The sequence below is a fragment of the Myxocyprinus asiaticus genome, chromosome 20 (assembly GCF_019703515.2).
Source record: "Myxocyprinus asiaticus isolate MX2 ecotype Aquarium Trade chromosome 20, UBuf_Myxa_2, whole genome shotgun sequence".
Lineage (NCBI taxonomy): Eukaryota > Metazoa > Chordata > Actinopteri > Cypriniformes > Catostomidae > Myxocyprinus > Myxocyprinus asiaticus.
This window is the reverse complement of record NC_059363.1, coordinates 3,840,648-4,129,005: the sequence shown is the minus strand read 5'-3', so window position 1 is coordinate 4,129,005 and position 288,358 is coordinate 3,840,648. Positions and strand designations below refer to the sequence as shown.

At 37.8% G+C, this 288,358-nt stretch overlaps 6 protein-coding genes and 1 long non-coding RNA gene across 26 annotated transcripts in view; 5 read left to right on the top strand and 2 right to left on the bottom strand.

Moving 5' to 3' along the window:
• The window catches only part of shprh (SNF2 histone linker PHD RING helicase), a 25,747-nt gene extending 12,249 nt beyond the window's left edge, over positions 1 to 13,498 (bottom strand). For 13 of the 15 annotated variants that reach the window (XR_007892217.1, XR_007892219.1, XR_007892218.1 and 10 more), the window contains exons 1-23: positions 13,361 to 13,498; positions 12,349 to 12,930; positions 12,048 to 12,177; positions 10,802 to 11,020; positions 10,602 to 10,680; positions 10,335 to 10,485; positions 10,101 to 10,197; positions 9,643 to 9,896; positions 7,025 to 7,684; positions 6,124 to 6,375; positions 5,892 to 5,970; positions 4,775 to 4,938; positions 4,177 to 4,433; positions 3,933 to 4,054; positions 3,750 to 3,838; positions 3,459 to 3,551; positions 3,237 to 3,344; positions 3,012 to 3,154; positions 2,739 to 2,912; positions 1,817 to 1,879; positions 1,107 to 1,332; positions 682 to 819; positions 487 to 588 (exon numbers count right to left, since the gene is read on the bottom strand). Coding sequence is in view for 10 of the 15 variants with exons in the window: in XM_051646402.1 (XP_051502362.1) it covers positions 487 to 588; positions 682 to 819; positions 1,107 to 1,332; positions 1,817 to 1,879; positions 2,739 to 2,912; positions 3,012 to 3,154; positions 3,237 to 3,344; positions 3,459 to 3,551; positions 3,750 to 3,838; positions 3,933 to 4,054; positions 4,177 to 4,433; positions 4,775 to 4,938; positions 5,892 to 5,970; positions 6,124 to 6,375; positions 7,025 to 7,684; positions 9,643 to 9,896; positions 10,101 to 10,197; positions 10,335 to 10,485; positions 10,602 to 10,680; positions 10,802 to 11,020; positions 12,048 to 12,177; positions 12,349 to 12,921 (4,173 nt within the window). In the remaining 5 variants the exon portion in view is untranslated. Of the gene's footprint in view, positions 1 to 486; positions 589 to 681; positions 820 to 1,106; positions 1,333 to 1,816; positions 1,880 to 2,738; positions 2,913 to 3,011; positions 3,155 to 3,236; positions 3,345 to 3,458; positions 3,552 to 3,749; positions 3,839 to 3,932; positions 4,055 to 4,176; positions 4,434 to 4,774; positions 4,939 to 5,891; positions 5,971 to 6,123; positions 6,376 to 7,024; positions 7,685 to 9,642; positions 9,897 to 10,100; positions 10,198 to 10,334; positions 10,486 to 10,601; positions 10,681 to 10,801; positions 11,021 to 11,722; positions 12,178 to 12,348; positions 12,931 to 13,360 lie in introns of those variants that run through there. The other 2 variants (XM_051646405.1, XM_051646404.1) reach the window with 2 other exon arrangements.
• A 2,581-nt stretch (positions 13,499 to 16,079) lies between these two features.
• On the bottom strand, positions 16,080 to 21,415 carry LOC127410780 (kelch-like protein 10). Its single transcript, XM_051645991.1, has 8 exons — positions 21,270 to 21,415; positions 20,526 to 21,018; positions 19,503 to 19,922; positions 18,226 to 18,423; positions 17,991 to 18,140; positions 17,690 to 17,806; positions 16,675 to 16,766; positions 16,080 to 16,245 (listed from the first exon to the last, which is right to left on the bottom strand). The coding sequence occupies exons 1-8, from the start codon at positions 21,413 to 21,415 to the stop codon at positions 16,080 to 16,082; spliced, it is 1,782 nt and encodes a 593-aa protein (XP_051501951.1).
• An 11,028-nt stretch (positions 21,416 to 32,443) lies between these two features.
• On the top strand, positions 32,444 to 70,950 carry grm1b (glutamate receptor, metabotropic 1b). Of its 2 annotated transcripts, none has more exons than XM_051647026.1 (9): positions 32,444 to 32,589; positions 33,132 to 33,945; positions 36,267 to 36,516; positions 40,315 to 40,550; positions 45,891 to 46,137; positions 46,491 to 46,659; positions 46,870 to 46,996; positions 63,994 to 64,924; positions 68,412 to 70,950. In XM_051647026.1, exons 2-9 carry the CDS (start codon positions 33,231 to 33,233, stop codon positions 69,214 to 69,216), a joined length of 3,480 nt encoding a protein of 1,159 aa, XP_051502986.1. In that variant the 5' UTR covers positions 32,444 to 32,589; positions 33,132 to 33,230; the 3' UTR covers positions 69,217 to 70,950. The 2 variants fall into 2 exon arrangements, with proteins under 2 accessions (XP_051502986.1, XP_051502987.1); XM_051647027.1 differs by having other exon boundaries at positions 68,447 to 68,697.
• Positions 70,951 to 71,018: 68 nt separating this feature from the next.
• LOC127411452 (ras-related protein Rab-32-like) lies at positions 71,019 to 77,072 on the top strand. Its single transcript, XM_051647028.1, has 3 exons — positions 71,019 to 72,336; positions 74,206 to 74,483; positions 75,181 to 77,072. Exons 1-3 carry the CDS (start codon positions 72,123 to 72,125, stop codon positions 75,319 to 75,321), a joined length of 633 nt encoding a protein of 210 aa, XP_051502988.1. The 5' UTR covers positions 71,019 to 72,122; the 3' UTR covers positions 75,322 to 77,072.
• Positions 77,073 to 84,967: 7,895 nt separating this feature from the next.
• stxbp5b (syntaxin binding protein 5b (tomosyn)) lies at positions 84,968 to 142,459 on the top strand. 5 transcript variants are annotated; one of them, XM_051645823.1, is made up of 29 exons: positions 84,968 to 85,421; positions 89,432 to 89,529; positions 106,732 to 106,813; positions 106,908 to 107,008; positions 107,783 to 107,917; positions 109,422 to 109,485; positions 109,598 to 109,681; positions 111,581 to 111,704; positions 112,033 to 112,111; positions 112,401 to 112,555; positions 117,119 to 117,191; positions 117,276 to 117,423; positions 117,649 to 117,716; positions 117,918 to 117,958; positions 121,395 to 121,615; positions 123,302 to 123,489; positions 123,622 to 123,747; positions 124,124 to 124,275; positions 126,984 to 127,067; positions 127,227 to 127,289; positions 130,052 to 130,126; positions 130,224 to 130,271; positions 131,614 to 131,658; positions 134,237 to 134,476; positions 134,757 to 135,114; positions 138,754 to 138,919; positions 139,166 to 139,277; positions 141,325 to 141,545; positions 141,869 to 142,459. In XM_051645823.1, the coding sequence occupies exons 1-29, from the start codon at positions 85,284 to 85,286 to the stop codon at positions 141,908 to 141,910; spliced, it is 3,531 nt and encodes a 1,176-aa protein (XP_051501783.1). In that variant the 5' UTR covers positions 84,968 to 85,283; the 3' UTR covers positions 141,911 to 142,459. The 5 variants fall into 5 exon arrangements, with proteins under 5 accessions (XP_051501783.1, XP_051501779.1, XP_051501780.1 ...); XM_051645819.1 differs by lacking the exon at positions 126,984 to 127,067 and having other exon boundaries at positions 84,969 to 85,421; XM_051645820.1 differs by lacking the exons at positions 126,984 to 127,067; positions 130,052 to 130,126 and having other exon boundaries at positions 84,969 to 85,421.
• A 5,406-nt stretch (positions 142,460 to 147,865) lies between these two features.
• LOC127410671 (SAM and SH3 domain-containing protein 1-like) lies at positions 147,866 to 280,766 on the top strand. The gene is given in 21 exon segments (XM_051645818.1): positions 147,866 to 148,764; positions 247,941 to 248,069; positions 248,449 to 248,496; positions 248,762 to 248,811; positions 252,203 to 252,240; positions 252,808 to 252,894; positions 252,990 to 253,102; positions 254,805 to 254,906; positions 262,609 to 262,741; positions 263,522 to 263,916; positions 265,383 to 265,457; positions 265,553 to 265,696; positions 267,233 to 267,365; positions 268,812 to 268,981; positions 269,092 to 269,298; positions 269,385 to 269,535; positions 273,700 to 273,831; positions 276,997 to 277,793; positions 279,576 to 279,707; positions 279,799 to 279,823; positions 279,826 to 280,766. Coding segments are annotated over 21 exon segments (3,714 nt in total). The 5' UTR covers positions 147,866 to 148,239; the 3' UTR covers positions 279,954 to 280,766.
• LOC127410681 (uncharacterized) lies at positions 236,574 to 243,826 on the top strand. Its single transcript, XR_007892151.1, has 3 exons — positions 236,574 to 239,441; positions 240,873 to 243,273; positions 243,386 to 243,826. It is a non-coding gene; the product is annotated as an uncharacterized LOC127410681 (long non-coding RNA).
• Positions 280,767 to 288,358: the final 7,592 nt, after the last annotated feature.

Genomic DNA, 288,358 nt, shown 5'->3' with positions numbered 1-288,358 from the left:
CATTGTGAATATTCAGTGTAGCTGTGTACGAAGCACCGCCCACACAAAGGTCACTGCAAAATCCAAGCAACTTCCTATTGCTTCACCAAACCTGAACTCCACGCAAAATCCGCAAGGATAAATTCTTCGCCATCGGAAATCCATTGCACGAAATTCACGAACACGTGGATTCCCACTGAGATGACTATTTCGCCCTTGGAATTTCGCCGTGCAAAGGTAAATGTGACAGCGCCCTAACTGTCTCTTGCCTTGTTTTCTTTCTCTTTCTTTCTATCTGTAACCTTCAAACTAATTATTTTATTTTTTTTAAATTGGTGTTAATCTTTTAGACAAGGCTTTGTCAGGCCGACTTTAAAGTTTGTCTTGAGAGACAGGATGGAAACAGTTAAGACTGTTTTTGGTGGACTTCACAGAAGAAAAAAAAAAAAAAAATATTACAAAAGTAGAAAATTGCCCATCTTAATTGGGAAAGATGGCATGCTTTACCTTCTCCAGATTGGTGAGATAGAGAAACTGGCCAAGTTTCTTCTGTAGTTGTGATTTGGCCACTGCCCTATCATTCAAGAGCTTTATTCGGTTCTGTTCCACCTGTTCAAAGACAAACAGACACATTTTCGTACTTCTCTTGGTGTAAATCACAAATCATATTTTAGCTGTTGGGGCTCTTTGTGTTTTCATTACCTCGTGTGGTTCTATGATATGCAGAACTTTTGGTTTTGGTTCATCAGGTAATCGTACACGCATCCTTTCTGTGGCCATGCCCAGTTCATCGATGGCTGACACATGATCTCGTAGCGACATCCAGTACTCATGCAGCAGCTGGCGGGACATAAGAATCTTTAGTGTTTGTCATGCAATTACTCCTCTGTGCTTCATGGGGACAGTCACTGTAAAGTCCATGGCACCATTTTACATGGAATATCTTAAGCCATTTTGCTTTTCGGGTTAGAACAACATGAGGGCGGGTACATTTTCATTTTTGGGGAAACTCTCACTTTAAGAATACGATTTTAATCAGTGTATGGTGACATGCAGAAACAGATTCTGACTATGTCGTAATAAAGAAAGATTCTTCTATTCTAGTAAGACAACATATGGTCCCAAACCTTATATTCTTTTTTCCAGGACTCGAAGAGCTCCATAAAAGTGTTTCCCTCCTCTATGAGGCCAGACTCCATGCGCCGGATCTTGGCGAAGGACAGGGTGGCTTTAAGGGCTCGTTCTGTCTCGCTGGCAGCCCAGAGACCTCGACTAGTCGTGGGGAGTCTGTCATCAACCAGCCCATCCTCATCTTCAATCATCTCCTCGAAGAAGGCCGTCTGCCCCTTCACCCTGCCCAGAACACAGGCAATACAGTCTGTGAGCCTTTACTTTTTTCTATGTGTAATCTTTTAAAGAAATAGTTCCCCCTAAAATGAAACTATTGTCAACATTTACATTTTTTTCTACCGTGGAACAACAAAGTTATTTATTAGAATTAGAACATCCAAGCTGCTCTTTTCCATGCAATAAAATAAGTGATTTATGACCACAGCTGTCAAGCCAGATATTTTTTAAATAAGCTTTATAGGCAATAAAGAATTATTTTGTATGGCTTAAGAACATTTGGAATCTAGTGTACATTTCATATTCACTACTTTTATGATGCATTTTTGGAGCTTCACAATCCTTGGTCCCCATTCTGCTAAATTTATCCTTTGGTGTTCCACGGAGAGGTTTGGAATGACATGCGGGTGAGCGGGTGATGACAGAACTTTCATTTTTAGTGGAGCTATCCCTATAAATTCCACACTATCCAGTGTGTTTTATAACTTACGTGTGAGAGAATAGTTTTGACTCGTAGTCTGTAAAAAGTTCGTCCGCTTTGCAAAATACACAGCTAAAGAACAAATAAATAAAAAAAACAAATGTTAAATTCAAAAGAAAAACAACTACAATCATTTGTAAGTATGAGATTTAAAGAAGAAGAGAGTCATTCCTGTGACACTAGCTTCTTCTAACAAAATATCAATAATGTTTCCAAACACACACAGTCTCAGGGATGCCATGCATTATTATTTTTTTAAAGATCACGTGATAAAGTCAATATAACTTGCCTTCTTTATTATATTGAAATTGTGAGAAAAATAATAATAATGCACAATCTCCGTGGGCTTGTTGAAATGTTTTAAAGAGCCCATATTATGCTCATTTACAGGTTCATAATTTTATTTTGGGGGTCTACTAGAATAGGTTTACATCCTTTAATGTTCAAAAAACACATTTTTCTCATACTGTACATTGCTGCAGATATGATAGCTCTTTTCACCCTCTGTTGTAGCTCCTGTCTCTTTAAATCCCCCCTTTCCAAAAAGCCCAGTCTGCACTGATTGGTCAACAGCTTAGAGCGGGTGTCGGAAATGTAACTCCCCTTACCATAACCAAAGTAGTCCTATTATGCAAATGTGTTACATAGTGACATAGCTAAGTCAAGGAAGTAATGGCAGGCAGTTCAGGAGCAGTGTTTACTGTGGGAGACGATAACTCCCTTTGGCATGGACTTTGTGCTTTGTAACTTTGCAGCCCTTTTACATGCACAAACAGCTATATTACACACTAAAGGAAAGGTAAAATCCCCAAAAGCATAATAGGGCCTCTTTAAATGTTTGTTTAAACAGTCAATATTTCTGCAGTTCCATTTGGCGGCGCTAGTGTAATAGAAATTACACACTTCATCTAGAACATTGAAAAGATTTTACTTGTTCAGTGGCATACGAACGGGCCGCAGGTGGCAAAGTGTCGTCTCCTCGATGACTTGTTGTGACGGTGGCCCCTCTAGCTTCTTAACAGCATCCTGGACAGTTTTCTGCGATTTCATCAAATCATCCATTTGAGTGCTGAGCAGAAACTGAAGCCCACGGGCATCTCGAAACCTACATATGAGAGATTTCATTAAATATGTGCAACAATACCTATGTCCATGCTAAAAAAACACTAATCCGCAATTCATTAAGGAATGGATGCTGGATTACTTGTCTGCTAATGAGAGCTTGTTGGCTTGTTGTTTATAACTGCAGGTCAGCTCATTTTGGATGCGGCTGATGAGGTCATCGTCCATGGAGTACTGCATCGCCTGCTGTATGACGTCCAGCCACCAGGGGGAGCGAAGGTTTACCTAAGGCACGGTACACAATTATTTAAAAACGTAAGAAAAAAATAATTAAAAAGCTGCAATTGGACGATCTCTGTGCTTTTACCTTGCGTTTTAGCTCTTTAATGTGTAGAAGAACAGGTTGTAGGTTCTGATGTGCTTCAGAAACCTCTGAGTTCACCTTGGCCATGTAATGTTGCTTTAGCTGTTCAGCCTTAGGAGAAAACACAAAGAACCAGAACTCATTTGCAAACCAAACCCACATTCTGATTAAAACAAATACTGCATGTAACATAGGTGTCTTGTGGGCTTGACTCATTATACCAACCTCTTCTTTTAGACTGTCATCTCTCAGGGTTGGAGGTATCCCGGGATGCTTAGCATTTAGAAGTTCCATCAGATTGTGGGTAGCGTGAAGCCTCTATATTTTCAGCCAAGAAATGTTAAAAGCCAAAGAAAGACTGTGAGTGAGTGTTCATTTAAAGAGAGTGTTTACATAAAAAGAAACTTATTTGAAGAGGGAATAAATTGAATTAGAATTGGAACTGAATATGAATTGAACCATTACTGGAACTGAATACGAGTAGAAATGAACTGAAATTGAATTGCAATTCTTTACCTGAAGGGAATCAGTTTTCAGTCTTGCTTTATGTTCTTCAGATGATCGTAACACTTCTCTGTACATCTCTGCTGCATCTACAAACTCGCCTTAAGCAGACAGGAAATGTAGTTACATATTTACAAATGTCCACAGCAGCCAGCACATCTACAGGTGAATAAACAGGTGTTTACTGATTAGTACCTCTGATGATATGGATTCCAGCCAGACCATTAAGAGCACACACCAGCTGCCTGTGAGCCTCTTCACACTCCACACGACACTTCTTCTGCAGGGACTTCAATAACTCCTCCATAGTCATTGTGCTTCAACAGGAAAATCAGTTTGGACAAAATGAACAAGAGTACTTAATTTCCCAAACAACCGATCACTTATTCAAACATCTGTGCCCTTTAGGAATCTTTCTAGGAATCAGTAAGGAACCCACCTTTTCTGGAAAGGCAGGAATTCTCCCCTGACGGCTTGCGGATGGCAGCAGGCCTGGCGTAGTCGCAGAAGCGGGTATAGTATAGTGGTGACAGTGCGTCTGTCCAAACTGCCCAGCTTCAGCGACCAATCAGAGATCTTCCTTAGCTTGAGAAGAGCATCCTGGGAGCAAACCTCATGCTGGCGATGGTAAAAGTGTCCTTCTACTGGGGAGAAGTTGAGCCAGTGGATCTCTTCTGCTTGAGGGGGAATTTGGATCTGCAAAGCACATGCCATCAAATTAAGACAATGACGAGAGTCTGTTAACCTTGTAATCATTTTATTACTCAGAATTTTGTATTGCTTTCCAGTAAAAATATCAAAACTTGCTGAAAACGAGACGAAAAATGACAACATTTTTGAAACATAAACCTCACTGAATTTTGTTATATTTCTCTAAAAACAAGTCGTAATATTTTGCCAATTTGCTTTTCAAGTAAAGATGTCTTGTTTCAAGCATGTTTAGATATTTTTACTTGTAACCAAGACAAAAATACAGACTTTTTATTATAATTTTTTTGTAGTGCATAAGGACATTTTTGTGGTAGTTAACCACTAACCTGATCAATGACATCTTTTTTGGCAGATCGCCACAGTAGTTGACCAATGACACTGTACAGCGGTCCCGTATTGCCATGGCGGTACGGGCGATAGAGTAACTGGTCCCACCAATACTTAACCCAGTAAGGATCAACACCCAAGAACAGGACAAGACCATACAAATCTAAAAGATTCAATAAAAAACATATTAAATAAAAAAACAAAAAAAACAAACATTAAATCAAAAACAATGTCATTTCTGGTTATATTGGGTTGTCTTTCTAGTGTTCCAGCACTACATATATTTGCACAATCAAGCTTTAGAGTAGGGCTGGGTGATATATAGAATATTTATGATATATTCCAAATTATTTTGATGCGTTATAAAATTATATATAAATATATAAAAATATTATTTGGCAATGAAAGCCTGAGCTTCTCCTAAAGACTGCGCCATAGGCCAGTGTCTTAAGAAGTGCAGAGATAGCATTTTTTGCATTAATTAAAATGTTTTATTATTTAAATATCATTATTAAATATATTATTTATTATAATATGTTACATATGTAAAAGTTGCTGTTTATTACTATTTACTGGTTCATTATATAAATTAAAATGATTAAATATCAATCTCAAATGTTCATTTACTGAAAAACAGCATGGAATATACAAATCTGTACTGCATTTAGTATACTTGGCAACAATGGTTTCGATGAAAAGTTGGTTAGAAAATAAATAAAAATAAGCCTTTTCATAAGGCCGACCGGAGACGGCAGTGTGACAGAGAGAGTGTTACGGACAGCTGTCCGACACCTGTGTATGTGTTTGTCTTTTTGGTTAAGTTTCTCATTAAATTATCATTTATACTGTCAAGCCGGTTCTCGCCACCTCCTTTCCACTGAACTGTGTTACACTGCCTTCTCCGGTCGGCCTCATCCCTGTCAGGCTTAATGAGCCTAATTAGGGGCCGGGTGTGTGGAATCACGACCCGGCCCCGCCCTCCGCCCTCCGACACAGAACAAATACACAAACAGCAAGATTAATATTAGCATAAGGCTGAGAAATTTCAGATATATTTTTAGCTTCAAAACCCAAGTCAGACATTAGCGAGATATTAATTTATTCCAGCTTTCTCACCTTCCAAACCTCTCTGCACAGGTGTTCCACTGACACACCAACGATTAACAGATGTGAGACGCAAAGCCATTTCTGCAGCCTGAAAAAAAGAGAGAGAGAGATTGAATTTCTAATAGTAAAAATTTACTTCCTTGCCTTTTCATTGGCCCCAAATGAAGCTATTCTCTGTCTGTGTAATCTTTGAGAGGCAAACATGGTAAATATTTCTATGCTGTAATAATGATTTGATCACCTTGGCTGTGGTGCACTCCACCATCTGAGCTTCATCCAAACAAACGCGCCACCACTCCACAGCCACTAGAGGGCTCGGTATGGCCATGTAGCGCTTCTGGTTGCGGAATCGTCGGCCATCTTTGCTATTGCTGTGGGGGATGTCGACGTAATTGAGTTCAGTGCGCAACACGTCATAAGTGGTGATGACCACATCTTGCTCGGCCAGAATGTGAGGCTGAATAAAACCGTGTCTCTTCACACCCTGATACACCTGAAAAGTACAGTTTGATACAGCTTGAAACTTAAGTAATGACTGTGACTTAGCATTAGCCAGCTTCAGCCGTGAGCAGCTCTTTTTGAAGTAAAGTTTTTGAACAAATCTTTTAAGTGAACAATAAAATCCTAACACTGATTTTGTATTTGTATTTGATGGATGGAGGAACTTACTGTGAAAGTATGCGACCGTAAGCACAAAATGGCAAAGGAATTTGGCTGGACTAAAAAAAAAAGATTCAGTTAACACTATATATTGTTCGGACAGACTTACCGGTTGAACGGCATCGGTGAAGAAATTCCATCAGATTCAAAACAAGATCTGGACAACAGTGGATATCGTTCGGAGGTTTTTGGTGACTTAACGGTAATTGGGAAAGAATTTTGGTTGGAATGATTTCATGATGTCAGACTCAAAACTAAATTCGGTCAGCTTTAGTAGTTGTTGGGAGGATTTAAGGACTAAACTACGCTGAATGAGACTTACACCTACTGGAGTAAAGATGAAGCGTACAGCCAAACATCATTCAAGATATCATGCAGGAGTCACTGAACAAATCAGCAAATTCTTCTGAAGTTAGTAGAAACAAAGTCCCTACAACTAATGAGTATGACTAAATAGTAGTAGATCTCTGGTTGCTCCTTACCAGCACTCTGAGGGAGGATGTGTGAATGTGCCGGTTAATTTCATCCACCCACTGGTGGCAAATGGAGCTGGGAGAGATGATCAGAGTGGCACCAGTAGACACAGGTGTCATGGCCACCAGGCAGTGAGGGCAATAGAACGGAGTCGTTTCCAGGTTCTCCTCTTTGTAATTAACACACTCAGCGTGCTGCCAGAGCAGACAGTTCAGGCACTGGACCCGAGCCTTATAGTCCACGAGACCGAGCTCTCCACAGATGCACTCGAAGCGGTAATCCGGTGTATTGAATGGGACGACAGATGCTCTGGTTGGGGTTTTTGGTTCTGGTTGAGCACTTTGGAAAAGTTCTGATTCTGTACTCTCAATATGGAGATTTCCACTGTCTTCTGTTGTTCCTTGACTGGGCTCATCTTCATCAGTGATGTCTACTGGCGTCTTGAGCTGTGGATGCTCAGAGTAAGTGCTGCTCTGGACACTGGGTTTCACAGGCTCCAGAAGGGAATCTGGTTCACACTTTAGTTCCTCTGTGAGGAGAGGCGGTTCCACACTGCCTACTGTATCTTCAGAATCTGATGCTGTGGTGTAGGAGGTCATTGATATCTCTTTCTCCTGAACAGAAACACGACGAGATGTTCTCCTGGGAGTGACGTTCTCAACTGACTTCTAAAAAAAAACAAAAAAACAGTACCTAATATTTTATTAAAAGGAATGTTCCAGGTTCTATACAAGTTAAGCTCAAATGAATCATGTTGATTACCACCTAAAAAATAATCATCCCTCATCCCTTGTTTATATATACTGGGGACCAAAAGTTTGGAATAATGTACAGATTTTGGTTTCGGAAGGAAATTGGTACTTTAATTCACCAAAGTGGCATTCAACTGATCACAAAGTATAGTCAGGACATTACTGATGTAAAAAACAGCACCATCACTATTTGAAAAAAAGTCATTTTTGATCAAATCTAGACAGCAGCCATCACTCCAACTCCTTATCCTTGAGTAATCATGCTAAATTGCTAAATTGGTACTCGAAACTCACTTGCCATTATATCAAACACAGTTGAAAGCTATTTGGTTCATTAAATGAAGTTTAACATTGTCTTTGTGTTTGTTTTTGAGTTGTCACAGTATGCAATAGACTGGCATGTCTTAAGGTCAATATTAGGTCAAAAATGGCAAAAAAAGAAACAGCTTTCTCTAGAAACTCGTCAGTCAATCATTGTTTTGAGGAATGAAGGCTTTACAATGCTTGAAATTGCCAAAAAACTGAAGACTTCATACAAGTGTGTACACTACAGTCTTCAAAGACAAAGGACAACTGGCCCTAACAAGGACAGAACGAGATGTGGAAGGCCAGATGTACAACTAAACAAGAGGATAAGTACATCAGAGTCTCTAGTTTGAGAAATAGACGCCTCACATGTCCTCAGCTGACAGCTTCATTGAATTCTACCCGCTCAACACCAGTTTCATGTACAACAGTAAAGAGAAGACTCAGGGGTGCAGGCCTTATGGGAAGAATTGCAAAGAAAAAGCCACTTTTGAAACAGAAAAACAAAAAGAAAAGGTTCGAGTGGGCAAAGAAACACAGACATTGGACAACAGATAATTGGAAAAGAGTGTTATGGATCTTAACCCCATTGAGCTTTTGTGGGATCAGCTAGACTGTAAGGTGCGTGAGAAGTGCCCGACAAGACAGACACATCTATGGCAAGTGCTACAGGAAGTGTGGGGTGAAATGTCACCTGAGTATCTGGACAAACTGACAGCTAGAATGTCAAGGATCTGCAAAGCTGTCATTGCTGCATGTGGAGGATTTTTTTTTTTGAAGTAGTTTAAGACATTTTTTTCAAATTGTAATAGTAATTTTTCACGTTATTATTGTCCTGACTATACATTGTGATCAGTGAATGCCACTTTGGTGAATAAAAGTACCAATTTCTTTCCATAAAGAGCAAAATTTGTACATTATTCCAAACTTTTGGCCCCCATTGTATACATTTTTGTGTGTGCAAAAAACGCAGTTACAGTGAGGCACTTACAATGGAAGTGAATAGTTTATAAATGTAAAACTACAAACCATTTCAAAAGTATAGCCACAAGACGTAAACTTTATACACGTTAACATGATCGTGGTGTGATAAAATCAGTGATTTACCAATGTTACAGCGTTTACCGTATTACAGGGTTTCACAGCGTTACGTCGTCATGACAATGAAGTTGTAATATTGGATGTATCTTTACACAAATAAGATTAATAAGAGATTTTATCATACTAAAATCATACAACACACATCATGTTTACATCTTGTGACTATACCTTTGAAACAGTGTGTGTTTCAACGTTTACGGACTGGCCCCATTCATTTCCATTGTAAGTGCCTAACTAGAACTGCGATTTTAGCTTTTTTCTTAAACAAGTTACAGTCTAAATTTTTTGCGGTAATCAACATTATGCCACAAATGCTGTCGATTGAGCTTAACTTGTACTGAACCCCGAACCTTTCTTTAAAAAATGCATGCTCCATTCTGTCTATTTAAAGTATAATATACTGTATATATACTATTTAATTTACAAAAGTATGAATATTCAAGATAGCAAATGTGAAAATTACACACAGTTCGAAGAGTTGCAGGTCTCTTCTTTTCTTTGTAGTTCTTCCCCAGTTTGAAGGATCCTGCTAACCCTCGCCCTTTGATCTGCTCCACAATGTTCTCACTAATTAGCTTGGTTAGGATTTTTTTTATGTGGTTCCGGTTCTTCAGGGTGTCGTACTTGTACATGGTTCTTAAATAAGTAAAAATTGCATTGACTGAAGCACCTTTCCCAACCTTCATTTCTTTAATCGCAGTCAACAGCATCTCACGAACAGCTTCAAGGAGAGAGGACATGCATATATATTTAGAATTAATGCTGTCAGACTTCTTTCTAGCATTTTTCCCTTTCAGACTTGATGGGATCATATGACTTCATGTAACAGAAGCTTATTATACAAAGCACTGAGGGCAGGATTTCCAAAATTAAATTTCAAGAAAAGAGTTTGTTGGACAACAGAAGTAGGCACAAACATTCTCACCTGGATAGGTGATCTTCTCCTTGGGTCTCACCTCATGTTTAATTGTTCTTTGTCTCTCTAATGGAGGTGGAGGGACAAAATAATTTACAGATCGTCCCTGGAGATGACAGAAAAAAAAGACTGAGACAACAGAGCAATTCTTGGATGGTGCAACAATATATTTTATTCTCCCCTGCCATTTAATTCTCCAAACTAATATGCACATTTCAAGACAAGTGTTTTTTGCAAACTTACCATAGGTAAAGTGAGAGCCCCATGTTCCAGGTTTTGCCGGGTATTACATAGAATAAGGGCTAGTACTTCCACGGTTTTCCCAAGCCCCATCTCATCAGCAAGGATTCCCCCAGGCCAGTCCATTCCAGCCAGGGGAAACTCTCGGATCAAGCTATGAGAAGGCCAGGGCATTAAGAACAATGACCATGAAGGCAGATCAAGGGACATTTTAGTTGTGGTATTCTTAAAAACTCCTTAACAGCAATTTAAGTAGAGAAAGAATCTTACCATCCAGTGTAAGGATTGTAAAAGAGTTTTTTGCCACAGATTGTGACCACTTCTCTCCAAAGAAAATGCAACCGTTGCTCTGTACGAGAAAAATAAATAACAGTTAACTGGTATGGAACAAACTCTTTTTTTTATGAATTCACATACTAGTGGAATGTGCAAAACAATTGCTAAACACTTATTTAGAGAAAGATCCGTACCTTTGGAGCTAATGCTTTTATACTTCTCTCTACTCAGCATCCAGTTGACCGCCTGGCTCTGATAGGGTCTCAGCACTGGAATGAGTCCTGGATGCTGGACATCAAAGCTCTGCCCCGCTGCCTCTGTCTGGTGGCGGTGCCTGACATAATCATACAGCTCCTCAATGTTCTGACGCTCCAGATCAGTGTCACACTCCTCCTCTTCATTCTCCATCACCTCTATCATAAAAGGAAAAAGATAAATAAAAAAAAGCCCAAAGGCAAATCTTGCACCACGGGACCTATTGTGCCTAGAGATGAAGCTGCATCACTGGGCCTACTGAGCCCACAGATGGAGCTGCACCATGCGACCTACTGAGCCCAGAAATGGAGCTGTATCATCAGGCCTACTGAGCCCAGAGATGGAGCTGCATCACAGGGCCTACTGAGCCCAAAAATGGAGCTGCACCACTGAACCTACTAAGCTAGAGATGGAGCTGCGCCACAGGGCCTACTGAGCCCAGAGGCAGAGCTGCAACACAACCCACTAAACAGTTTTCTAAAGTCATGACCAGCTATATAAGTAAATAATGTTACTTTTGCTTGGTATCCACACAAGGATACCAGAAAGAGATATGGAAGGGACATGATGTAACTATTAACTGTTAATAGCAAACTCCAACCAGTAATCTAAAACCAGAACAGTGTATTAACTACTGTCTTAACAAATTTTAACTGATTTTTACAAAATAACTAAATATAACAGAATATGAAAGCCTGACGTCTTAAGGGGCAGTCACACTAGGCTTAGAGCATGGCCATTTTTTTCTGACAATGCAACGAACCAGGATATGATGTCACGTGGGAGGGCTTCTGTTGTAAGTAAATAATACTTCACAAATAATATTGTATAAAAAATGTTAAAATATATTGTCTACTCACTTTCCTGCAACAATATATCATGCAGCTTTAAAATATGGATTCTTTGTATTGATCCAAGGGGTCAGGGTGTGACATTCCGATCTTCTATTGGTCATGTGTCTTCTCTTTGTACGAATTCACGGTTCAGTTCACCAAGCTTGAATTTTGGTACGCAGCGTAGTACAACTTTCTTCGCATTAGCTTGCCTTTCTGGTCTCCCGCATTCAAATGCATTTCAATGGGAGTGAATGGAGCACAAAGTGCAGTGTAACCACCCCTTGTCTGAAGAAGTAACATTTAGCACATTTATTTGCAATTGCACACGTTGCTAAAGAGCAAAGATTACCAGGGATGATGAAGTCGTAGAACAATTCCATTAATTTCTGCAAAAGTTGACTGGCTTTTTTAATGCGTCCATTTCCTTCACTGAGAAACTCAGGTCTGCCCAGTCCCAGCTCAAGAAGAAAAATTTTCAGCTAAAAAAAAAAATAAACACAGTGATTTGTTTATTTTGAGTGCTATTGTTTGGGAAAATAGACTCATTTACGGCCATGATCACAAATGGATCACTTAAGATTGACACAGATATAGTCTAGTAACTTTGCAAGCTGTACATCACTCATTTATGATTATTTTGGAATACACACCTTCAAAGATCCATCTCCTGCCATGTGGTGCAGTTTAATAATCTTCCTCTTCTGTAGCCAATCCAGATCCTCCAACAGCAATCCACCAAAGGAACAATCAACTGGCACAGGGCTGAGTGGATCCCCGCTGATCTTATCACCCAGCTCATTACAATTCAAACTCAAACTCAGTCTGTCACCTGTTTGCTGGAGGCACAAGACATCATCTCCAAGCTCAATTGGAATCTTTGCATACAAGGTAAACTCTCCAATTAGCACATTCCACTCCTGATCCAGAGCAGACAGAGGCATCACATTCAGTTCTATGGTATCTAGAACAGAGTTCTGTGTGGAGGAACTTGGTTCCTGTTCTGATGGCCCTTCTGCAGAAGATATAAAAAACTGGTCTCCCTCACCCAGGCTGCTCTCAAGCACTGGTCCAACCAGACAGCTGTCAGATGGTGCTGGGAATGACTCCTGAATGTCTTCAAGATCTCCTTCAGTCCTCCGATCTTCAAGCATATTCCAGTCGAGTCTCCTTTTGGCCTCCTCGTCCACGCGCACCGGCGGCGCGCGTTTCCTCCTGCTGCTCATAGTGGAAACCTGCAAAGATACATTGATACAAAAGTTGTTACTTTGTATTTGTAAATATTGAGACAAAACCGTTACATGCATACCACGAAATTGTCTGCAACAATGTATCTGCTTTGCGCAACACGCACTGTTTAATGCTGCAGTTAGTTACATTGTTGCATGTCACATTGTAACATTTAAGGCTCCTAGTTATAATTTCAGACATTAGTGTTTAAAAACAATTGATGTGAAAACCGACGTTACTGCACTGACATAATTGCTTGGAAGCTATAAATATACATATATACATAAGCGCGATTTTTGTCTTAACTCAACTGAAATGATTTTTGCGTAATGTAAATTAGTAATCAAACAGTATAGCAATTCATATTCCATTCATTCACCCAAACCATAAAGAATAGCTATCAAAACATTGCCTTATCATAAGTCATAAACGTACCTTTGGTGTGCCCTGGTATGTTCTCTTGTCAGCTGCAATGTAACCACATAAAATAACTTTAATAAGCTTCAAAACCCGCAAGACATTTTCATTCGTTTATCCGCCATATTTACAATACAGGAAGTGACGTCACTCTGGACCAAAACAAAAGACACTTTAGCCTTTAGCTTTCTAACACTAGACGCTGGCGCGAAAGGGGCTCACTTTGGTCGTGAAACGTGTTACTTTTCTCAGCGCTAGAACTGGATGGACCAATCACATTCGTTTAAGATGAAAATAATTTCATTGAAATTTCAACTCACTTCCTTGTATGAAATTTCAACTTCACATCCTTACTTTTTAGTGTATAAAAGTCTCTAATGAGACATACAACGTCCTGGGAACAGGACAGTGTTGGGTAAGTTAATCAAAAATAGTAATCCACTACAAATTACTAATTACTTCTCTCAAATTATAATCAGATTACTTTAATAATTACTTAATTGGACAAGTCATCACATTACTTATTACTTTAATTTTAAGTTACTTTCTAAAACATATTTGCTCTCAACGAATTTAAAATAATGTTTCTTTTTCCTCCTTGTTCATTGTTGTACATAAGTCATACACTCAGCACCTCACATTTCTCCCTCACATTACTCATTATATTATAGACCTCACTCATTACAGGTCTATAATTCATGCTTTAAAATAATTCTACATAAATAATATTATTTCAAAAACGTGTAATGCTAATAATGTACTTAAAAGTAATTACTGTAATCTGATTACAAGAATTTAAAATGTAATGTGTTACACTACCTTTTCCACGTCAAAGTAATTTGATTACAGTAACTAATTACTTTGTAATCACATTACACCCAACACTGCCTGGGAACCCTCTAGAGGTAGCAAACTCATAGGAAACAGTGTCTATTTGCCCCCCCGGTGTAAATAGCATATGCCACACAGGGTAGCTATTTGCACCCCAATAGTGTGGTGGAACCACAAAAATATATGACAAACTAACCATTAAATGTCATTGCAGTGGCATGCGGTGTAAAGACGGTGTGTGAATGTGTACTGTTGTCCTAGCGACCGCAGTTCGAGTTCGCATTTTGACCCACTCTTTTTCCCATCTGATTTCCTATTTCCAAACTTAATATTTCCTTTAATAGGCCTACTACTTAAAATAATAGATAAAAATGAATATAAATGTTTATTTCATTGCAGTGATTTGGTCACAGTGAATGAGAGTGCAGAGAAGGGTTTGATCCGGAGGCGGAGTCTGTCGATCACACTTGTTCCCATGTGAAACCATGATTACTGTAGTAAAACCAAGGTTATTTTTTCTAAGGTAAGATTAAGGTTAGGTTTAGGGGTAGAGGTTAATGTAGTGTTTATGTGGGACTCTAAATAAACACAATAAACAATGCAGTGATGCCCATACTGTATATTAGTATTTAAATATGGGTGCAAATAGCATCTGACACTACGTGCACCAGGGTGCAATTAGTATCTACCATTATTTGCACCAGGGTTGGGGGGCAAATAATATCTGCCACTATTTGCACTGGGGTGTAAATAGAATCTGCCTTTATTATTTTGGGTTTGTCGTTTTTAGTGGTGGGGATTTTGATTCTTTCCATTGAGTCGAGTCTTTTGAATTCATTCATTAAAAGAACAGTTCAGTCAATAGAAGGTGACAAATTAGCATCTTTTATGTGTTATGAGTGAGTCATTGTATCACCTAGTTTTTCATGGTGAAAACAATGGAAGCGAATGTGAATGATTCAGTCACAAACACCGATTTGTTCACATACGAAACAGTAGTGTTTATACACTCAAGTGAAGTGAAAAAGATTCAGCAAAATGATGGAAGATATAACGAACAGAACATAAAATATGGATTCACGTGCATCAGGCTAAATAACAAACCACGTCCGCTGTGTGTTGTATGTTCTGAGGTGATTGCACATGACAGTTTAAAACCTGTGAAACTAAGACAAACCAAAGACTAACAATGACCAGCCAAACCACAGTACGTAGCTAAGGCACTAAACAAGTAACTCACGTGTTTATTGATCGTGGAGGATGATTACGACTAGCCATGTCGGGTGTTGAACACGGATTGACATAATCTGCTCTCAGATACAGGCTCGGCCATCACACTAAATACGATGAGTGATGGCCAAAATGTTTTATGTATCAGTATGCACCCAAAACAGATTGAATCTCTTCAGGAGACATTGACTAAACCCCTGGAGTCATATGAATTACTTCTATGCTGCCATTATGTGCTCTTTTGAGCTTCAAAGATTTGGTCATCATTCACTTGCATTTAATAGACCAACAGAACTGAGATATTCTTCTAAATCTTTGCTTGTGTTCTGCAGATGAAAGGAAGTCATGCACATCTGGGATGGCATGAGGGTGAGTAGATGATAACATAATTTTCATTTTTGGGTGAACTATCCCTTTAAGCTTCAGATTTAGAAATAATTTAGACAGTTTTATCCGAAACAACTTGCAGTACACTAGTTACAAGGTCAAACCTACAGTACTGAAATAACCTGAGGTGCTTTACTCAAGGGCACAATAGTGATAATTTATGGATTATGTGGAAGTTTAGCGTATAGAGTACACCGTCTTTTTTGAATGCGTTTATTCATGAGGCATATCACAGTGCTATATTGTTGTTGTTGTTTTCTTTTTCAACAGCTTCAGGGTCCGTCTGTGGTTAGACTGTCAGAGTGCTGCTTGACGTAGACCGGTCGTTGTCCATCTCGTCTTCTGGTATCTCTGCTGGGTCTCGTTGGGCAGCATAGTGTTTTATATTAGGTAATCCTGATAGCACACAACAGCTCAGGGCACTGCGGAAAATGTCCATGTCACATACACTATTCCTGTGCAGAACATGGAGATTAAAGATACTGATGCTATGAAAGCAATAAAAAATGCATCCAACTAATTTATTTATTTACATAAAAACTTAGGGGAGTCCAGGGCTAGTTGTCACACTTTTTACTTTAGTGACTATTTCTCAGGGTAGCAACAATTTCTGTTGGCACATACCTGTACTTCTATATCTTGGCTACAAAACAGCTCTTCAATTCACAAAGACTATTGTAATTTAAGAGGGTTTTGAACGAGGTGTTTGAAACCAACATACAAAACTGCTGCTAGAGAGAAAACACACATTGGCGTTTTTGGACTCTTCATTCAAAATCTTATAGATTCTGACATAAAGCCTTAGTGACAACTTGCCCCGGTCTCCCCCATTTACTTTTAATGCAATGTGAAAGAAGAAGTAGCCTAGAATTTGTGAATGTTACCATTCATTTGTTTTTTCATTGTAGCACTCCACATCACAGCTGGTACTGAAACCATTAAACCCGCCAACAACAAACAAAAGATCATCCACCACCTGGGTTTTGGGGAAAGTGAAAAGGAGATTAAAGGAATAGTTCACCCCAAAATAGAAATTCATAATTTACTCACCCTCGTGTCATTCCAAACCTTTATGACTTTCTTTCTGAATTTAATGTGAGAACTTGCGTTGTTTTTAGTGCTAAGGAATACAAGCTCTCGCATTAACATGCAAGCCGCTGTTAAAGGGATTGTTCACCCATGATATCCCAGGTGTGTATGACTTTCTTTCTTCAGCAGAACACATTTGAAGAAAAATAGAAAAATATCTCAGCTCAGTAGGTCCTTAAAATATAAGTAGATGGTGATCAGACCTTTGATGCTCCATAAATCACAGTCAGTCAGAATAAACGTCATCGATACGACTCCAGCAGTTAAATTAATGTCTTATAAAGTGATACTTACGTTCCTCCTACTCAACTGTAAACAGCGCTGCTCTTCCGGGTGTGTCTCACATGCATCAGTTCTAGTGTGAACATGCCAACGCGAATACGTTACATGCGCATACTGCTGCTGACTGGAGGCGTTGGATTATAGTTAAAAAGTACTTAAATATTGATCTTTTCGCACCAAAAGTGATTGTGTCACTTTAGAAGACATTAATTGACTGTCTGTGATTTTTGGAGCTTCAAAGGTCTGATCACCATCCATTTGCATTTTTAGGACCTAGTGAGCTGAGATATTTTTCTTCAAATGTGTTCTGCTGAAGAAAGAATGTCATACAGATATGGGATGGCATGAGGGTGAGTAAATGATGAGAGAATTTTTGGGTGAACTATCTTCTCTCTTATAGCGCTCATGAACACACAACAGACTAATTTTCTCTGAAAAATGTATTTTCAAAGGTTTGAGTTATCTTCTGCCTTTAGAAGACTTGGATAATAATGCATTATAGATCACTCATTAGATTTCCTGTCTCACCTCAATGCCAAAGTTGCTGCGAGGGTCGAACATAGATGCAACATCATGCCACAAATCAGTCAGAGGGTTGTAGGCCTCTGCACTGTGCAAACGACCGGTACCATCAAAGCCACCCACCTTAAAAATATTGATGTATGTATTCTGTACATTTATCTGTTCATTTATAGTTTGCCTCCACAAGTATTTATTGCAGTAAATTTCTATATAGTCTATATTATGTGCATCCTACACACCTTTATGTTACTGGCATATTTGCATGTTAGTATTCCCTTATTTGTGTATACGTATGTAAAATACTTACAGCATAAACTAGGTCTCCATAAGCAATCACACCAACACCACTGCGGTGGCTTCTCATGGGTGCGATGAGGCTCCACTGGTTTGTCTCAGGGTTAAAACTCTCAGCTGAGAACAGACACTCAACCCCAGTAAAACCACCACAGATGTACACCTGCCAGACATACACAAAAACAATATAAGAGGCTTTGTAAGTGTCTTCAGCAGAAGAACGTTAAGCCATTGGTGATTGTTCTTACCTTGCCCTGCAGTGAGGTGGCGCTGGCGTCACTCCTCCTTTCATTCATAGGCGCTATCAGTGTCCACTGGTTGGTCTTTGGATCATAGCACTCTGCTGTGTTCAGCCTTTCATGTCCAGAATAACCACCAATGGCATAAATATAGCCACCCAGATTTGCAACACTAACATAGCACCGTCGTTCATACATAGGGGCCACCTGCAACCCATTATTTACATAAGTGTATATTGTGTAATACACTCACCAATATAGATAATTTCACTGTTGCTCTCGTCAGCCACTTACAGAAATGTTTTTGACACTACCAACATGGTAATACCATAGTTTTCTCTGAAGTGCCTCACAGTTTTATTTAAATACCATGCTGTGGTATATGAATGTGAGAGTTAAGCACTACAATGGTACTGTAATTTTCAAAGTACAATGGTATTACCATCTCATACTGTACCATTGGTACCGCCACAATATGGGAGACATGGGACATACCATGGTTGTGTTTCAAAACTTAGAGTGTCGTTTATCTAGACAGCTCTTTTGGGCATCAACGGGATGCTTGGATGTTCAGATTTTCCCATGATGTCCAAAAAATGCCGCTTGCTACGCCTTTCCATAGTGTTTTCATAGCATTGTTATTCAAGAAGTTATAGCCTAAGTTACACTGTCCAAAAGTTGTTGGACAAAAATAGTTGGAAAAAAAAACAATTATGTAAAATTAAAGAAATATTCTGGGTTCAATACAAGATAAGCTCAGTGGACAGCATTTGTGGCATTATGTTGATTACCACAAAAATAATTAACACGTTTCCCTTGTTTTCTTTAAAAAAAAACCCATTGAGGTTACAGTGAGGCACTTACAATGGAAGTGAATGGGGCCAATCCGTAAACGCTAAAATGCTCACTGTTTCAAAATTATAGCCACAAGACATAAACCTTAAAACTCCAAAACGGCCATAAAAACTATTTAAAGAACTTTGCATCTCAAATTCTACACAAATTTAACAAAAGCAATATGTAATTAATTTCATAAAATTATAATCTTCACATTTCTGGATTTAAACCCTCCAAAATTGGCCTCATTCACTTCCATTTTAAGTGCCTCAATGTAACCTTGATGTTTTGCCTTTTTCAAAGAAAAGGATGGACAGGTCAAAATTGATTTTTGTGGTAATCATTATTTTGCCACAAATTCTGTCAATTGAGCTTAACTTGTACTGAACCCAGAGTATTTCTTTAAACATACTAGTTGGCATGCAACCTGGAAGGGAAACAATACCCACCTCATGCCAAATTCGATTGATGGGGTTGAATTTCCTCACGCTGTTGAAATAGTCCACACTGTCAAAACCGCCGATACAGTAGATAAACCCATCTAAGAACACTGCACCATGATAGGCTCTAGGACTCTCATCTTCTTGAGTCACATTGACCCAACGCTCTGCCCTTACATCATAAGCCTCAATCCCATTGGTGGGACTGCTGCCGCTCCACCCTCCAATAGCTAATAGGATGGCACAAGGAAGACGTGGGCGTGTCAATGGATTTCTGAGGTCTGAGCTAAAGGGTTCCTCCACATTGAGGTCAAAAATGGCCTTCATTGCATTGATGATCACAGGTGTGCACGCCTCATTCTCCATCACCAGTGCATTACTTTTTACAGTATTCATGAAGTAGTCTGAGGTCATTAACCCCATTCGAACCTGAAGAACAGTAAGGAAAGAGCTGACACTGGCTTGACTTAACTCATAGTCTTAGTATTTTAATTTACACAAATGTGCAACAGACCAAATATTTCTGCCAAAACATAAAAGTTCTTACAGTTATTGTTACTGCAATAAAACTGTGGTAAATGGGTATTAACATAATTAAAAAAATACAAATAAAAAAAGACTTTGAATGGTGACCTGGTCACATATTTACTAAAGCTAAATTTTTGCGAAATGATTTTTACGTGGCTCGTTGTACATTTCGAGGCAGTTTCCATGTAGCCAGATCACTTCACTACCAGCCAGATCTCCTACACGCGTCCACGAGAGAGACATTAATTAAACCACTCGGGTCTTATGGATTACTTTTATGCTGCCTTTTATGTTATGCTACTTTATGTGCTTTTTGGAGCTTCAAAGTTTTAGATACTGATAACTTGCGTTGTATTGAGCTACAGAGCTGAGATATTTTCAGCAGAAGAAAGTCATACACATCTGAGATGGCATGAGGGTGAGTAAATGATGAGAGAATTTTCATTTTTGGGTAAACTAATCCTTATTATTACAACTATTATTATTTCTCTCTCTCTGTCTTACCTTTGGCAATAGCACAGCAAAGTGTTTCTTCCTCTGTTCAGGTGAGTGATCAATCCAGTGGAGGATGGCTTCAAAAACCACATCCTCCTGTTTGACATTCAGCTCATCATGACCAATGAGCTCCTCAAGATGTTCCACTGAGAGTTCCAGGAACTCCTCGGATACACGCACCACCTCCTTAAAGTGTTGTAGGATGTAGAGCTTTGCTTTACTCTGGAACTTTGAGCATGAGTGGAAATGCCCAGCAAACATGCAGATGCCAATGCAGTTTTCTGGGCATAACTGTGTCTCCAGGAACTCACAGCAGGCATCTACTAGACCTGATATTAAAAACTGGTCTGCTGCCACCAAGAGCTCTGTCACGTTATCTTCAGTAATGCAGACCGATCTTCTGTACATGTATTTAAGAATAAGGGACATGATGTCTGGGGACATTCCTGGGATATTATAGTAATGTTCTGCTAATTTGTTCCAATTAGGGGAGAAAAGCACCCTGTGAAAAAATGTCAAATACATGCATTATTGATGAGCAAATTGTATTCATTTGCATGTTTATCTAATGCATATAGATTCTATGACATTAGATCCACTAAAATTGAGTGTTAGGGATGTAAGGAAACAGCAATCAAGTAAATAACAAATAAAAAAGAAACAACATTTTGCAAGTCTTTGCCCTAATTAAAATAAACCACCATGCAGAAAGTGATTTATGTGTACACTTACAATGCATGTGTTTATCCTTACCTAAAATAAGGGCTGCAGCCACACAGGATGATCTTGTGCACTTTAAACTCTGTGTCATTTACCCTGATGATCAGGTCAGTGAGCTCGCCCTGTAAACGTGCTTCTTCAAACACATTCAACGCTGTGGCACTTATTTTACGCTTCATGATTTAGCTGTCTGTCTGTACACTGATCCAACCTCTTCACATCAAACTCTAATTAAAGTAATCTCAGGTTTAATGACGTCTTTGTGGAGACCCAATGCTCAGGAGAGTTCTAGAGTCTCTCTTTGTGACATCAGAGTTGAGGAGCTTGAAAATATTCTATAATCAGCTTGTGTTTTGGCCTCAAAATTCTTATGGGGTCTTTTACTGTGTTTATCCAACATCTGGATTGGTTCCTGTTGCATCCAAATCCTCAGAGCCATTTAACAGAAAGTTCCCATTTGCATTTATCTCAGTTACTTTAATTCATTGACCAAACAAATAAAGTAAAAAAATTAAGGTCAGACCAGGGAAATACTATTTGCAAATGCAATTACGCATGTTCATGGCACAAAACACACACTAGTCCTAGTAGTCTGTTTGGACAGTAGAGCAGGTGTTTACAAGTAAGACCCCAAACAGGGCCAGTTCATCCTAAAGGCAACGTAGCGGTAACCTAGGGCCTTGCACCGTAGTCCATTATAAAAGAGCAGATCATAGAGGGCTTTTTCAAAAGTCTCAATGGAAGAATACACTGTTCCAGTCTGGATGAGGGATGTAAACATACAGTATCAAAAAAAAAACTTATTAGTATGTACATGGCCTTATTTTAGCCTACATCTGGTTTGGTTTTTATTGCATCCAAATCATCACAGATCCAGAAAGTTCCCATGAACATTCATCTCAATTTAAATATATGAAAAAATTACAAGGTAGGCCAGGGAAATAATTGTGCTTGCATATGTATTTTCATCACAGAAAAATGTGCCTATGCAGTTTTTGATAGTAGGGTGGGTATTTATTTTTTTATTTTTTTAACCGTGAACCCTAACTACAGAGCATTTTCGATCAAGGAGCTGTTTTCAATAGCCACAGATCGCAGTTTATCAAGATGAATGAGAAACAGTAACTCGAGTTTGAACATATGGCCACTTGCGGGCACAATTGTAGGCCAATACGTAAAAATTTTTCCGTTGATGGTCATTTGTGGGAGGCCTACTTTCTTTTGTTTGTTGAATTATTTATGCATCGCTGTTTAATATTTTTTTTCTCTCAGTTTTTGGTGTTTTAGAAATGTACAAACACTTCTTCTTCTTCTTCTTCTTTATTTTTCTGTATCTGATGATTAAATATATTCGCTCTGCTGGTAAATATTTCCAATTCAACCAATTTGAAAGTTAAACTATTTAGCAGGAAGAATATGAACAACACTAAGTTGTCTGTGAATAATGTGAATCAGCTTTGGATAAAAACAGAGTGGATTCACGAGCTGGAGGAAGTTTGTGTGTGATTTTCAGTTCATTGCTGATGAGACAGGTAGTTTTGAAACAACACATTTATATGTTCATCATGCATTGATTAATAGATAATAGATTAAGTATAGATTTTCTGCTCTTAGCACTCTATCCAAGCATGGATGGGGAGTTTCCCAGAGCAGAACTCTACCACCAGCTCCAAGAAATCTACTTCACATTGTCTATGTATTTATATTTGACAGCTGTGGTCCAGACTGAAGTATGTTTTTATCTGTGTGACTCTACTACAGCACTGAATCTACAATGAGTCTCTATGAGGAGAGAGAAGAGGGGTGTTCTGAACAGACACATCAGACAACAACTCCAAAACCCAGCTGTGTGTCTATGGAGAGTAATAAGTCCATAGGTATCTCCCTGTATTCACTACTGGAGCAGTACCATCTGACCCTTTGTGAGTTTAATCAAGATTTTTCTGCTGTTAAACTTATGAGATGACTTGCTACTGGGGTTCCTGTAGCTCAACTGGTAGAGCATGGTGCTCACAACGCCAAGATCATGGGTTAGATTCCCAGGGAACACATAAACTAATACAATGTATACCTTCAATGCACTGTAAGTTGCTTTGGATAAAAGCGTCTGCCAAATGCATAAATGTAAACAAATGTAAATGATGTTGAAGTCTAATTGCACACTACACTAGATTGAGTGTCACATGTTTTTTCCTGCACTTTAAATGTTCTGTGTCATATTGACAGTAATCTTTAAATGTGTCAGGATCTGCAATATCTGCCCCTCAGATCTATGCAATACATCATTAATCTAGAACAGAACTTGAGGACCTCATTATGATATTAGGAAATAAACTGGTTACTATCAGCATCTGTATCAGCCAATCTGTGTAATAATCATGATAGTAGCAACAAACATGTTGCATCTAAAAGGAGTGTGTTAAACTGAAACTTTTGATGAAATGTTGTTTAATTTCTAAAGTTGCAAGTTTGGTGTTCTGGGAACATTTAAATGTTTTCCTCAATCAGTTTTTCTTTATCCTTCTTTACCAAATCAGGCAGCATGACACAGAAGCATCCCTGACGACTGGTGAAGACTGCAGATCTGCATGAGGATTCTGACCAATCAGTGGTCAGAGTCAAAGACCAACACAAGACCAGCACGAAGAACAAGTATGAGAGCTTATTTGAGGGAATCAAACCACACAATCTAACCCTCCTGAACAGGATTTACACACAGCTCTACATCATAGAGGGAGAAAGTGAAGGAGTGAATAATGAACATGAGCTTAACACATGGAGAAAACACCCAAAACACAATACTCACACAACACTCCAATCAACTGCAATTACATCTTTGATCTCTTACCTGAACCAGGCTTTGAGGAGAGAAAACAGTCTCTGTGCAGAAGTTCATTGTGGACTGGGCCAAGGGAAAAGCCAGTCAGGATGTAGATCATTTTTGTGCTTCCATTTCGAGAGCTGAACTTGATTAAAAATTACCAGTACAGTCTTGACAAACTTCTGCTTGACTTTCACCCTGAACTTCAAGATCTGGACTCAAAGATATACGATGAATTTAAAGTTATGTTCGTCTTTGATGGTCTGGATGAAAGCAGAATTACACTGAAGTTTTCATACAGTGAGAAGTGTCTGATGTGACTGAGAAATCATCAGTTGATGTGTTGATGTCAACCCTCATCAAAGGAGATCTGCTTCCCTCTGCTCTCATCTGGATCACACATCAACCGTGTGACAGAAATCCAGGGATTCAATGACTCTCCGAAGCAGAAATATTTAAGGAAGAGAATCAGTGATGAGCATCAAGCCAGCAGAATCATCTCACATATTAGAAGAGCAAGAAGCCTCCACATCTATACCACATACCAGTCTTATGTTGGATCTCAGCCACTGTGCTTCAAAACATCCTGAAACAAGATCACAGTGAAGAAATCCCTAAAACTCTGACTGAAATGTACATCCAATTCCTGCTCATCCAGATTACTATGGGTAATCTGAATTATGATGAGAAAGATGAGAGAGATTCAGAGAAACTCTTGCAGTCCAACAGAGAAGTGATTGTGAAACTTGCTGAACTGGTGTACAAACAGCTGATGAAGGGCAATGTCATGTTCTAAGAGGAGGACCTGAGAGAGAGCAGCATAGATATCACTGACGCCTCAGTGTGTTCTGGGATTTGCACTGAGATCTTTAAGGAGGAATCTGTGATTTATCAGAGGAAAGTCTACTGCTTCATACATCTGAGCTTTCAGGAGTTTCTAGCTGCTTTCTTTGTGTTTTACTCTCATTTAAGGGAGAACATAGATTCACTTCCATTGTTTCTGGAAGGAGAATTTGAATGTAATTTATATAATTCAAGCAAAACCCCTCTATATAAGCTACTACAAAAATGCAGTTGATAAATCCTTTAAGAGTAAAAATTAACATCTGGATCTTTTCCTCCGATTCCTTCTGGGAATCTCACTGGAGTCCAATCAAACACTCTTACGTGATCTACTGACACACACAGAAAAAAGCTCAGAGACCATGAGGAGAACAACAGAGTACATTAAAAATATAATCAAGGGTGAAGAACATCTCTCCACTAACAGATGCTTTATTCTGTTCCTCTGTCTGCTGGAAATGAATGATCAGACTCTGTACAGAGAGATGCAGGAGTTTCTGGAATCAGAGAATTATAAATATTATTATCTCTCTCCTGGTAACTGTTCAGCAATAGCGTACATGCTTCAGATATCCAAGGAGGTGCTGAATGAACTGGATCTTAAGAAATATAACACATCAGATGAGGGTAGAAGAAAACTGATTCCAGCTGTGATAAACTGTAGAAAAGATCTGTGAGTATTCATTTTTGTGATTGTTTCTGAAACTGTATTTGTCTTTTAGGTCGTAATGATATGATTCCCATCATCAGGCCGAACGGTTCTGATTATGGTTAGTAAAAGTACCAGTAACAGTTTAGTATGGAACAATCGCGTGGCATTCACTGCATGGATTTCTCAGTTAGCTAACCATATTCAGGACAGAAGAACCATGCTGAGGAAATGGCTTTAGTGACATAGTGACTCAAGATTGCTCACTTGTCATTTGCTAAGGTACCTCATGATTTTTCAGCACGATAATGGAAAAACTCTTACCGTGTCAATGAACCTGGATTGGCACAGTTTAGCAACAGTAACTATTTGGCCTGATGATGGAAATGCACAAATTGATTTCTTTTGCATGGCAATGTTTTAAAGGAAAGAGATAAAAGGCTGTTTGAAACAAATGTTTTGTTGTCAGAAGTCAACATTCATTACTCAAAAGTCATGTTTGTGCCTTATCGTCCTGTATATTCATATCTACAATAGACTTGTTGACTATAATATCAATGGTCAGTGCTGTGAAAGTGTGATCTCAGCTCTACAATTATCAAACTCCCTCCTGAGAGAGGTGGACCTGAGTAACAATGACCTACAGAATTTAGGAGTGAAGCTGCTCTCTGATGCACTGAAGAGTCCAAAGTGTCACACTGAGGTTTGTGATTTTTTGTGATGACTAGTGACATCCACTGCAGTGCTATTCAAAACATGATGCAACCATTCTTGACGAATTTAGAGATGCAGTGAAGAAATTATGTTTTGAACAGTTACATCATGATCTTTGTACTCTGATCTGTTTAGATTGGCAATCTGTAATCTCACTGATCGGTGCTGTGAAAATTTGGCTGTAGTTCTTCAATCACCAAACTCCTTGAGAGAGCTGGATCTGAGTAACAATAACCTGCAGGATTCAGGAGTGAAGCTGCTCTCTGATGGACTGAAGAATCCATGCTGTACACTGAACATTTTGAGGTACCTCAGGTACTTTTTTGTCTAAGCACTTTGGGTCTGTATTTGCTTCAGTCCAGTCTGATATTAAATTAAGATCTGTAAAAATAAAATGTGTAGATGTTGAAAAAAATAATAGAGATAAGAATAACATGTATCCATATTCCAAAACAAAGCACATTTATTTTTCTTACTAAGACAGATATAAGTGTTGAGGGCCTCTGCAGTAATCTCAACTGTTGCTGTATGTGTTTGTAGATTATCAGGCTTTATGTTGACAGAGAAAGGCTGTTGTTATGTGGCTTCAGCTCTGAGTTCAAAACCCTCACACCTGAAAGAGCTGGATCTGAGCAACAATCACCCAGAGTCAAACTGCTCACTGATAGACTCAATGATCCACACTGCGCACTGGAAAAACTCAAATATGTTGTGGAGAAGGATCATATGTGAAATGTAAAGTCCTTAAAAATCCATTATGAATGATAAATTTGTCCTTTTTAAGAGATGTTTTGTAAGAGTGGTTTAATTTACTTGCAGTCTAGTGCTTTAACTAGTGTTGTATCCATCTCAAGGCGCTGACTTCTTTTTCATTTGTGTTATTAGTATTATAATAATAATAATTATTATTCATTATTATGTACAATGTTTAGAGTGTCTTTTGTGTCTTTTATAGTGTGGATCATGGAGGAGAGTTCAGGATTAAAGCAAGACCACAAAAATATAGGTCAACCCAAACACAAACACACCTTAATCATTATTGTTTTGTTATGAATGTTATAATCTCTCTTGTCATGTTCAAATGCCTGTGATGTCACTTTGAACCAAACACAGCACACACTCAATTCTCTCTGTCTGAGGACAACAGAAAGGTGACATATGTGAAAGATGAGCAGCATTATCCTTATAATCCAGAGAGATTTGATTACTATCCTTAGGTTCTGTGTAGAAAAAGTCTGACTGGACGCTGTTACTTTGAGGCTGAATGGAGTGGAGAAGCCGATATATCAGTGACATATAAAGGCATCAGCAGGAAAGGAGAGAGTAATGACTGTTGGTTTGGATACAATGAGAAGTCTCGGAATCTGAACTGTTTAAATAAGTGCTTCACTGCCAGACACAATAATAAGACAGCAGCCATACCTGCCCCTTCACCCCGCTCTTACAGAGTATGAGTGTATCTGGACTGGCCTACTGGCACTATGTCCTTCTACAGGGTTTCTGACACACATACACTCACACACATGCGTTCCACTCCACATAAACTGAACCTCTCTAAGCTGGATTTGAGGTAAATGGACCCTCCTCACATTTCCAGGTTTGGAATTCAGAAAACTATAGAAGGGTTGACTTCACTGCTGGTGTAAAGAGGTAAATGGGAGACCATAGCAAATAACATTTTTGCAATTACGTTTCCATGATTTTACAAAAGAGTGAGAAAAAAGAAAGAGATGAACTTTGACAGTCAGAGGAGAGCACCGTCACTCCCTCAGCAGCTGTATTTGAAACCCCATAGACCTTATTCAGAGTAGCGCCATCTTTGCCAAAAACGAAGCTGTGAGGATTACCATCTCTTCAATGGCACGCACGGTGTAAAGCTGTATATAGCTCCCAGATCCCATCTGATTTTCTACAAGACCACAACTCATGTTGTATGGAGTTTCATGTCAAAAATCAAAGATGTCGCTGCTGTGAATAAGGTATATTGCAGCAGTGTTGTGTGTTGACTAGTTTGCTGTTGTTTTAATTAATGCCAGGAAACTAAGTACTTTGATAAAAAGTTACAAATGTCAAATAAAAAAAAAGTTAAGAATTACCCTGCTAAATTAAGATGGAAATTAAGTTAAAATTAAGTTACATTATATAGCCAAAAGTATTCGCTCATCAGTCTTTAGACACATATGAACTTAAGTGACATCCCATTCTTAATCCATAGGGTTTAATATGATGTCGGCCCACCCTTTGCAGCTATAACAGCTTCAACTGTTCTGGGAAGATTTTCCACAAGGTTTAGGAGTGTGTTTATGGGAATTTTTGACCATTCTTCCAGAAGCGCATTTGTGAGGTCAGACACTGATGTTGGACGAGAAGGCCTGGCTCGCAGTCTTCGCTCTAATTCATCCCAAAGGTGCTCTATTGGGTTGAGGTCAGGACTCTGTGCAGGCCAGTCAAGTTCTTCCACACCAAACTCACTCATCCATGTCTTTATGGACCTTGCTTTGTGCACTGGTGCGCAGTCATGTTGGAACAGGAAGGGGCCATCCCCAAACTGTTCCCACAAAGTTGGGAGCATGGAATTGTCCAAAATCTCTTGGTATGCTGAAGCATTCAGAGTTCCTTTCACTGGAACTAAGGGGCCAAGCCCAGCTCCTGAAAAACAACCCCACACCATAATCCCCCTCCACCAAACTTCACAGTTGGCACAATGCAGTCAGACAAGTACCGTTCTCCTGGCAACCGCCAAACCCAGACTCGTCCATCAGATTGCAAGATGGAGAAGCGTGAGTCGTCACTCCAGAGAACGCGTCTCCACTGCTCTAGAGTCCAGTGGCGGCGTGCTTTACACCACTGCATCCGACGCTTTGCATTGCACTTGGTGATGTATGGCTTGGATGCAGCTGCTCGGCCATGGAAACCCATTCCATGAAGCTCTCTACGCACTGTTCTTGAGCTAATCTGAAGGCCACATGAACTTTTGAGGTCTGTAACGATTGACTCTGCAGAAAGTTGGCGACCTCTGCGCACTATGCGCCTCAGCATCCGCTGACCCCGCTCTGTCATTTTACGTGGCCTACCACTTCGTGGCTGAGTTGCTGTCATTCCCAATCGCTTCCACTTTGTTATAATACCACTGACAATTGACTGTGGAATATTTAGTAGAGAGGAAATTTCACGACTGGACTTGTTGCACAGGTGGCATCCTATCACAGTAGCACGCTGGAATTCACTGAGCTCCTGAGAGCGGCCCATTCTTTCACAAATGTTTGTAGAAGCAGTCTGCATGCCTAGGTGCTTCATTTTATACACCTGTGGCCATGGAAGTGATTGGAACACCTGAATTCAATTATTTGGATGGGTGAGCGAATACTTTTGGCAATATAGTGTATGTAACACTAATAATTTAAAAGTAATTAGATGAATTAAAAGTCAGTAACTGTAATCTGATTACAATAATTAAAAATGTAATGTGTTACGATACTTTTTTTGCCGTAAAAGTAATTAGATTACAGTAACTAATTCTTTTGTAATCGCATTACACCCAACACTGTCCCTCACTATATAATTTTCACTGTGCTACTGTGAATAAGGTCTGTTATTCGGTTGGGACACTTTATCCTTGTCAGATGAAACTGCCTTGTGCGAAACATTTTTTTTTATTGTGACATTCCAAGAAATAACTTTTAATGCAGCTCAACAGGATATCTTTCTAAGCCTTCGAGTGCCCTCTGGAGGAAGTTTATCTCCCACAGGAAATCATTTCCATGGCGCTTCATTAAAATCTTACGCTCCATGTGGAAGGAAGAAGTTGACGTCGCACAGCCTGAATACTTGACTTTTGTAGGGTGGTTTGGTGTTTCAAGGTCACAAAGCAAGGATTATCATATCCACTGCAGTATCATCACATCACCACCAGAGGTCTCTGCACACCTAATATGCAACGCCCGTTTTGTTCAAGGCTTGATCATCAAATGTTGAAGTTTATACCCCCCCCCCCCCCTCCACTCAAGATTGTGGCAGAAGCTTGTTTCTGGTGTGTCATTATTATTAAATGTAATAATTATTAATTTATGTGGTTATTGTTAAATACTTCCATGCATTAGATGTACATTTCAAGCATCTTCTCTATTCCTTATAACCTAATTAGCTAATTGAATGGAATTCAGTCTATATTCATAGTATTGCTATTATGACATGCCTTTAATTAAAAATAAGGGTGTCTTTATATGTACACCCATCAGCCACAGCATTAAAACCACCTGCCTAATATTGTGTTGGTCCCCCTCGTGCCGCCAAAACAGAGCCAACCCGCATCTCAGAATAGCATTCAGAGATTATATTCTTCTCACCACAATTGTACAGAGGGGTTATCTGAGTTACCATATACTTTGTCAGTTCGAACCAGTCTGGTCATTCTCTGTTGACCTCTCTCATCAACAAGGCGTTTCCATCCGTAGAACTGCCGCCCAATGGATGTTTTTTGTTTCTGGCACCATTCGGTGTAAATTCTAGAGACTGTTGTGTGTGAAAATCCCAGGAGATCAGCAGTTACAGAAATACTCAAACCAGCCCATCTGGCACCAACAATCATGCCACGGTCCAAATAATTGAGATCACATTTTTTTATTATCTGAAGCGCCTGACCTGTATCTGAATGATTTTATGTACTGCACTGCTGCCACACGATTGGCTGTTTAGATAATCGCATGGATGATTGTTGATGCCAGACATTGCTGGTTTGAGTATTTCTGGGTTAGAGGGGTAAGATTGTCCCTTTTCATAAATTTTTTATTTTGTGCAATGACAATAGAATTAGCAAATGTTTCTATATATTTCCCTTGATAATATGTATGTTGGGTGATGCATCATTATCCTGTAAATGCTAAAAGTTGATCTATATATGTTACAATTTAATAAAAAAGAACATTGTTCTTAAGGGGGGCGTTTTACCCCATCTTACCCTGTATCTCAGCTTTGTAGGTCCATACAGTGCAAGTGAATGGCTACCAAAATTTTGAAGCTCCAAAAGCACAAAAGTATTCCAAACGACTCCAGTGGTTAAATCAATACCTTCAGAAGTAACCTGATAGATGTGGGTGAGAAACAGATCAATATTTAAGTCCTTTTTCTTTTTTCTTTTTTTCTTTTTTAATAATAAATCTCCACTTCTACTTTCACATTCTTCATACATATTTCCACCAACTGGGCAGGAAGGAGAATTTATTGCAAAAACAGGACTTAAATATTGATCTGTTTCTCACCCACATCTATCAGGTCACTTCTGAAGGTATTGATTTAACCACTGGAGATGTATGGATTACTTTTATGCTGCCTTTATGTGCTTTTGGAGCTTCACATATTGGTCACCATTTACTTGCATTGTATGCACCTACAGAGATGAAATATTCTTCTAAAAATCTTCGTTTGTGTACAGCAGAAGAAAGAAAGTCATACACATCTGGGATGGCATGATGGTGAGTAACTGATTAGAGAATTTTCATTTTTGGTTGAACTATCCCTTAACCATAGCTAGCTGAATGTATGTATAAGAGTTAAGAGTTAAGTCTTTCCAGACCTCAGTGCCAGATGAGTTACATCTGTGCATTTTCTTTCCTGACGTTTCTTGTTGTTTAGATGCATTTTTGCATCTATATTTATTTTCATAGACCTACTTATTTTTTGGAGAAGACTTGTGGAGTTTTGTTTAAACTGCATAATAAACTCATAAAATCGTTACATTTAAAACTTTTTCAAGGCACATTCTTCACGATGAACTATTAATAAATAAATAAATGCCTTGGGTTTTTTTTTTAATTTTTTTTTTTTTTTTATTTTTTATGATAGCTTGATAAACCTGAAAAAAAAAAAAAAAGAAAAAAAACGTTTTAGTCAAATTACAATCGTTACAGAAACAGGACACTCAGGTAAGCCTACCTATCATACTGCTAATATAATAAAATATATTATTTATAATAACATTTAAATTTTTGGAGATATAATTTAAAAAATATTTTAATAAAGAAAATAATTATTAATATTTGTATTAATTGTTATATCAAAAAATAATAAATAATTATTATTTAACAGAACAGATTATTTATATTATTAATAAAAAATATGATACAACAATGATATAAATAATATTAGAAAATATTAGTGTTCCTCAGTTTTGCTGCCTCTATCCCGGGGTTGATTGGTGACCCGCATTCACATGGAGTGGTCATTAAGGAGAAGACTCTCGCGCTTATTTTGGAGGATGAAAAAAGGATGCGCAGTTTGTGCTTCGGCAGCTCAAGAGAGAGATGCGATGATATGCGCTGTGATTTCAGGTGAGAATGAACTGCTTAAATTAGCTTTGAATGCATGATACAGATAAAATACATAAGCCAGATGACTAAATCATGGTCTTGTTTGGAATGCTGTCATTGTGGCTATAAATCAGGTTGCATTTTAAGATTATTTTAGCGCTAAACAAGTGTGTAGCTCGTCCACATTACACATGGTGCATGCTTTGGCAACTCTGACCTTATTAAATCTATTCAAATCAGAACTTCTTTCCGATTTGTTTCAATACTGATTCAATACCTATTTGGTACATGCTATGCATCTTGGGTGATGTGTGCATTTGTATTGTTGGTGAGCATATGTCTGTTTCAAAATGTACACAGCTTAAGGATAAAATTGCACTGAATAGACAACGCCCTTGACAAAGTTACTTTCAGGGTAATCTGTTAGTTTGAGCTGTCCATGGTGCTGAACACCATATCTTTATTCTGTTATAGAAATTCTAAAAGAAAATATAATAACAGCTTATTACATCTGTTGGATAAGTTCTGCTAGAATGTGATCCACTCTCATCTTTATTTTGCAGGACACCTGTTAAGACACCATGGCTGGACAGGAAGGCAACACATATCTGCGTTTCTTAACAGCAAGATGGACATGATTTCAAGTGGAAACATCTGACACCATGGAAATGATGTTGAGAATGAATTTCATCTCTATTTTCTTTCTTCCAATCTTACTGTTTTGTACCCATCCCATCTCAACAGCTGACTTACAGCGGTCATTGGTACCCAGGGCAGCAACCCGCTCTGTGGCAAGAATGGATGGTGATATCATCATCGGGGCTCTGTTCTCTGTCCATCATCAACCGGCGGCTGAGAGGGTCGCTGAGAGGAAGTGTGGTGAGATCAGGGAACAGTATGGAATCCAAAGGGTGGAGGCGATGTTCCACACGCTGGATAGAATAAACGCAGATCCGTACCTTCTACCCAACATAACTCTGGGTTGTGAAATCAGGGACTCTTGTTGGCACTCATCAGTGGCTTTGGAACAAAGTATTGAGTTCATAAGAGATTCTCTCATCTCCATCCGTGATGACAAAGATGGATCGAAATGGTGCGTTGAGGGAAATACTCCTACTCAGCCACCAGCCACCAAAAAACCCATTGCGGGTGTCATTGGACCCGGGTCCAGCTCAGTGGCCATTCAAGTTCAGAACCTTTTGCAGCTTTTCAACATCCCCCAGATTGCTTACTCGGCTACAAGCATTGATTTGAGTGATAAAACTCTCTATAAGTACTTCCTTAGGGTTGTCCCATCTGATACGCTTCAAGCCAGAGCTCTCTTGGACATTGTTAAACGCTACAACTGGACGTATGTGTCAGCAGTTCATACTGAGGGTAAGTTAAACATTTGTACATTTATTGTGTCTGAAATCATTCAAGAAGAAAATATTGGGGTTTTTAGTTATTGGTCATTGACAAAGAAGGTTGTGAGAAAAATAAATAAATATATAAAATGTAACTTTTTCAAATAAATAAATAAATGGATTTAGTGACTTTAAAAATGTCATGTGGTGTAACCATCAAATAAATAGGTACCATTCTTGCACCTTGAACAGTGTACACATTTTAATCATTAATTTCAGGTAAAACATGAACAATTTACAAATATCATGATTTTTTTTAACGTTTTTTAATAATTTTTTTTTTTATATCAAAACACTTTCTCAGTGTTACTTCATAAGACCTGAAGAAAATGTTCCTCTTCATAAAAATGTCCAAATATTGAAATTTAATTAGATAACAAAATTACGATTTTTGTATACATCACAAACAGTCTTGGTGTAGGGTTTTTTTTCCCTCCACATGATTTGGTTAAACCACCTGACTTTGAATATGGTGGACAAAATAGTTTCTTATTTTTTTAAGAGACAATAATAATAATAATAATAATAAAAATACACATAAAGATACACCACATGACATTTTTGACGTTTGACCAGGAAAAAATATTTAAAAAATGACTTTAAACTCAGTAAATGAAAACATGTATTCAAGTTATTTTTTTATGGGTTATATCAAGTAAAAATAAATATTAAAGGTAACAATTGCAGGTGACCCCTATTTTCAGTGTAGCATAGTTGGGGTTTGAAAATGTATTTATTTATTTATTTATTTTTTCAGTTCTGTGGTGAAGTGATATTTGACCAAAAGAACCAGTTATGTTTACAATAATGGAATCACATCCAAATCACGGCCAGGGTGAAATCAGGCAATGTACTGATATTTGAGAAGACTTTTTAATAACACTATCATTATCAAGAGATTGATATTGTTCTCATATCAACCACACAACATTACTCCAAATATGACCCAAATATGATCTGCGATTAAAAAGTAACACTTTAATCTTCTTAATACCATTTGAAAGCACGGTCAAGGTCATAAGCTCTCAAATAATTTAACAAATTACATGTCATTTGGATCATCTTTAGTTATCAGTTCATTAATTCATTCATTCATTCATTCATTTACACTCTCACTCATTAATTCTAGTGTTGCATAATGAGCACACCAGTGTGAGATGACCTGATCTAGGTCCTGCATCTGGCTTTCAAGACGACCCAGCTGACAACAGTACATGTATTAACATTATTAAAGTACATTTTTCAATTGTACATTTCAAGTAATACAGTAATGCTAATTGTAAAAATGCATGTGCTAGATGTGTGCAGTAATGTAACCTATTTACAATGTTGTGCACCATTCAGAACTGAATTGTGCATGGTGCTCCTGAATTTGAATTGAGGTGGCATATAACCATATTTAATGAATTGACTTTCATTTGGTGATTATAGTAATACTTTTTATATACTGTATACATTATGGCATCTTTTTAAAGTCCAAGGACACTTTACAATAAAAACTTAAAGCAGAAACCAAACATGAAGGTGCAATAAAAACTCTTAGGAACACTTAATTTCCCAGAATGCTCTAATTTAACCCAAAGTCTTTAAAATGGGGCCAAACAATGAAACAGATTACAACATGGAAACTTAAAAAAAAAACCCTGAGAAGTTCTCTGTTCTTGCCCATTTTTTGTTGTTATGTGGCTGTGCTGAATTTCTTTAAATTGCAATTAAGTACATTCATTGTTTTTCTGTCATTATTCTGTTTAACAACTAACTAAAACACCAGAGCAATGCCTAGCAACCAGCCAGAACACAATAGCAACCACTGAGTAATGCATCTGTCTGTCTGACTTTAAGGTGTGTACGCTCTCAGGAAAAAAAAACTGTACTGTTTAAGGTCAAATGTCTTCACTGGGGTAGTACCCCAAAAGGTCAATTTTTGTTCCCAGAGGAACAAAGTAAGTAAATGTACCTTTAGATATACACACTAGGTTCTTAGGTGACAATTATATTTTACCCTATATATTACACATATAAGGTGTCAATTCAAATCTGAGCTGATGAATTCTTAAATTCTGAATTTTGCACAACCCTGCCTATTTAGCCCATAGAAATTAGTGTAAAATCTCAACAGGTCTGGTTTCTTGTGCACAATAATTAAGGAATAGCATCACAATGTGACTGTAAATTGATTTAAAATGTACAAACTGAAGACCTTTGAAGACATGTATAGTCAGGTCAGTTAGATTGAGGTAATGAGACACGCTCTGATGCAGATGCTCATTTGTGTTTGATGTCATCCCACAGGGAACTATGGAGAAAGTGGGATGGAGGCCTTTAAGGAACTAGCATCTCAGGAGGGTCTGTGTATCGCCCACTCTGACAAGATCTACAGCAACGCTGGGGAGAAACACTTTGACCGGCTGCTCCGGAAACTCAGAGAACGTCTACCCAAAGCTCGTGTTGTGGTCTGCTTCTGCGAGGGAATGACTGTCCGCGGTCTCCTCATGGCCATGAGACGCCTCGGTGTAGCTGGAGAATTCCTTCTCATTGGCAGGTAACTATATCAGTTTAGATATTATTGCTCATTCTCAGTCAATTTTTAGATTAACTATCTTTTTAAAGCATAGTCCTTGATAGTTTCATAAGACCAATCAGCTGTATTCTACTTGGAACTGGTTATGGTTTCAGTTCACTGATGCTGCAAGTTTCTAATTAATGAGCTATTAAAATAACGTTGGATGACTGTCTCCTTGGTAATTTTTCTCATCAAAACCCTCTCTTGTTGGGTATGTTATACCTCTGTATTGACGCCAGTACACTCTCTATGGACTGAAAAAAAGAACATCAATTGGCCAAGGCTGCTCTATTCTGGGTCAAGGAGAGAAATGTTTCAAAGGAGGCTAATTCAAAGTTCTACACTTTAGTAACATACTGAAAGCCATACTTGTTAAACCAGGCTGATTAACTGGTTAACAATTGTGTGTGCAGAACAAATTAAAATTGTTCAGTTTGAACATGATAGATTTACGATGATGAGGTGTTCTGTAGATTCTTTAATTCTGGTTTCAGATTCCTTATCCTTTGGATACTGATTGGCAAAACCAATGTGCTGTATTATGTGACAGTAACAGTTTGGGACTTGTGGCCAAAAAAATATCAGATCTCGTTAAAAATAAATTCAGACTGTTAGCTGACACATTTTTGTCCCCAGTCAGAATAGGCACATAAGAATCCATTGTTTTTATTCAAAATCTTACAATGAACAATTACAGCAAATATTTGTGCTGGTTGTGCACAGAAGCCTATTTTATTAAGGCATTTTAGCGCCACATTAATATAAAAAACATCTAAGATTTCAAGTTTTAAGTCATAACAATAAGGGAATAAAGTTGGAATGTTTTGAGAATAAAGTACAAATTTCAAGAATAAAAGTCATGGCATTATGAGATTAAATTGGGAAAATTATGGAAATAAAGTTTAAGTACATTAAAGTACATTTATTTTGAGAAATATTTTTTTTTTAACAATAGTAAACAAATTGAAAATATTCTTATGTTACAGCTTTTTTCTCTATTTTATTCTTTTTATTTTTTTTCCTTCTTTTTTTACATGACATTATAATGTTGTCATACTATTCTAACTATTTTCAGAGGCTTTTTAGATGCTGTTCTCCTTTATTAATAGGTCCATGTTTAACTTGAATAACAATGCCAAACTTGAAAACAATGAGCGATTTTGATATTTGTTTTTTTAAATCCAATGTTTTAATCATAATGAAAAAAACACAATGAATGTCAGCTGCTCATGTGAAATATGAAGAGTCAACTAAGAATAGGCCGGTTTTGGCATGTTGCCGAGAAGATGCTGAGTGGCAGATGGTACTGATGGTGCCATAACCACAAAAAGTAACCTTCTTAATGAGCTCAACAAAACACAATCAAACCAAACAGGTTTGGACTGTGACTAAAAAACAGCCCGGGACCAGAGTCGGCCTAATGCAAACTATTGTCTGCTTTATAATCTACTTCATATAGATTTTTATTGTATTTTGCTAGGTCTGAAATAGCCACTTTAACACTATAAAGGCAGTGCAATAAAATTTCACAATAAACAATAACAATCTCTATTAATGGTAAATGTTTATGTGATTAAGAGGATTATGCAATACAATGTAGTCACATTCAAATCCCACATTATTAAACTTATAACTATACAGCTATAAAAATGTATGCAGATAGCAACATTTCTCAACATTTGAGAAGCATGCAAAGCACTTAAACACAAGTCTCCATTTGTCATGATTAAATCTTATTGCTGTCTAAGTAAACAATTGAGATATTAAAGAAATCTCATTTGTGAGATTCCTCTCCTACTGGCTTTCAGACCACATTATATAATCACATTGCACCAAAAATTAAAAGTGAGAGTGTGCAGATGTTACCTTAAAGGAATGTTCTGGGTTCAATACAAGTTAAGCTCAATCGACAATAATTGTGGCATTATATTGATTACCACAAAAACATAATTTCGACTTGTCCCAATTATCGAGGTTACAGTGAGGCACTTACAATGGAAGTGAATGGAGCCAATTCATAAATGTTAAAATACTCACTGTTTCAAAAGTATAGCCACAAGATGTAAACAATATGCTTGTTAAATTGATTTTACTGTGATAAAATCGCTTAATAACCTTTTCTGTGTAAAGTTATATCATATTTTACAACTTTGTTGACTCTAAAACCCTAAAACAATCATTAAAACAATTTAAACAACTTTAGTGCTCAAATAATACACAAGTTTTAACAGAAGAATTAATGTACAGTAAGTGCTTTAATAAAATTATAAGAGCAAAGACCAAGCCATGAGGTCAAAGGAACTGCCTGCAGAGCTCAGAGACGGGATTGTGTAGAGGCACAGATCTGGGTAAGGCTACAAAAACATTTCGGCTGCATTGAACATTCCAAAGAGCACACTGGCCTCCATAATTCTTAAATGGAAGAAGTTTGGAACAACCAGGACTCTTCCCAGAACTGGCTGCCTGGCCAAACTGAGCAATCGGGGGAGAAGGGCCTTGGTAAGAGAGGTGACCAAGAAACCGATGGTCACTCTGGTTGAGCTCCAGAGATCATGTGTGGAGATGGGAGAAACTTGCAGAAGGACAACCATCACTGCAACACTCCACCGATCTGGGCTTTATAGCAGAGTGGCCAGACAGAAGCCTCTCCTCAGTGCAAGACACATGAAAGCCCACTTGGAATTTGCAAAAAAGCACCTAAAGGACTCTCAGACTGTGAGAAACAAGATTCTCTGGTCTGATGAAACGAAGATTGAACTGTTTGGCCTCAATTTCAAGCATCATGTCTGGAGGAAACCAGGCACCGCTCATCACCTGTGCAATATCATCCCAACGGTGAAGCATGGTGGTGGTAGCATCATGCTGTGGGGGTGTTTTTCAGTGGCAGGGACTGGGGGACTGGTCAGGGTTGAAGGAAAGCTGAATGCAGCAAAATACAGAGATATCCTTAATGAAAACCTGGTCCAGAGCACTCAGGACCTCAGATTTGGCCGAAGGTTCACCTTCCAACAGGACAACGACCCTAAGCACACAGCCAAGACAACGCAAGAGTGGCTCAGGGACAACTCAGCCAGAGCCCGAACTTGAGCCCAATCGAACATCTCTGGAGAGACCTGAAAATGGCTGTCCACCGACGGTCCCCATCCAACCTGACAGAGCGTGAGAGGATCTGCAGAGAAGAATGGTAGAAAATCCCCAAATCCATGTGTGCAAAGCTTGTCGCATCATATCCAAAAAGACTTGAGGCTGTAATCGCTGCCAAAGGTGCTTCAACTAAGTACTGAGTTAAGGGTCTGAATACTTATGTCAGTGTGATATTTCAGTTTTTTCTGTTTAATAAATTTGCAAAGTTATCAAAAATCTGGTTTTTTGCTTTGTCATTATGGGGTATGGAGTGTATATTGATGTGAAAAAATAAAACATAATTTAAAGCATTTTAGCATAAGGCTGCAACAACAAAATGTGAAAAAATTGAAGGGGTCTGAATACTTTCTAAAAACACTGTATAATATCAGAGAGATATCAGTCATGTAAGTTACAAAATTCCGATGCTGTTCCCATGCAAACGCATCATTTATGCTGTAATGATGAAACGTCTCACACAAAGTAAGGATTAGTGTGTGCTGAGTTTGTTCATTAGCCTGTGCTAAAGTTGGTCAGTGCACTCGAGAATGTTTTTAAGGTCCATGATATTAAGGTGTTGCAGGTGAGATATTGATAAGGAAGATGGTGGTAATTAGGTGACTAACTAGATTCTCTGTGACCCCATTCTTTCAGTGATGGCTGGGCAGACCGAGATGAGGTCGTGGAGGGTTACGAGCAGGAAGCAGTGGGCGGAGTCACGATGAAGTTACAGAGCGCGGAGGTCACGTCTTTTGATGAATACTATCTGAAGTTACGCCTTAACACCAACACTAGAAATCCCTGGTTTGCGGAATTCTGGCAGTACCGTTTTCAGTGTCGTCTCCCAGGACACCCGCAAGAAAACACAAATTATAAGAAGAACTGTTCAGGTAGGGAGAAAAGGACAAGCTCTATTTGGGTCATTCCTACTATTTAGTACTATGCATTTTCATGTCCCCATCATATAATGCCTTAATATACTGGATAAAATATTGCACTCACAAGTTTTCTTAAAAAAAATAAAAAAATCAAAATTATCAAAATATCACAATTAAAATGGATAGTTCACCCAAAAATGAAAAGTCGGTCATCATTCACTCTCATTGTTTGGAAAAAAGATGTACTGACAGTGGATGGTGACTGAAAGTAACATACTGCTTAAAGTCACCTTCTGTGTTCCATTAAGGAAAGTAAGTCACATGGTACATAATTTTTGGGGGAAACTATCCCTGAAACATTGCCTGTTTTTCATATTAGAAAGTATCTCTGCTACTTCTCAATAAACAAGAAAAGAAACATACTTATGGCTTTTTAGGTATAGAATCATTCAAAGGCATTTTTCTGTGTTTTTGCTGTTTTTGTATCTGACACTTTCTCTCTGCTGACTGAAAAGGTGATCTAGGTAAATTGAATCTTTTTATGGCACACATCTATCTCTCTGGGCTGATATTTTATCAGCTTTCACAAACATCAGTTGAAGTGCAATTTGAGATAACACTAAGTTGGAAAAAGAGCATGTTTTCAAAATGACACCTTATTTTGTTTTCTACATTTGCAGTGCCACATCTCGTTTCACTTTATGTAATATATTTATTTTTCAGCATGATAGATGATGTTAATGTTACTGAATCTTTATCTTTAAGTTCAAATGTAAATACAGGCAAGCATGCCGCTCACTCTATTATCTGATCTGATTTTGTGATTGTGTATCCCTCTTTTCGGCATTGCTTATTTTGCTGAGTTCTTTTTTTATATATGTATTTTTGTTTTAATGTATTTATTGTGAGCAAGAACTTTTTTACGATTAAAAGTCTTTAGAACCTAAACATAAAGGCACAGTGAAAATCTAATACAAATAATCAGAGAAATAGTCATAGTCTGCTGTTTTGTTATTATTTCTTTGTCTAGAACTCCAAGATGGTAAGTCATTTTAGTCATTTTTCCTAGGAGCTAAATTGGAGGAACTTTACTTCAGCAATATAGATAGAGGTCGACTGATATTGTACAACGATATGAATTTAAACTTTTCAGGAAATTTCCAGGAAATTAATGTTCTGTGATTCTGTCTATGTATAAAGTATTTGAAGTAGTTTATTAGATTTACTGTATTGTCAAGAAGGTCACAAAGCAACAATGTATATCGGTGGACCTCTAATATATGAAGTTATTGGGATGTTTCATCCACTGAAGAAACTAGAATGTATGGGCACTTTGGTTTGAACTTTAGATCCCAATAACGTTAACTAAACCTCTCATGCCAGTTGGCTTTGCTGCATGTTCCGGTGGGGAACTTTTTTACATTTTAAACATTGCTTGTGCTAAAATGAATCAGAGCCGAATTAAGAAACTTTAACTAAGCAAATTAAGAGGTCAAGCTTTTATTTTTTTCTATAGGTTTTGCTTAACTTAGAACATGCATCTGCTAAACATTGACTGAAAACCAAAACATGTATTGATGTCATACTGTGACTATGATGGCAACAGGTTTTTGAAACCGAAAGGTCATAGGTTTTGCGCACACTACATTTAAATACAGAAATTAATTCCTTAAAGGGATAGTTCACCCAAAAATGAAAATTCTCTCATCATTTACTCACCCTCATTCTATCCCAAATGTGTTTGACTTGTTTCTTCTGCTGAACACAACTGAAGATTTTTAAAAGAATATTTCAGCTCTGTAGGTCCATACAATGCAAATGAATGGTGATCAGAACTCAGAAGGTCCAAAAAGGACATAAAGGTAGCAAAAAAGTAATCCATATGACTCCAGTGGTTTAATTCACATCTTCTCAAGCAATATGACAGCTGTGGGTGAGAAAGAGATAAATATTTAAGTCCTTTTTTTTTTTTACTGTAAATCTACACTTTCACTTTCACATTCAGCCACCTACTGGTTGGGGCTGGTCAAATATGGAAATTTATAGTTTCTCACCCACACCTATTATATCTCTTCAGAAGACATGGATTTAACCACTGGAGTCGTATGGATTACTTTTATGCTGCCTTTATGTCTTTTTTTGGACCTTCAAAGTTCATCATTCACTTGCATTGTATGGACCAACAGAGCTGAAATATTTTTCAAACATTCTTCATTTGTGTTCAGCAGAAGAAAGAAAGTCATACACATCTGGGATGGCATGAGGGTGAGTAAATGATGAGAGAATTTTCATTTTTGGGTGAACTATCCCTTTAAATGAGTGTCCTGTGTGTGTGTACAGTATATAATGAATTTCATACTTGGTTGCCATAGTGATAAAATTACAATATCTTGTTGTTTCATGGCTGTCAACAAAAATCATGAATGCCAACTTTTTAACCCATTTGGTGTTGGCCTTTTTTGACCAAAGTAACATTAGTGACCAGTGACTTATTATGGTCTTGCAATTGCATTAACAGCTAGTTATTCATTTCAGTGCTGTATACACATAGATTTTAAGAAAATGTGGTTTGTAAAGAAGTGAATGTGGTTGTCACTCCCATAAATTACTGAACTATGTGTTAAAAGTTTGTTCTTCAAACAAGATGAGATGATTGATTAATGATATTATGAATTTAATTTTAATTCAGATTACATAGCACAGTATCATATCTTTACTGAAGCTTCCTTTCCTAATCATTTCTCTCTGCATGTTTACAAATATTGTATATACCAGATTAAATATGTAGTTTTAGAGAATAAATAATCTAACAGATAGCCAGGGGGTTTAGAAATACTTAAAAATCTTTTCTATATCTTTGTATGCCCCAGAGGGCCCCAATCTACCTCAATCATTAAGAAAAAACAGATTTAATGTTTAAATGTACTTAGTTTTACCTCAAAGTGGAAAATAGGGTTTAACCAAGAGACATTTTCAATGACGCATGCCTTTGTTTTACCTTCTGCTCGTTGCTTGCTGCAATGCACTTTAATTTAACTGAGTTTATGTGTAGAGCCATGTTATTCAGAAAGAGTTTTCTTTGAATATGGCTTCTTTAACGTAATCTTTGAAATCAGTCCATATTTATGCGCTACGGAGCCTGAAACTGCTTCTTGCTGGCTTGATACAGATCACAGGATAATGAGCCGATAGGGTGTCCTTTGACATTATGCACGTCCTTTGCATTTGATAGGAACTAATACAGCGATCATTTTTTTATAACAATTGTCAGCCACATTTACTCTTAAGGGAGACGGGGAAGAATGAGCACACGGATGCATAATTAATTTTCTTGTTAAATTAATAATAATGTCACCATCATGTCCATTGCTAATTAAATGCTGAGCTGGGATATATAAATGGTTTTCTTTGTCATGGCAACAAGCATGCCTTTCATCTTCTGTTTTAATGCTGCTGTCTTTTGATTCACTTTCCAATGCAAAAAAATAGAAAGTACTATCCTGTTGCCTGTAGTTTAGGAATAATAATGTGTCTTTGGGCACCCTATCATTCCCTTTTAAGTGCTCAAAAAATCCTTACGAAATTGGGTCTGGAAATATCATGGCTGAAAAAAAGTGGATTTTGTTTTAGAGAAATTTTTTGTTGTTGTTGTTGCAATATTTCAATATTTTTTGCACCTATTCTTGCAAAATGTGTAATTATTTTTCAGAATTTGCTGATGCTGCTGAATGAATATTTAAAGTGAACATGAAATCAAAATGGACCCTATTTACATTCTTAATCCATGTTCCTGGTCTTATTGTGCATGATTCCTCAGTGCACATTATTCTTTGTAATATTTCATCGAAATGTTATAACTTGCTCTGAAACATTTTTCCTTTTTGGCTGACATCACCTAGGTCACAGAGGCAGGGAAAATAGTGTTGTAATCAATTGCCAAATTGCTATTTTAGGCTAATGCCACCTTTCTAAAACATTAATATTTAAAGCTGGTTAACATTAATGTAATAATAGTTACGGCAGTGATTAAAAAATAATTGTTACCACTGGGATACGACGAGATGCTCTGAAGGGTGAACTTGACCTTCAGCCTGTAAGTCCTAGTCAAAAAGCCTCCTCAAACATGGGTGTTTCAGGAGGGGAATAGTCCTCTGAAGAGTAAAAGTCATCTGTTTTTGTTGAGGCAACTTGTGTGATTTCTTACGATTTTGTCATTCGTACTATAATTGTACCAAAATTACAATTATGTTTTTACCAATGATGTTGGGAAACATCAGATACTGAAAATAATTAAATAGTATAGCCTTCATCATGGCCAGTGTTCGCATATTTTACATATTTCCTACTGTAGTCTGTACTACAGATGGTGTACTAGTGTAGTGTGCTACTGTTTTTGAACGTTTCAGATAATGTCATGACTCCTTAGTGCCCTTGGGCATGAAGACATAGAGTTTTCTTATAGAAGATATGAGGGTTTTTTTCTTCAGTGACTTCCATGTTTTCTAAAGTCATACAATTGCTGGAACGAACTGAAATTTTGAAACTGTTACTTTTGAGAAACAAATCTTTCTTCCTCCAGGGGGCGCTTGACGCCTCAGGAAACCGAATCCTCCATTGATCTGCATTCAAATCTCAGGACGTTTTTTTAACTAATTGGAGACTTTTTTACACTGAATAGTCATTTTTAATTAAAACGATAATTGCAATGATTCGTACCTGTGGATGGAATCCCACCGCAGCACTATCTATACAATCATCTCTTAAACTACTCATCCATCCAATAAATGACTGTGATTGTTCCATCCTGACCGGCACTGAGAAAAGTAACAGTATGTGCTGGTCTGGACCTCTGGACAGTAATTTACAGCCTATTAATGATATTTAAACTTTTTGAAATAAATATTGAACTAAAGATTCAATTCGCTGTACTGTATCGTGAACATGTCTGATATGAACTGACCAAAGGCAATTAAAAAATTGCTGTTGCATGTTGTTCAGTTGTATATAGCTTCAAATGTATTTTTGAATATGAAAAATTTACCGAGGTCTGGACCTCGGTGACCTCATAGCTGGTTACAGCCATGTTCACAATCAAGTGCAAACTAAAATTCTGGTCTGGCTTCATTTCAGTTTGAAACACCCATTTTTTTATGATCCAAAATTCCTGATTAATAAAATCAAATCCCACCCTAAACATTTTTCTTGTTTTTCGTATTTCACATTTCAGAAGTAAAATGGGTTGCAAATGCCATTTCATGTTGACTTAAAAGATCTAAGGGAGCCAAAAGATTCAACTTCATGTTGTCGCAAAGGTGCTCTAATAAATGTTGTTCGGTTTGACCATTCTTATAGGTTATGAAAGCTTGGAGGACAACTATGTCCAGGACAGCAAGATGGGTTTCGTCATCAATGCCATCTATGCCATGGCTCACGGCCTGCATGATATGCATCAGCAACTGTGCCCTGGTCACATTGGACTGTGTGAGGCAATGGACCCCATCGACGGCAGCAAACTCCTGGACTTCCTCCTCAAGACCTCCTTTACTGGAGTGTCTGGAGAGGATGTTTGGTTCGATGAAAATGGGGACTTACCAGGCAGGTCAGTCTTACTTGCTGGCCTACATAAAAATCGACATATTATGCACTAAATGAATAAAAAAAATAGCTATAAATACATTTTTAAACTGCTGTGGAGCAGGTCCACAACTTGTAACAACTTATTCAAAGGTATTTCAGGGAAATTGGAATCGTCAAGTCTTTTGTGTTGACATTCAAAGGAAAGTAAACAAAATTTGTGTATCATTAATGTCTGTTGCACAAATGGTGCAGAACAAGCTATGCACCAAATATAGTACTTTTGAAAAATACAAGTAGTTATAAAATCACAAGAACTCCAGTATGAATCTCATATTGTAGATTAATTTTAGCCCTCTGTCTCTATCTTTCTTGAAGGTATGACATTATGAACCTGCAGTATGTCGAGCCTGGAGTCTATGACTATATAAATGTGGGCTCTTGGCATGAAGGCATTCTTAGTATTGATGATTATATGATCCAGATGAACCGTAGCGAGATGGTACATTCTGTCTGCAGTGAGCCCTGCTCTAAAGGAGAGATTAAAGTAAGTGTGTATACATGTACTTATGATCACAAACCTCCATTTAAGAAAGTATGAATACTTGCCTTCATTTGTAATCGCATCCTTTGCTCCTCATCATAACACAAGAACAGAAGTAATGTTATAAATTTAAAGGGATTGCTCACCCCCAAAATGACAATTCCATCATTATGACCCTCATATAGTTCCAAACCCTTCCTGTGTGTCTCTCAGGTGATCAGGAAAGGAGAGGTGAGCTGCTGCTGGATTTGTACGGCTTGTAAAGACAACGAATATGTCCAGGATGAGTTCACCTGCAAAGCCTGTGAGCTGGGATGGTGGCCAGATGAAGAACTGCAAGGTACTATGGCTTTATTTCATTTCCTTTAATTGCAAAAGTTGTTTTGTTGATTACCTCAAAGTCCAGACAGAATATAAGGACTTCTTTTTGCATGATCTACATTGATTTAGGGGGAAAATCTGCTGAATGTATTTAAACACTGGAAAATGTGTTAAAATTTAAGTTAAAATGTGTTTGTGTTAAACTTACTGGTAGCTGAAAACAATTAAATTATAAAAGTAACTTCAAAGTCTTATCATACTCAACTTTTACACATTACTTGTCCCACAACATTTAATAATGTAGACTTGCATTGAAGAAGTGTCATGTCTAGGCAACAGAATAATATAACGACTTGGGGATGGGCTCTTTTGACATGGACCAGTAAGTAACCACCAAGCAACCAACCAAGCAAACTCCTGGCAACAACCTGAAACACCCTAGCAAACTCCTAGCAACAACCTGAAACACCATAGCAAACTCCTAGCAACAACCTGAAACACCATAGCAAACTCCTAGCAACCACTCAAAACAACCAAGCAAACTCCTAGTAACAACCTGAAACACCATAGCAAACTCCTAGCAACCACTCAAAACAACCAAGCAAACTCCTAGCAACAACCTGAAACACCATAGCAAACTCCTAGCAACCACTCAAAACAACCAAGCAAACTTCTAGTAACCACCTAAAACAACTGGGCAAATTCCCAGCAAACACCCTAAACACCCTAGAAAAATGTCTAGCAACCACCCAAAAGACCATAGCAAACTTCTAGCAACCACCCAAAACACCCTAGAAAACATATAACAACTGCCCAGAACACCCTTGCAAACTTTTAGCAACCACACGAAACACCCTAGAAAACTCCAAGCAAGCACCCAAAACACCCTAGTAAACCCTTGCGACTACCCAAAATACCCTATCAAAATCCTGGCAACCACCCAAAATGCACTAGAACTACATCTAACAACCACCCAAAACAATCTAGCAAACATCTAGAAACCACATAAAACACCATAATAACTCCTACCAACCACCCAAAACACCCAAGCAAACTTCTAGCAACCACCCAAAACACCCTAGAAAACATCTATCAACCATCCAAAACACCCTAACAAACATCTAGCAACCACCCCAAAACACCCCAGAAACTCCTGGCAACCATCCAAAACACCCTAGAAAAACATCTATCAACCAAGCAAAACACCTTAGCAAACGTCTAGCAACCACCCAAAACACACTACCAAACTCCTGGCAACCACCCAAAACACCCTAGCAAACTTCTAGCAACCACTCAGAACATTACTTATACATTTTTCATTAGCAGACACTTTTATCCAAAGTGACTTACAAAAGAGGAATAATACAACATAAGCGATTCATCTTAAGGAGTCTGTAGTACGTAAAGTGCTTCATTACAAAAGTTTCAGTTGCATCAGAAAAATACTATCCAAGACAGATTAGAGTGCAACAAGAATTATATATATACAGGTGCATCTCAATAAATTAGAATGTCGTGGAAAAGTTCATTTATTTCAGTAATTCAACTCAAATTGTGAAACTCGTGTATTAAATCAATTCAATGCACACAGACTGAAGTAGTTTAAGTCTTTGGTTCTTTTAATTGTGATGATTTTGGCTCACATTTAACAAAAACCCACCAATTCACTATCTCAAAAAATTAGAATATGGTGACATGCCAATCAGCTAATCAACTCAAAACACCTGCAAAGGTTTCCTGAGCCTTCAAAATGGTCTCTCAGTTTGGTTCACTAGGCTACACAATCATGGGGAAGACTGCTGATCTGACAATTGTCCAGAAGACAATCATTGACACCCTTCACAAGGAGGGTAAGCCACAAACATTCATTGCCAAAGAAGCTGGCTGTTCACAGAGTGCTGTATCCAAGGGGTCAAGGCATCAAGAGCCACCACACACAGACGTGTCAAGGAATTTGGCTACAGTTGTCGTATTCCTCTTGTTAAGCCACTCCTGAACCACAGACAACGTCAGAGGCGTCTTACCTGGGCTAAGGAGAAGAAGAACTGGACTGTTGCCCAGTGGTCCAAAGTCCTCTTTTCAGATGAGAGCAAGTTTTGTATTTCATTTGGAAACCAAGGTCCTAGAGTCTGGAGGAAGGGTGGAGAAGCTCATAGCCCAAGTTGCTTGAAGTCCAGTGTTAAGTTTCCACAGTCTGTGATGATTTGGGGTGCAATGTCATCTGCTGGTGTTGGTCCATTGTGCTTTTTGAAAACCAAAGTCACTGCACCCGTTTACCAAGAAATGTTGGAGCACTTCATGCTTCCTTCTGCTGACCAGCTTTTTAAAGATGCTGATTTCATTTTCCAGCAGGATTTGGCACCTGCCCACACTGCCAAAAGCACCAAAAGTTAGTTAAATGACCATGGTGTTGGTGTGCTTGACTGGCCAGCAAACTCACCAGACCTGAACCCCATAGAGAATCTATGGGGTATTGTCAAGAGGAAAATGAGAAACAAGAGACCAAAAAATGCAGATGAGCTGAAGGCCACTGTCAAAGAAACCTGGGCTTCCATACCACCTCAGCAGTGCCACAAACTGATCACCTCCATGCCACGCCGAATTGAGGCAGTAATTAAAACAAAAGGAGCCCCTACCAAGTATTGAGTACATATACAGTAAATGAACATACTTTCCAGAAGGCCAACAATTCACTAAAAATGTTTTTTTTATTGGTCTTATGATGTATTCTAATTTTTTGAGATAGTGAATTGGTGGGTTTTTGCTAAATGTGAGCCAAAATCATCACAATTAAAAGAACCAAAGACTTAAACTACTTCAGTCTGTGTGCATTGAATTTATTTAATACATGAGTTTCACAATTTGAGTTGAATTACTGAAATAAATGAACTTTTCCACGACATTCTAATTTATTGAGATGCACCTGTATGTGTATATATATATATATATATACACACAGTATACACAGTACATATACATATACACTGCGATCAACCACAACATTAAAATCACCTGCATAATATTGTGTAGGTCCCCCTCGTGCCGACAAAACAGCGACAACCCATGCTATTCTTCTCACCACAATTGTACAGTGCGGTTATCTGAGATACCGTAGACTTTGTCAGTTCAAACCAGTCTGGCCATTCTCTGTTGACTTCTCTCATCAACAAGGTGTTTCCATCCACAGAACTGCCGCTCACTGGATGTTTTTTGTTCTTGGCACCATTCTGAGTAAATTCTAGAGACTGTTGTGTGAGAAAATCCCAGGAGATCAACGGTTACAGAAATACTCAAACCAGCCCATCTTGTACCAACAATCATCCAAGCGATTATCTAATCAGCCAATCGAGTGGCAGCAGTGCAGTGCAAAAAATCATGCAGGTTCAGGAGCTTCAGGTAATGTTCACATCAACCGTCAAAATGGGGGAAGTGATTTGGACCGTGGCATGATTGTTGGTACCAAATGGCTGGTTTGAGTATTTCTGTAACTGCTGATCTCCTGGGATTTTCACACACAACAGTCACAAGAATTTACTCAGAATGGTGCCAAAAACAAAAAACATCCAGTGAGCGGCAGTTCTGCGGATGGAAACGCCTTGTTGATGAGAGAGGTCAACAGAGAATGGCCAGACCGGTTCGAACTGACAAAATCTACAGTAACTCAGATAACCGTTCTGTATATTTGTGGTGAGAAAAATAGCATCTGCCAAGCAGGCCAAGATTCGAGCCGTCACCATGACGTCATTGGGCTGCAAAGACAAGAAGAGCTGTGTGTCATCGGCGTAGCAGTGGTAAGAGAATACAAGAGAACCAAGATCCGTCTTTCGGATAAGATGTTAAACAGATGTCCTGACTCTCTGAATAATTAAAAATCCCAGGGAACTTCTTGTAAAGAGTAGGGGTGTAACCCCGGTGCCCTGGCCAAATTCCCCCCATTGGCCCTTATCAGTCATGGCCTTCGGAATATCCCCATCAGTTAATTGGCTGTATCACTCTACTTTCTCCTCTCCACCAACAGCTGGTGTATGGTGAGCGTACTGGCGCACTATGGCTGTCGTCGCATCAAAAAAAAGCACTATATAAATGTAACATTCATTCATTCATATATAAATGTAACATTCATTCATCCATGTGCTTGAATAATGGGTCCTAGTGATGTTGTGTATATAGAGAAGAGAAGTGGTTCAAGCACTGAGCCCTGAGGTACCCCAGTAAGTAGCTGATGTGACTTGGACACCTCACCTCTCCAGGCTACCTTGAAAGTAGGGTTGCAACAGTATGAGATTTTCACGGTACAACAACCATCTCAGAAAATATCATGGTATCACGGTATTCGGTATTACACAATTATTGTTATCAGTTACAATGACCCTTAAAGGAGTGAAACATAAGGGTTTATTTATTTTTACATTTTTTTTTGGTTGAACAAACACTTTATTATAATTGAAACTTGAAACCATTTTTTTTTAATGGAAGTATGTGTAAAAAAAAGTCTCCCTTTTGAAAATAAATAAAATAAACTGAATAAATAAGAAAGCTAACAGAATTATAATAATATACCGAATTATAAACATGATAAAAAAATAGCATGTAACTATAACATGTTATATAAATAAAGCATGTTAGTTTACATGTTAGCATAGCATGTTAAATTAACTACTAAATGAAAAATAGCATCAGCTGTGAGCTTTTAAAGTAATGTCCTATGATTATTAACAATTAACATATACTGTAGGTGCGCTACAGCTCAGCCAGACTGCTCCTGTCTGTACCTTTAATTCAGTGGTTCTCAACTGGTTTTGCTTCAGGACCCAGATTTTACATTGGAAATCAAGTGGCGACCCACCATAGTAAAAACGTAACCTGTATTTAATGTATCCTGGGTCACATTTCCTTTTATGTTGCATAGTTTTGTTCATGGTTTTCAAGTACAAGGACATGCATCAAGTGACATTATTTTTGTTGTTGATGTCAACAATAATAATTGTAATAATAATAACAAATTATACAGAAAGCAGAGCAGATCATTAGCGTGAGCTGGTTCCGTTACACTCGTGCGAATGTGCAGATGAGAAGCCTTTAGCTGATTGTGAGATTATCATTAAATCTGCCTCGGCAGTCCTAAATAGGCTATCACTTGGACGGCCGCCGAAATATCTTTAATGGGAGAACCATGGCATTGTTCTTTCCCTGCTGTCCACGACCCAGTCCGAATAGACCTGCGACTCACTTTTGGGTCGCAACTCACCAGTTGAGAAACACTGCTTTAACTCATACACACACACACTCACTTATGTCAGACCCCCTCGCCTCGCTTCTCTCTTCCATTTTCTCAGCTGCATGTGTGTGTGTGTGGTGCAAGTTGACGAGTCTGACAGGCAGTCGAGGAGGAAAGGAGATGCACACGTGCAGGTGAGATTCTCCGTTCGTTTGCATTTTTTTTCTCAATACCGTAGATAAGCAAATTTACATGGTATGATAACTGTCAATTTTCATACCGTGAAACCGGTATACCGCTGCAACCCTACTTGAAAGACCAACCTGATAGATAGGACTTGAACTAGTCAATCACAGTTCTATCAGGAAGACTCACAGACTTTAAATGACATTTATTTGATGAAATAATAGTGAACACAGAATTGTAATGTCTCTTTTGGCGCAAGCCCTGTCTGGCGGTCTGAGGAGATTGACACTCGAACCGTCAGATCCTGCCAGAGATAAGATGCAGTGGGCGAGGAGCCCACACCAAAAAGAAAACCCAGATACTACCACCAAATGAGAGGAGTTCCAGGCGGGTTACAAACCAGGTCTTCATGGCTGGAATTTCAGTCTGGAGAACAGAAAAGGAGATGTGAGTGCTTGAATAGACAATAGTGCATGAATTGTGACATCCCTGGCATGTTTGTGCGATAACTTAGCGATAGGATGAGCCATGCTTGCGTATGATGATGAACCTTAAGAGAAAGGGGGCATGGTTCGTGTGATCTCCTTGCTTGAGTATAGTCATGCTTGCGAATTAATGTTAATTGTGAGATATCTTTCAGAGGATTGACAGTGTTTCGTTTGAGCCCTATGATGAGGGTGATGTAGTTGTACGATCCCTATGCTGAAGATAATTAACATATGGTATGAGCCCTCCGACGAGGGTGGTTGTATGAGCAATGTAGGTGAGGTTTTATTATGAGTCATCCGATGACGGTGACAATTGCTTGTGGAATATCTTTGCCAAAAGATGAAGTATTACAGATGAAAGTAGCATAAAGCCCCATGATAAGGGCAATGTTGTTGTGCATACTCTTTGTTGAAAGATAAACAATGTTTGATTGTGAGCCCTCTGACGAGGGCGGATGTTGTTTGTGGAATATCTTTGCAAAAAAGTTAACAACATAGCATAAAGGGCTATAAACATGATAAGGGCAACATTGTTTTTCCAAAAAGGGGATTTTTCCCCTTTTTCATCCAATTTGGAATGCCCAATTCCCAGTGTGCTTTTAAGTCCTTATGGTTGCGTAGTGATTTGCCTCAATCCAGGTGGCGGAGGATGAATCCCAGTTGCCTCCACATCTGAGAACATCAACCCATCTTATCACGTGGCTTGTTGAGTGCGTTGCCACGGAGACATAGCGCACGTGGAGGCTTTATGCCATCCACTGTGGCATCTGTGCTCAACTCACCATGCACCCCACCAAGAATGAACCAAATTATAGCGACCACAAGGAGGTTACCCCATGTGACTCTACCCTCTCTAGCAACCGGCCAATTTGGTTGCTTAGGAGACCTGGCTGGAGTCACTCAGCATGCCCTGGGATTCGAACTAGTGAACTAGCGAACTCCAGGGGTGGTAGCCAGCGTCTTTTACCACTGAGCTACCCAGGCCCCATGCAATACCCTTTGTTGAAAGATAAACAACATTTGGTTATGAGCCTTGCGATGAGGGTGGATGTTGTTTGTGTAATATCTTTGCAAAAAAAAAAGTGAACAATGTAGCATAAAGTCCTACGATAAGGGCGACTTTGTTGTGCAATACCTTCTGTCGAAAGATGAACAACATTTACACATGAGCCCTTCGATAAGGCCGAGCAAGGCTTGTGCATTACCTATGCGATGGAAAACCATGCTTGGCATTGTGGAAGCCCTGGTGAGGAGGGCAGATTTGATTATACGATATCCTTGCAGGAGGATAGACATGCTTGTATTTGATAATTGTGTGATATAGAATGTCTGGATGAAGCAGTGAGTGGCCCCAGGCCACCACCAGATAGGCATGATGGAGAGGTGAGTGTGTGTGATTTGAGGGTTGGAGCACCTGTCGTCAATTGATACCTTGTTGGAGAGGTTTTCCATGAAATGTCTAGTGTGAGGAGGCGGGGGATGAAGGAGCGCCTTGAGGAAAATGGACATGTGAGATGAAGGTGACCCAAAGGGACTTGCGATCGCATATGGAGACGGAAACAGGTGGGAGGAAGAACATGCAAACTAAATGATCTGTCTAGTTTATAGAGAAGCAGGGAAGCTTGCATGTTGGGGGAATTGAGAGCGATGCCAGAAAATTTGAGAAACTTAGAGGGGCTCATAGTTTTTCACTGGAGAGAGAATGCTCTGCTCGTGAAAAAACTTGTTTAAATGTCCAGAGAGGAGCTGTGAGTGACATGGGAATAGATGAGCAGAAAATTGTAGAGCAGGTGCATACGATCAGGAGCTTAAAATATTTGGAAGGATCTGGCTTAAGCCTTCTGGTAGAGAAGTAAATGTGGGGACACTTCTACACCCAATTGTAAGCCAGACGAGAATAACATTTTGACTGTCACTTGATGCCGAATTGGGCCAGTCAGAAGGGTGAATGGGCATGACTTGGAAGCGACTTGATGTCTGCCTTGGATGAGGGTTGAAGTATGTAGATGAGAATGATGTGATGTTTGAAGCCAAAGCTTTTGATAAAGCCCATCAAACCAGCAGCACGACGCATGGTCCTTGACATGTAAAGCTTCAGTCGACTTAATTTTCAGTATCTGCTTCGCAAGAAGCGCTAATCCAGCACAGGTTTTATCCAAGAGTAAACAAAACCTTACTTACCTTGAGCTAAATGTAGCTGCCCTGACCACGAGTGTATTTACAGTGAATGGAGCGGAGAGAAAAATGCATTTGTAACTTAAAATAAAAATGTAATGTGTTTAGATTAATGCAGTTGTTAAACTAACGTAGAGAGCAAAATAAGGAACTTATGTTTTACCAGCAGATACAGAAAATGAAATAAAGAAATATTTTTGTAATTGAAATAAAGAGCTGTGGAATTTCGAATACTGTGAAAAAAAACTAATCAGACACAGGTTTTATCCAATGAGTAAAAAAAACCTTAATTACCTGCTACTAACCGTAACTGCCCCAACCATGAGCAAATTAAAACTGAACGGAGCAAAGACCGAAATGCATTGATATTTTAAATAAAAATTGTATGTAGTTAGGATAATGTAGTTGTTAAACTATGTACTGAGCTTTGAAATTTGGAACATTGTGATAAAGCCCCAATGCTTAAAAAGTCCCCTTTGATTCAAACCAGTGATGTGACATTCGAAACAGAAGCTTTGAAGCTTGTCGAAAAAATGACACATTTCACATGAAGCACTGTATCGGAGCTTGATTCGTTTTGGGAAAAACCTCGTGATCCGTGACGTCCAAAGCTTCATTCAGGTGAAACCCACATGCCTGCTCGGTATTTGGTTCAAAAGAATCGCAAATCCCAGTACGAGTTTGAACCCAATAGTCACTTGTGCACATTTCACTCCCCTGTTAATAAAATGTTACTGTTCAGCCCACAGGCATATTTATGTTCCAATCTAACATTATTTATTTATTTATTAATTTATTTATATATTTACTTACAAAACTCTGTATACATTTGTACTGAAAGCCTTGTTGATTCATGAAGCTTCACTTTGCCATCACTAATTGAAATATGGTCCTATTGCTAATAAAAGAATAAATGAGATCCATATTATACAAATCTCTGCACTGTAATGATGCCAGCATGATTAATAAAACATAACAGGGGGATAAGAATTTACCCTTGGTTTGACTTGATCATATAGGCAGCAAAATGCATTGCGCTGTTAATGTGAAATGTGCTGATTTGAAATACGAAAATGTAATGAGCCTGCGGCTAGGTGTCAGAGGCACGCAACAACAGGTGGTGCTTCCTTATTTGGAGAACGTGGAAGTAGACGTATGAAGTAAGAAACACTTCTTGATTTAACGTGCAATAGAAGTGACCAACAAAACAAGGCATCTTAATTGAATGGAGTAATAAGTCCCCGTATGCTAGTACTCATGCATGATGACATGCATAAATAATAGATCTTGATTCCATGAAGAGGTGTGTGCTCAGGCGTGCAACGAGGTGAACAAATCAACGTTGTGAACCTTAAACATGTGATCGCCTACCATGAACTATGAGAACCGAATGCTCAAGTGAAATAAAATATCGCCGCTTGAATTTAATATTGATATAGATGAGGGTTATGATGAACAGACAACATTGGCAGCAGAAAGCCTAAAATCCCATACACCATCCTCTAAATGCATTTGACTATTGTTTCCCCCAAGAGAAGATGATTGAGAATTTAGCGTATTTCTGATAGGGACAAGCTGCTGCCTTGAGGGGGTGATTTTGATGGAATTGACGAGGAGTGCACGCCTTCCAGCAATGGGTAGTGCATTCTGGTTGCGGTTAATGCGGTGGCTTTGACTGAGGGAGGTCTCCTACTTGACTGAGATCTGGATGGAGATCTGGATTTGCTGATCGTTTATGCCCTGTAGGTTTGATTCAGGGCAGAAAGTTGAGATGGAGTGGCGGCATCGTCGGGGAGGGAAGACAGCCTTCCCAAGATGATATGAATAAGCTGGTTAACCTGTGGCCTGGAGAGATAGGGGATGATGAAGATGCCTGGCTAACATTTCTATTATCATACCAAAAGGGTCACAATACCACCGAGACCCTGGAAATTGCAGACACGCGCTGTGGCGTGGAGCTGATGACCCTGGATAGAAAGTAAGGAGCAAGTGACTAAATCCATGTCCAGAGCTGGGTATTAGCTCGTCGGGGAGCGAGGTTGACTTGACGTTTGGACATAGTGAGCTGTCGAATGAATTGCCGTGTGGCAACAGCAAAGAGGTAGATTGAAAGCAGGCTTTTAAAGCAATGGCTGACATATGATTGGCTAGGAGATAACTAAATAATGGTGTGATGATGTACAGCTGTGAGTCTCCTGCTAGAACTATGCTTAGGCTTACATTTCTTGCAATGCCCAGAGTAGAGAGGGTAGCCAGGAGGATCTGATGGTTGATGATGTCAACCATTCCTTGCAAACCTCTAAGTGTCAAACTTAGTTTGACTGTGTCAAACACCCTTGCAAACACCCAAAACACCCTAGAAAATCTACTAGCAACTGCCCAAAACACCCTAGCAAACTCTTTGCAACCATCCAAAATGTCTTATCAACTCATAGCAACCATCCAAAACACCCTTGCAAACTTTTAGCAATCACCCAAAATGCCCTAGCAAACATCTAGCAACCATCCAAAACACCCCAGAGAACTCCTGGTAACTACCCAAAACACCCTAAAAAAACATCTAGCAACCACCCAAAACATGCTAGAAAAACATCTAACAACCACCCCCAAAACACCCCAGCAAACGTCTAGTAACTACCCAAAACACCCTTGCAAACTTCCAGCAACCACACAAAACACCCTAGCAAACTTCTAACAACCACCCAAAACACCCTACCAAACATCTAGCAACCTTCCAAAACACCCTTGCAACCATCCAAAATGTCTTAGCAACTCATAGCAACCATCCAAAACACCCTTGCAAACTTTTAGCAATCACCCAAAACACCCTAGTAAGCTCCTTGCAACAACCCAAAACACCCTAGCAAACTTCTAGCAACCACTCAAAACACCCCAGAAAACTCCTGGCAACCACAAAAAACACCCTAGAGAACACCTGGTAGCCAGCCAAAACACCCTAAAAAAACATCTATAGCAACCATCCAAAACATGCTAGAAAAACATCTAGCAACCTCCCAAAACACCCCAGCAAACTCCGGGCAATCACCCAAAACACCCTAGCAAACTTCTAGCAACCACACAAAACACCCTAGCAAATGTCTAGCAACCTCCCAAAACACCCTTGCAAATTCCTAGCAACCACACAAAAAACCCTAGCAACCACATAGTAATGCACTATAAACCTCTCAGAACACCATAGCAACCACATACAGTAGCAACACCCTGGCTTCTTCCCACAACACCCCAGCATTACAATGGCAACTTTTGCGTGGGCAAGAACCACTCACATTTTCTCAAGAAACTGTCAACATTTGAAACATGTCTATCTACTAGATATAGTTAGTTATAAAATGTCTAGATTAGTCGTCAAATCGTCTATGCAAAACAGCTTTCTCAAAGTGTTACATTATAACTGCATTGGCTCTTTAAAATACCTTCTTTGTCCTATTTCCAAAAGGTTTCCCATCACACCTGAAGGCCATTTATCATTTTTACAGATTGCTAGCGCTATACAGCTTATTGCCTGTGACAGCCCTACTTCACTGTCTTCTTCCCTGGCCTATTTTCATACACTGTGATGGTCAATGTTAATGCAGTGTCCCAGAGATGTATTTTTCATTAGTTCACTATACAGTATATATTCGACTCTACTGTGTGATACTGCTGTTATTCACATATTCACTGTTGCTCAAGCAGAAGCCATGTGACGATAGTCTGGAATGCTAGACATAAATGGATTTTCTTTCATCTTGTAGGAAATTTCATGTAGAGTGCTAGATGAAAATTGTTTTTTAAGAGGTTAGTTTACCCAAAAATTGAAACTCTGTCATCATTTACTCACGCCCATGTTGTTCCAACCAAGTATTTTTCTTTGTTCCATGAAATACAAAAGGAAATCTTAGGCAGAATGTTCGAGCAGATCTTTCCCATACAGCAAAAGTGGATAGTGATTTTAAATGCAAAGCTACTACAAATACCAAAAAAGCACCATCACTGTATTATAAAAATAATACAAAAGACTTGTGTGTTATATTTCAAGTCATTTAAGTGAGGAACAGATGGAAATTTCAGTGTTTCCCACAGAATTTTGTGAGACTGTGGTGGGTGGACCTCGGACCCTCTAGGGGAGTTATGCTCCCCAGAAGAACTTTTTGTACATTTTAAAGTTACAGTAAATGCATCAATCTGGTGCACTTTGAGAGCAAAATTAAGAGGCTAGATCTATGAAGAACTTTGTGCTCTTGTAAACAATTTTATGCTCTAGTAGTAATTAAATCATAAATGGTGATGACATGGCAAAAAAGTCACACCTACAAAGCATGGTAAACAAGACAGAGTTAAATGCAGTTCAGAAATGGTCAAAACACAAAATCAACTAGAGCATGCATTTGAGCCAGGGCTTGACATTAAGCTTTGTCATGTGCTTGTCCTCCGGACAAGTAAATTGGTCGGTCGCTTGTCCGAGTAAAAAATTTACTTGTCTGGAGAGAAAAAAGGGCATTTAAGTTGCATGCTCAAGTAACATGTCAAAGTTTATGTTGTATATTTTTCTAAAATTATGACTGATGCCCAGCCTAATAGTGTACCTATGCAATCAACTCAATTCTCTGTGACAAGAATGTAAACTGCACTGGGTAGGGAAGGAGGCTATTGTCATATGATAATTATTTTATGCTACATATGGTAGTCAAATAAAGAAAAGCCTTCATCACCATCATTTACAGCAGGGGTGCTCATACTTCTATGGAATGAGATCTACTTTTTCATCATGTTATTGCAGCAAGATCTACCATGTACAATAAAGGCTACAGATTATCACAATACTAAAATTTCAGTAGTCGGTAGTGAACGACGATTGACAGTTCTCAATACCAGCTTCAAAACCACAACAAATAAGAACACTAACTAGTATGTTAATTATGGAAGAATGGTTTCAAGTTCTTAAGTAATTATTCAAGACTAGTAAACAGTCAGTAATAAAATAACAATAAAAAAAAAAAAAACAGCAATGAATAGAAATAGATTAAAAATAATAGAACAAAAATAAAAAAAATTTTTAACAGCTTTAAAAGTTTTTAACAGCAGTAGGCTATCAAGTATTCAAGGAAATATTCAGAATGCAATGCAACATAAAGCTACTACTGGGCTTCACTGTATGATTATAATACATTAATATTTATTAAAGCTACTAAAGTTACTCAGTTAAGAGCAGTGAGTGTTTTCTCGTTTTCTTGTTATGGTTGTTTGATTGTTATAATGACACACTAGACAGCAGCAGGTCAATTAGCAGGTCAGTTAGCTTACATTTATACTTACAAGTCTGACATTTGAATTTTTTCTCAGCTGTTTACGTTCACTTTAGACATCACTCTCTGTGTTTAAATGAAAACCTCACCAAGACGGGCATTTTGGCGGAATTTTGAAATGTATTTGACCATTCAGGTGTGCATTAGTGTGAGCATTTTCAGAACACGCATGTTCAGCACACACACATACGCCGCCTGTCAATCAAACAGGGCGCAGCTGTTACTTGATCGCTAACGAATTATGAAATGACGTGCTCTGTATTACTTTCAACAGCAGAATAAGAACATGAACTTTCTAAAAAGTAACACAGGCCTAGGCTATCACAAATATAGCCAGTTATTTTTCTGTTATTGATGTTTTAATCAGCCTCCTTGTCAGGTCGGGCAAGTGAAATTCTCTTTGACTTGCCCCTTCAAAAATCCACTTGTCCCGGACAAGCGTTAATATCGAGCCCTGTGAGCCATCAAAGAAATTAAGCAAAAGCGGTTACCTGTGTTGAACTTGCTCATCAGATGCTGAAAATATTTGCATTGTCAGAGCCGCTGGTAATAACGTTAACGTTAAATAATTAGTTAACATTAGCTAGCTAGATATAACGTTACATAACTTATACCATGTTTTTCACGACAAGCAGCCGGATATGTCAGTCGACATAAGCGAGGAGATTGACAGCTAATGATGTTAGCTAACGGTAACGTTACCTATCTTAGCTAATGTTAGATTAACATTAATTATCAATAATAACTTCTGCAGTAACGTTATCTGTTTGCTGTCGTATATTGATAATGATAAAATTGTGTTTGGACTGGTGGATAACTGCAGTGGATACTGTAACGTTAGTTAACGTTACTTTCCTCAAATGATGTTGTGTCCTCAAAAAGCCTTGGTTTCTCGGAGTGTGTGTGTTTGAACATGCGTGCATACAGCGGTGCTGGGGGGGGGGGGGGGGGCTGGCTGACTGGGAATGAGAGATGCTTTGCCGAAGCAACGGTGCAAAACACAACGTTAGAGATCTTTTATGTTATTATGAAAAGTGTAAAAATATTTTCGGTTCATTATGAAATATTATGTGGTGGGTCGCCACAGTCTAGGTAATTAATGAGAAACACTGAATGTCAGTCATTATTCATTGAAATCTTTCCCTCTGCTGTTGCTCTCAAATATAATCTGCGATTTAATTTGAATATTGTGCACCAAATGTATGGACTACTTTTATGATACGTTCATCAAGCTTTTTTTGTCATTTTGGAACATGCTAATTCAAATTGCTATTCACTTCTTTTAACCAGCCTATGCTGGTTTGCTGGTTTTAGCTAGTTTAAGCTGGTCTCCCTGAAAACCAGCTTAGGCTGGCTTAACCTTTTTTTCTATCAGGGAGGTAAATAATACTGGGTTGGGATGGCATGGGGGTGATTAATTGATCACAGAATTTTAATTTCTGGGTGAACTATTCCTTTAATTGCATTAAGTTTTAACCTTGGTATAAATACATGTGATGCAGATGTCATGGACACTGGTGTCGGTAATGAGGCAGCACTGGTTTCCTCTCTCATGCTGCAGACTATGAAGACTCCTTTGGCTTGGTTCTTTTTTATGGCCTGGTCCCTCAGTGTAAGGGCTGTTTATTTTTAGTTGAGCTGAAAACCTACTTTAGCACTTGGTGCATAAGAGAGCTGGTCACACTCAGATAGCCAGTCCTACAAAGACACGAGGCGATCCAAAGCGTAGGCTATGCTTTTGCCATTTTTCATAGTCAACAATGCACGCTTTGATCTCAACCTCCAATTGGCCTCATAGAGTGTTTGCGTATTTGGTGGAAGTATACTTAAAGGGCTGGAACACCCAAAAAAAATAATTTACTCACCCTCATGTTGCGTATTTTTTCTATAATGCAGAACGTTAGCCTCAGTCACCATTCACTTTCATTGTATGAAAAAAGTTGCGATGAATGTGAATGGTGACTGAGGCTGTCAAGTCCCCAACATTCTGCTTATGACATGCCTTTTTTTATTATTTTAATATGCTCCTTGAGGTTTACTTTTAATATTAGTAAAGTTTTTATTTTTTCACAAAAATACAAGTCATATATTTGTAAAACATGATCATTTTGCAACCATTATTCTGACCCTCTGTCAGAAACACCCGGTTTTGATGCTGCTTCTCCTTTGAGACTCAACAGTAAACACCCACTGTTCTGATTGGCTCTCTGTTCTTGACTGACCTGCTCTCTCCTTGCCATATCACTGCTCAACGCTACTGGGCAGGGCTACGGAAGTAATAAATGGAGTAGGCGCTGATGTGTTGTTGTTTTGGAGGCAGTCAGATGCAAATGCCTACCACTGTGATATCACAGTGTGGAGGAAGTAGAGAACGAGTCGTTTTGGCAGCTTGATTTCAACAAATGCTCTTTTTGTTGTGAGGAGGAAGCTGAAACTTAAATGAAAGTGTACAATGAACTTTTACATGTGAAAAGATTAAATGATGACAGAATTTTCATTTTGTGGTGAACTGTCCCTTTAATGGTATGATCTAATTTTGAACATAGTTTTTTTGTAATTTCAATTAAGATTTTGTCTTGTGGAATATACTTAAATACTGTATCTGTTATGCTTGTTCTGTAAGGCAGTACTTATGATCTCTCTCATAAAAAAAAATAAAAAATAAAAAAAATGCTAAACATCTTACGGATTCTGCAAGGAGTATGTGAACATATGAAACAAAGAGCATGTAAGCTTGTGCGTAAAACTATAGATGGGTGTTTCTTCAACTTTTGGCACTTTCATGTCCCAGGGGTTTATTTTTTATTGGCCTTAATCATTTATTATGCCTTTTATACATAGATTTTACTGTTTTAGCTTTGTGCAAAACCCAGACTTTCAATTTTAAGCTATGAAAATCCATTATGAAAAACAAATAATTGCATGTTTAAAATATGATAATCTAAACAAAGAGTGAAATTAGCCATAAACAAATTAGCATAAACCATTTCAATATTTATTGTGTGAAAATTATTTCCATTTTATATATATATATATATATATTTTTTTTTTTTTTTTTTTTTTTTTTTTAATTACGACTGTCCTACAAGTTGTGCTGTCATTTCCTCCACACCAAACAATTTTTCAAACAATGATTTTTCTGAAGTTATGGTACTTGTTATAAAAGTGTCAGTAAAGAGCATGCTTTAGATGAAATATGAGACAAGTGATGTTTGAAGAAAACAAAGAAAATTCAAGGTCAATATCACTTGTGAGTAGAATATTTTTACTGGCCATAATTTCCAGTCAAACTGTAATTTTGAGAAATTACGCAAAAGTGAAATTATTATGTGTGTGTATTTAGGATACATAAAATATTAGCTATGAAATTAGTCTTAGCAAGACAAAGGGGTCTGCAATTTTATTTCAGACATTTTTTATATTTAATTTCCAACAGTGTCATTCCCACCACAGAATTCAATTAAACATAATACAGAATTTAATATGCTGGAAGAAATTACAAAATGACTTAAATCTTCTGTGATAGAGACTCTTTTTAACGAGACACTAATGCACAGCGCTGTAAGTGTAAAATATTCACCCATATACAGTATTTTAAATGTCTAGACTGATTTTGACTGACAATTTAATCTTTTTTCCCTAGGCTGTGAGCCCCTTCCATTGCGTTACCTGGAGTGGAGCCATCCAGAATCCATCGTGGCTGTCGTCTTTTCCTGTCTTGGCATCATGGTGACCAGTTTTGTCACATTCATCTTCATATTGTACCGAGACACGCCTGTTGTCAAGTCGTCCAGCCGTGAACTCTGCTATATCATTCTCACAGGAATCTTCCTGGGCTACATTTGCCCCTTCACTCTCATTGCCCGCCCCACTGTAGCCTCATGTTACCTACAGCGCTTCCTGGTGGGCCTCTCGGCCTCCATGTGCTACTCCGCTCTTATCACCAAGACCAACCGCATTGCTCGCATTCTGGCTGGCAGCAAGAAGAAGATCTGTACGCGCAAGCCACGATTCATGAGCGCCTGGGCACAAGTGGTGATTGCTTTCATCCTCATCAGTGTGCAACTAACATTGGAAGTCACGTTGATCATTTTAGAGCCTCCAGAACCAATCAAGTCCTATCCCAGTATCCGAGAAGTTTATCTGATTTGCAATACCAGCAATTTGGGCATGGTGGCACCACTGGGCTACAACGGCCTACTCATCCTCAGCTGCACCTATTATGCCTTTAAAACTCGCAATGTCCCTGCTAACTTTAACGAAGCCAAGTACATCGCCTTCACTATGTACACAACGTGCATTATCTGGTTGGCTTTTGTGCCGATTTACTTTGGATCCAACTATAAGATCATCACCACTTCCTTCTCTGTGAGTCTTAGCGTAACGGTGGCTCTCGGCTGCATGTTTACACCGAAAATGTACATCATCATCGCTAAGCCTGAGAGAAATGTACGCAGCGCGTTCACCACTTCCGACGTGGTGCGTATGCATGTAGGGGACGGAAAAATTGCTTGCAGGAGCAACAGCTTGCTCAACATGTTTAAACGCAAGAAGAACGCACCTGGAAATGCAAAGTAAGTACAAGAAGTTTAGCGGCATTAGCAATACCTCTCTTCATCCTGTTGCGTTAGAACCCATGGGTCCAGTTCTGTAATTCCGGCTTCTCTCCAGACCTAAAGATCATGCCATTTCCAGGAGCTTCTTCAATTAACGGCTCTCCCAGACATCTTTGATTTGCAGGTCAACTACAATTAAAACCTGCACACCCAAGGGTGTCTACGCAACAGGTCTGAGAAAGACTGTGTGACTATAGTAGCTCTGTATATTATGGTATCAGTATAGTATAGTATACTGTAGTATATTGAAGTAGCTAATCTTATATGGCAAGCATTATTACTTCTGCAATCAGATACTAACAAGATAAGAAGAAAATAAGTGACCCGTAGGGTTGGGCGGTATGACGTATTTAGCGTGCGATGGAAGACATGTGTCAACCGGTCCGCAATAGAGCACAACATTGCCCGCCCACTTTTCCAGTCGTCTTGAATATTTTTCCCATGAATTTTTTTTCATAGGGATTTCCAAAGATATTTCATAAAAGAGTTCTAAGCCATGAACCAAACCAACCAGCTCCGAGGTGAATCACAACATCTCAAACTTTGATTGGAAGCAAATAATTATTTGGAAATCTGACAAAAAGACAAAGGTACTTAATGTCTTTAATGAGGGAATGAACTACAATCTGATGAAGCATTGTGAATGACGCAATCAAATTAAAAACTACAGAAAAATGTAAAACTATTGATTTGATAGTTGTTGATTATAAATATAGAAACAATACATTTTTGATTTATTCAAAAATATTCAGATATATAAAAATATATAAGTAATTTGAGAGTGTAGAAAGACCAACTTAATTGCGTGTGCATCATGGGAGTGGGCGGTCACTGCAGAGCTCTTTTGCCATGGTTTGTTGGCTGTGATTTTCTGATCGGTGGATCCTTCTCTTTAGGATCATGGGTAGTGTAGTTCTTCACAAGGAGTTCCAGTATTACACACAACCAGTAGCGGTTTTAACCACCACGCAAACCATGCAATTGCGTGGGGCCCTGGACGTCGGGGGCCCAACGCCCCGTTTGGAAAGCTCAGCAAAAACCGCTTGAGGGGTGACATGTTGTTCTGGGTACACGTGCAGTTCACGAAGCCGCTGGGTTCGGGTCAGTAGGACTTTGGGTTTGGGTTTGTAATTTATGAAAAAAATATACAGGCCTTCCAAACTTGTTTCGCCCAAGCGTTCTCGCTCACAGACACGTGCGAACGGATGAGGGGCCGTTCACACTGAACGTATTTTTGCGTGCGTCTACTCTGTTTTTCCATTGTTTTTCTAAGTAAATGCGCTGGACGAACGTCCTTGACTGCTGCATCGTGTCTCGCTGTTTTTTCGCAGGACTGGAACATTTTTAGACACTGTGTCAAGTTAAAAAGAACTTCAGGTTTCAAAAACGCATGTCGAGACACCTGCGTTCTGTGTCATTCGTTGCATTGCGTCTAGATTGTTTTTAGCGCAGGTGTCACAAAAACTTTATGTTCTGAACAAGTTCAGGCTGCAAAGAGGTGACTGTTACAATGTTTAACATTATTCCAGATTATTCTGCACCATGCAAAGTTTCAGCGCTTGATAAATGTAAATTTTTCTGCTGCTCAAGTGTTCTGAGGGGCCGTCGTGCCTTGTATGTTTACTGTTACAATACTGTAACGAATGTTGCCAATGATGCATACATAAAATACAGCCTTTTGCAACATGGTGAACAATACACTGCAGCATCAGAATATAAGCTCTAGGTGAAAATAAAGTCAGTAAGACAGAAATATATTACTATCGTATACAACAAATCCTCAAAGTAATAATAATTTTACTGTATCATATTATAATGACAATCTGGACAACAATAAATAATTGTTGGGTTATATATATATATATATATATATATATATATATATATATATATATATATATATATATATATATATACTGTAATAACGGAATTCCAAAATGTTACTGGGTGAAGTAGTTTTGCACCCCTGTTCACAAAAAAAAATAAATAAAAAAAATAAAGTGTTTTGTAAAAAATATGTGTAGGTAAATATTGCTTTTTTATCACTATATTGTGGAAAAACTGGAAAACATGCATTAATTATCTTTAACAAGATTTTTATTTCATTAAACATTTTGAATGTACTTGGCTACAACGGCTGATAAGATTAATTTAACATTATGATTTAAAATAAATGTTGTCATATTTTAAGCAAAATTTTTCGAAATGGGGCCCCAGGTTGGTCGGTTGCTTGGGGCCTCAGAAATCATAAACCCGCCCCTGCACACAACTTTTTAAAAATAAAGTTGAAATAGTGCGGACTAATGGCTTTAACAGAAGCATATACCATCAATTAGCAATCTCTGTGCTCACGGTAGGTCTATTTAAAAGTTTATAAGTAAGTCATCATAAATTTATTTTTACCTCCAGAACCAGACTGTTGCGCTGTATAGAAATATTTGTGCCATTATCAGTGGGCAGGAATGCTCTGCGTTTTGATATGTAAAAGCAAAGAAGAAACATGTAGTAAATACAGAGCGAAAAACAAATCAAGATTAAAAAGAACTTGTTATTAAGGGGTGTTGTTAAACACCTCTTTTTGTGGTTTTCTTTGGGAATCAAAATTCTGCCACAAATGCTGTCGATTGAGTTTAACTTATATGAAACCTGAAATATAACTTTAATGCTTTTTCAGTGTTGAGTATCTTTTCAAAGTGGTGGAGACTTTTGGATCCCATTGTATACCGCTACCGTGATATTTGATTTTAATCATGCCGCCCACCCAATTTGTACAAGATGGCAATATCGTAAGATATCGTACAACTTGGCTTGTTCAAAAATGTATGACTTTCATTCCCATACAGCCTAACCAATCAAAAAACAGAATTTCAACTTTCATACAAAATAGGCATCAAGTTTCAACGAGCCTCCTATCCAACACTTAATTTTAAGAGTGGAAATGTCTGTGGACAAATTGTGTTACTCATTCCTTATTTATTTATGCAATCCTAATGACTGATGTATGTCAATAACTTGTGATACGCTTTTCTTCCAAACCCCATCGTTTTCTCTCTTCCCTGGTACATAAAAGTTATGGTTAGGGTTTAGGGTTTGGGTAAGGGGTTAGACTTTATGGTTAGGTTTAGATTAGGGGTTAAACTTAGGAAAAATCGCAATAATGTTGTTTGTTGGTTCATTTATTTTTCTCTATGGGAGTAAAAGTCATGCATTTTTATATGAGCCAACTTGTATGATTTCCTATGGTTTCGCTATCTCGTACTAAAAACAGGGTTGGAAATTTTAAGGATACACTTAATACCTAAAGAAAAATATTCAGAACATTTTTGCACATTTTACTCTTAAAGACATTTGCTTGAACTATCTTTTACACGAACCAGAAATGTTGTTCTTGTGTTCACCTTTCTCGGTTCCTGTGAAATAACAGTGGTCTTTATTTTGTTCATAGTTCTAATGGCAAGTCTGTGTCATGGTCTGAACCAGGTTCAAGACAGCCTCCGAAAGGAGACCACATGTGGCACAGACTGTCTGTACATGTGAAGAGGCAGGAAGCCGGCTCCAATCAGACGGCTATCATCAAACCCTTAACTAACACCTACAATAACCCAGGCATGGAGTTTTCCGATCTAAGCACCAAGACTCTGTACAATGTGGCTGAGGAGGACGAGGGCGACCCGATCAGATACAACCCCTCGGGCAGCCCTCCTCTGATGGCACTCAGGCAGTCGCCTGAAAGCAAGCCTATGACGGAGGTGGGCACAGATCTGAAATTTTACACCCCTGAACAACACTTGCCACAGAACAATGTTCTCCCCCAACATGTTTTTGCAGACCACCTCCAGGAAGGGGTGGGCAAATTCCACTCAAACATGCCTGATTTGGATGAGATTATAAGCATGCCCGAACTGAGCAATATATTGCATCCTCAGCCCATTCTGCCCATGCAACTGGGCTCTTACACGGAAGAGCCTGTCTCTCCTCTGGAAGAGATTGAAAACGAGCAGTTTGGACTTCTCCATGGCTACATGTATGACAATGCACATATTCATGATATGGATGAGTTGGTACAGATTAAAATGGCAATAGAGGACTCTATGGCACTTATGCCACCTTCCCCGTTCCGAGATTCCCTTGGCTCGGGCAGCCCAATTCCTAACTCCCCAGTTTCCGAATCCATCTTATGCACACCTCCGAGCGTGACGTACGCGTCCGTCATTCTCAGAGACTTTAAGCAAAGCTCCTCAACTCTTTGAAATATGTATAAGGACGTCATTATAGGTGATCATGTCACAAGCTCTTAGTTTATTTCTACATTGTGAAAATAACAGCAACTAGTTCATGCAACAATGCAACTTAAGTTGTCCTGCAAAGGAGAGGTTTTTATAATGTTTGCCTGTTATCAGAGTATTTAAAGAGACTTTATGGAAGTGAATGTATTTTGACCAGGGTCTAAAATTAACACACGACAAGTAGACGAGCCTGATCTCATGAAAATGATGTGGCTGTGGCGACATTTTTGCAAAATTATATTACGTGGGTCCTTGCACGTATCGCGGCATCGGAGGTAAAATGTCCACTGTATGGCGCAAAAAAGCAATTTAAATTTTCTCCCAAACAGATAAGATTAAATTTTAAATCAACAAAATCGACCACCCTAGCCTAAACCTTAAACCTAAACCTAACCGATAGTGTCAAAAAAAGCAAATGTGAGATTCAAAATGCAACTGCTGAAGCAACCACATAATTTTGTGGTGCTTCTATGCAGGAGTGTAGATGTGAGGAAAAGGGCAAAAAGTGAGTGTTAATGAACTGATAATCTGCCCATTACACGAGATTTGTGTAAAAGTGAATAAAAGTCATTGTTGTTGTTGCGCCTCTAATGTTCATTACAGCAGGAAACTGCTGCAATACGTACAATGAGCCACGTAAAATCAGTTAACAAAAATGTATTTGTAGTGACGTGATTTAATGAAATCAAGTGTTTTGATTTTAATGAGTGTGATTCAGATGTGTGCATGCATGTTTTGACCCCACTGTTTCATGGCTGATACATTTTCTTAATTCAACTGACATTGGCAGGTGTGGGTAAAGTTGAATTTTGGACCCTGATGTTGAGCCTTTAACAAAAAATGTTTTACAAGGGGGCTTATCAGTGTGATGAACTGAGTTAAAGGGGCTTCAAACATGAAAATACTCTATGATTTCTGTCGCTGTCACTTGTTTATTTTGGTAGCATTTGACAAGAAACCAACATCAGTCATTGTAATACTGTAGAATATGAGCTATTTGTGCTTGTGTCATATTGTTTTCCATTGTAGATCAAATCATCTAAAGGATTTTCTCAGAATATGTACCATTAGCAGTAAATGAAGATTTAGGACATACCAAATAGGTTTAAACTAAGTGCAGCAACTCCATCAGTTCCAATTAAATATAAAAAGAAAGTGTTTTATACAATCAATCAACATGACTTTTATAAATGACATTTTAAAACTAAACTGCAACATCTTTTTTTTAGTGTTAGGTATATGGTCAACTAATGAATGCAGAAAAAACATTTGATCAAAGGAACAATAATTTACTAATGCATCAAATGCATTAAACTAAGTGCAGATATCATAATGTAGCAAAAAATGGATAGCGTTTAAGTGCCAATGTCAGTATTATGACACCTTCATTTAAACTTTTCCATGTCTTTTTTTTTGCATTGTGTGTGCATGCGTGCGTGTGTGTGTGCGTGTGTGTGTGTGTGTGTTAAAGTACAAAAGAAACTGTATATGTTTACTTGCTTCTATATACTGTATATTTATGATTTTTTTAAATAATGAGGTATATGCAAATATTAATTTATAATATATAATTATATTACTTGTATCTCTGGGTTTAAATGGTCATAACTGAAAGCCAGAGCTTGTGATATTAATTAATGCATTTCATTAAAAAAAAAAAAAAAAAAAAAAAAATATATATATATATATATATATATATATACATACATACATACACATACATACATATATATATACATACATATATACATACATACATATATATATATATATATATATGTATGTATGTATATATATATATCACATACATACATATATATATATAGGATAGTTTTTCAAGACACCATGATTTTACTTTTGTATTTAGTAACTGTGTTATAATGTCAGTTCCAAATAATTCTACAATGCTTTGTGACTTTAAAACTACTGCCTCCAAACAGTCAATGCTTCAAAGAAGATTTAAGGAGCCATTAATGCTTAACAGAGCCACCGACAGCAATTTCACCAGAATGTAGCATTTAATCATAACGAAATAGCAGCCCTTGTATGTTTGCAACATACCTGGAAATTGTTAACTGTAGCAATTACGTCATGTTATAGTTATGACCGTTTAAGTCCTACACATGACAATTACAAAATTGTTATAAAATTATAGAGGATTGTGTTTGAGTAACATTTTAGATATTATCTTAAGGTATTATTGGTGTATAATGCTGTAAGTTTTCTTGTTGTTTCTGTTGTAGTGCAATATTCTTTTGTTTATGAGCTTGTCAGATTGTGTACTATAGACTTGAAACTATACTTTAGCTTTAATGAGAACATTTCTGCTCTTATATTAAAGACATTGCTATTGCATACTCCCTATATGGACCCTAGATGTAGGTATCTTAAGATAAACTACTTGTACAAATTTAGTTACACTATATTTGTCAAAGAGTTTCTCAACAATTTAGTGAGCATGTTTTCTTAGGTTTATAATACTGATTAAACACTGTATATTTTGTATATAACCTCTCGGGATTGTTATTGCAGGTGGTGTTAAGTTAATGATTTCCCAAAATGTGACAAGTTTCTGTATGTTTTTGCTTTCATATGACATTGTCAAAGACGGGTCTACAACATAGTTTCACTGTGTTACTCAATTATTAGATGCACATAATGATAAACATTTCAAATGGATTTCTCAGATGAACTTTGAACATTTGGCACTCCCTCTTCACATTGTAAAGTTATGGTTAGGGAAAGAAGTCAGACAGGACACTGTCTGCATTACAGAGCACATGGCTGGAAAACAAGGGATTTAATCAGCAGAATAAATCGGAAATAGGTCAGTTAGTGCAGATGCTATTTGCTACCACTGTCCAAGGAAAATGTCAGGGGACTCCAAATTAGGATCCACTGAACATTTATTTAAAGTTTTGGTAATTGGTGACAGTGATGTTGGAAAAACCAGCTTTGTGAAGCGTTATGTGAGAGATCAGTTTTTCGAGGACTTGAAAACGACAATTGGTGTGGATTTCTCTATGAAGGTCATTGAGTGGGACAGTCAAACGCTAGTGAGATTACAACTATGGGATATAGGAGGTAAGTCTGCCTACTGAAGCTGGTTGTTCATTTCTTTGTCTAAAATGGTAGACCAGCATTATACTGGTTCTCCTTGAGTTTTTAGGTTCATAACAAAATGTTACCATAAGAAAAACTTGAATTACTATAAAATAACAATTAGAAAACTGTATGTCAGAATGCTGATGTATAGATAACTGTGCTGAATAAATACTTATATAAAAAAAAACCTTTTAATCACAAAATTTGTCATGGCTTTTAGTTTCTGCCATTGTCTGTAATGAGGTACATATATGGCTAATGTTTAACAATGTAGTGACACAATTTCAGTTTCACATTCATGTTTATTGAGTATGAATCATCGGGTTCCCATTGGCAGGACAATCATAGCAGCCACTCTATATGAATCTGTTTTTAAGTAAATGTTTGAAATACACAATCTAATTTTTGAATGGTTTTAAGTTTATCTCTCTCACAGAAAACACTATAAGAAAGTATTTGATCAAACCACAGCAATGATTGTTCAATCTCCAAGATTGTTTAAAACACTAACTGATATATTCTAAATCGATAATCAAACCATAACTCTTCATTGCGTGCAATGTCTAAAAAGGTTGATTTTGAGGTCATTTGATCTAATATTGTTTCTTTGTTTTTTATGTTTCAAATTTATGTAACTTCTTAGAAAGCTATCACATTTATTTTGAGACAAAGTACTTGTCATTTTCAGTTTCATGACAGTGACAATGCTGTTTGTGCGCTGCTTCAGAAAGAGTCAGACAATAATTTACACATGAATAATGATATTGAGAACTTTTATAGTTATTACAATGAAAATTAAAATAAAAAAGTATTTTCTATGTGATAAAATTGCCCAAAAGTTGGTCAGGACATTTCCAGTTTTCTTAAAGTTGGTAGTTGGACATGTCCCTACCATCCCTACCTAAATGTACGCCTAAATCCTACGCCTGTTATTAAATCAAAAGTTTTTCAATAACTTTCTACTAAGTGAAAGGATAATATTTGGGGTAAAAAGCACCCCTGGCTCACACTGACTGATTGAATCACAACTGTGATTAATTTGTTTATAGAACGCTTGAGACAAAATTAACAGGAAATAGTCTTATTTTGAAAAAGCATTATCTTAATGTGTTACTCAAAAAAGCATCTTGCGGTCTCAAAAGTATTTGAATAAGTTGATACATTTTGCCCGACTATTGCCCCTATATCTACACAATTTCATGAAAACCCCCAAGTGTGGGGTAAGGCCCCCTTGCCACCTTTTTAAAAAAGATGGTTCCCTTTTTCTCCCAATTTGGAATGCCCAATTCCCAATGTGCTCATGGTGGAGTAGTGACTCACCTCAATCCGGGTGGCGGAGGATGGATCTCAGCTGCCTCCGTGTCTGAGACCGTCAACCTGCGCATCTTATCACGTGGCTTGTTGAGCGCGTTACCACGGAGACATAGTGCACGCTATTCTCCGCAGCATCCACGCCCAACTCACCACGCGCCCCACTGAGAGCGAACCACATTATAGCGACCACGAGGAGGTTACCCCATGTGACTCTACCCTCTCTAGCAACTGGGCCAATTTGGTTGCTTAGGAGACCTGGCTGGAGTCACTCAGCACACCCTGGGATCTGAACTAGCAAACTCCAGGCGTCTTTACCACTGAGCTACCCAGGCCCCCTAAAAAAGATTAATTTTAATCAAAACAACCTTCCCTTATTATTTATTTTCACACAAATCATGTTGCTTCATCAATATTCAATGAAAATAAATTTATTTTTCCAATCTTGATTTCTCTCTGCAACCAGAAAAAAGCACATTCTCCTTAAATAGTGCCTTAAGCCCCACTGTACCCTATATATTTTCTTCATTTATTCAGGTCAAGAGCGTGTAAGGGGAATGAACCGAGTGTACTTCAAAGGATCGAGTGGGGCAGTTGTCGTGTATGACATGACAAATGGTTCAACATTGGAAGGAGCTCTGAACTGGAAACGTGAACTCGATTGTAAAGTAATGTTGAAAAATGGCCGTCCAATCCCTGCAGTTCTGCTAGCCAATAAGTGTGATCAGATTAAATTATGCCAACGGAATGCTGCTGTTCTGGAGAAGCTCTGCCAAGAAAAGGGTTTTATTGGATGGTTTGAGACATCAGCGAAGGTGAGTGAATGTTTAGCATTTTGGCAAGTTGTGTTGGCTTGACAAAGCTTCATACTTGTGCAAATTAGTTTTTTTGTTTCTTTTGTTTTTAATCCTTAGCAACTACTTTACAATCACTAAGAACACCTTAACAACTGCTTAACAATGCCTTAGCAACCACCCAGCACACCATAGCAACCATTTAGAACACATTACTAACCATCTAGCCACTATACAGAGCACCTCAGCAGTCACATAGCGAGAACACATTAGCAACTCCTTTGGGATCGCCATTGGAACCACCCAAAAACACCTTAGCAACGACATAGCAACCACTCACAACACACCTTAAGACCTCAAACATGTTTGAAATTAGACATACAAAGTTTTTCTTGGTTAAATTTACTTTTCTAGTTACATTATAAATAGCCAAAATATGGGGTGCATAATAAGCTGAAAGACAATGTCAGGCATAAAATTAGAACAAATTGTGTATCAACTATGTTTATGTTGGTTTATTTAAATATCAATGAATAATAATAAAAAGAGTCATCAAATGATTTTTAAAAACATTTCTTTCATGAATATATATATATATATATATACAGTATATATGAATAGAAATGCAGTAATGTACCAACTACTTTTTCCACTTGGTTGCTATTAAACAGGCACTTATAGATTAAATGGGGCTTTTGCTGTTGTGTTTGAGTTTTAGGAGAACTTCAATGTGGATAAAGCTGCTAAATTCCTTGTGAAGCACATTCTTCAAGTCAACCAGGAGTCAGAAAATGAGGAAGTCCAGGAGATCCAAATAAATCTGACACAGCAATCAAATACGAACTCTACTTGCTGTTAATTTTTAAAAAGTGCTTTTAGTATGAGTTAGCTATTTAATGTTACATTTAAGTGTCACGTAATTGTGTAAATCTTTCCTCTATTCAGTTCTGTAGAGTTTTTACATTTTTGACTGAATGACAATGCTGAGTATATAATAAATACCGCTAAGGTGATTTACCTCATTTCCCTTGCTAAAAGTTCACAGGTCATTGAATACATTAACATGCAAAGATGCTAACAGTGATCCGCCATACACACTTCTGCCTTAACCATCAGCAAGAGAACAAAAATACTGTCAAGATGCCAAATTCATTAAGGTTCTTTCTACAGTAAGGGGAGTGCAGAATGCATATGTAGCTTCAACCCCCTTAAATGCATATGTGGGTCAAAAAAATGATCCAAGTGAAATCTAGATCCTTACTCTTTATAAAACTGCTTATTTTTCAAGGAAAATGAACCCTAATGATAATTATATTAATAATGTAAATTATTAAGAGAACATTTATAAAGTTATGAAGAGAACAGTTGATATATATTTTATTCAATCCTGTAGTTTCAGACACATCGAAAATGGAGTAGGAGATTTGAGTGACAGTGTGAAAAAGCCCGTATAATGGGCAATTTAGGCAATTGTTATGTTTAGTAGCAAAACATGAAATGTCTCAACTCTAACCACGCTAACACATACATTTAAATACACTGGAATAGGATTTTAAAAAATTGACATTTTTTTTATTTTATAAACTTGTTAAAATGACAACCTCTACACTCGATATTGCCAAATGACACTATATTTCTATATTACTCTGTAGCTATTTAGTGGTGAGACATACTGAATAAAGAAAAGTTGCCGTTTCCAATACACTAAGAAGTGGTCCAGGAGCTATAACTATTGAGTCCTTGCCGAAGAAGGCATCTAACTTCAGGTTGCTCCATAAGGACTGTCCCTGTTATAATGTTAAGCACTTTGGATAAAAACATCGGCTGAATGACAACTTTCTATACTTTATACTACACATGAATATGAATGTAAACATGGTATTTAACATATAATTAATTACATAACAAATGGAAACTTAAAACAATCAATAGATTACAAAAATAATATAAGTGTTAAATGCAGTGAATACCATTGGAAACACACATGGGTCAAATAGGACCCACATGTGCATTCTAGGGGTGGTGATGCAAATTCTTGAAAAAACATTAAACTAAATAAATAAAAAGTGACTTCACATGATAGAAGACACCTTAACTGAGAAATACCTGGGGCAGATCTAAAGACCACTTCTTGTAAAAATTATGTCTTAAAATCTAGGTGCTGGGTCATTTTTGACCCACATGTGTGTTCAAGAGTTGACGAAGCCTAGATCATATACATTATATATATATATACTGTATATTTATACTTTTTATAGTTTTGTTCATGGATTTACGAATCAGGGTATGTCCTGCAACTCTATCAGAAAAGAACTGCGACCAGTTGAGAGCCACTGGCTTTTATTTTTTCAAGTTTAACATTCAAGTGTTGTTTTCTTTTGAAAAATACAATAATAATAATAATACTAAAAATCTAAGTAGCTAGCCTGTGTTTGAGCAGTTTTCTCTTGGCGTCAGTGAGAAAGTGTTTATGAAAAATAAATGTAACTTACTTTTTGCCTGCCAGAATAAAAAAAACAACATAATAAACATTCCATCAGAATTTAAAGTTTCTCTGTTACAAAATTAATTTGCCAACCAGCACAAATGCATAATGCCGTCCCTGAGAGTACTGCTAGATGCTTGCATTTTTATTCCACAATTCAATGACATAGTGTCAAATTACCATTTCAGTTATCATAATTTTCAGAAATTTAGATGTAAGATTAAACCAAGAAAGTGGAAACTAATATAGGCCAATGTTCCTGCCCTATTTTACGGTATCTAATTTATTGTCCACACATATGTGACATGTACAAGTGAAATACACCTTATACAAAACATAATCCAGATCACCAGAATTATCAAACCCATCAACATGAAGCACAGCTTCCATACACAATGGTTGATCTTGCAGAAATAGGCAGCAGCTCCCAGCTTGACCCAGTTTTGGCATGCATTTGTAATGTTATAAGAACTCCAGCATTCTGATACTTCCCCCTGAGAACTATATTGAGCAAACAATTCTGAGTTAAATCTTCCACACCAGTCTAAACTAACTGCTAGGCACCAGCTGCCAGCATATTCAGGTTTCTACGTATGGAAGAGTAGTTTTGAGCACATTTTCAAATGTTTATTAGCTCATACACACCTCTGTGTTATGTAGTACAGGTCTGATGGTTTTGTGGAGAGTGTGTTGATCTGTGCAATGTGTTCCCCAAGGGATCGTGCAAGAAATGTTCCCCACTAAGTCGTAAGCACTATCCATCTGTTTGCATTTGCAGACAGGTGGACAAAATTCACTTTCTCTGGTAGTTGTGCCTGTTAGTATTGAGACCATACAAGAAGGCACTGTTATGTCATAGTGTATGAAATTGTGGTGCATTCACAGCTTATGAAGATGACAGACTCATCCTGTTTGTCACTCGAACCCGTCATTTATAAATGAAGCAGAAAGAGAATTATTAATAAAATAGCAGAAAAATCATGAACAAATCATGTCAGTTTTTTAAAAGTATGCAAATTCTGTATTTTGGGGGTTAAATTTATGGTAAAAAAGAAAATAGCCAGAACTTTACTGTAAAAAAAAAAAAAAAAAAAAAAATCTACATTTTAGTGACTTTATGTTTAACAGTTTATGACAGTATATATGTATTATTAACTGATAATATACCTACTGGATGTGACGGCACTCCTTACCACATGCACCCCAGTATACTGTCAAATTAAACATGTTTGTGCTGAGATCTCTTCAGCTGTCTGTTGATTACGTGCTGATTAATTTCTAAATGATTTGATATGGGACTGTGGTGGTCTCACTCTGGTCTCACTGATTTCAGTGGTGGACTCCATGTGATTCTTCATGCAAAAGCCGAGCCTGGAGGCAGGATTCTGCTGACATGGTGTGTATAAGAGGGCAGATATTTTTACTCTCCCATCTGTTCCGCACTGTCCCGTAGTTTTACTTTGTAGCGTCCTTGGTGTGCGTCTGGGGATCTGTTCTACATACCACTTATTTGAGCCCCTCAACAGTGCGGTTGTTTACAAATAATGCAAAGTGAATTTTTCTCTCCTGATGAAGACTGAGTCTTTTTATTGTGATTACTTTGTACTTTGGTACATAACCCTTTTAGGAACTATACAGTATACTCTGTATGTGAAATCTGACTGATTCATACTGCTTGCAATTTCCTGACATGATACTGTAGCTCCACTTAACTGTGTTTGTTTCATTTGAAGTGGCTATACAGTATTTTGCTTAGAGGAAAACCATTAAACCATCTCTTAGTAACAGTATGTGTCCTATATACAGTACCTCAGCCCTACTTTCAGAGGTGAGTAAAGGAGAGTTTGTGGGAAATCCTTGGATAATAAGGGTACAAATAAGTTACAGACAACATTTATACTTAAAACCCAAATATGTTGACTCTACTCAATTGACTGAGTAAACTCGTTCTGTCAACTGAATGAAATAATGGCACCTCAAAACGTGTGTAATTAAGTTCGCTTAACTATTTAAGTTACGGTAACTAGATGCAAGTAGACTGAATTCAGATTTGCTATTTAAATATTAAATAATAACTTTAGCTGAAATGATTCAAATTTAGATCACATGACACAGCTCAACTAAAAAAAGATTATAACCTATTCTAGGTCAATCAAAACATTTATTTCTCCACAGAAATTCATATATACCTGTACTTCAGTAGCACAGGCACAAGGTGAACTTAAATAGAGTTAAAGGGATAGTTCACCCAAAATGAAAATTCTCTCATCATTTACTCACCCTCATGCCATCCCAGATGTGTGTGACTTTCTTTCATCTGCTGAACACAAATTATTAATGCAAGTGAATGGGTGCCAGAATGCTGATGCTCCAAAAAGCACAAAGTCATCATAAAAGTAATCAATGTGACTTCAGTGGTTTAATCCATGTCTTCTGAATCGATATTATAGGTGTGGGCGAGAAACAGATCAATATTTAAGTCCTCATTTGCTTGAAATTCTTCTCCCTGCCCAGTAGGGGGCGATATGCATGAAGAATGTGAATCACCAAAAACACAAGAAGAAGAATGTGAAATTGAAAATTATAGTGGAGATTGGCTGAGCAGGGTCAGGATTTATAGTAAACAAGGACTAAGATATTGTTCTGTTTCTCACCCACACTTATCATATCACTTGTGAAAATGTGGATTTAACCACTGGAGTCATATGGATTACTTTATTGCTGATTTGTGTGATTTTTGGAGCTTCAAAATTTTGGCACCCATTCACTTGCATTGTATGGACCAAAAGAGCTGAGATATTCTTCTAAAAATCTTCATTTGAGTTCAGCAGATGAAAGAAAGTCATACACATCTGGGATGGCATGAGGGTGAGTAAATGATTAGAGAATTTTAGTTTTTGGGTGAACTATTCCTTTAACAGGGTCCAACTTGACCAAAGGGGACAGAGATCACCCTAATGGTGACATCACATGAAACAACTATTTGCAACAAAACAACATAAATTATACTACATAAAATGTGTATAATGTACAGATTTTTTAAATAAATAAGTTCATAACTTTTAACAATATATAGAAACATAGATATTAGAGTTATGAGCCCACAACTTAACATTTCAAGTAATGTTTAATTAAGACAACTTGATTTTTCCAGTAATGACAACATTAGGTTTTACCGTGTACAGTATGTCCCAAAAACATCAGAATTCTCACTTTGATCTTCTGTGATGGAAAGTTTTCAAAGGTGTATGGGCAGAACCCTCTGTTGGTCTCAGAACTATTTTAGCAATAAATGTTATGCAGTATTGAACGATTGGCTTAGGGTGCAAAATTGATAGTAAATCAGATTTCTGATATGATGGGAATGAGATTTGAGAGCTATGTCGCACTCGGAGAGGAATAGTTTCGGTAATTTCGGTTTGTTCCTTTTGTAATATAGCGTGCAAGTCATATGGCCACTTTTATGATACTTTCATGATGTTTTTTTTTTTTATCCTGGAGCTTGGCAGTCCGTGTTTGGATGGCGATACTTGGCAAAACAACCCGTACTGAAGACATTGTGTCCCATATTAAAGCCACTAAATGCTCAAGGGGGAGACAGCAAAACGTCCCATACTGGAGATCTTAAAATGTGTCCTGTATTTGCATGGTAAAATGTTGGCAAGCCTACTGTGGGCTTTTGTCGTTCTGAAATTAGCAACGCAAACTGCTTATTGTTTCTTTTTCTGTTCTACCAAAGAAAGTTATATGGGTTTGGAGAGACATAAGAGTGAGTAAATGATTACAGAATTTTTATTGCTGGTTGAACTAATCCTTTTAAAGCACAATACTGCCACCTAGTCCATCATCATTCATTCATTTAATAATTTTCCATGTAGTTGTGGATACCTGACATTCTCTATGCTGCACTTTTTTTTAATCCATATAAAAAATGTAACACATTTTATTAATCAGTGTTTAATCACATTTAGGGTTCACTACGCCCTAATCCAAATGATTTTAGAGGAAATTATCCTCAAAAGTCAGGCAAAGGTCTCTATGCAGCTTGGGTTGCACTGCTGCATCCAAAAGAGCAAACTTATTAAGTATTACATGTTTTCTTGCTGACCTGCCAATCAAACAAAGCAATAACCTCAAAGTGAAACCTGGAGGTTAAAAGGGCTGCATCTGAGCGGCAAGCGCTTCTCTCTGCCTTGTGTCTTGTTATGTAAAGCGAAAGCTCCATGTGTGAGAGCAGATGGCTCTCATAAAGAAGCGGATGATGACTCTACTGATGTAGGGAGCCTGAGAATCACGCAAGCAGGAGGGATGCTGGACAGAAGACAGTTTGCAGTGTAAATGAAGAGACCCTTATTTTAAGAGCAATGCAAATGCCTGGATTATTGAATGACACAAACCATATAAGGAACTGCAAGCATTCAAAATTACACTTGCTGAAACCATCTTCAACAAAAGTTTAGGATTTTGGATAAATGTTAAACAAAGAAAAGTTATGAGGTAAAATGAAGAAATGTGTGGATGATTGTTGTTAACTCCTTCAATAGGTTCAAAAGATCAGATTTCCTTGCTTTCATTAAAGCACACAAGATGCTCTTAGGAACATTCTCAAATCATGCTGGATAACATGATCATCAGGTTTTGCACAAACTTGTGAAGTTCATGCCAGCTCGAGTGTATGCTGTCATTAAAGCATGATATTCAGTTATTCAGATATTAACTATACTTAAATTGTTATGATATTGATGATCATATAATTTGTAATAATTTTTTTTGTTATTGTTTTTGTACCCAAACAGCTAAATATGATGTGATATCATTTGATATAAGTCATTATATAATCATTAAGTTCTAACTATTTAATATTTTTACCATTTAATTGTTTTTGTTGTTTTTTTTAAGGGGGGATTCACGTTCTTCGACATTGCAGATTATTTTCACTGTCACTAAAGCCCAACTCATCCTCACTGTTGTCATTCAGAAGAGTTAAAGGGATAGTTCACCCAAAAATGAAAATTCTCTCATGATTTACTCACCCTCATGCCATCCCAGATGTGTATGACTTTTTTTCTTCTGCTGAACACAAATGAAGATTTTTAGAAGAATATTTCAGTTTTGTAGGTCCACACAATGCAAGTAAATGGGTGCCAAAATTTTGACACTCCAAAAAGCACATAAAGGCAGCATAAAAGTAATCCATAAGTCTCCAGTGGTTAAATTCATATTTTCAGAAGTGATATTATAGGTGTGGGTGAGAAACAGATCAATATTTAAGTCCTTATTTGCTTGAAATTCTTCTCCCTGCCCAGTAGGGGGTGATATGTATGAAGAATGTGAATCACCAAAAACACAAGAATAAGAATGTGAAAGAGATCTGTTTCTCACCCACACCTATTATATCGCTTCAGAAGATATTGATTTAACCACTGGAGACTTATGGATGACTTTTATGCTGACCTGTGTGATTTTTGTAGCTTCAAAATTCTGGCACCCATTCACTTGCATTATATGGACCAAAACAGCTGAGAAATTCTTCTAAAAATCTTCATATGTATTCAGCAGATGAAAGAAAGTCATACACATCTGGGATGGCATGAGGGTGAGTAAATGACGAGAGAATTTTCATTTTTTGGGTGAACTATTCCTTTAAAGACGGCAACAATGCATAATGTTGTTGTTTTTTTTTTAAAGGTCAGAGCGTCAAATGTGGCCGAAGAAACCAGTCACTACCTCATCCATGACAACGCTTATTTGGTAATCTGAGAATGATTGTGATGCCATCTAGTGGCCACATATAATCTTCTACATTTAGTGCTTTCAAGTGAATTAAAACTGTAGTTTCTCAGGTTTCTTAAGTTAAACAGGTTTGTCTTTTGGCCAAAATAAAGCAGCATTGGTGAATATGATTTAAATATATATATATATATTTCCAATTTAAAACATTATGATGTTATTGTGATGAAGCAGTCAATACACAACTTACAGTATATTTGAATCCATTGTAATGTACTAAAATGGAACATATGCTGATTATCTAAATGAGTAAAAAGCAAAATATATTCTCAAGAGACTATTGCCTTTTCATGATTCTTACCAGTATATATTAATCAGTTTCATTATATTGACAACTTAAAACTATTTTTAAAAATATTATTATCGTAACACATAAAATAACCACATTCTAAGTATTGCAATAGAATATCACTCAAACTGTATGCTGTAATCAATGCCTTATTATTATTCATAGATGAGCAATTCATGTCATGTGTTTATAGAATTATTTAGTATTTTGTTATACTGCATGCAAAATCATCTATGGATTGAAATATACATCAGTAAACCCTAGAGGCACACTGAATGGAGACCCTGGAGGAGGTTGTGTTACTTAGCATCCAGAAAGAGACATTAAAGCGGGGAAGGGACAAATGTGTCAGTCAGAGGCTTCATGGAGAATATTTTATACCTAGACTGAGGCGTCCCAGATGAGCACTGTTATCGCTCTTCTCTGAGAGAGAGAGAGAGAGAGAGAGAGAGAGAGAGAGAGACCTGGTACCAGCTATAGGTTATTTCTGAGTTAATTAAAAAGTTTTTATAAATTACTTTTCTAATGGTTTTGAATTTTAAATCTCATCTCAATACCTTATTTTTTAAATTTGGCTTTTGAAGCTGAGCAACGACAATGGTGTTAATGAGTCTTTTAAATTATGTATGTTGATGGATGTTTTTTTATATCTTATATATATTTCTTAAATATTTCGAAAGCACTTTGGTCAACTTAAGTTGTTTTTGAATGTGCTATAGAAATAAAATAGTATTGTGTTGTATTCACAGCATGTTTTGTTGCAGTTTTGTGTATTAGGTGTTGAATAAGTGTCTGCATTTATTTATGATAAAATAAAATAATATCTAAGCTTCTATAAGGTTTTCAGTAAAGCACCATAAAAAATAAAAAAAATATATTTAGGCCTATTTTTAAGATTTACGCATTTCAATTTCATAACAAATTTCCATTAAATTGAAATGTGTAATCTTTAACAAAATTAAATTAATAACTAAAAATATTGTAGTTTTATTAATTTAATCATGTTAAAGACAGCTCAATTCAATTTGATGGAAATTTGTTACAAAATTCAAATGTTACGTGTATATAATAAAGGTAAATTTTCACCAAATTGTTCTGTGTACTCAAGAATATTTTTCAGAAATGTCAGGTTATAAAAATAACAATAGCTAGTGATAATAATAACAGCAACAAAACTACACTCAAAAAATAGTTAAAGTTTTACGCATTTCACATTTCCATAAAACTGAACTGAGTAGGCCTAATCTTTCAAATTTTCTAAAATGAATGAAACTTTAGTTTAATTAAAATAATTATGTGAAAATAACTAAATTAAGTTTGTTGGAAATGTGTCATAGGCTACAATTGATATGTGTAAATCTTAAAAATAGACTGAGATATTTTTTGAGTGTATATGTAATAGTACTATTATTGTTGTTATTAATGAGTGTATTAAAATACTAAGGAAAGAACGTCAATTATTATATTTGGCATTTCAGTAGTTTTGATCAGTCAACTATATAACTAATGTACACTTTAACCACAAGGTTGAACTATTTTTATTTATTTATTTATTTATTTATTTTTTTATAGAAATGTCAGGATATAATAATAAAAATAGCTGGTAATAACAATAAAAGCAACAAATAGGCCTGTAAATGTATTATTATTACTATTATTATTATTATTATTATTATTATTATTATTATTAATATGTGTATTAAAAATAAAACAATTAAAAGCATGTCAGTAGTTACTGTATTTTGGCATCTTCATGGTCCTGATTATCGTCATCATAATAATGATCTGTTGTCGCTGCTGTTGACTGTCTTGAAGGTTACATTATAGATTATTCCTGTTAGTGCTCAAGCGCGGCTGATCCCGAATCAGTGCGCCGCAGCAGCGTCTCTCTTCTGCACATCCGGGTGTCGCCTCGACAGCGCAGACGCGTCGCGTTGATTGCAGCCTTGTTGCAGAGCTCTGCGTTTCCGTGTTGGTTAGCTGTGGGGAGAATAGAAGAGTACACCGCGAGATTGGCCAGATCTAACTGGATTACGCTGTCTGTGCCGCGATTAAAATGAAAAAGAAGTGACATTCGACCTGCCGTCCGCGTTTAGAAGATGACCGTGGGATTATTACATTCACTTGGGCATGAAGACGGGATGACAACATTGACTGACATGTGAGATATCAGGATAAATACAACAACAGTGCGCTTGTGTTGCCACCTTCTGTTTATGCAGATTTGCCATTGGATTCCGCATTTGCTGGTGGCGATATGAAGAAGTTTAATATCAGGAAGGTGTTGGACGGCTTGACTGCGGTGTCCTCCTCCGCCTCGTCCCCTCAAACGGGGAACAGGGAGAACGACATCATTCCGGAGACCCTGCAGTCAGAGCACTTCCAGCTCTGCAAGGTGGGATTACTTACTGTCATCTTAGAAAAGGGGGGTTGAGGGTTGAAGTGAGTGGCGGGTCGATTTGTAAACGAATCGTTCTTTTGAGTAGGATCATTTCAAAGAATTGTTTAGCCGGTTCTCTAAACCTGAAACGATTCTTTTACTAATATCGGACTGACTCGTTCTGATCGTGTCACAACTCAACTGTTCTGAACCGAGGCTATATTCGGAAAATGTTATGTTCTAAGAACGTTTTCCTAACGTTCTCATTAGAATATGAGAACGTTATTTAAAAGTTCTGTGAACGTTCATAAAGTTCAAACGACTCGCCTCAATCCGTGAGGACGAATCCCAGTTGCGTCTGAGACAGTCAATCTGCGCATTTTATCACGTGGCTTGTTGAGCGTTACTGCAGAGACCTAGCGCGTGTGGAGGCTTCACTCTATTCTCCACGGCATCCACGCACAACTCACCACGTGCCCCACCGAGAGCGAGAACCACATTATAGCGACCACAGGAGGTTACCCCATGTGACTCTACCCTCCCTAGCAACCGGGCCAATTGGTTGTTTAGGAAGCCTGACAGAAGTCACTAAGCACGCCCTGGATTCGAACTTGCGACTCCAGGTGTGGTAATCAGCGTCTTTACTTGCCGAGCTACCCAGGCCCCCTATATACAGCGTTCTTAAATTTAAATGCAGATGCATGGAGGATTCGGTTTTCAGAGCGTCAAGTGCCCCCTGCAGGAGTAAAACTTACAAGACAGTCAGTGGTGACAACATGCAATTTCAGTCTGTTGGTGTGTTACCCACACAAAACGTTCGTATGGATTTAGAAAACTTGAAATATATCACGAGTCATATGTGGAGTCAGTGAAGATGTTAAAAGCGTCCATAGAAATGATCCATTGTTTTTCATGTTGAGGAAAGCAGGCATTTGAGATGAGCAGGTAATAATTGTAATTTTTTTGAAATTATTAATGCTTTTTTTGAATGTTTGAAATGATACATTAATTTGAACTCTTATTTTACATTGTGTAATGTGTTGTAATGAAACCCCCCACCGGACCCACATTTGGCCCCCCCACAATGTTCAAACCAAATCTACACCATTGGTTCCACGATTCGACTGTTTTCAATTACCGGTCTCCAGTGTTTTCACTCGCATTAGCGTATAATGTTTAAGGTATTACATTTGTAAAATTTGTCAAAAAACATGCCGATACTTGACAGAGTCGAGATGAATATTTTTTATAGACAGTGCCTCACCTGAGTGTGTAGATGACATGAAGCGATGCTCAGAGGTTAGTTACATTGATATCATACTTTTTTGTTGTTAAAGCTGTTATGACAGCCAACAGCGGCACAAGTTGAGCCTGAAATTAATTTTTACACCAAATGACACTAAAATGGTTGTTGCTCTCCTCTGGATCGCTCATTTTGGCAGTTTTTACTTGGCGTCTCGAGACCAGAAATACAAAACAGGCAATTAGAATCATCATGGTGACGCCCAGTGGTTGGTCAGGAAAACTGTGGATAGGAATGTCCTGAAAACGTTTGTAATTTTTAAATTTTTTTATAATGTAGTAACTAGTGATAGACCGATATATCGGTATCGGCTGATAACTGTGTTCGCTTGGCTGATGAACATTCCCTTGTGTCAGTTCCAAAATATACCAATGGATTTGTCAATGGATAGTCAACACTCAAGGTTTTTTCTTTTCAAGTTAATGAATCAGAATGAGCTTTATTGCCAAGTATGCTTACACATACAAGGAATTTGTCTTGGTGACAGAAGCTTCCAGTGTACAAACAATACAGCAACAAGAAGAATAGAATACAAATAAAAAGTGAAAGTATATATAGAAATACACAATATATTCTACGCATATTGAATATTATCATACTATGAACAATGTGGAAACAATATGACAGAAGTTGTATGAACTCTGGTAGTATACTGTTCTGGACAAAGATGAAATGTGTATAACATATGGACGTATAAAATTAATATGAATATTTTTGTATATTTAAATTCCATGTACTGTAGGTTCTAAGTGAGTAAAATCGATTTTTGAACTGGTTCATTGCAATGAACTGTTCGAAAGAACCAATTTGCGTAAATGTGTCGGATTTCTCACGGTAAAGCGAGCTAGCCTGAAGCCCTGTTCACACAGCCAGCGACTTTGTCGGGTGTTGCTAATCCCTGTATTGCGAAATCACTAGTGGGCACTCCTACAGCTGCCACTCTAATGTTATTGAAATATATCAAGATATATATTAAGATAGAATTCTGATTTGATAATTGATCAGTTCTCTTGTCTCTAAGCGAACATGCAAGGGAGAGTGTTTTATATAACCTGCAGCAGTGCTCATTGCATCATATCATTAACAAGACAAGCGATCTATCAATGCATGAATTAAGCTTGCACAGAATGCCAGCAGTAGCTAACTTGGTTTTCCACACATCATTTTTTTATTTTATCCATGCATGTGGTTACAGACAAATGATACTGCACTCGACACCAGTATATCACAGGAGAGAGATGATTTGAGCTCCACTGCTTTCTCTCCCATTGGTTGTCGTTCCCGTATGTCGCTCATCATTTGCATGAAGTTTAACTTTTTTTTGACTTTGTCGTGTCGCTGGCCACACCCACACCTTGTGTCACCGGAAGTCGCTCTGCTCTCATTGAAAGAGATCGTGTCGCTTTGCTGCTGTCTGTCGCTGGCGGTGTGAACAGGGCTTCAATTCGTCAACTGTCAATGGTTTTGAGCTGTTTTTAACAGTCAACAGATGGAATAATCACCTCGGGGCTAATTTATCAAGATGAACCACTCCTTTTTTGCACTTTCCGAGGTGACAGTTGACACATCGGGTGGGGTTATTTTAAGACAAATTAATTTGAAGTGGAAATTACTTTTTGAAAGAGCGAAAGGAAACCAGACGGTGACTGATTAAAATTAGTACGAGCTAGCCTGACAGACTAATTTCTGTCCAAACTAAAGGTGTGGAAATCTCGTCTGTCAAGAAATACTTGTGCCTTAAATGTACTGTGAAAGTGTCACTAGCATTTTGATTTGGATTTAAGAGTAAGCGGCACATTTCCTAGTGTGAATGAATTTTTTTTTCCATGGTTCCTTGGGAATATCATGTCTTTTTTTACATGTCTTATGGTAATACCATGGTATACTGTTTTAACGTAACATGGAGTACCATGTAAGTATCACGGTACATGAATATGGCAATATTTTAGTACCATGTTATATACCAAAGTGCAATGGTTTTACCTCATAGGCCTGCCATAACTGTACCATGGTACCACCACATAAATATTTTAAGGTCCTTTAAGCAGAGCTGCCACTATAATGCCTGAACCCCATCCTTAAAATCTGCTTTAATATCTATATAATTAAATCCTAACTGGAACCTCTCGTCCCCCTACCTCAATACTTAAGTCAGTAATAAGGACCAGTGGAGTGGTGGTGGCGTAGTGGACTAAAGCACTGAACTGGTAAGCAAAAGGTTGCTGGTTCAATCCCCACAGCCACCACCACTGTGTCCTTAAGCAAGGCACTTAACTCCAGGTTTCTCCAGGGGGATTGTCCCTGTAATAAGGGCACTGTAAGTCGCTTTGGATAAAAGCGTCTGCCAAATGCATGAATGTAAAAATATAGTAAGAGGAGAGAGGCCATGCAAACTTCTAATGATTTGTTTTTACATCTTTGTTTTCTTGCACATGATTTATTGATATATTGTAAATATTTGTTTGCTTTTATTTATCAATTTACTCTTATATATGTTGACATACTCTATTTAAAACATTTAGTTTTCTATACTCAGATTTTTGTAAGATTATTTAGCAATGAGTCATATATACAATATGTAATAATGTTTTCTATCCTGTATATTTTCCAATGCAGCATTATTTCCTTACCACTAACTAAATTCACTTTTCTTTTGTTGCATGCACTTTAGGTGAACCAGTCATGTCTGTGGTTTTAATGCAAATCATGTTCTGCTTTACAGACATTGCGACATGGCTTTCCCTACCAACCTTCTTCTATGGCTTTCGACCCTGTACAGAAAATTCTGGCTATTGGGACACAGAATGGAGCCTTGAGACTGTATCCTTTTATTTTGAAGGGCTGGCTACACAGCCAGCCAGCGTACTTGGAAAAATAAGTGTCAAATGCGGATGTGTTGTTTGTGTTTATTTAAACAAAGGCTGTCCTCCCACCTGTCTTCATTGGAAGTCTTGTTGCGCAAGTAGCAAAATACAAGTAATAACATCCTCTTGCAAATCAGCTTCTAAGAGCCTTGCCGTTCCCCCAGGAGATATGAATACGCACCCCAGAGAATCATCATAGGAGCTACTGGCTTAATGCAGCTTGATAAACTAAAAGAAAGCCTTGCAAGCCAAGCTTTTGGGAAAATTAGCCTGTACAAATTAATACATCTCCATTGCTTGACTATTAGGCGATAGGCGTCATGACCAAAATCTTATTTCACGGCATGGATAATTCTATATCATGTTACAGTGTACGTATTTTTGCTGGAAAATCTTTTAATACTTTAATAACCACGTGGTAATGTCTATTATTGTATAATCCAGTGATTTAAATAGCCTACTTTTCAAATGAAAGGCTTTTCATCTCATTTGATTATTTTCTCTTTTTATTTTTAACTTGATGGACGCAAACCAAAAGATAACATTAGAATAACAAAAGAATCATATGGCTTGCATTAGTGCAAAAACAGCTGTACATTATGTAATGCTTGAGTTTAAAAACAAAGCAGCCAAACAACATTATAAAACAGATTATTATGACTCTAAATTCTCATTGGATGTGCCACATTTTGCAGCCGCTGTAAAATAGGCAATATATCTACAGCTATGACTTGTCATCAGCTGAATTCTTTATAATTGCGCAATGCAAATATATCCACTGGTTTAACACTATAGCAAAATCTCTCAGTTGACACACTTGCATGGTATATGGCATCAAAGTGCTCAGAACTAATTTGCAAAACATACCATTTTTGAGCAGTTGTTTTGGAACTGGTGCTTTAATACACTCTTTGCTTAGTCATTGGTTGGGTCGAGACAGAAGTAACCAGTTTCTCATGTAGTCATGTATATGAGCATCCTCATTTCATAGAAGCAGTGTCTTTATCCTGGGAGGAGCTGCACTCATTATTGATATCTCTACTGTGGCATGAGCAGTTCTGCCACCATATGTTGCGCAGCTCGTATCATCATTGGTGTTGCTGACTGTCTGCCAGGGTGCCACCTCTCACGTGCTGGAAACATCACTGGTCATGCTGTGCTCTTCTGTTAGAGTGACATATTCTCAGCCAAGTAGATTCAGCTTACATTCTGACTGTTCTCATGTTCACATTAGGGCTGGGCGATATATATTTAATATTCAGCGAATAGCATCTCTTATTTTGAATTTCAGTGGCAAAATGGCGTTTAGAGTTGGTATGATTCATGACCTTTATATATTCTTGCAAAAAGTTTAAGCACTCTGGGTAACAATGGCATAATAAAATGGCATATCAAACAATATTTGTGGCCGCTGTCATATTGGTTCTTTTTACATGGCGTCTCGATTGTAAAGTCAGAGATTTCATAGAATTCCAAATTTACAACTTGCAGTTGCGAGTTCTGTAAAGATGCAAACGCTGTTTACAAGTCAAAATCTCACAATCATGATAATTCCGCCTTGAACGAACCATCATTTCACAATATTTTTTTCTACAAAGGTGCAAATGCTTTTACAAGTGGGAGTTTCTTAATCCCGAAAATTCCAACATGACGTGAATGAACCATCATTTTGCATTAATTACTACAGTTTTAATAGTGTTTCTGATTTAGAATTTCAGTGGCAAAAATGGCACTTAGAGGTGGTATGATTCATTTCTGTGAGTCAGTTCAAACTATCTGATTCAGTGAATCAATACAAAACTCTGATTCAGCTATTTGTTTGTTGAATGCATATAAAAGAACATTATTAAATATCATTTTATCTTCCTGAAAAACAGTGTGAGAAACATGCCTTGATTCTTTTTTTTTACTATATTCTACTGTGTTTCACTTCTTGCATTAAACATATTGAATCTAAACGTGATGTAAAGTTACTCATGTCATGATAATAGATTTTGGCCGTACCGCCCACACCAACTTCAAAGGTTGCTTGGCCTGGTCTTGTCTGATTTTAATCTTGACGGTGGGGGTGCATTGGCATTATGCTTTTTTAATGGCATGCAGTGCATCATGAATTACCTCACTGTTTCTATGGCATTTGTCCTTTCAGAAACTCACAAGCCACCCACCAGGTCAGTACTGTGGAGAGTGGAGTTGAGCAGCCCACTCCTCATGTTCAGCTGTTGCCTGGATGTGTTAATGTGCACAGGAGAGCAGATAGGCTACTGTCATTCAGTCGATTGGGCTGTTTATCAAAAGACAGGATGTATCGATTTGCCTCATTGCCCCCAGCATTGGGAAACACAGCCACAGCTCAGCTGACAAAAACTCATTGAGGTGTTTACCCACAGTAAATGCATATAATTTTTACATGATCTGTCACTTGTGTCTCTGTTTGTGTGCTTTCATATACAAAAGCCTTGATTTTCTTCGTAAAAGTGCATTTAGTATGTTTTTTTTATTTTTTTATGTTGTGCTGTACTTAGTTTTCATTCGTTTTCAGTTACCAATGCCAGTGAAGAAATGGACTATTCACAGTCAGCCATGATCCGTTTACTCCGCGAGTGAAAGTATCAAATAACTGGGGCATTACGAGATAAAGTGAGTAGTATTCGTTTTATTGAGCGCATTTACATGCACGTTCTTAAACTAATTATGCTTAATAAGCCGACAACGTGTTTGATCATGTAAATTCCTTAAAGGGATAGTTCACCCAAAAATGAAAATTCTCTCCTCATTTACTCACCCTCATGCCATCCCAGATGTGTGTGACTTTCTGTCTTCTGCAGAACACAAACAAAGATTTTTAGAAGAGTATCTCAGATCTGTTGGTCCATACAGTGCAAGTGAATGGTGACCAGAACTCAGCGGGTCCAATATACACATAAAGGCAGCATAAAGGTAATCCATACGACTCAAGGTGTTAAATACATGTCTTCTGAAGTGATATAATAGGTGTGGGTGAGAAACAGATCAATATTTAAGTCCTTTTTTTTTACTATGAGTCTCCCTTTGACCAGCCCCAACCAGTAGGTGGGTGAATGTGAAAGTGTAGATTTTCAGTAAAAAAGGACCTAAATATTGATCGGTTTCTCATCTGATCATTTCTGATTTAACTACTGGAGTCGAATGGATTACTTTATACTGCCTTTATGTGCATTGTGGACCTTCTGAGTTCTGGTCACCATTCACTTGCATTGTATGGACCTACAGAGCTGAAATATTCTTCTAAAAATCTTAATTTGTGTTCTGCAGAAGAAAGAAAGTCATACACATCTGGGATAGCATGAGGGTGAGTAAATGATGAGAGGATTTTCATTTTTGGGTGAACTATCCCTTTAAAGATTTCATTTTATTAGGTATAAGGTCATAAACGGTTTAAGCAAAAACTGATCGGTACACGTAGATTTTTGCCCAGAACCCCGATTTTGCGTTCCATGTAAACACCTTTACCATTGTTCATAATGGTTTATCCAATCTGGATAACCGTAACCGTTTATGTTTTAACGTCCAAGGCAGAGAATTATCCAATGATTTAAAAAGTAATGTAAACAAGTGTGACAGGATCTTTGCTCTTTGGATCTTTGAGGAAGCGGGAGCCGAGTGTAAACTCCAACATAAGACTTTAATATTACCACTTTTCAGTGTAAGACAGTAAACTGCTTTTCAGCACAACATAAAACATATGAGCACACAGTCAGCTTCATGCACCTCTCTCCCTCCGCCGGTCTGGATCGCACCTTTAAATCACTCTCCGCTCTCACTGCAAACACAAAACAGCTTTTAGAGGTGATTTCCCACAGGTGCCAACCCTTACCGCGCTCACTCTCTCGGCCTTGCTCTCCACAGACGTCGCTCGGCCACGCCCCCATCACCACAACAAGGTTTTCTTGTGTTGTCAAATTTTTTAAATAAGCTGATTTTTGGTAGTTATCAGCATATTGGTGTGCATGTTAAAACCCTCATCGTTGACTGTATATTGATGGACTCAATACATTCAGAGTAATTGTATTTCATTTGAGCTGTTTTGTTAAATAGTTAAAGATCTTTGGCTGTACCATAAAATGTTAGCGCTCTTCAGTATACAGTCTTGGCTGTTTGGTAGTGCTTTACAAAATTACAGCGATAAGAGGCAAACATTTTTGAGGTTTTATGTATGAATAATGTATGCATTACAAACTGATTGTTATAACATATTTCATGCACGTTAAAGCAAATATTTTGTTAAAGTTTAACCAACCACTATCAGCATAAGTGTTTAAGAAAAATGTACATGTTGGCTTCAAAATGTTCAAGCTTCCTGTATAGTTTTGCTTACGGTATGTACTTGTTTAAACCACAAAAGAAATCAGATTTTTTTGTGTTTAACCCATAGTGTGCAAAAAAGACTGGCCAGAGGGGCATTTTACATTGACAATGCAATGAGGAAACTCTCTTTTTGCATGTGTGGCTAGAGGCACCGCAAACCACTGTGGTGTACCAAATGAGGAAGTTGCTCTCCTTGTTTGGAAAATACAACTTTTACGCTGCTGTCTCGCTAAAGATGAGTGCAGTATAATGCTGTAAGGACTTTAACCTGTCAGCTGATGCTCTCACAGGGTTAAATAGCATGTGACGAGGGTTCATGTGCCAAAACATTCTGCATGCATGGGTTACAGATTTAGCTTGGAAGACCCAAAGAGTTCACGAGTTACTGCAAACGAATTCTGTGCTTTTTTAAAGTGGACTAAATTAATTATACAGTTAAGTAAAATGTAGCCTACTGTAGATTGCTCAACAAACTCTTCACCAGACTTCCATGATGAAGATAATAATGGACCTTGTGACTTAATGGAAAGCTCTGAGGGTTGTAGAATTAGTGTATGAATGGCACAATTTGTCCTTGCTTTGTTTTATTAATAGTGCGTGCTATGATTACTATTCTTTACATGTATGGGATTTGAACAAACCCCTAACCCTAAGTAATAAACTTCAGCATGTAACTCCTGTGGTGCTTGTAATACAGACATGAATGCTACCTATAATCATGCTGCTTTTCCTTTTAAGCATTTGGACTTTCAGTTTCACCTGGCTGATGATAAAACAGGCGAAACAATCCTAAAGCAGTTACAAGCAAGACCAGAATATCATGTAGACTTGGGCATGGGCTCTTTTGACTTGGACCAAAAAGACAAAAACAACAAAAACACTTATAGCAATGCCCTTACAACCACATGCCCTGAAACACATTGAATTCAACATTGAAATTTCACCCAGACTTCATCGAGAGCAGGAAGTGTGTGCTTAACTGAAATCATCTTTAAGATTCTCTGTATGCTTATTTAGCCAATGCCACCTTAGATTTCCTTAAGAATTTTTATTAGAACTTAGCATGGAATAGATAGATTCATTAGTGGTATTTTTAGTATCATCAGTGCTGTTCAAATGTTGATTGCCCTGTGATCTATAATCTTCTCTCCACTCCTCTTGTAGGCTGCTGTTGGCAGCATCCAACTCCAAGTTCTTTAAATAACAGCCATTTTAGACTTCTCCAGAGTTTGTTTAAGGCGCCCAGGGCCTGTCTGATTACTGTTCTTAATCTTGTTTGGACAGATCCTATCTCGACTATATCAATCTAAAACCTTCTAATGGCTCATGTCCTGCTTCGACAGGGAGGGAGATTGAAAGCTGTGGAGTCAAAAAGCTTTGTTGTTTTAAATATTTTCTTAATTACACAGAGAGCTTGTCATTAATGTGGTTTGTCTGTGCATGTCTGTTTGTTATCAGAGGTGTACAGAGGAAGATATATTGGAAACAAAGAATTGATTATTAGAATTGTTTGGGGATGTTTATTAGCATATTTAATTATAATGAAATGCTAAGCAACTGCCTAGAAAGCACTCAGAACACATTGTCATCTGCATAGTAACAGCCTAGTAACCCTCCTTGAAACCCTACCATGCTGAAAACCTAGCAACCACCCAGAACATTTTAGGCACCCTAGAGCCACTCAGATCTCCTTGGCGACCACCTAGCAACCACTCGGGACACCTTCATAATTTAGGGGTGTTTATTAGCATATTTAAGTATTATTAAATGTCAAGTCACTGCCTAGCAACCACTTAAACACATTAGTCTCCACATAGAAACACCCTAGCAACCCTCCTAGGAACACCCTGGTGATAACCATGCAAGTTACTGCCAAGCAACAACCCATAAAATTTCAGCAACCATCTAGCAAATTAAACAATAGGCTTGGGATCGATTCCATTTCACGCATCGATAATCAGAAAATGTTCCAGATGTTTATCAATCTATATCTTTCAGATATAAATAGGGCTACTAGTTGCACAGTAGTCTTTGTCTCTTCATACATACAGTATTTCTCAACACAACTTTGGTAAAGTGTGAGCGGTAGGGTAACTTAAAGAGGGTTGCACACTGGATGCATCTGGCGGCAAGGGGTTAAATTGGGCCGGAACTGTTCGAAATGGCGTTCCGGCACTTTCGATTCCAAAAAGTTTGTTTGATCCATTTGACACATTCTGTCTCTGTTTTGCGAGTATGCTTGTTCAAAAATATTTCAAGTTCAGTTGCGGACGCTGGTAGAGGCAGCATATTCGAGAGTGGCAAGAGACTTTGTGCCCCCGCATCCAGATGCACGTTCCGCTTCTGTATCGCACCATGGCATGTCTCTCATAGAAATCACGTAATACGGAATCAGCTGCTCACCCTTTTCTTAGATCCACTCGACATCACCCAATTTTAGGGTTCCCCCACCTCTGAAATCCCAATTTAACCCCTGCTGGTGGACAACATGGCGCTTTCATGGCGCATAGTTTTCCATTGAATTCGACCCAACTTCCGAGCAACAGTCTTAAAACAAACATATTAGCCATGTAGCAACAACCTAGGAACCACTCAAAACACCTTAATTATTTAGGGATGTTTATTAGCAAATGTAATTATTATTAAAGGCTTAGTCACTCCCCAACAACCACTTAGAACACTTTGGCACCTGCATAGCAACCCCCTTGTAGCCATTTTGAAAACCCAAGTAACCGCATAGCAACCACCCACGAACATTTTAGCAACCGCCTAGCAATCATTCAGTACACACTAGCAGGTGCCTACAGCAGCATCCACCCAGCACACCTTGGCAACTTTACATCAACAGACTTGCAGCTGCCCATTATATGTTAGCAATGCCCCAGGAGCAGCTGCATAGCAACTCCCTAACAACAACCCAGAACACATGAAAAACCACATAGCAGTTCATATCAGTTATTTATTTTTCTGTCTGTCTGTCACTGTAAGGCCTATATAATCTTCAATCCTCAAGGCTTTTTAAACATTCGGGCGAGCCAACATTCAAAGTTTGTCTTGACAAACTTTCCGTATCTAGCTAATAAATTATTTGTTTTTATTACATACATTTGAGTCTCCTTTTATGAGCTAATCAAGCTGTTCCTGGCCAGATACACAGAATCTTATTTATGCTCTTATGACAGTTTTGTTTAACATACAACCTTGTGCACTGCAAAAATGCAGTGTCTAAACTTTGATCATTTCTTTCTAACCTCTGGATCGCTCTCTGACTAGTTCACACCTTCTCTGTCATCTGTTTAGTGATCCTTGTTTCATTTATATCTCTTCTGTCTCCTTTGCTCTATTGAGAGAGGCTGCACTGCTTTGTTGGCACTGTTCAGTTCCCAGGAGCGATTGTCAGCAGATGAAGGGAACGTTGACAAGCCTGTCTGCTTCTACCTGCATTGTAATCTTTTGCACTCGAGGGCTGTGTTAGGGCATATAGTATGACAGCACACTTATCAGATTGCACGACTGTTTGCTTTAGCGGAAACCCATGTTGTTTGATGTGAGTCATAATTTGTGGTTGGCTGTATGGTGCTTTAGAAGTAAAACTTTTGTGTATTTCCCATTTGAAATGTAACACGGCTTTGCTCATTTGCATATGTACATTATTTCTAAGCAGGTTGCATTTGCAGATTTGAGTAGTACCTAATTGAACATAATTTGAAAGGATTTAACAGCTCCAAATGAGAGCAGCAAGGATTTTATTTGTAATGTTGGGGCAGTGCTTGTATGTAGAAGAGAGTTAAGGGACGAGTACAGAGGGTGTACTAACACCTTACATTCTCTAGGTCAGTTCATACAGAGGGAAAATGACAGAGCAACAGAGTTCTGCACTATAGGACAGCAATTTCTATTTTGGCCTCAAATGGACAAAATGTAAAATGTCCCTAGCCTAGAGCCCATTTTGGAATGCTTGCTTGAATTTTATTGAAACTGTTGTTGGTCCCCATATGCACACATATAGAGCATGTTGACATGCATACCAATACACTTATAACTACCAAAAATCAGCTTATTAAAAAAATCAGACAACTCAATAAAACCGTGTTTACGTGACATTTGAAATCATCAGATTATTTTTTGCATTTGATGTCAAAGCGTAAACAGGTTGGTCTGCTTTAAGGAATATTCCATTCACCTCCATTTTAAGTGCCTCACTGTGACCCAAAAAAGAAAAAGAGGGACAAGTTGAAATTCAGCATTATACTACAAATGCTGTCGATTGAGCTCAACTTGTATTGAGCCTGAAATATTCCTTTAAATCAGACCACCCACTTCGATAAAGACGAATGCTGTCAATGGCAACAATAAGTGCGTATAAATGCACCGATTATGCTTAAATCGAAAATGTGTAAGGTTATGTAAACGCCTTCACCAATGTTCACCAACATTCATTTTACAATCATTAATGTCGCAGTCATTTATTTCTATGCGTCTTCATTTGTTACACTTGCATAACACACTACAACTTCTCTTAAAAATCCCCTTATTTGGATTGCAATATGTGAGTGAAGTTTGAAGTGCACAATGGACGTGGTTATCACACATAATTAGGTTGAAATCGAATAAGCATATAGATATTAATCATAGATCTACTCGGAATCTGAAGTTTAACCATGTTTCTGGCCAAGAACCGCCAACTTAGACAGGAAGGGGCCATCAGACCGACACTTAAAACGACCAATAAAACCAATAAATCTGAAATACCACAGTAACTGACCAGCCTGCAACAATGTGATTGCCTTTACAAATATTGGGGAAAAAAAAATCAGAAAACTGATGTCTACATCTCTCTAATTTTAGAATGTTTTCATTCACATTGTAGTGAACATTAAGGGCCCTATTTTAAGAGCTAAGCGCAGTGCTATGCTGTTGGTCATAAGCGCAAAGTCAAAAGGCATTGCCATGAAGTTTTGGTATTTTAGCAAAGTGCTAATGGGTTGGGTCAAGTGCAGTTTTATTCCCAGGTTCTTCTCCGGTTATTGCAGCGTTTGCGTCCTAATATATGATCCATTCCCTGTCAAGCACCAGTGAAGTTCAAACAAAGACAGCACATTCATAAGAAGTTGGTAGTGTAAATGGACTGTATGCAATGAATTAGAAGAGTAGAAATGTGGACTATGGAAATATGGACTTTATGGTTGAAAGAGAATTATTAATTAATCTAAATTATAGAGAATGTAAGTATTAATTATCATTTTCATCTACTGATACCCAAATTATGGCTAGTATTATCAGTGATTGTATCGGCACGCACTTCACTTCTACCGGTCGATTTTGAAAAATGTAATTAATTTATTGAAACACAAAGGAAACCAAAAATATTTCTAAATTTAAATTATACATCGAACGAAGTGAAAATATAATCAAAGTATTGAAGTGGCTAAAAAAATCAAATCCAACCATTTTACCCTCTCCAACTTCTTCCATTGGCCCCTTTTGCAGTTCTTAAAAATCACTCTACAACAACAGGTGGAAAAATACCAATACAAATTATGTCATAAATACAATTTAAATAAAAATCTATAATTGAAAAATTAACCATGAATTATAGATAGTTTAACACAAATCGAATTGTCAGAGACATAATTTGATGTTCCACTATATTTTCAGAGTTTGGACATTAATACCACCTACTGGTGGAATCTCCAAACTGTAAATGTAGGAACTGAGTTTAGACTTTGCACTGAATACAGATGTGGTTCTGTGGTCTAGTTTCCGTTAACAATAATAAAATTGGAGTCTACAGATACTATTTAGCTCATTGATTGAGTAGTTTAAAGGCATTTATCGGTAGTTCACTGGCTTCTCTGTCTCTCTTGATAGAGTGTTATATATTGGTTTTGTGGTGATGTAGATATTCAGTAATAGAATTGTGCAGTGATGTGTTTGTTTGGTTGGCCTTCGACCCTCATGGAATGTCGAGAGGTTACTGGTCAACAGTCTGATACTTCTTAAAGTCATGAATTATAAGGCAATGTTCCACTGCAACTTACAGTTTGCATAATTTATTTAGTCCGTTTGACAAACATAGTAATGGCTTGCCGTATAAAATACCTGTTCGGTTTCCCATAGGTGCATATGAAGAGAGGACGTGGTAGAGAGCAAAATACTGTCCATTCCCCACCTTTCTGCTACAGTAGGTACCAGACCAAAATAACCCTTACTGCTGCTGCAAAACTGAATTGAAGTCACACGTGAGACTGGTTCGCCAAATCACAACCAGGTGGCACAAAGGGATTTCCAGATTCGATTCCGATTCACTAGCTCTCGATTAGATTCCGATTAAACCAAATCTTTTTGTTGTTTTTAATCAACCACTAACTGTAGAGAACAGATAGGGTATTAAAAGAGACTTTATTCAGTGACAAATGGGTTGCACGGATCTCGTCTTTGGACACGCTTTATGTAGAACAACTTTTACTCTCAACACGCAGTGAAAGGATTTAGCTTCTGAATACTCCACCACTATACTACACAAAACATTTACCAGCCAGTTGCCAAATATATACGTTGCAATTATTGGTTGCATTTACTCATTGTAGTGGAGGGTTTTACATATAGTAAATTATCGATCTTGGGATTTAAGAATCAAAATTGAGATCGCGATGCATCGGAAAATCTATATTTTTACCCACCCCTATTATAAATATTGTTAATATTGTTATTGTAATTTTAATTTTTACATTTTGATTTGTAAATTAAGATCAAACAATGCAAATAATTAATGGTAGCATTAAAGTCACAGCTCAAGATTTGTATTTTATTTTTTTGTTTTTCCTTTGGAATGCCCAATTCCCAGTGCGCTTTTAAGTCCTCGTGGTCGCGTAGTGATTCGCCTCAATCCGGGTGGCGGAGGACGGATCCCAGTTGCCTCTGCGTCTGAGACCATCAACCAGCGCATCTTATCACGTGGCTTGTTGAGCACGTTGCCACGGAGACATAGCGCATGTGGAGGCTTCACGCCATCCACCACGGCATCCGCACTCAACTCACCACGCACCCCACCTAGAACGAACCACATTATAGCGACCATGAGGAGGTTACCCCATGAGACTCTACCCTCCCTAGCAACCAGGCCAATTTGGTTGCTTAGGAGACCTGGCTGGAGTCGCTCAGCACGCCCTGGGATTTGAACTAGCAAACTCCAGGAGTGGTAACCAACGTCTTTTACCACTGAGCTACCCAGGCCCCCTACAGCTCAAGAATTTAACATTGTCATAGTAGAAAAAAAAATGCTCGAATGTCAGCCAATGTCAATAATTGGTTAAATGCAACACCTTCCTGAAAATCAAAACAAAAATACCTGGTTAACGATTATTAATGGTGGTGTTATCCTGTGTTAGAATTGAACCAACAAGTTGGTAGTTGTAGGCTAACATAACACGGTTCAACTGAAACCCCAATCATAAGCGTAATAAAATGTAAATGTATTTATTTTGTCATTTTTTGTGTGTGACACATTTAAAATTAGGGTTGTATGATTGTAGATATGATTGTGTACATTTTAAACATACACAAGATATTGATGACATAGTATCAGGCAAATGTTTATTATTATTTTATAAGTATCTGATTTAAAAAAAAAAATATTATTATTATCTTTATTGATCTGAATTGGCAAAAATTTTAAGCAGATAATACCAGAGTATTTTTTTTCAAGTTCAAACTAAATAAGCATTTTTTTCTGTAAATAAGCATTTTACAAAAGTACTAAAATGTTCTGCATGGTTTTTATCCTATATTAAAAGGTTTAGATGTCCGATTTTACTTGAAGCATGTACATTTTTCGAGGTTTCATTGTGGGCACTTTTTTTTTTTAACATCAGACTAAACATTGTATTGATTGGCACCACTGATATACAGTGGTATAAATGGTAGAGCAGTAATTCAAACAGCTGACACATTTCTAAAGTTCCACGGCAGGAGATAAACCATCATACTGTCCAGCCCTACTGTTAGTTATCAGCCAAACTAAAAATCCTATCTGTAAATGGTATTGCTCAAAATTTCTATATCAGTGCATGCATTGTACATTTCATTAAGCAAAATATTACAAATTCTTCTATATCATTTGGCCTCAATCACCTTCACTTTCATCATATGGAAAAAATATGCAATGAATGTGTTCTTGAACAGTTATGATCCTTTAACATGACTCGCTGTTAACACACATTTGAAAGTGGAGTTACAGAGATGTCATGCATAGAATTTTTTTTTGCATTAGTAGACTCGCTCTTCCTTCTTTTGCTCTATATTGTGCTTTCTTGTTTGCAAACCATTTGTTTGACTCATTAGCAAGGTGAGTGCAGCTTCAGTGAAATGGCAATTTTTCCTGAGCACTATTTACCATAATTGATCTGTTTAACTGATACACTCGCTTGTCCACTTGCAGTTTTAGGACTTATGTGACCAAACAACTCAGAGTTAGCATATTAGAGACTGTAGGTCTCAGGTCTTATAAATACATTTTCACAATTCTATGTCTCTCTAGAGGAAATTAGTACGCTGTTGCAGGAAACCGCTGATTCAGTACTATTGAGAAACCCTGTTCCTGTTTGTACTGTACCGTAAACTATTTTAGTATTCATTCCCTGGCATGAGAAGTGTGTTGTCCTGAGGTAACAACATACAGGGTCCATATGTTGTTTTGTAGTGTCCACATATCATGTGTTTTTTTATTTTATTTTGGCTGAGACTATACATTTCAAGCTATTGCTTGAGTGAGCAACATGAGGGTCGGCATTTGGTCAGCTAAACCCTTTAATTTTCTGAAATATATTGAGGTCTGAACAGACAATATGAAGTGCTCTTGTTTGCGTTAAAACACCCACCAGCAGACCTACAGTATAACAGTTTCCTCCCCCATTATAAAGTCCTGGTTTCTGCAGCCTGATATTGCACTTGCATTTGTGCCTGAATGCACAAAGGCATGCATTACAGCATGTAACATGGTGCTAGTGAATATGAATGACTGTTTGACTGAGACAATGGCCGTTGTTTTCTTGGAGAAAGGGGTTATGGGAGTATTTACAGTGCTGCACTCTAGAGAGCTGAAACAGATGAGACTTAAGGGTCTTCTTAGGGACTTTGTGTAATCCTTTTAGTTAAGTCAATGGAGCAGACACATGGTAATGTGATGCACAGGCCTCAGGGAACAAAGATTCCCTTTAGTGCTGCTCTCTGTTGGTTTACACACTGTTTTTAATATTGTCTACGCATGGTTAGTTGACCGGTAACATGGATGCAAACTTTATTGTAAAAATTTAGGTTAAAGTCAACACAAAACAGCATTCGCAACCCATTTTACTTGCTTAATGTGACATATTTTTGAGTGAAACAGGATATTCAATTAGAATTAAATTAAAAGAGTTGATTGATCTGAAAAGTGGTCTCTATAGAGCCCAACCGTCCAGTTCCAGAGGTAAATATCCCATAATTTTTAACTATAATTATAAATCTTTAAAGACAGACCTACCATGAGTTCAGGGGCAGTGGTGGCTCAGCAGTTAAGGCTCTGACCAGAAGGTCAGGGGTTCAAGCCCTAGCACCGCCAGGATGCCACTGTTGGGCCCTTGAGCAGGGCCCTTGACCCTATCTGCTCCAGGGGCGCCGTATCATGGCTGACCCTGCACCCTGACTTAGCTGGGATATGTGAAAACAAATACATTTCACTGTATATATGCAGAAAATGTATGTATAATGTGTGACCAAAATAAAGAACTTCTAGTTGCAAGGTTGTCAATCAATGGTGTATGCTTCTGCTAAAGCCATCTGCCTGACACAATTGAGTTGGCCTTATACTTTCAAACTGCTTACTTATTTGTATATATCTTAATATTTTGCAATAAAATTCAAATGGATTGGTATACTTACAATTCACAACAACTTTAATCATTTTTCAATTTCATAATCACAAAAGGGATCCTTTAGTTTGACTGGTAGAGCATAGTGCTAGCAACGCCAAGATCATGGGTTCGATTTCCAGGAAACGCACAAGCCAATTAAATGTATACACTGAATGCACTGAAAGTCGCTTTGGATAAATTGTTTTTGCCAAATGTGTAAATATAAAATGACCGAAATTGTCCGATTTTCAAGTGCTTTTTGTTGAAAAATAAGAGGACTTGGTGACATCATCCAAAAAGCAATAACATTTCAGAGGCAGAGCAAGTTTTTTATAATTTAAAGATTACAAAACAAACCTTTATTTCCTTTTGGAATTGTGTGCACTGAACAATCTTGCACAGTAGAACCAGGAATGTGTATTAAGAAAGTAAACAGGGTCAATTGTGATTCTCAAATGTATGTGATTGTAATTGAAAAATGCTATTTGAAATAGTTTTAGATGTAGTATAGCATGCCATACTACAGTCACTGCAGAACATATCACGTTAACTACCATTAATAAACAACTCAATTTCATTGACCATATCTCAAAAACATCCCGATCATGTAGATTTGCACTCTACAACTTCAGGAAAATAAGACTCTTCCTCTCTAAACATGCCACACAACTCCTTGTTCAGTCGCTTGTCATATCTAGACTGGACTACTGTAATGCTCTTTTAGCCGGCCTTCCTGCATGTGCAGTTAGGCCTCTGCAAATGATCCAGAATGCAGCAGCACATCTGGTCTTCAACGAACCCAAGAGACGACATGTTTCACCACTCCTTGTCTCTCTACACTGGCTGACGGTAGCTGCATGTATCAAATTCAAGGCTCTGATGCTGGCATACAGAACAGTCACTGGGTCTGCTCCAGCTTACCTAAAATTATTCCTGCTATGTTCCCACCAGAAGCCTGCAGTCTGCAAACGAGCGATATACAGTTGTGCTCAAAAGTTTGCATACCCTTGGAGAATTAGTAACATATGTACCATTTTGAAGGAAAACATGAGTGAGCAGGCAAAACACATTTCTTTTATTTCTCATGGGATTCATATTCAACTGTAGGTTATAACAGAATGGCACAATCATAAAACAAAACATGGCAACAAAGAAAAATATGAAATGACCCCTGTTCAAAAGTCTGCATACCCTTAGTTCTTAATACTGTGTATTGCCCCCTTTAGCATCAATGACAGCGTGCAGTCTTTTGTAATAGTTGTCTGTGAGGCCCCAAATTCTTGCAGGTGGTATAGCTGCCCATTCATCTTGGCAAAATGCCTCCAGGTCATGCAAAGTCTTTGGTCGTCTTGCATGAACCACACGTTTGAGATCTCCCCAGAGTGGCTCAATGATATTAAGGTCAGGAGACTGTGATGACCACTCCAGAACCTTCACCTTGGGTCAACTTGGCCTTGTGCTTAGGGTAATTGTCATGCTGGAAAGTCCAAGAGCGTCCCATGTGCAGCTTTCATGCAGAAGAATGCAAATTGTCTGCCAGTATTTCCTGATAACATGCTGCATTCATCTACCATCAATTTTCACAAGATTCCCCGTGCCTTTAGAGCTCACACACCCCTCCAAAACATCAGTGAGCCACCACTATGCTTCACAGTGGGGATGGTATTCTTTTCACTATTGGCCTTGTTGACCCCTCTCCAAACATAGCACTTATGGTTGTGACCATAAAGCTCTATTTTGGTCTCGTCACTCCAAATTACAGTGTGCCAGAAGCTGTGAGGCGTGTCAAGGTGTTGTCGGGCATATTGTAACCGGGCTTTTTTGTGGCATTGGCGGAGTAAAGGCTACTTTCTGGCAACTCGACCATGCAGCTCATTTTTGTTTAAGTATCGTCGTATTGTGCTCCTTGAAACAACCACACTGTCTTTTTCCAGAGCAGCCTGTATTTCTCCTGAGGTTACCTGTGGGTTTTTCTTTGTATCCCGAACAATTCTTCTGGCAGTTGTGGCTGAAATCTTTCTTGGTCTACCTGACCTTGGCTTGGTATCAAGAGATCCCTGAATTTTCCACTTCTTAATAAGTGATTGAACAGTACTGACTGGCATTTTCAAGGCTTTGGATATCTTTTTATATCCTTTTCCATCTTTATAAAGTTCCATTACCTTGTTACGCAGGTCTTTTGACAGTTCTTTTCTGCTCCCCATGGCTCAGTATCTAGCCTGCTCAGTGCATCCACATGAGAGCTAACAAACTCATTGACTATTTATACACGGACACTAATTGCAATTTAAAAAGCCACAGGTGTGGGAAATTAACCTTTAATTGCCATTTAAACCTGTGTGTGTCACCTTGTGTGTCTGTAACAAGGCCAAACATTCAAGGGTATGTAAACTTTTGATCAGGGCCATTTGGGTGATTTCTGTTATCATTATGATTTAAAAAGGAGCCAGACAACTATGTGATAATAAATGGCTTCATATGATCACTATCCTTAAATAAAATATCCTTTTTTGCATGATCAGTCATATTTTCAAAATCAATGCCAAAATTTCACAATTCCTGCCAGGGTATGCAAAATTTTGAGCACAACTGTGTGTGTGTGTGTATATATTATTGTTGCTGCACTCTAATCAGTCTTGGATAGTATTGTTCTGATGCAATTGAAACATTGTAATGCAGCACTTTTTGTTCTACTGTCTCCTTAAGATGAATCGCTTATGTTGTATTCTTCCTCTTTTTGTAAGTTGCTTTGGATAAAATCATCTGCCAAATGAATAAATGTAAATGTAACTACCCATGTATAGAAGATATTATGTTGTTTTTGCATTTGTTATTATAGTCGTATTCTGCAGTTAGTGCATTTGCCAGGTAATCTGAGGTGTTGAGGGATGTTTATATCTTAACTGAGCTGCACACAGATTCGGCCGAGCAGGAGTGGAGTGTTACTGCCAGCATGAGAGCGCATCGGCTGTCATCCAGCTGCAGTTCCTCGTCAATGAGGTGAGTTCTTCCCTAACATGTGCACAGTTCATTTTGATGTAAATAAGTCCTCTAGTTTCAGTCCTTCACCGTTTCTTTTGCGTTTTCTCTACAGGGGGCGCTGGTTAGCGCTTTGGCCGATGACAGTATTCATTTATGGAATCTGCGGCAAAAACTTCCAGCCATCCTCCATTCTCTTAAATTTAACCGTGAGAGGTAAGCATTCTGCATACACCTTTATAAGTGGTGTTTAGAAAGGCAAACCCTTAACCTGAGGTATTAAATTTCAGAGTGTAACTTGTCCCACACCATTGGTGCTTCACACATGAATAATACCTCAAATCATGTGGCTTGTTAAGGAGCAGTGTTTTGTAGTTATAAATTACCTTTTTTTTAAGAGATCAGACTAACCAAAAAAAAAAAACGGCCAGAAAAAGTTTTTTATCTAGCGGCAGCAATGTTATAGAGACCACCCAGCAACCACTTAGAACACCCTAAATGCCCTAGAATTGTGGTGGGAATCATGCATATTGGGGTTTCTACATTTTCTTCAGAAAATGTAATTACCTTATTTATAAATGACTATTAGGTGAACTTGCAAGCTTTCATCTGTTTAAAAAGTAGTGCCTATTTGAGTCTCTATATGTTTGCTGTTAGTCAACGCACAACAACCCAGAATAAACGTGTTGCAATTACTGTTTGTTCCAACACTAGAGGACAGGGCAGTGTTCTCGAAGGTGTCCTCAGATGACATGAAAGGTGTCTCTTTCAGAAGACACTCGTTGGCAGTAACACACAGTCATCCACAATAACATCAGTTGATTTATTAACTATGACTCATTCTTTTTACCAGTTTTCTTTGCGCTGCGATTGCCATTTTATCCGTAATGCATCATGAAGCACAAATCAGTTAAATGCTCCCCATCAAATGAGAGAATCAATGAATATTTCACTTTGATTAAGGTCAATTCTCTCCTTGTGTTTTGGCAGGATCACATTTTGCCATTTGCCATTTCAGAGTAAATGGTTGTACGTGGGTACAGAAAGAGGCAACATTCACATTGTCAACGTGGAGTCCTTCACTCTCTCAGGCTATGTCATCATGTGGAACAAAGCCATTGAACTGTGAGTGTCTGATTCTTCCTGTCTAGACACGGTAAACTCGGTTCTCTTCATGGGACTGCAGTAAAAGTAAATATCGCAACTGCTTGCTGCTGATAAAATGCATACTTCTTTTTATTTAGACGAAATCCAGGAAGTGGCAAAATTTCTCAATTTATAGCACCAATGAATGACATTTTAAAAAGGTGTCAGAACATTTTCTCACTTTGAAGAGTCAGAGAAGAATGCAAGAATAGTATATATTGTAACAAGAAGAGTGCTCTGTGTTTAACATTGTTTGTTGTGGAAGAATAAATCATCTACATGTCAAAATGTTTACAAGGGAAAAAAGAAAGCACATAAAGGTGAATCTCACATAAATTTGACCTACATATGTTATAATAAAAAATTGAACCACATATATTTTGTACTGTATAAAAAATTTGATTATAAAATTTCATGTAAAATTTCAAACAGAGACTGCTGTGAACATTTCGATTCAATGACTCAGACGAATAATCGAAACGGTACATTGAAAAGGATAGTGTGCAAGAACTAAATTGATGAAATTAATCAAACTTCCCAACTCCTTTCAACATTTTTGCTACTGTATAAATTAGGGATGCACGAAACCATTTTTTTCTTTTCTGATTCTGATACCTGAAATCTCAGTATCGGCCTATCCCGATCCGATATCAGTATCGTTTTTTTCTTTATCAGTTTAAATTATCTATACATCACTGTGTGGAACTGATTGGGGGTACTCTTTTATATGTAAAGAAACAAACATCTAACTACACATTATTTCATTCTAAAATAGAGAAAACAAAAAATTATAACAAAATAGAAAAACTTTATTTTTAACTTTTCAATCACACAGTTATTTTTTGGAACTTAAATATAATTGTAATTGAATAATAAAATAATAATAATAATAATAATACATTAATAATTTTATTATACAATAGTAATGTATTTTAATTGTAATTTCTTAACTTTTAACCCTGGGGCTTTTATTTTGACAGAACACTCCAGGAAGACTTTAGAGTGTCTGTGTGTGGGCTATTTCACAGTAGTTTAATATGCTTGTCATTCACAATCTGGTGAACAATGAACTGAACTTTCGAGCATCTAAATCAAAGATGTAGTTCGTGTGAAGCGCTCACAGCAGCGCATTTTATTAATTAAAGGCAGCCTTTAAGATTACACAAAGCTATTGTATGTCTTCAAGAGACTTAAGATAAAATGCACAAGTCATGTGGACTACTTTAAAGGTGCTTTTATGGTTCTTTCTTTTTATGCCATTTTTGGACCTTGACAGTAACGACCATAATTAACACACCGTATCGGATTTGGATCGGGCTCGTCGGACCGATACCCGATCTGGCTAAAATCATCGGTATCAGAGCCGATACCGATCCAGGGACACTATTAGAATATTTTTGTCCTAGTGCTCCTATAATCACAAAACCGATTTCTTTCAGATCTTACATTTTTCCGCTCACCAGCTGTCACTTCTCACCAACAGTTCCTCAAAGACGCACCCTGGGCCTGTGGTTCACATCAGTGATAACCCCATGGACGAAGGAAAAGTATGAAACCTTGCACAGTAACTTTTTTCCTTTGCCACCAATATACAGTATACTTGCACAAAACAGTTTGCAGTTTGCACCATTTCAGGAAAGTCATGTTTCTGTTTTGCAGCTTTTAATTGGTTTTGAGTGTGGCATAGTTGTGCTGTGGGACTTGAAATCAAAGAAGGCTGACTACCGGTACAACTACGACGAGGTGAGACATTGTTAGTGTGGAATTTGGACTGATTATGTTGGAATGTACTGCAGCCGGACTTATTGCCCCCGTGCATCCTACCTACCATTGTTAAATATCTGAGGGAGAACTTTGGGCATTGTGCAAAACAGTCGTATGCAGTGATGTTCCTGGAAGGCAGCAAGGAAGAGGAGTGGGACTAAGAAATTTTAATTTGTTATGATAGTTCACTTGGTAGGGGAATTGTAAGGAATTTAACGATTCTGGTTCCGATTCCTCTTAACGATTCCGGTTCCTTAATGGTTCCAGTAATGATGTTTTTAGTACTACCCAGTAACCGCTCCATCTGATTTTTGAGACACTAAAAATAGCCAGCTTATAAAGCCCAAAGTATACTTCGGTTTTGACGCGAACGCTCACCTTTCAAAGTATACTCCATTTACTGTGTGCGCATAAACAGGCGGTTGGCGCATGCGCGCCACGACTGCTTTGAGATACTGAACTATTTCTCTTCAGGAGTTTAGACCCATAAAGATGTCTTTATAGTCCTTCAGGCTTGACTTATTCAAATGCAGGTATCTCCTAACAGCCTCACACACGTGCCCTTGACTTGCACATTTTATATTGTTGTTTCTACTTGCATCTCGTTTTGTTGAACATCGATAACATCTAGCGCTTCTTCGTGACGGCAACAGCTCAATGGTGAGTGTTGCCACCTAATGGACCAACTTATTAGTGCAAATAATTCCTTGCACATGCACATTCTGTGCGTTCAGAGCACACGCGGTTGGAAAAAAACGGCCCACATGCATTCAGTGCTTAAATATTTGGGCTTAAGAGTAATTTGTTCGGGAACTTCTCTACAGTGGTCACGCTGCACGTTTTTTGATTCACTAAAAATAACTGCCTCAGTCATTTGTTCGGGAATCAGACTATACTGGATGCATTTTGCGTTTTACGCTATAGATTCAGAAGAGAGTTAGCGCTGCTGCTGAAATGTGCTGCAGGAAACACGAGTAATTTAGTACGGCATTCCATCTGCATTGGCGGAAAATTGCACGTGCGGAAACCGTTAACGGAACTGAAAATAATACGGCTCCGGTATATTTTTAAAAAATGTAACCAGTTCTGAGTGGTGGTGGCGTAGTGGACTAAAGCGCTGAACTGGGAAGCAAAAAGGTTGTTGGTTCAATCCCCACAGCCACCACCATTGTTTACCACCATACAGGGGGATTGTCCCTGTAATAAGGGCACTGAAAGTCGCTTTGGATAAAAGCGTCTGCCAAATGCATAAATGTAAATGTAAATGAACACGAACCTGTTCTCAGTTCCCAACTTTATAGTTCAGCAGATATTTGCCCCTTCTCAATCGAAATCGTGCTGGTTCTTATACTATATTAAAAGCCAGTTCTTGGGGGATCTCCGAATAGGGCTGGGAACCGAGAACCGGTTCTTTTTCAGAAGTGGTTCCATTTTGAAAGAAATACCAGAACTGTATGATTTTCATGACGTTCAGTTCCGTTAACATTCTCGAACGAGCGTCTTTCTGCCAATGCGCACAAAACGCGATCTAGTTTTATTTTGCGTCAGTCTGGCTAGACTGAGTTGTTGTTGTAAAACGTTTTGCCGTGAAGACATTGTCCTGCTCCCTGACCTCTGATGTTAGCGATTCCTGGTTCAAGACCGGCAGGTTTAAGGGACCGATGCAGAGCCAGTTTATCTTGCCCACCGTTTCTATGGTGGAAATACACGGAACGGCCCCAAATTCCTGGACCGTGTCAGAAGAAAAGGGGTAACCAACGCCCTTGTCAAAGAACTTGAGAGTAAAAGGGCTGGACTTCTGGACTGATTTTTGCTGTCACAAGTGTGCCTAACATGGTTTGTCTGTGTTTGATTACTCATCCTTTGTTTTGGCTGTAGGCAATCCACTCTGTGGCTTGGCATCATGAGGGGAAACAGTTTGTGTGCAGTCATTCAGATGGCACACTTACCACATGGAATGTACGTGTCCCTGCCAAACCTGCACAGATCATTACACCACACGGTAAGCTTCTGCAAAAGTTGAAGGTTGAGGGCTTCAAGGAGCACAGATTAAATATCAAAGGACTTTAAAGGGCTAGTTTGCTCAGAAATGAAACTTCTGTCATCAGTTATTCAGCCTTATTGGCTCCAAGCCCGTCCAAATTAACAATATAAATTGCAACAGTCAACATTTACAACTTACTGTGATCAATTCCAATTATTGACTGCCATGATTCTAAAGGTAGTTGCATGATAATACCATGATACAGGAAATAGAAAAGTATATAGATTTTATGTATGCACAGCATATATGATGCACACCTTGTTTAACATTTAATGTTCACTCCCAGGTAAACAGCCAAAAGACGGAAAGAAGCCTGAGCCCTGCAAACCCATCTTGAAAGTGGAATACAAAACAACCAGAGCAGGGTAAGGCTCAGTATGGAGGCTGATCAATGTTTTGCATTCAGAAAGCAACCCAAGCATGTTGCATTTGTTTGAAACTCGTACAACGTTGTGTTGCGAGACACTCGTGCAGTTACGTCTGCTTTAAGGCTTTTTTTCTAATATGGAAATATAAGCCTTGTTTTGTGTTTAGTGTAATCATTCTCTACATTCTTGAATGCAGCACTGATGTTAACTAGCTTTGTTCAGCTTCTGGCTTGGCTTCCTTCTGCATCATGGAAAATTTGAGATTTTATTCATTTGTTTTGTTTAGGGACCCTTTCATGATACTGTCTGGAGGTTTGTCATATGATACAGTGGGTAGGCGAGCCTGTCTGACTGTGATGCATGGGAAAAGCACTGCGGTGTTGGAGATGGACTACCCCATAGTGGATTTCCTTACGCTGTGTGAAACCCCGTATCCAAATGGCAAGTCACTGCCCCGCCTTCAGCTGGATTTTGCTTATCACTTTTCAGCTAAACATTTAACAATGCTTTTGATAGTGGCAGCTTCCACAAATGAGAGTGAGAATTCAATTGAAACTTTGAAGTAACTTTAAAGTTACTTTAAAGTTTCTTCAGTAATTGAAGATCTTTTATTCATGTTTCTTATAGTTTAATCTTGACAAAACAAAGCTAGAGAACAGAAATACTGTTGCATATGATTTCACATGTTTTAGAGTTGAGGGCTGGGCAATATAGCTAAAACAAATTGCAATTTCAACAGTTCTCAATTTTCCTTTGACAAAATGGGAGATACAGTACTGTATATCCCAATATTCATGTATTTATTTTTTTTTAATCAGAGGAACAGGATCATTTTGGCCATTGTTGCCAAATATATTCAAAATGTTTAATGCAAAAATAGGTATGGGGCATATACCGAATTTTTTATATCTCAAATCCAAATAAATGATGAACTGTGTAGAGGCACAATTCAATATTTCGAAATCTGCGGGATTGTTTTCTGTCCATGTGTTTATAAATGAAATGACTCGTCAAACATCAAAATCTATCTTTGGCTTTTTTATACACTATTTACAGGGTTCGCACCAGGGGCCTCATGTATAAAACTCACAAAAGTTAGATTTGCGTACGCACAAAAAAATGCAGATTTATAAAGCCGTACATACACCAGAACCTGCGCATAGTTCCCTTAATAAATCCCAGCTAGCAGAAGATTGTGCGTACATGCACGTGATTGATTCCCCACCCCGTCTCCTCCCAAAAGTAACCATATATGGAGTGTACAACTCCTGTTTTTACTATGCATATCCTCATCTGCATACAATTACCATATGCATTTCACCATCCAGACACGTGATTACTGCGGTTAACGGTACTAGAAACTGTATTATAAGATATAAGACTGTAAATGTCACATGTGCCAAAGGTTAGATACTGCACCATGAAGATATGAACTTGTTTTCAAAGAATATATCTTGAATATCCCTTGGCAGAATGTTTTTATCTTTGCAGACTTAAATCTAACTTAAGCAATTTTGCTTCTCAGAAAACCTTTTAAATCGTTTGAAGGGTGTTTTTATTGAGAAGGTAAATATTTAGTACTGGAAACAAAGCAAAAATTATTAAAATTGTTTGTGCAGCATTGTCTGATATCATCGGATTACTAAGATTTTATATTTGACTGGTATTTTATATTAAAAAAAACAGCTGAACGGCAAATGTACTTTTCATAATGTTTTTATTAGACTAGAACGGGGGTTTCATTGCGATGAGGGTCGGGATGAAGTGGAGCAGGCAGCACATTTGATGTGTATGTCTCTCCAATGGTCCGTTCGACTACTGAATGTGTCTTATAGCTACTGTCGGTTTTACCGAGCCATTTCACGTCAGTCAGAGTAAAGTGCGCATCGCATTATGGATCATCTTTATTCAAATGCTGTACTTATCTCAGTACATGATTGTAATAGACAGAAAATATCTCAAACTAAGAAATCTTCTCTGTCATTTTCAGTTACTGTATGTTCCTTCTCTATGATGACACGGGAAATTCTCCAAACGCAGCGCATCCCAAAACCATATTTCCCTTTTACAGCTTATATTTGAATGCCTTTTCAATTAGTTGCATAAACATAATATAGCTTACTATTGGATTAATAACGATTACTGCTGTTTCAAGTGCTTAACTACATGCTTTTTTATTCTAAATGTGAATTAAATGAAAATCAAGCGTTTATAATCAGTCTGTTCAGTTCATTATTTGTCCAGCTGGAGTTGCCAATTCACACACACCAGTAAAAGAATGCGTACGCACAGTCAAGAGTGTCTGGATGGTGCGCACATATTTACAGCAAGTTTATTTTTTATAAATCTTCGTGGGAAATTGCTTATGCACATTTCAGTGCCTGTTTTGTGTGTTTGCAACATTTATACATCAGGCTTCAGGTCCTTAAAGTGCTTTAATGTAGCTTTTGGTAATTTAAGTGCTAAAAATACCTTGAAAACCGCCTTGTTTTGTGCTTAAAGGTGCTTGAAATTTAAATGGAACATTTCTTCCGTGTAATGTGTGTCCATCAAAGATGAGATCTACACACTCCACTCTAATTCTCTGACTCTCAATATACTTTGTTTTATACAGTCAGTTTTTATTGATCAAAAAGTAAAAAAAGAAACATTCATTTTAATCACACACGGATGCGGTAAAGAAACCATGCTGCGATTCTCTCATTAAAGTGCGTTGAACCGAAACACTGCACTGCCATTCTTAAAGAGACAGTACCATTTTAGCACTGGTTATACAACTGAATGTGAATACTTGTAAATTGCAGACAGTATTTCAAACAGTCAGTTCATATCATTATTATATATGAAATTTAATTATATAATAATAATAGATAGAATGTATAATTAAAAAAAATTTGAAAAGTTAAAATGTGTTTATAACAATAATACATTTAAAAAAAATATATACACTTTAATGTGGTCACGTGTAATATATATATATATATATATATATATATATATATATATATATATATATATATATATATATATATATATATATATATAGAATAGAATAGAAGAGAAGAACAGGGAGCCCTGCAACAGATGTCATGGCCCCCACTGAATATTGAGTCAGTCTGAGATTACATTAAGAGACAGAAGAACTGTGGTGAATTCTCCAAGAAGCTTGAAACATCCTATCTGCCAACAACCAAGAAAAACTGTGTCCAGGTGTACCTAGGAGAATTGGGGCTGTTTCACCAAAGATGGTCACACCAAATATTGATTTAGCTTTTTTATGTTTACTGGACTTTGTATGACATTAATTGATAAATGAAAACTATTTATGTCATTATTTTTGAAGACATCCTCACTATGCAACATTTGTCACAAGTGCCTAAAACTTTTGCACAGTACTGTATAAACAGTATATATACAGAATATATAGTAGCATATTTTTAAGATTTAAATTTACTTTAATTTCATGACAAGTTTCAACTAAACTACATTAATCAATGTTTACGTTTTATTCATTTAATTATTTCGACTCCATTTAAATTAACAGAATTTTGTTATGAAATTGATATACGTAAATCTTAAAAAATAGGCTTAAACATTATTTTTGAGTGTGTATTATAATATTATTATGACTTTGACCTTTTAAAAAAAGGAATGGCCTGAAGTGAAGAAATTACCTCCCCCACAAACCGAAACAACCCAGTTACACCGGAGATAAATGTTTTGACAACACTGCGCTCCCTGGCCACAGGCAAAATGCAACTGAGTAGCGTGGATGAATTTGGAATTTCTCAGTCAGTTATCAGCAAAATAATCCATTAAACTATAAATGCCATTTCCAGACCACACATCGCCCGTCAGTTCATATGTTTCCCTTTGAATGCGCGCTCGCTGCGTAGAAGTCGGCTGTCATGGTCATCGCTGGGCTATCTGGTGTAGTTGATAAAGAAGATGGGACACACCTCATATAATTGTACCAACACAGGATGAAGACGTGTTCCTCAACCGAAAAAACACTTTCAAACGTGACTCGTGCATCCTAATGAAGTGGTACTTGAATATTTTCTTTCTTAGATTTGTGTATACATACAAACACGTTATTATTTTAAACCTTTCCATTAGAATAATATAATAATAATATAATATAATATTTTATAATTCTAGCAGAAAAATCTCTTGCTCATGGGAAAGGCGGGAACCGGATTAACAATCATGAAGACTTTAAGCACAACATAAAACTGATGCGCGCACACACACACACACACACACACACACACACACACAGCTTCGTGCATCTCTCTCTCTCTCTCTCTCTCTCTCTCTTTCTCTCTCTCTCGAACTGGCGTCTCTGGTAAATGATGCCTCTCCCAGCTGATTGGGATCATTCGGCGCCATGCGTCCATCCTTATGGCCTGGCCACACCCTCCTCCTCATCACAATAATATAATATAATGTAATGTAATATAATATAGGCTTACTTCACGCTGTCTGTTGAATGATTAATGAATTTGCTGACAAAGAGCGGTTCCCTGTTTACCAGTTACTGTGGGCAATTTAAGAAAGTGCGCTCATAGAATGTGACATCATCCATAGGAACGAGGTCAACTCTGCTTTTACTCTTGCCTGAATATTTGCCTCTGTTCCTTAGTAAAACTAGCTCTTATCAGTTTGGTGAATACATTTTAAGGAAAAAAGTCTTACCTTGAAACTCTTTGGAGAACTCCTAAGACAAAACTCTTTGTGAATACAGGCCCAGAGTTTTATATTCTGATTCAGTTAACTGGTGTGTGTGAAACAGCCTTTAGAAAGCTTAACTGGACAAATAAAAAGTGCATTAAAATTGCAATATTCATGGTGTTACTTTTGAATTGCCAACAAAATCATTACAAATATATTGCACAGTAAATATTCAATGTATGCCCAAGCCCTATTTTCACTCAAGCATGTTGTGAAAACACCCTGTTTAAGTGTGTAAAGTAATGGTACTTTCTTTCTGTATTACCACAGATTTCCAGGAGCCTTATTCTGTTGTTGTCCTGTTGGAGAAGGATTTAGTTGTTATTGACCTTGCACAAATTGGGTTAGTTACTGTCCAAAATAACGCACACCAGACTTTACACTCTTCTTTCACGCACAGTTGTTTTATCAGTGTCTCTCCAAACAGGTATCCGATCTTTGAGAATCCCTATCCTCTGTCCATTCACGAGTCTCCGGTGACCTGCTGTGAATATTTTGCAGACTGTCCAGCTGAAGTGATTCCTGCACTTTACTCTGTGGGCTCCAGACAGAAAAGACAGGGCTTCAGCAAGAAGGTAACGTTCCGCACTCTCTGCAGTATAAAGGTGGAATCTGTCAATTCTGTGCCAGATGAAATCGTCTTGGACGTTTACTGACACCTATCAGTGGTGATGAAGCATCATACAGCCTTAAAAAGATTTGTGATATAACCAAATGTAGTTCTATTTTCTTTTCATTTGTCATATGGTAGTAGGAAGTCGCTTGCGTGTGTAATGATTTTCAAATCCGTGTTTATGCAGGAATGGCCTATCAGTGGAGGTAACTGGGGTCAGGGAACACTAAGTTTCACAGAAATCATCATCACTGGGTAAGTGATCTTTCGCGCACGCACACACACACACACACACACACACACTCTCTGCTGGAGCAAAGCCTTTTCACATTTAATAATTGGATTAGAGAGAGAAACCCAATACAGTTTTATCCATGCTGGAAGGGAAGTGTTTTTCTGTGTTGATCCTGCATTTCAGAACTTCTTTATTTGCTTGTTTTCTTCCTAAAACAACAGACACGCTGATGGATCAATCAAGTTTTGGGATGCCTCGGCATGTGAGTTTCATATGTATTCATTCACAATCTAAACCTAAAATCCCTCTTTATATTTGGTGTTTTTAACTACTATGTACTAACATATTAAAATGCATATAATACATAATACAATAATAATTGTTAAATGTTGTTCTGCAAAATCCTTACAAGATTCACATTTGCTGCTACTGAGGTTGAATTATGGGTAGGGTTAGGGTTTAGGATAAGGGTTGGGTTAGGGTTAGGTTCAGGGTTTGGGGTAAGGTTAACAGTGTAACTACTAGAGGTCGACCGATAGTGAATTTTGCCGATAACGATAACTAAGTTGGTGGCTGATAATCGATTAATTGGCCGAAATCAATCTATAAAATATTTTTTATTGGGCACAGACATTGAGGTTGCAAAATGAATAAAATCCCAAAAGCAGTTTATTGTGCAACCAAAATCCCAATGATAACCAGAGAAATGAAGATTTGGTGCATAACGTGGGACTTTTTACTTTGAACAAGCCCGAAATACAATGGGGACTCTTATTTTGAAATTAAAGTGATTTGGCTCTGTTACAATGCTCTATATGTAAGTATTTATTAAATGAAGCTATTTGTAGCTTATAGATTCACCAGATGAAGAGTTTTATATGTATATATTTCACCAGATTAGGTTTATTGATAAGGAATGAAGACAAAATATCATCAACTTTAGTCATATATATTTTTCCGATAACCACTAGTTCCAAAAAACAACTATTGGTACTAATTTATCCAGTAAAACCGATATATCGGTCTACCTCTAGTAACTACAGATGTAATTAATAATAATAATAATAATACACTTTATTTATAATGCACTTCTCATACCCAAAGCACTACAATACAGTACAGATGCATATTAAAAGGTTAATGAAAAAAGTCAAATAAAACTCAAACATAATTAAATGCAGATACTTTAAATGTACATAATACATAATAGGTACAGTTGAAGTCAGAAGTTTACATACACTTAGGTTGAAGTAATTAAAACTCATTTTGTAACCACTCCACAGATTTAATATTAGCAAACTATAGTGTTGGGAAGTCGTTTAGGACATCTACTTTGTGCATGAAATGAGTAATTTTTCCAACAATTGTTTACAGACAGATTGTTTCACTTTTAATTGACTATATCACAATTCCAGTGGGTCAGAAGTTTACATACACTAAGTTAACTGTGCCTTTAAGCAGCTTGGAAAATTCCAGAAAATGATGTCAAGACTAGTTAGCCAATTAGCTTCTGATAGGAGGTGTACTGAATTGGAGATGTACCTGTGGATGTATTTTAAGGCCTACCTTCAAACTCAGTGCCTCTTTGCTTGACATCATGGGAAGATCACAAGAAATCAGCCAAGATCTCAGAAAATAGACTCTGGACCTCCGCAAGTCTGGTTCATCCTTGGGAGCAATTTTCAAACGCCTGAAGGTACCATGTTCATCTGTACAAACAATAGTACGCAAGTATAAATACCGTGGGACCACGCAGCCATCATACCACTCAGGAAGGAGACGCATTCTGTCTCCTAGAGATGAATGTAGTTTGGAGCAAAAAGTACAAATGAATCCAGAACAACAGCAAAGGACCTTGTGAAGATGCTGGAGGAAACAGGTAGAAAAGTATCTATATCCACAGTAAAACAAGTCCTATATCAACGTAACCTAAAAGCTGCTCGGCAAGAAAGAAGCCACTGCTCCAAAACCGCCATAAAAAAGACAGACTGCAGTTTGCAAGTGCACAAGGGGACAAAGATCTTACTTTTTGGAGAAATGTCCTCTGGTCGTATGAAGCAAAAATGTAACTGTTTGGCCATAAAGACCATCGTTATGTTTGGAGGAAAAAGGGTGACGCTTGAAAGCCAAAGAACACCATCCAACCTTGAAGCATGGGGGTGGCAGCATCATGTTGTGGGGGTGCTTTGCTGCAGGAGGGACTGGTACACTTCACAAAATAGATGTCATCATGAGGAAGGAAAATTATGTGGATATTGAAAGCAACATCACAAGACATCAACCAAGAAGTTAAAGCTCGGTTGCAAATGGGTCTTCCAAATGGACAATGACCCCAAGCATACCTCCAAAGAGGACAACAAAGTCAAGGTATTGGAGTGGCCATCACAAAGCCCTGACCTCAAGCCAAGAGAAAATTTGTGGGCAGAACTGAAAAAGCATGTGCGAGCAAGGAGGCCTACAAACCTGACTCAGTTACACCAGTTCTGTCTGGAGGAATGGGTCAAAATTCCTGAAACTTATTGTGAGAAGCTTGTGGAAGGCTACCAAAAATGTTTGACCCAAGTTAAACAATTTAAAGGCAATGCTACCAAATACTAACAAAGTGTATGTAGACTTCTGACCCACTGGGAATGTGATGAAAGAAATAAAAGTTGAAATAAATCATTCTCTCTACTATTATTCTGACATTTCACATTCTTAAAATAAAGTAGTGATCCTAACTGACCTAAGACAGGGAATGTTTTCTAATGATTAAATGTCAGGAATTGTGAAAAACTGAGTTTAAATGTATTTGGCTAAGATGCATGTAAACTTCTGACTTCAACTGTATATTGTATCAAATGCTTACGAACATAGTAGTTAAAGACACCTAATATAAAGTATGTCCAATATTAATAATCAGGCCAACGTGGATTTTGCAGCTGCAAAAGTCCACAGAAAGCTCTGCAGACATTCGCAGAATTACAATTGCTGTCTTTCACAGAGTTCTACACACCCTCTCCCCTTGCTTATTTGTTAATTCAACATTTTGGCTACTTTTTTTTTTTTTTTGGGGGGGGGTTTCCCCTTTTTCTCCCAATTTGGAATGCCCTCTAAGTCCTGGTGGTCGCATAGTGATTCGCCTCAGTCTGGGTGGCAGAGGATGAATCCCAGTTGCCTCCGCGTCTGAGACAGTCAACCCGTGCATCTTATCACGTGGCTTGTTGAGCGCGTTGCCACGGATTCACGCCACCTACCGCGGCATCCGCGCTCAATTCACCATGCGCCCCACCGAGAACAAACCACATTATGGCGACCACGAGGAGGTTACCCCATGTGACTCTACCCTCCCTAGCAACCGGGCCAATTTGGTTGCTAAGGAGATGGCTGGAGTCACTCAGCACGCCCTGGGATTCGAACTAGCGGGGTGGTAGCCAGCGTCTTTTACCACTGAGCTACCCAGGCCCCCCCACATTTTGGCTACTTTGATTATTCTTGCAGCTATTAATAAGAGTGGCGTACTCTCAGCACAATTTAACACTTTTTAACATGTTTTAATCCATTCTGAATATTTGTACTTAAATTCAGAGCACAAAATACAAAAAAAGTCCACAGATTCTGTCTCGGTCTGCTAATAAATAATTTTGTGGGATAATTAATAATAGAACTAGAAAAACTAAATTGCAAATGGATTGAATCGGTTCTGTTTTGTTGTTTAGTAATGCTGCAGGTGCTGTATAAACTGAAAACAGCGAAGGTGTTTGAGAAGCCTCGCTGTAAAGAGGAGAAATCCAGCACTGATATTGTAGATGAAGATCCGTTTGCCATCCAGATCCTGTCCTGGTGTCCAGAGAGCCGTGTGCTGTGTGTGGCTGGAGTATCAGCTCATGTCATCGTGTACAGGTTCAGCAAACAGGAAGTCACCACTGAAGTGGTTCAGGTATGACATATTCTAATACAGGATCTATATTAGTGGTGGACCGATATGGGTTTTTCAGTGGCCGATACCAATATCTATAGAGCAGGATGGCCGATGGCTGATATACATAATGCAATTTAACAACAGCAAATCAGATGTACATAAAATTTCTATACTAAAACAATATTTACCCATATTTGTATTGACGTGAAAAGAGAAAATCCTTGAAAATAGAAATGATTGACTTATCTATTGACAAAACTATTGGTAGTTTTTGGAACTGACAAAAAAGAAAGTTAACACTTTTGTTAATCGGCCAAGCAACAAAGGTAATCGGCCGATGCCTATAATCTCAAAATGGATAAATATCGGCCGATTAATCAGCCAGGCCGATATATAGTGTATCACTAAGCAATATAAAACCTACATCTATAACCCTCATGTATAACCTTATTATCAAATGCATGGGCTTTTGGGCTCAGTGATGTATTGCATATTCACAATAGTTTTGATGATTAATATAAAATGTAGCAACATTATGAATATTTTTATGCAGATAAATATTGCAGTTTTTTTTTTTTTTTACTACTGTATGTATTGTATGACTGTGTATATATTTGTGCATGTAAATTAAGATGATTAAATATCATTTTTTACTTTAGTAAATTTATTGAAACATTTTCAATCTTTTTACTGTCAGTTCTCACATTAAACATTTTGAGTCTAATTGTCAACAATAGACCTTATTCATGCTAGCACCATCTTTGATTTTTAATGGGAATGACAATGAGGCTGTGAGGGATGGACTTACAGTCTCTTCAATGGCACGAACGGTATAAAACTGTATAAAGCTCCTAGATCACATCTGATTTTCCACAACTCGTGTTGTCTGGAGTTCTTTGTCTATGCTGAATGTTCTTGGACAGATATTTGATCAATGTTTTGTCTGCGGAACGATCCAAAAACACTTTAAACTGCAGTACAGCCCACTGAAGAGACTGTAAGTCCATCCCTCACAGCCTCGTTGTCATTCCCATTAAAAATCAAAGATGGCGCTAGCGTGAATAAGGTCTATGGCTATTAATGGTTCTGACGATAAAAAAAAAATCACCACTTTTAAAGGAATATTCCAGGTTCAGTACAAGTTGAGCTCAATCGACAGCATTTATGGCAATATGTTGATTGCCACAAAAATTTATTTTGACTTGTCCCTCTTTTTCTTTAAAAAAATGCAAAAATCTGGATTACAGTGAGGCATTTACATTGGAAGTGAATGGGATCAATGGGATTTTACAACTTTGTTGCCATTAGGGTTGCAACGGTATGAGATTTTCACGGTTTGAGAAATATCACGGTATACGGTATTACACAGTTACTATTATCAGTTACAATGACCCTTAAAGGAGTGAAACAGAAGGGTGTGGTAATCAATATCATGCCAAAAATGCTGTCGATTGAGCTTAACTTGTATTGAACCCAGAATATTCCTTCAAGCCACTTTAGAGAAAATACTTCAATGTGGAGAATTTCATAAAAAAGCCTGAAATTATTGAGATATAAATATTATTATTATTGTTGTTTTTCAATATTGCCCAGCCCAAATGACCATTCTGTATATTAAGCTAAGGACATGTGCATATATGCATTTGTTTGTGCATGTATTTGTTTGCGGCATGAATAACAGTGATCCTGGGTGTGTGTGTGTAGCTGTTGGAGGTGCGTATGCAGTGTGAACTGAATGAAGTGGAGTCTCCGGAGGATGGAGGGGAGCAGGTGTCAGCCGTTTCTACCCCAGGAACCTCCTCCAGCCCTCTGAGCAGCCTGCCTCAGTCCCACCCTTCCACCAGCAGCAACAACTCCTCTGATGGCCTACGAGATAACGTCCCCTGTCTCAAGTACGGCAAATCATACTGTGTTCAGTCTGTTCCAAAACCTAGTGAGCTGCCTATGTAGGCATAATAGACACGCTTCAGCTATTCTTTTTACTGTTCTTGTTGTTACTTATGTCTTGTGTCTTGTTCGGGCAGGGTTAGGAGTTCCCCTCTCAAACAGTCTCCAGGTTACCAGGTGGAGCTGGTAATTCAGCTGGTTTGGGTTAGCGGGGAGCCGCCACAACCGATCACCAGCCTGGCCGTCAACTCTGCGTATGGCCTGTAAGTCCATGAAAGGACAACTCATTTGCAGCATTTCATTTGATAAAAATATCTCCAATGTTGTTTTGGATTGTGCTGTGAGGATTTTGTATAAAAGCACTTCATTTGATAAAAAATAATGCAAAGTTATGTTAAAATAAATTAATCATTAAAATAATTCTATTTTCATTTGATTAAAGTTTTAATGAATTCATTTGTCTAGATGCCATTTTGATTTTAAAATGTAATTAAACTGTTGAATACATAATTCTGAAAAAAGTGGCCATCTAATAACCACAATATACGTCATGTCCTGGAAAATTGCACCTTGAAAAGTGTGGGAACCCTGAACAGGAGGATAATTTCTCTCTGAAGCATAGTTATATTGTTTTTACAGAGTTGTTTTGGGCAATGGTAATGGACTTGCAGTGGTGGATTACCTTCAGAAAACTCTGCTTCTGAACGTGAGCACAGCTGAGCTGTACGGTTCGACAGACCCTCATCACAGACAACCCCGCTCGCCCCGTAAAACCAGACATCCCTCTGCAGGTAAACAGAAGCACAAATCCAGGGGAAAGCTTCACCTAACCACTAGTAATCATATCCTCTGCATGTTTGTCGTTGTTGGTCTGTCTGTATCACTTGCTGTCTGAACAAGTAAAACCCACATGCTCATTATGAGCGGACTCAGTCTAAGAGCTGTGGTGCTCCTACATCTTTCAAACTGCAGGTGGACTTCTCCGACTGAGGACCATCTGGCCCTGGTCTCAGAAAACCATCTGATCCATATGCTCAGAAAGGGGCGCCAGTGTCTGTTCTTTTCTCTTCCCTGTCTTTGCATGTTCTTTCTGCTTGTTGTTTACTCATCTGAGTTTCAGTCTTTGAAATACACAGACGCCAACAGACTGAATTCACGGCCCATGCACAAGCACACACTAGATTCGTATTGTTATTATTAAGGATGCACTGATATAGAAAATTTGCTTGATACCAATAACCACTAAATATTTTTGTAAGAGCCGATAACTGACATAATGGCTAATGTCACAAATTTACAGTCTTGCCTGTTTAAAACAAAAAATATCATTCATGCTAAGCGAAATCTCATGCTTCATGTGAAATCAGGCAATAAAACATTGTAATGTATGGCATTTATTCACTATTCAATATTTGTTGTTGTTTTGTTGCAAAATTGGTCTTTTTATTTGTATTAAAGCATCTTAAAGAGTCTTGCTTTTAATTCCCTTAAATGCGCATATACACTGGCTGCTATTATCTACTCCCAATATCAGCCTAATTAGACTGAGACTGATTAAAAAAAAATATTGCTTGATACCAATATGGTCACCGATATACTGTATCATGCATTCCTAATTATTGTTGTTATTTGAATTATATAAAACATCATAATCTCTGATTAATCCTTTGGGTTGGTATTTTGCCTGCCAATAGAGCGCAACAGTGTGGTTTCGGAAGTAAAAACTCTATTCATTTCCATATGGGAATGTATTTATTACTGGGGATAGACCAACTTTGAGCTCAGATGTTGCCAGTCTATGGCATGTACCATAGATTGGCAACATCTGAGCTCAAAGTTGGTTAAACAGACTTTGGTCTGTTAAAACCAACAGTCCGCATTATTTCAACTTCATTTTTAATTACTACTGTGACGAGGAGGAGGGTGGGGCCGGGCCATGTGTGCGCACTGCCGGCCCTCAATCAGGCTAATCAGCCGAGGAGAGGGATAAAGCCGAGCCAGATGCGGCAGCTGTGTGTGGCTCTCTCTCTCTCTCGAACTGCCGCATCCGGCTCGGCTTTATCCCTCTCCTCGGCTGAGTATCCCGATTGGTGGCCGGCCGTGCGCACTCATGGCCCGGCCCCGCCCTCCTCGTCACACTCATCCCTCCTTTGCCTCAGGCCAGGCCGCGCCTGCCGGCAGGCTTTCCCTGCCTTTCGAGACCTGCGAAGGAGACAAGGGGAGGGATAAGGGGAGAGGGATAGAGCGAGGCGGAGCGACAGTGAGAGAGAGAGGAGAGAGAGAAAAAAAAATTGCTCTGGAGGAGTGGTCCTCAACCACTCCTCCAGCCTCTGGTGGACGACAGCCGCTCCTCCCCGGGTGGACAGAAGCGCGTCCTCTGACCCCTTGCGGATGGAAGACCCTTCCACATTCTGGCGGCCGGGAGCGAGCCCCTCCGCAACTGGCAGCGGCTCCACCGCTCCAGGCGGCTGGCAGTGAGCCCCTCCTCCCCTCGCGGATGGTGGCCATTCCTCCACATCCAGGCGGCCGGCAGCGACTCCTCCGTCCCCTGGAAGATGGCCACGGCTGCTCTTTTGGGCGGACGGCAGTGGCGAGAACTCCACGACAGCGCATCCCTCCTCCCTCCCAGGTCTCGGCACCAATGTAAACAGAGTTAGGATGGGCAAGGAGGAGGTGGAAACCAAACGAACCATCAAAATAATGTTTAATGAAAACTTAAAAACATAAACACACACGGCAGCTGCGTGTGGCTCTCTCTCTCGAACTGCTGCATCCGGCTCGGCTTTATCCCTCTCCTCAGCTGATTAGCCTGACTGGGGGCCGGCCGTGCGTACTCACGGTTCGGCCCCGCCCTCCTCCTCATCACAACTACTTTAATAGCGGAATTCCTAATGGAGAACTAGACTACCCATGATCCTGAGGGGGAAAATCCACCAATCACGGCAAACTACTCTCAAAGTCTCATAGAATCTCAAACTGCTTTTATATTTGGATCTAGATATTTTGCAATACTGTAAATCCATTGTTTCCATACTTTTAATCTACTACAACTTTGTTTTTCCAAAGTTTTTCATTCGATTGCTTCATTCACAATGCTTTATGTCTTAATAGTTCATTCCCTCATTAAAAACGTTAAGTATTGTGCCTTTGTCCTTTTTTCTGATTTCTAAAAAAAATGTAAAAACAAATTGTTTTTTGTTTTGTTTTTTGGCTTCAAATTAAAGTTTGTAATGTTGTGATTCACCTCTGAGCTTGTTGGTTGGTTTGAACTCTTTTATGAAGGATTTTATACAATCTCTATGGAAAAAATGAATGGGAAAAATACTTCCGGAATCAAGGCGACTGAAAAAGTAGGTGGGCACTGTTGCACTCTAGATTGTCCTGAATCCAGTCTCTTGGCTCTGGGAGTTCAAAGACCTTCAAGCTGTTTATTTGATTTTGTGACATTGTTTTGTCTCACCGTTGCAATATTCGTCTCTCTCTGTGTGGTTTCGTAAAGACACTCTCCATAAGAAGTCTTGCATGTCCGGCCTCTCTAACTTTTATTCTGAATCTGTGAAAAAGCTTCGCTCTTCTTACATCAGTAAGTCACACGTCACTCATCAAAGGTCTTTCTTTCACTTTATATTTGTCTCCATTTTTCTGTTATTGTTTGTTGTACTCTAAACTGTGTTTTGTGTTGGTTTGTTTTCTGAATACGATCTGATTGGCTGTTTGGTTTAGATGTGTTTGTATCTGACAGGTTTGTGTGACGGTAATGATAGTTCTGCCGCTCCAGAGGAGCGATGCAAATCACCAACTTCAGGTAAGATGCCCTCCCACTTTCTACCATACAAGAAGCGCATTCTTTTTCTGTGTCTTACATTTTAAATTAAATAAATGGGTTTGTTGATTAAACTAAAATAATTAGTTCACTCAAAAATGAAGATTCTTTCATCATTTACTCACCTTCATTTTGTTCTAAACCTTCATGATTGACATGTTTGCAGAATGTTAGCCTCAGTCACCAATGACATTAATTGTATGAAGAAGCATAAAAGCAATGAATTAGGGCTGGGCGATAGGATGATGTAATCGGATATCGATGATGTCTTACAAAGATCCGAACAGACATGATCGACAATATCGGGAAATGGCAAAACCATGGATAAGGGAAGTGGGCAAATATATTAAACAGTAACCAGGATGTGAAACTAGCACCCGCCACCCCAAAATGCGACGAGGCTGAATCCAGTTCACAAGCTCCTCGTCCAAATGTATTTCATGCATGGGTAATTTTGCTCATCTACCCGCAACAGGCGGGCGACCCGCTGTAAGACGTCTCGGAGTGACACATGACAAGAAATGCTGTTAGTCACAAAGACATGCATTTGAAGAAATACACTTTATTATATTTTTAAGAACAGACAATAGAAAAGCCGTCAATAGCTATGCTTCCATCAACGCTTTTTTATGCGCATTTTAGGATATCGCATAAAATCTGCTGGATGGAAACACCAAGATGCGAATAAAATCTGCAAAATGCGCATGGAAAACGTATAATACACTCGCTTGAGGTGGATACATTTTTTATTGTGATAAGAAGAAATGTGCATAAACTATGATGGAAACACATTTACCGAATAAACTCCTATTGGATTTAACAGGAATACAAGATGCGCATCAAAAACCACATGACTGAATAATTCATTCATAACTGGATGAACCAGCGGACCAATCATCACAACTGAATTGTTGCCCTGGTCATTCTGAAGTACCCGTGTCCTAAAAATCCAAAGCCTGCATAGAGTTTGCAGAGCAAAGTTAAACACAAACTTGCAGGTGTACAGCATTAACCGTATTACCAAAACTCAATGCAAACACTAATTCGATAAGAACACACATTTGCCAGCATTAATTGGGAACACAAGGGAATTTATTAGGCTTTATTATTCTGATTATTATTATCTTTACTTTTATGATTGTCTTTAGTTCGTAATCTGTAGGCTATTAATATTTTTCCACCTGGTGTCGTTGACTGATAGTTGGGTGTTGGCAAATGGGGCCGTTGGAGACGTTAAATGTTTGGATCTGGGGAGGTGGCTGTAGACGGTTTTTTGATCACTTTGTTATTTTAATGCTTTTTTCATTTAGGTTAAAGTGCAATTTGAATATAGAAATTTCTTTTGTTTAGTTTTTTAAAGCAAAATCAATAAAGCAAAACAATTCACCGACCCTCGGCAGGTGGGTTGTTGATGACGTGATATTTTTTAACATAAGGCAGTTATCGCTAAAATCTTTTTTACATATCGCACAGCCCTACAATGAATGTGATTGATGACTGAGGCTGTCATTCTGCCTGCCACGACATTTCCATGTAAGAAAAAAAGATATAAAGGTTTTGAACAACATAATGGTGAGTAAATGGTGACAGAATTTACATTTGTGCATGAATTACCCCTTTAAGAATGTGAATTTTTAGTAGGTTTATGATGACTTAATTGTCAGCTTCAAAGGAATAATTCACCCAAAATGAAAATTCTCTCATCGTTAACTCGCCCTCTTGCCTTCCCAGATGTATATGGCTTTCTTTTGCAGAACACAAACTACGATTTTTAGAAAAATAATCCATATGACTCCAGTCGTTTAATCCATGTCTTCTGAAGCAATATAATCGGATTTGGGTGAGAACAGACCAAAATATAACTCCTTTTTCACTATACATCTTGCCATTGCAGTCTCTAGGCACGATCATGATTTAAAGCTTGAAATCATGATCGCCAATGAGACTGCTGATGTCAAGATTTATGGACCAACAGAGCTGGGGTATTCTCCTAAATATCTTTGTTTGTGTTCTGCAAAAGAAAGAAGGTCATACACATCTGGGATTTCCTAAGAGTTAGTAAATGATGAGAGAATTTTCATTTTTGTGTGAACTAGTGCAAAAATAACTAGATGGGTAAAGTTAACTTTGATGTTGGCTTGACAACAGTAGTTTTAAAAGTTTGATGGTAACACAGACATTACAGTGATACAAAAAGCCATCTAGCTAGAGAGATATAGTCAGACAGACTGTCACAAAGTTAGTTAAACGGATGGATGGATGGATGGATTGTAGGTAGGTAGGTAGGTAGGTACGTAGGTAGGTAGGTACACTATTCCAGAACAGTCTGAAGGTCTGTGCTGAGTTTGGTGATTGAAGGAGTTATTGTTACAAATTTTAGTCTTGGTTTAAGGATTTTGAAAAAAACCCTAAACAACATGTGCAGAATAACAGTATGTTTGCTTTGTCAAGCCAACATAATGACCATTTTTAATTGGCTTCTCCAAACCACTCCCCCTGTTGTCCATTTTTCACCTTATTCAGTTTTGTGTCGGCGATGATGTAGAAATTACACACTTCACCTTTAAGACGTATTGACATACTACAATGGCAGTACATTGGATGTAAAGTTCTTTTGTAGTTGAAAAGTCTTGAGCACAGCAAAAAACCAAGCAGGTTTCACTTACAAGGAATTTGACTTTGATATGCAGATAGTTGGCAAAAGTTACATAACACCTCGCTGACTGTATCACATTATTATGCAGACAGTGTTGCCCCTGTCGGCTCCGGTTCACCGTGCAATTTTGATGAAGACAGCAAACAAAATTTCCTTGACAAGGGTACAGTACATTAATAAAACACGCCCCTTTCAGAATGTTTTTCTCCCAGGAAAGCCTTAATTGTCATTGATTGGTTCTTTTCAACACATTTTTCCAGTGAAGTCCAAAAGCAGGCTGATATCCAAGACTGTTGTCAATGATTTTGGTACTGTATGATGTTTATGTTATGGCAGTCTGGGTCTCTCCGATTCTGCACTAATTAATCAGGCTCTTTTTGTACTAACCAAGTGAACTAACCAAACCAATTACTTTAAATCAAATGGGTTTGCTTAAAGACATAGTAGCCCTGAACTTGAGCTTTTTGCCTTGCTTGTTGGTTTGAGTGTGAATGGCGAACTAATGGAGAACTTTTACTACATGATTGTATAGCCACACTTAGTAGTACATTTTCTGTTGTCTTTTTAAGACATAAAAACCTTTTCTCTTTTTAAAGGAACAATTCAGACAAAAATGAAAATTCTGTCATTTACTCACCGTCATGTAGTTCTCAAATGACATCTTTAAATATGGCACGTACTGTAAAGGCGCATAGCTCAAGGTTGGACGTTGTGATGCTAAACGTCATTGGTTCTTACAGTCTCCGAACTGATCGTGACACGGAAAGTATACAGATGTGTGAATACGATTTAAGAAGTCCAGATGACTTGCAATATGGAACTGGACTACACTTGAGATACTTTAATGGAGCTTTTTTCCTTTTTAACAGTGTTCGTCTTCATTCACTTTCATTGTATGGAAAAGAGCAGTGCGAACATGCTCCTTTTGTGTTTCATAGAAGAAAGAAAGTCATATACTGTAGGTTTGGAATGACAAGAGGTTTAGCCATGACAGAACATTCATTTTTGGATGAACTATCCCTTTAATATGGCTGATAAGAAAATACCGTAAACTTTCAGGTTTGAAACCAAAGAGTTATCATGCTGTTTTAATCTGAAAACTGTTCTGTTCTCATAATTGTCCCTTCTGTTGGTTTATTTCTTTTGTGCAATCTTAACATTACTGGCTTGCTGTATTTTACCATGATGCATTTCAAGGGTAAAAATAGAAAGAGAATGAAAATTAAGTCATTCTAACATAATGTATTTAGAAGTGTGTGTGTTCACACAGATCTCTGCTTTACTTTATAAAAAAAAAAAAATCACACACAGATTTACATTTGGACAATCTCAGAGACATAATGAGGCACCTGCTGTTGTGACGCTTGATCGATGCTGGTTTCACTGCCACTAATCTCAATGCAGTTTTCTGGACGTGATTTCCGGAACTATTTCTGATTGTTACATACTAGGTCTGAATCAACATGTCTCTTTTCAAGGGCTCGTGGCTGCTCTGTGGCTTCATTCTCCAGCTGATTAACTCTTTCTCAATCTGCTCAATTCTCTCATAAACCAAGTGATTAATACTTTATCTGTCTCTTGTAACAGCGTATTATCCAGAGTACTGCTGTTGATTATTTGTTCAGAACTGTGTTATCTCTTTTTTTCCAGCTAAAATATCCCGGAAAATTAGCATGATTGGTGATCAGAAAGATGGTAAGCGTTTGCTCTTTCACTTTTAGTGTCTAGGAGTAGCTGTAGGTCTTTTGCAGGTGATCATTTTCCTCCACGCTGATGTATACTGGGTGTTACTTTAAGCAATACTTGTCATCACATTAAAAGGACTCTTGAAGTTGCAGTATGTACACTAGTGAGCTGCCTCATTGTTTACTGTCTAAGGCCCGAAATGTACTCCACGCAAATACGTAAATGCAAGCATGAGGTAAGAAAGCTCGGTTTTACGGGTTTACGGGCGGACAGTAAACGATATTGCTGCTGATACTGCGTCTTTGCGCATGGTTTTGCATGCTAAAAACTGAAATTAAATGAAGGTATTTGCAAGTGTTGGCAAGAAACATACTCTGTCTAAAGGCAAACATTTCTGGGTATGCAAGCTCGGTTTCATGGATCGGTAGCTGCCAGTGCCAATGTAGGGCTGAAACGTACTCTACATATGTCAACTTTAACTAACTTGCTCAGTTTACAAACTGTGGCTCCGCCCTCAAAGATGTTGACTTTTAAGAGAGAACTGGCCATAGAAGAAGAGTTTATGCCAATGCCCATCATAGGCGCCCCTAGTGGCACTGTTGATAATGCACCGCGAACTTGCATTGCATTATAGATAGCAGTCTGAGGCTACATCCACACATAATAGGTTTTAGTTTGAAAGCACTTTTATTTCACTACATTTACGCCTCTCGTTCACTCTAGTTCTGCGTTTTTCTTCATCGAAAATGGTGCATTAAAAAAAACAGAGTTAAAAAAACTAAAAAACAGTGTCATGTGGTCTAAAATATTTCTGAATACGATGGCGCACCAAATTTGTGTTTGCGAAGCTATAAGCATTTGCGTTCACATAAATACGTTGAGTATGTTTCGGGCCTAAATGAATGCACCAGTATGTGCAATTTACAGTACGTTAGCAAGCTAGTTATACTTCAAACTGACTGTTTTGCGCGTAGACAGGATGTTGCGCCATCACTGCTCTCTCCCCGGTAAGAAGCCACAGAGTTTTGCGAAGGAAATGAAGAGGAAACATGCAGCTTCTTTCTGTAAGATCACACAATTTGATTCTGACCCCAGTGAGTGACCTGGACTGACTCATACTAACTCAATGGAGTCTGACGTGTGGTGTTTACTTACTTGAAAATGTCTTCTAACTTTGGTTTGGTTGTTGAAACTGAATTTTTATCCTCTTTAATCCATCACCTGTTTTTGTGTTTTACACAGATTACAGATTAAGGTCCAACATTATTATTGTAATACACACATACACATTACACAACAGTAAAAAACTGATTTGTTCTCCCAAAACAAAGCAGATTATGGATTTTGACCTCAGAATACTGCATGCATTTGATGTGTATCCTCCAAATTGTATGGCCAAATCATACTACATAGAGTATACTGTATTTTTAACTGTTTGCCTGATCAGTAATGATCAATATCAAGCTTTCAGACTTTTAACACTTTTAATCTTTTACAGTTGAACAACATCTTCAGAAAGACTTAGGTCTCTTCTCGTTTTGTTGTCATTGACTTGTGTGCTGTCATTACGTGGTTTACTAATAAATTGCAGACATTTGAAGAGCGAACAAAGAAATTTCTGGGTCATATTTCACCCCAAAATCAAACAGAAAGAAAGAATTATATTTTTCATTAAGAATAAGGCCCATTTAGGAAGGAACAGTAAGTGACAATTAACCAAATTAATTGCAGTAATTCTCATTACTGTAAAACAAAAATGGAAATCATCCTGTCTTTTTTTATTTTTTTTTATTACTGTTTCTTTTTATATAAATTAAAATCAAAATAAAATAAAAAAATATGTATTTATTTTAGGTCAGTTATTTTTGGTAATTACTTAAATCACCACAAGAAATACTAACATTGTGTTTAAATTACAATTAAAATATATATTTTTGTCCCTTATTTTTGGCATTTTGGAAATGAGAAGTGGGGGTAAAATGTGCTGAAGTGTCATGAAAATCTTGTTTAAAAAAAACTATAAATAAAAAATTATAAACATAGGTTCTTAAAATAGCTTGCATTTCTTTATGGAATATTTTTTTTTTTAGGGGGGAGAAATTTAACCCAGACATGTTCTTGACAGTTTCCTTGATTCACCCTTATATTGCTTTACAATTTGAATTCATTAATTTAATCGATCTAAATGCATCTGTTTTTCTTAGAGTGAAAAAAAAAAGTTCTGTATTTGTGTGGTGAAGGCAAGTCTTTTTTTATATTGTATGGAAATGCTTTATGAGTTTATGGGGATTTCTGATGCATAAGTGAATGTTTTAACTTATTAGTATTGTGTGTGCAGTCCTAGCCCTGATTTGTATTAACGGAATAGCTGGATTTCTTACACATTTCATGATCCTTTAGAACGGATTTTCTATACATATTCTCATACTGCACATTAAAAATGTCTTATGAGTGGGTTTTATTAACCATTTTTGGCCTTACAGGTATCCTGATGTGGTTCTGCAATTATTTTATTTTTGGTAAGTCATACTAATCTGTCCCTGTTTGTTTCTCTGTTTTTGTCCCTGATTGGCCAACATATACTCAGACGCCAGGGACAGCTCATTCAGCCGCTCTCGCAGCTCCAGTGTGACCAGCATTGACAGGGAGTCACGTGAGGTCATTTCTTCCTTCTTGTTTTGTGACTCTCTGTCCAAGAAGAGTGAGATGATGGCAGTGCCCAGCCTATGGTTTGGCACCTCTTTGGGCAGCATGCTGGCCATCGCCCTCACTGTGCCCTCTACAACTGAGCAGAGGATGCAACAGCCTGTGGGCATCGCTTTTTGTGGTAAGACTATTTCTTTACTTTCTCCTCATCAATTAATGACAGTTCTGTCCATTAGGAATGTCAATTGAAGCTTCAGCAATCATAGATCGTAAATAATTACAATAATTTCTGTAATGTATGGATAACATGTGATCGGAACAATATGGAGGTAAGTAAATGATGACAAAATTTCTGTGAACTATTCCTTATATAAATCATGTACATGAAACATGCAAACTCTTTATAGAAGAAACCTGTAAAACAAAATACACTCATGGTTTGACACTTCATGTCATCACAGGATGTGTAGTGCGTTTGAAGGGAGCTATCCTGCGCATGGCCCAGCTGGACGCCTGCGGGGCTCTTTTGCCCCACGTTTGCGAGTCCTGGTATGAGCCCAACGCTCCTGAGGAAGAGAGAGAACGGACACGAAAACGCCGACCCACCTCACCTCCATCTTCACAGGAAAACCAGGACTGCCAGTATGCTGTGGTATGCTCGGAGAAACAGGCCAAAGTGGTGGCCCTGCCCTCCCAAAACTGCATCTACGAGCACAACATCACAGAAACCTCTTTCGTACTCAGAGCTGATGTGGTGATGATGACCGCAGGGGTCTGCATCGCCTGCTTCTGTGCCAACGGTCACATCATGACCCTCAGGTAAAAAAAAACAAAACATGGACTATATGATAATGTCGCTATCGATTCTTGATGCTTTTATGCTTTGTGATATTTTTATTCACTTGTTTCTCATTCATCTTCATTGGACTTCAGTACTTTGCACAGCAAGTGCTAAAGTTCCTGCTTTACTTCAATGTTGTGCCATTGTAGTTATGTAGAGGATATAAGCACATCAGTTTTAGTAAAAACAAAAGACAAAATGAGGGAATAGCGTACCTTGGTTTCAGCTTGTTTTGCATGACATAAAAACAGAAGATCTGTAAGGCATGGATACTGTATGGGCCAATCAGAATTGATTTGAGAATGCTTTGTAATTTAATTGAAAGAGTTGAGGTGAAAGACAGGATGCAGAATAGTAGTTCAATTTTGAATTTAAAGCAGAATTAAAATGCAGATGAAATTTTTCATCTTTTTATCATGAATCATCCATAAACAAGCTTGAAGTAAATGTTTTTTATGAGCCCTGTCAGCAGGGGGCAGTCAGCGCGTCTCAACAAACCTCACGAGTAGTGCAGCCACAGAATGAGAGCCTGTCAAATAGGATGTGTTCTTGACATTTGAGCATCCTAAAAATGTGGCATTTATGATGCTGAAAACCAGTGAAACGCTACAGACCTGTTTGTCTGATGCATATTCACATAAATCAACCATTAAAATTAGCACAGAATGAACGCAAGAACACGACAGATTGACCAACTCAGTTGCAAAATGGATTGCTGTTGACTGTAGGCTTATGTTCAACATAGAGTTGTCAGTAGATAAAAATCTTTAATTGCATAGCTCAGTGGTAAAATACGCTGGCTACCACCCCTGGAGTTCGCTAGTTCGCTAGTTCGAATCCCAGGGTGTGCTGAGTGACTCCAGCAGGTTTACTAAGCAACCAAATTGGCCCGGTTGCTAGGGAGGGTAGAGTCACATGGGGTAACCTCCTCGTGTTCGCTATAGGGTGGTTCGTTCTCGGTGGGGCACGTGGTGTGTTGAGCGTGGTTGCCGTGGTGGATGGCGTGAAGCCTCCACACGTGCTATGTCTCTGTGCCAACGCGCTCAACAAGCCACGTGATAAGATGCGCAGGTTGGCGGTCTCAGTCGCAGAGGCAGCTGGGATTCGTCCTCCGCCACCTGGATCGAGGCGAATCACTACGCGACCACGAGGACTTAAAAGCGCATAGGGAATTGGGCATTCCAAATTGGGTGAAAAAGGGGAAAAATACAAAAATAAAAACTTCTATCGTGACAAATCTCATGATTTTTCATAGTTAATCGTGATTAATCTCAGATTTTAAAAGTGCTGAAATCTGACTCTATATTACTGTATACTTATTTCCTGTCAAAATGCATTTATTTCCTTCTTTGGAAAGAACAACACAATATAGCAAAACAATAAAATAATAATGCTTCATTAACATTTTCCGAACTCCACAGTACAAAGACAGAAATTCACCAAAATAGCACCAATTCAAATAACATTGAACATTTATCAAAGTTTAAGTGGGATGATGACTGATTGATAGAACTACTATTCATGGCAGTGCTCATTACATTTCTTAAACCCTCATCCTCCACAATATTTATCATCATCAGGCTGTCTTTTCACTTTGGATAAAGAATGCACATGATTTGTTTCAGGGCAACAAGCGTCGCGTTGAACTCCATATGAAAAGTGCGTCTTGTTCTGCTTTTAGCTCTGGCACTGCCGATGGAAATATAAGTCATCCGAATTGGCTGTTAATCATTAGCTGGCGCTTCAGAAGCTCGGTGGCAAAGGGTACAAAGTTGAAATGATGTTACATTTGAGTGGAGCGTCACCAGACCCTCAATGTGGTAAAATGATGACTTTCAAAAGACGCGAAGAACTTAACTTTTGTCACAAGTCCCATCAGAGTTTGATTTATTAGAGGTCCTTTCTCCAGCACTCACTGTTGTGTGTTTGTTTGTAGTGTGTGGACATATCGCAAGGGTTCTGCCCTCTAATGAGTGTTCAGACGTCATAAATGTCAGAATCTATTGTCAAATCGGTCCGTGCCTTAATCGCGATTAAGAAAAAATGTACGCGTTATACATTTTAAATTAATTGCATGCGTTAACGCGTTAATGCCGACAGCATTAATTCAAATACTACATTTACATGGACACATGAAAGCAGCTTATTGTGTGAAAGTGGCATTCCCGTTTACATGCACTGTATAAGCGGCGTTCTCTTTACTCACTTATTTACAGTATGCGGATCAGTCAATAAGCAGCCTTCTCCACAGCAATGTAATTTCCCTGCGACGCTTGTGTAAATAACAATCATGGCATCCGAGGAAGACTTCGGTATTTTATTGTCCTTTGCTATGCTTTATTATATTCCAGAATTGTTGCTGTGTTTGTTTCCTTAACTTTCCAACACAACGTGCAGCACAATTGCGCTGCATTAGCGGGGTTTCCCTCTTTTGTCAAACTTCGGGATTCCCGCAATGTATGAGGGCATATACTCGAACATGAGGGACAGTCAGTATTTTACATTGGTGTGTATAAATGGGTATAGTTTATGTGATTTTCCCACTGTACTCCCAGAAATGTTGAATTCTTTCCGCTGTGTTGACTTGTTGTTGGGCTCCATCGGATAACATTTGTTATCCGGTCTGTTCACGCACATGCGCACTTCTTAAAAACCTGTAAGTACGCCGCTTATGCATTTACATGGACACATAAGCAGCGTTCTCTGGGAGAAACCCAGGTGTGTTAAACCACTTTCTCTTAATCCCTTAAGCGGCGTAAGAAAAATGGCGTTCATGTTTACATGACATATGAGAACGGCACTTTCTGCAAAAACCCTGGAATAAACCGTTTTCTTCAGTGCATGTAAATGTGGTCTATGATATGGGAATAAAACCAAAAATATATTGACTTCTAAAGCCACTTTTTGTATTGTCTAATCAATGCTTTTCTCGTCTGCCAACATATTTTAATCTGGAAAAAAACGAAAAACGAAACGAAAAAAAAAATATATATATATAATTAATTTTTTATACTGTATTTGGGGGTTTTTCTCAGCTAATTTTGATGTGCGATTAATTTGATTAATTAATTGGCATGTCATGTAATTAACTCGATTAAATATTTTAATCGATTGACAGCCCTAATAATAATCAATGTTGTTTCATTTTATGGCCCTAACACTTCATTTTCCGGAATACTATACCTTTGCTGAAATTCTTCCTCTCGTTCCAGTCTAAATCCTGTTTAAATGGATGTTTAAATTCTTACTCGTGAATCGAAAGCGAGCCTATTCTTTACTTCTGAATTTTCCCCAACTCTGTTGTACTGGCATCTTTACAAGTGAAACAATTTCTAGACCTGTCTTAGAACATAGGAAAAAGATATAGAATATCCTTAGCTGGTTCTGAATTTACGTTTTCGTCTAATAGAAATTGAGTATTCGTTGATCGAATGCTGCAGTTTGTTTTAACTTCTCACACATTGCTTTGAGTGCTGCTCAGTCTCTTTTTCCTAAAAATTAATATGAAAAAATTTAACAAAATATACATTCTTGCCCTCAGAATATTAATTCATTATTGTGAGGTAAATCATTGTAATGTTTTTTTCCCTCCTAAGCCTGTAAGCCCTCTGTTTCAGTTTGCCCAGTCTGCGGCCGCTGCTGGATATCAACTACCTTCCCTTGACGGACATGAGGATAGCCAGAACCTTCTGTTTCTCCAACCAGGGTCAGGCCCTGTACCTCACATCTCCCACTGAGATCCAAAGACTCACTTACAGCCAAGAAACCTGTGACAACCTGCAGGTTGGTCTGCCTCCGTTTATTTATGTGTGCGGGATAAATTAGTACGCACCTACAAATTCTGCATTATTCCTATTTGTTCACATATTGGAATAATAGTACAGTCATCAAAAGCAATAATACAGTAGTGACCAAAACAATATTGACTTTCTTATTCCTTCTATTTTAGATTGTGCAAAGTTGCCTTGTTTTACCACATCACTCTTCATATCTTCATATGTATTTATTTTGAGGTGTTGATTTTTCCAGGAGATGCTTGGAGAGCTGTTTACCCCAGTGGAGACCCCAGAGGCACCGAACAGAGGGTTCTTCAAGGGCTTATTTGGAGGTGGAGCTCAGTCTTTAGACAGAGAGGATCTATGTAAGCATCAATCTTTCATTCACACATGAATTTTTATTAATCGCTGATGTGAACATCATTACAACAATTGCCTATACTTAGGGTTTAAACAGCCCCTAACCCTAGGTATTATCGCCCCACACAGTTTGTGCTAGGGTTATGAATGATACCTCAAATTGTGTTTGTTTTATAATATGGCTGATATCTGTTCTACATTTTCAAACAAGCTTCTAGTGAAATCGGATATCTAAACATGTCTGGTAGAATATAACTATTTAGTGTTTTTGATACCTGGCACTGAAATATATAATATGATGTATATCGTTTTAATTGGATTAATTAAGCGCTGACATGATTTGCTTCCAGTTTGGCCTAATCAAATACCAATTATAAAAATAAAAAAAAGCTAATATTGTAACAATACTGTTTTGTTAGGTGCGTCCTTACCAAGTGTCAGCAAACTGTACTTCAGAAATACAGTGGTAAGAAAAAGTATGTGAACCCTTTGGAATTACATGCATTTATGTGTGTATTTGTCTTAAAATCTGGTTTGATCTTCATCTAAGTTACAATAATGAACAAACACAATCTGTTTTAACTAATAACACTCAAATTATTGTATTGTTCTTGTGCATATTGATTACATCATTCAAACATTCATATTGTTGCTTGAAAAATTGTGTGAACCCCTAGGCTAATGATGTCAACAAAAGTTAAGTCAGGAGTTGGCAAACCTGGCATCGAATTAATTAAACACGATTGGAGGTGTGGGTTCGAGCTACTTTGACTTATAAAAAGCACTCAAACATTTTGAGTTTGCTATTCACAAGAAGCATCTGCTGATGTCAACCATGCCTCGCAAAAAAGAGATCTTAGAAGACCTACGATCAACAATTGCTGCTTTGCATAAAGCTGGAAACGGTTACAAAGTTATCTCGAAGAGCTTAGATATTCATTGCCCATAAATGGAGACGATTTAGCACTGTGGCTACTCTTCTTAGAAGTGGCCGTCCAGCCAAGATGACTTAAAGGGCACGCCGCAGAATGCTCAGTGAGATAAAAAAGAACCCTAGAGTGACAGCTAAAGACTCGAAGGAATCATTGGAAATGGTTAACGTCTCTGTTCATAAGTCTACGATACGGAAAACATTAAAACAGGCATGGTGTCCATGGTAGGACACCACGAAGGAAGCCACTGCTTTCCAACAAAAATATTGCTGTGTGCCTGAAATTTGCCAAAGACCACCTTGACACTCCACAGTGTTACTGGGAAAATGTTTTGTGGACTAATGAATCTAAGGTTGAATTTTTTGGGAAGAACACACAGCACAACGTATAGCGTGAAAAGGGCACCGCATACCAACATGAAAACATCATCCTAACGGTGAAGTACGGTGGAGGCAGCATCATGATGTGGGGCTGCTTTGCTGCTTCGGGCCTGGACCGTTTGCCATCATCGAGGGAAAAATGAATTTCCACGTTTATCAAGATATCCTACAGGATTATGTCAGGGTTGCTGTGCAAAAGCTGAAGCTCAGTAGAAGTTGGGTGATGCAGCAGGACAGTAACCCTAAACATCAAAATAAATCCACTACAGTCAGAGCCCAGACATGCCCCCATGAGAGCCCTTCACACCAGACATGCTAAGAATATGGCTGAGCTGAAGCAGTTCTATAAGGTAGAATGGTCCAAAATTCCTTCTGAATGTTGTGCAGGTTTAATCCGCAGCAACCGGAAAATCTTTGTTGAGGTCATTGCTGCCAAAGGAGGATCGACCAGTTATTAAATCCAAGGGTTCACATACTTTTTCCACAGCACTGTGAATGTTTACTGGGATGTGTTCAATAAAGACATAAAAGATTATAATTGTTTGTGTGTTGTTAGCTTAAGCACATTGTGTTTGTCGATACTTGTGAGTTTGATGAAGATGAGATCACATTTTATGACTAATTAATGCAGAAAACCAGCTAATTCCGTAGGGTTCTCATACTTTTTCTTGCCACTGTAGAAACCATCATAAATGGTGTGCCTTTAAGTTCACGCTTGTTCTTGGTATTTGTGCCTGCAGTTGGAGAGCTGACAGCTGGTAAGGCTTCCCGCAGCCTGGCACAGCACATCCCAGGACCAGGTGGTATGGAGGGCATGAAGGGGGCTGCGTCGGGTGTGGTGGGAGAGTTGGCGCGGGCGAGGATAGCTCTGGACGAAAGAGGACAGAAACTCGGTGAGCTGGACGAGAGAACAGCAGCCATGATGGCCAGCGCAGACTCCTTCTCGAAACGCGCGCATGATGTAAGATCATACCTAACAATTTGCCGCAGCTGCTGTATAGTGTGATACAAAGGCTGTGTTTCAAAATGTAGTAAGCTGCCTACCTAGACGGCATGAATAAGGCCGAAAAAGCTTTATTTTACAAAATCTTTAAGACAACAATAATGGGATTGTAACTCATGAAATGTGAGGTGCCACATTTCTACTCAGCAGGCGGCTTACAAAGTTTTGAGATGCATCTGTATTCTTTATGTCAGGCCTGTCCGACAATGAGCTCAATGTTGCATTGGTTGATTTGTTCCATGCTTGTTTCTAGTGGGGAAACTCTTTTTTTTCCTCACCAGATGATGTTGAAATACAAGGACAAGAAATGGTACCAGCTTTGAGGTTCATGCATGCAGTCAGCAGACCTTCATATGAAGACAGCAGATCCATCATCTCTCCGTTTCTTCCTTCTCTTCCTGTATCTTTCTTTCTCTGATATCCCGCGACTGCCTCTCTCGCCCAGCACAACGTCACGCGCCATTACCTCGAGCAGAGGAGCTGCGGAAAGCCCAAGAGACGGGAGGGGAAGGAATGGGATGGGGGTTTCCTTCCCTTCTCAATGGCAGTTGAGTTTCCTCTCCTTAAAATGAAGCTGTGTATTTTGTCTTGGGAGAGGAGACCCAACATTGAACCTTCATCAGCCATGCTGTCATTTCACTGCCATTCTATCTGCAAAGAAACTACAACACAAATCATTGTGGGAAAGGAAGCTGAAGGAAATGTTTAAGAGGGCCAAGCATAATGCTTCTGATAATCGGTCACTAGGGCAAGAGTAGATTGCATGTCCAGGGATTTAATTTATGAAATTACCATTAAGTTTTTTTTCCTCTTGATTTTGGTATATGGGTGAATCTCAAAAAAAAAAAAAAATAAATAAATAAATAAATAAATAATAATAATAATAATATCCCCAAAATCAAAATAGTCAAATAAGAAATCGTATTTTGCTTAAGGAAAATGAAACCCATTTTTGCATTGTGACTATTTTCATGACAGCTCCACAAAACCACATGCATCTTTAGTTTCTTTTCTTTCTTTTTTTGTGCGATTCTCACAATTCTCAATGGTGATTTCCATTTCTGCAATGCAGTAATTTTTTTACAATATTACTATTAAGTACAGTAAAATAGTGGGATTTAAAAGCATAAATTAAAGGTGGTAGAACAAATACTACCATGATCTGTAAATACTTAATAATATTTTTGTTTTGCATTACATTAATTAGAATTTAGGGGAGAAATGTGCTGAATTGTCACAAAAAAAAAATACAAATAAAAAAAAAATATGTCAAAATGCAAAAATGGTATCGGTCTGAAAAACAAGCTTAATTTCTTTAAGCAAAATATCATTTAATATTTTTCTTTTGTCTTTTGAATTTGGGTGAAATATGACCTGGACATGATATTTCATGAGATTTACCCATAAATCAGATTAGCTATAGAAAAGGCCGGATTGTCTTACATAAGGTGTGATGATGTACCATTTAATTTAATCTCTAAAGGGCTGGAAGTTGCTGTATTTACCACATATCATGTCATTATGGTGCCATACAAATTGCAGACAGGCCGGAGAAGTGAAGCAGGTCCGATTATGCATAATTTCGATTGTCCTTCTGTTTAAAGGACGTGTTGGTTTACACAAATCAGGTCTCAAAATGACTTGAGGAAAGACCTCTGACTTCGATGTACACTGTACCCTTGAGAAATATAGGAATTTGAAATATACATATAAAGATGAATAGGTGTGTGAATCTCACAAAAACATATTTCACCACAAATTAAAAATAAATAAATATTTTGCATAAAGAGAATAAAGCCTATTTTTAAGACTATTAAGATTCGATGATTGACGAGAAAAAAAAAGATGAATTATATTTTGCATAAAATTAAGCCTATTTTTAGGACTGGTTATATATATAATATTTTTATTTATTTTTGCATTAAGAAATTATTTTCATGACAATTAAGCACATTTCCCTGCAAATTCAAATTACTGTAATATGAAAATATGACCAGACTGTAAAATAACCAGGAAAAAAATATTAAAATATACTTTGCATTAGGAAAATTAAGTCTATTTTTAGGACTTTTATTTCATTTTTCATGTATTTATTTTTTGCGTTATGAAATTATTTTCATGACAGTTAAGCACATTTCCCTGCAAATTCAAATTACCCTAACATAAAAAAAAAATGTAAAAAAATATTTGATTCTCATTACCGCACTGTTTCGCTATTTTCACCGACTATCCTCATTACAGTAATACTGTAATTTATTATGTATTACAGTAAAAATGATTGTTATACAATGTTTGTTTGTTTTTGTTTTTCCATTTAAAATCATTGTAAATGAAACAAACACCATCATGATGTATGCAGGAAATACTTAACAATTTAAACAATATTTCCACTTTTTTTTTTTTCCATCATGGAAATCCATTTTGGGGGGAAATGTTAAAACAAAAATCTTAATGGTCTTAAAAAATGGGTGGAAAAAATGAATAGTTCTAAAAACAAGCTCCAGTCCTTAAAGCAAAATATAATTTCTAGATTTTATTTTATTTTAATTTTGTGATAAAATATGACCCATTCATGATCCTTACGATTCTGTGAGATCCATTTGGGTAAATAAACCTGCTGAATATTTGCTGGTAATATTTACTTGCTTATGTTATTTATATCGTGAAGGGACATGAGTGAAAATGTGGAAGTGAGAGGCATGATTTTACATTATGTGCCTTGTCGATGATTGACATGTAAGAAACCTGTCCGCTCTTAAACAGTGGTAGGACACCAGTGGAATGTGCCGACAGTACTGATTCTTCATATGCAAAACAGGTTCCGCCTCCCTATTTCATATGATGAGGAAATCTTAAAGCCACAATGTCTGTCCGGCATTAAGGGATTAAACCTGAGACTGCATAACAAATCAGGTTACTTGCTCCTCAACTGAGCGTGACTGTTGTCATCTGGAGTAAATAACAAATGGATTTCTCCTATACTCATGTCCATGTATTTTCTAAAATGTCTGTTCAATGGACTAATGCATGAGTTTCTCATTCCTCACACAGAGTTCAATATAGCGATCTCTGTGTTTGTTGCTGCAGTGGATGTGACCACTAAATGTTCAGTGCAACTCCATAGTATTGGTTTAGCATCCCCGATCTGTCTTTGGGTAGCTGGGGGTTATCTTTTGCCTTTGCTTTGCGACCCATGAATATATGCTAACCTCGACTTGTGTGTGTATACGTGTGTGATTGTGAACATACATGTATGCAAGATTATGTGTATATATAAGCTAAACTAAAGATACAATATATTTGAAAGCATATGCTCTGATGTTTCTTTTAAGTGTGTTTTCAATTCTTATTTTTGAGGTGCAAGAAATTGCTGCTGTATTTGTGTTAATTTATTGAGCATTATCTTTTGCGCCCTTTTCTTATCAGGCATATTAAAGGGATAGTCCAACCAAAAAATAAAAATCCTGTCATCATTTATTCACCTTTATGATTATGGAAGAAAGTCACACAGGTTTGGAACAACATAAGGGTGAGCAAATGATGGTAGAATTTTCTTTTTTGGGGGTGAACTGTCCCTTTAAGGCTTTGCTGTTTTGTTGCTTTCTCTACATTGCTGCCAAATGTTGTAAATATGAACGCTGCTGAAGACTTAAGAACTTGACAACAACTTGAGAGTGCTGACTGAGGATAGTGGCCATGATCTTACTAGACTCCAAAGAGTTGCTTTGCTGTGAAAGTCGTTCCCACGGAGAGGAGAGGGTCTCTCCCTTCTGCAATTTTACTTATCATTTAAAACATAAGTGTCATGGCATTTCCACACACACACACACACACACACACACATATATATACACAGTACTGTGCAAACGTTTTAGGCACTTGTGAAAATTGTTGCATAGTGAGGATGTCTTCAAATATAATGACATTTATCAGTTAACGTCATACAAAGTCCAGTAAACAAAAAAGCTAAATCAATATTTGGTGTGACCACCTTTGCCTTTAAAACAGCCCCAATTCTCCTAGGTACACCTGGACACAGTTTTTCTTGGTTGTTGGCAGATAGGATGTTCCAAGCTTCTTGGAGAATTCACCACAGTTCTTCTATCTATTTAGACTGTCTCAATTGCTTCTGTCTCTTTATGTAATCTCAGACTGACACGATGTTCAGTGGGGGGCTCTGTGGGGAACATGCCATCTGTTGCAGGGCTCCCTGTTCTTCTATTCTATTCTATTTGCAAAATAAATGTTTGGGAGTCTAAAATGTATTTTTCCTATTGACACACTAAAGCTGAAGATATAAATAACCATCTTAAGACAAATGTTTTGGTGAAGCATCTTATGTGCCTAAAACTTTGCACAGTACTGTATATATATATATATATATATATATATATATATATATATATATATATATATATATATATATATATATATATATATAATATATACACACACATATGTTGGCCAACTAATTAATCCTGAATCTCTGCTTTTTTTTTTTTTTTTTTTTCATTTCTATGAGAAGTTTTGTGGATTTGCACTACATGTTTTATATTATAATGACATCTAAGTCATTTTAATAATATTTTTATAGTTTGTATTGTAGTTTGCTTTTTTGGGGACATTTATGTTTCTTTAAGAAGGACCAAAATAAGACCATTACTAAAGTGTAAATGGCGAACTTAAAGGGGTGGTTCACACTCTCAGATTTGTTCTTGTTGCCAGTTCAGTGCTATTCTAATATATTTATACATTTTAAATATATAGCGATATATATACTGTCATTTACTTTTAATTTGAGATATTTTCAAATGGATACTTTTATTATCTGAAATGAAAGGGCACATTTTAAAATAATAAATTGGTTGTGTATATTCTCAATGAATACCATAAAATTCACATAACATTCGCCCCTCTTTTAAAAAAAAAAAAAAAAATCTGGATTACAGTGAAGCACTTACAATGGAAGTGAATGGGGCCAAGTTTTGGAGGGTTTAAAGGCAGAAATGTGACGCTTATAATTTTATAAAAGCACTTACATTATTTTAGTCATTTTAGGGGTTTAGGGTTTGTTGACATTTTTAAGAAAAGGAAGGCCGAAATTAATTTTTGTGGTAATCAATATGCCATAAATGCTGTCGATTGAGCTTAACTTGTATTGAACCCAGAATATTCCTTTAACAATCTGAATATTTAAAATCTTTGGCCATTTCTGAATTATCTTGCACTAAAGAGACAGCATGATATCAAGTGTTTACAAGCTTGAAAATTTATTTTTGGCTTTTTTTCTTTGTTTCTGATCTGCATGCTTGCAATGAACAAAACAAGTATTTACATTTTATTATTGATAAGGCAAGACTTTTTCTTTTATTATTTCTCTAGAAAATGCCTAGCATTGTTATTTGAGGTCAGATTCACTGGAACACCATTTGAACGTACCCAGCCAATACTGTACTCCAAGGGTCTTGGGGATACTTTGCAGGTTTTCTCATCATAGTCAACACATTGTACAGTTTTATTAATCAGACTTTCACATGAATGTTTGTCTTTATCTGGTTCCACCCAGCAATTTAGAAAACATGTTTATAGACATAACTGTGCAATGGAAAATAAATGTAAAAGAAATATTTATTTCCAGCCGTTTTCATTAAAGCTTTCAACACACCTCCTGTCACATACACTGGCCACTGAATGTCTCAGTTACTAGTTTCACAACAGCTTTGCAATTATTGTTAAAATGCCTTTAAGAATAATTTAAATTTAGTGCAATAATAAAGTTACATACAATTATTTTAAAAAGACAAAATAAGACACCTAGTCAGCCAAAGTCAGAATTGTTTGGCATTTTAGAGAAAATAATATATGTTGCATTACCGATTGTCGCCGGCAGGTGTCAGTGTTGAAGTAGAGGTGAAAAAAAAAAAGGATTAAAGCCATGTCTGTGGCGCCTTTAGTATTATTAGGCCATTAGGCGGCGGATAACGCCTAGTTGATAGAAATTGCCAAATGTTTCATCTCTTAAGAATCGTGCAGTTTTGTACACTTCACCAATTGACACGGCTCCCGTCAGTATGGGATTCTGCTGGTGCAGTTCCCACTTATATATCATTGACAGTTCCTCATGTGGCCTGCAGGTGGCGCCAGAATCAACATATTTGTTGTCCGTGGAGCTCACCCGATAGGGGCGAGAGAATGAAGGGGAGGGAAACTTCAATTTGGTTATTAGTGCCGGGGGGCGCCGTTTATGTACAAGGCTCCCTCACTCTGTTCGTTTCAGTGTAGAGCAGAAGCTCTATTTTCTTGTTTTAGATGTCCTTGGGTTGCTTACTCATTTCAGGATCCGAGCGATGGAAAACAGACCAACACACGAAAGAAATGGACCACCGGGGCAAAGAGTGAATCTAACCGCGCTGACTCCTTGACCAAAACAGCTGATGGTTAGAAGACTTCAGTGTATCTGTAGTAAGTGGTGGCAAAGGCGTCGATCATGAACTTATAAGATGGGATACAATAACACAGTCTCTTGTTTTCAGGTTTTCTCTCTTAAATTGCACTTGGAAGTCTAAGGATGACTTCCTTAAGAGTATAAATGATGAAGTTGCAGCACTGAGGAAGACGAGAAGAATGTATCATTGGCACTTGGACTTTGGGAATGTCCAGTAATTCTGGAAATAATTTGGGAATGATGAATAGCGGACCCACTATTGTCTACGAGTGGTTAAAAACCCTCCAGTTGTGCCAGTATGTGGAGTCTTTTGTTGATAATGGGTATGATGACCTGGAGGTGTGCAAACAGATAGGAGAACCAGACCTGGATGCCATAGGTGTCCTGACCCCACACCACCGGCAAAAGGTTCTCCGAGCCGTGGAGAGACTCAAATATGAAGACAAGAAGGTGAAACCAGGACTATATTTTACTTTAGAGCCCCTTCCTCATGGCACAGACCCCCAGCCATCTCAAATTAGTGACTGCAAACAGAATTGCACCAAATCATGGGTGAACTCTACTTGGGACAAACCCAGAACTTGTCCAAGGGTTGAACCTACTATTAACACTAAAGATGTGGAGAACCATAAGGAGCCAGTGGTTTATCCTAAACTCAAGCTGAAGATCATGATAAGGGATAAATTGGTCAAGGATGGGATTGACCTGAGCAAAATGCCCTACTCGTGGAAGGTATGTACAATAACCTTACATTTATTATCATCCCATATTGTCATATCACCTGAAAATGTTTTAACAATCCCTTTGTTTTGCAGTAGGGATGACATTTTATTCTTACCTTGAAAGGTTATCCGCTGGCTTAAAATTTGCCCACCTGGTGACTGTGTTTATTGTCCTTTGGGGGCAGTAAACATCCAAGGGAAATTGTGTCTGCAAAACATTCCTTGTAAATGTCATCCATTATTATGTTTACCTATGTATAAGTGGTTGACCCAATTTCACCTGATTTCACCTAGCATTTATTTAAAGTTATTTCTTGGCTTTATGTACAGTATAGTGTTGAAATTGCATGTTTGATGCTTGTAGTACCTATGCTGTACTAGACAAATGATTTTATCCAGCCAGAGACATTGGGGTGTTAGACAGTCTGTATTGAAGTCATTATTCATTAGTGCACTCTGGGGCTTTGAGAGCAGGCGAGTCTCGGCTCTAATCGATAACCCAGAGAACAAGAGCTGTAATCCATTAACCACACTGACTGCTATTAATAGAGTGATTTACCATACTGTTATCTCCGGTGAACATCAACTGAAGCTTACAAGCTTTAAGATAATATGTAATGCAATGTAATGCAATGCAATGCATGTTTTATAAGCATTTCCTAATGGATATTTTCATTTTGACACATCTGTTTTAGTGGTGTCAAGGACTTGACGATAAGTTTTTGGTCAAAATATTGAAAACTTGGTCCTTCATAATAGTTTCAGCAATTGATGTAGACATATTCAAATGCACTTTGAACAAATGTTACTTTGCAATCGTGGATACAGAGTACAAAATACTGCTTTTAAAGCAGTTAATGGGAATAATGCTTGCTCTCGTCAAACTTTCACTGCAAATCAGTTTCTTTTAGAGCGGGATAAAAATGACCATTTTTACGCTGATGATCTTGGAGCAAATTTACAGGTCAAAAATATCCTTAGAAAGGTGGTAGCCTCATTATTTTATTTTTACACAGAGATAGGTAGGACTATTAATAAAATTAGTTGATTTCAGCACCCCCTTGTTTCATTATATGCCAATGGAGTCCAAAAATGTGACTTTTGTTTTGTCCACATTTTTTTGTGTTGAAGTTGGAGAGCCTATAACTCCATGAGTCTTAAATTTATCTTAATATTCTTTTAGATTCTGGTTCTAAACAAACTTGGTTGATTTTACATGGAATATCCCCATTGGCAAATATATTTTTCTATTTTTAAGCACAAATCTTGCAAAATTAATTGAGGTTTATGCTTAGAACAAGAAAAAAACAATTGCCCCATAAGAATAAGAAAATAAACTCAATTAAAAATACATTTTCTGAAAACATGTCTATACTATCTCAATATTTACTTATTCAAAATTTTAAGGATGTTTTCATAATTATACTGGACAACAAGACAAAAATACATTCAGTAATTGTTTGCTGTGCTGTTGGTCTGCTACCACAGAGAATAACATTTTAAACATTTCAAACAAGCACTGTACCCTTCTCTTATCATTTACTCACCCTCATGCCATCCTAGTTTTCTTCTAGAGAACACAAATGAAGATTTTTAGAAGAATATTTCAGCTCTGTTGGTCCATACAATGCAAGTGAATGGGTGCCAGAACTCTGAAGGTCCAAATATCACATAAAGGCAGCATAAAAGTAATCCGGACGACTCCAGTGATTTAATCAATGTCTTCTGAAGCGATGCAATCGGTTTTGGGTGAAACAGACCAAACTGTAACTCCTTTTTCACTGTACATCTTGTCATTGCAGTCTCTAGGCACAATCATGCTTTCAAGCTCGATTACACTTCCTATGGCTTGACACATGCGCAGCGCACTAGAGGGCGCTATAAGAAGTGTAATCGAGCTTGAAATTACAATTGCCAAGGAGGCCGCTGTCAAGATTTATTGTGAAAAAGGAATTACATTTTTGTCTGTTCTCACCCAAAACCGATTGGATCGCTTCAGAAGACATCGATTAAATCACTGGAGTCGTCCGGATTACTTTTATTCGTCCTTTACATGATATTTGGACCTCCTGAGTTCTGGCCACCATTCACTTGCATTGTACGGACCTTCAGAGCTGAAATATTCTTCTAAAAATATTTGTTGTTGTTCTGTAGAAGAAAGTCATACACATCTCGGATGGCATGAGGGTGAGAAAATGATGAGAGAATTTTCATTTTGGATGAACAATACCTTTCAGGCCTTTATCAACCTGTAGCAGTGTGGCTCTTTCATGCCTCTGCGTTGTCATGCCTCTGCGGTGAGCTGTCACTGGACTCCACCACCGCTTTTGTTCCTGTCCGAGTCGTGTCTCCATTATCCCGTCTTATCAGCACATTTATCAGTGATGGCTCTCTGATGGCTTCATCTCTGTTTGAGCTTAGAGAGCCATTTAATGTCTCATGCGATGACAAAGTCCTCATTATCACTACTTCCATTTGCATTTCTAAAGAGTGGCCCACTTTTAAAATGTTTTCACTTGCTTCCTTGGTTTCAAGAAATGCAAACCACTTCCCAAATTGTTGTGCAAATTGAGACTAGGACATTTATGCAGCAACTAACAACAGTGTGAATAAAAATAAAATAAATAAAACTGGCAGCTATGTGAGGTAGCTTGTTTTAAACGTTTTTTTTTTTTTTTTTTTTTTGCGGCCTACCAATATCAACCTAATTGGAATTTTTAAAGAAGAATTGCTGTTAACACCAAAGTTAATCTTAATCATGTCATTCCAAACCCATATGCTGTTATAAATAATATTACTATTTTTTATTTTGAATGCAACAGGAATTTTTTGTTATAATCTTCACACAGCTCTTTTTCCATACAGCAACATATTATAGTGACCATATCTGTCAAGTGCTAAAAAGGACCAAAAATATCATAGAATCATAAAGGTATTATAAATGTAGTCCATTTGATTTGTGTGCTATATGTCTTTTTAATTTGCTATTCACTGATAATCTTCCCCTCTGCCAAAGCTGAAATCTTATTCACGACAGCAAATTATTAAAAAATTTATTTGTATTTTTTATTTTACTTTTGTAAGTGAATGTTATAGCCTACTTTGTCTTGATTATTTAAATTGATTATATTTTTTTACTCTAGTTCTGTTATTTCTAACTTTTTAAGTAGCCTATTTTTATTTTTATGCAGTCACACTCTTTGACTTTTAATGTGTTTTTATTATATGAAGCACTTTGAGCTGCATTTGATGTATGAAAGGCGCTATACAAATAAAATGTATTATTTATTAATGATAAAATGTTGTAACCGATTGCAACACACCCCTTTGAATATACAGAATGGAGAATGACATTTGAGAGCTGCAACGAAGGGGAAGATTTTCCAGTGATGCGTGACTTAAATTTTGGTCTGTTCCTGCACAAAGCTATCATTTGGCTTCAGAAGACTTATATTGAGTAATAAAGTAGCATGGACTACTTTCATAATTGTTTGGGGGGTTTTTTGGTCATTTTTGGAGATTGACAGACATGTTCAATAAGTTGTGGGGAAAAGAGCTGCATAAACGATGCTTGGCAAAGTAGTTTGAACATGTTCTCCAGAGAAAATCTCCTGAAATATCCAGCTTTGTATCAGTCTGTTTGGATAAAGCTTGGCAGTGGGAACTTGATTTAAAATTCTGCTCCATGTGTAGCTCGTATTCTGTCTGTTTGGATGAAAGCAGGTGACCTGCATTACAAATGAATGGATGTTCTTGTACTTGTGTGCTTGAATGAAATGCTCTCTCCCAAACTACACGTCACTACACGTCCTTGTGTAATGTAGAAAATGAATCAAGGCATCAATTTCATGTTCTTTCTGGCTTCATTAGTGGCTCAGATGAAGCCTGTCTCTTTACATTATGATACAATGTGCTGAGTTTTATTCTACATGGCCCCCTTTTTTTAAATGTCGAATGCTGTTATGGAACCAAGCTTTGGGAAATTGCTCAGGTGAGTTTTGCAGGGGTACGCATCACACTTTTTTCTTTAGAAAACTGGTTCCTAACAACTAACTCAATGTTTCAAGCACACTGAAACTGCCTTTTCTGATGAGGCTGCTTATCTGCATTATGTCAAGCTTATTTGAAGCTTTAGTTGCTGTTTTGGATGTTTATTTAACAGTCGTCCTTGGAGTCATATGGGCTGTCAGCATGCTGGGCTGTAAATAAATCACTTTGTTGCATTATAATGGGAGTTGTGTTAGAACTACCTCATACTGAGGCTTTAAACTAGTTAAGCATCACTTATCCTGTCATAAAACATTTGGGCACAGAGTTTTACCCCTGTTCAAATTAGTACTGCCAGACAAATTAGTTTAGGGATAGTTAATTAGGGAAATTTCACGCAGATAAATTGAACTTCTACCATCATTTACTCACCCTCATGTTGTTCTAAACCTTTTTGACTTTCTTTCATTGGTGAAACACTGATCTCACTGTGATGTAGAAAACAGTTGGTTGACATTTCTTTAGCTAAAATCAGTCTGTGCTTACCGAAATGTGAAACACTGCCCTCAGTGGCCAATGCAGTAAGTGTTGTGCACATGGGCACGTATGAGCTCCATTTTCCGTGTGTTATGTCCACAGAGAGGTGCCAAAAGAGAGTTGTAAAGCAAGATGTTTTCAGCTGTACAGTGAAAAGGAATTTTATTAACTGTGCCCCTAACCTAAATCTTACCATCAGTAGAGTGAAAATGTAATGTTAGAGGGAATAATGCATCCTCCAAATCGCGCTTGTCACTGATTATGCAAAAGCGATAACTTCCTGGTTACAATGCAGGATCTGAGCCCGTGTGTCCCATGCTACTGATGCTCCATGCTTCCTGTTGCACCACAGGGGACGGTAAACACGCTGGAGCAAAAATGACGGGAGATGGCACTTATCTGTTATTCGGCATATGTGGCCAATGGTACCGGAACACTCGGAAATAACATGCCGACTTCCCGTGTGGTCATGTTGCACAAGAGAGAGAATTTTTAAGAATGTGTATGCTGGGGCCTGGGTAGCTCAGTGGTAAAGGACGCTGGCTACCACCCCTGGAGTTCGCTAGTTCGAATCCCAGGGCGTGCTGAGTGACTCCAGCCAGGTCTCTTAAGCAACCAAATTGGCCCGGTTGCTAGGGAGGGTAGAGTCACATGGGGTAACCTCCTCGTGGTCGCTATAATGTGGTTCGTTCTCGGTGGGGCGCGTGATGAATTGAGCACAGGTGCCGCGGTGGATGGCGTGAAGACTCCACACGCGCTATGTCTCCATGGCAACACGCTCAACAAGCCACATGATAAGATGCATGGGTTGATGGTCTCATCTGGGATTCATCCTCTGCCACCTGGATTGAGGTGAATCACTACGTGACCACCAGGACTTAAAAAGCGCACTGGGAATTGGGCATTCCAAATTGGGTGAAAAAGGGAAAGGAAAAAAAAAGATTGAGTATGCTGCTCTTTGCCATACAATGAACGTGAATGGTGACAGACTTTGTCAAACTCCTAAAATAATTAAACGCACCATAAAAAGACAAATAAATGTGGTCCACTCATCTTGTGCGCTATATTTCAAGTCTTCATAAGCCATATGATGGCTAATTTGGTGTATAGATATTACATAGTGGAGCACAACGAAACATAAGTCATACTTATGTTTCGACACAAAATGTGTCCCTCTGTTGTAGTTCTTGAAACTCATTTGTTTTTGCATATATTCAAATAAGGTGTGTAAAGCCATGTCACGGCAGGTTTGACTTCTTAGGTCAGTGCGAACCTCTTGTGCAGGATTTACGGCTCCATAAACTTCATGAAATATTAAAACGGCAAAAGAGCAGAATTCTGGAAAGCACTTTGAGTCATCATTTTGTGCTTTGAACATTTCTCTCAGGTTTCTGTATAGCAGTTGGAACAGAGACATTGTTGATGTTTCTTTGTATTGCCTGTCTTTTCCAAGGTGGTAATAACAGTATGAGATAACAAAATCGTACGAGTTGGCTCGTACCAAAGCGGACAAGTTTTACTTTCATAGAGAAAAAAAAAAACACAAGCAAACAGACAATGTTATTATGCTTTTTCTGAAGTTTAACCCTTAACCCAAGCCTAAACCTAAGCATGAAGTCAAACCCCTTACCCAAACCATAGCTAAATAACTTGTTGGATAGGATGCTAGCTAAAATGTTATGTCTGTATTTGATCAGCTTGAAATTTTGTTTGTTGATTGGTTGGTCTCTATGGGAATAAAAGTTGTACCTATTATATCTTATCTGAAGATTTAGCCATTTCCTACAAATTATTACAAGCTGTCATAAGGCTTTGTACATTCAAGACAAACTACTTCATGTTCTTGCCCCAAACTTTGTAGATGCCTTTTTAAAACCAGACTGAATCTGTACTCCTGTCAGTTTTATTTGGGACAGAGAACAGCTTGGCAACAGAAGAGGGAGCATCAGAAATGTGTTTTCTGAGTTACTTTGACAGAAACACTTTGCTCGGAGGGATTAACGTTTGCCTAAAATCTCAGTTTAAAAGGTAAATGAAAGCTTTGGCTTTACTTTTGAGTTTATCTGTAGAACATTTTATAAGAAGTCTGAACCACAAACTAGGAAAAACTCTTTGGAGTTCAATGTATGGGATTTTATGTTTGATCATTATTTTGAGGTAAAAGATTAAATTAATACATTTACAATTTGAATTTGTGTGCGTATTCTAGCACCACTCACATTTTCACCCACAAATGAAAATTCTGTCATTGTTTACATTACATACCCTTAGGTTGTTCCAAACCCATACAGTGTAACGTGCTGTCTTTCTGGGTTAACAGTGCACTGGATGGGAAGGATCTTCATAAAGTGACTTACATTTTGGTGTGTTCCTCTCTCAAAGCTATCGTATAGCTTCAGAAGACTTGGAATATAGTGCACAAGTCTTATGAACCACTTTTATGACGCAGTTATTGTTCAATTTCATTATATGGAAAAGAGCAGTCAGGATATATATACAGTATGTGTGTTCCACAGAATAAGTCATGCAGGTCTCGCTGCTCTGTACGGGAAGTCTGTTGTGATGTTTATCTGTGGGTGATCTGAGGGTAAGGGGTGATCCTACTCAACAACTGTGACCCCAGCAGTTTGCGATTACTTGAGTTGGATGGATTCAGGGGGGCCGGAATTAGCTGGTTAGCAGATCCCCATTAGCCCCTGTTGGTAGATTCTGGAACTACACTCTCCGGTGCTTAAGAGCATGTTTCCCCTTTGACGGCCATTCAAAAAACAAGATTTGTAACGGTAGCCAGCTGATAGATAGCTGTGCAATGTGTATAAACCTCACTCTCCTGACCTCAAGAGGTGCACTAGCGACTGACGCTACAGGATGTAGCCTTTAGCCTCCTTGTTAGCGCACCCCGCCTCCCACGCAGTAGATGCCGGTTTGAGTCCCGTATGGAGCGGGTAGAACAGGAGCGTCATAATGGTGCCATGACCTGGATGGGAGTGAGGTTTAGGGGGGTGAGTGTAACGGTAGCCAGCTGATAGATAGCTGTGCAGTGTGTATAAACCTCACTCTCCTGACCTCAAGAGGTGCACTAGCGACTGACGCTAGAGGCTGTAGCCTTTAGCCTCCTTGTTAGCACACCCGCCTTCCATGCCAGAGACGCTGTTTGAGTCCTGTATGGACCGGGTAGAACAGGAGCGTCACACGTGTATTCTGACAAATGTTTTTTTTTTTTTACAAGAAACATTTTGATCACACATCTTTTTCCGGTGACCTTTTTTTTTTTTTTTTTTTTTGGCGGGCTGCTAAAAGAATGAAATGTACTTGTTTTTCCCCGTCTCATACTGCTGACATCACAGCTCATGCACAAGCCTGAAACACCGGCCAAGCTTGAGCACCCACTCGTGTGTATTTTATTTTGCACTGAAAGCCGACATGCCAACGCAGCTTTTAATTGTGCTAATCGCCACACTTACAGGGTCTGGTGTAAAATTCCATGGGTAAGATATTTCATGAATTATTAACACGCACACTTTGTGTTGTGAGGACGTCATTTTTCTGTGGCTGTAGAGCAAACTGGTGCTTAATACTGGGGTACTCGCTGGGACCCTGCGCCAGCTGAGCACCACAATATTGATAAATGGGAATGCTAACTGATAGCTCACTCCAGGTTTTTTTTAGTTCTTTGGAAGGATTACGATCCAACATGGGTGTCATTTCATTTTAACATAATTGTCTGCATTAATAGTGAGCTACAGTAGTGAGTAATAATGTGCGCATTTCCAAATGTGTGGCCACTACAAGTTACTAAACAAATCAAAAGTTTTTGGATTTATGGATACATCGGAAATTGAAAAAAGGGGCGTGGCCTCGTTTATAGGACAAACTCCCTGACTATAAGCACAAAATCAATGTTAATGGTCCATATTTGATAGATATAACAGGCCTGATGGCATTCAGGAAAATCGTGATGTGTCATTTGATGGTGGCTGTCCTTTTCATCATCTGCTCCACTGCACAATCAATTTGTGTTGTGCGGTTGCTATCTGCCTTTATGCATGGATGCGTTTAATGGAACCCTACAGCTTGTCGGTTTTACTGTGCTAGTAGAACAATTAATATAATTAAGTATTGTTGTAAATGACCTAACAGCCAGAACTGACGTGTTTGACTGAAATGTAACCACTTTTTATTTTATTTTTTTGCATTAAAATACAATAAAATAAACAATAAGCTGTCAATCTTTATAGTGACCTATAGCTGAGTGGTATACATTTGTGAAATGTCTGAGTAATAGTAGAGAGAATGATTTATTTCAGCTTTCATTCCTTTCATCACATTCCCAGTGGGTCAGAAGTTTACATACACTTTGTTAGTATTTGGTAGCATTGCCTTTAAATTGTTTAACTTGGGTCAAAAGTTTTGGGTAGCCTTCCACAAGCTTCTCACAATAAGTTTAATTTTGGCCCATTCCTCCAGACAGAACTGGTGTAACTGAGTCAGGTTTGTAGGCCTCCTTGCTCGCACACGCTTTTTCAGTTCTGCCCACAAATTGTCTGTCATAGGTCACAATTCCTTGACTTTGTTGTCCTCAAGCCATTTTGCCACAACTTTGGAGGTATGCTTGGGGTCATTGTCTATTTGGAAGACCCATTTGTGTCCGAGCTTTAACTTCCTGGCTGATGTTGCTTTCAATATCCACATAATTTTCCTTCCTCATGATGCCATCTATGTTGTGAAGTGCACCAGTCCCTCTCACAGCAAAGCACCCCCACAACATGATGCTGCCACCCCCGTGCTTCACGGTTGGGATGGTGATCTTATGACCAAACAGTTCAATTTTTGTTTCATTAGACCAGAGGACATTTCTCCAGAAAATAAGATCTTTGTCCCCATGTGCACTTGCAAACTGTAGTCTGGCTTTTTTATGGCGGTTTTGGAGCTGAGCAGCCTTTCAGTTTATGTTGATATAGGACTCGTTTTACTGTGGATATAGATACTTGTCTACCTATTTCCACCAGCTTCTTCACAAGGTCCTTTGCTATTGTTCTGGGATTGATTTGTGCTTTTCACACCAAACTATGTTCATCTGTAGGAGACAGAATGCGTCTCCTTCCTGAGCTTTATAATGGCTGTGTGGTCCCATGGTGTTTATACTTGCGTACTATTGTTTGTACAGATGAACATGGTACCTTCAGGTGTTTGGAAATTGCTCCCAAGGATGAACCAGACTTGCGGAGGTCCACAATTTCTTTTCTGATGTCTTGGCTGATTTCTTTTGATTTTCCCATGATGTCAAGCAAAAAGGCACTGAGTTTGAAGGTAGGCCTTAAAATACATCCACAGGTACACCTCCAATTCAGTTCACCTCCTATCAGAAGCTAATTGGCTAATTGTCTAAAGGCTTGACATCATTTTATGGAATTTTCCAAGCTGCTTAAAGGCACAGTTAACTTAGTGTATGTAAACTTCTGACCCACTGGAATTGTGATATAGTCAATTAAAAGAGAAACAATCTGTCTGTAAACAATTGTTGGAAAAATTACTCATGTAATGCACAAAGTTGATTAGCCAAAACTAAAGTTTGCTAATATTAAATCTGTGGAGTGGTTAAAAAATGAGTTTTAATAACCAAATTAAAACCATCGTCATATCGGTCATAAACATGAAAAAGCTGATATGAACAAACTCAAATTTATTCTTTTATACCTGAAATAGTAAAGCATGTTGAATATGTGAAATATGAGTTATATTGTTTAGAACTGCAAAAATGTTTTAGAAGTGCAAAATAACCCATTTTGCCCGACATCAATCGTCAAGTTATCATTTTTCTTTTCCTTTTTAATCTTTTCTTTATCTTAGTTTGTCTTGTATTTGTCTTTCTGTGGCTTTTGTAAAATTTTGACCTCTCATGTGTTCAACAGATCCAATCCATGTTTAATGGAAATTATTTAGGCCCATTGTTTGTTTGTGCATTTTTAAAGCATAATTCCTAAGCAAAACAGTGATCTGATGACAAAACAAGGTGAGTTAAGTGGCAAAATATCAGTATCAAAGTTTTTGTCAAAATTGGTATAGCCCAAAAATATTCATAAAAGTGCATATATTTGTGTCAAACTGCCCAGCCCTTGTGTCCCAATATTTGGAGCCATCTTAATGTAAATCTGGATCCGTTGATTTGATTGTTTCCAAACACTGGTGCTAATCTAATCTCATTGTACCAATACAATGCAGACAAATAGATTGAATCTTAAATCGCCATGATAAAAGTGTTTGGCTACCTAAATCATTGGTGTTTTGGGGTTTTATGTTCAAATACACTAGACAACATACATTTCATCAGTTTTAATGTATGGATTTTGTGAACAGCTTTTCAGTCGCTAATGGCTCAGTCGAGACGAGATATTTGCTCTGCATTTAGCGGTTCTATGAGTAGACAGACGGGATTTAGATCCTCTTTAATGCAAACACTTTAGTTGGGCAAACACAGCTGTGTGAAATAATGCTACCGTCTTCTTGGATTGAACAGAAGAGCTCTTCATTACAAGAGCTGCTACTTAGTGATCGTCATGAATCTATAGAGCTTTTGTGTTGTGTACCATTCCCAAAAAACATGCTTAAAGACAAGGGTTGGTCCCTTTTACTGCCATAATCATCGTTCCTGGTCTTAAGTTTGATTTATCAGATTTATCTTCAGACATTTGGGGTTTGTTTTATAATCTTTCATCAAAATGTAACAACTTTCACCCCCTTGGAAATTATTTATCTGCTTGTTAAAGGGACACTACAGAGGATTTCTCATTTAATTGTTTGTTAGAAATGAACAAAATACAATTATTGAGGTAGTCCATAAAAAAGTCAGTACTCACAATTGCAGTTGTGCCTTACCCTGAGTCACTACGATAATATTTTAACAGTTCTGATTTTACCTTTAGAGCTGTTGAGTTCGATTTGGCTGGAAAATTCAGGCTTCCGTTATTCGTCTGTAAACAAAGAAAAGATCCTCCAGCAGCAGATATGCTACTTACTTGCTCAGACAACATATTCTTCAGATATTTGTCTTGATGTTTGCCATGCCTAAGCACAAATGACGTAAAAAACAAAACAATGTTATTTCGCAAGTACAGAACTATAAATGCAAAAACATGGAACCTACGGCATAGGTTCAATGCAGAAGTACAGTATAAACCGGCCTTTAGGCCACATCCACACTAATCCGTTTTTAGTTTTTTTGTTTTTCATTTGAAACCGCTGGAAAATTACAATGTTAGGAATCTTAAAGCAAAGTATGCAGTTATGGAGAGCATTTTCCAAAGTCTTTGTTTTCAGTGGAGGAAAACGTATTAGTGTGGACGTGGCCTTATTCATTTCTGTAGAATTCTGTACGGAGTTCTGTAGTGGACACAAATTGTCATCTAAGTGTTTCATTTAGCTAATCATTAATTATCCTTCTGCAAAAAGATATAGTCTGTGACATGACTGAATGTAACTCTGTACAAGAATAACAATGTACATCAGCAGTGGTTTGCTTTGCAGTGATATGGTGAACAGATTTTATGTTTTGCACATTTGTATCAAAAGAAGTCCAACACGAAGACCAATTTGAGTCTCTCTTTTTCCTTTTTTTTTTTTTTAGTCATAATGCATATGAGCAAAGTCAAGATCACAAGTACATGTTGTTAATTTTGAGGGGCTAAAACATCCTTTCCGCTTGGGTGGAGAACCTGTTGGACTATGTGGGAGTGTGAAAGCTGCTAGTTAACTGTGTTGTGTTGACAGGTCACTCTATCATTGTATGAACTGCTCGGTTTCCACTGGCAGGTTGCCATTATGGCCGTCGGTCGGACACAGCCGATGATTCACCAGCACAGCACTGGCTGTAAAGAGTCAAAGAGTTAGTCTACTGCAAAAACCAGTGCTGCTGCCAGCCAAGCTACTTAGAGCTGTCAGCGTACTGTTAAAGTGATGCAAGCTATGTAATTTTTAGGAAACCCTACAGTTATTTTCTTTTATAATTGTCTTTGGTCTAATAATCAAAGTCTGCACTGTTTATTAGTTTCATTGTGTTTTGTCTTGCCAAAGTGTTTTCTGTACCTAAAAAATCATTTACTCATTCTCATGTTATTCCAAACGCATATGACTTTCTTTATTCCCACGTAAAACAAAAGGAGATGTTAGGCAGGATGTTATCTTCAGTCACCATTCACTTTCATCGTATGAAAAAAACAAGTGGAATTGAAAGGTGACGGAGGCTTTAGGTGCACAACATTTTGCTTAACATCTCATTATGGGTCTTTTCCAAAACCAAGTGAGCTTCCTCCAGAGGAGGCATTTTAAGGCATCGTAGGTGCGCTTCAGATGTGAAAAGCAGTTCCAGAAGGTACCCACCTTCTTAATTATACTGCCTCACGAGATATCTCGCTTTGGCCAAATGTGCACTGCGTGCGAGGAGCGCTATTTTCCGCATTTGTAGAGCATTCCAAATCTCTCCTAGCTCCATTTCCGTTAGGATGCTGCCATAGAAGACAGCTGCCTTGTAGACGAGCCTAAGTTTTGGAACAGACCATTTGCTTTCCACTGATGAAAACATGTCATATAGGTTTGGAAAAACACGAGGGTGGATAAAACATGACAATTCCATGACCTAAATATTTTAGCTGTCATTAAGTTTTTTCTAGAATTATTATTATTATTATTATTATTATTTTTTTTAAGGGACACAGTTTACCCCCTAGAGTTAATTTTCTTTTCCTTTTTATTTTTTTTTTTTGCCTTTTAAGAGAGAATATTTTTCCTAACCTTTCTGACACTGAAAGTCTGTCATTCTTTTTTTATCAGGTATTTTAATGTAATAAATTCATTAATAAACTCTAATCTTATTCTAAATGATTGTGTATTGATTATCTATATTACCTATAAAATTAAATCAATGTCATATATGAATCAACATCAATTTTGCATGTAATATGTATAATTAAGCCTAGAATTGAGAGTTTGCAAATAATAATAATAATAAATAAATAAATAAATAAATAAAAAACAATGGGGTTGTGTTGGGTGTTTTTGTGACTAAATGACATTTTTGCCCTGAGCTGTGGTGCAATTCTGCCTCTTAAAACAAATCACAAGTTCTTCTGTAGGGATGGAACAATATGGCTATGTCATGATTCGGTTCAGTATATGATACGAGGTTCATGATTCGATATAATCTCGATTCGATATTATAACACTTAAATGACAAAGTATGACAAATGAAAAATGTTTCAACAAACTGCACAATTTCTCATCAAGATAAAGTTATTTAATACACAATATAAATGCTCAAAGTTTAAATAATAAGTGTTTCTTATATACCTTTATCCATAAGAAAACATCACAGACAACTAAGCTTTTTTTTTAAATATTGGGCTACATTCAGTCTGATCAGGTGCAGAACAAACAATAGAACTGAACAGAACCTGTCCTGAAAAAGTATGTGAACGTGCATATTTTATTTTATTTCATAATTTGTCATCATTATTAAAATCACATTTTAACTTTTAAAAATTCTACATTCTGTCAATTAATATTATATAATGAAATTGTATAGTATATTAATGATATGAGCTGTCAGCTGTCACACTGCAGCAAAAATCCGATCCAGACTGACTCTGAATGTTCAAACTGCAGGTTATATGTGGACAGATCTGACTGTTTTGCTGTTCAGATTGCAGTCCCTTTTCCTAGCACGTCTACATTAGTTGTCATAGTAATGATGCAAACTTGTGTACGTTCAACATGCGTGAGTGTTTATCAATGGATGTTTTCATGAGGGCATCCAAATATAAAAAATTGAGAGAGGTGGCATATGCAATGTTTGTTGCTGCTAAGTAAGTAAAATTTATTTCTAAAGCACACTCAAATACAGCAAAGCTGACCAAAGTGCTGAACAGAAAAATCTACAATACAGTAAAATAAAACAAATACATTAAAATACATACAATAAAATGTGAAGACAATCTCAATTAATACTGCAAAATGCCAGAGAATGCAAGTGTGTTTTAAGATTGCATTTAAAAATAGACAGTGATGAAGCTTGTCTAATGTCAAGTGGTAGCTGATTCTATAGCCTAGGGCAGCAACTGCAAAGGCTCTATCACCCTAACGTATAAAACGTGACCGGGGAATATGCAATAATAGTTTGTCAGCGGATCTTAAAGACCTAGTAGGTGAGTATGGCTGTATTAAGTCCCTAATATATGACGGGGCCTGGTCATTAAGAGCTTTAAAAACAGCAGTATTTTATACTGTAACCTGAAATAAACAGGAAGCCAGTGCAGAGAGGCCAGGATTGGGGTAATATGATACAATTTTCTAGAAGATGTCAAAAGTCTGGCAGCAGCATTTTGAACCAATTGAAGATGGGAAAGAGAGGATTGAGAAAGACCAAAATAAAGGGAATTACAATAATCCAATCGAGAGGTGATAAAGGCTTGAACAACAGTCTCCAGGTCTCAAAGTTAAAGCTGATTTAAATTTAGCAATCATTCGTGACTGATAAAAAATATATTCACTACTGAATTTATCTGTCTGACTAAGCCCAAGTCAGAATCTATAATGACACCAAGATTCCTTACATTGCGAGTTAACATTGGGGAAGTATTGGCCAAGCTTATTAGCAAGAGTGCTTCTAAATTCAGCAGAAGCAAAAATAATCATTTCAGTCTTATCATTGTTTAGTTGGAGAAAGATACTCTAACCACTTTTTTAGGTCTTCAATACAGTCCAAGAGAGGTTGAACAGAATCACCTGATTTCAATGGCACATAAAGCTGTGTGTCATCAGCGTAAAAATTAAACAAGATATTATGTTTCCTAATAACATTTCCAAGAGCGAGCATATACAAATTAAAAAGAATTGGCCCCAGAATGGATCCCTGTGGGACCCCACAGAGACCAGGAGCTACAGATGAAGAGAAGGTTTGTTGCTAAGGTTTACAACTGTCCCGTTTTTGACAGACGTCCCATATTTTATCCCATACGGGACACCTATTTGTCCTGTATTTTAGCGGGTAGTGAAACATCCCCTATTGAAGGCTTCGTGTCCCATAATAAAGCATAAAAGGGTCAGACAGCGAGACCTTTGAAGAGAAGAAACCTACGAATGTGGTTTGGATCAAGCTTGTAAAAATCTGATTTTTGGTGTTTTTGTCCTGTTCAGAGTACAAAAACGTGAACGTTTTGAGTCAGATTGGCCAAAAAATCTGATTTTGAACATAGCCATTGAGTTTAAATTCATTTGGATAACAATCGCTAAAATTGCTAAATGGTACTGTCACTTTAAGAGATCAACGAGCATGTCACAGACTCCCACACACAGTGTACCTGTTTATTAACGAGAAAGAAGTCTCTCGGTTTGTTTATTGCATCTTTGCTATGTAAGATAAAAAATAATATTTCTTTTTACTTTTTATCTGACACTCCCAACACTTGTGTTTGAGGGAGAGCAAAAAAGTGGGTTCCTTAAGACTAGCGCCAGATAGTCATTGTTGTCCTAAACACCATGACTCCAAAAATCAAATGTGATATGTGTAAAGAAGATGCTGTAAAAAGGGATATGAGTTATTGTCTGTCGGTTTTTGCTTTTGCTTAGCCCAACAACACAGGATGAAGCCATTGAATGAAGGTCGAACTCTGTCTGGCTGGCCAGTTTGCCCACTCCCTAAATGCCCAGAACGATGTATAAAATAACACTGTTAAAGCATGAATAACATGTCATACAGGTTAGCTGGGTTACTTTTAAAGGTTATCTACACCCAGACGGTTTTGAATTGCCATTTTTATTTACAGAAACGCCAATATTGGCTATATCAAGATATCAAACACAAATAGAATGGCATATGTATGTAAACACAAAACTATTCTTATCGGTACTCGGTATCGGCCGATACCTAAAACTAGGTACTTGGTACTTGTGATTGGTGCATCTTTAATCAAACAATAGTTTTTGCAAGTTATGCTTGGTTAGTTTAATCTATATAATTTTGCCTTTTTTTGCTCGAGGAACCCAACATTTTAATGGTTTACTTTCTTTTTTTTTTTCACCCAATTTGGAATGCCCAATTCCCAGTGCGCTTTTTTTAAGTCCTCATGGTCGTGTAGTGATTCGCCTCAATCCGGGTGGCGGAGGATGAATCCCAGTTGCCTCCATGTCTGAGACCATCAACCCGTGCATCTTATCACGTGGCTTGTTGAGCGCGTTGTCACGGAGACATAGCGTGTGTGGAGGCTTCACACCATCCACCGCAGCATCCGCGCTCAACTCACCACGCACCCCACTGAGAACAAACCACATTATAGGGACCACGAGGAGGTTACCCCATGTGACTCTACCCTCCCTAGCAACCGTGCCAATTTCATTGCTTAGGAGACCTGTCTGGAGTTGCTCAGCATGCCCTGGGATTCGAACTAGTGAACTCCAGGGGTGGTAGCCAGCGTCTTTTACCACTGAGCTGCCCAGGTCCCCATGGTTTACTTTCTTTGTTGTTTTCTTTATGGGCTAGGTGTGAAATCGCTTCTCGGTTTTTCCGGAAGGCAGCCACAGGTGCTAAACTGAACCTGTACGGTAATATTTGCCTTTTCTATTTGTGTCCACAGCTCACTGTATTCAATGGTATTTAAGTCAGTGTTCATTTTACACTTGATATTCAGAGTATACGACAATATGCACATTTGATGGAGATAAAAACCCTGCACAAAATCCGTAATGTACTTTTCCGCTGAATTCACATGCAAATTATTTTTCTTTTGTAACCGAGAGCCTGGGGCCCCAGGGAAGTGTCCTGTCATACAAAACCCTTCGATTGGACAAATCGCTACTGCTGCTTTCTGAAACAATAGAGCACTCTATCATCTGTACTGTACCAGCGTCTTTCAGAGAAAACGAACGGCTGTCTTTCTCCTCCGTTGGTGTAAAGGATCAGTCTGTAGTTTGCTGCGCCTCTTGAGTCAGCGAGCAGTTTTAGACAGGAGGGGCCCAGCAGAAGCTTCTCTGAATGGGGCCGGGCCCCTCGGTTCTTCACAGCTGACAGCTGTAAGTGTCTTTTCAGATGGGCGTTTGTGAGATATAAAGCTCATGCCGTGTTTGACCTCCATTCTTCATGGAATAATAATGTCTGTCTCGCTTTCAGGCCAATGGCTTGAGCAGTAATATATAAGGATTTAATCTCACATCTGTTTTCAGACAGAAATACATATTGAAAACTTATATCTGACTGAATATATGTTATATTATGTTGATGAATTCAGCATTTCTGTCTGACTTTTTGCCATATTAGTTGGTGAAAGCAGTACCCAATGATTAAAACGTAGCACTCATTAGTTGACATATCTGTGGCCGATAATATATTTATTTAAAATTGTATTATTATTTCGTTATTCGTAGTAATAGATAGGGATGTCCCAATACCATTTTTTGGAGAACGAGTACAAGTACCAATACTTCCTTTTCAGTACTCGCCAATACTGATACCATTTTTTTTTCTAATGTAAAAAAAAAAAAAAACTTGTATAAAATCAGAAAAAAAATCTATATAAAATAATAACTGTAAACTGTTAACTTTATTGATTTCAGCTGTTATAACTCAAATAAGATGTAAAGGCCATCTAAGAATTGTTTTGCATATTTAAGAGAAAGATTCTTTTTCATGACAAGAAGCATCTCTGTATGTTAACATGCATGGCCCTATGAAATCCATTTGATTTTTTTTTTTTTTTTATTGATTTTTTTATTTATTTATTTCACAAATTCCATATTTAACAGTTTAATTCTATGTTATCATTAAAGGGTGTCTAAACAAATTAATTCAATAAAACTTTCATTAAATGAAAATATCACTAATTTTCAACATACCATTGCATTATTTTATTTTATGAAGTGTTTTTTTTTTTTTTTTACAGATAATACAACAAAAATACAACTGTCAAATAAAGTGCTGCACAACAGAGCATCACAGATGTGAGGTATTGCTTAATATAATAAAATTATTATTTTATTATTACAGTAAATAATACATAACTATAGAGTAGTGATATATTTGTCATATTTTTGTCTATTAAAATGGAACTCTTATTTTGACGATTTAAGGCGATTTTACATGGGACGCGGTCACCACGCTTTCACTATTCATTTTCAATGAGAGAGTGGCGACAGGTGGCAAAACGGAGGCAGCAGTCGAAGCACGGCACGGCTTTCCAAACTCTTTCAAGAGAAACCTGCTGCTTTGTTGTGCACGACTGCTTGCGGCGCACACTGTGCAAGATAAAAATATTTGATCTCAGGGGGCCTGGGTAGCTCAGCGAGTAAAGATGCTGATTACCACCCCTGGAGTCGCGAGTTTGAATCCATAGCGTGCTGAGTGACTCCTAAGCAACCAAATTGGCCCGGGAGGGTAGAGTCACATGGGGTAACCTCCTCGTGGTCGCCATAATGTGGTTCTCGCTCTCGGTGGGGCGCGTGGTGAGTTGTGCGTGGATGCCGCGGAGAATAGCGTGAAGCCTCCACACATGCTATGTCTCCACGGTAACGCGCTCAACAAGTCACATGATAAGATTCAACTGAGATTCGTCCTCCGCCACCCGGATTGAGGCGAGTCGCTACGCCACCACGAGGACTTAGAGCGCATTGGGAATTGGGCATTCCAAATTGAAAAAAAAAAAAAAAGTTTATATCACTGCGGCTGCCACTTGTCACTGACCAATCAAAGCTGAATTTATTTACAACCAGTCAAATGTTACTTATCTTTTATGTAGTCAAAAACAACATGGAGACGAATATACTCGCTGTTGCTGAATTTCTTGAGCTATATAACGTTTCTTTGAGCATTCATAGAGACATAAATAGGAAAAATGCCTCATGGAAAGCTGTGAGTGGACGAGTCGGTGTACCAGGTGAAAATAGACTACGGAAATATGTATAGCTTATATTTGGAAAATAGACGACTGTACAATGTTTACAAATGGGCCATGGACCATATACTTAAATTTTCTCTTCTGCAACAGCTGTCTGAAACTTTAGATAAACAGAAAATACAATTGCCCAGGCAGGTTATTGGCAAAGTGTTTTGTGGATTTTGAATGTACATTTGTAGACCTCCCATTTTAATTATTGATGTGATGTTATTTATACTGTACCAATTTGCCAATAAAAATATGAAGTAACATGCAGTCTGTTTCTTTAGTCATTAAAGAACATGCAGAACTCATCAAATGTGGAGACAGGTGGCAAGACGCCATCAATATTTACAATTACATTGTTTAGCCTTGATACTATATTACATTTATATAAAAATAGCTTATTACAATATTTATAGTTATAAAACATTTTATGGAAATATAAGTGCCATTTTATTTAAGTGCAATCACTTACATGAAAACTAGTACAATATTTACAGTAATCGCCTCATAGACGCAGTATCTGAACTGAAGGAGTGGGTGGCATTATTGCACTTCTACTGGCGCGTTTCACACTGCTTCTTGTATGAATGGAAAATGCCTGTACAAACAAGAAGTGGCAAGATTGCAAGCAAAGCTGTTTTATGATCTCATGATTCTGGTGTAGTGGACTAAAGCACATAACTGGTAATCAGAAGGCTGCCAGTTCGATCCCCACAGCCACCACCATTGTGTCCTTGAGCAAGGCACTTAACTCCGGGTTGTCCCTTTAATAAGTGCACTGTAAGTCGCTTTGGATAAAAGCGTCTGCCAAATGCATAAATGTAAATGTGATTCATAGCTGAAGAAGTGCAGATTGCTGGTGACTCTGAGTGAATTTAAACTGCTAAAGGCAGCGATTTAATCAACTAACTGCATGTGCACATGCAGATTATATATTTATTTCATTAAATTGCAGCCTTTGATGTTTATTAACAACACTAGGACTTATCTTGGATATAATTTGTGCACTGTAAGCTAACGCAATGACATTCAGATGGTATTGCTTTTTGGTTTAGGAGCCTTTTTACGAGTATGAGTACATGAGCCTAGTATCAGACCCGTTTCAAATACCAGTATCGTATCGGGATATCCCTAGTAATAGACTAATATGTGCTTTTTAATGGCCAGTGTCGATATTGAAATTCGGCACTGGCCATTCGGATATTGAAAAATGATACAATGCAATTTAAAAAGCACCTTATTTTAACTAAAATATATACTCAAAGTTGCTGAAAGTAAAGTTACACAGTATTTATTCAAAATCTACTCTGAAATATAACATAGAATGCTCTTTATCCATTGCCAAAGTTAGAGCTAACAAAACTGTTAACTGCTGTGCACAATAAAGCACAACAGTCTGGTTCTGAAAGTAAAGATTGCATTTATTTTCTCCATAGGGGAACTGATTTTTAATGATAACTTATAAACCTTTAAGACAGACCTATCGTGAGCGCCGAGGTTGTTAATCGATGTTATTACACAGCTCTCTGGAATACTCAATTCTGATTGGTCAATGGCGCCATCTAGTGGTGTGATATTTCTCTGTAACAATCGCACATTCGGGTATTTGCGAGCCATCTTTCCTGCTTCTTGGATCACTGTGTGATCTCTACAAGTAAGCTAATGAAATAATTTCAACTCAAATCAATGTTTCATGTGTATTTATTTATTTGGTAAATAGTCTTGTAATAAGATGCATAATGAGCAGTCAGACGTTCATTAATTACAAAATAAACACCAACAGAACTTCGACTCAAACCGGAGGTCGATTTAAGCTATTCAGCTATTTATTTATTTTCACATAATTACATAATTTCAATGCAAAGCAATGTTTCATGTCCATTTATTTGTTTATTTGGCAATAGTCTTGTAATAGGCTGGATAATGGGCAGTCAGACGGTCATTTTCACAAAATTAACACCAACAGAGCTCCGACGCAAACTGGAAATGGATTTCAGCTGTTCATCGATAAAAATAATAATAACATAATTTAAATGCAAATCAATATTTTATTTCCATTTATTTTATTTATTTGGTTAGTAGCCATGTAATAAGAGGGATAATGTACTGTCAGCCGGTTGTTATCATGAATAAAACCCTGATAGTGTGATCAGGATCCTGACTCGAAGAGACCCTGTCGGGGTTTATTTTGCGATAGCAACCGGCTGACTGTACATTATCCCTGATGGGTATGCTTCTGGTGAAGCAATCAGTCCACGTTATTTTAATTTTATTTTTTAGAGTCATATTTAATAGTGACATTTCTGGTGAAGAACTACACTTCCTATGATCCTGAAGAGAAATAATCCACCTATCAGAGAATCGCATTCAACAAAGCACGCCAAAAGACCTCTGCAGCGACCGCCCACTCCCATGACGCAATCAAGTCGGTCTCCTTACACTTTTAAACTACTTGTATATTTTCATATATCTGAAACATTTTCAGCACACTTTAAATATATCGTTTCTATACTTAAATCGACTTTAAATCAGTAGTTTTATATTTTTTTTTCTGTAATTTTTAATTTATGTCATTCACATTGCTTCATGGTTGGTTTGGTTCATGGCTTAGAACTCTTTTTATGAAAGATTTTATTAAATCCTTAGAAGAAATTAATGCAAAAAATACTTCCGCAAACACGCCGGCTGAAAAAGTTGGCGGGAACTGTTACGCTCTTTTAACATCCAATCCTGATGATCTCAAAATTGTCCAATTTTGCCAGATTTGCTGGTCTGACTGATATATCAGTCTATCACTGATCATCCCACTTTTTTGCTGTACGTTATTAAGTTTTGATGATTAATTTGACTTGAATAATATTACATTTCAAAATTGTACGTTTTTTGTTTCGTTTGTTTTCTAAGACGAAACGTAGGCGAAAGTATAGATTTATAACACTGACTATCATATCACTTATCAGACTTAATCAAAAATTAAAAACACATTTCTGTAGCCATGCATCTCTTAGATCTAATCTGTGGTAGACGTGGTGTATTTTGTTTTGTTTTTTCCGATCTGTTGGAAGTTCTTTTTAAAAAGTGAACATGCTTTTTGATAGATTAGTGTTGTGTCTGCAGTGAACGTTTGCGCTCCAACACCTCTGCTCCGATTTATGGCCACTTCCCTCACATCAACGCTGCGAGGGCGAGAAGAAGAGAAAGTAATCTGCTTTATCCGACACTTCTCTCTTGCACCTCTCGCTCTCTCAAGGCTCAGAACCTGAGCTCTGTGTATGTATATGTGTGTGTGTGTGTGTTTGTGTGTGTGTGTGTGTGTGTTCTGAAGATGGGGGTGGGGTGGGTTGGTGGGTGGCAGAGCTTGGAAATCTTAGTCGGCTCATATGCTTGCATCCTGCTGGTTAGCCGATATAACCATGACAACACAAATGCCTGGGGTCTTTGTATGATTTAGCCCGCAGGCTGGCAGTATGTGCACCATAATGTGGCCACTGTTTCTCCGGCTGGGATGGGCAGAATTCTCCCTTCGGACGTAGGACTTGCACATGGCATGGCCATCCCATAGAGACCCATTATATTTTCAATGATAACATGTACCCAGAAATGAAAATAATGGCATCATCTACACTACTTTTTGAAAAAAAATATGAGTAATTACATACAGTAACTGCACTACAACCAATGCATTTACACTTTGACCGCGACCCTGTATGGATACTTTTGCCACATGCACACGACGACTGCTTTGTGATACTCTGTAGTACTGTCAACGTCAGCTGCATGTACAGACGACGTGCATAGACATGGACTGTCATGTACTGTGCTAATTACGGGATTTGCATTACGCACAATGGGCCAAATAATTATAAATGCATTCTTACGTAAACTGTCCCATTGAATTGAATGGGAGAATTTACAGACTGAACTCACAGTGAAATCGAAAACAGTAGGTTGACTTTTCTTTGGCTAAAATCAGTTGATGCTTACTGAAATTCAAAACACTGCCCCCAGTGGTCAAAGCGGTAAGTGTTGTTGGGTGTATGGGCACATTGTGGTGATGTAGGTGACGTCTGATTGTAGTTTTGGAGACTTTCTGACCCCAAGACCCAATTAATTTCTGCAATTCTCCAACTGTGATCCTTGGAGAATTTTTGGCCATTTGAACCATCCTTCTCACTGTGCATAGAGACAATATAGATATACTTCATTTTCCAGGCCTTCTATTTTATTTTATTTTATTTTTTTGTCCCCTTTTTCTCCCAATTTGGAATGCCCATTTCCCACTACTTAATAGGGCCTCATGGTGGCGCGGTTACTCACCTCAATCTGGGTGGTGGAGGACAAGTCTCAGTTGCCTCCTCTTCTGAGACCGTCAATCCGTGCATCTTATCACATGGCTCGTTGTGCATGACACCGATGAGACTCACAGCACGGGAGACTCATGCTACTCTCTGCGATCCACGCACAACTTTCCACGTGCCCCATTGAGAGCTAGAATCCCTAATCGCGACCACGGGGAGTTACCCCATGTGACTCTACCCTCCCTAGCAACTGGGTCAATTTAGTCGCTTAGGAGACCTGGCTGGAGTCACTCAGCATGCCCTGGATTCGAACTCGCGACTCCAGGGGTGCTAGTCAGCATCAGTACTCGCTGAGCTACCCAGGCCCCCCTTCCAGGCCGATTCTTAAGATCTCCAGTTGAATGGAACTTCTTAATTATTGCCCTGATGTTCTTTGATCTTATACATTGTGATGGATGACTAAGGGAATTTGGCCTGTGTGTTACCTCATATTTATACCCATGTGAAAAAGGAAGTCATAGCTGAACAGTTTCATGTTCCTAGTCACCCAGGTGTACTAAAAAATGTAAAATATTAATGGGAATATACTTCAGATATATTTTACTCCTTTATATTCCTTTAAGACTGATCTGACTATCTTCATCTCATGTGGGTGTACATTATTTTTTAACATGTTTCAAAAATACTTTTCTATTACTATTAAGTTTTGCTACTAGCACCTTAAATTGGCACAGCTAATAACATTTTCACCTGAAGCTGAGTAACCACCTGTATAATTTTTAAATATAATCCGTTACACTACTTTGTGTCTAAAAGAAATTTGATTACAGTAAATGTAAGTGCATTACACCTACAGTAATACTGCAACTAGACGCACACTAAAGGGTGTCGTGATGGGCATGTGCTGCATGTCGGCTGTGATCCAGGGCTTTCTGTCGCAGACTAGAAAGGGTGATAGTCAGTAGTCCTGTAGTGTGCGCTTGGCAATCGAATCTGTTTAAGTGACTTAGTGAGAGTGTTTCAGTAAGCTTTAAAACAGGACTTAAATACAATGCCTGTCTGCTCTCTGAGAGAGCTCCAAATCTCTTCGTTTATGTAAATTAATCCTCTGCCATTATCACGTCTGGTCACCCATTAGAAGACCTCAATTTACTGCTTAAGATTTAGGTCATTGTTTTAGAACAATGCTTACATTATGAAAAACATGCGACAGTGCTCATTGAGTGATATTCATGAGCCATTTTATTTTAGTTTAAGTTTTATAAGGTAGAGATGTGATGTAACTTGCCATTTAGATTATGCCCTTTTGTCTGAAGTGAATAAAATGTCAGATTTGATCTTTTAAAGGGTTATATCATGAGGAATACAGTTTTCTTTTGATCTGCTTCTGTTCAGATATACTCATGTTTAATGTATAATACATAATTAAATAGCATAGCTAATTTTATTTTCTGAAAGGTCAGTTATTCGTATTTTCCCAGATCACCCTCTTGGTTATTATGCATTAATAAAGAGTATTTTCCCATGCTTGTGCAGAGGCTGGGAGGCTGTTTATCGTAACATCTCTTGTAATACATGATCATTTTTTAGTTATTCCAAAAAAATCCAGAATTTTCGGTTTTGGTCAAGAATTTTCATTTTAATGCATCATTAGACATCTCTAATCCAGTGCAAATTGAAGATAAATATTACATACATCCACAGTGACATTTACTGAAAATCCCCTGCCATCCAAATATGGCTTTAGAAACAAATATAGATTCCCAACTTTGTTCTAACTTTATTTTTAAGCTATATCTCTACATTGCCTTTGCAGTCTCAAGAGAGAAAATGTACATGAAAAGCACATCGCTGCTTCCTCGCTCTGTACACACTGACCATGTTCTACAAGGAGCATTTTGATGCAAGTGTCCAAAAATGTGACAAAATGGGGACAAAGAAAGCAAGAGGAAATATAGATTGGGATTCGAGAACAAGCTCTTTGTTTTTGTTTGTCATGAAGTGTGTGTGTGTGTGTGTGTGAGTGTGTGTGGAGGTGATCGAAGGACAGGGGGTGGACTGAGAAGGGCTGTGTGTTCTTTAGAGGTGCGAGACGGCCCTGTATGCCCACCAGACGGCTCAATTTTCCCATCCAGAGCCTCCAGTTGGGAATTTGATTGCACAAGGTTTTGTAAATAAAGTAAACAATGTTTGTTATAAAGGCCCCATGAAATCCACATTTGGTCGCTTTTATTTGATGTTTCTTAGCTTTGAAGCCATTTATATGCTAGTGTATTCCTAAACATTGACAAAATTCACTTTTAGCTTGTAATGTGCACTTGGTTAAAAGGGATATTTCAGCCAAAAATGAAAAATCTGTTATTAACCCTCATGTTGTTCCAAACCCATGTTACTTTCTTCTGTGGAACACAATAGGACATGTTAGGTTGGATGTTATCCTCCGTCACCATTCACTTTCATTGTGTGAAAAAGATGCCATGGAAATGAATTGCTAGACTCAATGTTAAGATTTTTTGTATGTAGTTGTGAATAGGAATCAAATCAAAATAGGGGAATCTGTATCAATACCTAGCCCTTTTTGGAAAAAAGGACTTAAATATTTATCTGATTCTCACCCACACTTATCATATGGCTTCTGAAGACATGGATTAAATTACTGGAATTGTATGGAATGCTTTTATGCTGCTTTTATGTGCTTTAAGGAGCTTCAAAGTTTTTGACGTGTGTTGACTTTGTTGTATGGACCTACAGAGCTGAATTATTCATCTAAAAATCTAAAATAAAATTGTGTTCTGGAGAAGAAAGAAAGTCACACATCTGGGATGGCATGAGGGTGAGTAAATGATAAGAGAATTTTCATTTTTGGGTGAACTAAGTTAATTAATAAAAGCACATTTAAAAGATCACAGAATAAGAGTTAGCAACAAGGCAGCAGTGGGCCATCCTTATTGTTGAGCCCTGAATGGTGACTAAGACTAACATTCTGCATAACATGTCCTTTTACAAGCCACAGATTAAAGAAAGTCATACAGGTTTGGAGCAACATGATTGTGAGTAAATTATGACTTTTTTGGGTGAACTATTGCTTTAATAGTCGAACTGGGTGGATTGGCGCACCATAAACATTGAGGCCACTGCTACGTCCTGCTTGTGTGTTGAGAAATCAACTTTTTTTTTATTTGGCTATTCTGCTGTGAACAATGCCAAAGCAGGTCCCGGCGTCTAGACACTGTGTGCTGCATTTCAATCAGTCTAGCATAATAGCTGCGTTTACCATCAGCTCGCGGACGTATGCTAGTCACATGGCTCTTCATTAAAGCGGAAAGACTTGAAAGGGAAGGTGTTCCTGTGAGGCTGTCGTGAAAGCTCTAGATGATGGTAATTTGTTGGTGCAAAGGGGGGGTCAAAGCTCGTACGGAAATGTGTCGTTAGAAACGTACAAAAGAGGGGAAGTTGCTGTTGTGTACCTGTGATGGTGGAGAATGGAGGTTTTGTTTTGTGTATGAATGGGACATTGGAGAGGCAGCAGTGATGTAATGTTACTTCAGACCTGTGAGACTATAATCAGGCAGTGCAGTTACTGACGGTGTTTCATATGACAATGTGTAGTTAAAGATACACACAAGTTTTGTTGTAATAAGTGGAATTTTAGAAAAGAATAAATGAATGAGTGAAATACGTCATCGCATTTCTTGTTTGTTAAGACCTTTTATTTAAAATATAGCATAGGATCAATTAATTGATGCCATTTGTGTGTCTAAAAAGTCTGCAAACACCTTGCAATAATTGTATTACATTTATTTAGGATTTGTTATAGCCTATCTGCTCTGTGAAAACATGAAATGATCTCATCATTTGGCAACAGACTGCAGAGGGCAGTAAATCAAATAAGAATTGCATTTGCCATTTCCAAATAACTCTTCCTCAAAATTACTAAAAGAATTATTGGAATTGTTACCGGAACCATTATGGAACTGGAATCATTAATTTAATCGGAACCAGAATCGTTAAAATTCCTTACGATTGGGGGCCTGGGTAGCTCAGAGGTAAAGACGCTGGCTTCCACCCCTGGAGTTTGCTAGTTCGAATCCAGGGTGTGCTGAGTGACTCCAGCCAGGTCTCCTAAGCAACCAAATTGGCCCAGTTGCTAGGGAGGGTAGAGTCACATGGGGTAACCTCCTCGTGGTCGCTATAATGTGGTTCGTTGTCGGTGGGGTGTGTGGTGAGTTGAGCGCGGATGCCGCGGTGAATGGCGTGAAGCCTCCACATGCGCTATGTCTCCATGGCAACGCGCTCAACAAGCCACGTGATAAGATGCGCGGGTTGATGGTCTCAGATGCGGAGGCAACTGGGATTCATCCTCCGCCACCCGGATTGAGGCGAATCACTACGCCACCACGATGACTTAAAAGCGCTCTGGGAATTGGGCATTCCAAATTGGGTGAAAAAGGGGAAAAATCCCAAAAAAAAAATATATTTCCTTACGATTCCATCCCTATACACTGGACAATCAAAAATCGACTTACATTGATGGAATGCTCAAACTGGCCAATGGAATGCTCGATAACACAAACATCAACTGTCCACAAAATTCAAATGTAAACAAACCAAAAAAAGGCCTCTGATGTTTGTCTGAAAGTTGCTCTCTCTCTCTCTCTCTCTCTCTCTCTCTCTCTCTCTCTCTCTATGCCTCTCTCTTAGATTTATTAAAAATTCGGTTGTAACTTCAGAACTTTTCTAGAGTGAATTCGGTTGTAAGTAGAATACGGTTGTCACTCCTGTAAATAATCAAAGTGTGTGTAGAACAGAATTAAGCACTCCAGAGTGACAGCTGTATTTAGCTGCAGTGTGAATGTTATCTGATCTCACCTCTCTCTCTCTCTCTCTCTCTTTAAATTGTGCTACTCTGACCTTGGTTTCGGGTCGAGCTATGTTTGTTTCCACACTAAATAGGCCATATCAGCAGAATCCGTCCTCCAGCCCAATATATATTCCACTGGAATCACAGTCCATCAGCATACTGGTTACAAGCCCCATCATGCCAGTGGAGTGCTGTGTGATTGCAGGTTCTGCTATCGTTTATGCTTTTATGTCGTAATTGCTATTGGTTGGTGTGCGAGTGGACCTAGTTTAGCTCACACATTTTCATGGTCAGAGAGCTGCAGATATGCACTGCAATTTGTTGACACGCTTATCATAATTGTGTTAATTGTTAACAAACTTTGGGGCTTAAAAGGATCTCTTTATATTAGGGTTTTTATTTAATGGCAGAGTTGTTTTTATCGTGAGTTTTAGAATATGAACAGATAGCTCACAGTCAAGTACTGTATGGTGCAAAGGATTTGTAGAGGTTGCAATTGATAGAGTGTGTCATTTTTCCAAGAGACCCTTTGGAGTCCACCTTGCGTTCCAACTAGTGATGTGTAATAAGGCTAAAACCATTATACTGCCTTCACTGATGATATTCAGTCAATGTGTATGTCTGGATATTGATGTATTTGCTCTGGAGTGGCTTAAAATGTTGTTGTTGTTGTTGTTGTTGTCTTTTTCATAGTTTCAAAAATAGTGAAACTGTACTTTCAACATGTTTTATGCAAGAAAAAACTAGTTAAAAATAATCAAAGTGTTTCCACTGACATGTAAAACATGTTTAAACATGTAAAATGCCATGTGAAACATTTTTGAAAAAAAAAAAAAAATGCTGAATCTGAATTTTAGAAAAATGCATAGTTCAGAAGAATTTGACATGTGAATCATTTGCAGTGAAATTGAAATTTGAAGTAAAATTCTGTCATAATTTTTGCAGCTCTTATACGTTTTAACTCTTAGTTGCAAGTCAACAATCAAAAAAATATTTTAACCTATTTTTTTAAGATTTACGCATTTCTGACTCCAGCCAGGTCTCCTAAGCAACCAAATTATCCCGGTTGCTAGGGAGGGTAGAGTCACATGGGGTAACCTCCTCGTGGTCACTATAATGTGGTTCGTTCTCGGTGGGGCACGTGATGAGTTATATTGAGCGGTAACACGCCACGTGATAAGATGCGCTGATTGACGGTCTCAGACGCGGAGGCAACTGAGATTCGTCCTCCGCCACCTGGATTCAGGCGAGTCACTACGCCACAACGAGGACTTTCGAGCGCATTGGGTATTGGGCGTTCCAAATTGGGGAGAAATGGGGAGAATTTTTTTTTTTTAAAAGATATTTGCATTTCAATTTCATAAGAAATTCCCATAATTTCAGAGCAATTTCCGATAATTTTTTAACAAATTTAAATGAATAAAACTTGAATATATTCAGGATGTATTCATTTAATTTTGTTAAAGTTTACAATTTGATGGAAATTTGTTATGAAATTAAAATGCGTAAATCTTAAAAATAGGCTAAATATTATTTTTTTAATTTTTTAAATCACTACAATATTCAAAAGGTTTCTTAATTTTATAACGGCAACAAAATCATCTAGAATATTGTAAATATTTGATGTATCGCCAACCCAACTTCAGTCCTAAGAATGTGACCGTGACGACATTTTTGTAAAATTATATTACGCGGTTCATTACACATATCGCTGCAGTTCTGAGGTGAAATGACCACTGTGTGGCGCTAAAAGCGAGTTAAATTTTCAGCCAAACAGGTGAGGTTTTTAAGGTTAATATTCTATCGAGTTTTAAATCAACAAAACCTACCTCCCTACCCTAAACCTTAAACCTGAACCTAATCAATAGTGTCATAAAAAGCACATGTGAGATGAAAAGCGCAATAGCTGATGCATCCACGTCATTTTGTGGTGCTTCTATGCCACTTTTGGCTCACGTGTCGATTCGTGTGTTCCTCAGGACTCGTATCCCGGTCCTTTGCATCGCAAATGCTGCGCTCTGACATTTAAGCTACAGCGCAATTTGATCATGCTCGAACACCTTGTAAATGTAGTTGTTGAGGTAATGCAAACGTTAAAATATATCACCTTACAAGTCATTCGCTATTGTAAAAGTGTTTAGACGTCATAAAATACTGTAGCATTGTGTGATGAACAGAGCATGTCTGCCGTTTTACCCGTGGTTTGTTTGAAAGTGAGTCAAAGTCATTGTTGTTGTATCGCCTCTAGTGTTCATTTCACGAGTAAACTGCCGCAATACGTACAATGAGCCATGTAAAAATAATTTTGCAAAAATGTAGGTATAGTAACGTGATTCTATGATACCATCTTACGATTGCTGTGTCTACGCTACAGGACCCACAGCAGTTTATTCCTGCAATTATCAGTCATTATTTCAATATTATAACACACTTTTTTAAAGAAATGCATGCTGAATTATGAACATTATATGTTTATAAAGCCAATTGGATGAGACAAGATTCACTGGGTTGCCACGAGTTCTTAATTTTGCAGCATGGAACCAATTACTGTCATGCTCAGAGCCAGAGAGAATCGTTTAGGGTGTTTTAGCACCCAATATTTATTAGAAACAGCCCTGCATGCCTTCAGTAAGCTCCTGATGAAGTTTACACCAGGCAGGATATATGCTGAAGATTTAGTGGGTGTGTCTAAAGCTGAGCAGCCGGTATAAATTTGCGTGTGTTTGCAGCTCTCCAAGGAGGCTGTTAATCTGTTTTCTACTAAAAATGTGCCTTGCGTGAATTTTAAAGACCTCTTCTCTCACGTGCATAAAATTGCATGTTATAAATTTGAATCTAGATAAGATTCGCACACAGCTGAACTTTTCTGCTCAGTTTTCAGTTCTTTAATTGTTTTTATTTTTCCAGGATTACTGTGCGGTTATTTTTTGCATCATGATATATTTACTCGTATTATAATATGACTCCATCTCTTGAGGATTGCAAATGAAGCCTTCAATATTACAGGTCATAGTTTTACAGTGTGTTGTTTTGGAGTGTGTGGGGCTGTTGTGAGTCCTTAGAGCTTTTCAGACAGTAATTGTGCTTTTGAGGGCTCTTGTGCCTTACGCTCGAGAGCTCTTCAGCAGCAGCCAATCAGACTCTCTTGTTTAAAGCCTTGTTCCTGGATGGCATTTTCTTTTCATCAACTCCTCGCACACACACACTCACACATATCATGAGTGCTGCCGTGCTGTGATGCATTTTTTGCACCATGCAGAAACGGCGAGTGCTCTGATAACGCACAGAGACTTTGATCAATACTGGAGCTCTTCAGTAGCTGAAGAAGCTGTCAGCACAGATCAGTTTCTTTGTCTTTGAGCAGGTCTGATTACACTCAGTCGAACACATGGAGTTCTGTGATTGGGCATTAGCACCTGTCAACACTTAAGGGGCATGAATAAAGGGTAGTATAGTGGTTATAGTGGTCAGCCAGTATGGGTATTTTAATGGCTAATATAATTTGCCAAATACAAAACTTTTTATTTGAATATGCTGGACAACTATACACACTCTGAGTACATTATTAGGAACACTATGGTCCTAATAGAGTGCCCGGCGTGGTCTTCTGCTGTTTTAGTCCGCCCGCCTCAAGGTTTGACATGTTGTGCATTCTGAGATGCTATTCTGCTCACTACGATTGTACAGAGGGGTTATCCGAGTTACCGTAGCCTTTCTGTCAGCTTTCTGGCCATTCTCCATTGACCTCTCTCATCAACAAGGTGTTTCCATCCACAGAACTGCCGCTCACTGGATGTTTTTTGTTTTTGGCACCATTCTAAGTAAACACTAGAGATTGTTGTGTGTGAAAATCCCAGGAGATCAGCAGTTACAGAAATACTCAAACCAGCTCTGTCACGTCTGGCACCAACAATCATGCCACGGTCGAAATCACTGAGATCACATTTTGTCCCCATTCTGATGGTTGATGTGAATATTAACTGAAGCTCCTGACCCATATCTGAATGATTTTATGCATTGCACTGCTGCCACACAATTGGTTGATTGAATAATCACATGAATAAGTAGGTGTAGAGGTGTTCCTTATAAAGTGCACGGTGAGTGTTTATTTTCTAGGGATGTCCCGATACCACGCTAATGTACTGGTACTCGTACTCGAAAAAATGCTTCAATACCAAAAACCGATACCATTTGACGTATGAATGTAATTACGTAAACATTCAGTCCACAAATTAAAATCACATTATGTCCTAGTGAGATTATTTAACTGTAAAAGCTGCGATTTAATGAGATAAATATATAGATTGCATGCAATTCAAATTTGAGTGTTTGTGAATGCATAGAGACAGTGTTGTGCTGACGCCGGCTGCTCATACCTTTTAAAGCTCCTACTTGGCTCATATAGGGAAAACACTCTCATGAGTATCGCACTCTGTTTGTAGCAGATGACAGTAAACAGAGTGCAAATTCACGTTGTAGCACGAGACACACACAGAGTACTTATTTAATTAAATAGCAGCCTTTCGCAGTTTAATAATCACTTTGAGTCACGTAGCGACCAGCTTTTCCAGAGTGGGAAGCTGCCGTCATATTGTCAGAGCTCATTGGTCAAAACAACACAGAAACACTTCAAAATAAAAGCTTTGTCAATATAAATCAAACTTTATAGGAAAATGTATAACAGAAATATATTACTACTGTAAAGTTATGTAATATTCACAGTAATACTACTACTACTACTACTAATACTACTAATAATAATACTAATAAATCAGTAGTAATTGTATTTTTTTAAATTACTACTTAAATTGTAAATTTAAGTAGTAAATACTTAAACAGTATCTAACATCTGTGATGCTCTGTTATTCAGCACTTTATTTGACGAAATATATCTCCAATGTTTTATTTTGGATTGTGCTGTGAGATTCTGTATATAAGCACTTCAATATTATGTTGAAAATTAATTGTTATATTTTGATTTGATTAAAGTTTTAATGAATTTGTTTTAACACCATTTTGATGATAAAATTGAAATAAACTTGAAAATTGAAAAAAACAAAAAACAGGTATCGGACTCTGTTTTGGCGAGTACCAAAAATGAAATATCGGTACTTGTACTCGTTCTCAAAAAAATGATATCGGGACATCCCTAATATTTTTAGATTTATAGATATTCAGATTAACAACTATATATTCAGATTTATAACTGTTTTTTTTTTTTTTTTATCTATATATTCAAATTTACAACTTTATATTCAGATATACGACTATATATATATTTGAAAAAACGATTCCAATTTATAATTGTATATTCAGATTTATAGCTATATATTTGAATTTGTAAAGATTCAGGTTTACAATAATATGTTTAGATTTATGACTTTATACATGGATTTATAACTATTTGGCTTTACAATAATATTTGGATTTATAACTATATATTCAGATTTATTACTATATATTCGGATTTATAACTATTCATATTTATAATTATATATTTGGATTTATAACTATATTTTCAGATTTATTACCATATATTTGGATTTATAAATATTCTGATTTACAGCTATATATTCGGATTTATAACTATATATTTGAATGTACAATTACATATTTTTGCTTTACAGCTATATTCGGGTTTTCAGCTATATATTCATATTTACATCTGTTTACAATTTACAACTTAAAATCCAGGATTTATAACTCTATTTTCAAAATCTATCACATGACTCTCTGGAATACTTTGTTCTCATTGGTCAAAGGGTTAGGGTTAGCATTCTATATTCAAATATGTTTGTATAATTACCGTTAAACTGTACAATTGACACACATCTCTCTGTAGTCCCTTTCATGTTGCATAAAGAATCTATTTTATGTCCAGATATTTATATATTTGTTATAGCTGTGTATTAAGCAGGATAATCAGCCGATCACTGTTGCATAAAATAAAGTACTTCAGTGTGTAAAGTCTGTAGATATCTGTTTGTAAGGCTTACTATGCAAGGTATTTATCCTCGCAGTCGAGACAGATTGGATGGAGCAACCACAAAACTCAAACACTAAATTATATTTGGGGCACAGAGAGCGTTCAATAGAAATTCTCACAAACATCAAAAAGTGAATGCCATTTTTTCGCATATACAGTATAGCGCAGGAATGGAAACAGTGGGAATATGCATGTCCTATCGGATAGCAATCTGATTGATCAAGACGCAAGTGACTATTTGAAAGAGGGAATGCCTTATATTGAACTGCACACATTGATGTAAACGTCTGTCCGCAGGCTAAGGTTTAGCTTTCATTAGATACTGTTGTTGTTTTATATGTTCACCCATCAATGTCATAATTAATCTTCATCTTCTCTTAATTCAAACATGCCCGATGTGCCTTTTCTGTTTTTCCGCCTTCTGCTCTGTTAGGGTTAGAGGGGATTGCGGGGGCTGGAAAACAGTTGTGCTTGACATCTCTCATGACATCATACAAATTAGGCTATACATCACTGTCAGTTTTTATCTACGTTATTATTGTATATGTACATGGTGGAAAGTTATATTGCTGTAATCCATCTGATGTAAGTGAATATTAAATAATCTGAACAACAAGTAGCATGTCACAGAATAAAATCAGCAAGATATTTAAAAGTGTTTTCATTGAAAATCTTCCCCTCCACCATAGTTCTCAAATCACGCTTTTAAACGTGTCACATCAGGTTGGAAGAATATTTTGGTGTCGATGGGGGATCAGTCAATCAGAGTCTGTGGCAGGATTGAGTCTTGCGCTTCACACCGAATAGAGACTGAAAGCTTCTGTGCCATCAATTCACACCCTGGCATGATCAGACCTCTTTATAACGTCACATACGACTTAGGCCCTAACAAACCTAACATAAGATTAACTGCACATTCAGAATGCAAGAGGTCATTCTCACTTCACATTTACAGTATGCATGCATAGTAGATCATATACTGGATGACCCATTTTCAAAATAATGGTCACACATTTGTTCATTGGCTATTCCATATGACTAGTCACATGACACAATGGTTTACATGAAACAGTAATGAGCTGAGGCAGTCTTCTCCCGCACGACAGTATGCAGAAGGACTGCTGTTCGTCAGGTCAAGATGGCAGCACTTTAATTGGATGCTCAGGCATTGCCACTTTCTGTTGGATCATTAGCCAAGACTTGATTGTGTCACATGATTTCAATACATTTCATCACAAACAGTTGTGTACATGCAAAAGTATGTCACAGTTGCTTTCTTGCCATTGTCTTCCTGTTTTAACGTTTTCGGTCTCGTTTATTTAATCAGTATTTTTGCTCGTTTTCCTGTTAAAATATCTAAATATCCTTTAGATAAAAACTAGACAGACTAACGTGAAAAGCTACATTTCAGGGAATATAACTTCATTTAAAGGGAAAGTTCACCCAAAAATAAAATTATGTTATTATTTACTTACCCTCATGTTGTTTTAAGCCCATTTGACCTCCTTACTACCGTGGAGGTGTTTGGTAGGATGTTTGTGCCACTCAACATTCACATTCATTGCATCTCTTTTTCCATACAATGAAAGTGAATGGTGACTGAGGGTTTCATTCTGCATAACATCTCCTTTTGTATGCACACAAAAAAAAAGTCAAAAAGGTTTGGAACAACATAAGGATGAATAAATGAAGACGTTTGACAGAATTTTCATTTTTAGATAAATACGTTTATTTTTCTCATCGCATTGACAAATTGTTTATTTAATTTTGTTTTGTTTTGTTTTTAGCATAAATATATTTATATAAAAAAATACTGAGTTTTATGCTTAAAACAACAACAAACATTTGCCAGTAGGAAAAAAAAAATCAAATTGTGTTCTCTGAGAAAACAACGTATTATTTTAGACAATTTTGTTTTTCAAGTATGTTAAGTTTATTCAAGTTTAAATATTTTGGTAACAATTTAGAATAAGGTTTTTTATATCATTAGTTAATTACATCAATTAACAAAAACTAACAGTGAACAATACTTTTAAGTATTTATTAAATGTATTCATTTATTAATATTTTGTTTAGGTTTGATTGATCTTTATGTTGAATCCAACATATACATTTTCTAATTAAAAGTTGTACACAGTATATTAACATTAGTTAATGCAATATGAACGAACAATAAATAATTGTATTTTTATAAATAAACATTAATCAAGATTAATAAGTGCTGCTAAAATGATCGTGTATTAATGTTAACAAATAGAACTTTATTGTAAAGTGTGACCAATATTTTATTAGAAAAAGACACAAAAATACAGATCAAGAAAATGACTTTTCTGCAGTGCACCTCAAGTGCTGCAATCACCATTTCGTCATCCAAATCCTAAACTAGGCATTTTTTTCCATAAAGTCAAAGGTGAAGTGTAATGTTAGGTTTTATTTCAAAGACATACTGCGTGAGGGGATGTTCGGTTTGGACAAAAGGATTTAGATTTAGAACTCTGCATACATACACATTTTTATTTATTTAATTTTTTTTTTATAAATTGTATTTTGCTTTTAGTTTCATAATAAGCCATCTTTAAAGATTTTAGAGAGGCTAAAGAGTGAAAGGCTAAAAACGAATTTTGTCCAATAATAAGTTGTCATTTCATTCTGCACATCATATTTATTCTCTCTGTGGCTTTAAAGTAAATATGAAATCAAAACTGACCCTATTCACTTTCTTAGTACCGGTACATATTTTCTAGTCTTACTTTGCACAATTCATCAAAAAGTTTGTCTTCGTAATTTTCTGAAACAACTTTTTGGTTGCCATCACTTAGACTGCGTGGGCTGTTAATCATCAAATTACGCATTTCAAAATTCAAAATCACATCAAATTGATTTGAGCAATCTTTAACAAAATAAACAAAAAACTAAATATTTTAAGCTTTATACATTTTGTTTGGTTAAACTTTGTTAAAAACACTCAAAAAATTAAGCCTTTTGAGAGATTGAAGATTCACCCATTTCAATTTCATCACAAAATTCAATCAAATTGAAATGTGTAAATTTGTTATGAGCTTAACTGCACAAAACCAGGAACACTTATTAAGAAGGTTGATAGGGTCAATTTTGTTTTTATGTTGTCCTCAATACTATTTTGTCTTTTCTCTAATTCGAAGCTTAAGTTGTGTGTACAATTATAATACCAGTAACCATAGCAGGGCATGTTTTATTGCTGCTATCACTTATCAGTGCTGTCGAGGTGTTTACATACCGCGGTATACACAAATCCTCAGGCATTTTAACCATCTCAACGACAGCAGCTGTTCGTTGCACCCTTTGCCACAGGCTTCATGCAAGAAACCAAACTCAAGAGTGTTTCGACTTCATCTGACACAGGTCAAAGACAGTATCGAAAGGTGAGAAGGCATGGAAGGATAGCTTGAAAAGAAGCTTAAAAGAGGTTGAGACAAATCAGAGTTTAACATCAACCAGATGTATTGGTATTTGAGCAACTCAAATCCTTTGATAGTATTATATAAAGTATACTGTATATGAGTTGTTAAATGCAGCGCCTACAAAACATTCTGTATGATTATATATATATAGTCAAAGTGCATGTATGTATGTATATTAGTAAATAAATGCAGATTTGCATGCTAATGACTGCACAGAGCTTCTGGGGTCAGCGAGACTGTCAATCAAACAGAGAGCTACAAGGCTTACAGTCACCTGTACTGCAATTTGTTATGCCCTATAAGCGCTGACCTTTAACTTTGCCATCTGGGAGTGTTTTTGAGCATCAGGAAGTGTCATTACAAACTTAAGGCATGGTGAGCGTGATTCGAGAAAAACTGAGCATATAGCAATCAACTTTAAAGAAATATTCCAGGTTCAATACAAGTTAAGCTCAATCGACAACATTTGTAGCATAATATTGATTAGCAAAATTTATTTAGACTTGTCCCTCATTTAAAAAAAAAAAAAAAAAAAAGGCACAAATCTGGGTTTACACTTTCAATGGAAGTGAATGGGGCCAATTTTTTTATGTTAAAATACTCATTGTTTCAAAAGTATAGCCACAGGACGTAAACAATATGCATGTTAACATGTTTTCAGTGTGATAAAATCACTTACTAACCTTTTCTGTGTAAAGTAATATCCAATTTTACATCTTCGTCCCATGATGATGTAATGTCAACAAACCTTAAAACTCTAAAATGACTGATAAAATGACCATTTGAAAAACTTTACAGCTCAAATAATCCACAAGTTTTAACAGAACAACTAATGTAAGTGCTTTAAAAAATTATAAGCTTCACATTTCTGCTTTTAAACCATCCAAAAGTGGGCTTTTTTTTAAAGGTGCAATATGTAATTACTTTTTTCCCAATGTGTGAATGGCTTGTAACGCAACTTAAAAAATGAGCCCTTCCTAGGTTGCCTATTAAAGCCCGTAGACTGATTTTCATGTGAAGGGAGCGGGTCACTTTTGCCGGGAAAATCCAAAGGACGTGATGTTTATGCGCGCTCCCGAGAGCCTTGCCTCAGTGATTCTCTTCTGCTATTCAACAGCGACAACAAACTGCAACACTAGGTAACGTTATCTTAGAGATGGAAGCCAGCAAATGTCCGGCTCCCAGCACAACAACGACTCCTACACAAACTCTGAGTAAGCCAAAAAAACAAAAAAACATTTATCTACTGAATCCCGTCTGGCTAAGCGGGAACGTGATCATGGTCGAGTAAAAACTAGAGTGAACATCGGCAGGGCATTTGATTCCTGGAGGGACCTTCGTTTGGTTGTGGGGATCAAAACCGACCCTGAATTGGCGTTCTTCTTATTGGACAGGTAAGCTTACATAACTGCAAAGCATGTGAAATATAGTGCCGTAAGATTTGATCTGTATAATTTTAGCTAGCTTGATCTTGCCTGCTAACGCTGACGAACTGCAAGCTACCTTGCTTCGTAACTTTCAAATAATTTCAACAATCTTCTCTTTATACTAAAAGTCAGGTATACAGGATACATTTAAGCAAATACGCTGGTTTCTTGATCGTAGTACAACATATGACATACAAAACATACAATAGTGCAACATAACAGTGCAACAGTAAACTGTCTGGTATAGTTGGGTAGTATGTAGCTGTATGTGTGTATCAGTATGCTATGTTAGCTGATAAGTAGTTTTAGTTTAGTCTCAAAGTTTGTAGTAAAACAATCATAACTGTGTAATTTTAATTATGCTACCTCATCTGTCAGCATGATGCCGGTGGATCACATTCTGTCTCTTTGTACGTTACGTCATTGTTTTGGCCGATGCTCGCTTGCGCCACTATGGAGTGTGTGCACGAGCGCGAAAGTAGCTAACCACATTGAAGCTATTAATATATATATATATATGTATATGTACTAACTATAACAATCAGATAATATTATTTCATTCTGAAAGTGTTCTGACAAAGTTCTTAAGACCTGATATGAAATTAAAGTGACTATACACAATTAGGGTGACAACATTAAATATGAATATATACATTTATGCTAAATATGAACTAATTTATACTAAGCAAGCTCTCTATTTTACATAACCGAGTCAAATATAGTGATAAACAGAAGCGAATAACTAGGCCCCTTTAAAAAAGGTCCCTTTAAGGCTGTGCAGGGGCTCCTGTGAATCAGTGAATCATTTGTGTGAATTAGTTTATCTACATATGAACCGTCCGAATGAACCAACTCACTAAAATGAACTGGAGTTCACAACACTAAACATAATTCAATAATTTATTTTAACCAATGCATGTGCGAAAGAACCACTTCCCTTAAATGATCTGGATTTCTCAGCACTAAATCTGAGAAAGAGAGGATGGTTTAGGAAAGCATGTTTGAGTCCTGCACAAATGCAGCGTGACAAATGTAGCGATTTGTAACAATATACCACTACTTGTTAAAAATGTATCTTGTTACTGGAAAAGCTGCACTGTTGTGAATATATCTGAGCTACTGTCACACTTTTGATTAAGGTAGATAAGTTAGTAGCGAAGCTATTTTTAATCAGTTTCTTCCCAACACTATAAAAACTCAGGAATTAACAAAGTGTAAATATCCCCAATGAATCTCAGTAACTCTTGAAGTTCAACGCAACCAACCTTTTCCATATCATTTTAATCAGTCCTTACCTTCCTAAACCAACCACTGGCCTATTTTAATTTCATGCTTTCCAATTACACTCTAATGATTTTTTGGATCTTCTGAGATCGTCCAGATGTCATTCTACAGCTCCGACATAATTATGTAGATGCATGCGGGCGAGACGTGTGACCTCTCGCCTCGTTTTTTTCATTACGACAGAGATTTTCTGTCAGATCCCCCCCCGATGTACCCCAGCGCTGTCTCTGTGTTTGCCAAGCTGGAGATGCTCAACAAGCTGCTGAATTATAAATGACCAGGCGTACTCGTGCATGTACGGACCACTGAGACCCACTCACTAGATTGGAATCTGAGAATTGCAGAAATGTGCTCTGTCTCATCAAAAAATCAAACACAACGTTCAACACATTTGGTCTGCTGGCTGGAACAGAACCAGGCCATAAAGCAAATTTATTTCGATAAATGATTTGATATTTATAGTGATAGAATCAGGACAGTGAATGTAAGGAATATTTACCCAGCCTAGAGTCATGAAAGATTAATTGTTGGATTTTAAAATTGTATTCACAAAGTTACCCGTTGTTGAATCAAACAAAAGGCTGGCAAGAGAACCCACTTGCTTTAGATGCTGTAAATGGAGCTTTCCCAAATGCGAAGTGGACAAGAAAGTTTAATATTACAATTTCTTTTTTCTTTTTTTCTCCCCAATTTGGAATGCCCAATTCCCAATGCGCTCTAGGTCCTCGTGGTGGCATAGTGACTCTCCTCAATCCGGGTGGCGGAGGAGGCATCCGCATCTGAGACCGTCAATCCGTGCATCTTATCATGTGGCATGTTGTGCGCATTACCGCGGAGACCTAGCGCATATGGAGGTTTCACGCTATTCTCTGCGGCATCCACGCACAACTCGCCACGCGCCCCACCGAGAGCGAGAACCACATTATAGCGACCACGAGGAAGTTAACCCAACGTGACTCTACCCACCCTAGCAACCGGGCCAATTGATTGCTTAGGAGACCTGGCTGGAATCACTCAGCACGCCCTGGATTCAAACTTGCGACTCCAGGTGTGGTAGTCAGCGTCTTTACTTGCTGAGCTACCCAGGCCCCCTAATATTACAGTTTCAATGTATTGCATTGTACTTGTGCAGTGACGATAAATAAATTTACGTCGTGTTTGCTAAGGCATGCATCACTATTACAATTGCTCACACTCACTGTAATTTAAACAAACCTCTAACCCTATGTGTTAAATTGGTGCATAACTCATCTTGCATCATTTGGGCTACGGATATTAATGTTTCCTCAAATCAGGAAATATCAATATGGATGTCATTATTCACAAGTATTTTTTAAGGACCTTTTTTGAGTTTTCGAGACCTTACAAACTAATACATACTTATCAGCTTATAACGTAGAACAGCATTTCAGTTGGTCAATGATTGATAGGTGATGTATTATAATTTAGGAATAAAATTGCAGATATGGCCTCTTGTCCCTTCTTTCCCTCGAGTAATGCGTGGAATTGTGATTCGTCACGCTTCATATCAATTTGGATTTGCATTTTGATTGCAGGGTGGAGGAAGCTTAACTCTTCAGAGAGGCAAACAAATGCAAATAGATCAGTGGAAAGCTTTAATTCCTGTGTGGAAACAGCCACTGGTGTGGGACAGAGGAATTCAGGAAGTTCTTAAAAAAGTTTGCTAAGTAATTTACAAAACAGATTTGGCATATCACACTTTGTCACCATGAAACAGCTTTTGCAGCCCATTTACCATAATGTTTCAGAATGAAACAACATATATACTGTATATAGAGGGAGAGAGAGAGAGAGACAGAGAGATACCACAAAAAGGATAGTTGCTTCAAAAACTGATGATGAGAGATTATGAAGACAAACACTATTTTTTTCTTCAGAAAAAATTACATTTAAATTAATCTGTTTATTTAATGATTAGTTCATTATTTATGTAATGTCCTTAGCTGGGAACATTGTCAGAGATACTTTTCTGTTTTTAGGTCAAGCCTTCAAATGTAGATGTGAAACATAGAATCATAAATGCATGTGAGGGGAAGTCATGCCCCTGCTGTTATAAAGTTCAGTTGTCGAATCGAGGAACAGATTTGTGCCGGTCAGTCAGTTATTCTGGGGATAATCCCAGACAATCCATGTGCCAGGTGAACCAGCTCAAACACATTTCAAAATCACACCAGTGCAGCACACCTGTAAATACCAAATTTCATTACATAAGTTATCAGCTTGGACTCAAATAGACCCTGAATATGACTCTTAAACTACCAAAAACAATAGAAAATTCTACCTACATATTGGCACCAAACAGAATTGATAAAATAGTTATTGTTTTCAGATAGGATTGGGTAACAATATATTGATTTTCCGAAGCATCGTGAACTTCATTTGAACGATCTCAATCAAGATCGATCTTTTACTCTATGTGCAACCCTCTACTTCAGTGAGAAAAAATGTGCAACCAATTTGCAACCAGATTTCACGCTATCCAACTAAAATTGATATATTTGTCAACCGATGGGTAAGTGTTTAGATTTCACTCACCAGTAAGTGTGTAGTTTAGTTGTGAAATGTTCAACAGCGAGATCCTTTCACTGCATGTTGAGAGTAAAAGTTGTTCCGTGTAATGTGTGTCCAAAGACGAGATCCATGCAACCCATTTTTCACTGAATAATGTCTTTTTTAATAGACCTTATTCATGCTAGCGCCATCTTTGATTTTGAATGGGAATGACAACAAGGCTGTGAGGGATGGACTTACAGTCTCTTCAGTGGGCTGTATTGCAGTTTAAAGTGTTTTTGGATCGTTCCGCAGACAAAACATTGGCAAAATATCTGTCTAAGAACATTCAGCAGACAAAGAACTCCAGACAACATGAGTTGTGGAAAATCAGATGTGATCTAGGAGCTTTATACAGTTTTATACTGTGTGTGCCATTGAAGAGATGGTAAGTCTATCCCTCACAGCCTCGTTGTCATTCGCATTAAAAAGATAGCGCTACTGTGAATAAGGTCTTTCTGTTCTCTACAGTCTGTTGTTGATCAAAAAAACGAAAACAACAAAGAAACATTTAATCATGCTAATCATGCATAGCACAGATTAGATCAAATAATTCGAGTCTCTAGCCTTAATATGTGCTCATTTACAGATGCTCTACAGAAATGCCAGTTTTGTTAATGAGACAGTAGCCTTACGGTTTTAGCACGTGTTCAACAAATCAATGTAAATGCTTTTAAATAGTACAACTTATGCAATTAAACAATAAACATGCAGCAAAATATAATATATGAAATGTAATATCTTATTTATTGATTGAATGCATGGATTTGTTCATTTTTAAAAAGCCAAAATGTGACCAAAATGATGAAAAAACAATAAAATATAATTAGTAAAATTTATATTTTCGTAATGTACATAGTTAGAAGGTTCCCTGTCTAATTAACAGCATTAGCTGGGAGAGAATTTCTTTAATATGTAAGCAAAATGGAAATTATAACTGAAATATACTAATTAATATTGAATCGGAATCTAATTGAATCAAGAGCTTGTGAATCAGATATCAATAGAATCGGGAAATCTGTATTAATACCCAGTTTCTAACGCTCCACCCGTCGGCCGTTGGTCGGACAAGCAAATATTCTCATCCCAAACTCACGCCATTAGTCTAGCTAACGTTGCTTTGTTCTGTTCAGTGCAGAAAAATAATGTTGTTTCAGAGACGGAGCAAATAATTCCGTTTTAATGAAAGATTATAAAGACAAACTTTTTTTTGTTTGGTTTTGTTTTTAAAAATAATGTGCACTGATACCTATATACAGTAAGACCAGGAATATGTCAACAGAAAGTCAATCGGGTACATTTGTATTTCATGTTTACCTTAACTTGTATTTTACATGGAATATTCCATTGATTGTTGGATGTTGAAACTGTAATTTTAACTTTAATTGAAACTGTTGTTCGCTTGTTCTGGAACTATGGACATTTTTTAAGAAAGCATGGAAAAGCATGTTTTTAAAGTTATTTGTGCAGATTATATATCCATGTAAGTGCATCTTAAACTGGACAGTGTTCAATATGAGGTTCAGATCATAGAAGAAAGTTCTCATAATCTGGATTTCAAGACAAATGGGGATTAGACTGTCATGTCTGAATGCTTGTCCAGCTGTTCGGTAAAGCGAGACAATGTCCTTTCTTTTGCAAATGTCCTAATCTTCATAATCCATGCAGGAGAAGGAATCAGGACATGCCGACAAGGAAAGGCTTTTCCCTGGTCATTAGAGTATCTGGATGGATGGATTATAGGATGAATGTAGCACATTTGTCATTATTGGTCTATATTGGTAGTTTGGTTTGCCAAAACATTTTTAAAAGATTACAAGAGACGATGAAATTGATGTTATTGATAGGAGTTGTGAGTCGTTGCCAAGGCGTTGCTATGCAATTGCTAAGGTATAGTTAGTAGTTTTTTTGCATGTTTCTCTGTAGTTTCTAGGGTTTTGTAGGTAGTTACTACTAAGCCTGTCACGATTATTAAATAACCGTCTGATCGCGGTTGAGATAATTGGGCATTCTAATTCCAATCACATTTTAATACTCAAATAAGGGAATTTTAGAGTGAATATACTGTATAAATGCCATGAACAGCACGTTTGTGTGTCAGCCAGTGTCTGTGAGCAGCACCGTGGATGTCAACCAGCTCTTGTCCAGAAGAGCATGTGAAGCGCACTGATGCACGCACTGTAAGCAGAGACTCACGGCGAACTGCCGTGAAAATATAAACGAACAGCCGCGTCTCTACATTAGGGGCAAGTGGGGCTAAGCCCCGCCAGAGGTGGTACTGTTGTGCAAATTGCATGGCATCATCATAACTTTATTTTAAGAAATAATATTTTAAATGTGTTTTATGTCCATTATACAAGAAAAAAGTATATATATTCTTTTGAGAAATTCTACTATTATCATGAATGTATGTTGCGTAAAAGCCATTTATTCATTCTTATTTGCTATGCATGGGGCTAGCCCTTCAATATTAATCAACGGAGATCTGGAGAACGTCATGCGCACGTGCAACGAGCGTTCAAGGATGGCCCGAGGGGCTAGTTTGCCTTTGGCCCTGAGCCAATCAAAAACTTTGATCATATTTATGTCAAGCTGCTGACATGAGTCTCGGAAGTTACCGGGTGCAGAGTAGACCTGCACAGTGAACTTCCTTGGTAAGTTTAAAAAGCGAATTTTTTTTTAATGTGCTGCTGTTTGGATAGGTGCACCGTTCATCATTTCATTGAATTGTATGCCATTGCATTGAGGTGTTGTGTTGTTGTTGACTTGGTTTGTATTAGATTACAGTGACTGATAAATATTGGAAGTCTGTCGTCATTTTGATTAGTTTTGTTATGCTGTTCATTTGAGTTAATGAGATAATATGCACACCCTTTGACAATTTGCCTATTTGTGGTTTACTTTCACGTTTACCTGAGCTTTTTGACGTGGATGTGCACATCTTAGTGGTGTTTTGTGCTGAGATTAAGTCATTGGGTATGTTTGCGTGATATCATTTTCAGAGGTTGCGCTAGAAAAAAGTATTCGTCACTCTCTGTAAAATTTCTGTCATGATCTATTTTTATCAGTCATACCTGTTTTCATTTTTATAAGTACTAGGGCATTGAGGGACGTAGCATCCATTATAATGGCACATGCATGACAGTAAATAGGCTTTTATGATAGATTTTTTGACTCCCCTTGTTTGAGTCCAGTGAAACCAATGAGTTCTAGTGTGAAACTTCAACCTGTCAATCAACCGCTGTGCTAAAACAAGGTTTTTTAAACTTCGCCGGTTAAAGTGCATACACACATGCATAAGTTCACAGAACTTCATAGTCCCTGATGTGAACACAAAGTGTAACATGAAAAGCACATCTGTGAAGCTCAGTTAACACAGTTACTCCACTAAAATAATGGACAATTCTGCGCTTATATTAAATGCATGCGTAATGAAATGATGTGTTGTTTTTTGTGTTTTCTTTTTGTTATTATGCTGTTTGTGCTTTATTATCATGCATTAACACACAGAAGTAATGATTGGTGTATGCAGTTGTGAAATCAGATACCCTCTACTCAAAATCCAAACACAAAAGAGATGCACAATACCAGGTGTAAATGATGATGGTGCCAGTTAATACAGTTAGTAATATCTACATGTTATCGTTATTGCCAAAATTCACTATCGGTCGACCTCAAGTAGAAAGTTCTTATTCTTTTCTGTTATATTTACTTTACCACAAAATAAAAATAAAAATTTCAGTGTAGGCAGTTGCTTACTGGTCTTTCCTTCATTTATCATCCACCAAGTGAAAAATCTTATCAAAAATGGTACTTGATGATAGGGGGAAACCGTAACCCAAAGCATTAGCAAAAGTAATTGGGATGTTTACCAAAATGGGATTATTTTAAGTACTTTTGTTTAGAATATACAAAATATGCAATTGATGGAATTGTTCAAGAATTGAATCTGAAACAAAATCATTAAACTAAACTTACACTCACTAAACTTGTCAATGACTCACATCAGGAAAAAATGCTAAAAAGTACCATAAATCATGCACTTTTCAGAGTTGGAAAGAATAAATAAAATACAACAGTAAAATTGCAATTTTTTGTTTTCTAAACTTTCCCCAGTGATTTCTTGCTCAAATATCAACCACCTGCTTAAATCTGAAAAAACATTACTGTCAATTTAACATAAATTTTTTTTTGCTGTAGGTCACAGGATTTAGGATAATAACAGCCTGATCTCACATAAAATTTGGCAAGTGTGTGTCGATTTTTCTTTAGCCGAAATTGGTATACGTTGACCGAATTTGAAAACACTGCCTCCAGAGGCTAAAGCGGTAAGTGTTTCAGAGCATATAAACAAGTGTGACATCCATTTATATCCAGGAGAGGTCGCCAGATGCCAGTTGTAAAAAGAATTGTTTTCAGCTGAACAGGGTGTTAAACAGTGAAGAGAAATGCTTATTTTATTTAATCTACCCCCACCAAAACCCAAATCTAACCCTAACATTAAGTAGAGACAAAATGCAATGTTAGGGATAAAAATGCAACCTCCTTATCACGCTCGTGATTGTTTATACAAACGTGATTACTTCCTTGTTTGAATGGGAATTGAACTGTGGTCTCCCAACACAACGTGCTAACAGACATGCCACAAGGGAAAGTAATTGTTGTTGAACCATTCCAAATATGTCCAATGAGAGATAGGGCACGTCAGTGAGTCGGCATACTGTTGCCGATCCTCGGGTACCGGTACTTTTGGAAACAGCATGCCGACTTCCCATGTGATCATGTTGAATATACAGTATGTTTCCGGTATTCCTTGTTCTACACTGTCACCCTATCCAATTCTGCCCTGTTTAGATAAACTGGATTTACGTATGTTTACGTTTTTGAATGCTGCCATCCTTTCTGTTAATCTGGAAACAGTTTGCGTTTAGGCAGCACAGATGGGCTTGAACCTGATGCACCGGTGGCCAGATTGACTGTCCTGGTGTGGTTGACAAGGACACTTAAACAGTACAGTTCTAATCTGATGTTTGTGTGCTGACATAATTTAACCCCATTCTTTGTAGGCCAGTATGAGCTTGCATATATAATCTCACCATCCGTGCTTTTGTGAAACCTAACTCTGCTCTAATGTAGAATATAGTCTGCATTGTCTTTGAAAATAGCCTGTTTCGTCTATCAGTAAGTGAAATTTAATACGCATGGTGCGAACAGTGTCTGGGAGGCAAGAGTTTTTCATCTTAACACTGCATGTTTTTGTTGCTGACGGGGGATCCTGCTCTGATAAATGTGTTTGGCTCAGTTTGGCTCGGATGAAACTGTCCAGCAATAGAGATATTCAAACCATCTCTTCAAATGTGCAGGTTCTCATTTTGCACTGCTGTTTCCAAACCCCAGCTATTTATTTTAATATATAAAGTCACATTTATACCGTGTGACAAAAATAGAGATATTATAAAGACAACATGTTGTTTGCAAAATTGAATAAATGGCTTTACATTGTTATTGCACTAAAGGCAAAAGAAGTGATTCGAAATGATCTTGAAAAAAAATCGTTTTGAGTTGACAGCATATCTGTTTAGTACACAATATTAGTATAATATATGATACATAAACCTGAGGCAAAACATTTTCAATTTAGATGTATTAGTGCAGCGCTTTACACTATACAAGCAAAATCACAACACAAGTAAAACCTATTCTTGAAAGTTTGTACTTTGCAAAGGAAGGCACAATAAACACTTAGAATTAAGAAAAAAAATTGCACAGAACCACACTGGTGGCCAAAAGTTTGGAATAATGTACAGATTTTGCTCTTATGGAAAGAAATTGGTACTTTTATTCACCAAAGTCGCATTCAACTGATCACAATGTATATTCAGGACATTAATAACGTGAAAACATACTATTACAATTTGAAAAAAAAATTCAGAACTTCTTAAACTACTTCAGAGTTCTCATCAAAAAATCCTCCACGTGCAGCAATGACAGCTTTGCAGATCCTTGACATTCTAGCTGTCAGTTTGTCCAGATACTCAGGTGACATTTCACCCCACACTTCCTGTAACACTTGCCATAGATGTGACTGTCTTGTCGGGCACTTCTCACACACCTTACAGTCTAGCTGATCACACAAAAGCTCAATGGGGTTAAGATCCAGAACACTCTTTTCCAATTATCTGTTGTCCAATGTCTGTGTTTCTTTGCCCACTCGAACCTTTTCTTTTTGTTTTTCTGTTTCAAAAGTGGCTTTTTCTTTGCAATTCTTCCCATAAGGCCTGCACCCCTGAGTCTTCTCTTTACTGTTGTACATGAAACTGGTGTTGAGCGGGTAGAATTCAATGAAGCTGTCAGCTGAGGACATGTGAGGCGTCTATTTCTCAAACTAGAGACTCTGATGTACTTATCCTCTTGTTTAGTTGTACATCTGGCCTTCCACATCTCTTTCTGTCCTTGTTAGAGACAGTTGTCCTTTGTCTTTGAAGACTGTAGTGTACACCTTTGTATCAAATCTTCAGTTTTCTGGCCATTTCAAGCATTGTATATCCTTCATTCCTCAAAACAATGATTGACTGATGAGTTTCTAGAGAAAGCTGTTTCTTTTTTTGCCATTTTTGACCTAATATTGATCTTAAGACATGCCAGTCTATTGCATACTGTGGCAACTCAAAAACAAACACAAATACAATGTTAAGCTTCATTTAATGAACCAAATAGCTTTCGACTGTGTTTGATATAATGGCAAGTGATTTTCAAGTACCAAATGATCAATTTAGCATGATTACTCAAGGATAAGGTGTTGGAGTGATGGCTGCTGTCTAGATTTGATCAAAAATGACTTTTTTCAAATAGTGATGGTGCTGTTTTTTTTACATCGGTAATGTCCTGACTATACTTTGTGATCAGCTGAATGCCACTTTGGTGAATTAAAGTACCAATTTCCAAAACAGAAATATCTGTACATTATTCCAAACTTTTGGCAGCCAGAGTATATATAGATTTGTTTTAATATATTACTGTTAAAATCTATGGCTGTCAATAAATCAAAATAAGCTTGAAATCTTGATTTCTCAAGACCAGTCTTCAGAAAGCAGAATGAATCAGTAATAATGTCAAATGTTAACCTTTTAAAGTTTTGTAAACTTTTTTTTTTTGCACTTTTTCTCTTAAATCTGTCGCAGACCCCCTAGCACCCCCTTGCGGCCCACTGGGGGTCCCGTTTTACCGTGTACCATGATGACATATAAAGCCACCAATGACAACAAGGTTTCGAAAATTTTGAAAACCCCTGGTATAACACATGATTTAGAAGAAAAAGGTGGGTGAATCTCACGAAACCCTTCAAGAACATGTCCAAGTCTTATTTCACCCCAAAATCAAAGGAAAGAAACAAACATATATATATATATATATAATGCATTATGAACTAACCATGAACAATTGTATTTTTGTAATTAACATTAATTAATATTAATAAATGCTGTAAAAATATATCGTTCATGGTTAGTTTGTGATGCCTGATTTACCATTTACTAATGTTAAAAAATACAATTTTATTTTAAAGCGTTACCATGATGACATATAAAGCCACCAATGACAACAAGGTTTCGGTGTCTGAACTCTGAGTAGCTGGATTTAAAAATAGCACAATTCATGAGTGTCACAAAGGAGCGGCTTTCAGGACGACCATGCTTCCTGCATTGGGGAGCTTGCCTTGTTGGGTCCCGAGCGCCACTATTTCTGTATCCCAGAGAGCTTTACCATGGAGTGGCACACGGTGAAAGTGCCTGCAAGCATCATTAACTATTCATGGAAGTACATCCCTGCTAATGGGACCTACAACTATTTTAATTATTGATGCTGTAATTGACAGCGCCTGTCCGTCCTCCCCACGGGAGCGGCAGCGGCTAAGTTTACATGTATGACATTGTTCATCGTCCCCATCCAGTGTCCCCGCCACCCCCACTTCATCTTATCTCAGGGTTATTATCATTAATGAAAACTACCTGAAATCGTTGATTTAATCGAAGAGCATTAAAATAACGTGCAAAAGTGAAGACATAAGGACAGAATTCGTTTACTATTGCACAATATAGTATAGTATATTATAATACAATATAATAAAATATATTTAAAAAAATCCATATTTTAAAAATAAAAAATATCCAAAAAATATATAATCTAAAATATGAGTTCCAAAAAAAACCCGGTGTAAATGTAAATTTCACAAAATGTAACGTTGACCAAAAAGAGAGACATATTTTAAGTATTAAGAAATACAGTATTTTGATATTTAAAACATAATTTTTCATGTCATTCATACATTTTTAAAGCCTTAAAAGGAAATCATATCCCTACTTTATTTTTTATTTATACTGTATATTTGACGTTAAATATGTAAAAATGACTTCTTAAGGTTTATTAAGCACACATGCACCTTAAGAAATATGACAATTTATATGATAATTAATCGTGAAAGCCCTAAAAAGACAATTAATCATCATAATCGCAATTATCAGACAAATTTCGTAATTATGATAGCTAAATTACGTCATTAAACATGAAAATGCCAGTTATCAACTAGATGACCCTGAGAAATGTCACAGAATTAAACATATTTAAATTATATTAGTTAACATATTAACTTAAGTATGATAACTAAACTCAACACTGTTCTCATAAAAACACGTTACTATACCTACATTTTTGCCAAATGATGTTACGTAGCTCGTTGTACGTATCACAGCAGTTTCACTAGAAGTGCTAAAACAATAATGACTTTAATTCCCTTTCACACAAATCAAAGTAAACGATACATTTTTACATTTGCATTGTATAAACAACTACATTTACAAGCTTGTTTGCTTTGCATGGTTGCTCAACTGGTAGAGCATTGCGAGTTGACACGTAAGCCGAAAGTGTCATAGAAGCACCACAAAATGACGTTTTCATCAGCAATTGCGTTTTTTATCTCACATTTGCTTTTATGACACTATCGGTTAGGTTTAGGTTTTAGGTAAAGGGTAGGGAGGTAGGTTTTGTTGATTTTTTGGAAGAACATTTAACTCGCTTTTAGCGCCACCCAGTGGACATTTCACCTCGGAACTGCCGCGAAACATGTAAACAGCCAGATAATATAATTTTGCAAAAATGTCATCACAGTGGCGTAATTTCAATGAGATCAGGCTCAAACTTGAACTAACAGCCATAAAGTGAAAACTAACAAAAGCTAAACTAAACTGAAATGACAAATTGAAAATAAAATAGCAATCAAACAAAATTAAAAATTCTAAACTATATAACCCTTTCTCGTCGTCCTTCTGCCTGCTCTTTATGTTCACGATAATTCTGCATCTGTCATTTGATATGTGTTGTGCCTACTGGGTTAATTTTTTTCCGTGTCTCCCTCTGTCATCCTGTTGTTGATGATGACGGACAGCTGTCAGGCGGGTTTATGCAGATGATGTAAAGACGGCCGCGTGTAAGGTGGGGGCGCTGCTGGTGAGAGGCTGTATTAATTGGTGATAAATAAAAGCTTATCGTGGTAAAAACACATAATTCAGCCCTGCAGGGAGGTTATCTTACACCAGCGCAGATTAAACGCTCATTAGGGGAGATCAGCAGTTTGAGTTGATGGTAAATTGCGCCCAGATCTGTCACTTAGTGTCAGAGTGATGCGATCATTAGTTATCTCCCTGGAGTGTGTGGATGGGGGAAGGTTGCCTTCTTAATTACATTGTGATAAATAAAATGTAAAATGACATTCCTTCTTGAATTTCTTTAATGGTGCTTGCTAAGAAATCATCACCATTATAGTTTCACAGACTTGGGGTATGTGATTTAAACAAACCCTAATCGTGCAGCTTGAAGAGAGGTGTGCTGTTATTTTTCCCGAACAATCGAATGTATGATTTTATCATGGTGGACAATAGTGATTTAATTAAAGGGATTACTTGAGGACATTAAAGGGATAGTTCACCCAAAAATGAAAATCCTCTCATCATTTACTCACCCTCATGTCCCCAGATGTGTATGACTTTCTTTCTTCTGCAGAACACAAATGAAGATTTTTAGGACAATAATTCAGCTCTGTGGGTCCATACAATGCAAGTGAATGGTGGCACTTTGAAGCTCCAAAAAGTACATAAAGGCAGCATCAAAGTAATCCATACGACTCCAGTGATTAATTTAATGTCTTCTGAAGCGCTGATAGGGGTGGGTGAGAAACAGATCAATATTAAAGTCCTTTTTACTGTAAATATCCAACTTTGACCAGCCCCGACCAGTAGGTGGTGATATGTGCAAAGAAGAATGTGAAAGTGAAAGTGGAGATTTATAGTAAAAAAAGGACTTAAATATTGATCTGTTTCTCACCCACATCCATTATACCTCTTCTGTAGACATGGATTTAACCACTGGATTCGTTTGGATTACTTTTATGCTGCCTTTTTATGACTTTTTGGACCCTGTTGACTTGCGTTTTATGGACCTACAGAGCTGAGATATTTTTCTAAAAATCTCTGTTTGTGTTCTGAAGAAGAGAGAAAGTCACACACATCTGGAATGACATGAGGGTGAGTAAATGAAGAGAATATTTTTTTATTTTTGGGTGAACTATTCCTATAATGAAACAAATTGCATCTGCATGGCAAATTTGAATATGCATAATTGCTAATGAAATATAAGCAAACAGATTGTCCCACCCCAAAGCCATTGGTTGAGCCAACTTTTCTGTGTTGGGCTTGTCATGATGCTCAACCAAACAATGTTTAGATAGTGCCACAGTGTTTTTGAGGGAATTAACTTAAAAATGGCTTACTTATGGTTGACTTTGCACATTAAGCTGGGATGAGAGATCTCCCAGAGACACTTTAGCTTTAAAGCAAACCTAATCTGACTTAAAGCCTTTAAAGCGTGCCCTTCTAACCACAAAATATTAAGCACTGTTAGAGCTGACTGATCTATTTTTAAAAGCCTTTATTTTTGGCAGTCTCTAACCTATAGAGTACTGTGAATTATTGGGAGAACTCGATTTTCTCTTTATTTAATTTTATTTAATTTAATTATTTAAAACTACCGGTGAAGGATTATTTCAGTCATTTTATTTCTGTGTCAGCAGTTCTCCAAAAGCAACAGGGTTATTCCTGTGATGCAATACCTTTTTGAATTCTGTAGCTTTTAAGATGAGAATATGCTTATGTTGCAGTGTACTTTAAAAATCCTATTAATTTCTTTTCATAGGAGAATTGACACCTACTGTTTACTCCGAGGCTGTTCAAGCCATCAGTTTCCATCCATAGAACTGACGCTTATTGGATGTTTTTTGTTTTTGGCATCATTCGGAGTAAATTCTAGAGACTGTTGTGTGTGAAAATCCCAGGAAATCAGCAGTTACAGAAATACTCAAACCAGCCCATCTGGCACCAACAATCATGCCATGCGATTATCTAATCAGCCAATCGTGTGGCAGCAGTGAAACATTTTTTATCTCAGTGATTTGGACCGTGGCATGATTGTTGGTGCCAGATGGGCTGGTTTGAGTATTTCTGTAACTGCTGATCTCCTGGGATTTTCACACACAACAGTCTCTAGAATTTACTCTGAATGGTGCCAAAAACAAAAAACATCCAGTGAGCGGCAGTTCTGTTTATGAAAATGCCTTGTTGATGACAGAGGTCAATAGAGAATGGTCAGACTGGTTCGAACTGACAATGTCTACGGTAACTCAGATAACCACTCTGTACAATTGTGGTGAGAAGAATATGCTGATAAAACAGTGGGTTGGTGCTCTATGAGGGGGACCTACACAATATTAGGCAGGTGGTTTTAATGTTGTGGCTGATCGGTGTATATTTGTATATATCTGAATATTTGGCAAAATACTATATAAATATATTGATTTTATACTTTATTTTAAATCAAAAGTTTCATGTTTTCAAATTTTTTTTAATTTGATAACTTCATGGTATTGTAGTTCATTCCCTCATGAAAGATGTTAAGTACACAGTCTTGTACCTTTCGTTTGGTCTTGGAGCTGTTTGATTTTATGGAATTCCTATGGAAAAAATTAAAGGGAAGAATGCTTCCGGAACCCAGACAGCTTGAAAAAGTGGGCGGACACTGTTGAAACCCTTTAAGGCATATATGATGTGTGGGATGTGTACGTACTGCACTCTAGGAATTACTAAAAAGCTGGCCATTTTCTTTCTTTTTTTTCAGTTTTGACTTTCCGTGAACTCTTAGTCAGGACTCTGCCTCACTGATGCATCATGGGTAGTCATTAGCTCAGTGACATGGCGATGCAGCTGTGACGGTCTGAGCTGGTCTGCTCATGGGCCTAAGCGCAGACCGCTGTCGCCTGCGGTGTACATGAATACAGATATTAACTCAGGCCCGCTGTACCGAGTGGCTTTGTTCTCTGTGACAGCTGCTTACACCGCTCGCCCGGAGCTCACCTTTGCACTTCTGGATTGCGTGGTGACCTGCCTGCCGGCCCGCCTGGGGCTCCGAGCTTAATGAGAGTGAATGAGTGAGTTCTTTCAGGAACACATATGGCATAATGAGGGTGAATCAGGCCGAATGGAGTGTGGAGATGCTACCCTCAGTGCAGGATGATTCACCTGTCCCACTATCCGCTGCTTTCTAACGGAGGACTTATTCATTCACAAAGAATTCCTGCATGAAAATCTTATGACTCTGGTCACTTTTTGCTAAATTATGTTACATGGTTCATGTTAAAATCAATATATTGTTAGAAAAAAAAAGCTACCTATGAACTACCTGTGAACCTGTGAACTATCAACTTTCATTTTTGCAAATAACCGAAAGATCTAAAAGCATCGGTTTGTACTTTTAGGTGTAATCAACCCACAAATGCCTTATTTATAGTTGACTACTGTATATTAAACTGTCGAGCAAAAAAGACTTTTAACATCAAAAGAATTACAGCAGCTTTAATGTGAATATATTGCATTTCTGGTTACTCATATGTTATCCTTTTTAGTATCTCATATGGCTTTTTGCTTCAAATTGTACTTCATCAGTTACCTACAGTATTGTAGAGATTTTCAATAGTCAGTTGCTCACACCCTAATCATTTTTTTACATACTTTGACATTTGCTTTAACTAACATCGATAGTTAACTTTTCTATATTTTGACGTGCTTTGGTCAGAAATTAAGATTGAATTACTTCCAAACATAAAGTCTGACCTGGAAGAGCTTTAAAGTCTTGTGGAATAATATGGTACAGTATACGGTACAATTCATCTGTTCAGTTCTGCTTTTTGTTACTCTTGAATCCTTTAATCCTATCTCAGTTTTCAACACCCCGCTGAGAATAATTGGTGTGTTTTCAGTTCAGTCACACTTCTCTTGTCCCGTAGCATCCTCTGGAGTCAGAGAGGTCTCAGAAGGTCTCCGTTCTTCCTTCTCTTAAATTTCCCCGTATGAGTGTGAGCACACAACACCCCTCGAACTAATTCCACCCCCCGCTGTGCACTGTCCTCATTTGTTTTTAACCAATTACAGCTCGAGAAGGAAAACAAACACACATCAGCCTGGACGAGTCATGTGTGCCCATGCTAAAATTACCCACGAGACCCTGCAGTGAAAAGCAGCTGATGTCTGCACGATAGCAAATGTTTAGTTTTAGTTTAGTACATTTTCTTGCGTCTTTCTTTTTTTCTTTCTATTCCTCTCTTGTTGTATTGTACCCTGTAATTCATGCTTGTAATGCATAATAGGGCTGGACAATATATTGAAAATGTATGTCAAATTTGACTTTGTTAGTGATATCTAATTAAGCAACATCATAAATATTGCAATGATAATAATTTGGATATACTGTAAAATTTTAATTGGAAAGATTGTATCATTTCCGTATCAAAGAATCCATTCAGAACGCTTGATTCAACGATTTGTGTGCGTCATCACTCAAAATGTTCATGGAAATCTCAGCGTTGCATTTTTCATATATTAAAATGTTCAAAATGTGTCATGTTAAAAATTTTTAAAGTATATTTAGGTAATAAATTGGACATTAAATTGAACTCTAAAAGACATAATTTGGCTTATTTTGTGATGATTTATTGTCTTGCAACTTGTGAGTATGCAAAATCAGCATTAGAGTTGTCAAGTTCAATTCATTTCTGTGAATCAGTTAAAAATGCAGTTTCCATGAATCAATTCTGAACTTTTGATGCAACGTTATGTTTGCATAATCACTCCAAACTGTTCACGGAAATCCCAGCGTTGCATTTTTCATATATTAAAATATCAAGTACAACTATATTTACGTCGGTAATAAATTGGATATTAAATACAACTCTAAAAGACCTAATTTGGCTTATTTATTTTTTATCGTTTCTTGTCTCAATCACGACTTGCATGCAAAAATGGCTTTAGAGTTGGCAAGTTCAAATAATTTCTGTGAATCAGTAAAACAAATGCAGTTTCCATGAATCAATTCTGGACTCTTGATTCAAGGATTTGTTTGCATTATCACTCCGAAATATTCACAGAAGTCCCAGCATTGCATTTTCATTTATTAAAATATGAAGTATTACTGTATTAAGGTAATAATTTGGATATTAAATGTAACTCTAAAAGACATAATTTGGCTTATTTTTTATCTTTTCTTCTCTCAGTCACAACTTCAATTCCAAACTCTTGATTCAAGGATTTGTTTGCATCATCATTTAAAAATGTTAACTGAAATCATTGAGTTTAGTGCAAGTATATTTAGGTAAGTCAACATTGCTACACTGTAAAAAAAAATGTCCATAATTTTAACAGTAAAAATGCTACAGTAAAAAAGCGTAAATTGTTTAACGAGTAGTTACCATAAAATATACGTAAAAATTGTTCATATATATTTAAAAATACAATACATATAGTTTTACGGTAACATTTTGTAAAAAATAAAAAATATTTAGTGTAAAAAGTATGATTTTCCCATAATAATTAACGGTTAAAATTTATATTATGTTTAACAAGAGAGTACATGTACTCTCGGTACATTTTACGGTACATTATTGTTAAAATTATGGTAAAAAAAAAACAAACAAAAAAACAGTAATCGGGCATTCCCAGAACTGAGCTGAGCATTGTCTCTACGTGTTTATTGGTCAATGCTCCTGGAATGGCCACTATTGGTTAACTTCATGTCGTGCTTGTAACTGAAAATGATTAAATATAATATATTTTTGTGTTAATTTAGGGAGAAACACTGTGGAAAGCATGCCAAGTCTAGTAGACTTTTACTGTATTTTATTTGTTTCATTAAATGTAAATCTAATTGGCTACAAAGTTTCGTTGTAATAATAATTAAATACTGAATATTGAGCAAATACATAGATATATCTAATATCATCAAAAGGGTGAAAAATATTAGAATTTTTAACTAAGCTTTATCGCTCAGCCCTAATGGTCAGACATGTGGTGGCCTACAAAGTCATTATGTTGTGGAAAAGAACATTAGATCATGATTGTTTTTGATTCAGTTTTCTACTCCACTTCTTCCAAGACTAGCCAAAGGCTCTTATGATGAGGAGGAAAATGCTGCTTTCTGGATATATTATACATGTTCATTCAGCAAGATTTTTATGGCATGTTCTGCACCAGCCATTGGAACCACTGGAAAAGAGTAATACATTTCAAACCTGCAAGTTTGGTTTGTTAATTGTCTTTACGAATTAAACGATATTTCGGTCCTGGATGGTGACTGGTAAGAGATTATCTCTTAAAGGAATAGTAATAAAATAAACATTTTGTCATTTACTCACCCTCATATTGTTTCAAACCCATATAACTTTTTTCCAGTATGTTCCTCACACAAAAATCTCAAATGGCATTAGAATACATTGAATATAGTGCACGGTCGCATGGACTTTGATGGTGTTTTTTTGGAGCATGATGGTAAAGAGCACCTCTGAGATTCTGCTAAGCATCTCGTTTTGTTTTCCATGGAAGAAAGGAAGCCGAATGGTTTGTATTGGAATGACAAGGTGAGAAAATGATGACAATGTTCATTTTTGGGTGAATTAGAAATAGATTAGACCGCAGCATGTGCATTGGAATGTGATACTAGGAAAAAAAACAGAAGTGATGCCATCTCTGGGTTTTAACAGCATTCTTACATCTCCACCTCTCGCCTCCGTTCACTGTTCATCACTTGAACTGTGAGCAGAGAAGCGTTCAGTGAGAGGTGCTGCTCACTTCATGCTGTAAATAAGTGCTTCTCAACTGGTTTCGCTTTAGCACACATATTTAACAATGCATGTGAATTCCCTGATTTGGGAATCAGGTGGCGACCCAACATAGTACCAATATTATTTATTGAACAAAAGTAGCAAAAATTTGCATAAAGGTTAAGTGTGTTATTTTTTTTATGTTAAAATACTTTCTTGTACCCCAACTTAATATGCACAGTTAATGTGAAGTTATCCATATGGAGGACGATTTCCCTGAAACATATAAATACTGTGGCTCTGTAGGGCTTTCAAAACATTGATCTGTTTGTCTGAGAGACCCAACCAGCTGGGCACCGCAACATTAGCTCAGCCAGTAGTGAGTTTAGGACAGGACTATGTTCGTCAGACCAATGGAAGACGGGGAATGTTCAGGAAGTCTTTTTGAAAGTAATGTTGCCCTCAAGTGGATTTGAAAACCTCCTATTCCAAGTTGGTCATTCGTTACTACGACGTCACCCATTCAACTGGGAAACAAAATACTGAAGAAGCCAAACTTCATCAAATTTACAATTACATTTATTAATTTAACAGACGCTTTTATCCAGAATGAGGAAGGATTCAACATAAGCAATTCATCTTAAGGAGACAGTAACACGAAAAGTGCTGCAATACAAAGTTTTAATTGTATTAGAAAAGTACTAACCAAGACAGATTAGATTGCAAACAAGTCATTTTTTGTTCTTCTTTTGTGTGTGTAGCATTAAAGGAATATTCCGGGTTCAATGCAAGTTAAGCTCAATCAACTGTATTTGTGGCATAATATTTGTGGCATAATAAATATAATAATTAATTTTGACTTGGCTCTCCTTTTCTTTAAAAAAAAGCAAAAATCTGGGCTACAGTGATGCACTTACAATGAAAGTGAATGGAGCCAATCCGTAAACGTTAAACTACTCGCTGTTTCAAAAGTTTAGACACAAGACGTAAACAATATGTGTGTAAACATGATTTTAGCGTGATAAAATCACTTACTAACCTTTTCTGTGTAAAGTTATAGCCAGTTGTACAACTTCATTGGCATGACAATGTAATGTCAAAACGACTGTAAAAATGACAATTTAAACAACTTTGGGAGTAATTGACAGACCTTTGAATTATTGAAAAATAATGCACACCCCGAGGTGGTAATGCGATAACGACGCGCAGCAGTGTGTGGTGTGCATTATTTTTCAATAATTCAACAGGTCGGAGTCAATTATTCAGATTATACTATGGTTACCACACCTTACAACATCGTTCAGGGTTTTATCTCAAGACATTTTCTGGTTTTCGTCTCTAAAACTCTCTTGTGAGTGGAACTCACAAAACTCTTCTTCCATCACAGATTCAGCGTCGAGCCTTCATTGCTAGTTAGAAAACATCACTTTCGTAGTAACGGAGGCATGCACTGCTTTTGAGCACTGCTTTAAGCAAAAATAATTTTGCAAAATCATTGGTCCATCATCTTTCATGTAGACACATCGCCCTTCCAACGTCTCAGCTCGGAAACTCGGGTATCATCTAGAATTCCGTAACTCATAAATTCGACTTCGTTTGGTCATTCATGTGCTCGGAACTCGTAATTACAATATTTCCGACTCTGAAGGGCACATAATTTGTGGCAAAGTACTGTAGTTTGATTGGATAAACAGCCTTTGACCTCAAAAACAAAAGATGCTGGAAGCGTTTTCTCTTCCCTTTTAAAAGTTGTTAACCCTATGTATTTTTCTATTCCACCATGCATGATTTTATGTATAGTTACTGTTTCTGCAACTATCATTTGCAGATAGTGACCCGTTTTTTGGTCACAACCCACAAGTTGAGAACCTCAGATTTAAGGGTGGTTGAATTGTTTCTGTAGAGTCTGGCTGAGAGTCTTTCAGAAGAGATGCTCCTCTATTCAAGGACAGTAATGGAGACTTCATCCATCCATTCTCATTCATGATTCATTGAGTTCCAGTTGCTTTTCTGTGTTCCAGAATAAACAGTATACATTTTAAAAGTGATCTGCTTTCTGCAATTTGTTTTAGCTGAAGATGACACAAAAAGTTATCTGAAAGACTGGGAGGAGGTCAGGAACGGGCAAGCTAGCATCTACACTTCACTCCAGTTGAAAGTTTGCATGTAAAATAGATGGAAATGCATCATTGCCCACAAGCAATAGTTGTACGTTTTTCAAAACGTACTCTATACAAGTACATGAACTGAAACCAGTCAAAATTTCATGTGTTCCACGTTTTGAAATGTGTCAGAATGCAATTCCTAATGCAACGTAAGTACACATTGCATTCTTAGCATTGTCGTCGCTATAGCGTGCATTATTGTAAACTGAGCCCACGTCCACACTTATCCGTTTGAGTTTGAATTCAATTTAAAACTTACGTTTTCAGTTTCCAGACATCATCGTTTTCTAAAGTCTCTGTTTTTGGTAGGGAAAAATGCTGTTCTAGTTAGTTAAACTTAAAGGGATAGTTCACCTAAAAATGAAAAGTCTCTCATCATTTTCTCACCTGCATGGCATCCCAGATGTGCATGACTTTCTTTCTTCTGCAGAACACAAATTAAGATTTTTAGAAGAATATTTAAGCTCTGTAGGTCCATACAATGCAAGTGAATGGTGACTAGAACTTTGAAGCTCCAAAGGCACAAAAGTAATCCATACGACTCCAGTGGTTAAATCCATGTCTTCAGAAGCGATATGATAGGTGTGGGTGAGAAACAGATCAATATTTAAGTAATTTTTTTTACTACAAATTCTCTTCCCTGCCCAGTAGGTGGCGATATGCTTGAGGAATGTGAATCGCCAAAAACGAAAAAAGAAGAAGTGAAAGTGGAGATTATTAGTAAAAAAGGTCTTAAATATTGATCTGTTTTTCACACATCCACACATCAATTTACATCTGGGATGATATGAGGGTTAGTAAATGATGAGAGAGTTTTCATTTTTGAGTGAACTATTCCTTTAAGCTGTTTATTATTTGATACCTGAATTATAACATGCATGATTTTTTGGCACAGACATTTGAAGGGAACTCTATCGCCCCCTTGTGTACTTAGGATTTTTTCCGGCACAGTAACTGTCTGCGTGTATGTACCTAGAACAACCTAGTCTCATAGAAACATGTTATACCTGCATTTTTGAAAAATTATTTTTAAGTGGCTCATTGTATGTTGACTTTTATCCCCTTTCACACAAATCCCGAGTAAAACGGCAGATTATCAGTTCATAAACATGTACTTTTCACCCAGTTCCTCACACAGTGCTATCATCAAACATCAAAACACTTTTACAATAGTGCATGTAAAGCGATACATTTTAACATTTGCATTACATAACCAACTACATTTACAGGCTTGTCCCAACGCGATAAGATTGTGCGGTAGCTCAAATGATAGAGGACAGTGATACAAGACCCGAAGAGCATGCGAGTCAGCAGTTTCTTAGAAGCACCACTAATTGATGTGGTTGCTTCAGCAATTGCGTTTTCATCTCACATTTGCTTTTTATGACACTATCGGTTAGGTTTAGGTTTAAGGTTCTGGGTAGGGACGTAGTTTTTCTTGATTTAAAACTCGATAGAGCATTAACCTTAAAAACCTCATCTGTTTGGGTGAACGTTTAACTCACTTTTAGCGCCACACCGTGGATATTTCACCATACGTATAAAGAACCACATATTGTCATTTTGCAAAAACGTTGCCACAGTCAATTTATTTTGTTGTTTTTCTAGCTTTAGTCTTGTAGTTCCTTATGACCATTTCGGTTAGCCTCTATCAGATGACTATGAACACAACCTCCTTGGACACTCCTTGAGATTTCTGGTTGCATATTTGGCTTGTCAGATAATTGTCTTGGGGAAAAGAAAACTGTTTAGTCAGCCAACACGCAGTGGTATCCAAGGCCTAAAGGCCAGACACATGCCATAGTTGACATGCTGGCATCCATACAGTCATGCCGCAGGCCTATATGGATTGCTCAAATGTGCCGCCCCTGGGGGCCTCAAACAAACCTTGCAGCAGAAGTGATGGGGTGGGGTGGTTGGTCACACATCACAAGGCCACTGGACTTCACACAATTCACACACAGCACTTGTGGCACTTGCTGATATAGCTTTTCTTCAATCCCCGGAGGTGATATGACCTCAAGCATACCCTGCAACTTGAAATTGCAACCATGCAGAAGAGTGAGGTCATGAGGAGGGCTATGGATCTGTTGGGGTTGGAGGGTGTTAAAGGGGTCATATCCAAAGGATGTGATTGATGTCAATCAGCATCAAACTGTCCTGCTCCACTCGGCTCCAATTCCACTTCGGGTTTTCACACTCCGCTTCGAGTTCTTATGTTATGAGTTCTTTAATGTCTTCAAGCCTTTGAATTTCACCTCTTGGCAACACCAGGTCTATGTGTTTATTGTGCTCTGCATATATACAGACCATCTGAGCCCTTTTTATCTAGATGCTTGTGCAGTTTATTAGAAAATGTGGATGTGCAGTTAACTAGAAGCTATGTGGACTCTCTCAGCTCTGTGCAGAAGTACTTTGGCTTGATTTTGTAAGGTCAGTGAGACACATGAACTGAGCTGACCTGCCCAGAGACTTAAAATAATTTAAAAGACAAGATTTAAAATAATTAATTTCCCACATGGCTGTTTGTGCCTTTTTGCTGTGGGCTGCTCACATGGACGTGAGGAGTTAAAGCCGATTGGACATTATTATTATTTTAATCTTTTTTAATTTATCCCCTTTTCTCCCAATTTGGAATGCCCAATTCCCACTACTTAGTAGGTCCTCGTGGTGGCGCAGTTATTCACCTCAATCCGGGTGGCGGAGGACAAGTCTCAGTTGCCTCCGCTTCTGAGACCGTCAATCCGTGCATCTTATCACATGGCTCGCTGTGCATGACACCGCGGAGACTCACAGCATGTGGAGGCTCATGCTACTCTCCGCAATCCACAGACATTTTACCACACGCCCCATTGAGAGCGAGAACCCCTAATTGCGACAACGAGGAGGTTACCCATGTGACTCTACCCTCCCTATAGCAACCAGGCCAATTTGGTTGCTTAGGAGACCTGGCTGTAGTCACTCAGCACACCCTGGATTCAAACTCGTGGCTCCAGGGGTGGTAGTCAGATTAAAAGATGCTTTACCGACTGAGCTATCCAGGCATATCGATGAAACTATAGTTCTGTCTGTCTCTAAGTGACAGTCTGTTGGTAATTTCTATTATGCATTACATTTTGAAATCTGTAACATTGAAAAAAAAAGAAGTATTTCTACACTCAATTTTTTTTTAGCCTATTTTTAAGATTTAAACATTTCAGTTTTATTTAAAAAAAAAATTACATCAAATTAAGTTGTGTATTTTTAACATAATTACATTAATAAAACTTAAAATATTTAGTTTATTTTGTTAAAGATTACTGAAATTATTTTGATGGAATTTTGTAAAAAGAAATATATATTTAAATGCATAAATCTTAAAAGTATTTTTTGAATGTATAAACGTGTATATTACAATTTCAGAAATATGCTCTGATCAAGCTAAACCTTTATTATACACTTTTCAAATACATTTTTAAATAAACTTTTTAATTTATTATAACTTGATTATTTACAAAATTTATAGGATGGAAATAAAGAGCTAAAGTTAGCTATGCTCAGTAAGGGCAGTTAGCTTACATGAGAGTGTTAACCTAAAGTTCATTATTATATATTTATAACTATATTATAAAATGTTGACATTATCATTATACTTTTTGTATTTTATCAAACAGGATTGAATGTTTTCACAATTCACAGAATTCATCAAATCTATTGCTAATACTGATGTTTGTGCTGTTGTTTTCCCAACAAAAAATGCTTTTAATTCCTAAAAGATGATGTCATTAGGGGAGATTTCAGGAACAAATTATTTAATATCTATGAGTTAAATATTTAATCCAATATGGTGGGGACATGAAAATGTACTGCGCAGTAGGAATGACCTCTGTAACTTCACTTGCTTTATTTTTTTAAAGTTAGAGATGATCTTTTGTAGACTGATCAAATAGCAGGTACATTAGGTGTATTTTGTATTTTTTTTATTTTGGTTTAGTTTTGTGTTTTTTTGTGTGTGTGTTTTTTTTTTTTTTTCACACATAGGTACAACATCAGACAAACTCAGACTTCTAACCTGTCTGTTGAAACCACTCGAGTACAGCTCAGCCACTGATGTAAACCGCATGGCAGAACATAAACTCAAATGCAGCTGAGACAAGTTAAGATGCGTGTCTGACCTGTTGACATTTAGCTTTGAGTTGATGCATTCTGTAGCTCAGTGAATGCATCCTTCCAGAAACATTGATGTGACATGAAGAGCAGAGAAGCAAAGACAAGAGATTTCCAAAGCTGCTACTGGAAAACTGAGGGGTTTTGCATCTAAAGGACTATATTTCCCCCCTGAAATCCATTTATAGTGTTAGTCAAGCTTTCTAGAGTGAAAAACAGTTTATTTAGTTTTTTATATAGTTATTTTCCACCCTCTCTCTGACCCTTACAATTAAACACGGTTTTTGGTACTGTACCTTTAAAAGGGTCATGACATGCCTTTTTTTTAATTATTTAAATATGTTCCTTGAGGTTCAGTTATAATATTAGTAATAATATTTGCACAAAAGACTGTCATATATTCGTAAAACATGTTTATTTTCCACCCTCATCCTGACCCTCTGTCAGAAACTCTATGGTTTTGGTGCTGCTTCTCTTTTAAGACTTGACAGTAAACGCCCACTGTTCTGATTGGCTCTCTGCTCTTGACTGACCTGCTCTCTCACTGCTCATCGCTACTGGGCGGGGCTACGGAACTGATAAGGTAAAGCAGGGGTTGATGTGTTGTTGTGGAGGTGGTCAGATGCAAATGTCTACCACAGTGTGACATCACAATGTGGAGGAAGTAGAGAATGAGTCATTTAGCCAGCTTGGTTTCAACAAATGCTCTTTTTGCAGTGAGGAGGAAGTTTTGAGTTCTGAAACTTACAGTATGTTGCTATAGTACGATGACCTCTCAGCTGCAGCCATATCAACCTGTAGCTCTAGACTGGTTGCCCACTGAAGTTAAGCAGGGTTGAGCTGGGCTAGTACCTGGATGGGAGACCTCCTGGGGAAAACTAAGGTTGCTGCTGGTAGAGGTGTTAGTGAGGCCAGCTGGAGGTGCTCACCCTGCAGTCTGTGTGGGTCCTAACACCCCAGTATAGTGACAGGGATACTATACTATAAAAAAAAAAAAAAAAGGCACTAACTTTTGGATGAGACGTTAAACCGAGGTCCTGACTCTCTGTGGTCATTAAAAATCCCAGGACACTTCTTACAAAGAGTAGAAGTGTAACCCCGGTCTCCTGGCTAAATTCCCCCCATGACCCTTATCGATCATGGCCTCTTAATAATCTCCATACATGAATTGGCTCTGTAACTGTACTCTCTCCTCTCCACCAGTAGCTGGTGTGTGGTGAGTGTACTGGCGCACTATGACTGCTGTCACATCATCCAGGTGGATGCTGCACACTGGTGGTGGTTGAGGAGAGTCCCCTGTTCACTGTGTAAAGCACTTTGAGTGTAGTGTCAGAAAAGCGCTATATAAGTGTAACGTTCATTCATTCATTCACTCTTATATGTCAAAAGATCAAGGGAAATGTAATTCCTCATGTCATCACCCCTTTAAGACTTACTATATGTAAATGAGCTATTTTGTGATTGTTTCTATTTATTTATTTTATTTATTTATTTATTTATTTTTTCAGTTTACTAGCATAGTTCACATGGTTGTTCATCACTTCATCAACTAAAACGGAACTCTTTTGTGTTACAGAGTGTGTGTGTGTGTATATATATATATATACTCTATTTGAATATTTTTTGTTCAATTAATTATATATATATATATATACAGTACTGTGCAAAAGTTTTAGGCACTTGTGATAAATGTTGCATAGTAAGGACGTCTTCAAAATTAATGCCATAAATAGTTTTCATTGATCACTTAATGTCATACAAAGTCCAGTAAACATAAAAAAGCTAAATCAATATTCGGTGTGACCACCTTTGCCTTTAAAACAGCCCCAATTCTCCTAGATACACCTGGACACAGTTTTTCTTGGTTGTTGGCAGATAGGATGTTCCAAGCTTCTTGGAGAATTCACCACAGTTCTTCTAACTATTTCGGCTGTCTCAATTGCTTCTGTCTCTTTATGTAATCTCAGACTGACACGATGTTCAGTGGGGGACTCTGTGGGGAACATGCCATCTGTTGCAGGGCTCCCTGTTCTTCTATTCTATTCTATTTGCAAAATAAATGTTTGGGAGTCTAAAATGTATTTTTCCTATTGACACACTAAAGCTGAAGATATAAATAACCATCTTAAGACAAATGTTTTTGTGAAGCATCTTATGTGCCTAAAACGTTTGCACAGTACTGTATGTATATATATATATATATATATATATATATATATATATATATATATAATTTTTGCTCCTTTCATTTTTTTAGAATTAACCATTTCTGTAGTATCAGTGATTTTGGGGGTAAAACTATGGTAGCAATGATACGTTTTTGTGAGGGACATGTTTGCCAAAATGCCATAATTTTTACAGTTAGTGTTACCATACACTGTAAAAAATGGACGTAAAATCAACAGTAACTTACTGGCAACAAATATCCAGCAAGCTGCTGTATTCCATACCACAGTAAAATTACTGTAAAACTATCTACAGTAGTTTACAGCATACTGTATAATGATTTACAGTATGTGCTGTTCTGTAAAATTAATTACGGCAATTGTTTATATGTTGTATATTAAATTGCAGTGTCCATACAGTAGAACTAACCACAGCAAGCACAGTTTTAGCTTACAGAGTTAGAGTGAGTAACTTCTATCTATTACAAGTTTTAAAAAAAGAATGAAACAATTGAGGCCTTTTTGCAAACAGAACATTTATTACACAATGACAACTCAAATATCACATAAGTGTTACTCAAAGGCAAATTATGACTACACACATATACAAGTCCATTCAAATATTTCAATAATAAGTTCACCAGATTTCCAAATGACTGAAGAACACTCCAGTTCTTTGCCTGTCCAGACCTAGAGAACAAAATACAAAAATAAATAGCAAATAGCAAAACATTTACACTGCTTATATTTGTACATAATATTACTATCCTATATTTTAGATGGACAGGTCAAATAAAGTGAATGCTATAACTCAGTGCATCAAAATAAAAACGGAGCGTCCAACGAGTTGCGCACATTCGACCCATGTAAACACAACATCATTTGTTCACAGACAAGGTAATTTGGTTACTTAGTAGGCTACTTCCAAACATGTAAGTGCGTACTTTAATACAAAACAGAATGGCCATTATAACTAATGCTAGCATCTGTTTGAGAATGTAAACTTTTCAAAGCTAATTGTTGAAAATTACATACAGATCTTCATTGATTAATGTTTGTAAAAAATTATTATAAACTGCTAAAAGATGTTTTGTGTGATTTTTAGTGCTCACCTGGATCAGTTGGAAGGAGATCGCTTTGCTTCTGCTTCTATCAAGGCTGAAATAACCTTGAAATCGAGGAATCGAGTGCAGGCTTAACGTTCATAGGTTGCCAGGAGCATTCCCATCCAGTTCTACTTCTTATGCGATTGTATGAGTAAGTCCAATGCAGAGAAGACATCTCCAGGGTTTTGTCTTTTTGATAACAGATCACTGAATAACACCACAAATTTCCCCTCTAAATTGTGTATGTATAGGTTTGAGACTGGGCCAGATCTCATGTAATTTAACTGTAAATTACTGTAATTATTTTCCCGCTAATTGTTTCCTAAACCAAATGACAGATTTTAAACAGATTCTACAGTAAGGCACGGTGGACAGTACAGCAATAATACTGTAAAAACAACAAAATTGAAAGCAACATACTGTAAACAGTATTTACAGTAAGTTGCAGTTGGAAATACAGTAATAATACTGCCAAAACAACAAATATAATTTACAGTGTAGTAAAATCATGGTGATTTTTTTGTCGTGAACAAAATGGCATGCTCAGCGCCTGAATATTCATCAGTATTTTGATGAGCAAGCTAAAGTCTTGGCAGTTCGTCCTGATGGGTTGTGTATTTTCTGTTGTTTGGTTGTTTTTTTCCTCAAGAGAACAGTGGCTGTCCTGCAAGGCTGCTCCAGTGGTTGCACTGGGATGGTTTGAGGTTGCCCCAAGAATCTTCTTCCATACTCTGATTGTGACATCCTGTCACAATGATGAATGTTCACTGGAAAGTCATCAAATCCCATTTGTTTCCGTTTTTGCCTTTTTGTTTTTCCTCAAAATGCCTTCAGAGTTTATTTTTCACTAGCTTGCAAAAGCATTGAGAGCATCCTAGTGGAAAAAGAAATTATTACACAGCTGTGGCCTCAGTTTTGTAATCACAAGGTAGTTGCTAAACTTTGTTCTCCTCATTGAACAGTCCCTCAGGACAATTGCGCACTAGCACAGCATGCTCCATTTTCTCTTGTGACGTCTGGTTTTATTTCCATTCAGTCTCATCAAAAATACTTGTGCGCCCGGGGGCCTGGGTAGCTCAGTGAGTATTGACATTGACTACCACCCCTGGAGTCATGATTTCGAATCCAGGGTGTGCTGAGTGACTCCAGCCAGGTCTCCTAAGCAACCAAACTGGCCCGGTTGCTTGGGAGGGTAGAGTCACATGGGGTAACCTCCTCGTGGTCACGATTAGTGGTTCTCGCTCTCAGTAGGGCGTGTGGTAAGTTGTGCGTGGATCGTGTAGAGTAGCATGAGCCTCCACATGCTGTGAGTCTCCGCGCTGTCATGCACAACGAGCCACGTGATAAGATGCACGGATTGACGGTCTCAGAAGCGGAGGCAACTGAGACTTGTCCTCCGCCACCCGGATTGAGGTGAGTAACCGCGCCACCACAAGGACCTAGTAAGTAGTGGGAATTGGCCATTCCAAACTGGGAGTAAAGGGGATAAAAAAAAAGAAAAAAGAAAGAAATACTTGCATGAAGAAGTTGGTCTGGAAGCAATAGTTTGCTCAAAAATGAAAATACTGTAATAATTACATATTCTTTTGTCGTTCCAAACCTATTTGACCTCAGTTTCAGATGTTTTTGATTGACAAAGTTAATAGTGCATAGTATGCTTTTAAATGAGCATCAGTAGCTGGTTTGGTATCTGTGCTCCTATGCAGATGTCAACGTAGAACTTGCAGATGCTCTGTAAGAGGATTCTCATGTTTGCACTTTTTTCTCGGATTCTGGCATGAAAGGAAGCATCTGTTTCAGTAGCTGTCTCGTTTTGCCTGCCAATTTTCCTGTCACTGGTTTCCCAGTTTGGCCTACACACCGTTCAGCACAGACAACATGATATGTGAAGAAAATGAGCTGAATCTGCTTTGAAGCGGCAACATATCATCAGACTGTGTCTCATCTCGTCACACTGTGTTTCTATGGTTGTGTTCACATCAGCAGAGTTTAGATGTTTTAGTGGTCTCCCATAATACTGATAAAAAGTTCTGTGCACCTGATGAAATAAATGTGCAATGGACTTAAGCAAGTGTAAATGACATATTAAATGTAATACAAGCAAAAACGCAGCTGTGATGTCTGTTCAATATGTTGTACTGTTGTGTACTTGGGTTTCGATTGTTTGAGCAGCTGAATATGGAAAATATGCCTTTCCACAAATTTTCTGTGGACAAAAAAGACATCACCTGTGTTTACAACATTACGACATATTGAGCCTTATTCATGAAACGAGCAGCAGAACGAATTTCTGTAAAGGCCTAAATCGCTCTTATGTAATTTGTATGTACATTTTCATATTTAATTCAATTTTTCATAAAATAATTTTTACGAAATTGTCTGCATTCAATTGCGTACAAAACCATTCTTTTGGAAATTGTCACACTCAATTGTCCATAATCTGTAATTCATTTGATTATTAAATATTTCTTATGAATATTGTTACATTCAATTGCTTATAAAAACCATTTTAAATTTTCAATTCAATTGTTCATAAAACATTTCTTACAGAAATTGCTGCATTCAATCACTCAAAACCATTTGTGTGTAAATTGAATTGTTCTTTAAAAATGTATTGTGACAGCTGTTGCATTCAAGCACTCACCAAACTAAATATTATGTAAATTGTCACAATTGTTCATAATTGTTCATTGTTCATCTGCATTCAGTTCAATTAGTTATTAAATACTTCTGACATTTGTTTGCATCCAGTTGCTTGTAGAACCATTCTTATGTAAATTGTTTTATTCTGTTTAATTGTTTTAAAATCCATTATGTAAATTGTCACATTTCTAGCATTCAGAAATCCAATCCTACAAAATGTCACTTTCAATTTAATCATTCATAAAACAATCTTTAATTGAACTGAATGCAACAATTTATGTAAGAATGGTTTTACGAATCAGCACTGAAATTTGTTCTGCTCAATGAATGAGAAGGACATTTAATAAATTGCCAGATTAAATATGGCATCTACTGTTGTTTTTTGATAACAACATATTTTAACATTTTTATTTCCACAGACAATTTTACAACAGTAGTGTTGTGGCTACTTTTTCTCTTAAAAGTTTTATCAGTAATGGATAGTTAATGTAACTGGAAGCTTATTTAGTGATTTTCCCTGCATTTCTTTTTCCTTAATTCTCTATTTGTGGTTAACAAATACAGAAAGCATTCTTTGGTTTGGTTTGTTCATCTTTTTGGTTATTTTTAAGGTCATTTGACTTAGTCCACCCACAATACCACTAACTTTAAATTTAAACTGCAAAAGACCTCCAGTTTCACCAAAATAGTTTTTTTAATTTTTAAAAAAAAAATTTTTTTTTGTTTTTTTTTTTTGTCTGTCCCGGGGTTTGACTAATTCAGCATTAACCACATACAGGGAGCGTTCTGTTACAGATTTGTTTTTTCGGTACAAAAATGCACATTGAGCATTTTTATAAGAAAATGAGCTATGAGAGGAAACCGGGTGACAGGGATGTTATTAAGCTGCTCTTCAGTAAGCAACCATGAAAAATATCCTCTGTTTCCTGCTTAAACCCAACAGACAGTAAGTCTGAGGCCTGCCGTGTGGCTTCCTTGAGATTATTTTGTATGTCCATGATGATTCTAAAGCTGAAAGTTAATATCACTGTTTGCTTGGACACATTTGTTCACCTACAGAAGAAAATGGCAATTTATAGGTTCTCATTCATGAAACTCAAGTAGATCAAATTTCGGTGTAAATTGATCGTAAACTCATTGTAACGCCAATTCATCGAATCATTGAATTGAATGTGTACGTTTATGGAAGAATAGTTTTATGAACAATTTAAACAGACATTCATTCTGGTTATGTTTTATGAATGAGGCTTATAAAACGTATAGTTCCACCACGTTCAAAGCTGCTATAAAATAAAGATACATTCACACGCTTGATTGTGCATTCTATATTAATGTGTCTTTATTAATTCCAAATTCCATATCAAGTTCCTACATTGGGTGCTTTCCATAAAAAGCTTAAAGTTGGCTAATGAACTAGTGGACAAACTGTTTATTCTGTTTATTATTATGTTGGCTTGACGAAGCCAACATACACTTATGCTACAGAATGTTTTAGGGTTTTTCCAAAATCCCTAAACCAAGACCAAAATAATCAATTGTAACTCCTTCCACAGCTTTCAAGCTATAGAACTTTTATGACACGCGTTGCTATGATCGGAATAACAATTTCCACACAGCGGTTGATCAAAAATGGGAAAAATCCCATAGACTTACATTGACAGAATCTAAATTAATCACAATTACAGTATCAAGGGAAATTATCTGCAATTATGATTTTTGGCATAATCACGCAGCCCTACTATGAATAAAACATTTACATCCTCATATTGATGTTGCCGTCACTTTTTAAAAGCAATGAGCCACTTTTGTGGCTTGTGGTTGTGTTTTAGTGATTTTACATGTTGAAGTCAAAATCACTTCAATCCACAACCTCTCATGGCTTATTGCTATATTCAAGAATCCGCTGCAAGAATTGAGAACATTCTTCAAATCTTCTGTTGTGCTGCTGTGGAATAGAGCATGTCTGTGGTTCTTAAAAGAGTTTTATGGCTCTTGCTCCAAATGAGAAAATCCACTGGTGCAGAAAAATAAAAAAGGGGTATTGGAAATGGAAGAAATAGCAATGAAGTGAAAGAAGAGGTAGATAAGGAATATGATGGAGTGTGGGAAGAGTAGATAAAGGGACGGCGAGGAAGATGAATGGAGCGCAGTGGGGTAATTGAGAGATCAATCTGGTCAGTGGTGAGCTGCTCTAATTGAAAATGAGATTGGGATACGGAGAGACACATTAAATAAAGAGACTCAGTAGACCACTCACCAAAGCCAATGAAGCAGCTGTATTAAATCTGTAATTTGATATTACTCAGTTGTTTTAGATGGTGCCTTCACTAGATACTTCGAGACAAGATGGTGAGTAAATTATGACAGAATCTTTGTTTTTGGGCAAACTATCTCTCTTTTGGAGCACATATCATGAAAATGGCATAGAGTTTGCAGCTGTGGAACTTGGGACTACAAGCATAATTTTGGTATCTTTTGAAAGAGGACACTTGTCGCTTTATTTTCCCAAAGTAAAAATATATGTAAAAAAGGAAAAATTATACATATACTGTAGTTTATCAACATTAGTAACATTTTTGGATGTACAGTTAAGTAAACAGTAAATGTCCCGGGGTGAAACATTGCAGTGCAGTAGTCTTGTACATGTAAACTATTCTTTCTAAATGTGTCTTATGAGATGTCATCACTGGTCTAATTTTGGACTGATCTTTTTCATTTTTATCTGTGCACATTAAGCTGTTGAGGTTAAATGGTGTTAGATTATTCATGTCTGTGATGATTACATTTTTAATTTGCAACTTTTCTGCTCAAATTGCTCCTGCGGCACTGGATTTATGGTTAAGTACTGTCTGGAATATATATATATTTTTTATAGAGATGATGTTAAATGGATTTCCTTTTAATGTGTTCTCATGGTGGCTCTTAATGAATATCCCGAGTGAAGCATGCTGGATTTCTGTGTCAGCATGTTTTTAGGCTCATTTGGAGCACTTGTCAGAAAGTCTGACACTCGCGCAACCAACCTGAAATTGCTCACATGGGGAGGGGAACAATTGGCCCAGCATTGACTGAAAAATCCAAGTATTGCATGATTCATGCAGATTGAATGGCAGCAACGCAGTTTTGACTTATTCATTATTGGATGTGATGTTGCATATGTCGCTGTCTAGTGCTCCTAATATAGCAAATATACATAGGGGAGTCTGGGGATAGTTGTCATTCTTTTTACTCCAGTGAATATTTTTCAGGCTAGGTTTATTTTTGAAAGTCAGTTACTGTATAGTCATATACCTTGAAGCCTTGGCTACAAAAAAGCTATTGAAAATGTTTACCGTTTTCACCTAGGAAAAAAGATACAGTACATTGAACACCCACTGACCTTTTGCGACAACTTGCCCCAATAGAGAAGCATATTGTCACATTATATGGGGTTAAGTTGTCACAGTGGAACCAGCCATCAAAGCAGTGTGACAGGTTTCATGTGAACACTGGATAAGACACGTTCCACCACCAAAACCAAATCTACACCTCTCTTTATAACTACACCTGCTTCAAGCAGCCTATTAAAAGCTTTTTAGCTAAATGAAAAAAAAAAGATAATAATAATTGAAAGGTAACACAAAAGTATCAAAACATTTTTTGGCCAACAAATATTGTAATTGATAAATATTATACATTTATGACATTTAAAAGAGATTTGACAGCCTGCCCCAATAAAAATATGACATGCCCTGACTTTCATGAAATATACCTTCAAACCTTTTGGTTAAAATCTTCGTTCATAATATATGAATATACAGTTGTGCTCAAAAGTTTACATACCCTGGCAGAAATTGTGAAATTTTGGCATTGATTTTGAAAATATGACTGATCATGCAAAAAACTGTCATTTATTTAAGGATAGTGATCATATGAAGCCATTTATTATCACATAGTTGTTCGGCTCCTTTTTAAATCATAATGATAACAGAAATCACCCAAATGGCCCTGATCAAAAGTTTACATACCCTTGAATGTTTGACCTTGTTACAGACACACAAGGTGACACACACAGGTTTAAATGGTAATTAAAGGTTAATTTCCCACTCCTGTGGCTTTTTAAATTGCAATTAGTGCCTGTGTATAAATAGTCAATGAGTTTGTTAGCTCTCACGTGGATGCACTGAGCAGGCTAGATACTGAGCCATGGGGAGCAGAAAAGAACTGTCAAAAGACCTGCGTAACAAGGTAATGGAAATTTATAAAGATGGAAAAGGATATAAAAAGATACCCAAAGCCTTGAAAATGCCAGTCAGTACTGTTCAATCACTTATTAAGAGGTGGAAAATTCGGGGATCTCTTGATACCAAGCCAAGGTCAGGTAGACCAAGAAAGATTTCAGCCACAACTGCCAGAAGAATTGTTCAGGATACAAAGAAAAACCCACAGGTAACCTCAGGAGAAATACAGGCTGCTCTGGAAAAAGATGGTGTGGTTGTTTCAAGGAGCACAATACGACGATACTTGAACAAAAATGAGCTGCATGGTCGAGTTGCCAGAAAGAAGCCAATGCCACAAAAAAGCCCGGTTACAATATGCCCGACAACACCTTGACACGACTCACAGCTTCTGGCACACTGTAATTTGGAGTGACGAGACCAAAATCAAGCTTTATGGTCACAACCATAAGCGCTATGTTTGGAGAGGAGTCAACAAGTATTGTGCTCCTTGAAACAACCACACCGTCTTTTTCCAGAGCAGCCTGTATTTCTCCTGAGGTTACCTGTGTGGCCTATGTGGCTTTTTTATGTTCGCTTGTTCAACCAAGAGCTAAAACAAAAATATGATGACAGTGAAAATGAACTTTGAAGGGTTGAATTCACAAAAATTATGAATTGAAACCAACATTCAAAACCACTGTTGGAGAAGAACATTTGACTCCAAATCATCACTAATATTGCCCTTTATCTGCACAGTTAACATACAGTATAAATGTGTCTGGAGGATGATGGATGTTTGTGGAAAGATCTGTGCATTGGCAATAAGTCAAAGGTCAGTGTTGAATCCGCTGGGATGTGTGCAGGTGCTGATGGCCTCCAGAGGATCTTGTGTAACCAGTAAAGATGGATCTCTGGGACATTTCTAAGTGCAGCATCAAGGTGTCAGAGACAGTGTCTCTTTTTTTTTTTTCTTAATGCATGATTTCCTGTAAAGCTGCTTTGAAACGATGTGTGTTGTGAAAAGCGCTATATAAATAAAAATGACTTGACTTGACTTGGAAAGGACAAGCCCAGAGGAAGAGAGTCAAATTTCAAGAACGGCAACAGTTAGATGACAGGAAGTCAGCACTTGAAGTCACTGATTTAGAGCTGAATGCAAGAGGCCAAACCACCACCAGAAAGAACAAGTGCAAGAGAGAAACCAAGAGAGCCTGCATTTTTCAGGGAAAAAAAATAAAGAAAACATTTGCTACAGCAGACAAAAGGTCATTGTGCAATACTAGGGCAATGGATGAGAAAGATTATTTTCTAGAGGAATTCTAGAATTATTTCTATAGGGTCAGTTCACCCAAAAATGAAAACTCTCTCATAATTTACTCACTCTCATGCCATCCCGGATGTGTATGACTTTCTTTCTTCAGCAGAACACAAATTAAGATTTTTAGAAGAATATGTCAGCTCTGTAGATCCATACAATGCAAGTGAATGGGTGCCAAAAATTTGATGCTCCAAAAAGCACATAAAGGCATCATAAAAGTACTCCATATTACTCCAGTGGTTGAATCAGTGTCATCAGAAGTGATATGATAAGTGTGGGTGAGAAATAGATCAATATTTAAGTCCTTTTTTTTTTTTTTTTTTTATAAATTCTCCTCCCTGCTCAATCTCCACTTTAACTTTCACATTCTTCTTCTGTTTTTGGTGATTCACATGTTAATGCATATCGCCACCTACTGGGCAGGGAGAATGGACATAATTATTGATCTGTTTCTCACCCTCACCTATTGTATCACTTCTGAAGATATGGATTAAAACACTGGAGTCATCTAGATTACTTTTATGCTGCCTTTATGTGCTTTTTGAAGCATCAAAATGTTGGCACCCATTCACTTGTATTGTGAGGACCTACAGAGCTGAAATGTTCTTCTAAAAATCTTCATTTGTGTTCTGCAGAAGAAAAAAAGTCATACACATCATGGATGGCATGAGGGTCAGTAAATCAGGAGAGAATTTTCATTTTTGGGTGAACTGTTCTTTTAATTTGTGTTTGTAGTGTAGGTAAAACAGAAATGGGATTGCAATATAGTGGAAGGATAGATTGATCTGTATCTGTAACATAGACTCAGGAGAACCAGAAGTTAAATCCATTTGCAGCTTTACTTGTAAAGTCACAAAGAATATACAACAGGCAGAGGTCAGTATTCAGAATATACAGCAACGCAGGCAAATTCAATAATCATGGTCAAAAACAGGCAGAGGGTCGAGGCAGGCAGAAAACAATAACAAAGAGTATATCCAGGAACAGATCAAGTCAAAAGGCAGGCAGCAGTGAATCAGAATGACGATAACAGGCAGAAGTTCAAACACAGGCAGACTAATATGGAAAAAACCCTCAGAAATGTTAGCCGGGGCAAAAACAAGACTTCGCACTGAACCCAGTGTTTGCAGCGCTTAAATAGTCCATGAAATAAGGTACAGGTGTGTAGTAATCAGTCCCGCTGAGGATGATGAGAATCGTAGTTCGTGAGAAACATTTAATACTCGGGTGACGGCGCTCTCTGGTGGTTATCGAGGGGAGTGTTCGTAACAGTATCAGACTGAATAGACTATTAATTTGGTGTCAGTAGGTCAAACGTTTTCCATCTGAAATCGGTCTGTGCTTCCCGAAAATCGAAAGACTGCCCCCAGTGGCCAAAGCGGTAAGTGTTGTTGGGCGTATAGGTATGTGTGAGCTCCATTTTCCGGGTAAAGTGTCCACTAAAGGGCGCCAAAAGCAAGTTGTAAAACGAGTTGATTTCAGCTATACAGGCTGTAAAACAATGAAGTGGAATGGGTGTTTTACAAACTGTATCCCTAACCCAAACCCTAAACCTAACCATCAGTAAAGTTAATATGATATATAAGGGAAAAAACAAAACTTTTGAATCATACTCGTCACTGATTGGGCAAACGTGCTTACTTCCTGGTTTCAATGCAGGAGGCGAACCTGGGTCTCCTATGCTGCTGACCAAATGTGCTTCCGATCGCGCTATAGGGGAGGGTAAATATGCTTGAGCCGATGCAAAAATGTCTAATGGGAGATGCCGCTTGTTAGTGAGTCGGCATAATGTGGCCAATCCTAGGGTACCGGAACTCTCGGAAACAACATGCCGATTTACCGCGTGATCATGTTGTTTTGATGTGTTTAAAAGCAACATCCTAAAGACCTTGAATGGATAGTTCACCCAAAAAATTACAATTCTCTCCTCATTTACTCACCCTCATGCCATCCCATATGTGCATGCCTTTCTTTCTTCTGGTGAACACAAATTAAGATTTTTAGAAGAATATCTCAGCTCTGAAGGTCCATACAATGCAAGTGAATGGTGACCAAAATTTTGAAGCCCCAAAAAGCACAAAGGCAGTATAAAAGCAATCCATATGACTTCAGTGGTTTAATCCATGTCTTTTGAAGTAATCTAATCAGTTTAGGGTGAGAACAGATCAAAAATATAACTCTTTTTTTCACTGTACATCTTGCCATTGCAGTCTTTAGACTCTATCATGATTTCAAGCTCGATTACATGTCCTAGCGATTGATGCATGCGCAGAGCGCTAGATGCCGCTAGGAAGTGTAATCGAGCTTGAAACCATGATCGTCAAAGAGACAGGTAGTTATAGGTAGTTCAGTTTAAATCAGGTTTTTTTCAAATTGAAGTTATGTTATCTCCATAATTTTTTTTTTATTTTTTAAATAAGCTTGCATCTGCTGAGGTTTGATTTAGATATATTGGATTATAGTCTCAAATTCATAACGGCTGATTTAGGGCAAGTATTTAAGGTAAGGAAACTCTCCTTTGCTGCTGGGATTGTTATCGTTCTAGATGTCTTTATGTCAAGGTTCAGCAGTGCAGCTCCAGCCCTCTGAAGAAACATCTGAAGTGGGTTTTTATAGAGCTTAGGAGGAACTGATTAAATCTTAATTAGGACTATCACTGTCACTATTGTGCTTGTTACACTGAGGTGAGGACCAGAGTGTCATGGTATTTTTACCAGCAGGTCTTTTGTTTAGGTGGCCTCAGAAGATATGAGAAGTGTTTTTCCCTCTCTGTTAAAAGTTGATATATATGTTGCTTTGGTAATGATGTATGATTACATGTTTAGTTGAATTTTATTATTTGCATTTAGCATTGTTTTATCCCAGAACAGAACTGCAATCCATTTCGGGTCGTAACCTACTAGTTGAGAACCACTGCTTTAGAGCAGGTAAGAGATGAGAGATGTTTTATTTGAGTTGATAGTTTAAAAAACTACCCATGCAGAACTGATGTGTGGTGCTGATCATGTCCATGGGAATTCCGGATCATTCAGCCGAGGGTAATCAAGACAGTTCCAGTTCCTGAATTAAACATGCACCAGGCAATGGAATATGAACTCGTTCTCCATCCATTTCCAGAAATAAAGAGAAAGGTCCCATTTTGCATGATGTGCGGCAGATGAAATGTGAAGAGATTCCGGTTCATTCCTCCTGTTGAAGGATTCATGGGATGCTTTGTGATGTCATAATGGCAGATTCCAGTGAGCCGGCCGTTGTCATGGAAAAATGCAAGCCATAAGGTTCAGTCTTCATTTCTTAAAGAAATGATGAGGCATTATAAATTCATGATCCTGTTGTTCTATGGTTCACTGGGTTTTTATTTCATTCTTGTCTTTGGAAAAGCACTCTATGGGTTAATAATGGGACCATCAGCCAGTAGGTTATTGGAATAATTATTTATTAAACAAGGCCCAGCCTATGCTTTTAGGGTTGTTTCTCTAGTGGTGTTTGCAGTATATGTAAGATGTAAATGATAGAGATATACTGTAAATGGACCAGCTTATGAATCAGAATCAAAAATGGAAAATCTAAGACACGAAATCCCTTAGACTTGCAATAAAAGAGCGACTTGAGGCATATTTAGAGACCAAAATATTGCTGTGATGAGGAGGAGGGCGTGGCCGGGCCATGATGGAGCACGGCTGGCGCTGAATCAGCTGATCAGCGGGAGAGTGAGATAAAGGGCAGCTGGAGATGCCGGTTCGAGAGAGAGAGATGCACGTGGCCACGTTGCATGTGTGTCTGTGTTTGTTTATGTTTGTTTTAAGTTAAGTTTGACATTAAAACTTTGTTTACTGTTCAGCTGGTTCCCGCCTCCTCCTTGCCCATCCTTAAACTGTTATAATTGTATCATAAAGACTTGGGCTGGATTCTTTTGACTTGGGCCAGTAAACAACCATCTACAACACCTTAGCAACCACCTAGGACACCCTGGGTGGCATGTTGTGAGCGTGTTGGTTTATTTTGAGAGTCTGTTGGTGTTTGACAGCTGGCTACAAAGAGGCGCATCTCTTTAACCCCACCTTCCTCTGGAGACCTGTCAACATTCACTTTGCTGTCTGCCCTTGTTAGACAGCCTACTCAGACTGTACACACTGCCTGGGAGGTTGTCACGGTAACAGCGGTTTAGGTATCATAAATAGAGCGGTTGACTTATTTACAGTCAGAGCCAATCAGTGGAAGATGTGTGTCGGGACTCGGGAATTTTGTGCATTGTTGATTTGATGCTATTAAAGAGGTAGTTATTTACAGTTTTACTCTATTTATTGCTTCACAGTCATAAACTCCTATAAAAATCATTATGCATTTGTGAAGTCATAATTACTTAATTGGCAGACGTATAGTACTTGGCAGCGACATGTTGATTGGCAAGATTGTGTGAGATGCTTCAAACATCAAAACATCTGGCAGACTACTGAATCAACTCTGATTTTTCAAGAGGGGAAGAATCAAAGCTACAAAATACAGAGACTAAATGAATATGATGAATTAAGGCTGCGCAGCTGCGTCCCTGTTAAGCGTGGATGTGCTTTTGGTTGTTCAGACAAAAAAGGGCATGGAAAGTTCACAGTCAAATCTCTTTTTCCCCTGCAGAACAACATGACTAACATGAGGCTTACAACTCCAAGAGAAGCACAGATTCCCAGTCTGAAAGCTTTGCGTTGTTTTAACTGATAGCTGTTATTGCCATGAGTCACATATGTGTGCGCTTGACCGAATAAAACTGAACAAAAAGTCAAGCCCTTTCATGAATCATTTTGTACTCAAAATGCTAGGATTAGGGGACTATTTTCAAGTAGCCAAATTGTATACTTTTGTAGCTTCAGAGAAGTCCACTAACAATGTAGTCAAGCTTTCTTGCACCAAAAACATAATTTAGTGTTACGTGATTCAATTTATGTCCTTTCTCTGAATCTTAGTCTGAAAGTCAGTCTGTTTTTGCTACTGTATCTTTAAATTTAAAGGAATAGTTCACCCAAAAGTGCAATGCAAGTGAATGGTGACTAAATATTTAAAGCTCCAAAAGCAAAAAAGTCAACACCAAAGTAATCCATAGTGGTTTAATCCATGTCCTCTGAAGCAACCTAATCAGTTTTAGGTGAGAACAGACCAAAACATAACTCATCAGCAGACTCCTTGGCGATCATGATTTTAAGCTTGATAACACTTTCTAGAGTGATCTAGCACTCCGCGCATGCATCAAGCGCTAGTGTAACTAGGGTTGCAAAGGGGCAGAACATTTCCGGGAACTTTCCAGAAACTTTCCATGGGAAGTCAAGCTGGGAAATTTTGGAAATATTGGAGAAAACTTTGGGCATTTAGCTATAAGCTGCTGCATCTTTGTGGCATTCTTAACATAGGTCTTTGCACAGTATTTGCAAATGTACACAGCCTTTCCTTCTACATTGGCTGAGGTGAAATGTATCCACACATCAGATGGCGCACGTGGCATTGTTCTGTAGAATAAAATTAGAAAAAAGCTTGTAAAAAACACTAATGCAATGCCATGCACAGATACATAAATAGTTAGCTAAACAATTGGAATATTCTGGAATGGTCAAAATATTTTACAATTGATGCTGGACAAATGAATAGAAATAGGCTAGATGAATTGATGATCACTCCTCAATCAGCATGCTAAATCAAACTATAACCTACGTTCTTGTATAACAGAAAACTGGCTGGCAGAAGGCAGAAGAAACAGCATCACAGTTGAGCTAGCTAGCACCATGATAGCTAGCCTCTTAAATTGTCAATGAAATGGTGTTAGCTAGCTTACATTTAGCATATCTGATTTACTGGCTAGCTAGCTACTGTATAAGCACATTTTGATTTAGTATTTGCTAGTTAAACTTTAATACCATAGATCAAATTTATTTACCCTAGTAATATCATCACAACTTACTTGACTGTATGTAGTCCTTGGGCTCAATGCAGTAGTGTGGCTTCAATTGTCCTGCTGTAGTAAGTAGCCTGCAGTAAGTAGTGTGCATGTGATTGAGGAATGTGCAGCGTAGAAATTAAACTGAATTTGCATTAAATCTGGTTGTTTTAACCAAGATTATGCTGCAAGATGTTTTTTTTGTTTTTTTTCAACTACATATAAGTTCCCTGTTATAGGCTAACTTGCAATTTTGCAAATTTCCAGTTTATTCCCATTAATTCCTGTTAATTCCCATATATTCCCATTAATTCCCATGGAAAGTTTCCAACTTTGAAAATTCCCGGAATTTTGCAACCCTAAGTGTAACCGAGGTTAAAGTCATGGCCGTGCCTAGAGACTGCAATGGTAAGATGTACAGTGAAAAAGGAGTTTAATTTTGGTCTGTTCTCAACCTAAACCGATTAGATCGCTTCAGAAGACATGAATTTAAACCACAGGAGTTAAATATATTACTTTTATATTACCTTTATATGCTTTTTTGGAGCTTCAAAGATTTGGTCACCTTTCACTTGCATTGTATGGACCTACAGAGCTGAAATATTCTTTTAAAAAATCTTAATTTGTGTTCTGCGGAAGAAAGAAAGTCAAACACATCTGGGATAGCATGAGGGTGAGTAAATGATGAGAGAATTTTCATTTTTGGTGAACTATCTCTTTAATGTAAAACAGCAATTGAAACCCATTGTACTTGTGTAATATGACCGTAAAATAAAAACAAATGTTAAGCGGGACTAAGGATAGGAATAGTGTGGAACTTAATTCCGACTCCACTCAATGATTCCTTATCGGTTCCATTAACGATTCTTTTAGCACTTTTGAGTCTATAGAGTGATTTGGAAACGTAATTCTTAATGGTTTTACTGCCCTGAGCAGCTTGTTTCCTAATGATGAGATGATTATATTTGAACAGATTCTTGCAAAAAGGTGTTTACACAGAATATTAAGATATTAAAATGTTAGTTCACCTAAAAATGAAAATTCTCCCATCATTTACTGACCCACATGCCATCCCAGATGTGTATGAGTTTCTTTCTTCTGCTGAACTCAAATGAAGATTTTTAGAAGAATATCTCAGCTCTGTTGGTCCATTCAATCCAAGTGAATGGTGACCAAAATTTTGAAACTCAAAAAATCACACAAGTTAGCATAAAAGTAATCCATAAGACTCCAGTGGTTAAATCGTTGTCTTCTGAAGCGAAACAGTTCACGTTCACATTCTTCTTCTTGTGTTTTTGGTGATTCACATTCTTCATACATATCGCCCCCTACTGGACAGGGAGAAGAATTTCAAGCAAAAAAAGGACTTGAATATTGATCTGTTTCTCACCCACACCTATCATATCACTTCTAAAGGTATGGTTTTAACTAGTGGAGTCATACTGATTACTTTTATGCTGCCTTTGTGTGCTTTTTAGAGTGTCAAAATTTTGGTCACCATTCACTTGCATTGTATGGACATACAGAACTGAAATATTCTTCTAAAAATCTTCAGCTGTGTTCTGCAGAAGAAAGAAAGTCATACACATCTGGGATGGCATGAGAGTGAGTAAATGATGAGAGATTTTTCATTTTTGGGTGAACTATTCTTTTTAAGATATTTGATTATTAAATTACAACAAAACTCATAATTTAATTGCACTCATAAGATTCATTCAATCTGGAATCAGGCTACAATGCTCAAACTGTTATGTTTCTCACTGCTGAACATCATTAAATTAATTCAATTCCGGATTTGTTTTTTAAAAAAAGGAATCGGTTCTGAATAAGAATCTTTTCTTTGTTCCCAACCCTAAGCGGGACATGTTTTTGACTTTATTGGATGGTGGAAAGTTGTGTTGTAAACGTTACAGTATATCTACATACTCATTGGACTGTTCTATTTTAAAAGAGCACATAAATCCTGTTTTTGTAATTACCATGTAACACCAAATAATGTTCTTCTGTGCACAGTATACTGTATATGAATTTAGACATGGTTATTATACCTCTGAAGTGAGTGTAGTTTTGTGAACTAATGCAGTTTGTACTGGGTTCGGAGAGCCAATGAAATGTGAAATGGAGAAAAGTCTGACAGACAGTGAGGGACAGTTTCTCTGCGGTGCACTGGTGCACAAAAATGCCCTTTCTGGCACTGGCTCTCCGTCACTGTGCCCTCTGCCATGATGTGCTCGCTGTCCACAAATACACACAGACATGCTGCATTACCCTCATCCTGCCATCTGCTACTGACTGTAATCTGCACTGCCACTGATATAATGACATCCAGAACCCAAAAAACACTTTCTCACAGATCACTCTCACAGTTGAAAAGTTGGTTCATTTCAAGTTAGTGTGAATCTGTTACTAAAGTGCAAGTAAGCTTAAGGGATAGTTCACCCAAAAATGAAAATTCTCTCATCATTTACTCACCCTCATGCCATCCCAGATGTGTGACTTTTTTTCATCTGCGGAACACAAACAAAGATTTTCAGAAGAATATTTCAGCTCTTTAGGTCCGTACAATGCAAGTGAATGGTGACCAAAACTTTGACTCCAGTGTTTTAATCCATATATTCTAAAGTGATATGATAGGTGTGGGTGAGAAACAGATCAATATTTAAGTCCTTGTTTTACTATAAATTCTCTTCCCTGCCCAGAAGGAGGCAATATGCATGAAGAATGTGAATTGCCAAAAACACAAGAAGAAGAATGTGAAAGTGCAAACTGATTGTAAAAAGGACTTAAATATTGATCTGTTTTTACCCTCTCATATTATACCGCTTCTGAAGACATGGATCCATTTTGCACAGAACTTGCTTATCTTAAATTAGCCTACTTCTGAGTTTGACCCTGCTGACTTTTCAAAGCGGCAACCAATGAATAGCGGACCATTTAGAACATGTATCATCATTATGTATGCAGGACGCTAGTGTCATACCATGGAACTTTTGATATATAAAAAAGGTACTGAATAATTACTTTATTCATATACCATGGTATTAACATGGTCAATTTTTGTAAGGATTTTGAAGTCATGAGTTTTGAGGTAATCCTGCTTTTAGCCAGCAAACTGCATCTAATCCTCATCTCAACAAACTGCCATGATAGAAACTCTTGTTGTCTGCTGCCATCTACTGGCAACTTGTGTTTCTGCATGTTGAGTTCAGCAATTTGAGACTTTGGAGAGCTTGTGTTAATAACCAGACAAACAAGAACTGTAAGCATGTTTGTAAACATAAATATTCTTTGATTCCCAATGGATGAATCTCACAGAAACGGTCAAGAAATATCATATTTTACCCCCAATCAAAAAAACAAACACACACACACACACACACACACACACACACACACACACACACACACACACACATATATATATATATACTATATATATATATATATATATATATATATATGTATATATATATATGAAAATATACATATATATAAATAAAAATGAACTTTCTCTCCTCATTTACTCACCCTCATGTCATCCCAGATGAGTATGACTTTCTTTCCTCTGCTGAACACAAACAAATATTTTAGAAGAATATTTCAGCTCTGTAGGTCCATACAGTGCAAGTGAATAGTGGCCAGAACTTTGAAGCTCCAAAAAGCACATGAGACAGCATAAAAGTAATCTCAGACTCCAGTGGTTAAATACATGTCTTCAGAAACAATATGGTAGGTGTGGGTGAGAAAAAGATCAATCTTTAAGTAATTTTTTTACAGTTAATTCTCATCCCTGCCCAGAAGGTGGCGATATGCATGAAGAATGAGGATCGCCAAAAACCAAAGAAGAAGAATGTGAAAGTGGAGATTTTTCATTAAAAAAGGACTTAAATATTGAAACATTTCTCACTCACACCTATCAAATCGCTTCTGAAGACATAGATTTAACCACTGGAGTCGTATGGATTCATTTTATGCTGCCTTTGTATGCTTTCGAACCTTCAAAGTTCTGGCCACCATTCACTTCCATTGTATGGACCTACAGAGCTGAAACATTCTTCTAAATGTCTTCATTTGTGTTCAGCAGAAGGGAAATACCTGGCATGTACTGTATCTGCCATTAATTCGTATAAATGCACACTTCATATAACCAGTGAACTTCCACATTCAATATCAAACTTATGCTGTTATTCTTTCTCCTGAATTATATTTCCTCCGGTCAGCAGTATGTGGGCTGTATCTCTTTACACATCCTGTGAGGTTGTTATCTAGAAAGATTGGTTTGTTCAGCTTTTGTCAGGGTAATCTTATCTACTCTTTAACCGTCACTCGTAGTCACCCTCACAGATGCACATTCTAAGTTTATTAAACTGCTCCAAGTAAATGTGTGTGAGTGGAGTGGACTGTCCCACAGCTGTAGAGAGAGAGAGAGAGAGAGAGGTTATAGAGCTCCACCCTGCTGTAACTCTCACGCGTCATGTGCTCTCCACCGCTGGCCGGCGCCTGTATGATGGATATGTGTGGGTCACTCCTCCATTCAGAGCTGCGTACATTGTTCTATGAGCATTCAGAAAAAGTTTCAGCACTCAATCTGTGTTTCAGACATGTTGAGAAGAGAGGAACTGCATGTTAGTTGCTGATTCATTGGTGAGTGTGATATTTCAAAGGATCTTTTGCCTTGTTCTGCAGAGGAACTTGTAAATGTACATATTCTGGCTGTTAATGATGATTTTTAAGAATAGTTTTGATAGATTTAAATTGAATGTGTTGTAGTACATTATGCCAGTGCTTTGATTCAGGTGATCACACTGTTGTTTGATTCCTTATTGATGCTTGCAATGCTGTGTTTATTATTAATTCAAATTACTATTCAGCCTGAACCGCTCATTGTACAGATTACATTCAAACTTAATATTTTAGATAATTCCAGTGTCTATGCATACTATCTAGTTGGAATACTAGAAACTTTAAGAGTCAAATTTGAAAATTATTTTGTGTAAGAAAAATGTACTTAATTCAAGATGTAGTCTCTGAGAAGAAGAAAAAAGTCTTATCTCACACAATTTATCTTGTTTTCAAGATTTTTATAGATTTTTACTGGAAAACATAACAAAATACGGATTTATTTATATATTTTTCCAGTGTGGGAATACAAGATTGCAAAATGCAACTTTTGTGGATTAAATGATGTTTTTGGCCCTTGGCCTTCAAAAGTCAGCACTGTAGTCATTTCTGTTGTGAACAGCCAAACATTTTGAGATGTCTATTTGAACAGGATGAGTTGAAGAATATGAGTTAAATTAAAGACAGGAAGTGGCTCAGGAACAGACAGGGAATGGATCAGAGCATATGTATTTGATTAAAGAAGCTCTTTGGCTTAAACGTTTCAGCACGTTTATGTAGGCAGAATGTGAGAACTCCAGGATTTCTCAAGACACACTTGGAAATGTCTCTCACTGCAGAACACGGTCATTATTTATAAACTTTTAAGACATTTTTTCCCTTACTATTTTGTGTGGTCTAATCAATGACAGTGATGCAGCTGGAATGCATCCTTGAGAATTCCTGTTTTGTGTCATTTCCTGTTGATCAGAGCCAGAATGTGTCCCAGCAGCTGTATGGAATATATGAGAGAACACTATGTGTGTGTTTGTGTGGATGTAATTTTGGCTGTTTTATGTGTTTGAAGCAGCAGTTGAGTTTTTTCACTATGCTTGTTGGGGTCTCTGGCTTCTATCAAAATGAATCAGAGAAAAAAAAAGTTGGCTTTAGCTGAGATTTGTGACAGGAACATGTACAACTAGATTATGATGTTGTCTGAAGAAATTGTGTGTAGTGCTTGTCCATATACTAGGGTGTAGTGGATGGTTGCCAGGATGTTGCTAACAGGGATGTCAATTTTCAGATATTTTCATAATCACTTGTCGTGGAAATTAACGATCAATTAATCGTTAACATTAATATCGCAAAACGCATGCGGAGGACTCCAAATAATATGTGAGTGTAGACTGTTGTTTAAATATAATTTAAATAAGTAAATGCAAGTATTGGCATTTTCCTCTTAAAATATTCTTAGTTCAGTGTATTTAAATACATTTAGGCAAAGTTTAGTTCGAATTTGGGATTTGTGTAATTACTGCTAATGAAATGCTGTTAATAACTTCTATCTTAAGATACTTAAGCTATATAATTTGTATACATATTTGAATTCATTCAAACTTCCTGTTGTGGATCGTGGGATATTTCGGATCTTTTTTTTATTATTAGAAATTAAGTCAAATCATAACACGCTGTGTAAACACAGTACACAACATAGGCTACCACTTCTCTGGTGTTAGTGTGAGTCAGCTGAATGAACCTTCTTGCTTTCCCGGTGATCGTTGGCGTTATTGTGGGTTGGGATGAAACGAGGAGATCAATAGTGCTTGTTTTCTTGTTGTACTTTATCACTGTGTGTGCAGAAAACATGAATGTTCATTTAAAGAGAAACGCTCCAACATTGTTTACATTGAGCCCGATTCATCTCTCTGATCTGTGCATCGGCTCTCTTCTTCTGTGAACAGGATAATGACATGCAGAGCGCTAGTGGTGCACCAATCGGGAAATTTTAAGCCGATACGATCACCGATTTTTTTAACACTAAGATTGTCCGATACCAATTTGTTTTAACAGTGTCCTTAGCCACACTTTTGCAAGTTATATTCTGCAGTTATGTTTATGCCCCACAGAGTAAAATTACATTAATTGTGAATTGCTAACATTTATTTGTATTGAAAACAGTTATGAATAGTTCAGTTGTCAATATCAAATGTCATTGTGACATACTGGCAGCCAGTAAAAACCATGAGAGCATCACACACAGCAGAGATATGTTCAAAAGTAAGAAAGTTGTCTGTTACTAGCTCCAAATCTGCTCCTGTGAGGAATAATTAGTATTTATGATTTGTTTACCACCTTTGGCGTTTTGTTGCAATACAAATCACAAATTATTAAGCAAATGCGTGAAGACACGGTGCCGTTATTTAAGGTTAAACAGTTATATCTGTTATTAGTGGCATTGCGACTAACATCAGTCTGATTTAAATTGGGATCCTCAGTTAAATTGGGAATAGTGCTGAGATGAGTGACTGATGAGATAATGAGCACCTGGAGAGCGCGATTGTTTGATTGACACCAAGAGTGCTCCTGTTGAAGGGGGAGATGTTGCAGCCTCTCACATAAAATTCAGCAAGTGTGTGCCGATTTTTCTTTAGGTGAAATCGGTCTATGCTGGCACGTAATTTGAGGAAGGAGCCAAGATGCAGGATGGCAATGAAAGGGGTTTTATGGAAAAAATAATTACAAATTATAAACAAAAACTCACAAGGGAGAAAACAAGTATAACAAGACAACAATAAAACTGAAAACAAACCAACTGGGGATATCTGGAAATGGCAGGAACAACACGACTGGAAACAAAACACAAAGATATGGCAGGGAAGACAAGACAATGGAGAGAATATATAGAGGAATAGGAATGAGCCACAGGTGATGATGATTTACTAATGAGCAGAGCAAATCAGCGTTGCCATAGAGGAAAACAAAAGCACATGGATGACTTGAGAGATGGGTGGAGGAAACTGTCACAATCCTGCCACATCAAGAATAACTCAGAGACAGGGGAACAGCCTCTGTGGCCGTGGGCACTGGCAGCAGATCAGGTGCCTTACTCGGCTTCCTTCTCCTCCTCCTCCTCCGGACATTTGGAAACACTGTCATAGGAACGGCCGCCACCTCCTGGCGGTCGACCGTGGGAACGGCCGCTGCATCCAGGCGATCAGCAGCGGCCTCCTCTGCCTCCTGCTGGTCAGCAGCGGCCTCCTACGCCTCCTGGCAATCCCCAGTGGATAGAGCAAGCTGGTCTTTGGCAGCCACAGGAGGCTTGGCAGACTGGATGGTGACTGCTGGTGACTGGAAAGGATCATTGATGGTCACAAGGGACTGAACAGGTTCATCAACGGTCACAGAAGACTGGACAGACCTGTCGACAGACACGAGGAACTGGACAGGCTCGTCAACAGCCTCTGGGAACTGGACAGGCTCGTTGCCAGCCTCTGGGAACTGGACAGGCTCGTCAAAGGCCTCCAGGGAACTGGACGGCCGCCGTGGTCGGGAGCGCTGGCTGTGGCTGGGAAATTGCAGCGAGAACAGCCACTGCCTCCTGGCAGGTCGGCAGCATGCTTCCTCTGGCGACAGTGTCGAGAAGCCAGAGAGGCACCCAAAGAAGCTGCAGTGGACTTGGCCGCCTTCTGGTGGTCAATAGCTGGTTCAGCTGGCCTCTCCAGAGACACCGACAGAAAGTGATTTTGGGATTTGGTGCTCCACCCCTGCAGCAGACGTTCCATCTCTTCCAATCGGCAGAGGTGGTCCTCCAAATCCCAAAAGGGCAAATGAAAAATCCTCTGGACAGATGGGTTTTGTCCAGACCTGCCAAAAAAATACGCTTGAGGACAGTCTGCTCAACACCCCGCCCGGAGGCCGCTCCAGCCAACTCCTCAGCAAAAATGTCAATGGGGCGACCGTGCAGAAAGCAGGCCAGGAGGTCGGGCAACCGGGTGAGGTTCTGAGAGACTGATTTCCCAAGGTCTGGAGTGGAGTTCAATAAAACACCCATCATGCCTCCTCTGGGTCCAAAGTTGGCCATGTCGTTCTGTCACATAATTTGAGGAAGGACCCAAGATGCAGGATGGCAATGAAAGGGGTTTTATTGAAATAAAACAAACAAAACAAAATACAAACAAAAACTCTCACAAGGGACAAATCAAGTATAACAAGACAACAATAAAACTGAAAACAAACCAACTGGGGATACCTGGAAATGACAGGAACAACACGACTGGACTGGAAACAAAACACAACGATATGGCAGGGAAGACGAGACAAAGGAGAGAAATATAGAGGAATAAGAATGAGCCACAGGTGGTGCTGATCTACTAATGAGCCGAGCAAATCAGCATTGCCATGGCAATGCTGATTGCACTGCTGAGCAGCACCAGTGAGAAACACGAGGGAAAGAGAAAAACAAAAGCACATGGATGACCTGAGAGATGGGTGGAGGAAACTGTCACAATCCTGCCACATAAAGAATAATACAAGACCTAAATTGCAGAATCATGACACATATAGGGTTACAATGTTAAACTGCAGTTTGCTAAAAATGGCTCAAATTTAGTGTTTTTTTTTTTTTTGAGAAACCCTGCATTTACTATACAGTATGCTGTTCAAAATTGTTCATGATGTTGACAAATTATACATCTGTATATTTCGTCAACATTACTAACTCATTTTTGACTAGACTATATAGTAAATATGACCTAATTTAAGCAAAGTGACATCAGTTCTGTGGTATGCACGCACATCAACAGGTTAAGTTGCAGGGTATATATAGAGAGAGAGGATCTAAAGGCACAAATATTCCTATACTTGTTAGACGAAATGAGACGTTTCCTTCATTCCGATGAAAACATGCACATTCCTCCAGCGCGAGAGGCACAGGGGTCTCGTGGTCGCCCGTTCTGTGACTAGCTCGACTGTCCTCAAAGAGAGAACCATTCATTTGTTAAGTGACATGCCCTCGAGTCAAAAGCTGCACGAAATCTGGCAACTTTTCATCAGTTAAGAAAGGCAGCGATGGGAGAAGAGAAAAGCTCTGTAGTGTGACGGGCCAATCTGTGCTGCCTGTGATAAACATCACATGATCTGTGCGCTGTCTACAATGTGAGCCCCATTTATTGCGTGCAAACAGCAATTTTGAAGCATCAAAACATAAAAAGTGCGGTGATGTATTTATACATTGAAGCCATGTATGTGTGCATGAATGCTGGCTATTCATCATAACAGCATATGAGTTATCCCACCACTGGTAGGTTGATGAACATTGGTGACATTCTTGTTAAGGGGGTTTTATATAAGGTTACAGTGTCACATCACCCTAGCTAACTGAGCGTATCACAGGCCCGTGAGTCTCAGCATGTCTCGTGGCAGTCTCGACTGATTTATCTTCTCCTCTCTCTATGGAGCCGCTGGAACGGGCCCCCTCTGTCTCACAGGAGTCGACTGCAGATTAACTGAGGAACCCTGGACATGATTGAACATTTATATTAAAGCTACACTATGTAACTTTTGGCCCTCTAGCAGTTAAAAAATAAAACTGCATGCGTCTTGCGGAGGAACATTGTTTTGGTAATGACGCAAGTTGTGCTTCGGCTCTGCTCCTCTGCGCGGATGAATGTGGTTCGAGGCAATGGTGTACACATGGATACAGGACACCTTATCAGAGTGAATGGACAAATAAATAACGAAAGAAAGGAAAAGACGGATATCCGAAAACATGTCATCTGAGCAGATAAGTGCCATATCTTATGCTGTTGTTTTGACTTATTGGAAACATTGATGTTTTGAAATAAATGACGTTACAAAAGTTAGGCAACGTTCGTTAACATGAGACATAACGATTGTTAGTCTGATAAGGTCAAACGTTATGAAGTTTTTATAACTGCAGGATATTCTGGCCAAATAGACCATGATAGTAACTAATTTATAGATTGTCATTGGTACCAACCAGTGGTCAATATTATTTCAAGACTCACATGTCCTTGGCAAGCCTAGGACTTAAGGATTTATTTACATAAATGATTGCTATTATAAAAAAAAATACACACGTGTGCTTGCTAGTGAAAAGTTCTGCATTGATTACGGTATAATTATTGTATTTCACTACACACACACACAGACGTGTGTGTTTGTGTGATTACACAACTATATATAAACCATATTGTAGCGCGGAGGAGGGCAGGGCCGGGCGGAATGACGGACGCCCAGACCCCAATCAGCCTGATGAGGCGAGCGAGGGATAAAGGCAACCGAAGGAGGCAGCTTGAGAGAGAAAGAATTATGGGCAGCTGTCCTGTATTTGTTTGTGTGTCTTTTTATTTAATTTCTCGCCTCCTCCTTTCCCTTGTACCCCCTTTACATTGGTGCCGAAACCCGGGAGGGAGGAGGGATGCCCATTGTAGAGTCCTCGACACTGCCGTCCACCCAGGGGAGCGCCGCTACCATCCGCCAGGGGACGTAGTAGCCTGACCGCGGGGAACGGCCGCCGTCCACGAGGTGAGGAGGGACGGGACTCCCCAACCGCCTGGAGTGATGGAGTCACTGCCAGGGGTGGTGGAGTGTCCCCACTTGCCGCCAGAAAAGCGGAGGGGCGTTCTGTCCGCTGGGGGTCGGTGGTTTAACTCCGGTCCACCCGGGGAGGAGCGGCTGTCGTCCGCCTGGGAGGGTGGAGTGATTGTGGACCACGCGACGGCACATCAGAGAATCGGTGAGTGAGCTTTTTCTCTCTCTCCTGTCTCTCTCACGCTGTCACTCCGTGTTGGCCTTTCCCTCGCCTTTTTTTGTTTTTTGTTTTGTTTTCCCCTCCTGTCTCCTCCCAGGTTGAGGATGGTGGGGATGACCTGCCGGCAGACGGGGCGCTAGGCACGTCCCCCACCCCGGAGTGGGCTCCCCGGCCTGAGGCAACGCAGGGAGGAGTGTAGCGCGGAGGAGGGCGGGGCCGGGCGGAATGATGGACGCCCGGACCCCAATCAGCCTGATGAGGCGAGCGAGGGACAAAGGCGACCGAAGACGGCAGAGAGAGAGAGAATTATGGGCAGCTGCCCTGTATGTGTTTGAGTGTCTTTTTATTTAATTAAATATTATTTACACTGTTAAGCCGGTTCTCGCCTCCTCCTTTCCCTTGTACCCCCTTTACACGTATCAATAAAATATCTTACCTGTTGAGTAACAAAAAAGCCATCTCTGTGTCACTTTTTAATCGTTTTAGATCTCGGAGTCATATCTGTCCATATGACGTATGTATGTAATTTCCCGCAAAATCCGTTCCGACAGCTCAAAAATATAAATCATTAGTATAGGTTTATCAAAGTGTATTTGGGTAAAGTTATGTATGAAAAATGTTCTTACAAAATACATTCATTAATTGGTTATGAAAGTATTCACTTCACATACGCTTTCAGTCATCAAGTCCATTAAATTTTCTGATGTTTGTTTTTATAATTTGGTTCCTTGTTTATGTCTTCAAAAGCTGTCTGGTTGTTGAATGGAGGTCTTTAAGAGTTCATTGATGTGTGTAAATCTGAGCCAAGTCAGTCTTTGGAAATGGCACTTCCTCTAACAGTGCCGCTCAGTCTGTGGAATATTAATCACCCTCAATAATTCGCTCAGTGTCTGTGAGCATCAGCATTAAACCTCACAGGTGCACTAGAGAGACTGATCTGGGATAGTTTGGGGGCTTTTGGACTCAAAACTTATAGATAAGAGCATTTAAGGCAGTAAAAAAATCTTATTTCAAAAGGCTCAGCAAGTGAGTAATATTCAGTTCTCAGAAGAATCCTGTTAAGAAATGACATTTATTTAGTTTCAGATAAGTTTATTTACAAGTGTTATATCTAAAGATTGCTTTTTGATGTGCTGTTTTCTTTAAGTTGGCTCTGAAATGTATTTGGGCATCCTACTGTTGGACAGCGGGGGCGTTAAATCCAGAAGGCTTTTCAGAGAGGTCATTGCTTTTTGATACTTTACCCATGAGAAGTGTGTTATGTATTTCTCAGATGAAGACAGGATGAATAACTGAATAAACGTCTCAGATTTTTATTAGGACTTTGCTGGAGTTCTCACAGTTCACCTTACCACTCTGTCCACTGCTGCGGTTGAATATATTGGATTGTTTACTATGGAGAATCAAAGCGCAAACACTGATCAAGTAATCTGTGCTGATTTGAGCACACAGGAGAGTTTTTCATATTTATGGGAAGACTTGATGGAAATCTTGGTAAGTTTCTTTGTGATTTGGTTTTAAGTGTCTTTTTTAGTGTCTATTATTTTAGTTTGAGTCCTAAAATATATGTAAATCCTCTTTAGCTTCAGCATTTTTGTCTATTTTTCAGTTTCTGATCTTTTAGTATAGTTAATGTTTGGGATTCAATAAGTATACTGAATTTATACAGCTTTACTGACATCTAAAATGCCTTTTGCTCTCGTTTATTAAGCCTGGGTCTTGATGTGATGACGAAAATCTGAAATGAATAATGAAAACAAGACAGCGTAGCCTTTTAAATGTCAATGCGTTCAGCAAGTTGTTTTTGTCTGTACCGTTGGTCTTTTTTTTTTTTTTACCAAAGTTTTAGACATTAAGAATATTCCAGGTTCAATACAAGTTAAGCTCAATCGACAGAATTTGTGGCATAATGTTGATTACCAATAATAATAATAATTTCAACTCCTTTTCCAAATCTGGGTTAAAGTGAGTCACTTACAATGGAAGTGAATGGTACCCATTTTTGAAGGGTTTAAAGGCAGAAATGTGAAGCTTATAATTGTATTAAAGTGTTAACATTAATTCTTCTGTTAAAGCTTGTGTATTATTTGAGCTGTAAAGTTGTTTTTAAGTTGTTTTAAAAATGTTAAGCGATTTTCTCACACTAAAATCATGTTAACGCACATTGTTTATGTCTTGTGGCTATACTTTTGAAACAGTATTTTAACATAAACGGAATGGCCCCATTGACTTCCATTGTAAGTGCATCACTGTAACCCAGATTTTTGTTTCTTTTTTTGTTGTTGTTGTTTTAAAGAAAAGGAGGGATGAGTCAAAATAAATTTTTGTGTTAATCTATTCTACATTATGCCACAAATGTTGTCGACTGAGCTTAGTGTTTTCACACTCAGACCCTTTAAGTGGATCGAGTGAAAAAGGGACCCAGTTCTCTTTGCATTCACACTGTCTGAGACCTTGTAAGTGGGCTCAGATCTCTTTTTGGTCCACTTTACCAGTTACATGGTCTCAGTCCTTTTTGTATTCACACTCGTTGTCATTTGTGGGACCGAGACCACTTAAATATAGTATTTATTCTAATAATTATTATTAGGGATATATTTCATGTTAAGAGTACAAATAGCTCTACATATAACTTATAAGATAATATAAACATGTGTAATGCTCTCAAAATGAATAAGCAGCACAAGAACAGGTGTATATATTCAATAAAACTTCATTTATTCATCTTTGACATCAATGTTATATAATTCTGTATTATTATTATTATTACATATTGTCTAGATGGTGGTGGTGTAGTGGGCCAAAGTAGGTTGCTGGTTCGATCCCCACAGCCACCACCATTGTGTCCTTGAGCAAGGCACTTAACTCCAGGTTGCTCCAGGGGGATTGTCCCTGTAATAAGGGCACTGTAAGTCGCTTTGGATAAAAGCATCTGCCAAATGCGTAAATGAAAATGTATTGTTTATACATAAAAAAAAAAAAAAAAGTTATGCAACAGAACTGAATGCATTGTATTTTTATATAAAAAATACTATATTTAAAGCAAAATTCAACATTCAGTCATGGTAGATTAGTCTTATTAATGACAAACAATAAGATGAATCACAATTTATGTTTAATCTACTGAAAGTCTTGGGTTACTTCCATTCATAGAATACACTATATATTCCTATTATAATTTCGTAACTTTCTTGTGGCTTTTCAAGGCGTCCAGTTAAACCCTCAAATCTTCATTTGCACAGAACACCTTTGAGTTCATTTTGTGAGCAGTTTACAGTAGTTTAATATGCTTCCCACGCTGTCATCTCCATAGAAACTGAGCAAGCGGCTCGTCACCTCTCTCCCGTGCTCGCATTGTTATTTCCTGCGTACAGGAACCTGTCAGGGCCAAACATGTTTGGTATTAGAGCCTGGAGCACTTTTTGTTCACAATGCACATTATTAGCGAACTGAAGGCTGCAAGCGAACCGTACTCGGACCACCTCTCGAGATGGTCTCAGCTTTAAAGGGGTCTGAGATCGTTTGGTGCGTTCACATATGGGCCAAAAATACAGCGAACCATGCTCAGACCCCTGAAACGGACCAAGTTTGAAAACCCCCTAACTTGTACTGAACCTGAAATATTCTTTTAAGGTCAAAAAAGTACATAGAAAGATTTATTAATATTGTTTTGTGTCATTTAAAGCAATAAACTTCTTATTCATGAATTCATGTTACTGAATATTTGCCTGCTGCAAAAGAGTATCTTCAAACTCTGTTGAAATCATAAAACAAAAATACCAAAAAGTACCATCAAGTTTTTTGGACATTTGAACCATGGATATAACATGGTAATCTTTGAAGTAGTAGTAGTAGGAGTAACATGTAAATACCATGGTAAATGAATATGGTAATCAATCAGTACCATAGCTATATATATGTGACAAGTCACGGCCCCGCCCTCCTCCTTGTCACAATATACAGTTGAATTGATCTTTACTTTTTGTATGCATGAATGGATTTCCTGTAGAGTCTGGCAAGCTGAACATCAGTATTAATTGTGTTTATGTGGGTGACATGATTCACTAAAGCTTCAGGATGCTTATAAATACTCTGGGGAAATTTCGAAGATGAGCTTGCAGATCTTGAGATGTTGTTTTAACCTCAGGGTCTCCACTGACACAAAACAAAGGTCACGTATCTGAGTGTCGTACAATACAAGGAAGTCATGCTTCGAGAAATTGATTTTTTGGGCATCTCCCTGCATGACTCTCTTGAGCTGGATTCAGATGAGGTTGACCAGGGATATTTCTGCATGAAACATTGACTTCAGCAGGATATTGACCTCACAAGAAGGAAAGGTAAAAAGTAAAATGTCTTGCTCTTAGGCACAGTGGTTGTAGTTCATGTATCAGCCCTTGTGGGATTCAAACCTACAACCTTTCAGTTACCAGGGCAGATGTTTAACCACTACATCACAACATAGGTGTGGACAAGGGGCTTTTAAAGAGATGACTGACTCATTAACCAACTCTTTTTGCATAGTTTTTGGAAACTGGTGAAACACCCAGAAAACTAAGTGAAAATGTATGATTTGTCATTTTTTTCTGACTGCTCATTTTGAACTGGAAATAATATCTGTTTTGTTCTGTTGTGCTGTTGTTGTATTGTAGGATGGCTCCTTGGGAAACATTGAGGATCTGGCCCAAGAATATACCGAGTATTACAGCACATCTTACAGTGAAGTGTGCGAGAGAATGGAGGAATTACGCAAACGCAGAGTGGCTCAAGAGGCGGAAACGGTAAAATATGTCCCTTTTTTTCTAAACTTCTACAGCATTTTATGTTTTTCCCTGAAGTCTACTTATAATGTTAGTCAAGGTTTCTTGCACCATAAACTAGTTTTGCATAACCATTGTCCACCCTCTCTCTGACCCTTATAATTAAATGGGCTGTTTTTGCTACTGTCCCTTTAAGACATTCTTTATGTAGATGACCTCTATTATGAATGCCTTAAATCTTATGATCCTTTTAAAAATGTTGCTTCTCTTTGAAAGTGATTATATGCCTCATTTGGCAACGGAGCTTTGTGTGTGGCTAGATAAGTTATCTGAGAATACAGAAACGAACAGTTTGTCATTGGGTGTTTTGTTTAAAATGATGTTTTACTGTATGTCTCAGGGAAAGGCTGAATCAATATCATCCCTTCAGCTGCGGTTAGAAATCCAGGTGAGTTGATTAATCACAGCCCACAGTATTACTGACCCATCCAGGGAGTTGTACTTTTATATACTGTATAAAACTGTTTTGTGCTTTTCAACTTTTCAAAATTTTGTGTGTTATTTTGAAAGGTTCTAATAGTGTCATCGTTTTGTTAACTCACTTATAAGTAATTTAAATCTGTATTTGTTGTTTTGGAGAATTATAGAGTGTTATGGAGTGAATCTGCAAAATGAGTTACAGCCGAAAATGTCTAAAATAATTTCTTTTTTAGGAGTCACTGGGGCTGTCTAGTGCCGTATCTACACCTGAGGTTGAGAGAAGGTATGTTATATTTTCTGCTCTGTATTTTCAATTCTTTTTAAACTTGTCTTGTTTCAAAAATATGATAAAGGAATGCAGTGTACATGTTAGGGGCCGTTCAGACCAAATGCGTTCTTGCATTAAAAAAGCTAGACGGGGGGCCTGGGTAGCTCAGCAAGTAAAGACGCTGACTTCCACACCTGGAGTCTTGAGTTCGAATCCAAGACGTGCTGAGTGACTCCAGCCAGGCTGCCTAAGCAACCAATTGGCCTGGCTGCTAGGGTGGGTAGAGTCATGTTGGGTTAACCTCCTTGTGTTCACCATAATGTGGTTCTCGCTCCCGGTGGGGTGCGCGGCGAGTTATGCATGGATGCCGCAGAGAATAGCGTGAAGCCTCCACACACACTAGGTCTCTGCGGTAACATGCTTAACAAGCCACGTGATAAGATGTGTGGATTTACAGTCTCAGACATGGAGGATTGAGGTGAGTCACTACGCCACCATGAGGACTTAGAGCACATTTTGAATTGGACATTCCAGATTGGGGAGAAAAATCCAAAAAAAAAAAAAGCTAGACAGAGCACAATGGATGGAACAGAACGCAGGTGTCTCAAGACACATTTTTAAAAGTTCAACTTTTAACTCATGCTGAAAAACAGCTAGACATAAGTCATGTGATGCAAGTTAGAAACATATAACTAGTCCATATTTAAATAGAAAAACTATTGAATAACAGCGCAGACGGAGACAAAAACGTGTTCATGTGAACGGACCTTAAGAGGCTGTTCAGACCTGAGCGTTACTTTGGTGTGCATTTTCCATTTCCCTTTTTTTCCTAAATAGCAAATAGTATTCCTAAAAATTGATGTCCATATATGTGGACAGCGGGACTAAGTTGCGAAATTTTAAATAATGCAAAGCTATAGAAAGTCAGATTTTTTTCATCAAATTGTTTATGTTTCCAGGAGTGTTGGTTATTCATGTTTTTGAGATGTTACAGACATTACAGCTGATTTTCTGTAAAGCTTAATAAATAATTCTTATTAAAAGTAGTGGCCAGCATCCTCCAATCACTGCCAAGCATGTTAAAAAAAAATGTAGCATCATAAATTCTGAATCTATGTACTGATTATCATTGTCCGATGTCTGTCAAGCATGTTGAGTGATCCAAACATCATCTGCAGCCTGAAACTGAACTTTTGATGAATGCATTTGGCTGCATAGAAAGCTATAGGATGTTCCCTTACTCCCTATTTAGTGAATGACTTAACCTCCAGTGTGCTGTCTGTCTGTCTCACACAGTTCAAAATGCACCTTATTTCATCCTAACTCCATATAAAGTCTCTGAAAGCAACATTTTTCAGCTTTTGGATGAACCCACTGATTATCAGTGCCTAGGAAATACAATCACCGGCCACTTTATTCGGTACACCTGTACACCTACTTATTCATGCGATCTAATCAGCCAATCGTGTGGCAGCAGTGTAATGTTTAAAATCATGCAGATATGGATCAGGAGCTTCAGTTAATGTTCACATCAACCATCAGAATGGGGGACAAAATTTGATCTCAATAGGGTGATTTCCATCCAACTATTTTTATGCGTATTTTGAAATTGCGCATAAGAAATCCTGAATGGAAATGCTTGATATGCGAATACACTTTCTAAATTCACTTCAAATTTAATGCACTAGGAGGAGGTGGATTTTCTAGAGTTTCACCTTAGTTAAAATAACGGTTTATTTGCAAAACTATGACATGTTTTGACCAATCCTGCATGTATTATGAGTGTGCGATAGCTTGATGTGACTAGCCCACCGAAAGGTCCGACCTTGGCACACAATTCTTTGAACATAGTGCTTGTCATTCGGAAGTGTTTAACCCACAGCCGGTCGATAAAGTGAGTCCTCACACATAATCTGCCAAAACAGTTTTGAGAGCGGGCGCTCTTAGGTATGTGGAGATTGGCAGTGTGTGGGCATTGTAGCTATTTCAGCCCACATTATATCAGATATTACACTTATTCTGCGGTGTCTCATGGATACATTTAATAAAATGGGATACTTGCTCTAATCTTGCAAATATGTCCCCAAAGCAGGGAGAGATCATTCAGCTGCCCCATCATGATGAGGTGGCGCCCTTATGATAATGTGCATTACGTAGTGGATGGAAATGTGCAACAGTTAGTATTTTCTTAAGTGTAATGTTTAGAAATGCACTTAAAAAATGTGAAACATTTTGGATAGAAACCCAGCTAGTGAGTTAGACCGTGGCATGATTGTTGGTGCCATATGGGAAGGCTTGAGTATTTCTGTAACTGCTGATATCCTGGGATCTTCATGCACAACAGTCTCTAGAGTGTAAAGAGAATGGTGCGAAAAGCAAAAAACATCCTGCGAGCAGCAGTTCTGTGGGCGAAAATGGCTTGTTAATGACAGAGTTCAGAGGAGAATGGCCAGACTGGTTCGAGCTGACAGGAAGGTGGCAGTAACCCAAATAACCACACGTTACAACAGATCTATGCAGAAAAGCATTTCTGATCATACAACATGTCGAACATTGAGGCTGATGGGCTACAGCAGCATAAGACCCCTCCGGGTACAACTACTGTCAGTTTATAACAGGAAACTGAGGCTGCAGTGGGCACAGGCTCACCAAAACTGGACAGTAGACGATTGGAAAAACATCGCCTGGTCTGGTGAATCTGGATGTTTGCTGAGGTACACAAATGGTAGGCCCACTGCAGACTCAGTTTTCTGTTCTTGGCTGACAGATGTGGAACCCAACGTGGTCTTCTGCTGTTGTAGCCCATCTGCCTCAAGGTTCAACATGTTGTGCATACAGAGATGTTATTCTGCTCACTACATTTGTACAGAGCGGTTATTTGAGTTACCGTAGCCTTTCTGTCAGCTCGAACCACAGGACGTCAACTACCCTAAGGTAGAGTTGCTGTTTTAAATATATCTGCACTCACATAGCTACACTTTTGCTGTGTTTCTGAGACCGCAGGTACATGCTAACATCAGCAACAAATGTCAGCTGAGAGAAAGACAAAATAAAGAGAGAGAGAGGAATTCACAGGACACGTGAGCGCTACTGTCACTCTAAAACCCCTCCAGTGCGTGAAAAAACCTCCATTGTTACTGTGAGGTGTGGTGTGCAGGCGACTGCAGCATGTGTCTTTATGTGCTCTGACAGAGGGCCAATTCTAATCCACTGCCCAGAGTGCAGCATGGACACTAGTTAGTGCTCTGGAAAGACTGATACTGCTGGAAATGAATGGATAGGTGATGAAAATGAAGAAAATAATGTGGGAGAGCAGGTGAGATGGGAACACATTGTCCTATGATGAGATGTTTTGCTGGAGACACTTTTGTTGGAGTTCATATTTACTGTATGCTTTTCATTGCAGGCAATTAATGCACAAGTCGAGCTCTGAAGACGGATCGGGTTAGTACCTTATTGTGTGTCTGCTTGATTGTTGGCTAAATACTAGTAAAATAGGGGTTCTGAAAGTCATGGAAAACATGGAAATATTTCGGAATTTTAAAAATTGTGATTTCCAGGCCTGTAGAAGTCATGGAAATAATAAATACATTTTTAAAAAGTCAAAATTCCATAGTTAAAAGTTGAAATGTCTATAGTAAATGTAAGAATTTTTTGGGTATGCACAGCTCACAAATATTTTATTGATTAAAGATAGATTTTTGTGAGTGTCATCTCTATAAAATGACTTATATAAGAGTTCCTATGTATTCCAGACATCTGTTGGATGCTTTTCCTTCACTATCCGGTCCAACTAACCTATTTAAATTTTTGTGAAAATTTATAGCATAGAATTTTTATTTTTATTTGTCTACGAAACACATTTTTAAGCAATTAAGAATGTGACTTGCATATGTAAATTCAGTCAAGTGTGTTCAAATTTTTGTTCTATTCTAGCTGTTGCATAAATATCTGAAAGGATACCAGAAAAATACAATGAAACATGAAATGAATTTAAAACTTTGTTTCTAGGGCGATGGGACAGCAGGAAGAAAAACAAATCGCTCTGGCAAAATTTCCGCAAGGCGCAGAAAGGGAGCGTTCGAGCAGCACCAAAAGGTGTGTCAACCATTTTTAATCACAATGTCTTTTGATCAGGCTAAAACTTAATTGCTCTAAATTATAGACATGACCTTTGGCCTCTGGTTTCACAGGGGAGGACTTGGGCTTTGTGGCCAGTGAGATCACGATGAGTGATGAAGAGCGTATTCAGCTGATGACGATGGTGAAAGAGAAGATGATCACAGTTGAGGAAGCTCTGGCTCGGGTACGATTAATGGTGCTATTTGCATATTGAGTGATGCAAAAAGAGCATAATGTTTGGTTTGTACAATGAGGTTTATTGATTTACATTTTCCTTATGGAAATGAGTACCAAGGCTTTAACCCAAACAGGATGTTCCTGGCAAAGAAACTTCAATAGACACAATTAAGAGTGTTACTGTATGAATCTTACGAAAACATGTCCAGGTCACATTTTACCCACTAAAATCAAAAGAAAATAAATTAGAAATTATATTTGTACAATGAAAGTGAAGCTTATTTTTAGGATCCTTAATAAGTTTTTTCATTGTGATATTTTTTTCATGACAATTAAGCACACTTTCCCTCTCAAATTCTCATTACTGTAATCTGCCCTTCAAAGGCCGAGCTCATTAAAGGCACGTTCACATTTACCATTGCACATCGTAATTCTGCATGCAAAGAAGGCTTGAGCAGATGTTGAGCGCATGTGAAACCAGCAAAAAAAACGAACCCCCAAACAGACTCTTTTTAATGCTGCATTTTAGAATCCAGGAGAGTAAAGTTAAAAAGAAACTCGGTACTAAAATGATACAGTATCCTTGTCCATTGTGAATATTCAGTGTTGCTGTGTACAAAGCACTGCCCACACAGAGGTCACTGCCAAACCAAGCAACTTCCTACTGCTCAACGCGGCAAATTCGCCTATCAAAGTTAACCAAATTGAACTTCACGCGATATCCACAAGGGAAAATTCTTCACCACCGGAAATCCATCATGTAAAGTTCACCATTCCCATTGAGATGACTTTGTTTCGCCCATGGAATTTCACTGTGCGAAGGTAAATGTGACTGCACCTTAACTACGGCGGCACTGAAACTGAGAAAATTGCATCTAAGGTACTTAAAGTGTGAGTTTTATGGTTACTGCAATTTTCACACTACGTTTTCTGAATCTAAACAAAGTTGAGCCAAATCCATCTGTCACATGACAGATCATAGAGTAAGGGGCCATCTTTTTTGGGGGGGGAGGGTTTCCTCCCCTTTTTCTCTCAATTTGGAATGCCCAATTCCCAATATGCTCTAAGTCCTTGTGGTGGCATAGTGACTCGCCTCAATCCGGGTGGTGGATGACGATTCTCAGCTGCCTCCGCTTCTGAGACCGTCAATCTGCGCATCTTATCACGTGGCTTGTTGAGCGCGTTACCGCGGAGATATAGCGCGTGTGGAGGCTTCACGCCATCCACCGTGGCATCCACGCACAACTCACCACGTGCCCCACCGAGAGCAAGAACCACATTATAGCAATCACGAGGAGGTTACCCCGTGTGACTCTACCCTCCCTAGCAACCGGGCCAATTTGGTTGCTTGGGAGACCCGGCTGGAGTCACTCAGCACGCCCTGGGATTGAGTAAGGGGCCATCTTATATATGCGGTGCTCCCGCGTGAGACACTGAAAAAACAGCGAGATGCAGCGTGATTGTCAAACACATCCGTGTAGCGCATGCTTACATAGGAAAACAATTGAAAAACATTGTGGATGGACAAAATAGTGCGTTCAGTGTGAACAGTTCCTTAGAGACTCTGAGACATTTTACCTGTTTGTTGTTCTTAAAAGTGATTCTTATTAGACAAATTTTCTTTTTACCTGTGTTCTCAACAGGTTTTGTGAAATTCAACCATAAACCACTCTAAACTTCCGCTAACATGGCTCCTTTCTGTCCTTTAGCTTAAGGAATACGAGACACAGAACAAGCAGTCCAACAGCACAGACACGACTGATTGGACAGACACACCCAGTCCCTCAATGACCGAATCTTCTTTCTGTAACGTAAGTTCCCATCTCCATTTGTCTTCTCAGTTAGATTCTAGACAGTCTGGTTCCAGAAGAAAGATTACAATTAATCAAATAAAATTAATCAAATTTATATATATTGTTCCTATAGTTATAATCAACAACTTGAAATCCATATTTTTGCGTTGTTTTTATTTCAATTACATTATTCTCAGTGCTTCATGGGATTGTAGTTCATTCCCTCATTAAAGACGTTAAGTACCTTTTTCTGTTTGTCCCATTTTCAAATAGTTTTTTGCTTCAAATCAAAGTTTGTAATGTTGCAATCCACCTCGGAGCTGGTTGGTTTGGTTCATGGCTTACAACTCTTTTATAAAGAATTATGAAATCTCAATGGGTAAAATACTTCCGGAACTAAGACGGCTGGTAGACGGGCTCTATAACGAGAAGGTCCTCCCTGCCAGGCAAGAGATCTGTCTTTCCCCAACAGCTCCACACTCTCCTCAGGCACATACAGTCAGTGATCTGTGAAGTGGCAGGACTAAATAGCCATAAGCTGCGTGACACATACTTGTTTGTTGTGATTAAGTTATTGGCAGATCTGCTGTCCACAGACCAAACCCCACCCCCCCATATCCCAATCATGTTTGAGATGTGAACCATAGCATCCACCCCTGGGCTCTGTCTCGCCCCCTCTGGGCCTCCAGGCAAGGCTCTATTCATCCTCTCAATGCTGTAACCCCCCATTGTGCATTTTTTGGCCGGGTGAATGCAGGGCTGCACTCTCATCTGAAGCCCACAGCTCTTTTGTGCAGGGATTGTGTGATTAAGGTGCTCAGATGCATGGCCCATTCCACCAATTCCATTGGATGGCCTCACAATTTATTATGTTTTTCTTTTAGGATTTGGTGAAATTGTGCATACATTCTTTTGTATTCTTTTTAAGGCTAGCATTGCTATTACTGTTGCTCATACTTGGGGTTAGGGACTTTAACAAACCCCTAACTTTAAGTATTACACTTTGGTGTGTTACTCATCCTGCATCACTTGGGCATGAATGATACCTGTAATTCAATGGAATTTTATAAACAATAAAATGGACGACATGACATAGGCTGGATTCTAATCTCCCACATGAGCTCCACCATGTCTAGAGCATGTGTGCAAACCAGTACGCCATGGCTCCATCCTGGAAAATAATTTGTGTATTCATTATATGATTTGCATATTTAGCTAAGAGGACTTGTTACCATTTGCCTCTTTACAAAAGAGTACCAAAAAGTAACATGGTGTAACCATTAATGAAACCTTATCACACCTTATCATGGTACTTCAAATAATTTATATATATTAACATTCACCGAGCACTTTATTAGGAACACTATGGTCCTAATAAGGTGCCCAACATGGTCTTCTGCTGTTATAGCCCATTCACCTCAAGGTTCGATGTGTTGTGCATTGTGAGATGTTATTCTGCGTACTACAATTGTACAGAGGGGTAATCTGAGTTACTGTAGCCTTTCTGTCAGTTCGAACCAGTCTGGCCATTCTCCGTTGATCTCTCAACAACAAGGAGTTTCCGTCCGCAGAACTGACGCTCACTGGGTGTTTTTTTTTTTTTTTTTACATTCTGAGAGTTTATTGGTTTAATGATGCATCTGGAGCACAAGTTTTGGTCAAGAAAAACTGATCACTGTTCTGCAAGCGTTGTGTGTAGTTGAAAATGGCAAGTAGTGAAAACGAGCCGCTGATAGAGAAGCCCCCTGCATTTCTCCTTTCTGGGAACATTTTCTTTTTGCAGTCAGTTACAACAGCGATGGTCAAAAGATGTTTACAAAACAGGCACTGTTTGCAGACATCACTCGACATGAGTGCGTGTGGCTATAATCTATCGCGAGCGTCAATAATGCGCTTTGATTAATGGTATTAAGATGCCTTTATAGTAATACATTGATACATGATTAATCTTTTACGCCGACATCACCCAGAGAAAGAGCCGCAGGTGAGCCGAAACGGCACACACTCCCTTCCAGTGCTAATTCGGACAGACATGAAACAATAACTAAAGCATTTGGGGTGTTCATGTGGGATTTCCACATATGATTAAAATACTTGAACAGCATTATTACAACATCCCTTCTTGTATGCATTTTAATAGCAAGGTTATTCCTTCTGTAGTGATGTACAGCTTCAGAATATTGAATATATGTTGAGATTAATTTGAAGTGCACTTTATGTTGATGCATGTTGCGTATTAGTGCAGGTATTAAGTTTGATTTAGTTATTAGAGAAAATGTTTTTTAGTTAAGGACCCTGATGAAAATTAACCATGGTTTTACTATAGTAATATTGTAGTAACCATGACTGCTGTCACCATGGTTTTCTGCAGAAATCATGGTTTTGATACAATTAACCATGGTTTTATAACAGTAATACTTTAGTTTCTATATAGTAACCATGATTTTACTCTATATTGTAACCATGACAGTAACCATGTTTATATTGTGGTTACTATGATTTTACTACAAATGCCATGGTCAAGCTATGGTTACTGTTGTAAAACAATGATTGTTATTTAAGGGCAAACCTGTTGAAGTGTTTACCAAATAGATTATTCTTTGGATTTGGCAGTAATATTTTTTTCTGAACAAAGCAAATACCAAACCGTACGAACTGAACCGTGAGAAATTTGAACTGTTACACCCCTAATATACACCGATCAGCCACAACATTAAAACCACCTGCCTAATATTGTGTTGGCCCCCCTCATGCCGCCAAAACAGAGCCAACCCACATCTCAGAATAACATACTGTTCTTCTCACCACAATTGTACAGAGTGGTTATCTGAGTTACTGTAGACTTTGTCAGTTCGAACCAGTCTGGCCATTCTCTATTGACCTCTCTCATCAACAAGGCGTTTCCATCAGCAGAACTGCCGCTCACTGGATGTTTTTTGTTTTTGGCACCATTCAGAGTAAATTCTAGAGACTGTTGTGTGTGAAAATCCCAGGAGATCAGCAGTTACAGAAATACTCAAACCAGCCCATCTGGCACCAACAATCATCCATGTGATTATCTAATCAGCCAATCGTGTGGCAGCAGTGCAGTGCATAAAATCATGCAGATACAGGTCAGGAGCTTCAGTTAATGTTCACATCAACCATCAGAATGGGGAAAACATATTATCTCAGTGATTTGGACCGTGGCATGATTGTTGGTGCCAGATGGGCTGGTTTGAGTATTTTTGTAACTGCTGATTTCCTGGGATTTTCACACACAACAGTCTCTAGAATTTATTCAGAATGGTGCCAAAAACAAAAAAACATCCAGTGAGCAGCAGTTCTGCGGACGTAAATGCCTTGTTGATGAGAGAGGTCAACAGAGAATGGCCAGACTGGTTTGAACTGACAGAAAGGCTACAGTAACTCAAATAACCGCTCTGTACAATTGTGGTGAGAAGAATATCATCTCAGAATGCTATTCTGAGATGCGGGTTGGCGCTGTTTTGGCAGCATGAGGGGAACCTACACACTATTAGGCAGGTGGTTTTAATGTGGCTAATTGTAGTATATAATTGTTTTGGACCTTTTTTTTTTTTTTTGCAATTTCCCTTCTCCCAACAGGCATACAAAAGAACACAAAAGAAATACAAAAATAACAATACTAGTAAAAATAACAATAGGAATAATAATTTAAAGAAAACAATTCTGAAATGATCAAATAATTTATAAACATTTAAATCATTATATAGACAAAAATTATGAACAGTATATACTTTAACTCATATGCAAACACTGTTTTTATGGTTATTGTATATTCATTTATAATCTAAAAAATTCTACAGTTTGCTATTGTTTGCTACATGCCACTGTTTTTTAGAAATTTTTTGGTAGCATGGTACAACCGCAATTCAAAAAAGTAGGGACAATATGCAAAATGCTAATAAAAACAAAAAAGTATAATTTGTAAAACCTATTCAGCCTTTGCCTTATTGGAAAGCACTACATCAACACATTATTTGATGTTTTACCTTGTGAATTAATTTTAATTGTAATTTTTATTATACACTCATTTCAAATCAGATGATTGCAACATGCTCCATAAAAGTTGGGACAGTCAAATGTTTACCACTATGTAACATCACCATTTCTTATTAAACTTTTGGGCACTTAAGACACAAGTTTTTATTGATTTTATTTTTTACATTTTCTCCCCAATTTGGAATGCCCAATTCCCAGTGCGCTCTAAGTCCTTGTGGTGGCGTAGTGACTCGCCTCAATCTGGGTGGCGGAGGACGAATCTCAGTTGCCTCCGCGTCTGAGACCGTCAATCCATGCATCTTATCACGTGGCTTGTTGAGCGCATTACCGCGGAGACATAGCGCGTGTGGAGGCCCATGCTATTCTCCGTGGCATCCACGCACAACTCATCACGCGCCCCACCGAGCACGATAACCACACATTATAGCGACCACAAGGAGGTTACCCATGTGACTCTACCCTCCCTAGCAACCGGGCTACTTTGGTTGCTTAGGAGACCTGGCTGGAGTCACTTAGCATGCCCTGGAGTCGTGAGTTCGAATCCAGGGCGTGCTAAGTGACTCCAGCCAGGAGTCAGTACTCGCTGAGCTACCCAGGCCCCGAAGATACAAGTTTGTTAAGTTTAGCTGAATTTTCCCCCATTCATCCATTATGCAGGGCTTCAGCTGCGCAATTGTATGGGGCCTTCATTGGAATAAGCAGCCCTGATCATTGGCTCAATAGTGCAGTGAATTATTATCTGCCGATACCGATGTTTGGGCAATACATCGGAGCATCTCTAATGGTAACACAATGGTAATCTTTGAAGAACAGTACCTTGGAGTATCATGAATATAAGAATATGGCATTCATTTAGCACCATGGTATTACAGTACATTTGATACTTTTACTATACCAAAGTACCTCCATAGTACTGTACCTTCACCAGAATCCTGACAGCTGAATATTTCAACATCATATCCCAAAACATGGCCAGTTATTGGAGTTTATTGTATTTTCAACAATGACAATAGTTTGACTTTGTGTGCTAAAATTTTAGAGATGCCAGTAACATAACGTCCGCCTTCTGAAATAGTTTGATACCACTAGTGCCAAAGACTTTCAGTTTTCAGACTCCACACAAGAGCTCCACTCCACACAGATGCTCAGACGCTTAATAGAGTCAGACCGACTTATATTCTGTCTGCTCATGCTGACTGACTGTATTTGACATTTTCACTGGGTTTATTTCAGGCATTGTAATGTTTCGTACGTCTAGAGTCGCACATGTTCAGCACCTGGGGTTAAACACACACCATTGTATAGAGTATGTATGAACCGTAAATGACAGAGTAATTATTTTGAGTTTTCCCATTGCTGTGTGGCTGCCTCTTCTGTATGTGGTTTCTGAACCTAAACCACTCTGTCTCTAAAACAGATGCATTCTGGGAAATAGACAGACAGAGAATACACATAAATATTTTGCATAATGACCACTAAACTGTATAATCAAGGGCTGTGTAAAAATATTGATTTTCCGATGCAGTGCAATTTTCATTTGAATGATCTCAATATCAAATCTTAATTCCCAAGACATTGATTTATACTGCAAGGAGAGGAAATCACCTGCATATGCAACCAAATTTCACACTATGTGACTAAAGATGTCTATAATTAGCTACTGGCTGGTAAATGTCCATGTTTTACTCACCAGTGTTTGTGTAGTAAAGTGGTGAAGTACTCAGCAGCGAGATCCTTTCACTGCGTGTTGAGAGTAAAAGTTTGGTTTGACTCGTTCTGTGCGTCTAAAGACAAGATCCACACAATCCATTTGTCATTGAATAATGTCTCTTTTAATCCCTTTCTGTTCTTTACAGTCAGTTGTTGATCAAAAACAACAAAAAATATGGACCTGGGTAGCTCAGCGAGTGAGTATTGACGCTGTCTACCACCCCTGGAGTTGCGTGTTCGAATCCAGGGTGTGTTGAGTGACTCCAGCCAGGTCTCCTAAGCAACCAAATTGGCCCGGTTGCTAGGGTGGGTAGAGTCACATGGGGTAACCTCCTCGAGGTCGTGATTAGTGGTTCTCTCTCTCAGTGGGGCGTGTGGTAAGTTGTGCGTGGATCGCGGAGAGTAGCATGAGCCTCCACATGCTGTGAGTCTACAAGCCACGTGATAAGATGCACAGATTGAGTGTCTCAAAAGCAGAGGCAACTGAGACTTGTCCTCCGCCACCCGGATTGAGGTGAGTAACCGCACCACCACGAGGACCTACTAAGTAGTGGGAATTGGGCATTCCAAATTGGGAGAAAAGGGGATAAAAAAAAAAATCTATAAAAAAATAAAATAAACATTTAATCCTAATCACGCATAGCACGGATGCAGTAAAGAAGCAATTTGAGTCCTCTCTCATTAACATGCACCCATTTACAGACGCTATTTACAGAACTGCCAGTTTTCTTAAAGAGACAATACCAGTTTTTAGCACCTGTTCAACAAATCAATGTAAATACTTGTGAATAATACAAATTATGCATGTAAAAAATAAACGTGTAACCAAATATTATATATGCAATATAAATTCATATTTATTGATATAATACATAAAAACATTAAAAAGCAAAAATGTTAACAAAATATAATTAGTCAAATTAATATTTTCTTAATGTACCAAGATAGAAGGTCTCCTGTATAAACAGCAGCATTAGCTAGGAGGGAATTATTTTTATATGTGTAAGCAACATGAACATTTTAACTGAAATATACCCATATGAATCGATGTGGAACCGAAACAAAATCAGAATCGATAAATAGAATCAAATCAAGAGCTTTTGAATCTGAATTGAATTGAATTAGGAACTCTGTATTAATACACAGCCCTAGTGTAATCAACTCTTCTTTTTTTTTTTTTTTTCTCAGGCAACTGATTTCTAGCATAGTTGTGCTAGTTCAATATCTGTAGTATACCACTCCACTTTTTTCTCACATAATAAAATATAATAATTAGACTCAAAGGGCCTGGGTAGCTCAGTGGTAAAATACGTTGGCTACCACCCCTGGAGTTCGCTAGTTCGAATCCCAGGGTGTGCTGAGTGACTCCAGCCAAGTCTCGTAAGCAACCAAATTGGCCTGGTTGCTAGGGAGGGTAGAGTCACATGGGGTAACCTCCTCGTGGTCGCTATAATGTGGTTTGTTCTTGGTGGGGCGCGTGGTTGCCGCAGTGGATGGCGTGAAGCCTCCACACGCACTATGTCTCCGTGGCGACACACTCAACAAGCCACGTGATAAGATGCGCAGGTTGACTGTCTCAGACGCGGAGGCAACTGGGATTCGTCCTCCACCACCTGGACTGATGCGAATCACTATGCGACCACGAGGACTTAGAGCGCATTGGGAATTGGGTATTCCAAATTGGGAGAAAAAGGGGAAAAATCCCCCCCCCCCAAAAAAAAAAAATTAGACTCAAATGTTGTAAGTTGCCATGTAATAAGCAAGATAATGTGCAGTCAGCCGGTTGTTTGTTGTCACAAAACAATAAAATAAACCCAGACATGGTGATCAACTCTGAAGGGGTTTATTTTGTGAAAATGACCAGCAGACTTTACACTATATTATCCTTTACTTAAATCTTATTTTTGTACATTATATTTTTATTTTATGTATTTTGTCCACTCATAAGCTTTGTCCTAACCAGTTTTCTGTGCCTGTTCTCTTGCAGTCAAGAGAACAATCGGAGGATGAGCTGGAAGAGTCTGTCACCTTTCACCGGCTTCATAAACTCGTCAATTCAACTCGACGTGTGAGAAAGAAGCTTATTAGAATAGATGAGGCCAAAAAACATGGAGCAAAGTGTAAGTTACAGATGCCTTTTAAAATGGATGACTTGGACCAAATAATAAAGAAAAGCAACCAATAAGTGCCCAGCATAGATGGGAACTCCTTCAGTACTGTTTAAAAAGCATCCCAGGGTGATACCTCGAGAAGCTGGTTGAGAAAATGTCAAGAGTACATGTCTGCAAATTCTAGGCAAAGGGTGACTACTTTGAAGATGCTCAAATATAACACAGTTTTGATTTATTTTGGATTTTCTTTAGTCACAACATAATTCCCATAGTTCCATTTATGTTAATCCATAGTTTTAATGACTTTACTATTATTCTAAAATGTGAAAATTGTAATAAAGAATGAGTGTTTCAAAACTTTTGACCGGTAGTATAAGTGGTTTTAGTGTGATGAAATCACTTACTAGCCTTATCTGTGTAAAGTTATATCCAATACTGCAATTCGTTGCCATGACGACGTAACGCCTGTAAACCCTGTAAGTGATTTTACCACACAAAAATTTGTCTTAAAGAGATTTTAACACACTAAAATCATGTTAACATGTATAATGTTTTGTGGCTATACTTTTGAATCAGTGTGTATTTTAATGTGTGTAATCTGGCCCCATTCACTTCCATTACAAGTCCCTTACTGTAACAATGATTTTTGCTTTTATATATATATATATATATATATATATATTGGGGACAAGTTTACAAATATTTTCTGTGTTAATCAACATTATGCCACAAATGCTGTCTATTGAGCTTAACTTGTGTTGGAAAGACCTGTTCTGTTCTCTCTTTCAGACCCTGTGAGCCCTGAAGTATCTCCCTCCGGTGAGGAGGGTGTCTCTCTGTACTCTGGGGTGCACAAGCATCTCGCCGTGTCTCAGGGTGATGGATTGAGCTCTGTGCTTCAGGAACAGCTCTATCTGGACAGAGGCTCAAACAGTTTGACCACGTCTCCCTCCTCCAGCAGTTTAGAAACCTACACCAGTCACAAGCTCTTCAAGGTCTTCAGTAAGTCCAGCAGCATTCACGGTCTGGAGCCCATCTCAGGACCTGCTGGAGCGGTTTCAGGGCTGGACACGGGCAGCGGTTCCTCCTTCTCTGAGGTGGATGGAGACGTGGAGCCCAGGATGTCTCGCTCGATAACGGATGATGAGATGAGACGAGCCCTGAGCCCCTCAAACTACCATGGAGTGAGTGCCACCATACACACATATCACTCACACTCGGGGTGGCGAATTAACACCCACACAATTGGGTTTGAAAAAAAAAATAATTCATCAAATTGTTATAATGTTTCCGTGGTGTTGGTTATTCATGTTTTTGAGACATTATAGACTTTTCTATAAAGCTGAATAAATTATTCTTATTAAAAGTAATGGCCAGCATTATCCAGTCATTGCCAACCGTGTTAAAATAAAATGATATATTATAAATTCTGAATCTATGTACTGATTATCATTGTCCCATGTCTGTCAAACATGTTGAGTGATCCAAACATCATCTGCAGCCTGAAACTGAACTTTTGGTCGGATTTTAGGAGTGAATGCACTTAACTGCATAGAGAGCTATAGGATGCACCCTTGCTCCCTTTTTAGTGAATGACTTAACCTCCAGTGTGCTGTCTGTCTGCACTGGTCTCAAAACAGTTTGAAAAATATCTTATTTTCATTCTAACTCCATATAAAGTGTCTTAAAACAAAATTTTTCAGCTTTTGCATGAATACATTTATTCTCAATGTGAAAATGCACAGTTAATATGTAGGAATGCATTCACTAATGTTAATGAATAGAACCGTATTGTACAGTGATAACAAAATAAAACAATAACAAAATTGATATTAAAACTAAGCGAAATGACCCACAAATTTGTTAACGTTCAAAGATATTTAAAATAGCTAAAAAATTGAGGGAATAAGGTCTCATTTTCCACATATGTGGACTTCATGTCTATCAGCGCACTGACTCGCGAAAAATGAACTGATTTTTTAAAGCTGCATATCAAACCAAACTAGAGATGCAACTCTTTACAACTAAACAAGTTTCAGTCAAAAAACTTCAAGAGGTTTCTTACCAGAGGCACTTTTGTTGGGGCAGCGCCTGTGGCAGCGCTTAACGGAAATCGATGCCATGATGTTGTCACTCGATTCGGTCACCAGACGTTTAACGCTTAAATGACAATGTAGAGTGTTGTAAACAGTATACAGTCAGTTTAAATTAATTTTAATTATGCGTTGCATATAGCGAAGCCAAAATACAACGTCCATACATGTGTTCTTTAACCTCTAACAGTGCAGAAAACATGCTTTTTAATCAAACTTTTACTGTAGTTTGTTAAACAATATATATATATATATATATATATATATATATATATATATATATATATATATATATATATATATATATATATATATATATATATATATATATATATATATATATATATATATATATATATTGTATATTGTTAGGTGAGGATGTTTTAAAATGATTCTAAGAATAACTTTTATTTATCAATTAACTTCATATAAATTTCAGTAATCATAAAAAAATTAAAAATACATCAATATTTGGTGTGACCACCATCTGTCTTTTAAACAGCACTAATTCTCCTAGGTACACTTTGATTGAACTTCACTAACTCATTGTATTACAGAGGACCTGTAGCTTTGGTGGATTTGATCTCACAAACCGATCAGTGTTCATGGGCAACAGCAGCTGTGACCCCACAGTAAGGACACAAACAGCCATTTATTTATTTTATCCCACAGCTGTTAAAGCATTCTAAACACATTTTTGGTTGTTTAACATGTGTGTGTCTTGCAGAATGAAAATGGAGATATCAGCATGAAAGACGTGTCCAGATCCCCCACCCCATCTCGTATCTCACTGGGGAAGAAGGTGAAATCTGTTAAAGAGACTATGAGGAAACACATATCCAAGAAATATAATTCCTCGCCATCCGAGCAGGTGACTACTTGTACAGTATGTGATGAAGAATCTTTTGTATTGCAAAATATTGGAAGGTAAGTTGTTATTTGGAGCGATAAAACAGCAATTTCACATCACAAGGTCATTTTTGTCAAAGTGGAATGCAGTTTGGCCTTGCAATGCCAGGGATTTTTGAACACTCCTGACTTAGTCAAACACTGTTTCATTCGATGTCATAACCTTTGAAACAGTATGGTCAAGGAATGGCAAATAAGAGGAACTTTTCTGTTTGCCTAGGACTATTTTACAGAAAAAACAAATTATTTATTTATTGTCTTTTTTTATCTGGGATAAAAATAATGTTAAACTTTTTATTGTGTCCCTTAAAAAGCCATTGTAGCCAAGTAGATTCAATATTTTAAAGGCATTGAATAAAAATCTGTTTAAAATATAATGAATGCAAGTTTTTCACTAAATGAACACAAGGGAGAAAGATTTAATCAATGCATTTATATGCACTTTTATATTTATATTTTTATACAATGAAATATAAATACATAACAGCTTAATAAAAAGCATGATTTACCTTTATATATTTTTACTAAATTTATTTATTTATTTTTTGAATGAACAAGGTGTGCAAAAACTACTTCACTTACTTTTTAAAACCCACTAAATTAAGAGGAATACTAAAAATAAGAGGATTTTTTTCTGTTGCCAAGGATGAATAAAAAAAATTTAAAAAAATTATTATTTAATTATTGTCTTTTTTTTATCTGGGATACATTTTAAATAATATATAAATAAAATAACTTTCTATTGTGTCCCTTTAAAAAAACTTTCTGTATATCGGGCTGCTCTGTATCCCAGACACTCCTTTTCATAATTCTGTGCTTGGCAAAAAATCAATGTCTGACTGAGTATTTTTGTCTCGTTTTCCTGGAAAAATATAAAAAGATTTGCTTGAGAAGCAGAATGATATTTTGAAAGATATTGTGTCTTGTTTTCAGATAAATCTAACAAAATTTAGTAACACGTATGCTTAAAACAAGACGAAAAAAATAACTTGATTCAAAGGGAAAACAAGTTTATTTCGGCAAATAGTTTTTTTCTTGTTTTAACCATAAACCCCACCAAATTGAGTTCTATTTCTCTGAAACATGACTTAATATCTAATGCCATTGTGCTTCTCAAGTGATTATTTCTTGTTTTAAGGATGTTTAGGTATTTTTTACTGGAAAATAAGACAAAAATTTTGGGCACACCTTTTAATGGGTGTCATAACCAAATCAGCTTGAATGTGAGAATTTTAATCCAGAAGCAATCAAAAGTAAATTGACAAAATAGTCCCTAATTAAAAAATCTCCCGTAAATATCATAACCAATTTTCTATCATGAAATTAAAATTATTTTTAGCCCAGCATTTGTGTATGTAGAATTTGTAGAATTGGCTGTGTAACAAGTCAGGTCAATTTTGAGGTGTCTAGCGCCTCCTATGGACAGGTAAATATGAGGCAGTTAATATTAAGTATGAAGTATGTCTTGAGCGGTATGTTGTGATTCTCTTTGACTCAGTCGAGCCCCAGCAGAGCTCCAAGCAGCCCACAATCTCCTCACACAGACACAGACTCTCTAGAGAAACCCAAACTCAAAGCCGGAGGATCAGTGGAGAGTTTGAGGAGTTCACTCAGTGGACAGAGCTCCATGAGTAAGTGTGTTGATGTGTTTCACTCACTACTGTCTCATAATGTCAGCACAAAAATTGTTAATCCTTTTTAAAACCAAGTCACAATAAAATTTTACAGTGTGTTTGTATTATTAGAGACATTTATACATTTGGGTCTGGTAAAAGTATTAAAGGAATAGTTCACCCAAAAATGTAAATTCTGTCTTGATTTCAAATTTTAAAAATACTCAAAATTGTTTCATAAAACAATTGGCTTGTGCATCGTATTCAAAGTCTTCTGAACGCATACGATCACTTTTAAAATTAAAATTTTAGTTATTCACTCTAATCATATCTAATCAAATCATTGATCGACTCATGTATACAGAACCTAAATTAAATATGATGACATGTCAGTAACACCAAACCTCATTGGTTCATGTGTCATGACGTTTGGTCACGAGACATGCCAGAACTACTGATGTTTGATGTTATTGATGTGTCGCCATATTTAATTTGAGCTCCTTTTTCTCCTTATGGGGTGTCAGGTGCACTCACTGAGCTGCGCTTCTATAAACAGGGATGTTCTCATGTGCACGCCAGATTCGAATGGGTGAAGAGGAAGATTTTGGTGAATTAACACTTACATTTCAGGTCTCTTCTTCACACATCACCATCGAATGGCTTCAGTAGATTTCAAATGTTGCACACAAGTGATATGGACAGCATTTATGGTGCTTTTATGTGCTTTTGGAGCTTGACAGTCACAATCATGATCCTCTCAACCTTCAATTTTGTATTTCACAGATAAAAAGTCATACTCGTTTGATCGAGGAGGGTAAATGATGGTACATTTTTATTTTATGTTGATGGATTATTTGTTAACTGTTCACTTTTGTGTTTATTCTATTTTTGGATGTTCAATAAGCATATAAACCTACAGTAGTTAAAATGTTTTATTATTTATGTAACAGAAAGTATACATAAAATAACAGAACAATGTCGGTCTAGTGATTAAAAGTTTATGTTAAGATTATAGTGATAAGATTATATTCAGATTCTTATATTAAAATTTTAATATAAAGAGTCTTTTCTGAAAAATTATTTTAATATTATGTAGGAAACAGTAAAAACCTGGAAAAATGCATTTAGTTATCACTGTAAAAGTTTTTTTTATCTATGTTTTATGTGTGTGTGGGGGGGGGGGGGGAATACAATTCTAGTTTTTAAATGGGGGCGTGGCTAAAAAAAAATGAGAACCACTGCAGTAATCACAAACGACTGGAAAAGTCTAGTGGTATAGTGGAAGTGATTTCACAATACCATGATACTTTTCTATATAATATGAGACTGAATGCATGCCATATTCATGTGCTATGGTGTTTACACTGAATTCCAAGATAAAGTATTCTGTGGTACTACTATGGTATATGTCCATAAAACAACATGGTACTTTTTTGTTAGTGACAGTGTAAGTTATTTTTACAGGCGGTCAGACGGTCAGCACCACAGATTCCTCCATCAGCAATAGAGAGAGTGTGAAATCAGAAGACGGCGATGAAGACGAGCTGCCGTACAGAGGACCGTTCTGCGGTCGAGCTCTTGCACATACAGACTTCACACCCAGCCCATATGACACAGACTCCCTGAAACTCAAGGTAAAAGGTTCTATTTCATTTAATGAAATGAGAAAAGGTTGCCGTCAGAGTTGATTACTGGGTGGCGATGTTTGTTGTTACAGTCGTCTTTCTTTGGCTTACTTTTCCAGAGAGGAGATTTGATTGACATCATCAGTAAGCCGCCCATGGGCACCTGGATGGGGCTGCTGAATAACAAGGTAGGAACCTTTAAGTTCATTTACGTGGACGTGCTGAATGAAGAACAGGAGAAACCCAAACGCATGAAGAAGAGGAGAAAGAGTCGTCCTCCTAAACCCACCTCCGTAGAGGAACTCTTGGAACGCATCAGTCTTAAAGTAACATCTCTCATTTACAACACACACAATAAGACACCTTTAAATTAAGCATTTAATAAATAAATAAATTCACTTCTGTCTCACAGGAGCACATGCCCACATTCCTGTTTAACGGCTATGAAGATCTGGACACGTTTAAACTGTTGGAGGAAGAAGATCTGGATGAGCTGAACATCAGAGACCCGCAACACAGAGCAGTGCTGCTCACTGCCGTCGAACTTCTGCAAGAGTGTGACAGTAAGACAAAAGCATTTAAAAATGTTACGTAAGGGGGAGACCGGGGCTAGTTGTCACACGGGAAGTTGTCACAAGGGGGGTATTTCTGTAATGATAAGATTTGGAGTCAAAAGTCAAAAATTGCATGAGTGTGTGTTTTCTCAAGCAGTGGTTTTGTTTCAAACACTTAGTTAATATTAAAAATTTTTTTGTGATTTCTACCCTTCAAAGGTTTAATTAAACAATTAATTTTGTGCTTGTTTTACTTTTTATATTTTTTGCTGAAAAGCCTATAATACAGAAGGCGTAGATTTTGTATATATTTTCAAAAGATATTCTATTTTCGCCCTAAAGTACTTTTCTGATTTATCGTCATTAGCCAGGTGAAGATGAAGCGGTCTCAATCAGTGTTTGACCACTGGATGCACAGAGATAATTTCACTTTTAAGGCAGCACTGGGAAAAAACATCACTGTGCAATGTAAACTCTGCCTTCCAATGGTTAATATCCTGTCAACTGCAAAGGACTCAACCTCAAATTTAAAGAAGCATTTGAAGATATTCTTGCATGTTTTCTTAACTTTCTTCACTCTGTGTGTAATATAACCATGTGTCGCTATGTGTTTGGAAAGGATTTGTCCACCAGACGCATCAAAATGCCCAAATACACATCAATTCATATTCACAATGTAATCCAATTGCATTAACGGTGTAAAAATAGTTTTAGTTTCCTGAATAGTTTTTGTACTCACAAGGTTCCCATGCATCCTGGAAATCCTGGAAAACCTGGAATTTTTTTGCAATGAAGTTTTCCAGTCATGGAAATGTCATGGAAAATGAGAAAAACACTTAAATGACCTGGAAAATAATTATTTGTCCTGGAAAATATTTTAGTATAATAAAACTGTTACTTTTGTTACATGTACTGATATAGTGCAATTTTCTTTTCGTTCCAACACTGCTGTAGTGTGTACAAAACCATTTGAGTTGTAAACTTGATTGAAAAAGTTTTTTTTTTTTTTTTTTGTTAATTCACAACCTGAGGTGGTAGCGTTGTGATGCATCCTTGACACCTCGGTCAGTCTGCTTCCACCACCATTACCACATGTAAGGTCCTAACATGGATGGAATCACTGAATCCAGTCATAAAAAACTGCATTAGCTATAAGATGCAGAATGTCACGGAATTTGACATATTTGGGACGAAAATTAATATTTGAATGATTAATTAATCAAATAAAAATCTTGATATGTCCAAGTGTGATTATTAAACCGCAAAAGACTGCGATTTATTAAAATAAATATAATCTGCATGTGCTGCGTGCTTCAAAATGAATGTGTGAAGCTGGCCACTCGTACGCAGAAAACACCTCATCTGGGTGTGTGTTTAGTAGATGACAGTGAGCAGAGCACTCTGAAGCTTGCAGCACATACAGATTATATATTTATTTTAATGAAATTATAGCTTTTTGGGGTTTTATAATCAAACCGCTTATCGAGAGGTGAGAAACTACCATCAAAAATACACAAAAATGGCAAAATATAAGCTCGATTTAAATGGACACATGAAAAAGGTAAAAAGATCATATTTAATGCTATTAAATAATAATAATAAAGCAATATCTCACATCTGTGATGCTCTGTTGTGCAGCACCTCATTTGACTAAAATATCTCCAGTGTTGTTTCGGATTGTGCTGTAAGGGTTTTGTAGAAAAGCACTTCATTTGATAAAAATAATGCAATGTAATGTTGAAAAATTGAATTAATTAAAATAATTATATTTTCATTTTAACAAATTCATTTGGTTAGACACCGCTTTGATGATTAAATTCAATTAAAAAAAACTCCAATAACCACAATTTTAATGACCTCTCGTGTGTTTTTGCTGAAGTATTACCACTGTGTTGCACATAACGTCCTGGAAAATTGTGCCTTGAAAAGAGTGGGAACCCTGACATGTCTTCAAATGCTTCTTTTGCTTTAGCGATAACTTTGAGGTTGTTTTTGTGATGTTGATTCCCAAATATAACTGGTCTGATCTCTTACCACACAAGGTTGGTGTTTGTAAAATGTTGAAATTGCATGACCACATTTGTGTAACGCGCCACAGGAACCTGTCCATATTTCTAGAAACTTCCATGAGAAATGCAAGTGGCATCAAACAAAAGAGTTAGGTTGGAAGTAATCCAAAATGAATCCAAAAGTAATCAGATTATATTACCCCAAAATGTACTGGTGCATCTCAATAATTTAGAATGTCGTGGAAAAGTTCATTTATTTCAGTAATTCAACTCAAATTGTGAAACTCGTGTATTAAATAAATTCAGTGCACACAGACTGAAGTAGTTTAAGTCTTTGGTTCTTTTAATTGTGATGATTTTGGCTCACATTTAACAAAAACCCACCAATTCACTATCTCAAAAAATTAGAATACATCATAAGACCAATAAAAAAAACATTTTTAGTGAATTGTTGGCCTTCTGGAAAGTATGTTCATTTACTGTATATGTACTCAATACTTGGTAGGGGCTCCTTTTGCTTTAATTACTGCCTCAATTCGGCGTGGCATGGAGGTGATCAGTTTGTGGCACTGCTGAGGTGGTATGGAAGCCCAGGTTTCTTTGACAGTGGCCTTCAGCTCATCTGCATTTTTTGGTCTCTTGTTTCTCATTTTCCTCTTGACAATACCCCATAGATTCTCTATGGGGTTCAGGTCTGGTGAGTTTGCTGGCCAGTCAAGCACACCAACACCATGGTCATTTAACCAACTTTTGGTGCTTTTGGCAGTGTGGGCAGGTGCCAAATCCTGCTGGAAAATGAAATCAGCATCTTTAAAAAGCTGGTCAGCAGAAGGAAGCATGAAGTGCTCCAAAATTTCTTGGTAAACGGGTGCAGTGACTTTGGTTTTCAAAAAACACAATGGACCAACACCAGCAGATGACATTGCAACCCAAATCATCACAGACTGTGGAAACTTAACACTGGACTTCAAGCAACTTGGGCTATGAGCTTCTCCACCCTTCCTCCAGACTCTAGGACCTTGGTTTCCAAATGAAATACAAAACTTGCTCTCATCTGAAAAGAGGACTTTGGACCACTGGGCAACAGTCCAGTTCTTCTTCTCCTTAGCCCAGGTAAGACGCCTCTGACGTTGTCTGTGGTTCAGGAGTGGCTTAACAAGAGGAATACAACAACTGTAGCCAAATTCCTTGACATGTCTGTGTGTGGTGGCTGTTGATGCCTTGACCCCAGCCTCAGTCCATTCCTTGTGAAGTTCACCCAAATTCTTGAATCGATTTTGCTTGACAATCATAAGGCTGTGGTTCTCTTGGTTGGTTGTGCATCTTTTTCTTCCACACTTTTTCCTTCCACTCAACTTTCTGTTAACATGCTTGGATACAGCACTCTGTGAACAGCCAGCTTCTTTGGCAATGAATGTTTGTGGCTTACCCTCCTTGTGAAGGGTGTCAATGATTGTCTTCTGGACAACTGTCAGATCAGCAGTCTTCCCCATGATTGTGTAGCCTAGTGAACCAAACTGAGAGACCATTTTGAAGGCTCAGGAAACCTTTGCAGGTGTTTTGAGTTGATTAGCTGATTGGCATGTCACCATATTCTAATTTTTTGAGACAGGGAATTGGCGGGTTTTTGTTAAATGTGAGCCAAAATCATCACAATTAAAAGAACCAAAGACTTAAACTACTTCAGTCTGTGTGCATTGAATTTATTTAATACACGAGTTTCACAATTTGAGTTGAATTACTGAAATAAATGAACTTTTCCACGACATTCTAATTTATTGAGATGCACCTGTATATACTGTTTATATATATAGCGAAATCCGATTACATCGTCGACCCCCTCTGCCTTGGATTGCTCACTGGGGACCTTTTCAATCATGTTTTTCATTTCAACTGCACAATGACGACTTGTAAGACATCAAAGCATTATTTTCTGTAAAGCTGCTGTTGTTAAAAGAGCTATACAAATTAAAATGACTTGATTGTAGTATTACGAAAGAACCAAAAGTCTAAAGGCATCAAATGTTAGAAAAACATTTTTGCAATGTTTAATTTTTAGAACGTATGTGAATCTTCTTTGTTCAAGATCAGATGTTAATCAGACCTTTAACTTGATTGATTTTCTATGAAGACTCTATTAATTTGTAGTTTTGTTTGTCTAAAGGCAACAGTGACCCAGAACATGAAGGAATATCAGACGGTTCCCAAGAGAAGCTTCTGTCTGAGGTTCACATCCCGCCAGGCGACTCTCCTCGCGACTCGGGCTGTTACGAGAGCAACGAGAACCTGGAGAATGGTAATGACAGCCTTCCTCGTCTGTGATTCTTCAGCCCTCCTCTTCCTCTTCTCTCTGAGCTGCTGTCTCTGCATTTCTGCATGAATCCAATCAAACAAACTGAACTGCGACGACTTCTTCTGCCATTTCTGTCCATTTCTGCTTTCACTCTTCTCTCTGCCGTGAAGACGTCACCTCCGCTCTGCTACGACTCATCGTTTTTCATTCTCAACCAGCATTCAATGGACCTCTCATTTGTGTCCGACACCACAGCATCAGTTTCTTGTGTTGTGACTTTGCTTTGAATTTCACTTCAGTCCATTTCCATTTGAAAACAGACAGACGTGTTGCGTGATGGTTTTGCACTTGCTGAATTTGTGATGAGCCAAAAGAGTGACAAAGTTGCAGATCTTAAGGACAGTTTTGCCCAGAATTGAGATTATTCACTGTTACAGCTTGAAAATATGATCACATAAATGTACATGGTATTCATTTGCTTTGGTTTAGACCATTTAAAGCTGAAGTGTGTAATTTTTCAGTGTTTAAACACTGTGTCATATCCCACCGTAGTATGCAGAAATGATTATAAGTAAGCCATGCACAGGTTAATTTCCCCAAAGGGTGTAAATACTGGGGATCTATATAGTGCTTTTAAAACATTGCTCTGTTTGTTTGAGCAACATTGTCAACAGTGGCTGAATCAGTGGCATAAGTTTGGGGTGGGACAAAGTTTTGTTGACCAATAGAAGATGGGTAAGTGTTCAGTTAAATCTGCTTGGAAATTGTTTTTGCTATTCCTTTTGGTGACATCAGTTGTGCAGAAATAACACTTCAGCTTTAATAATAGTCATAACATGCTCTTGTGATTGTTAATAGCCCTTGTGAAGACTTTACAATGTCAAAAAAAAAATTGTAGCTTGTGCTTGCGAAGACGTTGCCATTTGTGTGTGTGTATATTTTTCTAGTAAAAAATAATATAATGTTGCACAATATCTTTAGATGTGCCTAAAAATCATTTGTGATATAAAAACATATGAGACTAAAGTAGATATATTTACAAAAATGATACAGCCTGTTCCATAGGTAGGGGCAAAACATACAATCATAGCTGTAGATATAAAAATGTCTTTATCACTTTTGGTCTCAAATTAAATTAAAGTTGAATCTCACGGAAACATGTTTGGGTCATGTTTCACCCCAAAATCAAAAGAATCTTTTTCTTTCTTTCTTTCTTTCTTTCTTTCTTTCTTTCTTTCTTTCTTTCTTTCTTTCTGTCTGTCTGTCTGTCTGTCTGTCTGTCTGTCTGTCTGTCTGTCTGTCTGTCTGTCTGTCTGTCTGTCTGTCTGTCTGTCTGTCTGTCTGTCTGTCTGTCTGTCTGTCTGTCTGTCTGTCTGTCTGTCTGTCTGTCTGTCTGTCTGTCTGTCTGTCTGTGGCTCAGTGGTTAGCACAGTCACCTCACAGCAAGAAGGTCCTGGGTATGAGTCCCAGCTCAACTGAGCCTTTCTGTGTGGGGTTTGCATGTTCTCCCCATGTTTGTGTGGGATTCCTCCAGGTGCTCTGGTTTCCCCCACAAGTCCAAATACATGCAGGTTAAGTGAATTGGAGACTCTAAATTGCCCCATAGGTATGAGTGAGAGTTCCCCAGTCACTGGGGAGCATCAGGAAGGGTGTCCTGTGCCAAGACAAATATGTGGATCACAGATGGTCCACTGTGGCAACCCCTAACAGGAGCAGCCAAAAGAAGATGCTAAAAGTGTGAAAATATTTTTTAATTGTGTATATTTTCTATACATTAAATGTTAGCTATAAAAGTAGCCTTAGCAAGACAAAAAAGTCATACATTTTATTTAGAAAAACAATAAACATTTAATTTCCATCACCGTCATTTCCACGGCAGAATTCACACTGTGGTGGGAATTTTAATGACTTTTCAGAAAAAATGACATAAAACTCCAGTGATGCATGTACATACACTGTTGGACATTGTAAGTAGACACATATAAAACTAGAGATTGTGCGAAATATTTTTTAATGGGCCTAGTTTTGAGAAGAAGCACCCATATACTGTGCACTGTACAATGTAATAGGCCTTTAATTAATTCAACCAATTCTTAAAACAATAGACATATAGATCATATTACAGTAATGACAATGACATTTTGCATTATGGTAATGAGAAAGAGGGAGCTTTGCTTTATTTCATAAAAAATAATGTGACAGTGCAAAAAATCTTAATGGTCCTAAAAGAAGACTTTATTTCCTTTACATAAAATATTTTTTCTTTCTTTTGATTGTGGGCTTCAATACAACTTTGAAATGTTCTTGACTGTTTTTGTGAGATTCAGCCACAAATGTCTTACCTGTTGTTTGAAACTGTGGCTAAAAAAAACCTGCAGAATCCGTGTATGTGGAGTGGACTGAAGCTGTCTTCTGATTGTTTGTGGACTGCCCCCAGCCAAGCTTTGTCTGTGTGTTACTGACCGAAATGGAGATGATGTCTGCCACTGTCATTACAGAAGCTATGGAATAAAATGCTCTATGACCGTCTCCTCTGAACTACCTGCTTTTTTTTCTGTCTACTCCCATTTCTTGGCCATTCCCATCATCACTCTACATAACATATCAATTTATTTCTCTTTGCATGCAGAACTCAACCCCTCCAAAAGCATATGATCTTTCTCATGAAGAACAGATGATATTATACGGATAGTTCACTCAAAAATTAATCATATACTACCCCATCATGTGGTTCCAAACTTGAATGACTTCCTTTCTTCTGTAGAACACAAAAGGAAATATTTTGCACAATTTCCAAGCTGTTTTTTTTACATCCGAAGAATGCATGAATCGACCAGGGGCCAGTGCACACTGGATATTCCTTGTGCACCCCGCATTTAGTACCGGCCCTGGCTACAGGTTCATTTTGTTCCTTACACAAAGCTACTATATGGCTTCAAAAGACTTGAAATATAGTGTATAGGGTATTTTTATGGTGCTTTAGTCCTTTTTGGAGCTCGACAGCCCCTTGTCACCATGTGCTTTTGTTGAATAAAAAACAACATGAACGTGAGTAAATGATTGAAATGAATTTTCCTATTTCGAATATGAACTATTCCTTTCAGGTATTGTTAACTGTGTTGTCATGTACTGTAAGTCACATGGTTTTCCACATGACTCTCCTTGTAGGCAAAGCCAAAAAGACGACTCATTTAAGCAGGTCTTCATCAGGCTTTGAGTCCAGTCACCTGCCCTCCCCCGAGTACCCTCCCCCACCCCTTCATTCCAGCAGATCCACCCCAAAAACCAGACCAGATCTTCAGTTGCTCCCACTTCCACTGCAAATTGAATCCATGCAGAATGTTTGTCTAGGAACGAGCCACTACATGCTCAAAGGAAGACCCCTCAGCCGTAGTTGTGGTGCCCTGGATAGGCTGTTAACTCGGACAGAGCTTTGGAAGCGTTGCTTCTCTGCAGAGGAACTTCATCTGCAACAAAATCCTGAAAGACAGCAGCCATGCAGTGCAGATGACCTCAGGAACACTCCTGAGATTCCAAGTCAAGCAAGTGGTCATGAGAATCCTGTAGCACTGAATGAGTCTCAAGAGCATGGAACTGAAGCTCAACTATCTTCTGCCTCCAACATTTTAGAGGATTATGAAGAGGTGTCTGTAGATGTAGAAGGACTCTTAGAAGATCTTTCCCTATGCACACAATGCATAAAACCACCAGTTCCTCCAAAACCACTTCCACTGCAGTTATTAAAGAGCAGGGACACTGGGATCAGTAGCACAGATATTTTTATAAACACTTCCAAGCCAGAGAAGTCCATTTCTGGCTTTGAAATTAAACGGACCACCAACCCACTCATCTACAGGCCTGCGAAGAAAGCTCAGATGGCAAAAATTGCCAACCTGGAAACTTTGGTGGAGGAGAAGTTGTGCTCTGATAGCATTGACCTCACAGAAGAACCATATTCTGATAAGGTAACATCTGTGCTGTACATTAAAAGTATTGTACTTGGGTTAAAGGTGCTATATGTAAGATTGGCAACAAGCGTTTGAAATGGGTACTGCAGTCCAAATTCAGAATACTGGGGAGTTGTCTGCCCAGACTCGAAGCTCAGGCGGGTTGCCAGAATGTTGACACGCAAATTAGCCAACTCAGCATCCGTTTTAAAGGATTTCTGGGCTTTAAGCTGTCTCCATCTTCCAAAGGCATCTCCAGTGTTTATCCTTGTTTTACTACGCCACTGGTCATGGTGGTTTTTAGATGGATGGCGAGGCTTTTTAGGTCGGGTGAAATCTGTTATCTCTGATCCAGTTCGTTCGCTGGGTTCCATGGCTGCAGCACGCAGTGTTGTTTGCCTGCAAACTTGTTCAAATCTGGCAACCCAGCGATGTCGAAATACTATTGGTGAGTGGGAGTGGGCGGGATCACACAGGCCAAAACATAAACAGAAATTCCGGCCCGGAATGGAAACTTCAAAGTAGAATATACTGGCTGCAGCATTGTTATCGGAGAAGCCAGTATTTCAACTTAGCATGTTTCCTAATTCTCTAATGACATATTATGGTCATTTTATGATTTAGTACAGTAAAAATATTACATATAGCACCTTTAAGTATCTCACATTTGCCTCTAGTATACACGAATCGTAGCAAAGCTTACAGTAAGGAATATGTATGGAATATGCAAAGCCAGCATACTGTTATTCTACACCAAGGGTGGGGAACCCTGCTCCTTGAGGGCCACTGTCCTGCAGAGATTAGCTTCAACCCATATCAGACAAACCTGAGGAAACTAATCATGGTCTCCAGGATTACTTGAAAAATGTTAGGGCAGGTGTGTTTGATTAGGGTTGGAGCTAAACTCTGCAGGACAGTGGCCCTCAAAGAGCAGGGTTCCCCACCCCTGTTCTACAGAGTTGGTTTAGGGTTTTTTCTAAAATCCCTAAACCAAGACCAAAATTTCTAACTCTTAACTCCTCCTAGAGCTTTCAAGCTGCATTCACCAAATTTGGTACAGACCTTCAGACTTTTCTGACTTTGTATGCTACAGTATGTTTTTTCAAACTGATCGTACTTATAGTACATCGTTCTATCAATCTATCATTTTATATGTCCTTAAATATGTTGTCTGATCTAGCGTTCTATCATTCTATCTACCATTTTATCTTTTATTCTATTGTTCAGTCTATCTATTGATCTATTTATCCTTTGATCTGTCGTTTGATCTATCAGTCTGTCTAGTTATCTAGTATAAGATTAATTCTGTAACCGCTCCAATTGTTACATGTGTTTTTGATTCAATAAAAAGAACCGGCTCATATAAGTCATTATTTTGGGAATCAGACTATACCGGATGCCGCACTGTAGATTCAAAAGGGCCGGTTCACAAGAGTCATTGGTTCGTAAATCAAAATACACCAATAGCGCTGTGGGTATGCCGTAGACCCAGTAGAGGGCAGAGCTGCTGCTGAATTGCGCTGCTGGAAACACTGTCAGAGGATTTTAGTACTGTACCGTGTTCCATCCGCATCGTTGAAAAATTGCATGTAGGGGAACCGTTAACGGAGCTGAAAGTCATGAAGATCATACGGTTCCGGTATTTTCTAAAGAATGGAACCAGTTCTGAACAAGTTCTTGGCACCAAGCCCTAATTAATAGCGATGCATGGCTTTTGCAACACTACTAATAATTACTAAATGAATCTAGCTTGTTTCATATCTTGAATTTACGTTGTTCTGTACATCTCTTGCTTCACAGCATGGTCACTACGGAGTGCCGTTCTCTCTGGTCCAGAGGTACTCTGAGGATCTCGACAAACCTTTGGGTGACATTGCCATTCTAATCGATCGGACTAGAGTCCAGCAACTTCTAAAGCAACATCGTATAGCAGTGAGTTCTCTATATGAAGATGATGGGATATAATCAGTGTCTGTATTCTTGACAAACATTTCTGACTTGTTCGTTATTCCATTTGTCACAGATCCCATTGAGAGGGTTGTCAGAGATATAAGTGATCCCATAAGCACACCTGGACATTGTCAAAGTGGACTCCAAGACTTGATCGGTTACAACGATATATTTGACTTTGAATGTGTGCAAACTGACTCCGTTTCAAGGTATAAAGGACTTGAATGAAAACCAACTTGCGCTGGAATGATCAAACAGCAGTACTGTTTCAAAGACTCCCCAGGTGGATAGTTGCGTGCCTCTTATTTGCGTTTAATGAACGCTTTTACCTATTAAGATTTGTGTGGGTAAATCTCTGTTCACACAGATGGGTTCCTGTTTAGTATTCTGTCCTTTAGCATGATAGAAACTGAAGTAGTTTGACTTGTTTCATTTGTGACTGTATTTTGAATTAAGTCAATTATTCAAAAAGGAATTTGTGTTGAATAAGTCATTATTGCATTCATTGCAACATTTAAAGTGTCAATTTGACTAATCCTGTGACTTTAAAGAAGCATTAATGTTGCCTTTTTAAATGTAAAGATATAACAGTAGCTTATTGTTTATGGCACAGTGAAAACAATGGATCATATTGATGAAGCCAGTATCATCTAAATGATTTTTCTGGATTTTTTATTAATATAGAAGTAGTCAAAATACTGAATTTTGTTTTAAAAAGTTGCCTTTAATATAAAGAATTCTGCAGTTTTGGTGACTAATTTTTATTTTTTATTTTTTTGCATTGTCTGATATTTTGCTTGGCAATGTTCCAACTGATTCACAAAAATATTTATTTTGTGCTGTAATAGGGGTCTTATTTGATTATTTTTCTTGTAACATTTATCAGTACCTATTTCAGTCTATTGCATTGTGTTTTGAGGTAAAGAATGGAGGTTAACGCAGGTTGTGAGAATGAGCTGTACTGTGAATGGTTGTAAATGGCTTTTCAGAGACAAATGTGGTTTAAAAATTAATAAAGTCAACCGTCTTTCATTTCATCAACAGTTGCAACTTTAAAAACATTTTCTGATAAATCTGATAAAAACAGCTTATCCTTAACAGATCGGTAGTTGATGCACAATCAAATATTAATGTGTGTGTGTGTGTGTGTGAGAAAGTTTAATAATATGTAACAGTTTGAATGTACATTAGCTGTACATTATCAGCTTTAATTAAAATATTTAGTAACACTTTCAACTCATTCGTTATCCCAGAATTATATCTTAAGTAGGCTTTTCTACCGTAGTAAAAACTGAATACATTAAAACTGTAATACATTATATAATGCAGTATATATTATAATGCTTAACAAATCATTTACTGTATATTCAAATGGTTACCAATGTCAAGAAACATTAATTTATTTTCATTTATGGAAAATATATATGTGAAGGTTTCATGAAATGTGTATGTGTAACAATTTGAATACACATTAGCTGTACATTATCAGCATTATTTAATTAAAAGTATGCAATATACTATAAACTCATTCATCAACCCAGAATTACATTTGTCTTAAGTAGGCTTCACTTCTGAAGTTAAAACAAAAAAACAAAAAAAAACAATATGTACAACTTTAATACATAATATATTGCTTTACAGACACTTTACTGTACACTCAAACTGTTACAAGAATTTCATTATTTTTAATTTACTTTATAGGCCCTGTTCATTTCTGAATATGCATTAACCACTAATGATACTATCAGAGAATATTTAGCAGAGTTGGGCCACTTCTAACGCTCAACCAAGGAGCTCTGAGCGCCCAACGGTCAACGGATGTAGAAACGAAGTCCCGCCTTACAGGTAAAAGAGCCAATCACCTTTTAGATACAGACATCACCTGTCAATCAACTCTATAACGCGCATGCACATTAGCTATACAAGCCGGGAAATTGCGTTTTTAGCGTAATATGAGGTAAAGAATCACAATTTATGATACCAGTATTGTCAGATTTGATTGCTGATTTGACATATGTTCTTTGATCGTAATCTTGACCAACCGTTTTTGAGATCTTCATTCAAGTAGATTGGAGCTGCACTGGCATGACTGGAAATTGCCTCCCGAGAGCGTTCCAAAGATGGCCGTCAGTGGACTGACTTGCTAGAACAACTTTGATACCATGCACAAAAAATTAATTGGTATTAAGTGTTACCGTTAGTAGATTAACAATCCCAGAATTTATTTTTGTATCTGGCAAATGTGTAAATGCATCTCTAGGAAGTAAAATATGACGTATACCAATGCACAACTGTCAATCTTAATGAAAGCTGACACATCACAGCACAGTGAGTTTGGAGATATGAGAGTCCAGTCGCGTGCAATGCGTACATGGAGACGCAGCAAAATGCATGCGCTTTTAAGAACAACAGAATGAAATTACTGCTTTGTGGATGAAAATTAAATTGCTACCATTCTATGTGGAGTCATAAGAACATGATGGTGTACACTACAGTCTTCAAAGACAAAGGACAACTGGCTCTAACAAGGACAGAAAGAGATGTGGAAGGCCAGATGTACAACTAAACAAGAGGATAAGTACATCAGAGTCTCTAGTTTGAGAAATAGACGTCTCACATGTCCTCAGCTGACAGCTTCATTGAATTCTACCCGCTAAACACCAGTTTCATGTACAACAGTAAAGAGAAGACTCAGGGGTGCAGGCCTTATGGGAAGAATTGCAAAGAAAAAGACACTTTTGAAACAGAAAAACAAAAAGAAAAGGTTAGAGTGGGCAAAGAAACACAGACATTGGACAACAGATAATTGGAAAAGAGTGTTATGGATCTTAACCCCATTGAGCTTTTGTGGGATCAGCTAGACTGTAAGGTGTGTGAGAAGTGCCCGACAAGACAGACACATCTATGGCAAATGCTACAGGAAGTGTGGGGTGAAATGTCACCTGAGTAAATGTGGAAGTCGCACTATTGTTTTGTTGTTGCATATGTTGGCGGACAGACATCAGTTCACCCTCATTTCTTCAGATATACACAACAAGACCAGACTCACAAAACAATGTTGTCTCTTCTCTGCTACCCTTCTTCACAGTAAAACTAATACTTGTGTTAGTTTTAACCTTTTCTTCCATTCTCATGTAGGCAAATCTGATGAGAAACATCAGTACAACACCACAGCCATTTCTCTACACCCGACACTCAACTCAATTTCTCAAGTTTAGCAGGTAAGTAGATGCATTTATAGTTTTCAATTCACTTAGAAAAATTGCAGCCGCTGATAGCGTCATTTATTTGTATGCGCTGACTGCGTTGTTTTATCACCTGAATGGTATTAACGTACAAGCACGCCCATAAACATCTCTCTAAAATAAAAATGGTTTCTGCATTTGGTACTTAGTGGGTTAAGCTGGATTGCGAATGTTTAGTAAATAAGATGCATATATTTGCACTGAAATACCGCACAGTAAAGTGGCGCAACTGTTAAGTGACTTCACCTATTTATAATGTTATTCAGAGATGAAAGTGATTTTAATATTAATATTCTCTATAATAAAATCAGGTTCAGAATAGATGAGTCTGTGTACATAAACATCATCAGAGATCCAATCAACTGATTCTTTGATCCAATTATTTATTCCGCCGGTTTGGCAACTGGCGAGGGGAAGAGAATCATGTTGTGCGGACACCCGGGATGAAGGACGGCGAGATATTTAGTAAGAGCTTTTAAAATAAGCCAGTTTTCATTTTAAAGAAGAAACAACACTTTCTAAATGTGGCCATCATTAAAAAGTTTTTACTGATAAATGTATTCTAGAGGTGTACCGATGTGTCTGCCAATAATCGGTTTTGTAATTGTTATAATTATTTTAAAAACAGCTGATGATCACGGGCGATTATTTCCTGTCAAAAGAAGGAGGAAAAACACGTTGGACAATAAAAAACAGAACAACCAAACTATCAGTATCAGCAGATGTTGTCCTAAATAATCGAATATCAGTATCAAACAGAAATGTTGTATTGGTGCATCCCTAATTTATACTACACTATATTTTCTGAAGACAATGGAAGTGTTGCAGTTTTCTTCAGAAAATGTACAAATCTAGTTTCCATTTGTATTTGACATAGATGGTCTCTGTTTGTCTGGCCTGTGAGGTCATATGTGCATGAACCGCCTGTGAAAATGAACAATTACATGCCACACTAATGACTGACAGGAAGCACCACAGACATCACAGTCACTTTTCAAACTAAATGTAGACTGTTAACTATTTTAAAAAAAAAAATGCAGTCCACTTGCAGAGTTATGAAGAGGGCATTCATGTGAAACTGTATAACACAGAAGGGGAACTGTATGACAGCTCAGCACACACACACTCTCACTGTTATTTCATTAAAGAGTGTACATTCACTGAATTTTCATTCAGGTGCATTTATACTTATAGCATGTCTGTATTGCTATAGTCAAAACATACTGTATCCCCACTTGGAATACTACATCTCTAAATATGATCATTTCTCTCATTTTGCTGTAAGTTATGATTTAGGGCATTCTATAACATGTGGTGTTTGCTAGCATCACTATTACTAATAACTGATATCCTTAAAGGATTAGTTCACCCAAAAATGAAAATTCAGTCATTGTTTACTCACCCCTGTGTTGTTATAATCCCATTTGACTTTCTTTGTTTTTCTTAACACAAAGGGAGAAATTGTGAAAACATGTTGTGCTCAGTGATGTCTTACAATGGCAGTTTATACTGACCACCTCTTCAAGCTTTAAAAGAATGCAAAAGTATAATTCAGAAGTCTTCCAAGAGACTCATGATTGTTATAAAAGCAAATGATAATGTTTGGTGAGAAACAAACTGAAGTCTAATGTATTATTTAGTGAAACTATTGACCGACCGTCCTCTGCGTGTTCATAAGACTGCACAAGAGCAAGTTCAAGCAGCCCCCTGCTCGCGAAATGGGGCGTTCAAATGACAATTTGTTTTGTTTATCTAAAAACAGGTCCACCGTCCATCACAGCTATAGAAACAACAGAACGCAACACAGCTGCACACAAACCAGTGAACTGAACTTACTAAATTCTGTATGTCTGATCAGAATCTCATCAGACATATTTAGTTAGTTCTGTTCTCTGGTTTGTGTGCAGCTGTGTTGTGTTCTGTTATTAATATCACTGTTTTTAGATAAACAAAATGAGTTTTCGCTTGAACGCCCTGTCTCGAGACAGATACTGCTCTCGTGTAGTCTCATGGACGCGCAGAGGAGAGCAACAGTCGGCCAACAGTTTCACTAAATAATACATTAGATTTCAATTTGTTTCTCAACAAACCTCATTGTATGTTTTCACAACAATCATGAGTCTCATGGAATCATTTATTAGACTTCTGAATTATACTTTTGCATGCATTTGAAGCTTGAAGAGGTGGTCACCATAAACTGCCATTGTGTGACATCACTGAGTACAATATTTTTTCACAATTTCTCCCTTTGCGTAAGAAAAAGAAAGAAAGTCAAATGGGGTTATAACAACACAGGGGTGAGTAAACCCTATTCACAGCATATACACTAAGTGAGCATTTTATTAGTTACACCTACTTATTCATGCGAATATCTAATCAGCCAATAGTGTGACAGCAGTGCAATGCATAAAATCATGCAGATACGGGTCAGGAGCTTCAGTTAATGTTCACATCAACCATCAGAATAAGGAAAAAGTGTGAATGGGCTGGTTTGAGTATTTCTGTAACTGCTGATCTCCTGGGATTTTCACACACAACAGTCTCTAGAATTTACTCCGACTGGTGCCAAAAACAAAAAACATCCAGTGAGCGTCAGTTCTGTGGATGGAAACGCCTTGTTGATGAGAGAGGTCAACGGAGAATGGCCAGACTGGTCTGAGCTGACAGAAAGGCTACGGTAACTCAGGTAACCCCTCTGTACAATTGAAGTGAGCAGAATAACATCTCAGAATGCACAACACGTCGAACCTTGAGGCGAATGGGCTACAACAGCAGAAGACCATGCCAGGTTCCACTTCTGTCAGCCAAGCACAGAAAGCTGAGGCAGCAGTGGGCACAGGCTCACCAGAACTGGACAGTTAAAGACTGGAAAAACATCGCCTGGTCTAATGAATCTTGATTTCTGCTGAGGTACACAGATGGTAGGATCACTACAGACTCAGTTTTCTGTTCTTGGCTGATAGAAGTGGAACCCGGCGTGTTCTTCTGCTGTTGTAGCCCATCCGCCTCAGTGGATGTTTTTTTGTTTTTGGCACCATTCTGAGTAAACTCTAGAGACTGTTGTGTGTGAAAATCCCAGGAGATCAGCAGTTACAGAAATACTCAAACCAGCCCATCTGGCGGCAAAAATCATGCTACGGTCGAAATAACTGAGATCACATTTTTTTCCCCATTCTGATGGTTAATGTGAACATTAACTGAAGCTCCTGACCCATATCAGCATGATTTTATGCACTGCACTGCTGCCACTTGATTGGCTGATTAGATATTCGCATAAATAAGTAGGTGTACCTAATAAAGTGTTCACTGAGTGTGTGTGTATATATATATATATATATATATATATATATATATATATATATATATATAGTCCACAGTACTGTGCATAAGTCTTAGGCGCATTATATTTTTCACAAAAACATTTATCTTAAAACGGTTGTTTTATACAGTATGGTATATTCTGCTTTTAGTGTATCAGTAGGTAATATCAATTTTAGAGTTCAACATTTCCTTTGCAAATAGAACTGAATAGAAGAACAAGGAGCCCTACAACAGATGGTATGGCCCCCACAGAGCCCAGATCTCAACATCATTGAGTCAGTCTGGAATTACATGAAGAAGAGACAGAAGCAATTGAGACAGCCAAAATAGATAGAAGAACTGTGGTGAATTCTCCAAGAAGCTTGGAACATCCTATCTGCCAACAACCAAGAAAAACTGTGTCCAGGTGTACCTAGGAGAATTGGGGCTGTTTTAAAGGCAAAGATTGTCACACCGAATATTGATTTTTTTATGTTTACTGGACTTTGAATGACGTTAATTGATAAATGAAAACTATTTATTTTGAATACATCCTCACTATGCAACATTTTTCACAAGTGCCTAAAACTTTTGCACAGTACTGTATATACCAATATATATATATATATATATATATATATATATATATATATATATATATATATATATCATACCATTTTCAATCTGAGTATCTAGTTTTTGTATGCATGTAAGATTTTCTTATTGTAGTGATTGACCCAGACTTGATAACTGGCTTCATGACAATTAGCCATATACTGTAGAATGTTTTTTTAATGACTTTCGATGAGCATTATTATAAGTGCTACCTATTTACAGTTTGTGGCTCTGTGACTTTATTCATGCCTGTTTTTGCCCTATCTAGAATATAGGAAGCTGGGCAACATGACAGGCACTGTCCGTATACACACCCCTAATCTAGAGGCCTTGCAGGTGCTGTATCAGCGCATAGAATACGAGTACAAATTCTGCAACTTTATCAAAGCACAGTTCACACCACACTAAGAGAAAGATTGGCCTGAGAACAGGCCCTCAACCCTCCAGACTTAATTCTAGATTGATTCAGAGGAAAGAGCTACAGAAAGAGCTGGAAGAAGAGGAACCAGAGGACTCACTCAACTGGGTGGAACGGGAGAAATGCCCCAGGACCACATCCACACTAATACCTTTTCAAATAAATACGCATTGATTTTGCTACATTAACATTTCTCATCCACACTGGAACAGCATTTTTCTCAACTGAAAACAAACCTTTGAAAATGCATACTTTGGAAAACGATGACGTTTGGATTAGTGTGGACGTGGCCAAATACTGTAAACTGCTGCAATGATATGGCTCCAAAAACTGCCAAGAGCTAAATCTACATTTCATTCCTGAGGATTACAGGGTGGAAGTTGCCAAGACGTTTGGATAGATATGTGAACTAAGCTATTCTACAGAACATGAAACTGTCTGTTACACCATAAATCTGGACAATGCTTGAAAAGCCATGATGATCGCTGGTGTTCGTCCAAGATTATAATTGCACTGTTTTGTCATTCTTCATTCTTAAACAGTAGAATTATTTACTTTGTAATAATCTGATAATCTCATTGTTACTCCAGTGTTGTAAAACTGTATTAGTGTCACATAGCAACTGTACTTTTCTCTAAAGCCAGTGAGCGAAGAGTGAATCTGGTGGCATGAGAATTTAATCGTGTATTTTGTGGGGGCCTGGGTTGCTCATTGAGTATTGACGCTGACTACCACCCCTGGAGTCACAAGTTTGAATCCAGGGTGTGCTGAGTGACTCCAGCCAGGTTTCCTAAGCAACCAAATTGGCCCAGTTGCTTGGGAGGGTAGAGTCACATGGGGTAACCTCCTCGTGGTCACTATAATGTGTGGTTCTCGCTCTCGGTGAGGCACGTGGTGAGTTGTGCGTGGATGCCGCGGAGAATAGCATGGGCCTCCACATGCGCTACGTCTCCACAGTAACGCACTCAACAAGCTACGTGATAAGATGTGCGGATTGACGTCTCAGACATGGAGGCAACTGAGTTTCATCCACCACGAGGACTTCCGAGCACATT

Bases quoted from the DNA above. Each gene is read 5' to 3' on its own strand.
- grm1b (XM_051647026.1), top strand. From the start codon at position 33,231: ATGGAAATGATGTTGAGAATGAATTTCATCTCTATTTTCTTTCTTCCA. The intron at 40,551-45,890 runs GTAGGGAGAAAA...CCATTCTTATAG, and splicing joins TTATAAGAAGAACTGTTCAG to GTTATGAAAGCTTGGAGGAC. The intron at 46,138-46,490 runs GTCAGTCTTACT...TCTTTCTTGAAG, and splicing joins AATGGGGACTTACCAGGCAG to GTATGACATTATGAACCTGC.
- LOC127411452 (XM_051647028.1), top strand. From the start codon at position 72,123: ATGTCAGGGGACTCCAAATTAGGATCCACTGAACATTTATTTAAAGTT. The intron at 72,337-74,205 runs GTAAGTCTGCCT...TCATTTATTCAG, and splicing joins ACAACTATGGGATATAGGAG to GTCAAGAGCGTGTAAGGGGA. The intron at 74,484-75,180 runs GTGAGTGAATGT...TTTGAGTTTTAG, and splicing joins GGTTTGAGACATCAGCGAAG to GAGAACTTCAATGTGGATAA.
- stxbp5b (XM_051645823.1), top strand. From the start codon at position 85,284: ATGAAGAAGTTTAATATCAGGAAGGTGTTGGACGGCTTGACTGCGGTG. The intron at 109,682-111,580 runs GTGAGACATTGT...TTTTGGCTGTAG, and splicing joins ACCGGTACAACTACGACGAG to GCAATCCACTCTGTGGCTTG. The intron at 134,477-134,756 runs GTAAGACTATTT...ATGTCATCACAG, and splicing joins TGTGGGCATCGCTTTTTGTG to GATGTGTAGTGCGTTTGAAG.
- LOC127410780 (XM_051645991.1), bottom strand. From the start codon at position 21,415: ATGAAGCGTAAAATAAGTGCCACAGCGTTGAATGTGTTTGAAGAAGCA. The intron at 18,141-18,225 runs GTAAGAACAATC...TATGTCTGGCAG, and splicing joins CCACCTCACTGCAGGGCAAG to GTGTACATCTGTGGTGGTTT. The intron at 16,767-17,689 runs GTGAGACAGGAA...CCCAAAACCCAG, and splicing joins GCAGCAACTTTGGCATTGAG to GTGGTGGATGATCTTTTGTT.